This window comes from Pagrus major, chromosome 18 (genome assembly GCF_040436345.1).
Source record: "Pagrus major chromosome 18, Pma_NU_1.0".
NCBI classification, from domain to species: domain Eukaryota; kingdom Metazoa; phylum Chordata; class Actinopteri; order Spariformes; family Sparidae; genus Pagrus; species Pagrus major.
The window spans coordinates 24,165,811-24,454,168 of record NC_133232.1 but is presented as its reverse complement, the minus strand read 5'-3'; the positions used below and the strand labels follow the sequence as shown (position 1 = coordinate 24,454,168).

At 42.7% G+C, this 288,358-nt stretch overlaps 3 protein-coding genes across 5 annotated transcripts; all 3 read left to right on the top strand.

The window, feature by feature from the left end:
* The first annotated feature begins 7,651 nt into the window (after positions 1 to 7,651).
* simc1 (SUMO interacting motifs containing 1) lies at positions 7,652 to 16,065 on the top strand. 3 transcript variants are annotated; one of them, XM_073487551.1, is made up of 10 exons: positions 7,652 to 8,156; positions 9,206 to 10,552; positions 10,639 to 10,886; positions 11,034 to 11,103; positions 11,377 to 11,537; positions 11,750 to 11,842; positions 11,977 to 12,108; positions 12,549 to 12,705; positions 13,000 to 13,084; positions 15,488 to 16,065. In XM_073487551.1, exons 1-10 carry the CDS (start codon positions 7,995 to 7,997, stop codon positions 15,694 to 15,696), a joined length of 2,664 nt encoding a protein of 887 aa, XP_073343652.1. In that variant the 5' UTR covers positions 7,652 to 7,994; the 3' UTR covers positions 15,697 to 16,065. The 3 variants fall into 3 exon arrangements, with proteins under 3 accessions (XP_073343652.1, XP_073343654.1, XP_073343653.1); XM_073487553.1 differs by lacking the exon at positions 15,488 to 16,065 and adding an exon at positions 15,007 to 15,072 and having other exon boundaries at positions 7,718 to 8,156; XM_073487552.1 differs by lacking the exon at positions 7,652 to 8,156 and adding an exon at positions 8,210 to 8,290.
* A 302-nt stretch (positions 16,066 to 16,367) lies between these two features.
* cnot6a (CCR4-NOT transcription complex, subunit 6a) lies at positions 16,368 to 30,031 on the top strand. The gene is made up of 12 exons (XM_073486751.1): positions 16,368 to 16,436; positions 17,500 to 17,621; positions 18,441 to 18,627; positions 19,023 to 19,108; positions 19,206 to 19,310; positions 19,425 to 19,493; positions 20,539 to 20,696; positions 21,850 to 22,004; positions 24,039 to 24,193; positions 24,649 to 24,882; positions 26,375 to 26,577; positions 26,750 to 30,031. The coding sequence occupies exons 2-12, from the start codon at positions 17,510 to 17,512 to the stop codon at positions 26,963 to 26,965; spliced, it is 1,680 nt and encodes a 559-aa protein (XP_073342852.1). The 5' UTR covers positions 16,368 to 16,436; positions 17,500 to 17,509; the 3' UTR covers positions 26,966 to 30,031.
* A 122,610-nt stretch (positions 30,032 to 152,641) lies between these two features.
* On the top strand, positions 152,642 to 277,031 carry LOC141013384 (A disintegrin and metalloproteinase with thrombospondin motifs 2-like). Its single transcript, XM_073487091.1, has 25 exons — positions 152,642 to 152,729; positions 154,386 to 154,795; positions 207,752 to 207,932; positions 243,841 to 244,046; positions 254,978 to 255,061; positions 256,745 to 256,901; positions 258,188 to 258,293; positions 258,562 to 258,705; positions 260,048 to 260,180; positions 260,893 to 260,922; positions 262,026 to 262,139; positions 262,251 to 262,396; positions 263,413 to 263,588; positions 266,117 to 266,250; positions 266,339 to 266,462; positions 266,963 to 267,043; positions 267,158 to 267,321; positions 268,114 to 268,270; positions 268,367 to 268,502; positions 268,687 to 268,894; positions 269,266 to 269,395; positions 270,433 to 270,537; positions 274,546 to 274,652; positions 275,496 to 275,573; positions 276,177 to 277,031. Exons 1-25 carry the CDS (start codon positions 152,642 to 152,644, stop codon positions 277,029 to 277,031), a joined length of 4,254 nt encoding a protein of 1,417 aa, XP_073343192.1.
* The last annotated feature ends 11,327 nt before the right edge of the window (positions 277,032 to 288,358 follow it).

Genomic DNA, 288,358 nt, shown 5'->3' with positions numbered 1-288,358 from the left:
ACTGCCTTGTCGACTGGTGGCCACAGCTTGGGATTAAGAAAGACGGATGAGGAATACAAGGCAGCAGGTGAGTATGTGGGCCTGTAGCAAGTCAAACCTTGTTTTGTTTGAAGTAGTGGGATCATTTCACCACGCTCTATGATATGTTATCATCTAATATCACTGGCCACAAAACTGTAAAATTCATTTTTTTGTCTTCCTTTACGCTGAAAAAGTGGAGCAGTGACTCAGAACTCACTGATGATTCACGCGACATCAAATGTTTATTACCTGACTTTCATGTCTGGAGGTGGAGGGGACGGTAGTGGGGTTACATGGCTGCTAAGTCTCTCAAAATTTGTAAGTTTGAGGCGACAAAAAAAATTATATTTTTTATTGGAAGTCGTGTTTGTAGACACAAAACCTGGTGTTTTTTTTACAAGACCTCGGGACATTTCAGTGCCAAAACATCCATAACCATACGTTTTTTAAAAAAACTTACCAGATCATGATCGTTGTAAGAAGAGAACAATTGAACTAAGTCTAAAGAAATATAAAGTTGCAACATAAAGAAATGTAAAGTTTTAACTTATCTGTGGTGTTGTAGAAATGTACACACATTTATTCTGGCAAATGGGATGAAACAACACATTTTTATGATCATGTCAGTCTGTCTGTGGGTCTATTTTGTCCAGACTGAAGCATCTCAGCAACTATGACTAAATACATGCAATGACATTCCTAATCCTATTCAAAAGCTGCCATGTGACTACTTGTCCCATAGCTGCTGGCATGACTGTGACGGAGATAGACAGAAAGTTGCCAAACACCACATCTTTTGTTTGTTTTGCTCTGCTGTGTATGCACCCCAACTATTGGAAGTGAACTGTTAGTATTCAAGGTATCCCTCTGTATCCTGCCACCGGGCCAAGTGCTCATTAGAGCATTCAATGTGAATTTGCCTTTGGCCTCGTTCCCTGTTATTTTTGCGTCAGCCTGCAGAGTGCAATTGTGCCCTTTTATTATCGCACAAAACATCTCTGTTTATTTACCGTGAGTGTTTTTGTTGGCACACAACACTGGTCTCTGAGATGCTGCACATCATTTCCAGGAAAAAAAACTGGAGAAAGGGAAATAAGACATTTCAGATCATTTTATTTATACTTTCAGTCATGATTGATTCTCTAGTATTGTATTGCCATTAGTTGAAAGTGTGTTACTATATAAAACCTCCTGACGACACAGTTGTACATAATGGGCATGATTGACTTTTTAGTACTTAACATCATAAAGCACTTTATTAGACCAGCTGTGAGAGAACAAGATGAAGCGCTGTCCCCAAGAGAGGCAATTTAAAAGACATTTCCTAAGGTGTTCACAAAATGGTGGATTCCAAAATATCTTTTCAGTCTTCTGACATCGTGTTAAGTGGTTCAGATCATGGCTACAGTATAAAGCTGTTCAGTGAAGGATCCTGTTGTGACATCCATCAGCTTCTGGGGTTACAGATTTCAGAGTGAGTCATCGGGCTCTGGTCCACTATCATCCTCGTCTGTCTCTGGACCTGGCACGCTCTGCCAGTCAACTGAACCTCTTCAGGGTCCACAGCCAGAGGAAACAAAAAAACAAAACAGGTGACTGACACAGCCCTAAATTTAATGTCAATGTGAAGCATGACATGTGGCAGGCATGGTCCTAACAGCCTAGGAGCATGACATGGATGTGGACAGCCAAATATAAATATGAGGAGGTGGTTGTTGGATACTTTTCAGACAGCGTCCTTGTGTTACCCATCGCTGTCTAACTTTGTCAGGCCTGTTTCACCTGCTGTCTCTTTCATGTCATCGTGGTGACAGCTGACACCTGTTGGTCCTGTGAACCATTGTTTGCTCTCAATCTTCCTCTACCTGTCGCTCTCTATGTGTCTCTCTCTCCTGTTGTCATGGTGCATTGCCATGAGGGAGAACTCTCTGCCCTGACCATCTGGTGAGGGTTTTTTTTGGGGATACTCAGCCATTTCGCTTGCCATGATGGTGCTCTGTGGCAACGAACCTAAACATGTCCCCTTCTCCATAATCACACAAGACCACAGGAATGTTCTGCCCACCAGCAAAAGCGACTGTGACCCTGGCAAAACAAGCCCGCTAACAGGTTGCCTGACTGTTATCATCCCATGCGAATAAAAAGGATTTCGCATCTTAATTGGAACCACAAGTTGGAAAGGTTATTACTCAAGAGTGCATCCATTTACAAGACTATGTCCATTTACTTTACTCCACTACAATTCAGAGGCAAATATTGACAGATATGTTTCCTAGTTACCTCCTAGTTAGACTGGAAGCTCAAGGACCAGAGGAGTTTTACGGTTCACACCGCAAGCACAGGAGCTTTGGACCGGGACAGGCTAGGGTTAGCTGGTTAGCATGCTAACTTCAGTAGATATCTCTGCAGCACAATACATAGACATCATAATGTCAAATGTCAGTTTCTTTGCTTGCACATTGATGAATCACTAACAGTTTAATAATCTAATGTGAAAGAGGAGGACATTTCTCTGTGGAACAAGTCATTTTACTTTGGCACTTTCAGTATATTTAACTGACAGTATCACAATAACACTGGGTACATCTTCCATCACCGTTTCCTTTTTTCTTTCACCTCGTCTGTCATTTTTTAATTGTCTGTACAAGTACTATGAAACAGCCATCAGACAGTTTGACACATTATTCCTCCCCTGTAAACCTCCGTCACTCTGTGCCTAGAGTGTGCAGTTCCTGCAACATTTGGTATTTATGTAGGGCTCTTTGAGGAGTTATCCATAACACTTATCCTTTGGAGGGTCACAATGGGGGCTGGAGCCGATCACAGCTGACACTGGGCATGAAGCAGGGTACTCCCTGGAGTAGTTTCTAGTTCATCGCGCTCGCATTCACGCCTTTAGAGTCAATTTGGAGTCACGCAGCCTGCACTACCTTGTCACCATGTTTTAGGAGTTATGCAAACAGAGATTAATGACTCATTAAAAACAATTAGGACGGTTTGTTTTTTTTCAGAGACTGTAGATTCCCCCCTCAGAAGATATTTGCTTTCCAATTATTTTTTTATTTATTATTCATTCTCTCCTAAATATGATAAGACAGCAGATGTGACCTGTCACCTACTGCAGTGGAGAGTGTTGGATAAAACTCCTCTATCAGTGTCAGAGGCTGCCTAGACTGTCTGTCTGAGACAGGAAGGGATAAACACAGTTGTCTCCAACTCACTGTCGGCTCCTCAGTCCACACAGATCGCAGTGTTACTTAGCCCTCCTCTTTACTTGCTTTATCTCCTGTCTGAGGCCAAAACTACTTTAATTGACGGACCTATCTGCCCAATTTTCTTGTTGTTGAACAATGGTGTTTTTGTAGCTTACGTCCCAGGAAAATACTTTCCATAAACTGTTTATCACATTACATTCTTCTTCTTCTGTGAAATAAGGTATGCATGTTTCTCTTTGTGCAAACGAAGTTTTATGCCTTGAGGCATGAACTCAATTCATACACTGATTAGGTTCTTTAAAAATATCTGGAACTTATAAGATAAGACTCAAAAAATAAACTTTGTGGGGCTATGATTGTGTTCGCTGCAACACTCGTGATGGATAATAACTGCTCCCATCGTGCTTTGCTGCCTTTCTCAGGTGAGTGTCCACGTCCACTCCATATCCTTTTAGCATCTCTGCTGATACAACCCAAAGCAGAGGAAAATAGGAAGCATCATTTGTTTTCTTTTGTGTTATAACTGTAAGGAATGCTATTATTTTCAGAGAGAGTGGGTTTAAATTGAGGAACACATGTTGCCTGCTTGAGGATTTTCATTTTCAACTTTCAACTTTATTTGTCCCCGAAGGGCTATCAGTTTCAGCAGCAAGACATGGACAAACAAAATACAAAAAGCCTACATGGGGTGAGGGGCTGAATGTTGCAGCCTCGGGGGAAAAGAGCGGGTTGACCTTCCAATTATAGAATTGCACACAAGAATAAAGTGATACATTTTGCGACTTCAATAACAGCATCCCTAATATAAACAAATAAGTCCCTACAATAAGTACAACATGTGTATGTGGGTCCAATTCAACAACATTATGTAAACAACATAGCTGACAATGTCATCATCATCAACACATAAAACACAACACTGCCAAGGTTGGGGACATTGTGACCATTGTTGAACACTGTTCCGCAACCATCATCATCAACAGCATTATGTTGATTGGAGATATACTGTATGTGCAGTACACTCAACAAACAGACAGCAGGCTGGCATCCATAAGTGGACTTAACCATACTCAGACTGGGTCTCATGGGTCTGTCCTTCACCGGTGAGTCAGCAAGACAAAGTCAAGCCAATTAAAAGTCGATGCACAGAAAACTCATGCAACAACCTGAAAATTTCACTAACAGTTCACACTTACAGGAATAGTTTTGGGAAATGGGCTTATTTGCTTTCTTACCAAAAGCTAGATGAAAAGACTGAGATCACTATTATACATTTAAAGGTGCAATATGTAAGAATTTCTGTCAAACACATTTTTAAAATGTACTAAAATTATCAACAGAATGTGGAGAAACAATAGTTTTCACATTATGACGTCTATGTATTGTGTTGCAGAGATATCTACTGAAGTTAGCATGCTAACCAGCTAGCCCCGGCCTTTCCCGGTCCAAAGCTCCTGTACTAGCAGTGTAAACACGTGAATTCCCCGCTACACATAAATAGTTTTCCATCTGTTTCTGTTCAAGCAGCACTCGAACATCGTTCAGTTGTTGTTGAGATTGAAACAAAAGACTAAAGTGAAAGATATATAAAAAAGTAACCGTATTGTCACTGGCCTCCATAATGCGTTCTACTGTTCCTGACGTCGAAGACGATCCACCAAACAACAGAAAGGTAAACTCGACTGCAAACGGGAGTCAATCGCCTATTTTTAGTGGGTTTACAAGCATTTAAAACATACTGATTTTGGTATAAAAATGGTATAGTTAAAGGTGAAGTATTGGCCACCTCCCAAAGTCCAAACAAATAAGGGGCAGCATATCACCAGCATAAGCACTAACTGCTGCTAACTGTGGCTGCAGTTGAAAAAAGCATGTAAGCTTGTCACTGCAAGACATTATAGTTCCACACAAAACTCCCTGTAAAACCACAAATAGATGTTTTCACAGTTTGGTTTTTATCTCCCATCAAGTTCATTCAGAAAAAGTAGCTGTACATTTATTATACATGTAGACTATACCACTCGTCAAAAGTCGGCAATTACAACGTCTATTTGGTCAATTGAATTGCAGATTATAAATTTTGACTTCACAGCCGGCTTTGAAATTAGCACAGTTGTCTATTTTCAGGCCAGTGCTTTTCACAGATCTCCATCTAAAGCCAAGCTGGCCTCACGTCAAACGCCACTGGTTCCCAGTGCAAGTATACAAATGAGTACAGACGTGCCTTTGTTCACCTTTTGAAACGGGAAACCTCATGCTCTGTTGCTGATAAAGTATTTCATCCTTAATCTGTGTCCATGTATGGGCAGCGGCCTGTTTGGAGGTTCATCTGGGATTTCAAACATCTCCACGGCTCTCCCTCTCTGTCTAATTGAACTTGGCCCACCTTTTCCAGCTGAATTAAGTCTGACGTTGTGGCAATATTTGCCTTTCTCATAACTGATGAACTGAACCCGATAACATAGACCGACTGACAATTATGATTTGGCGTTAACCACTGTTGTGTGTCAGACATTATTACTCAGATAACAACTTGACACTTTTAGTAGACATTTGTAGTGAAGTCTGTTTTCAAAGAAAGGCAATAAGCGCGCTCCAGTACTGATGGCATTATGACACTCGTACAGTCTGAGTGCAGGAGGTGAGGATGATTGCCACGGCACAAAAGACACTGGTGGGCACAGACTTAAACACTTACACACACATTTCTCTCTCTCCATAACCATCCTAATAAAGTTCTTACATTGCTGAATAGGTGTCAGGAGGTTGTGCCTGTCTGGTTGCGGTGACTCATCCTGCCTGATAGTCCTTACAGGGTCTGAAGCCATCTGAGGTTAATGACACCTTTCATCAAATTACATGAAAATGTCAAAATTTATACTTCTTTGAAAAAACAGGCACAAGTTACAGAACATTTTCTCTTTTCCTGGAATAACTCCTGTCCAAACAACGGGCATTTTACAAAACAAGCAGAGATATTGTGCTTAACAAAATGACAATGATCATAAACAAGGCTGTAAGCGCACATTTTCAACAATGTGTTTATCACAATTACATTTCTTATCAACTCAACACACAAGTAAGTGTGTATGTGTCATAGCTCCCCATCAAAAGGAAGCAGGCATGCACTATAAAAACACTGAAAGCCCTCATCTATAACAGGAAAGTAATCTGTAACATAACGTGTAGCACCGGGCTTAATGTGTCATCTGTGGATGGCTTACAAATACAGAAATGCATTACATCTGTTTCCTGCAGCCTCCTCGACCCGGACGCTGTGTTTATGTCATTATAACACAAGGGTCTGTGTGGAACTGATAGTTTTTCATGTCCAATGAGTATCAGAAATTCATCCCCAGGGATCAGAGGAGGGAAAAACAGAGTAAGCACAAGAGCTTAAGTGTATTTTTGGATGACATGTCTCACTTCATGTCATCACAGCCAACAGCAGCCAGGCCCCTTTGCAAACAAAAAAAGGAAGGAAAATACAATTAGGACCAAAGAAAACTTATCTTAAGTCAAAGCTGTAAGTAGCTGTGCTTTGTTCACCATTGGAGAAATTTCTGTTAAGAAAATACATTTTTAATTGCTGAAAACCTGTGAATACAGACATACTCGACACATTTCAAAATCTTCTCACACAACACGAGTGCACTCTAGTGGTGGTGTGTGAGACTACATGATGTCTCAAGACTCACTGTAGATAGGAAGACTTGATGTTTATTTATTACAGCAAATTAGGCCTATGGCATTTATGAAATGCATCACTCAGTGGCTTCACGTGTCCAATTTTTTAAAATTGCTCTAGTAAATACAAAGCTGTTTTAGTTATATTCAAGTCAGTAACAAGTTTGTCACTGTAACTAAATAAAAAAATAAAATATAAATCTTGTTTTTAAGATAAGCTTTTTTTTTCAGGAGATCCCTTGAAGTTCTTGGTGTTTCGTCGGCATTGCTTTTCATTTGATTTTCTTCAATAATACAAATATCTTCTTTTATTAATTATATATTCTTATAATAATAATAACAATATAAACTTGTTATGAATGTTATAAAGTTCTTCACAAGGACAAAACCACACAAGGCAGATAAAATAGCAAGAAAATGAAGCTCAGTTAAATATAATTTAAAACAATATACCCTACTCAAAATTAGTCAGGGATATTGGGATATTGTAGTGTTGCAGTTGATTGTTTATTCTGTGAGACAGCAGAATTTTTATTTTGTGTTTTGTGAATATTTTTGGTCCCCCAAAGCTCGGACGGATTTAATTAGACTTTTATTGTATATCCATGCAAATGTCTACACGCACACATATCTACGGAGGCCTGGAGGTGACATGGCGGCGACTTCCTCTCTCTCGTGCGCGAGAGTTTCTACAGTTGAACCCGTGCGGACTTCCTGTCATTTCATTGGATGTTTATTTTCGGTTACGAATGTCTGTTTACTTCCCTGACAGTCCGCTAGTTCGACATTCCCGTGAAGTATGAAGAGAGCAATCAAATTCAATAGCCACCGCTAGGTGCATGTAGCTGACGAACACAACAGGGAAGTGCCACAAGACCCAAACAGTCACTGGATCGGTCATCCTGTATTTTCTATATAAACACGGAGGGGGATCGCTTTTGTTTTCTGCAGGACTGTGGCGACAATCGTAGGTCTGCTTCGGGTGATGTTTTGAGCTAGCTGGCTTATATCGGCGAACATGAGCCGCTCGGGTTTCGCTCTCGTATGAGGTTGAATGAGTGAGGCGGCCAAATGGAGGATGTTATCACCCTCAGCTCCGAGTCCGACAATGACAAAGACGACTCCGATGTGGAGATCACCGGCTCGTACAGTAACATTAGCAGCGCTGACCCGCTGCCCCTCACCGCGGTGCGAGTTGACGTGAACGCCGTGATGAACGTCAAAGTCCCCACGGTAAGTAAACACACCATACACTATCACACATGCCAGGTGCGAATGTGAACTGTTTTGTGTCGGAGGGCCTTTTAAAGTCGTGTTTCTGGTGCCGGCGATGAGACAGGCACCGGGGAGCTGGTGGTATGACAACGGTAAGGGAAATGTCTTGGTCAAAGGTCAAAGTTCACCATTCTAGTGCCTTCCATTTTAACTTTATTTTAATTTTTTTTTTATTACTACAGTTGTGTCACGTAACGCGTTTCTGGTGACGTCTTTTAAAACGAACTGAACAAACAACAAACCCGTTGACCAAACTTAACAGGTCAGAGCAAGAAGTGGTTGTTAAGAAGAACACAACAGGGATTTATTTTTTTGTTGTGAGCCTGAAATACTAAATACAGGGACCGCATCGACCCAGAGGAGCGACCCATCATCAGTCAATCAAGCTAGCTTCATCTTAGACGAGGAGACTGGCAGGTAGCAGCCACAACAAACACTGATGAAGCTACTGTTGACCCAGGTTTTACTGTGTTGTTGAAACGGGAAACAACAAAGTAAAAGAAAAAGCCACATTACTTCAAGAGTTTCTCATAATACCATTGAGAAAACAGTGCCATGCAAGTACTTTGACATTTTAAACACCCTATTATCCACCATCCGGCAATAAAAATCAGAGCTCCATATAAAGGGTATGGCAACATGTCTGACCTGGATACCCTCTTAAGGTACAGCATATATTGTCATATTTTCCTACTCTAAAATAGTGGGATTTCATTTTAAAGTGTATCAGGGCTACTAACAGATATTGGGCACAATCTTGAAAACGTCCTCTACTTTTAGCTCATTGGCCGATACAAAAAGATAACCGGGGCTCTCACTTAACTTCCATAGCAAACATAATAACGCTGAAACTGGCCTTTTATTAAATAGCTGACCATGTGTCATAATCTACAGTGGAAGGACCACAGCAAACACATGCTAGTTTGTGTGAGAGTGAGGATTTGAAAACCTATAGACCTTAAGAGCATTTAATGATCTATTTTTCTGTTATTTTTTCCCTTTTCTAGCCTTATATCGACCTTACAGATCCAAGATGGAGTCTTCCAGAGCTGAAGTTTCGTAAAAGAATACCTTCCCCCTCCTTTCCATTGGTAGACTTGACTGAGAGCGACGCAGGAAATGGGGCAAAACAGGAGACAGAGAAGTTGCCACCAGGTGACAGACAAGTAAAGAACGAAAGTATAGATGAAAATCATACTTCAAACAAAAAAGATTTTAACTTACAGAAAGGTCCTTTAAGAGACCCACCTGTTTTTGCACTACAGCCGGACTGTGGTAACCTAAAGCCAAAGGAGAGTGATATGGATTCCCAAACACAACACCCAAACCAGACTGACGAAGATCAACTACAAGAACCTAGCGTGAAATTAAGACGATTGCCTTTTCTTGAATCTCACGCCACAGAACTGAAAACAGGCTTCTCTGTTTACCTAACCAAAGATTGCATGCAAATGTCACTGCAACCCAGCCAACTAGATAGTAACAATGAATTTATTAGTAAAACCGTATTAAATGGTCCTCACGTGGAGCCTTCGCTGAATGAGTCTCCTCCTAAAGTGACTGAATCTCTTGTCAGACAGGATCGACAAGAGAACAGTAAGGAATTCACAAATGAACAGTTAAAAGCTAAAATATCTCCACATCTACAGAGACCAGCCGACTCTCCCTGCCCAGATAAAGGAAGTTCAGTTGCAACCTCAACGGAGCACACCCCTCATGAAGTGGGGAGGGGTGACTTCTGCTCATCCATGCCCATCCCCTCTCCAACATTACCTCCTTCATCTCAAGATAAAGTACAAGGTTCCTTCCAAAGAGATCTCCTCTGCTCCAACCTGGAACAACTGGAATTAGACCAAGCAGACTCTAGACAATGCCATCTCTCGGATCACCCACCCCCCCACTCTCCTACTACTAAACTGAATCCCTCCGAGCCTTCTGACCTCGACTCTCGGTCCCACAGAAGTCCTACACCTTCTAGCTTCATGAGCCAAGTCGAGCCAACACCCACCTCTGCACATAAACTAGCTGAGAATACGTCTGAGTGGCAGTTGGAGGAGGTTAAGGCTGATGAGGCCTCAAACAGCTCAGATATCCTGCACCGTAGCATTCCTAGAGAATCTCCGCTGTCAGTGTTGGAAACTAAGGACATGGATGCCGGATCTGGGACCGGGACATATGGAGGGGATCTGGAATTTGACATTCCATTGTCGTCTTTTTTTTGGGAAGAGGAGAGTGAAGAAGTGAACGAAGAAAGCAGATTTGAAACAGACTTCAGGGCAGCCAGTAGAGAGGACAGGGATTTTGTGTGCCCTGTAGCACTCCGGAGAATAATGTGTGGACAAGCTCAAGCCCTGGTGAGAGACATTTCTCATTTGATTTTGATTAAGTACTAGTTTGAATGTACGGCATTTCTTTTCATTTTTATGGTATGTTTTTGTAGATTGATGAGGAAAACGAAGGCTTTGGAACTCCAGAGGTACTATGCCGTCAGAGCCTGAGCCTGGTTTACAGTACCATCGACGAGAATTACCCAGAGGGCACTTTGCAGCTCCTGTCCGACCTACTACAACCTGGTTACTATCCCCCCAAAGATATCACCTTGCACCTGCTGCATGGCATTCTGCTCGACCCGCAGTGTCCTCATCACCTCTGTGTGCAGGCGTTTAATCTCCTGATCAGGACACAAAGGTGAGGGAACCATTGTAATAAGAGCTAATCCTAATGTATTATTTTGTGGCCGCTCTTATTTAAAATGTCCTTCATGTCCTCTATTCCATCTTGTCTCACCCGTATCCATCTTTGAATTCAGAGATTAAAGCTGCTTTCTGATTGCAGACACCACATGGCTGATAAAAGCACAGTTCCATGGGACTGGGAGTTGCTGACCTCAGTCATGGCCAATCAGGTACTAGCCCAGGCAGAAAAATGTGTGATAAAGAAGGATGGGTGATAAATCCAGATACGGTACCATTAGTGCTACTGAACAAGACCATATTGAATGGAATTTGTGTTGTAATATTGTAAAAAAAAAAAAAATTTGGTGAAAAATATTTAGAAATCTGTCTGTCGCTATCATCCTGCCCTAATATCCAGACATATTTACAGCTGAACATCTTATTTTGTGCTTTCAGTAAAGTGACAGTCAGTCAGTCTATCTGTGCCCCTCTCCCTTCCACAGGACCATACAAAGGGACAACGTTGTCAGGTCGTGCGCATGCTCATGGAGTACGTCGTGCAAACTTTGGAGGATGACTTCCAGGCCAAACGCTCTACCTCTTCTCTCCGACACTCCGTTGCTAAGAAAATATTGTCGTGTGATCAGCAGTTTCCTCGCGTCAGGTGAGTTTGATGAAACCTTATGTCTAGATCACAGACCACACAAGTTGTTTTGTGATAAAGGCCACATTATGTCATCTACAATAACAGATTTCAAATCTCTCTATGCGAGGATGAGTACATTCTAGTACATTGATAACAATTCATAGATTCTATTTCTGATATTCATTTGTTAAAGTAATACTGTTGACGCTTCTCATGTGTTTGTTTGCCAGGGATGTCATCAAGTGGCTCTTCTCTGCCATTATAAAATCAACAGAGCACGGAGAGAGTAGAGAAGCAGCCAGAGAGAGAGATGAACAAATCAGGTGAATTACACAGAAAAAAGAAATTAAACTTCTTTGGTTGTCAACGGGGAACAACAAGAATGTAACCCTACTCATGTTTATATGTATGCTGTATCATATCATCACACATTCACGTTTTTTCTTGTCCCCTGCAGAATGGTGTCCATCTTCCAGAGGATGCTGTCCTTGGCTCTGGAGGTGGACTGCTCTCCAGCTCTAACCTCTGCCAAGCTGTCCCAGGAGCTCTTCCATATGCTCATCAGCGGTTTACCTCTACGAGCACAGAGGTGAGGAGCAGATATGAGAAGGGCAACCTTAAATATTTAACTGTGCCGGCATCATTCAAAAAGCTGGGAGTGGTGAGAGTAAAATGGGCAAATGTTTGAATTAATTTATCATTATAGTTAGAAAACTGCTAGTTTTATCTAACACTGGCTTACTCTTAATAATCCTCTTCCCAGGAAGATGTCTGTTATACCTGGCACCTCTGTTGAGGTTGCAGAAAGAGAAGGAACCGTCACGTTTATCATCCTGTCAGCCAGGATTGTGTTCAACTTTTAAACAAAATAATATTGAAATAATATAGATACTATTATTTTTAAATGCATCAATCAAGTTATTCATAATAAACCACAGGCAATAAATATATGATTCTTCCAATGGCACAAGCTGCCTCTTTTCCCCAGTTTTCCAAGCTTTTATCGACCAATGTGTTTCTGACACCCAGGATGTTGTTGCTCGAGAGCCTGCAGAGCAAGCTGCTGAGATGTAAGCTGGTGGAACATCTGTTGGACTACGCCTGCCCAGTGAAAACTTCTCTGCCCATGTCGCTCAGTCTTCTGCTTCACTTTATGAAGAACTGCACTCTTGCACCAGACCACACGGTGAATATCGCTCTCGTGTCTTGTTTTTATCTTTGTCTTATCAGCCAACATTTGCCCGACACAGATATAATACTATTAACTTATCAGATTTATAATGGATTAATACATTTATCAGAAAAAGATTGTGTAATTAAAGTTTAAAGACTGTAACTACCCTCAAATATCCCATTAAGAATTTAGGGTAGTCTTCCAAAGAGATATCTTAGATTTGTTTTTTGTTTTTTTAGAAATGTAAAAGTTAAAAGTGAGCCACAACAACTATGAATGCAACTGATCCATGACTGTGTTCTTCAGGATGGTACTGAAATGTGGCAGAGGTGGGAAGAGCTGGTCCATCTCCTCTGGATGTTGCTGCTCAGCTACAACAAAGCAATGAACGGTGAGACATCATTAAATATCAGGACACTGCACAGCAATATTTGCCACTATAATCATAAAACAGCCCCCTTTAAATGATCTGACATTGAAGAGAACAGAGTAGCATGTTTCTGCAGTCAAGGAGGCTGCGGTGTTCGTGACACTGCCACCTACCAAACAGGATAACAAAGGAGTGTGTGTACTGAATATGAATCAAGTTTTTCCTTTTTTCTTTCTGGTGTCTTTCTGAATTTCTGAATTCTGAATTTCTGAACATTAACTAGCCAAAGTGTTATCGTAGTCAATATCATTATTAGCATCATAGTCGGCAGTTAATATACAATAAGATATCTGGTTGGGCTTGCCAAAATCATACTACGGTTTCATCAGACTAATAATCAAATAGTCTAACAGTTATATTTGCAGTGAGCTGTCGTAAGTAAACAGATGAGTATTGCCTTTGAAGTTATCATAGTCAGCTATGCACACTAGCTAACTTTGCTGTCAAGTTCAAGACACCAGAATTGTTTTTTACATTAAACAAATTAAACTTGATTCAGTCAGTACTAATACACTAAGTACACACATTGTCCACCTTGCACCTTTTAGCAACCAATTTGAAATGCAAGACAAAATGTTGTATTTGGGTGGAATAAACCTTTAAAACTACAAGTAACTGAACGAACGGTGCTTAGGTAGAAGTTGCATTATCCAAATATTTTTGTCATTGACTGAATTTTTTAAACATTGACAGAAACATCTTGTCATTTTGTTAGACTGACAGTCTGAGGGCGATCTACTGTTGCGGTAGTAATTGAGACACAACACTGTCAATGACCTCATGTAAACCACCTGTAGTAGACCCCCCCCTCACTATCTGAGTGCTCATGGAGCTACGTAACGGAGGCCTTTGGAGCTTGTGATCACTACGGGTCACAGGTAGGTGCAGCCGTGCTCTTGGTGCTGAAGAGGCACATGCTGCAGGATTTCCTCCAGGTGAAGTTAGTGTTTGCAGGATCGACTTCAAAGCTCTGGCTGAAGAAGCGCTGGTAATTCTCCAGTGTGGCAGCAGAGGTTAAAACGATCATAAGGAGTCCTTCTGTCTGAGACAAAGACACAGTAATGACTATCGCTTCTGCAGCAGTCGACCTTGATGCATTTGTGATTATGCTCAAGTGAGACACCCAGTTTAAGTCCATGTGGACCAGGATGAAGGTTTGAGTTTAGGCCCCGGTTACTGCAAGTGAGTGTAAATGTTTTGTTCATATTTGAATTGTAATCGTCTAATTCTGTAAAATTGCAATGCTCTTATTTGCCTCATCAGGCACGAAATCTGCGGTCTTTTACTGCCCTCCACTGTCACTCCTGAAAAAAAAACAATTATCTGCTTCGTGTGATGTTGACATGAAAAGTAGCCGCACGTCTTTTCTCTCCGTGCCATTATAAATGCACAGTCTGTAAGTTTGTTCTGTATACATTTTTATTGTGTTTTTGAAATTTAAATGCTACTAAACAGGCTGAACATGACGAATAATAATAGATTTTGAAGGAATTTGTACGATCCTGTCCGTCAAAATGACAGACAACGATAAAGTCTAACGCAACCACAGATTTTTTGAGCCACATTGCCTCGGTTATCAGGCCAACCAGTGTGGGATGTTTGTTTTGGGAGCTTGTCAGAATAAAGAAACACTTTTACTTATTTTACAGAACATTATCAGATGTCTTGTTATTCAACAAATATAGAAATATATGCTGAGTCGAGTGATCTTATTAGAGTCCAAACCGACATCTTTACTGATTAGGCCATCTTTCCAGTACCCGCTGCCAGGAAGCAGACAATGTTTGGAGCCTGTGGGAAACCTCAGACTCCAGTGAATGTGCAATATGTGGTGTGATTACCATATGGGATTGTACTGAACTGCTTTATTGGACTCATTTCAGTACGGCGGTAAAAGAAAAGAAGCTGAAGCTCTTTGTTTGAAAAGAACAAACAGGAGCTGGACTGTCCCGATCACCTTGTCAAATGTCTTTCCCTTTACTCTCTACTTATATTTGGGTGTATTTTACTGAGTAATGTTCTATACATTATACTTTATCTTACAAAATATTACAGTGGTGAAGTTGCTTATTGTAAAACATTCCTGTTCCGGGTCGCTTCTTTTACGTGTTGCTTTTTTTGACTCAAAGTCACCTGTATCGAGGTTTTTCTGTTGTCATTAAATGTTCGATATTTGTGCTGGTCTTTGGAAATTAAAACTGATTTAAATATATATGATCTCTCCTGGAGAATGCCTCAAACAAGTTAAATTAACTCTTTAACATCCCTCAATGTGGCAACATTTTTCAACAATGATTAAGACTACGTGACTCTCCTAAGCCCACTTTGGTTTACTCCTAACTTCTTACATCTGTTCATACCCAGGCTATCTTTGCAGTTCAGTCACTGAACAAGGCAGAGCGGGCACCTTGGTCTACAAGCAGGATGATATGGTATCCAAGTCTGCCGTTCTTGAAGCCGTCGAGGCCTTCCTGTCAAGATCTCGGGCTGACATCGGCCAGTCCTTACCTCTCCATGTGGAAGGGTCCCTCTATTACCTGCAGGATCACCTGCTAGAGGTCTGTCAGTGTTGAATAAAGAAAAGACTTCTTTGCCTTTTATGTTCTTGAATGATTTATAAGTTAATATTTAATATTTTTGTTTGAGGAAGAGTTGACTTTGTACAAATTTTATAATTTGAACAAAGTCAAACTGTATTTGCACCGGGCTGTTCTTAATAATATTTTATCAGTTTTTATTTGAGAATAATCTTTCTTTGAATAAAGAAAAGAGATCTTTGCCTTTTATGTTCTCGAGTGATTTATAAATCGTTACGATAAATTAATATTTAATATTTTTGTTTGAGGAAGAGTTGACTTGTACAAATTGTATAATTTGTTCCTTGATGGTTCTTAAAAAGTCACACTGTATTTGCTGTTTTTTAATAAATTATATTTTATGAGGTTTTTACTTTGAGCACAATCTTTCTTTGATCTCCACACAAGGCAACCATTATATCACTACTTTGACGGACTGCACATCTATTGATGAACTGGCATATAAATATCCATGCATCGTTTCTAAATAAACGGAACTGTGGTATGCTATCTCTCCATGTCATGACCCGTCACTCATCATCTAAGGATTGTATTTACTCTGGCTCAACAGCTGGTAGGACCGTCTACACGCTGACCAATCGGAGCGAGCGCTGTTATCGGCAGAGAAAAAAAAAATCCTTACAGTCGCCATGATACAGCAGCGGAAACGGGCGAGAAGTAGCTAGAAAACAAAAGAGAACACGCAGTCGTCCTCGCGATTTGGTATGCTCTTGCAGGTAAAAACCGGATCCTTTCTTGTGGACTTGAACTATTATCAGTCGTTTCGCCTCAATCCCGTGTAGATGTTTAACGCAGCGTGGCCGTTTTCCGACGTAGGACTTCTTATTTCAATAGGAAGTCGGTCAGCTTCGAATAATTGGGATCTGTTAGCTTGTAGCTAGCAAGCTAACTCCAGCTAAGCTAAACAGCTCGCAGTTGCTTGCAAAACCGAGCACAGTGTAGCTGCTGCGAGCCCGTTTGCTCAGTGTTTATCTCGGCGATAGGCGCTTCTCGCTGCTGGAGGCTAGCTGGAGGCTAGCTAGCGGCAGCTAACTAATGCGCTGTTTCGTGGCCTAGTGTTGATGCGCAAGTCAGTGCTTTGCTATTATGTAAACAACAATTGTACACTGTCTTTAAATGTCATTTTTACAGCTTTTGTGCCAGCCCGCTCAGGCAGGGCGTTGAAGTCGGCCAATGCCTCATGTCACTAACTTTGCGTGCTCGGTTTTACATCTTGGTAGTTAGCGAGCGAGCTAGCGTTAGCTATTTAGCGTTTGTTATGTGTAGTTTGATAGCTACCTATTTAGGTTAAGCTAGGCTAATCAGCTAGCGACAGCGAGAAGAAAAATCGTTTAATCTTAGCATTAGCTGTTTTGACTCCTTGTCGAAGTGCAATTTCATTGTGAACTTTTTGGCTAATTCAAGGTTCACACGGCAGTTTAGCGTGGAAAATGCTGCACCACGTTGGGACTTTAATGTTGATTGTTATGTAACGTTAACTCCAATCAAATCAAAGCCTTCTTAGGAACCTGTGTAGCTGCTAATTGTGTTGCTTCATATACTCTCGACTGCAATGTGTGACTTTAACTTTACCCACATCGGGCTGTTTGTGAGTGGTTGATGTTACATCCAGTGTAGGTGACAACGTGTGTGACGTTACATGTGGTAGCTTGTAAAACATTTCAGTGGTTTCATTTCTAAAGTACAAAATCAAAGTGATTCACAATTGAGGGAAATTCGGGAAAAATCTTTTACTGTTTTTTTATTGAATGACATTTTAATCCACAGTTGTCTGTGTAGTGTTATAGGAATGCCCAAGGAAAAATATGATCCGCCGGATCCCAGGCGGATGTACACAATTATGTCCAGCGAGGAGGCAGCCAACGGGAAGAAGTCATACTGGGCTGAGCTGGAAATCAGCGGTGAGTCTTGTCAGGGGGCCCCTGGTTAAGTAGGTGATGTTCACAAACATCTTTTGATGTTGTCAAAGAGCTTAATCGTGTTAAAATGCTTTCTCTGTATTACCATGTCATCTTTTTTAATTGTACGGATCTTCAGTCTGCAGATGGGACATCTGGGTCCACTACCTTAGCTCACCAAAGGGCTGCAGCTAATGATTATTTTCATTTTCAATTAATCTGCCAATTACTTTACTGATTAACCGCTTGGCCTGTAAAATTGTCATTTCAGGTGACATTTCTTACATTGTTCCACCAGCAGTCCTTAACCTAAAGATATTTATTATCCTGGAAAAGTAAAACAAAAAGCATTTATCCACATTTTAACCACAACAAGCGGGGACCGATGAATCTCAGCCACCGCAGCTCATGAATTGAATTATCATACTTGTTGCCAGTTAATTTTCTAATGATTGACTAATTATTTAATTGACTAATCATTTCAGCCCTAGTCAGAAACTGGGTTTAACAGGATTTAAATTGGGTCACTGTAAAATTGACTTACACTGGAGATGCAACATGGTGGGTGTAAGCCGACAGCCTTAACGTGACTTTGTTTGTCTCTGGTCTGTCATATATTTCTTAAATTAATCTAGCCCAAAAATTATGCTCAAGCGTCAGTTTATCATTGTGAAATCGGTCAACCCATGTTTACATGTTTGCACCAATGTGAAACAAATTATTTGCAACTGTTTCCTCTGGTGCACGGGGAGTAATGGGGGAGTAATGGTTGAATACTGAGACTTAATCCTCTGTTGTGTCCTTTTCCCACTGTCCCTGCAGGCCGAGTAAGGAGTCTCAGCACAGCCCTGTGGTCTCTCACCCACCTCACTGCCCTGCACCTCAGTGACAACTCATTGTCACGCATCCCGCCAGACATTGCCAAACTACACAACCTGGTGTACCTGGATCTCTCATCCAATAAGATCAGGAGCCTGCCGGCAGAGCTCGGCAACATGGTGTCTCTCAGGTGGGTGATTTCAGGCTGTTTACTTGCCTCCTAATGGGGGCACCATGGTAGGGAGTAGCTGTCACAGCGCTGGTCTTGAGTTTGATTTTGGCACTCACACATGCTACACACTGTTGCCACTCAGAATGGCAGTGTGAGTTTTTTATTTATTTATTTTTTTACATTTAGACAGATATCTTTTGGACATTAGAGATTTGGATTTTGTCTCGGCTTTCTTTTTTTTTTTCTTCAGGTTTATGTATTGGTATTAACAATCAACCTAATGTTGACAAGTATGTCATTGACATTGTTGATGGCAGCACTGTAGTAAATAATTCTTTAGTAAAGGTAATAAAGATGGTTGTCTCTCAGGAGGGCTGGTTTCTAATGCTCACATTTCACTGTGTCCTCCACAGGGAACTGCTTTTAAATAACAACCAGTTGCGGGTTCTGCCATTTGAATTGGGGAAACTGTTTCAGTTACAAACACTGGGGTTGAAAGGTGAGTGGCTTATCAATGTGTTTTGTAGCCATTCCAGCCTTGAAATCCCATTGTTCTCTTAGCAGTGATTCAGTCCACATTGCTTTTCTTTCACCAGGAAACCCACTTGCACAAGAAATTATGAGCCTCTACCAGGAACCTGATGGCACGCGGAGACTGCTCAACTACTTGTTAGACAATCTGGCAGGGGCTATCAAACGCAGTGAGTCCCCGCTTCTCTCTGGCAGTTTTGCCTTTAACTTTGTTGAAGTTATTGTGTGACATCTGCCTTCATGTAGAACCCACATTAAATAATCCCCTCCCCCCCTCTGCTCAGTACCAACAGAGCAGCCCCCAGCTCGGTCATGGATCTCACTCCAGGACCCAGACCGAACATGGCCCTCAGGTAAGGAAAACATACATGAAACACAACCTTGAGATATGGTTACAGCTTGTATACATATAACTTCACTGTCAGCTACATTTGTGTTTGTTCAGGGAAAAATGAAAGAACTTACAAAGGCGGAAAAAAAGTTACTTTAATGTACAATTCAAGAGTAGTAAGAAACCAAATCCTGTTTTGTTTGAGTAGAAAAAGTACTGCTGGCCTTAGCCCAGTATCAATACTTCTGGCTTTTGGCTATGTAGTACGTGCACACTTCCTGTGGTTAAACCTGAGCTCACCTAACAATTCAAACACAGTAGTCCTGTGTTTCCTATTGGTGGTAACCGTGTTGTCTTGACTGACTCAATACCGTTTACTACTTAAGATGATTGCAGTTGTGTTTGTCACAATACTGGAATTTCTAACTTTGATACAATTCCTCGAAAAATATTGATATTCAATACCAGGGGAAACGTTAATAATAATAATAATGCATTTATTTTATGTAGCGCTTTTCAAGTTACTTATATGCACTTTGACACAACGCTGAGGACATCCATTTTTAGATGTTTATTAAAATATAAATAATACAAGGCTTGTGTACTGTGTCTTGAGCAAAACGGTATCTAAGTTAATTTTCTTTTGGAGGAGGTGCAGCAGTGCGTTTGTCAACTCACTGTCAGAGAAGTGAGCGAAAACACAGGTGGTACTGGTTCATCACTACTGTAAAATTTATAATGAAACAGTTATATATAGATATATTCAAAATTGTGCAATACAACCAAATGCTGATATTTTTGAGTACACTAGATTTCACCATTCTGCTGTATGTCAAATTGTACATCTTACTTATATATATCAATTTGTATGTGTTGTCAAAATCCTGTGTTATAGAAACGGCTCCATGGAGTTTACCCTGTTTACAAAACATTTTGTAAAATGAATGTTTGCTATTTACAGACAGGAAGAAGAATACAGCACAGAACTAGAATTTACTTTGGTCGTCTAATTTTAAGCTTATTCAACATTTCTAAGATTTGCCCTTTTTTTGTGTTTCTCCCCTCAGCACTGTTCTCTGTGATGTGCTACAATGTACTGTGTGATAAGTACGCCACACGACAGCTATATGGTTACTGCCCCTCTTGGGCTCTAAACTGGGAGTACAGGAAAAAAAACATCATGCAGGAGATTATGGGCTGCAATGCAGACATCATCAGTTTGCAGGTGAGAGGTGGATGTTAAGGATGTGTTTATGTTTTCACTGATATTATTATTATTATTATTATTATTATTATTTATTATTACAATCTTTTGATGTCAGTGTAGGGCTGCATGTTTGGTTAAAAAGGGATATTGCGATTATTTTTGACAGATATTGCGGTATAATTCATGATTATTATGGATGATTAAATTTTACATCACAATTTTCATTGTCATTGAAAAACTAGTAGAATCGTGATGATGTGGCATTTCTCCTGGTCTCAAACAGCTTTTATTACATCTGGAGAACAAGCTTTGTTGGCCAGAGCATCTCTGCAGCACTGCAAAATGTCATTAAAAAACACTGTTTTGTGACACATTTTACCTTTTTTTTATTAAATAACTGCAGTTCTTACGATTTGGATATTGCACTTTGTCATATTTAGATTAAATAAAAATAATATTAAATAAAATAATAATGTGAGTTGGGTGGTGGCAGTGGGGACCACATTGAAGTCAACACAGGTGCAATAAATGCTCCCTCTTGACCACTGATGTGTGGCCATTTTCTCATTTTCCTGGAATATGTCAGAATGTTTCGCAACTTTTAATAGGAAGTAATTATGATGCTATTTGCATAATATGATTGCTTTATGATGTGCGTTGAGGTGTGCTGTGCTGTCATCTTGGTTAATCTGTGTTGTTTGGCTCTTCCATCAGTTTCAATGTGCTTTTGTACCTGGATAGTTGTTTTTCTCTACAGTGAAAGTTCATAAAAACGTGAATATCTTAAAATGTTGAAAAAAGAAAATTGATTTTAAACGGATCCATGTCACAAAGAGCAGCAGTGTTAATGTCTCCCTCTTTAAAACACTATGAAGGATCTCTTGCATACAGATGTCTTTTGTATTCATCAATGCAGAATTACTCCCACACATTTGCCTTGACGCTGGTGTTATATCTGCTCTTCTGTTTGTACAATATTTTTCAGGCGTGAATATTTTTACTGCTTCACCTTGTGCAAATAGTGTGTGTCATTTCAATGAAAAGATTTCTGACGCCTTCTCTTCCCAGTCTTGAATGACATTTTTGTTGTTTTGGAAAGGGGATGTTTGTTATACGTACATGACTGTCAACTTCTCCTGACACACTTTTTTGTTGTTGTTGTTTTTGACAGGAGGTCGAGACAGAGCAGTACTACAATTTCTTCTTGCCTGAGCTGAAGGAGCAGGGATACGACGGGTTCTTCAGTCCAAAGTCACGAGCCAGGACGATGTCGGAGGTGGATCGTAAACACGTGGACGGCTGTGCAATTTTCTACAAGACAGAAAAGTATGTAGCTACAATACAATTTTGTAACTGTGGCTTGTTGAGTAGCCTTAGTATGACTTAAAATTACTTATTTACCACGTTGCAGCTAAACATGCATTTATTATTAAATGATGTATATGGATGGATGGATGGAGAAGTTTTCCTTCTACTGGGTATCCAGTTAACAGCTTAGTTACCATAAAAGGTAACATTTTCCCTATTGGATAGCACCGTCATAATGTTGCAAGAGCAGATTAATACAGATTGATTGGTGTGCAAATATACTTGATAACAAAGCTTGCACCATCAAACAGATGTAATAATTCTGACTAATTAACTATTATTATCAATTACATTGTGAGCCTTCCACTCCAGGTCCAATTTGTAATACTGAGAAACTTAACCAGTGTTATTTTTGGATTGTGGTATGTGGATTGTCTAGTTTGTTGAGGCTTGTACTGCTGACCTGTCCAACCAGTCTGATTACCCAGCAAACGAGAAGGTCGGTGAGGTTTTTATTGCAGCCTTCAGACAGTGATGACATTGAACTCATCTTGGTAAAGCATTTGTGTCAAGCCCCCATTATCTATTTGTTTGCCCTGCTTTTACGCTTCAATACAGCTTAAGAAACGGTTCATAGTTCATTCAGAGCTGAAAACAAACCACGGGTGTGCTTTTGGATCAGATGTTAAGGGATACTTTCAAATACTGCACACATCAGACCATGACAGTTGTAGGATGTTTTAAATAGAAGTTGAAATTAGTTAAAATTACAAAAGGTGTCCGTTGTGCTGAACTGTTCAATTTTGTTTTACTTTAAAGGGTAGCACTTCTGAGTTTAGACTTTACAGTGTGTTTACAGTTCTTGGGAAGTACTACTAGATAAGGAAAAAAAAGTTTGTCTGAATCCTTCTGTGGCTCCAGGGGGAGATGTGTGAAGTCTGCATGAACTTCCTCTAAAGATGTCACTTGAGTCAGTGAGGCTGAAGGACTAAAGGTTTTATAAAACGATAAAACTCTGGAGGTGTCAGAAATAAGTGAGTCACCAGCCTGCTCCTCATCTGTACTTGAGGCGAGCAGCCCAAGGCTACATTAGCCTCTACTAGACACACACCTGAATCCTTTACTGAAATGTCGTCACCCAAATTGCATTGTAGGTAATGTAGGCGACTGGTTTTGACAGGGAAGAAGGTGTGGGGGAAAAAAGACTCTCTGGTTCTGATAATGTTTTGATTCTAACCACACAATGAGTCTGAGCATGCCGTATAAGACGAAAAATACAGAGCAGTTCACTTTTTAATCTCTTTGATAAGAGACAACAATTGAACTGTTTATTTTATGTATTGATAGATTGTTTCAAATAATAACAAAATTGAATTGATTGATGAAAATAATCCATCCCCGTCAAAACATTGTGAATCTTATGTGCTTCCTTAAAGTGAGTTGCATATTTAAGCCATGTTTCCACCCAAAGACCCTGAAACTTTTAGTACCAGAAATTACTTCTCAAGGAACTAAAAGATTTCCTTCAACTGGTTGTTGTCTGTGTTTTCACTGTGGTCTTCAGACCCATGAAGATGAAGATGACCAAATTAGCTCACCAGCGTATGAAAAAGCTTGTTGAATGGTCGCATATCATTTTTGCGTCCGACTGTACAATAACAATGCCTCCAAAACATAATTTTTTTGTGTTTATTCACATTTTTCTTCCATTTTATTCTACAGCAGAGTCATTAATGTTATAGTGATGATGAATGAGATGCCAAATTTTAGGGGCAAGTGGGACAAATTCTTGTTTCATGTATCGGCATTTAAATCATTGTGTTGCCTGAATATTAGTTTTACCAAATTAACAAAATGTCACCCCGTCTAATTAGCTATCTTGGTGCATTACTTCACTAATGTGGAAAATAAATGTTATCATCCATGAGCCATTGTGGGAAGAGTGCTCGAAGATTATTAGAAGTCATCAGACAAATTTCAGCTTGTTATCCCTCATTTATTCCCACAACTGCTGACACTGCTTCTCTCTCGTCTCACTCTGTTTATCTCCAGGTTCAGCGCGGTGCAGAAGCACACAGTGGAGTTCAACCAGCTGGCCATGGCTAACTCCGAGGGCTCAGAGGCTATGCTGAACAGGGTGATGACCAAGGACAACATCGGAGTAGCTGTTCTGCTCGAGGTCCGCAAAGAGATGATGGAGCTCTCCTGTGAGTAGACGCCGGCCCTATTTTGTGATTCATGTGTTTTTTATGCCTCCACGTTGGCGATAACCGCGGCCGGAGGAATTATGATTTCGCTCCATTCTTCTGAACACGATGTCTCAAGAACGGTTCGAGGGATTTATTTCAAATTTGGCACAAATGTCCACCTGGACTCACAGATAAACTGATTATATTTTGGTGGTTCAAGGTCACTCTGACTATTACTCAACAATTCATATGAAAATTAAGACATATTTATCAAAAATGTTCTGGCCATTATTCATCGCCGTAGCTCAGGAACTACAAGCTGAGGTACACAGCCACAAGGCAGTAATTCTAGTCTTTTAAGATCAACCAGTCCTGCTCATCCTGAACAGACGTGGTCCAGGGTGCATATATAATAACTGGTCTTATGGCAGCGCATTTAACCTGCTGCTTACTTCTTTCCCCCCTCCTCTCAGCTGGAAAGTCACTCCATGGCATGGAGAAGCAGCTGATCCTGATCGCCAACGCCCACATGCACTGGGACCCAGAGTACTCTGACGTCAAGCTGGTCCAGACCATGATGTTCCTGTCAGAGGTGAAGAACATAGTGGACAAGGCCACACGCAGCCTCAAGTTGTCCTCCGTCTCTGGTGAGACTAATGCCATTCCACTGGTGCTGTGCGCTGACCTCAACTCCTTGCCCGACTCTGGTAAGTAATATGAAGCTTTGCTGTATCTGACCACAGAGATGAGGTATAATCATTATTTCTTTGTCTTTCATGGCTGCTTTTAGAGTTTAATTAAAAAAATAGAAATGAGCATAACCCAACCTGCTGACCATTAGTTTTTAAAATATCTTTCTATCAGTATCAATAATATATTATGGTATGTATCACCCTCTTTACAATTTTTTTTTTTTATCTTAGACCTAATAGGAATGGATGATTCCCTGATCTTAAGTTTGTTCAGCTGAAAAGATCAACTGAGCGTTAAGCAGAAAATTACTCTGAAACAGTTTTGATAATTGAGTTATTGTTGCTAAAATGCCAAAAACAGACCTTCCAGTTTTGCCAAGTTGAATATGAGAGAAGTCTCTCCTGATATGAAATATATGTTTGTTTTTGGGGGCTATGATTTGCCAAAACAAGCAATTTGTGGATGTCACTGCTGCATGCGCGGGGAGGGTTGAGCTTGTGCTCGTCACAACTCTGTGCTCGCAGGACTGCCTTTATACACACGGAGCAGAAACGCTCCCTAGTCGATGCTTTTCTATACTGTTGTTTTGCACTCGCAACACTTGCACAGGCATGTTTTTGAGTGCACGATATTGAGACTAATTAAAGGCCAAGACCTGCAATTCTCACTCTACGTATATCAATCTTTTGCCTTTTCATTACATACATATTTATATATGTATATACATACAATACAACATCACATCCGGCTGAAAAAAAACCCAATCATTAAAAAGAGCACCGGTCAAAGCATTTAGGTCAGCCCTAATAAAAGATGGAGTAAGCCATTTTTGGAGAAAAGTAGTTTAAGAGGGGTTGGAGTGAGGGCATGGACCTATAACTAGTGGACACAGCCCTCGAGGCGGAGTTTTAGGCCGCAGGGCATCACGTGACGCAGTAGTTAAACAGTTCGGCCCCTACAAAAATTGGCTTCAAACCCGGACCCACTTCCTGGGGGCTTGAGTGAGGGCAGATTGTCCACTAGTAAGACTATGGCGGATGAAAAAATAAAAGTAAAACAGGCTAAGATGAGTTGCCAAATATACCTCGGTGGCCCACCCAAGTCAAGTCTATGGTATGGAAGATGAAAATGTCCTGAAGATGCTTTCAAGCTTTCCTGCTTCAATTTTTGCTGCATCGTTAAGCTTAGCCCACATGAGAAGGGGACTTAATGAATATTACACTTAATTTGTTTTGGTGTTTTTGTTCTTGCAAATATGCCAGAAGAGCACAACATTGCTTCTATACACATACATGACATGATACATGCAATATGATTGAATAACCACATTCATGTTGCAGCTTATACTGCTAATATCCTACAGTATCCAAAGGTTGTGCCTTAGGAAACACCATTTATCCCGTATAACAACAGTAGGAACAGACTTGCCTTTGTCTGTCGGGACCTTGAAGTGCCTCTCGACATTTTCTTGTTTCTGATGACTTCTCATCTCTCCACTCTGTTCAGGCGTAGTGGAGTACCTCAGTTCTGGTGGAGTGGACTGCACCCACAAGGACTTCAAGGAGCTTCGTTATAGTGACTGTCTGACCAAATTCAACTGCAACGGCAAGAACAGCACGTCCAACGGCATGATCACCCACGGCTTCAAGCTGAAGAGCGCTTACGAGAACGGCCTGATGCCTTACACCAACTACACCTTCGACTTCAAGGTGATTGTACTGACGGCACATGTTTGTATTCGTTTATGGTTAATGGTGTTGCTTGTATATGAACAGAGGCAGAAATTTAGAGCTTTAAGTCAGTTAAAAAAGAAGCAAGCTTGCACAAATTTACAATAAACACATTTCTGTGAGGGTGACTCCCGTCTTCTTCTCTCCTCAGGGTGTCATCGACTATATTTTCTACTCCAAGCCTCATCTGAACGTGCTGGGCATCTTGGGTCCCCTGGACCCCCACTGGCTCGTTGAGAACAATGTCAGCGGCTGCCCACATCCCCACATCCCCTCCGACCACTTCTCCCTCTTCGCCCAGCTGGAGCTGCTCCTCTTCAACGTGCCCCCCCAGATCAATGGGCTCCATATGCCTTCACGTAGGTAGTGAGTCCCTGCCACACCACCGGGGGGGAGCTGCAACCACAGCCCCTCACCCTTTCCAACCCTCCTCCCTCCCACTACCAGCTCTTCTCCTCCACCACAATGGAGGAGGAAGACAAAAAAACACAACCTGTAAAATATTCGTACAGTGAGGTCTGGCCGACAGGGATTTCGTATAATGTTATAGATATTCTATATTTTTCTTTTTTTCTTTCTCCGTTTTTCTTTTTTGTTCTTTTTTTAACTGCTCAATTCGGTCCTGTTCGTGTATCATTTTGTGTTTTGGACTTCCTTTCCTCCTCAAATCCACCCACCCACCCACCCACTTTGCTTCTGTCTGTCTTTCAAACTAGAGGGGATGGTAGCTCATTCAGATTTTGTCACATGGGGCACTGTTTGGTTTAAGAGCAAGGGGAAACTTAGAAGTGGCTGAGGGGATGACACCTGTCACCTGAGAGAGCTCCATAGCTGATGGTCTGCCTGTCTGTCTGTCCTGTATAAATCTGAAACCAGCAAAGACAGCAGACTTGTCAGTCTCAGACCTCCATGATTGGCTTGTGCTTGTTTTCCCCCTGTGCTCTGGGCAGCCAGCGTACCTTCTCAGTCTCCCAAGGATGTTTGTTGAGTCGTCAGGTTAGACGGCGGTTAAGCTTTTAACTGGTAGTTAAGCGTCCCTGGAGGTGGATGTAGCGCAGCTCGTATAAGGTGAGATTTCCTGCTGTCATTCTGTGGTGCTGAGGCCTTTTTGTGTGGTCATGGCCTCCCGTGGTGCTAAAAGATAGTCTACACCTCTGACCCCGGCCCTGGTACATTAGCTACCAAAACCCACAGATGCCTCAAGAAACAGACGTCCGAGAACTACATTCGCCCTATTCCACATAGGCGGTTTGTTAGTGGTATTTTGTGAAGGAAGGATATGGTGAGAAACTGAGAGCAGCTACCATCCTGTTTCCAGACTGTTTTTCACCCCAGCTTGTATAGTTGTTAGGCTAGTCTTGTGCTTAGGAGCTCACGCGGCCCACGTACCAACAATTTTTATTTTTCTTTGGGGTCAAGGGGCAAGGGATTTAGGCTGATGGGGCAAAGCGATTAGGGGCTATCACAAATCTTTTCTTTGTCTTGATCGCTTTTAGGCAGAGAGAGCGAGTAATGGCTGATACACAGGAGTAAAACCAGCATTCCTCTCACTGTCTGGAGTTGCCATCCAACTCCACACATGCAAGCTTAAACACATAGACACACACACACACACACACACACACACACACACACACACACACACACACACACACACATATAACACAGGTAATTTGCAGGCAGATCTGTAGCACTGTCTCCGAGGCCAGTAGTGACTTTCCCCAGCCATAAGTTCCATACACAAAGCAGTGGTTTTTTCACAAGTGTTTGTACAGAATAGAAATCTAGACTCAGTCTTTACATGATTGTATATGAACCACAAAAGACCTGTTTTCTGGCGTTTTTTGTACTAAGAGTAAATTATGATCAGATTTGAGAAAAAAAGATTGTATTGTAAAATATGGCTAAATTTTTATCCAGTTAATGTTAAGATGAATTGATATTACCAGCTTGTACAAAAGACGTAAGAAGAGGTTGTTCGAGGCGTTCGCTGTCACTACTTTGCACTCCTTAGAGATTAACTGTAATTAATGTATCAGTATTGTTTTATTATTATTTTTTTCTCCCCCTCTCTCTCTCTGCTGTTGTATTTGATTTGCCGGCATATTGCTGCGATTGTAAATAGACACTGAGTAAACTCTGCCTGTTGCTTCTCGCCCATTAACAAAGCCATTGATCCGCACTGCTGCCATCAGTTCAGACAAAAAAAAAAAGGACATGCAAGGATGAGCCGCAGCCCACCAGCGACTACTCCGCATCTGTTCATCTATAGATCTCACACACACTCCCACTAGTGGCGTGTGACTGATACAACCTCCATAAAATCCCACATGTACAACAAAACATCGTGCCTCACTGTAGCAGTTGTCGTCTTGCACTATATTTACACATGACGAACGCCTGAACAACCTTTTCTCCTTTTATTTTTAAATACTGTTGAGACATTTGTGAAGATTTTATGTCCTTTTATTGGGTTTTGTTAATGTTGATTTCCTTTTTTATGAGCTGTGACAATGTTATGATGATGTGTATATCCTTCCTATTCATTGAGCTCTCTAGTAATCAGGTATGCTTTCTCCACAAGCCCTTTCTCCCTCTTCTCTAAGGAACATGAGTAGGATGTCTTATCTTTATTGAATCCACACTCCCTGGTTGTTTTGCTCTCTCATTGTACCTTAGCACAGCTCCACGCCCAGACCCCCAAAACAGCCCTTAGCTCCTTCCCTGGCCATGAATTTTAAATCTCCTCAAGTCTGTCCATCACCCTTCACCCCCCTAAAACCTCAGATTTTCCCTGTCCACTATTCCACTCAAGCTGTGTCTCTGAAAACCCCTTTGCTCAACCACTTTGTATAGTTCTTACCCTTGTCACTGCAGCTATAGTGCCATCTGTGGACCCCCTACCTCTGTATTGGAAAAGGTGGAAGGCCCAGTTCGCTCTTGCTTTTGGAGGAACAAGGGAGGAGGGGCACTGAGCTCAGCTATTTCTCTCTGAAAGCCGGGCATGCGTCGCTTCGAATCGAGTTTATTACACCCCAAACAAACCAGTGAAATCTGTCAGAGGCAAGATGATTATTTAAACAGCCGACATAATGATGAGCACTTACTAGATTCAGATGCAGCTCCCCTCACTCCCTGTTCCGTCATTAGCGAATAAACATCACATTACTTTAATGTATATGTTGAAATGACATTTTAAAGCAAGAGGGAAGCAAGAAAATAGGATGTATAAGTTAAGTCCTCAGATCATGGTCTCTTGTCCCTTTTATTTCTCCCCAGATGTTTGTTTTTTAACATTTTTTTTTTTGTTTTCCAATGAAAACCAATGTGTCCAGTTTGATTTTTTTTTTTTTTTTTTCCTGAATGGCATTAGTATTGTAGTAGATTTAAAGGCTAGCTTTTTTTGTAAAGTGTGAATAAAAGATGTATCTCATGTTTCCTTTCTAAAAAGATATTGAATTGTGTTGTTGATGTGTAAGTCATGAATTCTATGATGGTGTTATGTTTGCGACATTGTTTTTACTTTTTTCCTCCATATACTCTATTTCCCATCACAAACCAAATCCTCTGTAGGAATCATGATGAGACGTTGTCTTGATGGGTTGATTAGAGGAGTTGAATGTTCTTGATGTAGCCTCGTTAGAATGAAGGATTATCCAGAGGAAAAGTACCTGCATCATTGGTATTGGTAAAAAAAAAAAACTTTCAGCACAGGGATACTCATTTTGCGTTTTCCTTTTTGTTTTGTGTTACTTATCAGCTTTATTTTGGATGTTGCATGGCACTAGCTGGAGAGTGCTAGTGCCTGTAGGTTTAGGGCAGCAGAGCTGTCTTCGTAGTGGCTGCAGCTCAGTATAGAGAACACTGTTCTGACTGGTGTAAAACGTGTTTGTCAGACTAAGCTAATGACCTGCCGCTGGTCGCTAGACTGGTCCTGTGATGATTTTGAGTACTTCTAGTCATCTCACTCTGTTCTTGTGCATCACAGTGGTTTTAAATCTGTTACACTAGCTAGCTACTATTGATAGTCACTGATTTGACTCTTAGATCTTTTCTGTTGTTGACCCTCAACTCTTCATTACTCTCTTGTTAACTATGGCTTCTGACTGAAAGTCTAGCAAAAATCACAGAGCTGAGTTATGTCACCCTGTAAGCTTCGGCGAGTGATCACATTGTTGGCTTTGTACCTTTCCACTGTTGCGTTGTGTTTCATAGTTGGCTTGTTAGGCGTAGAGTGATTTCCCAGGCTGCATCTCTTTGTAATGGTGCACACCAAAGCTGCTTGTAGTTCAGTTCTCCGTTGTAGTTCTTTCACTCTTGTTTTTTTTTTTTTTTTTTTAAAGAATCCGAGTCATAGTCTTCATGAAATGTTAGGGCTGTAAGGAAAGCAAGGTACTTTTGTCCTTTTCCTTGAATCACATGAACACGTTGCATCCATATTCGCGCTTAGAGTTTGGTTTCTCATTTTAAATGCACCCTTTTCCAAAAAAAAAATAAAATAAAAACCTTGGCAATAATACCCAGAAACATTCAGACACACTCAGAATAAGTTTTTAAATGTTTTATCTGGAAAATGTAGCTATTTCATCTGTGGTTGTTTGTTTTGTTTTTTTCCTTTTCAACTCTCCGTCTTCAACCCTCTAGACCGTTTTCTTTAATGCTTCTTTTTCTCTCTCTCTTATCATCCATCTTGTATATTTGCTCATCTCCTCCTCCCTGCCGATCTAGTGGTAGTTGTTCAATGATCAGGATTGTCTATCTGTAGTCGAGCTGAGTACATATATTGATCTGTGTCACTGTGTTTATGCACTGGACCAACTATTGTTTACCATTCATGAAATACCAGCAAAAAAAAAAAAAGAATAATAACGACAAAAACACTTGCACAATGTTGTAGAATGTCCATTAACCCAGATGAGAAATCAAGGCAGCTGTTTTCAAATCCACACATACTGTTTTAAAAAGAAACTGAATGGTAAACAATGCTTTCTGTTGTACCCCTTAGCCGTCCTCTCGATTCTCTTTGGACTAGTTTTGTTCTTTGATTTTTTTCTGTTTGACTACAGGTTCTGCTTGTTTCCTTTACACCTACCTATGTATTTTCCTACTTCTGGTTGAAAATAAATTCTATATTATCTGTTTCAAGCTGTGTCACCTCTTATTCTTTGAAATGGATATTGAAAATAAATTCTATATCTGTTCTCCTTGTATTGCCTCCTTTTGCTTCCTTGTTGTTGTTTTTTCCCTCATTTTTTAAAAAACAATTCTTTCCAGACTTTCTCTGTTTTTTAAACACAAGACACGATACAACGTGGCAGTAGATTCTTTTGTTAAGCGTTCATTTTCTCCAGCCTCAAGCAGACTACTAGCTCACACCGCCTCACATTGTTTACTCAGTAGTGTAGCTTTCCAGAGTGCAAGTACGAGCATTGTGTGGTGGTTGATTATGAAGAACCAAGTGTGTCAAACAGCTGGTGGAGGCTGTGTTATGAGGCCCGAGAGTCTGCAGGTTTTTTTTTTTCAATTCCAACAAATTTCTGCAGCAGCCCAATTAAATGTGAGTGAGATGAAAACCTGCACACTCACAACTCTGTGTCTGTGTCACACAAACTTGTGTACTGGAGAGGCCATCTTGGTTGAGGCCTCCGTGTCAAGCCAGTGCACTCACGCCCTGAAGTGTCCTTCAGCAACACACTGAAGCGTTAGCAGCACCACGGGCGCCGTTTTGTAGCCGAGGCTGACCTTTGATTTTCCTCCAGGATGGCAAATGAAAACAGAATCTCCCATTGGGGATCAATAAAGTTTAACATTAACATTTAATACCTAAAATAGCCCGGGGATGACAGCTTGTGCATTGACGTTCATGGACACACGGTGGAGCCAAAGGATCACCTCCGAAACAGCCGCTGAAAGCTGATCCTCGTCCATGTCATCTGCTGAAGGAGTTCCCAGGTCTGAACGAGGCACCGATGGCTCATAACATCAGCTGGAGGGAATTTAGAGAGAGCAGGAACAGTGTGAGACAGGAAACTTTACTTGGAGCGCAATAATTATACTCAAAGGGTTATCAAATGCCATGAGAGCGAATAGGACATTTTGTTTGTTCTGAGTGGAGACAATAAATTTATTTCTATTGTTTATAATTCTCAACTCAGGGGTGTTTGAAGCTTCACCTGATCGGTGCTGTCATGATTCATCACTTAGAAGACCAACATAAGACTAACTGACGTAGTTCACACTCGATTAAGTCGTTTAATAAAATAATAGATGTGATTAATCAAACACTGATGCCAAACATTCACAGGTTCCAGCTTCTCACATGTTATGATAACTGAGTTTTGGATTGTTGATCAGACAAAACAAGCACATTGAGCTCCGGGAAATTGTGATGGATGCGATTCTTCCCTTTTATAGACGACACAATTTGTAGATTAATCAAAAACATAATTGACAGATTAGCACTCCTGATGTATCTATATTGTGTATGCTCACCTCGCCCTAAGGGTAAATAATTACCCGCCATTGGCACACCCCACTGATAAAGCCTCTTAATCGAATTTTCAACCAGAAATGAATTTTGCATGAAGACACAACATCTGTCATTCAACAAGTCAGGGAATAACTGTGGAGGTTGTGTTTTCGCCTGTGTCCGTTCGTTTGTTTGTTGGTTTGTCACCAGAGTTACACAAAAACTACTGAACGGATTTCCACAAAGTTTGGATGGAGGATGGGTCTCAGCCCAGAATAGACCCCATTAACTGTTGGTGCGAGTACTGATAAAGGGGCAGATCCAGTACTTTTTTCTCACTTTCTTTAACATTGCGAGAAAGGTGTTTTTGTGCGGATATTTTTATTACTTTGTGATGGAATAGCGCATGGATCTTGGTGAAAAAAATCTGGCGTAATTTCAGGTGTATTCTGAGTGAGTACAACTTGATGTGGATCCAGATAAAAATCAGGATCTAGCAGTGTTTAAATATGATTGAAGTAAACATTTCTGGAGCTTCACAGCAAAGCACGATGCAGCATTCTCCTAAACAACTGAAGTAGACGGGGACTTGTTTTAAAATGTGAAAAAAAACAACAGAAGAAAAAATTTAATGACTTCATGCAGCTTGTCCGGCATAATCTAAGTCTACACCCTCAACACGCAGTTGAGCTACTGCACCCACTTCAGATGGGGTGTGCTACAGCTTAGCAGCTACAGTAAAAAATTTGACTTTAGAAAAAGGGTGTAAATAACGTCTTTTCCAAGTACAATTTTGAGGTACCTGTACTTTACTTCTAATCAGTTTTAGTCTAAGGGCTTCTGGAGACTTGGATGATGCAGGACAAGATGCATCGAGCCATTTTTTTAATTAATTTTTCAGTTTGTTTTGTTTTTGTTCTCTTTTACATTTTTAAAACAAGTCCCCATCTACTTCAGTTGTTCAGGAAAATGCTGCAAAGCTGTTTTGCTGTGAAGCTCCAGAAATGTTTTGCAGACTACGAAACTTCATCCAACTTTCCATCAGCATGAGGGTGAGGAGATAAAAAATCTTCATTTTTGGACGATTTTATCTTTTGATTTGTACTCTGCTGTTTTACAGCTTTTGGAAAAATATTTTTTAAAAAGACAGGGCAGTATTCCCTCTCTGAGTGGTCAATTCAGGAAAAGTCTTTCGACAACGACACCTTTAAGACAACGTGAGGGTTCATCTAAAATGAAAACTATCAGCACGTGCAGCCCCAGATCTGAGTCGAAATAAAAAGTTTGCCCTGACAGACAGTTCAACACTCTGTTAACTCGCCCCTTGTCATCATGCTCGGCCTGCCATGAAACAACATAGTGCCGGTCGGAATGCACAACTGGCCTTTAATCAATGTGGTATTCACTGAACTCTATTGTTTCTGTTTGTTGACTGTTCAAACTAATTACCGTTTTTCCTCAAACTGCTGGGCTGGTCCGTTTTACAGAACATAGCGGACTTCCACACTAAAAGTGCTGCAGCTGTGTCCATGAAGTGAGTACCAATTAACAGACCTGCAGGGATGCGAGCCATCATTTCGCATTCATAAAGGAGCAACACAGGATGAAGAAACCTGAGAGACTCACGCACAAGTGGGTGTAAAGGTTCAACAGATGCCCAGAGGAGATACAGGGACAAATGATGATAAAGTTATATGAAGTTATGCAGAACAAAACAATTATCAATAGATCCACATTCAGTCCAGGAACAATAAGGCCTGCTGATGCAGCAGAGGTAGCGTGTGAACTGTGATGAGCCCCAAGGCGTCCTATTATTACCCTGAAATGGACTGTGACAGTAAATATGATTCTCACCTGATTGTGCTCAGATGGAAACCTACGGCATTTTAAAACATTTTGCCATAATTCAGTTAATCTGTTTGAAATGAGAGTTAGGAAGTTGGAAGGGAATATCAAAGGCTATCCAAGAGGCAATCTTCCCTCTTAAGGACATGAACTATTTTTTTGTTTTCAGTGGAATTTTCTTGCAGGAACAGCTGTCCAAATGTGCAAATATGTGTGTGTGTGTGTGAGCGGACATTAGAGAGAACGAGGGAGTTTGTTGTTCGCGTAGAGAGAAAGACTCATCTTGACTTCACCCCAATGTTTGTGAACTATCTGGCTTGTGTTGACGTGGCAGCATGAATGCTAAGCCTGTAAAGTCCTTTGCAGATGTAGACGCTCTCTATCTCTCTTCTCTTGTTTCTGCTTGTTTTCTTCCTTCTATATATCCTCCTTTACTCCTCCTCCCCCACCAATCATCCTTTTTTTTTTATCCTTTTCCTCTGGAATTCCCACTAGTGTGTCTAAGAGTGTGTGAGTCTTTACGTCTGTGTGTGTGTGTGTGTGTGTGTGTGTGTGTGTGTGTTTGCGCATGACTACTAGGCCAGTCGCCTGTGTGATGTTGAGCCAACTCCTCCAAACACGCTCTCAGCATACTACTTTTGGTTTCATGGTTGTGGATTCAAGTTGTTAAGCTCCAGAAATGAGCACATGAAATATAGCTGTGTGTGTGTCTTAAGTGAGGCTGGACCTGCCAGGCCAGACAGCCAGCACACAGCAGGCCGGGCCAGTGCTGAAACCTAAAATTTCCTGAGAATTTTCTACAAAGATCACCTCAGGACAGTCCTGACCTTAACCGTGAACCTCAACAACGACAAAAAAACAGTGAAACCATTTGGAGAAACTGGCAAAAGCTTTTACTGTGAAGAGAATGGCACCTGAGCATATGCTGCTCTGTAAAACAACACATGCTTGTGTCAGTGCATGTGTGTGTTTTATTGCTCTTGTTAAAACTGAGGGGTGTGGTTTTGTCTTATTAGGGAGGAAGGTGAAACTTGAGTTATGCTGGATGGAGGATGTGCACTGTAAAACAAGTTAGTTTAACTTAAAAATGTCAGCGTCCCCGCTGCATTAAAAATGAGTACGTTAACTGAACTCAATTTAAAGATGTAACACTCATCTTTCCACATTACAATGTGATGTTTTCCCAAATGTTTCCAACGATGTTCAAACCCAGAGATCATTTTCACTCATGATAGCGGTGGGTTTACTTTGGTCGCTGGTTGCTTCAACTTCTGGGAGAGAGTCAGAGAGCGAGGAAGGAAGATGGCGAACGAGATGAAACATGAGTAAAACCCTTTCCATGAACATTTTTCTGCATCACGTCAGATAGATTTTCATCGGCAATGGTGCTTGTTTGACAGTGAAGACAACAACTCTCATGATCCTGTGCAACTTCATGACATCATCCAACTATGTTTTTTACTGTCATTGTTTTGATTGACCCCTAGCTACAGAAATGACATACTGTGCGTTTCAATAATTGGGCCAGGGCGGCAGCAACAGCCTCTTTCAGTGGCTACTGTTAGCACAAAGCACACAGCCCCTGAGCCAAGCTAATCCAGCTAGCACAAAGCACACACCTGCAGCAGTACATTTGTGACTGCTATTTTGTCTTGTGTTTCTATGATTGTGGCATTTAACTGAGCTGTTTCTCTATGTATGTATTAGTCTAAAAGGCTAAGAGAGCTCTTTAAACACAGCAAACTAGCCGCTAACAAATCCCCCAGCTGGTCAGCAAGTGCTACGGGGCAGTCAGACTTTTTGGAACATTATTAAGTTGTAATTGTATGTAGGTAGGGACTAAAATAGTTAATTCGACCTTTATTTAAATCTCGAAAAAAACAACCATGACTTGCTTCATACTTTGTATTTCAGACCAACAGCAAAACGATGTGATTCCTAAAAACTTTAACAAAAGTCCTGTCTGATTTTTTACAGTGTGTGTGTGTGTGTGTGTGTGTGTGTGTGTGTGTGTGTGTGTGTGTGTGTGTGTGTGTCTCAGGGCTTTTTCCTGTAAGAGCAGGGTGGCCAGGTGGCATACCGTCCAGATGTGATGCATTAACTGAAGTCACCTGTTGTCTGGGGTGCAGTGAGGTTCAACTCACCAGACCAGAGAGCTTAAACATACCCAAAATGTAGCTTGAGCTGTTATTATCTAATCTGCCTTCTTGTTGAACCATTATCTAATGTTCTGTCCAGTTCCCCCTGCCAGTTATTTTATTATGACTCATCCAACTGTTTCCTCGCTGAGTTTTATTGTTATGATTCGGGATGAGCCCCCTTTAACGAATTTGAAGATGTCATGTGCTGTGTATGTCATAGGTCATAAAAAACATCATAAAGTGTCTGCGCAAGGCAGACAGACTCCCAGCCTAAATATGTTTCCAGCAGACCTGCTTTGCTGCACAGTATTTGTGAAATTTATGTTTTCATAAATCAGCGAACATAAATAATCCTGTTCTGCTGAACGCACTAACTCAGGTGCTGTTGTGAAGAAGGTAAATGCTGCAAAAAACAAAACCAATGTGATCACAGCGATGAATTAATGCAGAAGGGTTTAGAATTAATGAGGATTTGTGAGGCCTGTTTGATGACATTTTTAATATGAGTAGGTTTATATGAGCAGGAGAAAATAATGCAACCTTGGATTACATAACACTCGTTATACAAACTAGGAGATTTTTTTTCCTGAATATTAGAACTTTAGAAGATTATATCACACGAGGTCGCCTTGTTTTCTCTCCAAACTGATGACAGCAGCGGTACAGCAGGCGTGCACACCTAATTGAGATGGAGGATGCACCTTCCGACGAGCACACCTGCCTGCGAGTGCACACATGAACAATCCCTTCACCGGCAGCAGCGCCCCTTGCCACCACCAACATATATTATCCACAAAGAGCACAGAAAAACAAGGCTGTGCGCCTGTGAAGCCATGCCAGGAATTCACAGCACGTATTTTGTGGGGGGAAACAAAAACACGCCCTGATTTTTCTCAAAACAATGCAATGTGCCGTGTTTCCTGAGTTTATTTGTGGTCGGAGTGTGAGAGGTCAAACTTGCAAGGATTTGCTCGTTCGTCATTGTTGCTTGTAGTGAAATTGCAATTATTCATGGAAAATTCTTTAATTTTTTTGTATTTATTTTTTTTGGCGAGTGCTCAAGACTTTGCACTGTTATGAGGGTGTTTTTGCAAATAAACAACGTGAGGCTGGTGAGAGTGTATGTGTGTGTGTGTGTGTGTAAAGACCCAAGGTTGTCAGAGACAGTGTGCCATGGCCTCCTCTTCTTCCTCTTCAGGATTGGACAACCTGTTATGGAGGGAGGAGGAGGAGAGGTGTGTGTCTTCTCTATGGATGTCCTGAAATTAGAAGTGAGAATTGGACTCGGCTCGATTTTTTTTGTCGCCGTCCCCGTTTCTCTCTCCGTCTTTGTCAATAAGTCTCGTTGTGTGGAGCATCTGGCGACTGAACACAGTGCGCTGGAGCAGGGTCGCAACCCCTCGTCTCTCTCCAGTGAGCTGCCTCCGTTTGACAGACTCCCTCTCTCCCTTCCTCTCTCTCCCTCTCCCTGTCTCCAGCGCTGGCAGTGCTAATTGTTCTCGTGGCTGGGGAGCACTCGTCTGTCACTCGAGGCCTGTGCACACGCATCTGTGGGTCACGGGCTCCAACAAAGACTGGAGCAGAGTATGACAGCTCCTGTTTTTTTTTTGTTGTTGTTGTTTTTGTTTGTGTGTGTGTGTTTCCAAAGCCTGATGGGTGTGAGAGGAGACGGCGGTGGCAGGATCCTCGGTTCATGGCGTGTTGCAGGAAGGAACACAAGAACAGAAAATTCAAATCAGGGTATAAGTGATAGGCAGATGTCAGCATCATCATGTCTGTGAAGGTGTGCTTTCACCTGGATGGCAGAACAGTGACCCCCACCAGCTGTCGTGAGGTGTTGCATTGCAGTTTAGTAAAGAGTAGCTCTGAATTTTGGAAGATAATGATTATTTGATGCTTGTTGAGAGGTATATGAGAAGATTGTTATCAATCTCATGTTCGTAGAGTACGTAGTAGTGGAGCCCGCAGCTAATTGGCTTAGTTTAACATAAAGACGGGAAACAGGTGGAAACAGCTAGCCTGATCTTTCCAAATGGGAACAACATCCTGCTTAAAAAACCTCTAAAGCTCACTTATTAATCTGTGATAGGGGTGATGTATTTTTGTAGGCAAACACGGAAATTAGCATTGCCCTGGTTCCCTTGACAAAAAAACAATCACCAGAATTTAAAAGCTAACATTATGCTATAAACGGACCACATGACAGGTGCATGACTTTAACGTCATCACCAATAAGCGTCTTACTACACTATACTATATACACTTTATTATGAATGGATCAATGTACAAGTTGTAAAGTTAGAGTCAGGATAACTTGAAACCAGAGTCCACCTGTAAAGACGGACTAGTGAGCAGATGAATCTCCGTGTTCAGCGTAATAAGGTGTCATGTCCCTGACAACCTCTTCACTCTTATTTAACCATTTGTTACCAAACGCCTTTTTAAAGACACACAAGCTTTAAAATTCATTAAAATTTATTGATGTATTTTGGGTCGTAGAACAAAACGTGAAAGCCTCTTAAGCTTTTTTTAACCACAGACTGAAAACCCGTTCAAAAAACTCGTTGACTTTGAGATGAGGGGATCAGAAATGCTAACTTATTTTTGGGTTTTAGGACTCATTAGTGTAATTAAGTGTGAGAACTTCTTAGCCTGCTGCAGGAACTTCCTGTCATCAGTGTGGGGTTGCCAGGCAACCAGCTGACCATGCTTGCAGAAAAGTGGTGTCACCTGTGCTGACCTTTGTAAGAGCAGCCAATGGCTGAAGGCTACTGCTGCAATTAAAGGTGAAAGTAAAATTAATGGTGTGTTAAGGTGTGTATTTGGTGGACAAAAATATCAGATTCAACTTAAACTTCAAGTCTCCCACCAAAAGGTTCAAGCAGATGTTGCTAGCCCAAAACAAAAAATTAAAAATAAATTTTAAAAATGCTCTCTAAATATGTAAGATCTCTGATTATTGATTATTTTTCATAATCTGGTGGTGGAGTTACACCTGGCACAGGAGGTCAGACAATTAAGAGAGCTTGGAGATCTTTGTACCATTTTATCTTCATACAATACAATCGGTGCTAGATTTTGCTCCGTGGTCCACCACTGAGTTTTTAGTTTTGGCTCTTAACAGGATACATTTTGGGCACCCCTGCTCTATACTGATCTTCAAATCAAATCAAATCAATTCAGTTTTATTCATATAGCCCAAAATCACAATCACATTGACTCAGTGTGACATTGAAACTAGAAGTAAATAGTGTCTGAAGTATTTACAAATTGATGTCTGCTTTATATATGTGGCCTGGTAGGTCCATGATGTGATGCTTCTGCTTCCTCTGACCCAGTTTAGAGACCATTTAACTCCGGGTTTGTCCCTGGCCAAACCAAAATGACATGCTGAGTGACATGCAAAGTGACATGCTTTTGTCTGAAGTTGGGGAGGAGATGGGTGAGAGGAAAGCGGGGATAGGAAAACGGAGGAAGAGGGAAAAGGAGGAAAAAGCTTGTGGTATTTGTGTAGTAAACAACGGTGACCTCAACAGAGCGACCGTTCGTCTGTAGCTGCTGCTGCTGCTGCTGCTGCTGCTGCCGCTGCTGCTACAGTCACTGTTGATACTGCTGCTGTCAGAGCTTGTGGGAAAGAGCTGAAGTCTAATGTGAGAGGTTGCTGGCTGCGGTTGTCCCTTTGTTTACTGTTGTTTAGTCTCTGGTATTTATAGGTACAGTGCTGCCTGTTTCAGCTAATTATACTGTGGACGCCATAAGGATGATTGCAGTAATGACTGGTTGGCTTTCCAAAGCATTCAGAGCAGTTTTTCTCTCCGTTCATTTCGCTATGGGACACGATCAGGGAATTTTCTGTGTGTCGTGTCTGCATATTTCCCCAAATATACGTGCTTGTGATCACTTTGGTGTGCCGCCTTGTGGCATCTCTCACGACGAAGGAACGCACTGTATTTCATTCTCAGCTATGAAATTGCCCGCGCGATAGGGGCCCCATGTCTGCTGCAACCTCCGCAGCCCACTTAACATGCAGAAACAGACCCCAGGAATGTTCTTTAATCAACCTTAATTATAGTTTCCCAGATTCTGCTGCTCCCAGGTCAGTTGTTAATCCATGCTTCTGGTTCAAAAGTTCAGAGTGTCGTTTGTTCAGACAGCGAGGGCCCCTGAACGCCTCCTGCCAAATACTAACCAACCTAAACACTGATACGACTTACATTCATTACGAGGTCCCTGTCTGCGCACACACATATAAATACCGCGCTGACGTTACTCACGGACAATGTTGAACTTGAACTGAGATGCCCTCTCTGTGTTTTTGTGTATGTCTGAGCGTCTCAAACTAATAAAATTCTTGGCATTCAGCTTTATGTTTTTGTGGTGAAGCCAGTTTGCAGCTGCACCAGGAGAACGCAGACACTGACAGGTGAGCGTGGTGAAATTTACAGATCTCTAAGCGTGACTGCTGTCTATCTGTGTTGTCGCCCGTCTGCCTCACGCTCGCATGTAAACAACAAAGTTTTGCAATCCAGTCGCACACACGGGGGAATATTGAGAGCTCATTCAGTTAAAGCCTGAGAGATAATTCAGCCCAGATCCAGTCGAACACAGACACATGTGGAGTGCGGATGTTATAGGAATACTTTGGAAGTGCAGCTGACACGTTTTCAAAACACTGCGTGCTGGGTTGAGAGTGTGCTGGATGGGTCAGTGAGGTTTGACAGGAGAAAAACAGTCTGGTGTGAGCTGCAGATACTCATCTCATTGTGTCTGACTGTCCACACATTCACAACCTCAAGAGGCTTCATGTTTATACATGAACACTTGGGTTTGAAACAATTTATCGGAGGCAAGCGAAGGACAGCAGAATTTGGGGGAAATCACAAAGAAGATTTAGATTCATATATTTACTCCAGCTTTAAGGCTTTGGATAAATATTATCGGTCTGAGTGTGAGTGCAGAAGAGCTTGACCATTGCTGGATTGCTGAAGTCAACATATCATATTGACATTTCTTGTAACAATATGTTGACTGATGTTCTTCTTCTAACATAAACACGCAAAACATTTTTGGACACGAACCTCTGAAACGGTGGATCCCAACTAGGGAGTCAGGACCCTCGCAAGATAACTTGGTTAGGATATAGAGATAAACAGTTTTAATATATATTTATAAAATTACATTAAACTGTGTTCATTTGCAGACTTTTCTATAATGTTTTTGCTTTTTTGTACAACTTTTTTCTAAGTTGTGACCTACTAACTTTTTACAGTAAAAACAAAAAAAAATTGTTTATGTAACTTTTAAAAAGTAAACATCACTGGTAATTAAATAAGTGTCAAGAGCTATGACCACAAATACAACAACAATATGACTGGGGAGATTCATTCCTGACCTTGGGACCATATATCCGTTATGAAACATTCATTTTGATAATAATACATTTTGTAGAAAGGTGTAGAATAAAAGTATCTCTTTTCCTTAAAAATGTTACTATGATTGTGAATTAATAAGCTACTGCCATTAATGTGAGCTAGTGTTAGCAATGTTAACGCTAGCTAGCTGGAGTTAGCAACGTTAGGTAGTGCAACAAAATGGCGACCACTCGATGGGGCAGATGATTCGAACAACAGCGGCGTTGCAACGTGAATGCAATGGAAGGATGGATGGCCACATTCAGTTGCATAATGTTCTTAATAACGCCTTTAATCAAGGTTCACTTTCAAATATTTACTGGATCCAACGCCCTTCTGCAGCAAGCAGAACCTGCTTTGTGGTTATCACTTGACAAGTCGTCGATCAGGAGTCAGCTAAAGAAAGGTCAAGGTCATCCACAAAAACAGAGACGGGGGGTCTCTGTCGGGAGAACTGTCAATTTAGAGACAACAATGACATTTGAAAGATGACAAAAACTAGTCAAATACATAAAATACTGCCTATTAAAAAGCAGCACTACTGTATGACAATTTCTGCTGGACTATAATAAACATTAATATAAGTACTGTGTGGTGCAACATTAATACGTTAGATAAATACTGAATAAATGCATCCATAATTCAGCCTGAATCTTTCTGTTGCATTTCTGTACTGCAACGTTTTGTTACTTATGGACCAACATGTACACTGACACCGATGTAACTGTGATAAGTTGAGCTGGCAGATAATATCTGCCTTGCTAATATATCAGTTGAGCTCTAGTGAGCAACTGAATGTGCATAAACTAAGAACGGCAACTAAGGGACTGTGATTTGACAGCTATGACAAGGAAGTAGGAGTAAAGAGACAAATGAGTTGGGCGTGTATAATAGAGACTTTCAGCCAGTGTGTGTGTGTGTGTGTGTGTGTGTGTAGCTGGAAGGCATTTGTCTCTGAATATCGATCGCTATTGACCAGAGCAACATCTGAGCGCGGAGGTACTGACAGCTGCCTCTGCGGCCGCTCGCTGCTTTCGCTTCTTCATTTCATTATGCAGCCTTTGTTGCTTTATCATGTACTTCTTCTTATCTCGCTCGGCTCATTATGTCCCGCAGCAATCCTCAAGGCGAGTGTGTGAATGAGTGCATGTCAGCCTGTCTGTGTGTGCGTGAGAACGCTTATGCTACTTATTGTGTTCACCATGCTAACTCACAGTCATACAGCCTGGAAGAAGAAGAAGTTCAAACTTGATTCATTCATCAACAAATTAGATCACCGTTTGACTTATTATTCTGTCCGTCATAACACAGCGCTGAGTCTTTGGCAAGGCATTAGCTTCTGCTTCAGTGTGAGTCGACAAGCCCTGAACATCAAACCTGGATCACACTGCTGCTGTTGTGACTGATGAGACATGTATGGTATGCTTACAAAAGATGCTGCCAAGTAAGTTTCTCACGTCCCACCCTGAGCACTGCCAATCACTCTGATGCTGCGTTGGTAAATTTAAGCACAGCTGAGCCCGACCCTGGAGATCCAGTATTAAAGAGATGAAGATCCAGACTTGGTTTGATCTCTGCAGTCTGTGTTTGGCCTCTCTCCACAATAGGACTGCTGTCTTAGAAAAGGTTAGCGACAGATTGTGTTCCTCATCACTCGGGGTGAAGGGAAGGGCATTAAACCAACTTCGTCAAGAAGGGATTGACGAATAATTTGCTGAGAGAGGAAGCTATTGTGAGAGACGGAAGGAGGGGAAGAGCTGAGGTGAGAAGAGATAATGATGCAGCTGGCGTGTGAGCCCCAGAGAATTCTGGGAAAAGCGCCTTTGTGTCCCGTGGCAGAGATCACGTGACGACTGTGTTCATGAGACCAGGTAAAGGGCTCCGGCTGCAGAAATGCGCCCCATATTGATGAGTGACTTCGCCGTCCATTGTCTCTGTTGTGCTTTCAGCCTATCCATCAACCTGTTTGTCATTCATGTGTTAACGTGTGTGTAACGCAGCTGTTAGTTTGCATGCGAATGTTTGGAATTCTTTGAAACCCAGCAGACACACAGATGGACACTTTGTGTCTGTATTAACTTCCTTGGGAACTGATGCCAGTCCTCTTAATTTCCCACTACAATCCCTTGTGTCAGATGTTGCTTCAGCTGGTAATGAGCAGCTTGGATTGGAAGAGTTTTGCTCTCTTTTGAATGCTTTTTAAGCTAAAACATACCTTTCAGGTGAACGTTCCACCATTGCAGATGGCAAGGAGGATAGCACACCTGCAAATTAGCCCGGCAGAGGCTGGTGGAAAGCAACAGAGTCTTCAGAAGGTCCACATTTCCTCACAGAGCTGCACAGAGGCTTGTGTAACACAGTGACAGACAGCAGAGAGGTGGTAAATGTCTGTTGTGTAAGCAGCGGGAGCCTTTGAACTACCTCCTCCTGTTACAAAACCAGTGGGGGCACCTGTACTCGCTGCCCCGCCATCTCTTTAACCCGCGCCTGGTGACACCTGAGTGTGTGTTGTCAGAAACCAGTCTATTAGTTTGACCCCGTCCTTGTTCTCGCAGAAATGGCAGCCTTTTCCTTCCTGTCGTCGCTCGGCCCTGCAGCTCCCCGCCGCCAGCGCGAAGCAGAAATGCCAGCGAACACTGAGATGGCTCACTCTGTTCCTCTGACCTCCAAAAAGTTGAAAGAGAGATGCTACCGAGCGCCGAGTCAGAGCGGAGGATGATGGATGGCTCTAAGCAGTCTAATAGTGCTGCCCTCCTCTACGGAAAGAGAACAAATATCTGCCAGGGCTGAATGATGTGTGTGGCCTCTGCTCCCATCATACGGCGCGCCAGGTTCTCTCATGTGGCTTTTCTTTGGATGTACTGTAGATGCAGAGAAAGAGAGAGCCGTGTAGACAAATAGCACGACTGAGAGGGATGGGGAGACTAAGAGGGAGAGGGAGAATGAGACGAAAAGCAAGAGAAAATGCACCAGGGACGGAGGAGGGTTAGTGTGACATTGAGAGGCAGGGAAGAGAGATCTCAGCTCTGTCAGGCTGAGTGTCTTCACACAGCGCAGATAGATGGTCCACTGCTCCTCCCCGGTCTAATGATCACCCTGCAGGCTTGACGTCTTCTTTACGTTGACATGTGACAGCAGGTAACGTCCCCGAAATGTCATATTATCATGACACCTCAGTTCAGTCACTCACTCACACCGCTGTGCTTCATGCAAATACGTGGCTCCTGCACAAACTGGACCACAGCTGAATTATAGTTTTTGTAAACGAGTCCATCTTCTCTACGCTACATTCTCCTAATCTATACCCAGGCCACAATCTTTGATCTATATTTTAGACAGTCAGAGTCCGTGTCCAGAATAGATAAAGGCATCACAAACTTGGCACGCCTGTCTCGTAAAGCCTGGCAACTTTGTTCATAAATTATTGCATGCCGGGGCGAGCCGTGGCCCTGAGGGTTTTGGAGGAGACCTTTAGCTGAGCTGAGACTGCTTTACACCTGTAATATAAATTAAGTGCGGGCAGAGAAGTGGAAGGGATGGACACCTGAACCTCTTCCATGAAGAAATAGCTGCAGCCTGACTTTCCCGTCTCATGATTTATTAGTGCTGCGTGGAGCAAGGCTGCATTTTGAATCCCGAAGTCCTCCTCCAGTGACCTTAGGGACAATTTTTAAATGAGCAAATCGTCACTTTACAAGGCAAAGTAGGACTGTGAAATCTACCCTGACTACCCCTGCTGCATATCTGAACTTCATTCTGTATGGGGTTTTTGACTACTGGAGATTATCTTGCATCGCTGTTTGAGATGGACTATTTACTGAGACGCTCAAATATTTAAATAAGGTGATGAGGTTGCCGGTGAAGGATCTTTATGGATTACATTTAAATTTTCATTTCTGCTGAATACGTCTCTATCAGCCTGTGTTGACACAAACCGAGAGCAGACTGTACGTTTTGCTGGTAATAACGATTGTGGCCCTTTGATGCTGAGCTGTTGTCGATTTTCAGTCCAGATCGATTAAATCTGAATAACAACATAAGCAGAGCACTTGGAGAACAGCAGGATTTCTCCATTATGGGACACAAACCAGAAGGGATTGTTGTGAAAGTTTCCTTCTGCTCACAAGCATGCTCATCCTGGACACGCAGACTGTTGTACTGTCTCACTGGCAAGAAGTTAACACACACACACACACACACACACACACACACACGCACACAAAAAATATGTAGCATCTGCCACTGTAACACTTCTATGTAATATTCATATCAGTAATATCGAACATCGATAACAGTCTTCTTATTGACTAAGAAGGTTGATGCCACGCTTATGTTTGTGTGTTGGAGCTGGAGCCAGGAGTCTATTAGCCTAGCTTAGTTTAGCATAAAAGCTGGAGGTAAGGGTAAACAGCTAAGCTAGCTCTTTTCAAAGCATTTTTGAACTTCAAATGCAAATCGTGTTGCCTAAAATAAAACGAACAGGGGGCCAGCATATCACCACAGTAACTGCTAATGTTAGCTCATTTAGCCATGCAGTTAGCGGTCTGTGAGCTTGGAGCAACGGCAAAGTGTTTGTGTACAGAACTGAGATATGATGTGTTCAGGTGCCAGTATTTTTTGGACTTTGGAGAGAGCCAGGCAAGTTTATTCCCCCCTGCTTCAAGGTTTTATGCTAAGCTAGGCTAACTGCTTCAGGCCTCTAGCTCCATTTTTACAATCTTATTTCCTTAAATGAAGTGTTCCTGTAGATGAGCTCACTAAGATGACAACACTGGAGCCAAGGGATCAGCAGCAGTGGGAGGATGTCAAGGTCTGTTTTTATTACATTTTAGTTTGACCTCCTCCTGGATGTTTTCAACCTTGGAAGTTTTTTTTTCCCGGCCCCCCCTTCCCCAAGTCCGAAGTCAAGTTCAGGCATGTTGAAGCGGACTAAACAGTTTTAAATGAGCAGGGAGAAGCTCTCCAGAATGACATGTCATCAAGTTACATGCAATAACATTCAGGCTGACCGTGCAGGATATTGGCTTCTTGAAATTTATGGTTAGTGTGTGAGGGTAGAAAATGGAAAAGATTTCTCTGAGTCATGCCCCCCCACCCCACTGTGGATGTTTGCTCAATGTGGGAGAAACAAACAGCAATTCTGGAAGCTTCCACGGGCCCCATTAAAAAATCATGAATCAATTTGAGCTTGTTCAAAATTTCAAACAGAGCTTTCATTAAAAATTCACTGGGACCTCTCTGTCCTTCGCTTGTAAATACATCATTGGTATTGCTGTGGCTGATGAGGGCTGCCTCAGAATGAGCCCAGTGCTTATGTGCTTGATCTTTGACTTTGGTGTCAAGGACAAAGTCATGGACTTGGTTCACATTAGGTCTTCCCCCAGGGGTGTTTCCTGTCAGCAAAACAGCAACTTTTCAAAACACATTTAACCACTGCATGCCTGCACTCAGTGGTCATTTCATTAGGTATGCAACATCTGAAGTCCGCCTTTATAAAGATAATAATGTTTGTTTTGATTGACAGAGATGCATTAATTTAACTATATATTTGTTATTGATGTTGTCGACCCATAGCCTACATCTCTCCCTTATAAGACGATCCAATGGGCATCTAGAAACAAGGGCTTCTATACGTTTCAGAGATTATTCAATATGGTGCGATTCGATGCAATATAATACAGTTCTTAACATCTGTTTCATGTAGTCATTAATTTTCCATTATAAATTATAAATTATAAATCTTTTATTAAGTTTATCTGATATACTTAATGAAAGACCAGGGAATCCCAAGTATTTTTGTTACTTCGTGGCACGGGGAAAAACTAGAAGACAAATGTCATTTTGAAAGCACACTGAGGATAGTCAGCAATGAGAATAATGATTCACTAATGTCCACATTAGTATTGTCTTCAACTCGCTGGTCGTTGCCGGTCATGATCGTGATTATGACTTTTGCAGAAGACACAGACGAACGAAGACAACCATTTCGACATGATGAATATAAACTGTCTCACACAGCCAGGCCCAGGTGCTTCATTGGCAGTTAGGGGGAGAAATATTAAATATTACATTATGATTACTTTAGACCTCGCCGAGTTGTAGCAGGAAGAAGTGCCTGATATCTGAGCCTTTGTCTCTCATTTTCTTTGTCGTGCATCCACATGCTCCTCACTGCCTGCATACGTCCCACAGATCACACAATCGGACAGACTTTTGTCCAGTTTTCCTTCTTTCTTAAAATCCAAATGTCTTTCTAAACCTTAGACTTGATGGTGCACTGTAAATTGAATCAGTGTTGTTAGACATGTTGTTTTTGTTAATCCCTCGCAAGCATGGATCCAATAGCAACTTTCATAAAAGGAATTTGAGTCTCGCTCTGAGATTTGATGACGCTGTACAGAACAGTTAACAGTTAGCAGCCAAGCTTCAGTCAGCCGATTAATAACTTTAAAATTGGGCCATCGTCAGATTCATAGCACATTTATCGAGGGCCCACACATCCACTTGGATCTCAAATTTTAAAAAACGATTTCCGATTCATATCGATGACTCTTTAAACTGCTAATATATACATACATGACAATACATGTATAATTCACTTTTACTCAAATACTATTTGTTTGGCTGACAACACTGACTAAAATTTAAACATGTGTAATAAAATGATGACACAAGTGAATCGGGCATTTTCCACAAGCGATTGGCTTTTTTTTTCCACAAATGAATAAAAATTTCCACGTAAGAAGTTTCCACATGTGAATTAGATTTTTCCACATGAGGAAACGTAGCTTGCACTGGTGTTGAGCTGGACTTCATTAGATTGGAGAGTGTTTCTAATGCTCTAATGTTCCGCCCCATTTACAAACATTGAATTCGTCTCAGTTTTGATGCCAGTCATTCACCTCAAACATCCTTTTAACATTGAACATCACTCCCTGCTCAAACGTCTAATGGGAACAGCCAGGTGTTAAAAATGAAGTGAGCTCTGTGAGATGCGAAGACTTTCTTACCTGCAAACTCTCTCATCCTCTCTCTCTCTCTTGCACACACACACACACACACATGCACACACACACACACACACACACACAGACACACAACCTCCCTGCTTTCCCCGGTTTCCATGGAAACCTGTGGCGAAGGAACAGAGAATTCAAGGACAGGTATGTTTGCAAATGAGAGTTCCTCGGATCACGTGTCCACTGAGCCACTATCATCAGCCCATCTCGCCCTCCAACACATGCTCCTGTCTTCTGACACTGCCAGGGTACCGCGTAAGCACGTGCATCTCATTACGGAGAAATCTGAAGAATATGAGATTGAACATGGAGCTATTTGTGTGTTTGCCTGCTGTGAGTTCGGTACATCTGCAGACCATGCTGTGTTTGTATGTTTGCCCGTGTGTGTTTGAGTGTGTGCTCACCACGTGTTTGGCTGTCAGCACACACACAGGAACAGATACAAACACAGACATACTCCAATATGGTCCCTGATTAGGAGAGCAGACTGTCCTGACTTCACTCTCAGCACAGAACGTGAACAACTGTCTATAAATAACAAGAGCGTCAGGAGGAATGGTTTCGACACATGACATTTCAGAGGAAAAACACACATCGGCAGCGAAAGAATCGGAAAAGGGCATATCAAGGACACAAATGTTTCTACATTTTCAATTTCTCACACTGTGCGTCTTCATCACTTTATCAGTGGGTAATGGGAACACAATATCTCACTTTAAGCGCTCTGTGACTGTGCTGTTTTCATCTCGTGGAGCGCAGGGAGGATCACATCTCCCTGTGATCACTTGTCTAATGTCCCTCACAGTCGTGTGGGTGTCAGACTTTGGTAGGTTACATTCAAAATCACATTAAAGGTTGTCAGTTACTGCATCGAGACAGAAATCAGCACTGTAAGCAAAGGGACTACCCACACTCGCTCGGGGGATTATTTTCAGCTGAATTTGAGGTGGAACAGTTCAGACGATTACAGGGAGATTTACATCTGGTGTACATTACATATCACCGATGTCTTCCACATTCCTTTTGAGTTTCTTTAAAGCTGCACTAATTAATATTTTTATATTAACAACAGCTCAAATGACTATGAGAGAATTGCTGCCTGACTCCAGGTTCCTCTCAGCTATACAAAGCTTTAAAGCGCCTTTCAGCTGATTGTTTTGGTTTTACCACTCACAACTTAACTATTTTGGTTCGCTCTTGCCAATCTCGTCAACACGCAGCGTTTAGCAAAAAAGCTCTGATAAAGCCACTGTCAAACATTACAGATGGAATCATAATCTCCATTGTGTTGTGGAGGAATAGCATATTTTTATTAGGATCTACCTCAAGTCGGACTGACTCATAGCCACCTACATACGACAGATCTTTTTCATCAAGTTCAGTGTATTGTTTCCTGAGATATGAATGAGAATGTCGACAAAGCACCTGAAGTAGATGGTGACTTGTTTCAATACGGAAAATTCAGTTTTTGTTTAATCCTGGTGACAAACCAACCAACAAACTAACAAACAAACTAACAGGGTGAACCACGCTGGTGGAGTTAATAATATGTCAATGTTCGCTGTTGCCCCGAAGTGACCAGAAAAATGATTTAATGTAGCTTTAAAATACCCAAATATAAATAATGTGTAAAATTACTGGGATATATTCATAAATGTGACAGCATACACTTCTATTTTTATCTTGTATTTTAGTTTTTTATGACACATAAAACCTATAATACTTAACCCTGTTGAGTGTGTATATTTGCTCATTACTCACTCAGTGTCCCTTCATGTATGACCAGCCTGCTTTTCTGTGTTTATATGTACAAGTCTACATGCTGCATATGTGTACCTCTTGTGTATGTCCTGTATAGTACAGGCTGCATTGAAGGACATGACTGCACTAACACACACATATGAACAGGCTGCTCTGCCCTGTATAGCGCTCCATACCATATGTCACCCCTGGAGCTCAGTCTGTTGCTGTATACAGTAAAGTGGGCATGCGCAGTATCCGTGGTCTGCACGGGCTTGCAAATTAAGCCTGTGCTCATGAACTGCTCATGACGTAGAGGCCCGACTGTAATGCAACGTTTGAAGGCCACACCTGAGACACACACACCCTCACTCCCGACAATCAAGTCGAAGTACTCCCACAGACTAGAGCCAGAGCCCGGCCCGACCCGGGTTGCAGACCTCTACCCTGTAGCATGCATATAAACACACACACATTCTTGCTACCTTTCACTATGTGTGTGTGTTCGCATTGCGTGTCTACACTATTCCCAAGTGGATCTGCATTAGCACCTCTGTCATCACTCAAAACTTGTTATCACTTCTGTGTTTTAATGCTGAACGCATAAAGCATTGTTTTCTTGTTTGCTTCTCTTCCAGCAGGAAGTCTAACCACCCCTCCATCGTCGGTGTAAGTTGTAATGTTAAAAGGCTCGATGCTGTCTGGGTGATTGGCTGATTAGTGGCAGAGCGGCGTTCTCACAACCTCCACACACATCTGCATGGCAACCGACTTGTTTGTCTCCTGCCGTCTCTTGTCCTTCCTTCGTTTGTCTTTAATTCAGGGCCATAGCAAGCGATTAAGGCTTTGTTCGAGGGAGAGTGTGTACGATTGTGTGTGTGTATTCTATATAATGGTGCTGTATGTGGCACAGAAGCATTATATTCAGATTTACATTGAAATCCACATTTTTATCACATGTCAGGAAAGAATGCATGATGTTATTTCCTTGAAGGGCAAGTTAATCTTTTTTCAACCCACAATTTATTAGAAGGCTGTTTACCATCATCTGTCATGTTGTACAGCAAAACTTGGCTTGAGTACGGTGAAAATTGCAAGTGTATTTCAGCTGCATGGGATTAATTGGATCCCCAGATGTCTACAGAGCGTTTTAGTGTCTTTCAGCACATTGTTTTGGTTTAACAGCATGAAACTGCACCATCATCAATATATTAACAACAAAATAATAAGCTCTAATAGATAATAATAAATTAGTTCACTATATATCCTGCACCAAAAGAAACACAGGCAAAGTAGCTCGTCAACAGCAGCTAGAGATATTTTTTTCTAAAGGGTTGGTGGAGACCGAAACAAAGCTAAAAGATCAAATATAGGGCTTACATTTATTTTTAAAGGAGGCCTATGATGCTTTTTTTGCTTTTTTTCCCTTTCCTTCAGTGTGTTGTATAGGTTATTGTGCATTTATGCAACTTTGGCACGTGAGAATTAATGTAGTCCAGCCGCCGTGCTGGGTCAGGCGTGTGTGAGCTGACCAATCAGAGCAGACTAGGTATTTAGGAGGGGGGTCTTAAAGAGCGTTTGAAACAGAGGGGGAATACAGTGCTGCAGCACTGGACAGTATGAGAAAACTGATGTGTTTTTTTGAGCACTAAAGCATATAAACCTATTCCAGTAGTAACCCAAAATAAAATTATAAGCCTGGAAATGAGCATTATATGTCTTCTTTCACATTTGCAACTTATACAGTTGCTTTGCTGCCCCTAAGTGGCAAAAAACCTAAAACAGAACAAAAATTGATTCAAACAGAATCAAATGGAATCAAAGATTACAGCCTTTAAAAATCATGTAAATCCTTTTTTTATAAGAGGAAAGCTTGCAGTAAATTCAGAAAGACCTAATATACCAATAAAAAAATAGGTTACAAACCATTTTTTATTGGTTTAGGGTGATTTATTTACTTATTTAGTTGCACTAGTCGCTGTTTTTGGCACCCCTGCAGAAGAGGCTGAATTAATTAAACCTCACAGAAAGCATGGTTTATGAGCCTCTTTTTAATCAGGAGAACATTTTAACATATCTGACTATGCTTTGGGCTTTCCGTCTTAAAAAAGTACGTATATGATGTTTTTAAGAACTCTAAACTGTTCTCTGGTTATGCTGTATTTAAGCCCAACAAAAAGCTGCAACAGAGTAATATGTTATGACATCAGTTAGGGTAGAACACATTATTTAAACGTTAATCCACTAGAACTGGAAAAAAAAAAAAAAAAAAAACTTATTCTGAAAAGATGTGAGAGGTGACAGAGACATGCAGTAGCAGCATGGTGCTTCATCATTTTAGGCTTTCCTGTTTATGACTGCTTCTGTCTGCCTAAGTCAACAGCCAGACAGGGAAAAAGTAGACCTGGTATGTGTTCTGTTTCCATCATACTCACACTCTCCCTGTTTGGTTTTTAATTGGCCGTTCCTCTCCCTTCTCTCTCTCTCTGCACTCCTCTGCTTATGTCTTCACCCTTTCCTTTTCTCTCTCTGTTTTTCTTATTGTTTACGCTCTTGTCTTTCACCCAACTCTTTCTGTCAGTCTGTCCGTCTACGTTTCGCTCTCCCTCCTCCTGCAGAGGCACTGTGTTTGTGTCAGGTCTTGGCATGGGTGGCATGCTTCCATATGGAAGTGCTCAGGAGATGATATAGAACATATGTGACCCCAGCTCGCTGGCTGGGGATTCTGTGGAGATCACACCGTGTCATTAGTGGCAGCGAGAACGCCAGCACTGCAGTGCAAGGGAGGAGAAAGAAGGATAAGGACAGATATAATTAGGTTAAGGAAGGGGGAAAGGGTGAAAAAGGAGGATAAGAACAAGAGATGGTGCGGAGTACACTGTGTCCTTCGTGAAGCTCAGTGTGTGTGTGTGTGTTCTGGCCCCTAGCTGGTTAGGTCTGAGAGCTGATGTAAGCTGAATTTGGCAGAAAGGCCAGGTACACTCTCACGCTTCAGTGTGCATTCAGTATTTGCTTTGAAGCTGACTCCGCTGGGACCAACTTTGACAAACTGATTTTGTCTGAAACTTTGCATAACAAGATCTGTCAGGATGCATCAACTTACCAATCCAAAGAGAAAGAGTATTTAGTTTAATACCTCCACCTAAACGACAGCTTGCAGCGAATCCAGTGTTTCACAAGGTCGTGAAGACATGCACTGATGTCATGCAGCTTCCACAGACCTCAAAAAGAAAAAAACAAAACTGGATCTCCACATTTTCCACATAATGCTCCACAGTGTATGAATCTGTTTTGATTGTTGCTGTCATGGCCCGGGCCTGTGGAATGATTTGGTCAAGCCACAGTTATTTTGGTGCAGCTTGTGAAAGTCAGCAAGGCCTAACTTTATTTCTTGCATTGCACATTGTATGAGAAATATTGCTCCTATAAAGCCATTTCATTGCATATCTGTGCGTTGGTGTGGACTGTAGAGCCACGCAGGGAGGTCTGACTGGGAGGAACGTCAGCTGGTCTTACAGTATACATAATGGAGGGTAAATATTCTTTATGCAGCTGCAATGTAGATCTGACCCAGATCACATAATTTAGGTTTATGTGATCAACGTCCAAGCCAACAGAACTATGTTTAGATCATGTGTTCGATTTGCTACACGTGACTTTTCGTCTGGCAACATCATTTCTCAACTGAAGCTGTATAATTTGTTTAATACCGAATGCACTTCACTTTTTTTTTCCTCATCCTGTTCTATATATATCTCTTGATTTAACCCAAAGAAGTGCCTCACTGAGATCAACAATCTATGTTACAGGAGCGTCCTGGCTGAGACAGCAGCAGCACATAGAACATAAAGCTGTTCTGCAGATCAGCTGGTATGTCTGGCTGCCGTGATTTGCTGTCCTTTCATCTATTGTCAAACCGGATTCAAAATCTGTCTGTAATATACTGAAACGTGCTTATCTGAAATGTCAAGCTATACTTTTACTTTATCCCTTAATAAAGGGAACTCCCCTTCGCCCTAGTGCAGCTTTACTGTCTAGCTAGCTATCTCACATCACAGTGTTACCATCCAGAATGATCAAGCTGTATTAGTATATACTGGTAAACGGGTCTTGCTGTGCACGCCATTATAAAGCTTCTTTACAATCCCCAGTGTCTTAGTCGTTCTCTGCTATCTAAAAGAACTGATCAATTTCTGGCATTTAAGTTAGAGATTTGGTTAGAGGCAGGCCTGCAAAGTGAATGGGATGGATCAGAGTTGAAATTTGACTAAGTGTCAGGGGCAAACTTTTTCAACTGTTCCTCCAGCAAGTGTTTAGGAGCACGTTTCAGGCCATTTGGAGTTGGCTGGCACCCATTTGTACGGACATTTTTTTCATGTCATAGTTGGAGTTTGGGTTACAGGCAGGCCTGCAAAGTGAATGGGATGGATCAGAGTTGAAATATGACTAAGTGTCATGGGCAAACTTTTTCAACTGTTCCTCCAGCAAGTGTTTAGGAGCACGTTTCAGGCCATTTGGAGTTGGCTGGCACCCATTTGTACGGACATTTTTTTCATGTCATAGTTGGAGTTTGGGTTACAGGCAGGCCTGCAAAGTGAATGGGATGGATCAGAGTTGAAATTTGACTAAGTGTCATGGGCAAATTTTTTCAACTGTTCCTCCAGCAAGTGTTTAGGAGCAAGTTTCAGGCCATTTGGAGTTGGCTGGCACCCATTTGTACGGACATTTTTTTTAACTCATAGTTGGAGTTTGGGTTACAGGCAGGCCTGCAAAGTGAATGGGATGGATCAGAGTTGAAATTTGACTAAGTGTCAGGGGCAAACTTTTTCAACTGTTCCTCCAGCAAGTGTTTAGGAGCACGTTTCAGGCCATTTGGAGTTGGCTGGCACCCATTTGTACGGACATTTTTTTCATGTCATAGTTGGAGTTTGGGTTACAGGCAGGCCTGCAAAGTGAATGGGATGGATCAGAGTTGAAATATGACTAAGTGTCAGGGGCAAACTTTTTCAACTGTTCCTCCAGCAAGTGTTTAGGAGCACGTTTCAGGCCATTTGGAGTTGGCTGGCACCCATTTGTACGGACATTTTTTTCATGTCATAGTTGGAGTTTGGGTTACAGGCAGGCCTGCAAAGTGAATGGGATGGATCAGAGTTGAAATTTGACTAAGTGTCAGGGGCAAACTTTTTCAACTGTTCCTCCAGCAAGTGTTTAGGAGCACGTTTCAGGCCATTTGGAGTTGGCTGGCACCAATTTGTACGGACATTTTTTTCATGTCATAGTTGGAGTTTGGGTTACAGGCAGGCCTGCAAAGTGAATGGGATGGATCAGAGTTGAAATATGACTAAGTGTCAGGGGCAAACTTTTTCAACTGTTCCTCCAGCAAGTGTTTAGGAGCACGTTTCAGGCCATTTGGAGTTGGCTGGCACCCATTTGTACGGACATTTTTTTCATGTCATAGTTGGAGTTTGGGTTACAGGCAGGCCTGCAAAGTGAATGGGATGGATCAGAGTTGAAATTTGACTAAGTGTCAGGGGCAAACTTTTTCAACTGTTCCTCCAGCAAGTGTTTAGGAGCACGTTTCAGGCCATTTGGAGTTGGCTGGCACCAATTTGTACGGACATTTTTTTCATGTCATAGTTGGAGTTTGGGTTACAGGCAGGCCTGCAAAGTGAATGGGATGGATCAGAGTTGAAATATGACTAAGTGTCAGGGGCAAACTTTTTCAACTGTTCCTCCAGCAAGTGTTTAGGAGCACGTTTCAGGCCATTTGGAGTTGGCTGGCACCCATTTGTACGGACATTTTTTTCATGTCATAGTTGGAGTTTGGGTTACAGGCAGGCCTGCAAAGTGAATGGGATGGATCAGAGTTGAAATATGACTAAGTGACAGGGGCAAACTTTTTCAACTGTTCCTCCAGCAAGTGTTTAGGAGCACGTTTCAGGCCATTTGGAGTTGGCTGGCACCCATTTGTACGGACATTTTTTTCATGTCATAGTTGGAGTTTGGGTTACAGGCAGGCCTGCAAAGTGAATGGGATGGATCAGAGTTGAAATATGACTAAGTGTCAGGGGCAAACTTTTTCAACTGTTCCTCCAGCAAGTGTTTAGGAGCACGTTTCAGGCCATTTGGAGTTGGCTGGCACCCATTTGTACGGACATTTTTTTCATGTCATAGTTGGAGTTTGGGTTACAGGCAGGCCTGCAAAGTGAATGGGATGGATCAGAGTTGAAATTTGACTAAGTGTCAGGGGCAAATTTTTTCAACTGTTCCTTCAGCAAGTGTTTAGGAGCACGTTTCAGGCCATTTGGAGTTGGCTGGCACCCATTTGTACGGACATTTTTTTCATGTCATAGTTGGAGTTTGGGTTACAGGCAGGCCTGCAAAGTGAATGGGATGGATCAGAGTTGAAATATGACTAAGTGTCAGGGGCAAACTTTTTCAACTGTTCCTCCAGCAAGTGTTTAGGAGCACGTTTCAGGCCATTTGGAGTTGGCTGGCACCCATTTGTACGGACATTTTTTTCATGTCATAGTTGGAGTTTGGGTTACAGGCAGGCCTGCAAAGTGAATGGGATGGATCAGAGTTGAAATTTGACTAAGTGTCATGGGCAAACTTTTTCAACTGTTCCTCCAGCAAGTGTTTAGGAGCACGTTTCAGGCCATTTGGAGTTGGCTGGCACCCATTTGTACGGACATTTTTTTCATGTCATAGTTGGAGTTTGGGTTACAGGCAGGCCTGCAAAGTGAATGGGATGGATCAGAGTTGAAATATGACTAAGTGTCAGGGGCAAACTTTTTCAACTGTTCCTCCAGCAAGTGTTTAGGAGCACGTTTCAGGCCATTTGGAGTTGGCTGGCACCCATTTGTACGGACATTTTTTTCATGTCATAGTTGGAGTTTGGGTTACAGGCAGGCCTGCAAAGTGAATGGGATGGATCAGAGTTGAAATTTGACTAAGTGTCAGGGGCAAATTTTTTCAACTGTTCCTCCAGCAAGTGTTTAGGAGCACGTTTCAGGCCATTTGGAGTTGGCTGGCACCCATTTGTACGGACATTTTTTTCATGTCATAGTTGGAGTTTGGGTTACAGGCAGGCCTGCAAAGTGAATGGGATGGATCAGAGTTGAAATATGACTAAGTGTCAGGGGCAAACTTTTTCAACTGTTCCTCCAGCAAGTGTTTAGGAGCACGTTTCAGGCCATTTGGAGTTGGCTGGCACCCATTTGTACGGACATTTTTTTCATGTCATAGTTGGAGTTTGGGTTACAGGCAGGCCTGCAAAGTGAATGGGATGGATCAGAGTTGAAATATGACTAAGTGTCAGGGGCAAACTTTTTCAACTGTTCCTCCAGCAAGTGTTTAGGAGCACGTTTCAGGCCATTTGGAGTTGGCTGGCACCCATTTGTACGGACATTTTTTTCATGTCATAGTTGGAGTTTGGGTTACAGGCAGGCCTGCAAAGTGAATGGGATGGATCAGAGTTGAAATATGACTAAGTGTCAGGGGCAAACTTTTTCAACTGTTCCTCCAGCAAGTGTTTAGGAGCACGTTTCAGGCCATTTGGAGTTGGCTGGCACCCATTTGTACGGACATTTTTTTCATGTCATAGTTGGAGTTTGGGTTACAGGCAGGCCTGCAAAGTGAATGGGATGGATCAGAGTTGAAATATGACTAAGTGTCAGGGGCAAACTTTTTCAACTGTTCCTCCAGCAAGTGTTTAGGAGCACGTTTCAGGCCATTTGGAGTTGGCTGGCACCCATTTGTACGGACATTTTTTTCATGTCATAGTTGGAGTTTGGGTTACAGGCAGGCCTGCAAAGTGAATGGGATGGATCAGAGTTGAAATATGACTAAGTGTCATGGGCAAACTTTTTCAACTGTTCCTCCAGCAAGTGTTTAGGAGCACGTTTCAGGCCATTTGGAGTTGGCTGGCACCCATTTGTACGGACATTTTTTTCATGTCATAGTTGGAGTTTGGGTTACAGGCAGGCCTGCAAAGTGAATGGGATGGATCAGAGTTGAAATTTGACTAAGTGTCAGGGGCAAACTTTTTCAACTGTTCCTCCAGCAAGTGTTTAGGAGCACGTTTCAGGCCATTTGGAGTTGGCTGGCACCCATTTGTACGGACATTTTTTTCATGTCATAGTTGGAGTTTGGGTTACAGGCAGGCCTGCAAAGTGAATGGGATGGATCAGAGTTGAAATTTGACTAAGTGTCATGGGCAAATTTTTTCAACTGTTCCTCCAGCAAGTGTTTAGGAGCAAGTTTCAGGCCATTTGGAGTTGGCTGGCACCCATTTGTACGGACATTTTTTTTAACTCATAGTTGGAGTTTGAGTTACAGGCAGGCCTGCAAAGTGAATGGGATGGATCAGAGTTGAAATTTGACTAAGTGTCAGGGGCAAACTTTTTCAACTGTTCCTCCAGCAAGTGTTTAGGAGCACGTTTCAGGCCATTTGGAGTTGGCTGGCACCCATTTGTACGGACATTTTTTTCATGTCATAGTTGGAGTTTGGGTTACAGGCAGGCCTGCAAAGTGAATGGGATGGATCAGAGTTGAAATATGACTAAGTGTCATGGGCAAACTTTTTCAACTGTTCCTCCAGCAAGTGTTTAGGAGCACGTTTCAGGCCATTTGGAGTTGGCTGGCACCCATTTGTACGGACATTTTTTTCATGTCATAGTTGGAGTTTGGGTTACAGGCAGGCCTGCAAAGTGAATGGGATGGATCAGAGTTGAAATTTGACTAAGTGTCAGGGGCAAACTTTTTCAACTGTTCCTCCAGCAAGTGTTTAGGAGCACGTTTCAGGCCATTTGGAGTTGGCTGGCACCAATTTGTACGGACATTTTTTTCATGTCATAGTTGGAGTTTGGGTTACAGGCAGGCCTGCAAAGTGAATGGGATGGATCAGAGTTGAAATATGACTAAGTGTCAGGGGCAAATTTTTTCAACTGTTCCTCCAGCAAGTGTTTAGGAGCACGTTTCAGGCCATTTGGAGTTGGCTGGCACCCATTTGTACGGACATTTTTTTCATGTCATAGTTGGAGTTTGGGTTACAGGCAGGCCTGCAAAGTGAATGGGATGGATCAGAGTTGAAATATGACTAAGTGTCATGGGCAAACTTTTTCAACTGTTCCTCCAGCAAGTGTTTAGGAGCACGTTTCAGGCCATTTGGAGTTGGCTGGCACCCATTTGTACGGACATTTTTTTCATGTCATAGTTGGAGTTTGGGTTACAGGCAGGCCTGCAAAGTGAATGGGATGGATCAGAGTTGAAATATGACTAAGTGTCAGGGGCAAACTTTTTCAACTGTTCCTCCAGCAAGTGTTTAGGAGCACGTTTCAGGCCATTTGGAGTTGGCTGGCACCCATTTGTACGGACATTTTTTTCATGTCATAGTTGGAGTTTGGGTTACAGGCAGGCCTGCAAAGTGAATGGGATGGATCAGAGTTGAAATATGACTAAGTGTCAGGGGCAAACTTTTTCAACTGTTCCTCCAGCAAGTGTTTAGGAGCACGTTTCAGGCCATTTGGAGTTGGCTGGCACCCATTTGTACGGACATTTTTTTCATGTCATAGTTGGAGTTTGGGTTACAGGCAGGCCTGCAAAGTGAATGGGATGGATCAGAGTTGAAATATGACTAAGTGTCAGGGGCAAACTTTTTCAACTGTTCCTCCAGCAAGTGTTTAGGAGCACGTTTCAGGCCATTTGGAGTTGGCTGGCACCCATTTGTACGGACATTTTTTTCATGTCATAGTTGGAGTTTGGGTTACAGGCAGGCCTGCAAAGTGAATGGGATGGATCAGAGTTGAAATATGACTAAGTGTCATGGGCAAATTTTTTCAACTGTTCCTCCAGCAAGTGTTTAGGAGCACGTTTCAGGCCATTTGGAGTTGGCTGGCACCCATTTGTACGGACATTTTTTTCATGTCATAGTTGGAGTTTGGGTTACAGGCAGGCCTGCAAAGTGAATGGGATGGATCAGAGTTGAAATTTGACTAAGTGTCAGGGGCAAATTTTTTCAACTGTTCCTCCAGCAAGTGTTTAGGAGCACGTTTCAGGCCATTTGGAGTTGGCTGGCACCCATTTGTACGGACATTTTTTTTAACTCATAGTTGGAGTTTGGGTTACAGGCAGGCCTGCAAAGTGAATGGGATGGATCAGAGTTGAAATTTGACTAAGTGTCACGGGCAAACTTTTTCAACTGTTCCTCCAGCAAGTGTTTAGGAGCACGTTTCAGGCCATTTGGAGTTGGCTGGCACCCATTTGTACGGACATTTTTTTCATGTCATAGTTGGAGTTTGGGTTACAGGCAGGCCTGCAAAGTGAATGGGATGGATCAGAGTTGAAATTTGACTAAGTGTCATGGGCAAATTTTTTCAACTGTTCCTCCAGCAAGTGTTTAGGAGCAAGTTTCAGGCCATTTGGAGTTGGCTGGCACCCATTTGTACGGACATTTTTTTTAACTCATAGTTGGAGTTTGGGTTACAGGCAGGCCTGCAAAGTGAATGGGATGGATCAGAGTTGAAATATGACTAAGTGTCATGGGCAAACTTTTTCAACTGTTCCTCCAGCAAGTGTTTAGGAGCACGTTTCAGGCCATTTGGAGTTGGCTGGCACCCATTTGTACGGACATTTTTTTCATGTCATAGTTGGAGTTTGGGTTACAGGCAGGCCTGCAAAGTGAATGGGATGGATCAGAGTTGAAATATGACTAAGTGTCATGGGCAAACTTTTTCAACTGTTCCTCCAGCAAGTGTTTAGGAGCACGTTTCAGGCCATTTGGAGTTGGCTGGCACCCATTTGTACGGACATTTTTTTCATGTCATAGTTGGAGTTTGGGTTACAGGCAGGCCTGCAAAGTGAATGGGATGGATCAGAGTTGAAATTTGACTAAGTGTCAGGGGCAAACTTTTTCAACTGTTCCTCCAGCAAGTGTTTAGGAGCACGTTTCAGGCCATTTGGAGTTGGCTGGCACCAATTTGTACGGACATTTTTTTCATGTCATAGTTGGAGTTTGGGTTACAGGCAGGCCTGCAAAGTGAATGGGATGGATCAGAGTTGAAATATGACTAAGTGTCAGGGGCAAACTTTTTCAACTGTTCCTCCAGCAAGTGTTTAGGAGCACGTTTCAGGCCATTTGGAGTTGGCTGGCACCCATTTGTACGGACATTTTTTTCATGTCATAGTTGGAGTTTGGGTTACAGGCAGGCCTGCAAAGTGAATGGGATGGATCAGAGTTGAAATATGACTAAGTGTCATGGGCAAACTTTTTCAACTGTTCCTCCAGCAAGTGTTTAGGAGCACGTTTCAGGCCATTTGGAGTTGGCTGGCACCCATTTGTACGGACATTTTTTTCATGTCATAGTTGGAGTTTGGGTTACAGGCAGGCCTGCAAAGTGAATGGGATGGATCAGAGTTGAAATTTGACTAAGTGTCAGGGGCAAACTTTTTCAACTGTTCCTCCAGCAAGTGTTTAGGAGCACGTTTCAGGCCATTTGGAGTTGGCTGGCACCAATTTGTACGGACATTTTTTTCATGTCATAGTTGGAGTTTGGGTTACAGGCAGGCCTGCAAAGTGAATGGGATGGATCAGAGTTGAAATATGACTAAGTGTCAGGGGCAAACTTTTTCAACTGTTCCTCCAGCAAGTGTTTAGGAGCACGTTTCAGGCCATTTGGAGTTGGCTGGCACCCATTTGTACGGACATTTTTTTCATGTCATAGTTGGAGTTTGGGTTACAGGCAGGCCTGCAAAGTGAATGGGATGGATCAGAGTTGAAATATGACTAAGTGTCAGGGGCAAACTTTTTCAACTGTTCCTCCAGCAAGTGTTTAGGAGCACGTTTCAGGCCATTTGGAGTTGGCTGGCACCCATTTGTACGGACATTTTTTTTAACTCATAGTTGGAGTTTGGGTTACAGGCAGGCCTGCAAAGTGAATGGGATGGATCAGAGTTGAAATATGACTAAGTGTCAGGGGCAAATTTTTTCAACTGTTCCTCCAGCAAGTGTTTAGGAGCACGTTTCAGGCCATTTGGAGTTGGCTGGCACCCATTTGTACGGACATTTTTTTCATGTCATAGTTGGAGTTTGGGTTACAGGCAGGCCTGCAAAGTGAATGGGATGGATCAGAGTTGAAATATGACTAAGTGTCATGGGCAAACTTTTTCAACTGTTCCTCCAGCAAGTGTTTAGGAGCACGTTTCAGGCCATTTGGAGTTGGCTGGCACCCATTTGTACGGACATTTTTTTCATGTCATAGTTGGAGTTTGGGTTACAGGCAGGCCTGCAAAGTGAATGGGATGGATCAGAGTTGAAATTTGACTAAGTGTCAGGGGCAAACTTTTTCAACTGTTCCTCCAGCAAGTGTTTAGGAGCACGTTTCAGGCCATTTGGAGTTGGCTGGCACCAATTTGTACGGACATTTTTTTCATGTCATAGTTGGAGTTTGGGTTACAGGCAGGCCTGCAAAGTGAATGGGATGGATCAGAGTTGAAATTTGACTAAGTGTCAGGGGCAAATTTTTTCAACTGTTCCTCCAGCAAGTGTTTAGGAGCACGTTTCAGGCCATTTGGAGTTGGCTGGCACCCATTTGTACGGACATTTTTTTTAACTCATAGTTGGAGTTTGGGTTACAGGCAGGCCTGCAAAGTGAATGGGATGGATCAGAGTTGAAATATGACTAAGTGTCAGGGGCAAACTTTTTCAACTGTTCCTCCAGCAAGTGTTTAGGAGCACGTTTCAGGCCATTTGGAGTTGGCTGGCACCCATTTGTACGGACATTTTTTTCATGTCATAGTTGGAGTTTGGGTTACAGGCAGGCCTGCAAAGTGAATGGGATGGATCAGAGTTGAAATATGACTAAGTGTCAGGGGCAAACTTTTTCAACTGTTCCTCCAGCAAGTGTTTAGGAGCACGTTTCAGGCCATTTGGAGTTGGCTGGCACCCATTTGTACGGACATTTTTTTTAACTCATAGTTGGAGTTTGGGTTACAGGCAGGCCTGCAAAGTGAATGGGATGGATCAGAGTTGAAATATGACTAAGTGTCAGGGGCAAATTTTTTCAACTGTTCCTCCAGCAAATGTTTAGGAGCACGTTTCAGGCCATTTGGAGTTGGCTGGCACCCATTTGTACGGACATTTTTTTCATGTCATAGTTGGAGTTTGGGTTACAGGCAGGCCTGCAAAGTGAATGGGATGGATCAGAGTTGAAATATGACTAAGTGTCATGGGCAAATTTTTTCAACTGTTCCTCCAGCAAGTGTTTAGGAGCACGTTTCAGGCCATTTGGAGTTGGCTGGCACCCATTTGTACGGACATTTTTTTCATGTCATAGTTGGAGTTTGGGTTACAGGCAGGCCTGCAAAGTGAATGGGATGGATCAGAGTTGAAATTTGACTAAGTGTCAGGGGCAAATTTTTTCAACTGTTCCTCCAGCAAGTGTTTAGGAGCACGTTTCAGGCCATTTGGAGTTGGCTGGCACCCATTTGTACGGACATTTTTTTTAACTCATAGTTGGAGTTTGGGTTACAGGCAGGCCTGCAAAGTGAATGGGATGGATCAGAGTTGAAATTTGACTAAGTGTCACGGGCAAACTTTTTCAACTGTTCCTCCAGCAAGTGTTTAGGAGCACGTTTCAGGCCATTTGGAGTTGGCTGGCACCCATTTGTACGGACATTTTTTTCATGTCATAGTTGGAGTTTGGGTTACAGGCAGGCCTGCAAAGTGAATGGGATGGATCAGAGTTGAAATTTGACTAAGTGTCATGGGCAAATTTTTTCAACTGTTCCTCCAGCAAGTGTTTAGGAGCAAGTTTCAGGCCATTTGGAGTTGGCTGGCACCCATTTGTACGGACATTTTTTTTAACTCATAGTTGGAGTTTGGGTTACAGGCAGGCCTGCAAAGTGAATGGGATGGATCAGAGTTGAAATTTGACTAAGTGTCAGGGGCAAACTTTTTCAACTGTTCCTCCAGCAAGTGTTTAGGAGCACGTTTCAGGCCATTTGGAGTTGGCTGGCACCCATTTGTACGGACATTTTTTTCATGTCATAGTTGGAGTTTGGGTTACAGGCAGGCCTGCAAAGTGAATGGGATGGATCAGAGTTGAAATATGACTAAGTGTCATGGGCAAACTTTTTCAACTGTTCCTCCAGCAAGTGTTTAGGAGCACGTTTCAGGCCATTTGGAGTTGGCTGGCACCCATTTGTACGGACATTTTTTTCATGTCATAGTTGGAGTTTGGGTTACAGGCAGGCCTGCAAAGTGAATGGGATGGATCAGAGTTGAAATATGACTAAGTGTCATGGGCAAACTTTTTCAACTGTTCCTCCAGCAAGTGTTTAGGAGCACGTTTCAGGCCATTTGGAGTTGGCTGGCACCCATTTGTACGGACATTTTTTTCATGTCATAGTTGGAGTTTGGGTTACAGGCAGGCCTGCAAAGTGAATGGGATGGATCAGAGTTGAAATTTGACTAAGTGTCAGGGGCAAACTTTTTCAACTGTTCCTCCAGCAAGTGTTTAGGAGCACGTTTCAGGCCATTTGGAGTTGGCTGGCACCAATTTGTACGGACATTTTTTTCATGTCATAGTTGGAGTTTGGGTTACAGGCAGGCCTGCAAAGTGAATGGGATGGATCAGAGTTGAAATATGACTAAGTGTCAGGGGCAAACTTTTTCAACTGTTCCTCCAGCAAGTGTTTAGGAGCACGTTTCAGGCCATTTGGAGTTGGCTGGCACCCATTTGTACGGACATTTTTTTCATGTCATAGTTGGGAGTTTGGGTTACAGGCAGGCCTGCAAAGTGAATGGGATGGATCAGAGTTGAAATATGACTAAGTGTCATGGGCAAACTTTTTCAACTGTTCCTCCAGCAAGTGTTTAGGAGCACGTTTCAGGCCATTTGGAGTTGGCTGGCACCCAATTTGTACGGACATTTTTTTCATGTCATAGTTGGAGTTTGGGTTACAGGCAGGCCTGCAAAGTGAATGGGATGGATCAGAGTTGAAATTTGACTAAGTGTCAGGGGCAAACTTTTTCAACTGTTCCTCCAGCAAGTGTTTAGGAGCACGTTTCAGGCCATTTGGAGTTGGCTGGCACCAATTTGTACGGACATTTTTTTCATGTCATAGTTGGAGTTTGGGTTACAGGCAGGCCTGCAAAGTGAATGGGATGGATCAGAGTTGAAATATGACTAAGTGTCAGGGGCAAACTTTTTCAACTGTTCCTCCAGCAAGTGTTTAGGAGCACGTTTCAGGCCATTTGGAGTTGGCTGGCACCCATTTGTACGGACATTTTTTTCATGTCATAGTTGGAGTTTGGGTTACAGGCAGGCCTGCAAAGTGAATGGGATGGATCAGAGTTGAAATATGACTAAGTGTCAGGGGCAAACTTTTTCAACTGTTCCTCCAGCAAGTGTTTAGGAGCACGTTTCAGGCCATTTGGAGTTGGCTGGCACCCATTTGTACGGACATTTTTTTTTAACTCATAGTTGGAGTTTGGGTTACAGGCAGGCCTGCAAAGTGAATGGGATGGATCAGAGTTGAAATATGACTAAGTGTCAGGGGCAAATTTTTTCAACTGTTCCTCCAGCAAGTGTTTAGGAGCACGTTTCAGGCCATTTGGAGTTGGCTGGCACCCATTTGTACGGACATTTTTTTCATGTCATAGTTGGAGTTTGGGTTACAGGCAGGCCTGCAAAGTGAATGGGATGGATCAGAGTTGAAATATGACTAAGTGTCATGGGCAAACTTTTTCAACTGTTCCTCCAGCAAGTGTTTAGGAGCACGTTTCAGGCCATTTGGAGTTGGCTGGCACCCATTTGTACGGACATTTTTTTCATGTCATAGTTGGAGTTTGGGTTACAGGCAGGCCTGCAAAGTGAATGGGATGGATCAGAGTTGAAATTTGACTAAGTGTCAGGGGCAAACTTTTTCAACTGTTCCTCCAGCAAGTGTTTAGGAGCACGTTTCAGGCCATTTGGAGTTGGCTGGCACCCATTTGTACGGACATTTTTTTCATGTCATAGTTGGAGTTTGGGTTACAGGCAGGCCTGCAAAGTGAATGGGATGGATCAGAGTTGAAATTTGACTAAGTGTCAGGGGCAAACTTTTTCAACTGTTCCTCCAGCAAGTGTTTAGGAGCACGTTTCAGGCCATTTGGAGTTGGCTGGCACCAATTTGTACGGACATTTTTTTCATGTCATAGTTGGAGTTTGGGTTACAGGCAGGGCCTGCAAAGTGAATGGGATGGATCAGAGTTGAAATATGACTAAGTGTCAGGGGCAAACTTTTTCAACTGTTCCTCCAGCAAGTGTTTAGGAGCACGTTTCAGGCCATTTGGAGTTGGCTGGCACCCATTTGTACGGACATTTTTTTCATGTCATAGTTGGAGTTTGGGTTACAGGCAGGCCTGCAAAGTGAATGGGATGGATCAGAGTTGAAATATGACTAAGTGTCAGGGGCAAACTTTTTCAACTGTTCCTCCAGCAAGTGTTTAGGAGCACGTTTCAGGCCATTTGGAGTTGGCTGGCACCCATTTGTACGGACATTTTTTTTTAACTCATAGTTGGAGTTTGGGTTACAGGCAGGCCTGCAAAGTGAATGGGATGGATCAGAGTTGAAATATGACTAAGTGTCAGGGGCAAATTTTTTCAACTGTTCCTCCAGCAAGTGTTTAGGAGCACGTTTCAGGCCATTTGGAGTTGGCTGGCACCCATTTGTACGGACATTTTTTTTCATGTCATAGTTGGAGTTTGGGTTACAGGCAGGCCTGCAAAGTGAATGGGATGGATCAGAGTTGAAATATGACTAAGTGTCATGGGCAAACTTTTTCAACTGTTCCTCCAGCAAGTGTTTAGGAGCACGTTTCAGGCCATTTGGAGTTGGCTGGCACCCATTTGTACGGACATTTTTTTCATGTCATAGTTGGAGTTTGGGTTACAGGCAGGCCTGCAAAGTGAATGGGATGGATCAGAGTTGAAATTTGACTAAGTGTCAGGGGCAAACTTTTTCAACTGTTCCTCCAGCAAGTGTTTAGGAGCACGTTTCAGGCCATTTGGAGTTGGCTGGCACCAATTTGTACGGACATTTTTTTCATGTCATAGTTGGAGTTTGGGTTACAGGCAGGCCTGCAAAGTGAATGGATGGATCAGAGTTGAAATTTGACTAAGTGTCAGGGGCAAACTTTTTTCAACTGTTCCTCCAGCAAGTGTTTAGGAGCACGTTTCAGGCCATTTGGAGTTGGCTGGCACCCATTTGTACGGACATTTTTTTTCATGTCATAGTTGGAGTTTGGGTTACAGGCAGGCCTGCAAAGTGAATGGGGATGGATCAGAGTTGAAATATGACTAAGTGTCAGGGGCAAACTTTTTCAACTGTTCCTCCAGCAAGTGTTTAGGAGCACGTTTCAGGCCATTTGGAGTTGGCTGGCACCCATTTGTACGGACATTTTTTTCATGTCATAGTTGGAGTTTGGGTTACAGGCAGGCCTGCAAAGTGAATGGGATGGATCAGAGTTGAAATTTGACTAAGTGTCAGGGGCAAACTTTTTCAACTGTTCCTCCAGCAAGTGTTTAGGAGCACGTTTCAGGCCCATTTGGAGTTGGCTGGCACCCATTTGTACGGACATTTTTTTCATGTCATAGTTGGAGTTTGGGTTACAGGCAGGCCTGCAAAGTGAATGGGATGGATCAGAGTTGAAATATGACTAAGTGTCAGGGGCAAACTTTTTCAACTGTTCCTCCAGCAAGTGTTTAGGAGCACGTTTCAGGCCATTTGGAGTTGGCTGGCACCCATTTGTACGGACATTTTTTTCATGTCATAGTTGGAGTTTGGGTTACAGGCAGGCCTGCAAAGTGAATGGGATGGATCAGAGTTGAAATTTGACTAAGTGTCAGGGGCAAACTTTTTCAACTGTTCCTCCAGCAAGTGTTTAGGAGCACGTTTCAGGCCATTTGGAGTTGGCTGGCACCAATTTGTACGGACATTTTTTTGTTGGAGTTTGGGTTACAGGCAGGCCTGCAAAGTGAATGGGATGGATCAGAGTTGAAATATGACTAAGTGTCAGGGGCAAACTTTTTCAACTGTTCCTCCAGCAAGTGTTTAGGAGCACGTTTCAGGCCATTTGGAGTTGGCTGGCACCCATTTGTACGGACATTTTTTTCATGTCATAGTTGGAGTTTGGGTTACAGGCAGGCCTGCAAAGTGAATGGGATGGATCAGAGTTGAAATTTGACTAAGTGTCAGGGGCAAACTTTTTCAACTGTTCCTCCAGCAAGTGTTTAGGAGCACGTTTCAGGCCATTTGGAGTTGGCTGGCACCCATTTGTACGGACATTTTTTTTAACTCATAGTTGGAGTTTGGGTTACAGGCAGGCCTGCAAAGTGAATGGGATGGATCAGAGTTGAAATATGACTAAGTGTCAGGGGCAAACTTTTTCAACTGTTCCTCCAGCAAGTGTTTAGGAGCACGTTTCAGGCCATTTGGAGTTGGCTGGCACCCATTTGTACGGACATTTTTTTTAACTCATAGTTGGAGTTTGGGTTACAGGCAGGCCTGCAAAGTGAATGGGATGGATCAGAGTTGAAATATGACTAAGTGTCAGGGGCAAATTTTTTCAACTGTTCCTCCAGCAAATGTTTAGGAGCACGTTTCAGGCCATTTGGAGTTGGCTGGCACCCATTTGTACGGACATTTTTTTCATGTCATAGTTGGAGTTTGGGTTACAGGCAGGCCTGCAAAGTGAATGGGATGGATCAGAGTTGAAATATGACTAAGTGTCAGGGGCAAACTTTTTCAACTGTTCCTCCAGCAAGTGTTTAGGAGCACGTTTCAGGCCATTTGGAGTTGGCTGGCACCCATTTGTACGGACATTTTTTTCATGTCATAGTTGGAGTTTGGGTTACAGGCAGGCCTGCAAAGTGAATGGGATGGATCAGAGTTGAAATTTGACTAAGTGTCAGGGGCAAACTTTTTCAACTGTTCCTCCAGCAAGTGTTTAGGAGCACGTTTCAGGCCATTTGGAGTTGGCTGGCACCCATTTGTACGGACATTTTTTTCATGTCATAGTTGGAGTTTGGGTTACAGGCAGGCCTGCAAAGTGAATGGGATGGATCAGAGTTGAAATATGACTAAGTGTCAGGGGCAAACTTTTTCAACTGTTCCTCCAGCAAGTGTTTAGGAGCACGTTTCAGGCCATTTGGAGTTGGCTGGCACCAATTTGTACGGACATTTTTTTCATGTCATAGTTGGAGTTTGGGTTACAGGCAGGCCTGCAAAGTGAATGGGATGGATCAGAGTTGAAATTTGACTAAGTGTCAGGGGCAAATTTTTTCAACTGTTCCTCCAGCAAGTGTTTAGGAGCACGTTTCAGGCCATTTGGAGTTGGCTGGCACCCATTTGTACGGACATTTTTTTTAACTCATAGTTGGAGTTTGGGTTACAGGCAGGCCTGCAAAGTGAATGGGATGGATCAGAGTTGAAATATGACTAAGTGTCATGGGCAAACTTTTTCAACTGTTCCTCCAGCAAGTGTTTAGGAGCACGTTTCAGGCCATTTGGAGTTGGCTGGCACCCATTTGTACGGACATTTTTTTCATGTCATAGTTGGAGTTTGGGTTACAGGCAGGCCTGCAAAGTGAATGGGATGGATCAGAGTTGAAATATGACTAAGTGTCAGGGGCAAACTTTTTCAACTGTTCCTCCAGCAAGTGTTTAGGAGCACGTTTCAGGCCATTTGGAGTTGGCTGGCACCCATTTGTACGGACATTTTTTTCATGTCATAGTTGGAGTTTGGGTTACAGGCAGGCCTGCAAAGTGAATGGGATGGATCAGAGTTGAAATTTGACTAAGTGTCAGGGGCAAATTTTTTCAACTGTTCCTCCAGCAAGTGTTTAGGAGCACGTTTCAGGCCATTTGGAGTTGGCTGGCACCCATTTGTACGGACATTTTTTTTAACTCATAGTTGGAGTTTGGGTTACAGGCAGGCCTGCAAAGTGAATGGGATGGATCAGAGTTGAAATTTGACTAAGTGTCATGGGCAAATTTTTTCAACTGTTCCTCCAGCAAGTGTTTAGGAGCAAGTTTCAGGCCATTTGGAGTTGGCTGGCACCCATTTGTACGGACATTTTTTTTAACTCATAGTTGGAGTTTGGGTTACAGGCAGGCCTGCAAAGTGAATGGGATGGATCAGAGTTGAAATTTGACTAAGTGTCAGGGGCAAACTTTTTCAACTGTTCCTCCAGCAAGTGTTTAGGAGCACGTTTCAGGCCATTTGGAGTTGGCTGGCACCCATTTGTACGGACATTTTTTTCATGTCATAGTTGGAGTTTGGGTTACAGGCAGGCCTGCAAAGTGAATGGGATGGATCAGAGTTGAAATATGACTAAGTGTCATGGGCAAACTTTTTCAACTGTTCCTCCAGCAAGTGTTTAGGAGCACGTTTCAGGCCATTTGGAGTTGGCTGGCACCCATTTGTACGGACATTTTTTTCATGTCATAGTTGGAGTTTGGGTTACAGGCAGGCCTGCAAAGTGAATGGGATGGATCAGAGTTGAAATATGACTAAGTGTCATGGGCAAACTTTTTCAACTGTTCCTCCAGCAAGTGTTTAGGAGCACGTTTCAGGCCATTTGGAGTTGGCTGGCACCCATTTGTACGGACATTTTTTTCATGTCATAGTTGGAGTTTGGGTTACAGGCAGGCCTGCAAAGTGAATGGGATGGATCAGAGTTGAAATATGACTAAGTGTCAGGGGCAAACTTTTTCAACTGTTCCTCCAGCAAGTGTTTAGGAGCACGTTTCAGGCCATTTGGAGTTGGCTGGCACCCATTTGTACGGACATTTTTTTCATGTCATAGTTGGAGTTTGGGTTACAGGCAGGCCTGCAAAGTGAATGGGATGGATCAGAGTTGAAATATGACTAAGTGTCAGGGGCAAACTTTTTCAACTGTTCCTCCAGCAAGTGTTTAGGAGCACGTTTCAGGCCATTTGGAGTTGGCTGGCACCCATTTGTACGGACATTTTTTTCATGTCATAGTTGGAGTTTGGGTTACAGGCAGGCCTGCAAAGTGAATGGGATGGATCAGAGTTGAAATATGACTAAGTGTCAGGGGCAAACTTTTTCAACTGTTCCTCCAGCAAGTGTTTAGGAGCACGTTTCAGGCCATTTGGAGTTGGCTGGCACCCATTTGTACGGACATTTTTTTCATGTCATAGTTGGAGTTTGGGTTACAGGCAGGCCTGCAAAGTGAATGGGATGGATCAGAGTTGAAATTTGACTAAGTGTCAGGGGCAAATTTTTTCAACTGTTCCTCCAGCAAGTGTTTAGGAGCACGTTTCAGGCCATTTGGAGTTGGCTGGCACCCATTTGTACGGACATTTTTTTTAACTCATAGTTGGAGTTTGGGTTACAGGCAGGCCTGCAAAGTGAATGGGATGGATCAGAGTTGAAATTTGACTAAGTGTCATGGGCAAATTTTTTCAACTGTTCCTCCAGCAAGTGTTTAGGAGCAAGTTTCAGGCCATTTGGAGTTGGCTGGCACCCATTTGTACGGACATTTTTTTTAACTCATAGTTGGAGTTTGGGTTACAGGCAGGCCTGCAAAGTGAATGGGATGGATCAGAGTTGAAATTTGACTAAGTGTCAGGGGCAAACTTTTTCAACTGTTCCTCCAGCAAGTGTTTAGGAGCACGTTTCAGGCCATTTGGAGTTGGCTGGCACCCATTTGTACGGACATTTTTTTCATGTCATAGTTGGAGTTTGGGTTACAGGCAGGCCTGCAAAGTGAATGGGATGGATCAGAGTTGAAATATGACTAAGTGTCATGGGCAAACTTTTTCAACTGTTCCTCCAGCAAGTGTTTAGGAGCACGTTTCAGGCCATTTGGAGTTGGCTGGCACCCATTTGTACGGACATTTTTTTCATGTCATAGTTGGAGTTTGGGTTACAGGCAGGCCTGCAAAGTGAATGGGATGGATCAGAGTTGAAATATGACTAAGTGTCATGGGCAAACTTTTTCAACTGTTCCTCCAGCAAGTGTTTAGGAGCACGTTTCAGGCCATTTGGAGTTGGCTGGCACCCATTTGTACGGACATTTTTTTCATGTCATAGTTGGAGTTTGGGTTACAGGCAGGCCTGCAAAGTGAATGGGATGGATCAGAGTTGAAATTTGACTAAGTGTCAGGGGCAAACTTTTTCAACTGTTCCTCCAGCAAGTGTTTAGGAGCACGTTTCAGGCCATTTGGAGTTGGCTGGCACCAATTTGTACGGACATTTTTTTCATGTCATAGTTGGAGTTTGGGTTACAGGCAGGCCTGCAAAGTGAATGGGATGGATCAGAGTTGAAATATGACTAAGTGTCAGGGGCAAACTTTTTCAACTGTTCCTCCAGCAAGTGTTTAGGAGCACGTTTCAGGCCATTTGGAGTTGGCTGGCACCCATTTGTACGGACATTTTTTTCATGTCATAGTTGGAGTTTGGGTTACAGGCAGGCCTGCAAAGTGAATGGGATGGATCAGAGTTGAAATATGACTAAGTGTCATGGGCAAACTTTTTCAACTGTTCCTCCAGCAAGTGTTTAGGAGCACGTTTCAGGCCATTTGGAGTTGGCTGGCACCCATTTGTACGGACATTTTTTTCATGTCATAGTTGGAGTTTGGGTTACAGGCAGGCCTGCAAAGTGAATGGGATGGATCAGAGTTGAAATTTGACTAAGTGTCAGGGGCAAACTTTTTCAACTGTTCCTCCAGCAAGTGTTTAGGAGCACGTTTCAGGCCATTTGGAGTTGGCTGGCACCAATTTGTACGGACATTTTTTTCATGTCATAGTTGGAGTTTGGGTTACAGGCAGGCCTGCAAAGTGAATGGGATGGATCAGAGTTGAAATATGACTAAGTGTCAGGGGCAAACTTTTTCAACTGTTCCTCCAGCAAGTGTTTAGGAGCACGTTTCAGGCCATTTGGAGTTGGCTGGCACCCATTTGTACGGACATTTTTTTCATGTCATAGTTGGAGTTTGGGTTACAGGCAGGCCTGCAAAGTGAATGGGATGGATCAGAGTTGAAATATGACTAAGTGTCAGGGGCAAACTTTTTCAACTGTTCCTCCAGCAAGTGTTTAGGAGCACGTTTCAGGCCATTTGGAGTTGGCTGGCACCCATTTGTACGGACATTTTTTTTAACTCATAGTTGGAGTTTGGGTTACAGGCAGGCCTGCAAAGTGAATGGGATGGATCAGAGTTGAAATATGACTAAGTGTCAGGGGCAAACTTTTTCAACTGTTCCTCCAGCAAGTGTTTAGGAGCACGTTTCAGGCCATTTGGAGTTGGCTGGCACCCATTTGTACGGACATTTTTTTTAACTCATAGTTGGAGTTTGGGTTACAGGCAGGCCTGCAAAGTGAATGGGATGGATCAGAGTTGAAATATGACTAAGTGTCAGGGGCAAATTTTTTCAACTGTTCCTCCAGCAAGTGTTTAGGAGCACGTTTCAGGCCATTTGGAGTTGGCTGGCACCCATTTGTACGGACATTTTTTTCATGTCATAGTTGGAGTTTGGGTTACAGGCAGGCCTGCAAAGTGAATGGGATGGATCAGAGTTGAAATATGACTAAGTGTCATGGGCAAACTTTTTCAACTGTTCCTCCAGCAAGTGTTTAGGAGCACGTTTCAGGCCATTTGGAGTTGGCTGGCACCCATTTGTACGGACATTTTTTTCATGTCATAGTTGGAGTTTGGGTTACAGGCAGGCCTGCAAAGTGAATGGGATGGATCAGAGTTGAAATTTGACTAAGTGTCAGGGGCAAACTTTTTCAACTGTTCCTCCAGCAAGTGTTTAGGAGCACGTTTCAGGCCATTTGGAGTTGGCTGGCACCAATTTGTACGGACATTTTTTTCATGTCATAGTTGGAGTTTGGGTTACAGGCAGGCCTGCAAAGTGAATGGGATGGATCAGAGTTGAAATTTGACTAAGTGTCAGGGGCAAATTTTTTCAACTGTTCCTCCAGCAAGTGTTTAGGAGCACGTTTCAGGCCATTTGGAGTTGGCTGGCACCCATTTGTACGGACATTTTTTTTAACTCATAGTTGGAGTTTGGGTTACAGGCAGGCCTGCAAAGTGAATGGGATGGATCAGAGTTGAAATATGACTAAGTGTCAGGGGCAAACTTTTTCAACTGTTCCTCCAGCAAGTGTTTAGGAGCACGTTTCAGGCCATTTGGAGTTGGCTGGCACCCATTTGTACGGACATTTTTTTCATGTCATAGTTGGAGTTTGGGTTACAGGCAGGCCTGCAAAGTGAATGGGATGGATCAGAGTTGAAATATGACTAAGTGTCAGGGGCAAACTTTTTCAACTGTTCCTCCAGCAAGTGTTTAGGAGCACGTTTCAGGCCATTTGGAGTTGGCTGGCACCCATTTGTACGGACATTTTTTTTAACTCATAGTTGGAGTTTGGGTTACAGGCAGGCCTGCAAAGTGAATGGGATGGATCAGAGTTGAAATATGACTAAGTGTCAGGGGCAAATTTTTTCAACTGTTCCTCCAGCAAATGTTTAGGAGCACGTTTCAGGCCATTTGGAGTTGGCTGGCACCCATTTGTACGGACATTTTTTTCATGTCATAGTTGGAGTTTGGGTTACAGGCAGGCCTGCAAAGTGAATGGGATGGATCAGAGTTGAAATATGACTAAGTGTCATGGGCAAACTTTTTCAACTGTTCCTCCAGCAAGTGTTTAGGAGCACGTTTCAGGCCATTTGGAGTTGGCTGGCACCCATTTGTACGGACATTTTTTTCATGTCATAGTTGGAGTTTGGGTTACAGGCAGGCCTGCAAAGTGAATGGGATGGATCAGAGTTGAAATTTGACTAAGTGTCAGGGGCAAACTTTTTCAACTGTTCCTCCAGCAAGTGTTTAGGAGCACGTTTCAGGCCATTTGGAGTTGGCTGGCACCAATTTGTACGGACATTTTTTTCATGTCATAGTTGGAGTTTGGGTTACAGGCAGGCCTGCAAAGTGAATGGGATGGATCAGAGTTGAAATATGACTAAGTGTCAGGGGCAAACTTTTTCAACTGTTCCTCCAGCAAGTGTTTAGGAGCACGTTTCAGGCCATTTGGAGTTGGCTGGCACCAATTTGTACGGACATTTTTTTCATGTCATAGTTGGAGTTTGGGTTACAGGCAGGCCTGCAAAGTGAATGGGATGGATCAGAGTTGAAATTTGACTAAGTGTCAGGGGCAAATTTTTTCAACTGTTCCTCCAGCAAGTGTTTAGGAGCACGTTTCAGGCCATTTGGAGTTGGCTGGCACCCATTTGTACGGACATTTTTTTTAACTCATAGTTGGAGTTTGGGTTACAGGCAGGCCTGCAAAGTGAATGGGATGGATCAGAGTTGAAATATGACTAAGTGTCATGGGCAAACTTTTTCAACTGTTCCTCCAGCAAGTGTTTAGGAGCACGTTTCAGGCCATTTGGAGTTGGCTGGCACCCATTTGTACGGACATTTTTTTCATGTCATAGTTGGAGTTTGGGTTACAGGCAGGCCTGCAAAGTGAATGGGATGGATCAGAGTTGAAATATGACTAAGTGTCAGGGGCAAACTTTTTCAACTGTTCCTCCAGCAAGTGTTTAGGAGCACGTTTCAGGCCATTTGGAGTTGGCTGGCACCCATTTGTACGGACATTTTTTTCATGTCATAGTTGGAGTTTGGGTTACAGGCAGGCCTGCAAAGTGAATGGGATGGATCAGAGTTGAAATATGACTAAGTGTCAGGGGCAAACTTTTTCAACTGTTCCTCCAGCAAGTGTTTAGGAGCACGTTTCAGGCCATTTGGAGTTGGCTGGCACCCATTTGTACGGACATTTTTTTCATGTCATAGTTGGAGTTTGGGTTACAGGCAGGCCTGCAAAGTGAATGGGATGGATCAGAGTTGAAATATGACTAAGTGTCAGGGGCAAACTTTTTCAACTGTTCCTCCAGCAAGTGTTTAGGAGCACGTTTCAGGCCATTTGGAGTTGGCTGGCACCCATTTGTACGGACATTTTTTTCATGTCATAGTTGGAGTTTGGGTTACAGGCAGGCCTGCAAAGTGAATGGGATGGATCAGAGTTGAAATTTGACTAAGTGTCAGGGGCAAATTTTTTCAACTGTTCCTCCAGCAAGTGTTTAGGAGCACGTTTCAGGCCATTTGGAGTTGGCTGGCACCCATTTGTACGGACATTTTTTTTAACTCATAGTTGGAGTTTGGGTTACAGGCAGGCCTGCAAAGTGAATGGGATGGATCAGAGTTGAAATTTGACTAAGTGTCATGGGCAAATTTTTTCAACTGTTCCTCCAGCAAGTGTTTAGGAGCAAGTTTCAGGCCATTTGGAGTTGGCTGGCACCCATTTGTACGGACATTTTTTTTAACTCATAGTTGGAGTTTGGGTTACAGGCAGGCCTGCAAAGTGAATGGGATGGATCAGAGTTGAAATTTGACTAAGTGTCAGGGGCAAACTTTTTCAACTGTTCCTCCAGCAAGTGTTTAGGAGCACGTTTCAGGCCATTTGGAGTTGGCTGGCACCCATTTGTACGGACATTTTTTTCATGTCATAGTTGGAGTTTGGGTTACAGGCAGGCCTGCAAAGTGAATGGGATGGATCAGAGTTGAAATATGACTAAGTGTCAGGGGCAAACTTTTTCAACTGTTCCTCCAGCAAGTGTTTAGGAGCACGTTTCAGGCCATTTGGAGTTGGCTGGCACCCATTTGTACGGACATTTTTTTTAACTCATAGTTGGAGTTTGGGTTACAGGCAGGCCTGCAAAGTGAATGGGATGGATCAGAGTTGAAATATGACTAAGTGTCAGGGGCAAATTTTTTCAACTGTTCCTCCAGCAAATGTTTAGGAGCACGTTTCAGGCCATTTGGAGTTGGCTGGCACCCATTTGTACGGACATTTTTTTCATGTCATAGTTGGAGTTTGGGTTACAGGCAGGCCTGCAAAGTGAATGGGATGGATCAGAGTTGAAATATGACTAAGTGTCATGGGCAAACTTTTTCAACTGTTCCTCCAGCAAGTGTTTAGGAGCACGTTTCAGGCCATTTGGAGTTGGCTGGCACCCATTTGTACGGACATTTTTTTCATGTCATAGTTGGAGTTTGGGTTACAGGCAGGCCTGCAAAGTGAATGGGATGGATCAGAGTTGAAATTTGACTAAGTGTCAGGGGCAAACTTTTTCAACTGTTCCTCCAGCAAGTGTTTAGGAGCACGTTTCAGGCCATTTGGAGTTGGCTGGCACCAATTTGTACGGACATTTTTTTCATGTCATAGTTGGAGTTTGGGTTACAGGCAGGCCTGCAAAGTGAATGGGATGGATCAGAGTTGAAATATGACTAAGTGTCAGGGGCAAACTTTTTCAACTGTTCCTCCAGCAAGTGTTTAGGAGCACGTTTCAGGCCATTTGGAGTTGGCTGGCACCAATTTGTACGGACATTTTTTTCATGTCATAGTTGGAGTTTGGGTTACAGGCAGGCCTGCAAAGTGAATGGGATGGATCAGAGTTGAAATTTGACTAAGTGTCAGGGGCAAATTTTTTCAACTGTTCCTCCAGCAAGTGTTTAGGAGCACGTTTCAGGCCATTTGGAGTTGGCTGGCACCCATTTGTACGGACATTTTTTTTAACTCATAGTTGGAGTTTGGGTTACAGGCAGGCCTGCAAAGTGAATGGGATGGATCAGAGTTGAAATATGACTAAGTGTCATGGGCAAACTTTTTCAACTGTTCCTCCAGCAAGTGTTTAGGAGCACGTTTCAGGCCATTTGGAGTTGGCTGGCACCCATTTGTACGGACATTTTTTTCATGTCATAGTTGGAGTTTGGGTTACAGGCAGGCCTGCAAAGTGAATGGGATGGATCAGAGTTGAAATATGACTAAGTGTCAGGGGCAAACTTTTTCAACTGTTCCTCCAGCAAGTGTTTAGGAGCACGTTTCAGGCCATTTGGAGTTGGCTGGCACCCATTTGTACGGACATTTTTTTCATGTCATAGTTGGAGTTTGGGTTACAGGCAGGCCTGCAAAGTGAATGGGATGGATCAGAGTTGAAATATGACTAAGTGTCAGGGGCAAACTTTTTCAACTGTTCCTCCAGCAAGTGTTTAGGAGCACGTTTCAGGCCATTTGGAGTTGGCTGGCACCCATTTGTACGGACATTTTTTTCATGTCATAGTTGGAGTTTGGGTTACAGGCAGGCCTGCAAAGTGAATGGGATGGATCAGAGTTGAAATATGACTAAGTGTCAGGGGCAAACTTTTTCAACTGTTCCTCCAGCAAGTGTTTAGGAGCACGTTTCAGGCCATTTGGAGTTGGCTGGCACCCATTTGTACGGACATTTTTTTCATGTCATAGTTGGAGTTTGGGTTACAGGCAGGCCTGCAAAGTGAATGGGATGGATCAGAGTTGAAATTTGACTAAGTGTCAGGGGCAAATTTTTTCAACTGTTCCTCCAGCAAGTGTTTAGGAGCACGTTTCAGGCCATTTGGAGTTGGCTGGCACCCATTTGTACGGACATTTTTTTTAACTCATAGTTGGAGTTTGGGTTACAGGCAGGCCTGCAAAGTGAATGGGATGGATCAGAGTTGAAATTTGACTAAGTGTCATGGGCAAATTTTTTCAACTGTTCCTCCAGCAAGTGTTTAGGAGCAAGTTTCAGGCCATTTGGAGTTGGCTGGCACCCATTTGTACGGACATTTTTTTTAACTCATAGTTGGAGTTTGGGTTACAGGCAGGCCTGCAAAGTGAATGGGATGGATCAGAGTTGAAATATGACTAAGTGTCAGGGGCAAACTTTTTCAACTGTTCCTTCAGCAAGTGTTTAGGAGCACGTTTCAGGCCATTTGGAGTTGGCTGGCACCCATTTGTACGGACATTTTTTTTAACTCATAGTTGGAGTTTGGGTTACAGGCAGGCCTGCAAAGTGAATGGGATGGATCAGAGTTGAAATATGACTAAGTGTCAGGGGCAAATTTTTTCAACTGTTCCTCCAGCAAATGTTTAGGAGCACGTTTCAGGCCATTTGGAGTTGGCTGGCACCCATTTGTACGGACATTTTTTTCATGTCATAGTTGGAGTTTGGGTTACAGGCAGGCCTGCAAAGTGAATGGGATGGATCAGAGTTGAAATATGACTAAGTGTCAGGGGCAAACTTTTTCAACTGTTCCTTCAGCAAGTGTTTAGGAGCACGTTTCAGGCCATTTGGAGTTGGCTGGCACCCATTTGTACGGACATTTTTTTTAACTCATAGTTGGAGTTTGGGTTACAGGCAGGCCTGCAAAGTGAATGGGATGGATCAGAGTTGAAATATGACTAAGTGTCAGGGGCAAATTTTTTCAACTGTTCCTCCAGCAAATGTTTAGGAGCACGTTTCAGGCCATTTGGAGTTGGCTGGCACCCATTTGTACGGACATTTTTTTCATGTCATAGTTGGAGTTTGGGTTACAGGCAGGCCTGCAAAGTGAATGGGATGGATCAGAGTTGAAATATGACTAAGTGTCATGGGCAAACTTTTTCAACTGTTCCTCCAGCAAGTGTTTAGGAGCACGTTTCAGGCCATTTGGAGTTGGCTGGCACCCATTTGTACGGACATTTTTTTCATGTCATAGTTGGAGTTTGGGTTACAGGCAGGCCTGCAAAGTGAATGGGATGGATCAGAGTTGAAATTTGACTAAGTGTCAGGGGCAAACTTTTTCAACTGTTCCTCCAGCAAGTGTTTAGGAGCACGTTTCAGGCCATTTGGAGTTGGCTGGCACCAATTTGTACGGACATTTTTTTCATGTCATAGTTGGAGTTTGGGTTACAGGCAGGCCTGCAAAGTGAATGGGATGGATCAGAGTTGAAATATGACTAAGTGTCAGGGGCAAACTTTTTCAACTGTTCCTCCAGCAAGTGTTTAGGAGCACGTTTCAGGCCATTTGGAGTTGGCTGGCACCAATTTGTACGGACATTTTTTTCATGTCATAGTTGGAGTTTGGGTTACAGGCAGGCCTGCAAAGTGAATGGGATGGATCAGAGTTGAAATTTGACTAAGTGTCAGGGGCAAATTTTTTCAACTGTTCCTCCAGCAAGTGTTTAGGAGCACGTTTCAGGCCATTTGGAGTTGGCTGGCACCCATTTGTACGGACATTTTTTTTAACTCATAGTTGGAGTTTGGGTTACAGGCAGGCCTGCAAAGTGAATGGGATGGATCAGAGTTGAAATATGACTAAGTGTCATGGGCAAACTTTTTCAACTGTTCCTCCAGCAAGTGTTTAGGAGCACGTTTCAGGCCATTTGGAGTTGGCTGGCACCCATTTGTACGGACATTTTTTTCATGTCATAGTTGGAGTTTGGGTTACAGGCAGGCCTGCAAAGTGAATGGGATGGATCAGAGTTGAAATATGACTAAGTGTCAGGGGCAAACTTTTTCAACTGTTCCTCCAGCAAGTGTTTAGGAGCACGTTTCAGGCCATTTGGAGTTGGCTGGCACCCATTTGTACGGACATTTTTTTCATGTCATAGTTGGAGTTTGGGTTACAGGCAGGCCTGCAAAGTGAATGGGATGGATCAGAGTTGAAATATGACTAAGTGTCAGGGGCAAACTTTTTCAACTGTTCCTCCAGCAAGTGTTTAGGAGCACGTTTCAGGCCATTTGGAGTTGGCTGGCACCCATTTGTACGGACATTTTTTTCATGTCATAGTTGGAGTTTGGGTTACAGGCAGGCCTGCAAAGTGAATGGGATGGATCAGAGTTGAAATATGACTAAGTGTCAGGGGCAAACTTTTTCAACTGTTCCTCCAGCAAGTGTTTAGGAGCACGTTTCAGGCCATTTGGAGTTGGCTGGCACCCATTTGTACGGACATTTTTTTCATGTCATAGTTGGAGTTTGGGTTACAGGCAGGCCTGCAAAGTGAATGGGATGGATCAGAGTTGAAATTTGACTAAGTGTCAGGGGCAAATTTTTTCAACTGTTCCTCCAGCAAGTGTTTAGGAGCACGTTTCAGGCCATTTGGAGTTGGCTGGCACCCATTTGTACGGACATTTTTTTTAACTCATAGTTGGAGTTTGGGTTACAGGCAGGCCTGCAAAGTGAATGGGATGGATCAGAGTTGAAATTTGACTAAGTGTCATGGGCAAATTTTTTCAACTGTTCCTCCAGCAAGTGTTTAGGAGCAAGTTTCAGGCCATTTGGAGTTGGCTGGCACCCATTTGTACGGACATTTTTTTTAACTCATAGTTGGAGTTTGGGTTACAGGCAGGCCTGCAAAGTGAATGGGATGGATCAGAGTTGAAATTTGACTAAGTGTCAGGGGCAAACTTTTTCAACTGTTCCTCCAGCAAGTGTTTAGGAGCACGTTTCAGGCCATTTGGAGTTGGCTGGCACCCATTTGTACGGACATTTTTTTCATGTCATAGTTGGAGTTTGGGTTACAGGCAGGCCTGCAAAGTGAATGGGATGGATCAGAGTTGAAATATGACTAAGTGTCAGGGGCAAACTTTTTCAACTGTTCCTCCAGCAAGTGTTTAGGAGCACGTTTCAGGCCATTTGGAGTTGGCTGGCAGCCATTTGTACGGACATTTTTTTCATGTCATAGTTGGAGTTTGGGTTACAGGCAGGCCTGCAAAGTGAATGGGATGGATCAGAGTTGAAATATGACTAAGTGTCATGGGCAAACTTTTTCAACTGTTCCTCCAGCAAGTGTTTAGGAGCACGTTTCAGGCCATTTGGAGTTGGCTGGCACCCATTTGTACGGACATTTTTTTCATGTCATAGTTGGAGTTTGGGTTACAGGCAGGCCTGCAAAGTGAATGGGATGGATCAGAGTTGAAATTTGACTAAGTGTCAGGGGCAAACTTTTTCAACTGTTCCTCCAGCAAGTGTTTAGGAGCACGTTTCAGGCCATTTGGAGTTGGCTGGCACCAATTTGTACGGACATTTTTTTCATGTCATAGTTGGAGTTTGGGTTACAGGCAGGCCTGCAAAGTGAATGGGATGGATCAGAGTTGAAATATGACTAAGTGTCAGGGGCAAACTTATTCAACTGTTCCTCCAGCAAGTGTTTAGGAGCACGTTTCAGGCCATTTGGAGTTGGCTGGCACCAATTTGTACGGACATTTTTTTCATGTCATAGTTGGAGTTTGGGTTACAGGCAGGCCTGCAAAGTGAATGGGATGGATCAGAGTTGAAATATGACTAAGTGTCAGGGGCAAACTTTTTCAACTGTTCCTCCAGCAAGTGTTTAGGAGCACGTTTCAGGCCATTTGGAGTTGGCTGGCACCCATTTGTACGGACATTTTTTTCATGTCATAGTTGGAGTTTGGGTTACAGGCAGGCCTGCAAAGTGAATGGGATGGATCAGAGTTGAAATTTGACTAAGTGTCAGGGGCAAACTTTTTCAACTGTTCCTCCAGCAAGTGTTTAGGAGCACGTTTCAGGCCATTTGGAGTTGGCTGGCACCAATTTGTACGGACATTTTTTTCATGTCATAGTTGGAGTTTGGGTTACAGGCAGGCCTGCAAAGTGAATGGGATGGATCAGAGTTGAAATATGACTAAGTGTCAGGGGCAAACTTTTTCAACTGTTCCTCCAGCAAGTGTTTAGGAGCACGTTTCAGGCCATTTGGAGTTGGCTGGCACCAATTTGTACGGACATTTTTTTCATGTCATAGTTGGAGTTTGGGTTACAGGCAGGCCTGCAAAGTGAATGGGATGGATCAGAGTTGAAATTTGACTAAGTGTCAGGGGCAAATTTTTTCAACTGTTCCTCCAGCAAGTGTTTAGGAGCACGTTTCAGGCCATTTGGAGTTGGCTGGCACCCATTTGTACGGACATTTTTTTTAACTCATAGTTGGAGTTTGGGTTACAGGCAGGCCTGCAAAGTGAATGGGATGGATCAGAGTTGAAATATGACTAAGTGTCAGGGGCAAACTTTTTCAACTGTTCCTCCAGCAAGTGTTTAGGAGCACGTTTCAGGCCATTTGGAGTTGGCTGGCACCCATTTGTACGGACATTTTTTTCATGTCATAGTTGGAGTTTGGGTTACAGGCAGGCCTGCAAAGTGAATGGGATGGATCAGAGTTGAAATATGACTAAGTGTCAGGGGCAAACTTTTTCAACTGTTCCTCCAGCAAGTGTTTAGGAGCACGTTTCAGGCCATTTGGAGTTGGCTGGCACCCATTTGTACGGACATTTTTTTCATGTCATAGTTGGAGTTTGGGTTACAGGCAGGCCTGCAAAGTGAATGGGATGGATCAGAGTTGAAATATGACTAAGTGTCAGGGGCAAACTTTTTCAACTGTTCCTCCAGCAAGTGTTTAGGAGCACGTTTCAGGCCATTTGGAGTTGGCTGGCACCCATTTGTACGGACATTTTTTTCATGTCATAGTTGGAGTTTGGGTTACAGGCAGGCCTGCAAAGTGAATGGGATGGATCAGAGTTGAAATTTGACTAAGTGTCAGGGGCAAACTTTTTCAACTGTTCCTCCAGCAAGTGTTTAGGAGCACGTTTCAGGCCATTTGGAGTTGGCTGGCACCAATTTGTACGGACATTTTTTTCATGTCATAGTTGGAGTTTGGGTTACAGGCAGGCCTGCAAAGTGAATGGGATGGATCAGAGTTGAAATATGACTAAGTGTCAGGGGCAAACTTTTTCAACTGTTCCTCCAGCAAGTGTTTAGGAGCACGTTTCAGGCCATTTGGAGTTGGCTGGCACCAATTTGTACGGACATTTTTTTCATGTCATAGTTGGAGTTTGGGTTACAGGCAGGCCTGCAAAGTGAATGGGATGGATCAGAGTTGAAATTTGACTAAGTGTCAGGGGCAAATTTTTTCAACTGTTCCTCCAGCAAGTGTTTAGGAGCACGTTTCAGGCCATTTGGAGTTGGCTGGCACCCATTTGTACGGACATTTTTTTTAACTCATAGTTGGAGTTTGGGTTACAGGCAGGCCTGCAAAGTGAATGGGATGGATCAGAGTTGAAATATGACTAAGTGTCAGGGGCAAACTTTTTCAACTGTTCCTCCAGCAAGTGTTTAGGAGCACGTTTCAGGCCATTTGGAGTTGGCTGGCACCCATTTGTACGGACATTTTTTTCATGTCATAGTTGGAGTTTGGGTTACAGGCAGGCCTGCAAAGTGAATGGGATGGATCAGAGTTGAAATTTGACTAAGTGTCAGGGGCAAACTTTTTCAACTGTTCCTCCAGCAAGTGTTTAGGAGCACGTTTCAGGCCATTTGGAGTTGGCTGGCACCAATTTGTACGGACATTTTTTTCATGTCATAGTTGGAGTTTGGGTTACAGGCAGGCCTGCAAAGTGAATGGGATGGATCAGAGTTGAAATATGACTAAGTGTCAGGGGCAAACTTTTTCAACTGTTCCTCCAGCAAGTGTTTAGGAGCACGTTTCAGGCCATTTGGAGTTGGCTGGCACCCATTTGTACGGACATTTTTTTCATGTCATAGTTGGAGTTTGGGTTACAGGCAGGCCTGCAAAGTGAATGGGATGGATCAGAGTTGAAATATGACTAAGTGTCAGGGGCAAACTTTTTCAACTGTTCCTCCAGCAAGTGTTTAGGAGCACGTTTCAGGCCATTTGGAGTTGGCTGGCACCCATTTGTACGGACATTTTTTTCATGTCATAGTTGGAGTTTGGGTTACAGGCAGGCCTGCAAAGTGAATGGGATGGATCAGAGTTGAAATATGACTAAGTGTCAGGGGCAAACTTTTTCAACTGTTCCTCCAGCAAGTGTTTAGGAGCACGTTTCAGGCCATTTGGAGTTGGCTGGCACCAATTTGTACGGACATTTTTTTCATGTCATAGTTGGAGTTTGGGTTACAGGCAGGCCTGCAAAGTGAATGGGATGGATCAGAGTTGAAATTTGACTAAGTGTCAGGGGCAAATTTTTTCAACTGTTCCTCCAGCAAGTGTTTAGGAGCACGTTTCAGGCCATTTGGAGTTGGCTGGCACCCATTTGTACGGACATTTTTTTTAACTCATAGTTGGAGTTTGGGTTACAGGCAGGCCTGCAAAGTGAATGGGATGGATCAGAGTTGAAATATGACTAAGTGTCAGGGGCAAACTTTTTCAACTGTTCCTCCAGCAAGTGTTTAGGAGCACGTTTCAGGCCATTTGGAGTTGGCTGGCACCCATTTGTACGGACATTTTTTTCATGTCATAGTTGGAGTTTGGGTTACAGGCAGGCCTGCAAAGTGAATGGGATGGATCAGAGTTGAAATATGACTAAGTGTCAGGGGCAAATTTTTTCAACTGTTCCTCCAGCAAGTGTTTAGGAGCACGTTTCAGGCCATTTGGAGTTGGCTGGCACCCATTTGTACGGACATTTTTTTCATGTCATAGTTGGAGTTTGGGTTACAGGCAGGCCTGCAAAGTGAATGGGATGGATCAGAGTTGAAATATGACTAAGTGTCAGGGGCAAACTTTTTCAACTGTTCCTCCAGCAAGTGTTTAGGAGCACGTTTCAGGCCATTTGGAGTTGGCTGGCACCAATTTGTACGGACATTTTTTTCATGTCATAGTTGGAGTTTGGGTTACAGGCAGGCCTGCAAAGTGAATGGGATGGATCAGAGTTGAAATTTGACTAAGTGTCAGGGGCAAATTTTTTCAACTGTTCCTCCAGCAAGTGTTTAGGAGCACGTTTCAGGCCATTTGGAGTTGGCTGGCACCCATTTGTACGGACATTTTTTTTAACTCATAGTTGGAGTTTGGGTTACAGGCAGGCCTGCAAAGTGAATGGGATGGATCAGAGTTGAAATATGACTAAGTGTCAGGGGCAAACTTTTTCAACTGTTCCTCCAGCAAGTGTTTAGGAGCACGTTTCAGGCCATTTGGAGTTGGCTGGCACCCATTTGTACGGACATTTTTTTCATGTCATAGTTGGAGTTTGGGTTACAGGCAGGCCTGCAAAGTGAATGGGATGGATCAGAGTTGAAATTTGACTAAGTGTCAGGGGCAAACTTTTTCAACTGTTCCTCCAGCAAGTGTTTAGGAGCACGTTTCAGGCCATTTGGAGTTGGCTGGCACCAATTTGTACGGACATTTTTTTCATGTCATAGTTGGAGTTTGGGTTACAGGCAGGCCTGCAAAGTGAATGGGATGGATCAGAGTTGAAATATGACTAAGTGTCAGGGGCAAACTTTTTCAACTGTTCCTCCAGCAAGTGTTTAGGAGCACGTTTCAGGCCATTTGGAGTTGGCTGGCACCCATTTGTACGGACATTTTTTTCATGTCATAGTTGGAGTTTGGGTTACAGGCAGGCCTGCAAAGTGAATGGGATGGATCAGAGTTGAAATATGACTAAGTGTCAGGGGCAAACTTTTTCAACTGTTCCTCCAGCAAGTGTTTAGGAGCACGTTTCAGGCCATTTGGAGTTGGCTGGCACCCATTTGTACGGACATTTTTTTCATGTCATAGTTGGAGTTTGGGTTACAGGCAGGCCTGCAAAGTGAATGGGATGGATCAGAGTTGAAATATGACTAAGTGTCAGGGGCAAACTTTTTCAACTGTTCCTCCAGCAAGTGTTTAGGAGCACGTTTCAGGCCATTTGGAGTTGGCTGGCACCAATTTGTACGGACATTTTTTTCATGTCATAGTTGGAGTTTGGGTTACAGGCAGGCCTGCAAAGTGAATGGGATGGATCAGAGTTGAAATTTGACTAAGTGTCAGGGGCAAATTTTTTCAACTGTTCCTCCAGCAAGTGTTTAGGAGCACGTTTCAGGCCATTTGGAGTTGGCTGGCACCCATTTGTACGGACATTTTTTTTAACTCATAGTTGGAGTTTGGGTTACAGGCAGGCCTGCAAAGTGAATGGGATGGATCAGAGTTGAAATATGACTAAGTGTCAGGGGCAAACTTTTTCAACTGTTCCTCCAGCAAGTGTTTAGGAGCACGTTTCAGGCCATTTGGAGTTGGCTGGCACCCATTTGTACGGACATTTTTTTCATGTCATAGTTGGAGTTTGGGTTACAGGCAGGCCTGCAAAGTGAATGGGATGGATCAGAGTTGAAATATGACTAAGTGTCAGGGGCAAATTTTTTCAACTGTTCCTCCAGCAAGTGTTTAGGAGCACGTTTCAGGCCATTTGGAGTTGGCTGGCACCCATTTGTACGGACATTTTTTTCATGTCATAGTTGGAGTTTGGGTTACAGGCAGGCCTGCAAAGTGAATGGGATGGATCAGAGTTGAAATATGACTAAGTGTCATGGGCAAACTTTTTCAACTGTTCCTCCAGCAAGTGTTTAGGAGCACGTTTCAGGCCATTTGGAGTTGGCTGGCACCCATTTGTACGGACATTTTTTTCATGTCATAGTTGGAGTTTGGGTTACAGGCAGGCCTGCAAAGTGAATGGGATGGATCAGAGTTGAAATATGACTAAGTGTCAGGGGCAAACTTTTTCAACTGTTCCTCCAGCAAGTGTTTAGGAGCACGTTTCAGGCCATTTGGAGTTGGCTGGCACCCATTTGTACGGACATTTTTTTTAACTCATAGTTGGAGTTTGGGTTACAGGCAGGCCTGCAAAGTGAATGGGATGGATCAGAGTTGAAATATGACTAAGTGTCAGGGGCAAACTTTTTCAACTGTTCCTCCAGCAAGTGTTTAGGAGCACGTTTCAGGCCATTTGGAGTTGGCTGGCACCCATTTGTACGGACATTTTTTTCATGTCATAGTTGGAGTTTGGGTTACAGGCAGGCCTGCAAAGTGAATGGGATGGATCAGAGTTGAAATATGACTAAGTGTCATGGGCAAACTTTTTCAACTGTTCCTCCAGCAAGTGTTTAGGAGCACGTTTCAGGCCATTTGGAGTTGGCTGGCACCCATTTGTACGGACATTTTTTTCATGTCATAGTTGGAGTTTGGGTTACAGGCAGGCCTGCAAAGTGAATGGGATGGATCAGAGTTGAAATATGACTAAGTGTCAGGGGCAAACTTTTTCAACTGTTCCTCCAGCAAGTGTTTAGGAGCACGTTTCAGGCCATTTGGAGTTGGCTGGCACCCATTTGTACGGACATTTTTTTCATGTCATAGTTGGAGTTTGGGTTACAGGCAGGCCTGCAAAGTGAATGGGATGGATCAGAGTTGAAATATGACTAAGTGTCAGGGGCAAACTTTTTCAACTGTTCCTCCAGCAAGTGTTTAGGAGCACGTTTCAGGCCATTTGGAGTTGGCTGGCACCCATTTGTACGGACATTTTTTTCATGTCATAGTTGGAGTTTGGGTTACAGGCAGGCCTGCAAAGTGAATGGGATGGATCAGAGTTGAAATATGACTAAGTGTCATGGGCAAACTTTTTCAACTGTTCCTCCAGCAAGTGTTTAGGAGCACGTTTCAGGCCATTTGGAGTTGGCTGGCACCCATTTGTACGGACATTTTTTTCATGTCATAGTTGGAGTTTGGGTTACAGGCAGGCCTGCAAAGTGAATGGGATGGATCAGAGTTGAAATATGACTAAGTGTCAGGGGCAAATTTTTTCAACTGTTCCTCCAGCAAGTGTTTAGGAGCACGTTTCAGGCCATTTGGAGTTGGCTGGCACCCATTTGTACGGACATTTTTTTCATGTCATAGTTGGAGTTTGGGTTACAGGCAGGCCTGCAAAGTGAATGGGATGGATCAGAGTTGAAATATGACTAAGTGTCATGGGCAAACTTTTTCAACTGTTCCTCCAGCAAGTGTTTAGGAGCACGTTTCAGGCCATTTGGAGTTGGCTGGCACCCATTTGTACGGACATTTTTTTCATGTCATAGTTGGAGTTTGGGTTACAGGCAGGCCTGCAAAGTGAATGGGATGGATCAGAGTTGAAATATGACTAAGTGTCAGGGGCAAACTTTTTCAACTGTTCCTCCAGCAAGTGTTTAGGAGCACGTTTCAGGCCATTTGGAGTTGGCTGGCACCCATTTGTACGGACATTTTTTTTAACTCATAGTTGGAGTTTGGGTTACAGGCAGGCCTGCAAAGTGAATGGGATGGATCAGAGTTGAAATATGACTAAGTGTCAGGGGCAAACTTTTTCAACTGTTCCTCCAGCAAGTGTTTAGGAGCACGTTTCAGGCCATTTGGAGTTGGCTGGCACCCATTTGTACGGACATTTTTTTCATGTCATAGTTGGAGTTTGGGTTACAGGCAGGCCTGCAAAGTGAATGGGATGGATCAGAGTTGAAATATGACTAAGTGTCATGGGCAAACTTTTTCAACTGTTCCTCCAGCAAGTGTTTAGGAGCACGTTTCAGGCCATTTGGAGTTGGCTGGCACCCATTTGTACGGACATTTTTTTCATGTCATAGTTGGAGTTTGGGTTACAGGCAGGCCTGCAAAGTGAATGGGATGGATCAGAGTTGAAATATGACTAAGTGTCATGGGCAAACTTTTTCAACTGTTCCTCCAGCAAGTGTTTAGGAGCACGTTTCAGGCCATTTGGAGTTGGCTGGCACCCATTTGTACGGACATTTTTTTCATGTCATAGTTGGAGTTTGGGTTACAGGCAGGCCTGCAAAGTGAATGGGATGGATCAGAGTTGAAATATGACTAAGTGTCATGGGCAAACTTTTTCAACTGTTCCTCCAGCAAGTGTTTAGGAGCACGTTTCAGGCCATTTGGAGTTGGCTGGCACCCATTTGTACGGACATTTTTTTCATGTCATAGTTGGAGTTTGGGTTACAGGCAGGCCTGCAAAGTGAATGGGATGGATCAGAGTTGAAATATGACTAAGTGTCAGGGGCAAACTTTTTCAACTGTTCCTCCAGCAAGTGTTTAGGAGCACGTTTCAGGCCATTTGGAGTTGGCTGGCACCCATTTGTACGGACATTTTTTTCATGTCATAGTTGGAGTTTGGGTTACAGGCAGGCCTGCAAAGTGAATGGGATGGATCAGAGTTGAAATATGACTAAGTGTCATGGGCAAACTTTTTCAACTGTTCCTCCAGCAAGTGTTTAGGAGCACGTTTCAGGCCATTTGGAGTTGGCTGGCACCCATTTGTACGGACATTTTTTTCATGTCATAGTTGGAGTTTGGGTTACAGGCAGGCCTGCAAAGTGAATGGGATGGATCAGAGTTGAAATATGACTAAGTGTCATGGGCAAACTTTTTCAACTGTTCCTCCAGCAAGTGTTTAGGAGCACGTTTCAGGCCATTTGGAGTTGGCTGGCACCCATTTGTACGGACATTTTTTTCATGTCATAGTTGGAGTTTGGGTTACAGGCAGGCCTGCAAAGTGAATGGGATGGATCAGAGTTGAAATATGACTAAGTGTCAGGGGCAAACTTTTTCAACTGTTCCTCCAGCAAGTGTTTAGGAGCACGTTTCAGGCCATTTGGAGTTGGCTGGCACCCATTTGTACGGACATTTTTTTCATGTCATAGTTGGAGTTTGGGTTACAGGCAGGCCTGCAAAGTGAATGGGATGGATCAGAGTTGAAATTTGACTAAGTGTCAGGGGCAAACTTTTTCAACTGTTCCTCCAGCAAGTGTTTAGGAGCACGTTTCAGGCCATTTGGAGTTGGCTGGCACCCATTTGTACGGACATTTTTTTCATGTCATAGTTGGAGTTTGGGTTACAGGCAGGCCTGCAAAGTGAATGGGATGGACCAGAGTTGAAATATGACTAAGTGTCATGGGCAAACTTTTTCAACTGTTCCTCCAGCAAGTGTTTAGGAGCACGTTTCAGGCCATTTGGAGTTGGCTGGCACCAATTTGTACGGACATTTTTTTCATGTCATAGTTGGAGTTTGGGTTACAGGCAGGCCTGCAAAGTGAATGGGATGGATCAGAGTTGAAATTTGACTAAGTGTCAGGGGCAAACTTTTTCAACTGTTCCTCCAGCAAGTGTTTAGGAGCACGTTTCAGGCCATTTGGAGTTGGCTGGCACCCATTTGTACGGACATTTTTTTTAACTCATAGTTGGAGTTTGGGTTACAGGCAGGCCTGCAAAGTGAATGGGATGGATCAGAGTTGAAATATGACTAAGTGTCAGGGGCAAACTTTTTCAACTGTTCCTCCAGCAAGTGTTTAGGAGCACGTTTCAGGCCATTTGGAGTTGGCTGGCACCCATTTGTACGGACATTTTTTTCATGTCATAGTTGGAGTTTGGGTTACAGGCAGGCCTGCAAAGTGAATGGGATGGATCAGAGTTGAAATATGACTAAGTGTCAGGGGCAAACTTTTTCAACTGTTCCTCCAGCAAGTGTTTAGGAGCACGTTTCAGGCCATTTGGAGTTGGCTGGCACCCATTTGTACGGACATTTTTTTTAACTCATAGTTGGAGTTTGGGTTACAGGCAGGCCTGCAAAGTGAATGGGATGGATCAGAGTTGAAATTTGACTAAGTGTCAGGGGCAAACTTTTTCAACTGTTCCTCCAGCAAGTGTTTAGGAGCACGTTTCAGGCCATTTGGAGTTGGCTGGCACCAATTTGTACGGACATTTTTTTCATGTCATAGTTGGAGTTTGGGTTACAGGCAGGCCTGCAAAGTGAATGGGATGGATCAGAGTTGAAATATGACTAAGTGTCAGGGGCAAACTTTTTCAACTGTTCCTCCAGCAAGTGTTTAGGAGCACGTTTCAGGCCATTTGGAGTTGGCTGGCACCAATTTGTACGGACATTTTTTTCATGTCATAGTTGGAGTTTGGGTTACAGGCAGGCCTGCAAAGTGAATGGGATGGATCAGAGTTGAAATTTGACTAAGTGTCAGGGGCAAATTTTTTCAACTGTTCCTCCAGCAAGTGTTTAGGAGCACGTTTCAGGCCATTTGGAGTTGGCTGGCACCCATTTGTACGGACATTTTTTTTAACTCATAGTTGGAGTTTGGGTTACAGGCAGGCCTGCAAAGTGAATGGGATGGATCAGAGTTGAAATATGACTAAGTGTCATGGGCAAACTTTTTCAACTGTTCCTCCAGCAAGTGTTTAGGAGCACGTTTCAGGCCATTTGGAGTTGGCTGGCACCCATTTGTACGGACATTTTTTTCATGTCATAGTTGGAGTTTGGGTTACAGGCAGGCCTGCAAAGTGAATGGGATGGATCAGAGTTGAAATATGACTAAGTGTCAGGGGCAAACTTTTTCAACTGTTCCTCCAGCAAGTGTTTAGGAGCACGTTTCAGGCCATTTGGAGTTGGCTGGCACCCATTTGTACGGACATTTTTTTCATGTCATAGTTGGAGTTTGGGTTACAGGCAGGCCTGCAAAGTGAATGGGATGGATCAGAGTTGAAATATGACTAAGTGTCAGGGGCAAACTTTTTCAACTGTTCCTCCAGCAAGTGTTTAGGAGCACGTTTCAGGCCATTTGGAGTTGGCTGGCACCCATTTGTACGGACATTTTTTTCATGTCATAGTTGGAGTTTGGGTTACAGGCAGGCCTGCAAAGTGAATGGGATGGATCAGAGTTGAAATATGACTAAGTGTCAGGGGCAAACTTTTTCAACTGTTCCTCCAGCAAGTGTTTAGGAGCACGTTTCAGGCCATTTGGAGTTGGCTGGCACCCATTTGTACGGACATTTTTTTCATGTCATAGTTGGAGTTTGGGTTACAGGCAGGCCTGCAAAGTGAATGGGATGGATCAGAGTTGAAATATGACTAAGTGTCATGGGCAAACTTTTTCAACTGTTCCTCCAGCAAGTGTTTAGGAGCACGTTTCAGGCCATTTGGAGTTGGCTGGCACCCATTTGTACGGACATTTTTTTCATGTCATAGTTGGAGTTTGGGTTACAGGCAGGCCTGCAAAGTGAATGGGATGGACCAGAGTTGAAATATGACTAAGTGTCATGGGCAAACTTTTTCAACTGTTCCTCCAGCAAGTGTTTAGGAGCACGTTTCAGGCCATTTGGAGTTGGCTGGCACCAATTTGTACGGACATTTTTTTCATGTCATAGTTGGAGTTTGGGTTACAGGCAGGCCTGCAAAGTGAATGGGATGGATCAGAGTTGAAATTTGACTAAGTGTCAGGGGCAAACTTTTTCAACTGTTCCTCCAGCAAGTGTTTAGGAGCACGTTTCAGGCCATTTGGAGTTGGCTGGCACCCATTTGTACGGACATTTTTTTTAACTCATAGTTGGAGTTTGGGTTACAGGCAGGCCTGCAAAGTGAATGGGATGGATCAGAGTTGAAATATGACTAAGTGTCAGGGGCAAACTTTTTCAACTGTTCCTCCAGCAAGTGTTTAGGAGCACGTTTCAGGCCATTTGGAGTTGGCTGGCACCCATTTGTACGGACATTTTTTTCATGTCATAGTTGGAGTTTGGGTTACAGGCAGGCCTGCAAAGTGAATGGGATGGATCAGAGTTGAAATATGACTAAGTGTCAGGGGCAAACTTTTTCAACTGTTCCTCCAGCAAGTGTTTAGGAGCACGTTTCAGGCCATTTGGAGTTGGCTGGCACCCATTTGTACGGACATTTTTTTTAACTCATAGTTGGAGTTTGGGTTACAGGCAGGCCTGCAAAGTGAATGGGATGGATCAGAGTTGAAATTTGACTAAGTGTCAGGGGCAAACTTTTTCAACTGTTCCTCCAGCAAGTGTTTAGGAGCACGTTTCAGGCCATTTGGAGTTGGCTGGCACCAATTTGTACGGACATTTTTTTCATGTCATAGTTGGAGTTTGGGTTACAGGCAGGCCTGCAAAGTGAATGGGATGGATCAGAGTTGAAATATGACTAAGTGTCAGGGGCAAACTTTTTCAACTGTTCCTCCAGCAAGTGTTTAGGAGCACGTTTCAGGCCATTTGGAGTTGGCTGGCACCAATTTGTACGGACATTTTTTTCATGTCATAGTTGGAGTTTGGGTTACAGGCAGGCCTGCAAAGTGAATGGGATGGATCAGAGTTGAAATTTGACTAAGTGTCAGGGGCAAATTTTTTCAACTGTTCCTCCAGCAAGTGTTTAGGAGCACATTTCAGGCCATTTGGAGTTGGCTGGCACCCATTTGTACGGACATTTTTTTTAACTCATAGTTGGAGTTTGGGTTACAGGCAGGCCTGCAAAGTGAATGGGATGGATCAGAGTTGAAATTTGACTAAGTGTCAGGGGCAAACTTTTTCAACTGTTCCTCCAGCAAGTGTTTAGGAGCACGTTTCAGGCCATTTGGAGTTGGCTGGCACCCATTTGTACGGACATTTTTTTCATGTCATAGTTGGAGTTTGGGTTACAGGCAGGCCTGCAAAGTGAATGGGATGGATCAGAGTTGAAATATGACTAAGTGTCATGGGCAAACTTTTTCAACTGTTCCTCCAGCAAGTGTTTAGGAGCACGTTTCAGGCCATTTGGAGTTGGCTGGCACCCATTTGTACGGACATTTTTTTCATGTCATAGTTGGAGTTTGGGTTACAGGCAGGCCTGCAAAGTGAATGGGATGGATCAGAGTTGAAATTTGACTAAGTGTCAGGGGCAAATTTTTTCAACTGTTCCTCCAGCAAGTGTTTAGGAGCACGTTTCAGGCCATTTGGAGTTGGCTGGCACCCATTTGTACGGACATTTTTTTTAACTCATAGTTGGAGTTTGGGTTACAGGCAGGCCTGCAAAGTGAATGGGATGGATCAGAGTTGAAATTTGACTAAGTGTCAGGGGCAAACTTTTTCAACTGTTCCTCCAGCAAGTGTTTAGGAGCACGTTTCAGGCCATTTGGAGTTGGCTGGCACCAATTTGTACGGACATTTTTTTCATGTCATAGTTGGAGTTTGGGTTACAGGCAGGCCTGCAAAGTGAATGGGATGGATCAGAGTTGAAATATGACTAAGTGTCAGGGGCAAATTTTTTCAACTGTTCCTCCAGCAAGTGTTTAGGAGCACGTTTCAGGCCATTTGGAGTTGGCTGGCACCCATTTGTACGGACATTTTTTTCATGTCATAGTTGGAGTTTGGGTTACAGGCAGGCCTGCAAAGTGAATGGGATGGATCAGAGTTGAAATATGACTAAGTGTCATGGGCAAACTTTTTCAACTGTTCCTCCAGCAAGTGTTTAGGAGCACGTTTCAGGCCATTTGGAGTTGGCTGGCACCCATTTGTACGGACATTTTTTTCATGTCATAGTTGGAGTTTGGGTTACAGGCAGGCCTGCAAAGTGAATGGGATGGATCAGAGTTGAAATATGACTAAGTGTCATGGGCAAACTTTTTCAACTGTTCCTCCAGCAAGTGTTTAGGAGCACGTTTCAGGCCATTTGGAGTTGGCTGGCACCCATTTGTACGGACATTTTTTTCATGTCATAGTTGGAGTTTGGGTTACAGGCAGGCCTGCAAAGTGAATGGGATGGATCAGAGTTGAAATTTGACTAAGTGTCAGGGGCAAATTTTTTCAACTGTTCCTCCAGCAAGTGTTTAGGAGCACGTTTCAGGCCATTTGGAGTTGGCTGGCACCCATTTGTACGGACATTTTTTTTAACTCATAGTTGGAGTTTGGGTTACAGGCAGGCCTGCAAAGTGAATGGGATGGATCAGAGTTGAAATTTGACTAAGTGTCATGGGCAAATTTTTTCAACTGTTCCTCCAGCAAGTGTTTAGGAGCAAGTTTCAGGCCATTTGGAGTTGGCTGGCACCCATTTGTACGGACATTTTTTTTAACTCATAGTTGGAGTTTGGGTTACAGGCAGGCCTGCAAAGTGAATGGGATGGATCAGAGTTGAAATTTGACTAAGTGTCAGGGGCAAACTTTTTCAACTGTTCCTCCAGCAAGTGTTTAGGAGCACGTTTCAGGCCATTTGGAGTTGGCTGGCACCCATTTGTACGGACATTTTTTTCATGTCATAGTTGGAGTTTGGGTTACAGGCAGGCCTGCAAAGTGAATGGGATGGATCAGAGTTGAAATATGACTAAGTGTCATGGGCAAACTTTTTCAACTGTTCCTCCAGCAAGTGTTTAGGAGCACGTTTCAGGCCATTTGGAGTTGGCTGGCACCCATTTGTACGGACATTTTTTTCATGTCATAGTTGGAGTTTGGGTTACAGGCAGGCCTGCAAAGTGAATGGGATGGATCAGAGTTGAAATATGACTAAGTGTCATGGGCAAACTTTTTCAACTGTTCCTCCAGCAAGTGTTTAGGAGCACGTTTCAGGCCATTTGGAGTTGGCTGGCACCCATTTGTACGGACATTTTTTTCATGTCATAGTTGGAGTTTGGGTTACAGGCAGGCCTGCAAAGTGAATGGGATGGATCAGAGTTGAAATTTGACTAAGTGTCAGGGGCAAACTTTTTCAACTGTTCCTCCAGCAAGTGTTTAGGAGCACGTTTCAGGCCATTTGGAGTTGGCTGGCACCAATTTGTACGGACATTTTTTTCATGTCATAGTTGGAGTTTGGGTTACAGGCAGGCCTGCAAAGTGAATGGGATGGATCAGAGTTGAAATATGACTAAGTGTCAGGGGCAAACTTTTTCAACTGTTCCTCCAGCAAGTGTTTAGGAGCACGTTTCAGGCCATTTGGAGTTGGCTGGCACCCATTTGTACGGACATTTTTTTCATGTCATAGTTGGAGTTTGGGTTACAGGCAGGCCTGCAAAGTGAATGGGATGGATCAGAGTTGAAATTTGACTAAGTGTCAGGGGCAAATTTTTTCAACTGTTCCTCCAGCAAGTGTTTAGGAGCACGTTTCAGGCCATTTGGAGTTGGCTGGCACCCATTTGTACGGACATTTTTTTTAACTCATAGTTGGAGTTTGGGTTACAGGCAGGCCTGCAAAGTGAATGGGATGGATCAGAGTTGAAATATGACTAAGTGTCAGGGGCAAACTTTTTCAACTGTTCCTCCAGCAAGTGTTTAGGAGCACGTTTCAGGCCATTTGGAGTTGGCTGGCACCCATTTGTACGGACATTTTTTTCATGTCATAGTTGGAGTTTGGGTTACAGGCAGGCCTGCAAAGTGAATGGGATGGATCAGAGTTGAAATATGACTAAGTGTCAGGGGCAAATTTTTTCAACTGTTCCTCCAGCAAGTGTTTAGGAGCACGTTTCAGGCCATTTGGAGTTGGCTGGCACCCATTTGTACGGCCATTTTTTTCATGTCATAGTTGGAGTTTGGGTTACAGGCAGGCCTGCAAAGTGAATGGGATGGATCAGAGTTGAAATATGACTAAGTGTCATGGGCAAACTTTTTCAACTGTTCCTCCAGCAAGTGTTTAGGAGCACGTTTCAGGCCATTTGGAGTTGGCTGGCACCCATTTGTACGGACATTTTTTTCATGTCATATTTGGAGTTTGGGTTACAGGCAGGCCTGCAAAGTGAATGGGATGGATCAGAGTTGAAATATGACTAAGTGTCAGGGGCAAACTTTTTCAACTGTTCCTCCAGCAAGTGTTTAGGAGCACGTTTCAGGCCATTTGGAGTTGGCTGGCACCCATTTGTACGGACATTTTTTTCATGTCATAGTTGGAGTTTGGGTTACAGGCAGGCCTGCAAAGTGAATGGGATGGATCAGAGTTGAAATATGACTAAGTGTCATGGGCAAACTTTTTCAACTGTTCCTCCAGCAAGTGTTTAGGAGCACGTTTCAGGCCATTTGGAGTTGGCTGGCACCCATTTGTACGGACATTTTTTTCATGTCATAGTTGGAGTTTGGGTTACAGGCAGGCCTGCAAAGTGAATGGGATGGATCAGAGTTGAAATATGACTAAGTGTCATGGGCAAACTTTTTCAACTGTTCCTCCAGCAAGTGTTTAGGAGCACGTTTCAGGCCATTTGGAGTTGGCTGGCACCCATTTGTACGGACATTTTTTTCATGTCATAGTTGGAGTTTGGGTTACAGGCAGGCCTGCAAAGTGAATGGGATGGATCAGAGTTGAAATATGACTAAGTGTCAGGGGCAAACTTTTTCAACTGTTCCTCCAGCAAGTGTTTAGGAGCACGTTTCAGGCCATTTGGAGTTGGCTGGCACCCATTTGTACGGACATTTTTTTCATGTCATAGTTGGAGTTTGGGTTACAGGCAGGCCTGCAAAGTGAATGGGATGGATCAGAGTTGAAATATGACTAAGTGTCATGGGCAAACTTTTTCAACTGTTCCTCCAGCAAGTGTTTAGGAGCACGTTTCAGGCCATTTGGAGTTGGCTGGCACCCATTTGTACGGACATTTTTTTCATGTCATAGTTGGAGTTTGGGTTACAGGCAGGCCTGCAAAGTGAATGGGATGGATCAGAGTTGAAATATGACTAAGTGTCATGGGCAAACTTTTTCAACTGTTCCTCCAGCAAGTGTTTAGGAGCACGTTTCAGGCCATTTGGAGTTGGCTGGCACCCATTTGTACGGACATTTTTTTCATGTCATAGTTGGAGTTTGGGTTACAGGCAGGCCTGCAAAGTGAATGGGATGGATCAGAGTTGAAATTTGACTAAGTGTCAGGGGCAAACTTTTTCAACTGTTCCTCCAGCAAGTGTTTAGGAGCACGTTTCAGGCCATTTGGAGTTGGCTGGCACCCATTTGTACGGACATTTTTTTCATGTCATAGTTGGAGTTTGGGTTACAGGCAGGCCTGCAAAGTGAATGGGATGGACCAGAGTTGAAATATGACTAAGTGTCATGGGCAAACTTTTTCAACTGTTCCTCCAGCAAGTGTTTAGGAGCACGTTTCAGGCCATTTGGAGTTGGCTGGCACCAATTTGTACGGACATTTTTTTCATGTCATAGTTGGAGTTTGGGTTACAGGCAGGCCTGCAAAGTGAATGGGATGGATCAGAGTTGAAATTTGACTAAGTGTCAGGGGCAAACTTTTTCAACTGTTCCTCCAGCAAGTGTTTAGGAGCACGTTTCAGGCCATTTGGAGTTGGCTGGCACCCATTTGTACGGACATTTTTTTTAACTCATAGTTGGAGTTTGGGTTACAGGCAGGCCTGCAAAGTGAATGGGATGGATCAGAGTTGAAATATGACTAAGTGTCAGGGGCAAACTTTTTCAACTGTTCCTCCAGCAAGTGTTTAGGAGCACGTTTCAGGCCATTTGGAGTTGGCTGGCACCCATTTGTACGGACATTTTTTTCATGTCATAGTTGGAGTTTGGGTTACAGGCAGGCCTGCAAAGTGAATGGGATGGATCAGAGTTGAAATTTGACTAAGTGTCAGGGGCAAATTTTTTCAACTGTTCCTCCAGCAAGTGTTTAGGAGCACGTTTCAGGCCATTTGGAGTTGGCTGGCACCCATTTGTACGGACATTTTTTTTAACTCATAGTTGGGGTTAGAGGCAGGCCTGCAAAGTGAATGGGATGGATCAGAGTTGAAATATGACTAAGTGTCAGGGGCAAACTTTTTCAACTGTTCCTCCAGCAAGTGTTTAGGAGCACGTTTCAGGCCATTTGGAGTTGGCTGGCACCCATTTGTACGGACATTTTTTTCATGTCATAGTTGGAGTTTGGGTTACAGGCAGGCCTGCAAAGTGAATGGGATGGATCAGAGTTGAAATATGACTAAGTGTCAGGGGCAAACTTTTTCAACTGTTCCTCCAGCAAGTGTTTAGGAGCACGTTTCAGGCCATTTGGAGTTGGCTGGCACCCATTTGTACGGACATTTTTTTCATGTCATAGTTGGAGTTTGGGTTACAGGCAGGCCTGCAAAGTGAATGGGATGGATCAGAGTTGAAATATGACTAAGTGTCATGGGCAAACTTTTTCAACTGTTCCTCCAGCAAGTGTTTAGGAGCACGTTTCAGGCCATTTGGAGTTGGCTGGCACCCATTTGTACGGACATTTTTTTCATGTCATAGTTGGAGTTTGGGTTACAGGCAGGCCTGCAAAGTGAATGGGATGGATCAGAGTTGAAATATGACTAAGTGTCATGGGCAAACTTTTTCAACTGTTCCTCCAGCAAGTGTTTAGGAGCACGTTTCAGGCCATTTGGAGTTGGCTGGCACCCATTTGTACGGACATTTTTTTCATGTCATAGTTGGAGTTTGGGTTACAGGCAGGCCTGCAAAGTGAATGGGATGGATCAGAGTTGAAATTTGACTAAGTGTCAGGGGCAAATTTTTTCAACTGTTCCTCCAGCAAGTGTTTAGGAGCACGTTTCAGGCCATTTGGAGTTGGCTGGCACCCATTTGTACGGACATTTTTTTCATGTCATAGTTGGAGTTTGGGTTACAGGCAGGCCTGCAAAGTGAATGGGATGGATCAGAGTTGAAATATGACTAAGTGTCAGGGGCAAACTTTTTCAACTGTTCCTCCAGCAAGTGTTTAGGAGCACGTTTCAGGCCATTTGGAGTTGGCTGGCACCCATTTGTACGGACATTTTTTTTAACTCATAGTTGGGGTTAGAGGCAGGCCTGCAAAGTGAATGGGATGGATCAGAGTTGAAATCTGACTAAGTGTCATGGGCAAACTTTTTCAACTGTTCCTCCAGCAAGTGTTTAGGAGCACGTTTCAGGCCATTTGGAGTTGGCTGGCACCCATTTGTACGGACATTTTTTTCATGTCATAGTTGGAGTTTGGGTTACAGGCAGGCCTGCAAAGTGAATGGGATGGATCAGAGTTGAAATTTGACTAAGTGTCAGGGGCAAACTTTTTCAACTGTTCCTCCAGCAAGTGTTTAGGAGCACGTTTCAGGCCATTTGGAGTTGGCTGGCACCCATTTGTACGGACATTTTTTTTAACTCATAGTTGGAGTTTGGGTTACAGGCAGGCCTGCAAAGTGAATGGGATGGATCAGAGTTGAAATATGACTAAGTGTCATGGGCAAACTTTTTCAACTGTTCCTCCAGCAAGTGTTTAGGAGCACGTTTCAGGCCATTTGGAGTTGGCTGGCACCCATTTGTACGGACATTTTTTTCATGTCATAGTTGGAGTTTGGGTTACAGGCAGGCCTGCAAAGTGAATGGGATGGATCAGAGTTGAAATTTGACTAAGTGTCAGGGGCAAATTTTTTCAACTGTTCCTCCAGCAAGTGTTTAGGAGCACGTTTCAGGCCATTTGGAGTTGGCTGGCACCCATTTGTACGGACATTTTTTTCATGTCATAGTTGGAGTTTGGGTTACAGGCAGGCCTGCAAAGTGAATGGGATGGATCAGAGTTGAAATATGACTAAGTGTCATGGGCAAACTTTTTCAACTGTTCCTCCAGCAAGTGTTTAGGAGCACGTTTCAGGCCATTTGGAGTTGGCTGGCACCCATTTGTACGGACATTTTTTTCATGTCATAGTTGGAGTTTGGGTTACAGGCAGGCCTGCAAAGTGAATGGGATGGATCAGAGTTGAAATTTGACTAAGTGTCAGGGGCAAACTTTTTCAACTGTTCCTCCAGCAAGTGTTTAGGAGCACGTTTCAGGCCATTTGGAGTTGGCTGGCACCCATTTGTACGGACATTTTTTTCATGTCATAGTTGGAGTTTGGGTTACAGGCAGGCCTGCAAAGTGAATGGGATGGATCAGAGTTGAAATTTGACTAAGTGTCAGGGGCAAACTTTTTCAACTGTTCCTCCAGCAAGTGTTTAGGAGCACGTTTCAGGCCATTTGGAGTTGGCTGGCACCCATTTGTACGGACATTTTTTTCATGTCATAGTTGGAGTTTGGGTTACAGGCAGGCCTGCAAAGTGAATGGGATGGATCAGAGTTGAAATTTGACTAAGTGTCAGGGGCAAATTTTTTCAACTGTTCCTCCAGCAAGTGTTTAGGAGCACGTTTCAGGCCATTTGGAGTTGGCTGGCACCCATTTGTACGGACATTTTTTTTAACTCATAGTTGGGGTTAGAGGCAGGCCTGCAAAGTGAATGGGATGGATCAGAGTTGAAATCTGACTAAGTGTCATGGGCAAACTTTTTCAACTGTTCCTCCAGCAAGTGTTTAGGAGCACGTTTCAGGCCATTTGGAGTTGGCTGGCACCCATTTGTATGGACATTTTTTTTATGTCATAGTTGGAGTTTGGGTTACAGGCAGGTCTGCAAAGTGAATGGGATGGATCAGAGTTGAAATATGACTAAGTGTCATGGGCAAACTTTTTCAACTGTTCCTCCAGCAAGTGTTTAGGAGCACGTTTCAGGCCATTTGGAGTTGGCTGGCACCCATTTGTACGGACATTTTTTTCATGTCATAGTTGGAGTTTGGGTTACAGGCAGGCCTGCAAAGTGAATGGGATGGATCAGAGTTGAAATATGACTAAGTGTCATGGGCAAACTTTTTCAACTGTTCCTCCAGCAAGTGTTTAGGAGCACGTTTCAGGCCATTTGGAGTTGGCTGGCACCCATTTGTACGGACATTTTTTTCATGTCATAGTTGGAGTTTGGGTTACAGGCAGGCCTGCAAAGTGAATGGGATGGATCAGAGTTGAAATTTGACTAAGTGTCAGGGGCAAACTTTTTCAACTGTTCCTCCAGCAAGTGTTTAGGAGCACGTTTCAGGCCATTTGGAGTTGGCTGGCACCCATTTGTACGGACATTTTTTTCATGTCATAGTTGGAGTTTGGGTTACAGGCAGGCCTGCAAAGTGAATGGGATGGACCAGAGTTGAAATATGACTAAGTGTCATGGGCAAACTTTTTCAACTGTTCCTCCAGCAAGTGTTTAGGAGCACGTTTCAGGCCATTTGGAGTTGGCTGGCACCAATTTGTACGGACATTTTTTTCATGTCATAGTTGGAGTTTGGGTTACAGGCAGGCCTGCAAAGTGAATGGGATGGATCAGAGTTGAAATTTGACTAAGTGTCAGGGGCAAACTTTTTCAACTGTTCCTCCAGCAAGTGTTTAGGAGCACGTTTCAGGCCATTTGGAGTTGGCTGGCACCCATTTGTACGGACATTTTTTTTAACTCATAGTTGGAGTTTGGGTTACAGGCAGGCCTGCAAAGTGAATGGGATGGATCAGAGTTGAAATATGACTAAGTGTCAGGGGCAAACTTTTTCAACTGTTCCTCCAGCAAGTGTTTAGGAGCACGTTTCAGGCCATTTGGAGTTGGCTGGCACCCATTTGTACGGACATTTTTTTCATGTCATAGTTGGAGTTTGGGTTACAGGCAGGCCTGCAAAGTGAATGGGATGGATCAGAGTTGAAATTTGACTAAGTGTCAGGGGCAAATTTTTTCAACTGTTCCTCCAGCAAGTGTTTAGGAGCACGTTTCAGGCCATTTGGAGTTGGCTGGCACCCATTTGTACGGACATTTTTTTTAACTCATAGTTGGGGTTAGAGGCAGGCCTGCAAAGTGAATGGGATGGATCAGAGTTGAAATATGACTAAGTGTCAGGGGCAAACTTTTTCAACTGTTCCTCCAGCAAGTGTTTAGGAGCACGTTTCAGGCCATTTGGAGTTGGCTGGCACCCATTTGTACGGACATTTTTTTCATGTCATAGTTGGAGTTTGGGTTACAGGCAGGCCTGCAAAGTGAATGGGATGGATCAGAGTTGAAATATGACTAAGTGTCAGGGGCAAACTTTTTCAACTGTTCCTCCAGCAAGTGTTTAGGAGCACGTTTCAGGCCATTTGGAGTTGGCTGGCACCCATTTGTACGGACATTTTTTTCATGTCATAGTTGGAGTTTGGGTTACAGGCAGGCCTGCAAAGTGAATGGGATGGATCAGAGTTGAAATATGACTAAGTGTCATGGGCAAACTTTTTCAACTGTTCCTCCAGCAAGTGTTTAGGAGCACGTTTCAGGCCATTTGGAGTTGGCTGGCACCCATTTGTACGGACATTTTTTTCATGTCATAGTTGGAGTTTGGGTTACAGGCAGGCCTGCAAAGTGAATGGGATGGATCAGAGTTGAAATATGACTAAGTGTCATGGGCAAACTTTTTCAACTGTTCCTCCAGCAAGTGTTTAGGAGCACGTTTCAGGCCATTTGGAGTTGGCTGGCACCCATTTGTACGGACATTTTTTTCATGTCATAGTTGGAGTTTGGGTTACAGGCAGGCCTGCAAAGTGAATGGGATGGATCAGAGTTGAAATTTGACTAAGTGTCAGGGGCAAATTTTTTCAACTGTTCCTCCAGCAAGTGTTTAGGAGCACGTTTCAGGCCATTTGGAGTTGGCTGGCACCCATTTGTACGGACATTTTTTTCATGTCATAGTTGGAGTTTGGGTTACAGGCAGGCCTGCAAAGTGAATGGGATGGATCAGAGTTGAAATATGACTAAGTGTCAGGGGCAAACTTTTTCAACTGTTCCTCCAGCAAGTGTTTAGGAGCACGTTTCAGGCCATTTGGAGTTGGCTGGCACCCATTTGTACGGACATTTTTTTTAACTCATAGTTGGGGTTAGAGGCAGGCCTGCAAAGTGAATGGGATGGATCAGAGTTGAAATCTGACTAAGTGTCATGGGCAAACTTTTTCAACTGTTCCTCCAGCAAGTGTTTAGGAGCACGTTTCAGGCCATTTGGAGTTGGCTGGCACCCATTTGTACGGACATTTTTTTCATGTCATAGTTGGAGTTTGGGTTACAGGCAGGCCTGCAAAGTGAATGGGATGGATCAGAGTTGAAATTTGACTAAGTGTCAGGGGCAAACTTTTTCAACTGTTCCTCCAGCAAGTGTTTAGGAGCACGTTTCAGGCCATTTGGAGTTGGCTGGCACCCATTTGTACGGACATTTTTTTTAACTCATAGTTGGAGTTTGGGTTACAGGCAGGCCTGCAAAGTGAATGGGATGGATCAGAGTTGAAATATGACTAAGTGTCATGGGCAAACTTTTTCAACTGTTCCTCCAGCAAGTGTTTAGGAGCACGTTTCAGGCCATTTGGAGTTGGCTGGCACCCATTTGTACGGACATTTTTTTCATGTCATAGTTGGAGTTTGGGTTACAGGCAGGCCTGCAAAGTGAATGGGATGGATCAGAGTTGAAATTTGACTAAGTGTCAGGGGCAAATTTTTTCAACTGTTCCTCCAGCAAGTGTTTAGGAGCACGTTTCAGGCCATTTGGAGTTGGCTGGCACCCATTTGTACGGACATTTTTTTCATGTCATAGTTGGAGTTTGGGTTACAGGCAGGCCTGCAAAGTGAATGGGATGGATCAGAGTTGAAATATGACTAAGTGTCATGGGCAAACTTTTTCAACTGTTCCTCCAGCAAGTGTTTAGGAGCACGTTTCAGGCCATTTGGAGTTGGCTGGCACCCATTTGTACGGACATTTTTTTCATGTCATAGTTGGAGTTTGGGTTACAGGCAGGCCTGCAAAGTGAATGGGATGGATCAGAGTTGAAATTTGACTAAGTGTCAGGGGCAAACTTTTTCAACTGTTCCTCCAGCAAGTGTTTAGGAGCACGTTTCAGGCCATTTGGAGTTGGCTGGCACCCATTTGTACGGACATTTTTTTCATGTCATAGTTGGAGTTTGGGTTACAGGCAGGCCTGCAAAGTGAATGGGATGGATCAGAGTTGAAATTTGACTAAGTGTCAGGGGCAAACTTTTTCAACTGTTCCTCCAGCAAGTGTTTAGGAGCACGTTTCAGGCCATTTGGAGTTGGCTGGCACCCATTTGTACGGACATTTTTTTCATGTCATAGTTGGAGTTTGGGTTACAGGCAGGCCTGCAAAGTGAATGGGATGGATCAGAGTTGAAATTTGACTAAGTGTCAGGGGCAAATTTTTTCAACTGTTCCTCCAGCAAGTGTTTAGGAGCACGTTTCAGGCCATTTGGAGTTGGCTGGCACCCATTTGTACGGACATTTTTTTTAACTCATAGTTGGGGTTAGAGGCAGGCCTGCAAAGTGAATGGGATGGATCAGAGTTGAAATCTGACTAAGTGTCATGGGCAAACTTTTTCAACTGTTCCTCCAGCAAGTGTTTAGGAGCACGTTTCAGGCCATTTGGAGTTGGCTGGCACCCATTTGTATGGACATTTTTTTTATGTCATAGTTGGAGTTTGGGTTACAGGCAGGTCTGCAAAGTGAATGGGATGGATCAGAGTTGAAATATGACCAGCGACGGACTGGTAATCTGTGCGTTCTGGAAAAATCCAGAACGGCCGTCCAGTCCACGGCCGATTTTTTTTTTTTTTTTTTCTTTTCGGTCGACCGGCCTTGTCAGTGTAACAGTGTAACACCTCCCTACCAGCAGATGGCGCTGTAGCGTACATTTGTCAATCAAACATAGGCCTGCACTCTGTCAAAAAGGCATCAAAGAAAACACTAATGTTTTCCCACACTTAGGTTTTCCACTCTAGCCTACCGCTCGGGAAATGGTGGGCAGAAAACGCAAGGAAAAGGGTGGATGGCAAAAATTAAAAGAAAAGAAGACAAAGCTATTAGAAAATGAAGCCTCAAAGTGTAGGAAGTTAACAGCTTTTCGACCGCGGTGGGGGTGGGTCTAGTGCTGCCAGCACCAGCAGAAGCCCTACTGAGATAGACAGCGAGCATGACGCGGATCATGATGTGGAGGCGTGTAGGCATGGCTATTTGCCGGAGGAGGAGGAGGGAGAAGAGGAGGTACTGGTAGGTGACGTGCAGACTATTCAAGTGACTACTCTGATAATCAGCTACTTATTTGATTTGCGTTGTGATGATGATATATAATGGCTTGTTGCCCTCAAAAGAAACACGCAGTGAATTTGACAAACATGCTACATTAAAAATAAGGAAACACGGTAAATGACAAATTAATTTCTGCCCTAAATTAATGCATTGGCCTGGAACCTAATAAAACGGCAGCAATGATAACTTGTAATGGAAGACAGGGGAATCAAACTTCTGTAGAGTTTAAAACTAATTTGTATCACGAAAAAAATACAAACAATAACACACATTGGCCACGGTTACATGAGACATTTAATTCTGAATTAATAATTTGATTTAAGTAGCCTAGTTAGGAATTTAAGGGCAAGAATTTACATTGACCTTTCATTTAATTCCTGTCTGTGAAGTGTTTACATTATGTTTTGAAAGCAGAATTAAGTTTTATTCAGAATTAAAGTGAGTTAACTCAGAACTAAATATCTCATGTAAACCCAGCCATTTACACATTTTATTTTATAAGCTATGGCTATAGGTTTTGGTGTTGCCTAGGCAATTTAATTTCTGTGTTAGCCTACCTAATTCTAACCTTTCTTGATAAAATGAAAGTGGAGATATTCAATTTTCTGATATAACAGATGGGATGTTACAGAATAACAATTTAATGAAATTAAATTTCACAAAGATTTAGGCCACCGGTCCGTTCATTTTGACTCCATCTCAGACGTGTGGGTTTTCAATTATTTCAAAACCATATACTAGAACCCCCTTGGCGCACCACGGTCGGTGGGTGGGCCTATTTGGGGGGAAAGTCCAGGGCCTTTTTTTGGTCCCAGTCCGTCCCTGAATATGACTAAGTGTCAGGGGCAAACTTTTTCAACTGTTCCTCCAGCAAGTGTTTAGGAGCACGTTTCAGGCCATTTGGAGTTGGCTGGCACCCATTTGTACGGACATTTTTTTCATGTCATAGTTGGAGTTTGGGTTACAGGCAGGCCTGCAAAGTGAATGGGATGGATCAGAGTTGAAATTTGACTAAGTGTCAGGGGCAAACTTTTTCAACTGTTCCTCCAGCAAGTGTTTAGGAGCACGTTTCAGGCCATTTGGAGTTGGCTGGCACCAATTTGTACGGACATTTTTTTCATGTCATAGTTGGAGTTTGGGTTACAGGCAGGCCTGCAAAGTGAATGGGATGGATCAGAGTTGAAATTTGACTAAGTGTCAGGGGCAAACTTTTTCAACTGTTCCTCCAGCAAGTGTTTAGGAGCACGTTTCAGGCCATTTGGAGTTGGCTGGCACCCATTTGTACGGACATTTTTTTTAACTCATAGTTGGAGTTTGGGTTACAGGCAGGCCTGCAAAGTGAATGGGATGGATCAGAGTTGAAATATGACTAAGTGTCATGGGCAAACTTTTTCAACTGTTCCTCCAGCAAGTGTTTAGGAGCACGTTTCAGGCCATTTGGAGTTGGCTGGCACCCATTTGTACGGACATTTTTTTCATGTCATAGTTGGAGTTTGGGTTACAGGCAGGCCTGCAAAGTGAATGGGATGGATCAGAGTTGAAATTTGACTAAGTGTCAGGGGCAAATTTTTTCAACTGTTCCTCCAGCAAGTGTTTAGGAGCACGTTTCAGGCCATTTGGAGTTGGCTGGCACCCATTTGTACGGACATTTTTTTCATGTCATAGTTGGAGTTTGGGTTACAGGCAGGCCTGCAAAGTGAATGGGATGGATCAGAGTTGAAATATGACTAAGTGTCAGGGGCAAACTTTTTCAACTGTTCCTCCAGCAAGTGTTTAGGAGCACGTTTCAGGCCATTTGGAGTTGGCTGGCACCCATTTGTACGGACATTTTTTTCATGTCATAGTTGGAGTTTGGGTTACAGGCAGGCCTGCAAAGTGAATGGGATGGATCAGAGTTGAAATTTGACTAAGTGTCAGGGGCAAACTTTTTCAACTGTTCCTCCAGCAAGTGTTTAGGAGCACGTTTCAGGCCATTTGGAGTTGGCTGGCACCCATTTGTACGGACATTTTTTTCATGTCATAGTTGGAGTTTGGGTTACAGGCAGGCCTGCAAAGTGAATGGGATGGATCAGAGTTGAAATATGACTAAGTGTCAGGGGCAAACTTTTTCAACTGTTCCTCCAGCAAGTGTTTAGGAGCACGTTTCAGGCCATTTGGAGTTGGCTGGCACCCATTTGTACGGACATTTTTTTTAACTCATAGTTGGGGTTAGAGGCAGGCCTGCAAAGTGAATGGGATGGATCAGAGTTGAAATCTGACTAAGTGTCATGGGCAAACTTTTTCAACTGTTCCTCCAGCAAGTGTTTAGGAGCACGTTTCAGGCCATTTGGAGTTGGCTGGCACCCATTTGTATGGACATTTTTTTTATGTCATAGTTGGAGTTTGGGTTACAGGCAGGCCTGCAAAGTGAATGGGATGGATCAGAGTTGAAATATGACTAAGTGTCAGGGGCAAACTTTTTCAACTGTTCCTCCAGCAAGTGTTTAGGAGCACGTTTCAGGCCATTTGGAGTTGGCTGGCACCCATTTGTACGGACATTTTTTTCATGTCATAGTTGGAGTTTGGGTTACAGGCAGGCCTGCAAAGTGAATGGGATGGACCAGAGTTGAAATATGACTAAGTGTCATGGGCAAACTTTTTCAACTGTTCCTCCAGCAAGTGTTTAGGAGCACGTTTCAGGCCATTTGGAGTTGGCTGGCACCAATTTGTACGGACATTTTTTTCATGTCATAGTTGGAGTTTGGGTTACAGGCAGGCCTGCAAAGTGAATGGGATGGATCAGAGTTGAAATTTGACTAAGTGTCAGGGGCAAACTTTTTCAACTGTTCCTCCAGCAAGTGTTTAGGAGCACGTTTCAGGCCATTTGGAGTTGGCTGGCACCCATTTGTACGGACATTTTTTTTAACTCATAGTTGGAGTTTGGGTTACAGGCAGGCCTGCAAAGTGAATGGGATGGATCAGAGTTGAAATATGACTAAGTGTCATGGGCAAACTTTTTCAACTGTTCCTCCAGCAAGTGTTTAGGAGCACGTTTCAGGCCATTTGGAGTTGGCTGGCACCCATTTGTACGGACATTTTTTTCATGTCATAGTTGGAGTTTGGGTTACAGGCAGGCCTGCAAAGTGAATGGGATGGATCAGAGTTGAAATTTGACTAAGTGTCAGGGGCAAATTTTTTCAACTGTTCCTCCAGCAAGTGTTTAGGAGCACGTTTCAGGCCATTTGGAGTTGGCTGGCACCCATTTGTACGGACATTTTTTTTAACTCATAGTTGGGGTTAGAGGCAGGCCTGCAAAGTGAATGGGATGGATCAGAGTTGAAATCTGACTAAGTGTCATGGGCAAACTTTTTCAACTGTTCCTCCAGCAAGTGTTTAGGAGCACGTTTCAGGCCATTTGGAGTTGGCTGGCACCAATTTGTATGGACATTTTTTTTATGTCATAGTTGGAGTTTGGGTTACAGGCAGGTCTGCAAAGTGAATGGGATGGATCAGAGTTGAAATATGACTAAGTGTCAGGGGCAAACTTTTTCAACTGTTCCTCCAGCAAGTGTTTAGGAGCACGTTTCAGGCCATTTGGAGTTGGCTGGCACCCATTTGTACGGACATTTTTTTCATGTCATAGTTGGAGTTTGGGTTACAGGCAGGCCTGCAAAGTGAATGGGATGGATCAGAGTTGAAATTTGACTAAGTGTCAGGGGCAAACTTTTTCAACTGTTCCTCCAGCAAGTGTTTAGGAGCACGTTTCAGGCCATTTGGAGTTGGCTGGCACCCATTTGTACGGACATTTTTTTCATGTCATAGTTGGAGTTTGGGTTACAGGCAGGCCTGCAAAGTGAATGGGATGGACCAGAGTTGAAATATGACTAAGTGTCATGGGCAAACTTTTTCAACTGTTCCTCCAGCAAGTGTTTAGGAGCACGTTTCAGGCCATTTGGAGTTGGCTGGCACCAATTTGTACGGACATTTTTTTCATGTCATAGTTGGAGTTTGGGTTACAGGCAGGCCTGCAAAGTGAATGGGATGGATCAGAGTTGAAATTTGACTAAGTGTCAGGGGCAAACTTTTTCAACTGTTCCTCCAGCAAGTGTTTAGGAGCACGTTTCAGGCCATTTGGAGTTGGCTGGCACCCATTTGTACGGACATTTTTTTTAACTCATAGTTGGAGTTTGGGTTACAGGCAGGCCTGCAAAGTGAATGGGATGGATCAGAGTTGAAATATGACTAAGTGTCATGGGCAAACTTTTTCAACTGTTCCTCCAGCAAGTGTTTAGGAGCACGTTTCAGGCCATTTGGAGTTGGCTGGCACCCATTTGTACGGACATTTTTTTCATGTCATAGTTGGAGTTTGGGTTACAGGCAGGCCTGCAAAGTGAATGGGATGGATCAGAGTTGAAATTTGACTAAGTGTCAGGGGCAAATTTTTTCAACTGTTCCTCCAGCAAGTGTTTAGGAGCACGTTTCAGGCCATTTGGAGTTGGCTGGCACCCATTTGTACGGACATTTTTTTCATGTCATAGTTGGAGTTTGGGTTACAGGCAGGCCTGCAAAGTGAATGCGATGGATCAGAGTTGAAATATGACTAAGTGTCATGGGCAAACTTTTTCAACTGTTCCTCCAGCAAGTGTTTAGGAGCACGTTTCAGGCCATTTGGAGTTGGCTGGCACCCATTTGTACGGACATTTTTTTTAACTCATAGTTGGGGTTAGAGGCAGGCCTGCAAAGTGAATGGGATGGATCAGAGTTGAAATTTGACTAAGTGTCAGGGGCAAACTTTTTCAACTGTTCCTCCAGCAAGTGTTTAGGAGCACGTTTCAGGCCATTTGGAGTTGGCTGGCACCCATTTGTACGGACATTTTTTTCATGTCATAGTTGGAGTTTGGGTTACAGGCAGGCCTGCAAAGTGAATGGGATGGATCAGAGTTGAAATTTGACTAAGTGTCAGGGGCAAACTTTTTCAACTGTTCCTCCAGCAAGTGTTTAGGAGCACGTTTCAGGCCATTTGGAGTTGGCTAGGGTTAGAGCTCATACATTTTTCAATACCCCTGGAGGCAAGACAAGCAACCTGTCAGGAGGAAAAGGTGAGCGAAAAAGTAACAAAAACATGACGTAGTCTTGTTGAGAGATATCTGTGACAGCCGCATTAACGTAGAAAAATTAACTTGACAAGAAACTGAAAGCTTTTAATTTCTGACTTGCAGTGATCAGGTAGTGTACAGTGGATCTATCTATGGAGTATTTGCTCAGCTGCAGAGTTTCAGTGAGACTGAGCAGCACCAACTTGCAGAGTCTGTTGTGAACACACCAAATTAGATTTTGTTTTCACAATATTTCTGGTCGCACTGATCTGCTTTGATATCAAGAGGTAGGTGACCTGAACCTTTCTCTCAACTGACAGTAGCAAAATAGAAATACCAAACGTTTTCTCCTCACAAATTTTCCAGGCTCAAACTGACTCGAGTGTTTGTGACTTCATCTTTGTCAGCACCTTTTCCATAATTCCACTCTCATGTCCCCCCTTGTTCAGCTAACTGAGCCCCAAGTACTAATTCAGACCCTTGTCTCCTTCTGATATGGTTAAAGTTCATGTTAATAATATCACTTCAACTCACTGGATGAAGGCACAAGTCAAGAGGCGTCCTTTGGTTTTAACATTTATGCATTCTGAGTAAAACCAGCATAACTATCTGAACTTCGTCAGCTTGTCAAATACCACAATTTGAGTTGAAACGGTGATCTCTGATATCACTCTGCTACTCAGCTTCAAGTCTTAGCACAAAATAAATTGCAGGATACTGACATGAAAGCAACAAAAAACATTGGAGCTACATAGGTGCACTTCCTTACTGGAGGGAAACTTTTAGCATTGGCTTACATGAAGAGTCACGTGACAGTTGCTACTAAATATGAAACATGATACACGTCACATAAAAAACAGAAGAATTGGTTACTGTCATTGATCACATTAAAGGAGAATCTTAGATGCATTATGATTCTCTCTTAAAAGATTGTGTCAGTCAATCAACAGTGGGTTGTAGTTTCTGCCAACCAGAGAACAATCAAAAAAATGATATTAAGGCTTCACCCAAACATGATCACAACTTTTAATGCTCACATGTCCATGTGTGGACAGATTAGCGTCACAACCGTGTAAGATGCAGTCACGAGACTTCACAGGTGTGTAGTTGAGATCAAAATAAAGGCTGAGTTCAAATATGGACTTCGTCAAACCTATAAGTACTGAGTAGTAATGTAATAATTTAAGCTGTAGCCCATTGATGGTCTCTTTTCTTGTTGGTTCTTTGATATGATCAGAAATAAGTTTGGCAAATTTCACCTTTCAGTGGACAGCCCTCCTATTGCCACCACTGAAATTCATATCCCAAACAAATAGGTGGCAGCATATCACCAGAGTGCTAACTGCTCAGTTCGCAATGCAGCTAGTGATCCACACTGTGAGCTCGGAGTGGTATTATAAAAAAGGACGGGCCAGGGCGGGATGGTTAGCATGCTAATTCAAGTAGATATCTCTGCAACATAATACATAGATGTCTTTTATATAAAATCAAAACACTTATTTCTTCATATTCTTTATAATTCCTAATTTTTTGTTTAATTTTTGAATGTTTTAAACTAAAATTCTTACATAGTGCCCCTTTAATAAAAGATAATGGAAGTAAATTAATCTATTTATTCTAATTTAATATGTTTTAAAAGTAGCCAGTAGTCACACAGTGAGAAAAAAGAAATTCTGTATAAAAATCTAAAATATTTCACGCATCAATAATGATTGTATAATCTCCCTCTGAATCAGAATCAGATCATGAGGTTCTTAGAGTTTCCCAGCCCTCGTGTCAGTGCACATCGAGTAGTTGCTTCATGAGAAATAGCAGCTAAAAGCATAAGGTTTCCTTTAGGAGCCTGAACTTGAATCAATAGGCACTAGAAACAAGATTATAGCTTATTTTCATCAGTCACTTGTTACAGGGAGATGTTAAAAGAGAAATATGATTTTTATGTTGTGCGACACCATCTTTATTAATAGTACAGGAACAGAAAAGTGTGGATAGAAGTGGGGAAGAAGAGAGAAAACGAACTGGGTAGACAATAGCCTGTGGGGTAAGACAGAGAGATGAATAATTTAGAGGATATTAGGAACATTTTGAAGTAAAAATTGGAGTTAATTAGTTGACAGAGTGCGTGTAAAATAGTAAAACACTGAATTGAGACTATATGAAAGAATGAGGGTCAGAAAGAGCAAGGCGAGACAGTGAAGCAGAAGTAGTATCCAGCAGAGAGGAAGATGGCGGCGGAGAGAGACAGACAGAGCTTGTTTGCTCAGGCATTGATTCAGGGCCCCTCGAGGCTGCGTCTTCCATTTACCAATTTGTGTCTTTCCTTCTCTCATCCTCACCTCCGCCCATCTTTCCTCTCTCTGGCGGATCATTCGTAGGGAACAAACAGCGCCGCTCGGGAACACCGGACCCTCGGTTGCTGGGCAACCACACACTGACTTGATGGAGTGGAGGCAACTTCAGAGGCCTCTGTGAGAACAGTATCAAGGTTGTTATTAGACGCGAGTCCCCGATAACCCCCACATGCACACAAAGTGTAGCACAAGTGTACACACATGGAGACTAACACAACACATGTGGAAACATGTTAGAAATATGTTTAAAAGATGTATAATCTTCGCTACTGTTGCCATAAAGCAACTGCAAACAGATGCATGCACACCCCTCATCATATGTATTAGTGGCAGAAAAAGCAACAGAGGAGCAGAACTTGTCGTCTGACTGCTATTACAGTTCATACGTCCTGTATTTTTCTCCTCTGCTGTGGACGTGAAACTTCTCTTTCGCCACCCTCTCTGTTTCTTTTATGAGGTACAGTGGGAGGACTTCCTCTCTCCTCCCTGCTAAAGATGAGTGTGGCTTTTATAATAACAGAGACGGTTATTAATTAAAGGGGCAAACGGACTCACTGCTCCCCCCCTTTAATTCACCACCACGCCACATGAGGTTGAAATGTGGACGGGGGAAATGTAGGTGCATATGTGTATGTTCGTGTCAGGCGGAGACCAAATCCTTCCACTTTTTGCTTGAAGTTTTTGCATTTAGCATGGGTGTATATCTGAGCGCGTGTGTGCGTGATGTTTATGATTAGGACTGGGTGGCACCGGTTGTAACTTAGTAGGTTCGTGCCGAGGGTCCTTGCACCTTTAAATCTTTATTTCTATGCTAGATAAGACCAACTATGAAAACAGAAAGTAGCTTTAGCCTTATGAGCTGTAGCACAAATACATTCAACTAACCTGCCAATCCTTTTCAGATATTGGTGTTACAGAGTTTTATGTATATATGAGTACAAGTAGAAATACGTAGGTTTTAGAGTTAGTCTTAAGTTAGGGATAATGTCTGACAAGGTGCCCTTTGTTAGGAATTAATGGACGACGTGAAGACCAAAACCTTCTCCTCTGTGGAGCTCATAACCTTTTGGGTCATCTATGAGCCAGAAAGCTAACCATGCTAGCATGATTCAAAGACAATAACATTGCATACCTTTGACAAACAGTGAATATTTGATGGTATGTCGAACAACAAGACTAGCTAGCTAGCCAGCCATGTAATGTCACCAAATCAGTATCAGTATTTTCACGAGTTGAATGGATACCAGTAAGTTCAGAGGAACAGTGTGGGCTACTTCTTGTCGTTTGTGTTTTGCATCATCCAGTGGAGTCCAGAGGACGATGCACTGAAGGACTACACTCAGTGTTGTAAATAAGATATTCAGATTTTGTTTCCTATTTATTTATTAAGGCATTGATTTAGACTGGTGAACAGACAAACTTCACTGTAATTACTTAGTGGTTCAATAGATTATCAGGAATGAATTGACACCTTTCAGTCAGTCAGATAATGAGTATTCACCCAGACCATTGTATGAGCTGAGCTGGCTGAAATGAAATGGCCTTTATTCTAATATTAATAATTTGTAGTTTGAAGTTGATGTTGTGTTATTTTTGTTAATTATAATTTAAAATCATTCCAGGTAACATATCATGAAGTGTCATGTCAGAAGAAGTGCTGAAGATGGAGCCCAGGCTATTTCCCATGAAAGCATCAGTGCCGCATGAAGCCAGAAAAGTAGGACTTTTGGGTACAGAACTGGCCGGATCTTCAGCATTGTGGGGCCCAGAGAGCACAACACAAAATAATTCTTACGTAGAGACACGTTTAGCCCACGGCTTATTTCCAAATGTTATCAGACCGAATGGATTAAATTATGACAGTGAAATGAACCATTTCTGCTATCTGCTATTTTACATCCGCTTCTGTAACCTTATGGGAAAAAGTATTTTCAGTTCTCCTGTCCATCAGGTAATTACAGGGTTCGGCCACTATGTAAAATTGGGTTCAAAGTCCAGTGCTCATCTTGGGCTCTCCTCTGGGTTGGTTTGGCTATGTCACACTTATACCTGTCAGTCCTGTAAATATATAGCTAGTAACAACTAATCTCCATATAGGAACTATTTTGTGTGATGCAGCTTGTGTTGATTTAGTGTTGGGTAAATCTCTGCGTAGTAAACCCTTCAAACACGTTATAGGGTGGTGCAGCAGCAAGCATGTTGCCTCACAGCAAGAAGGTCCTAGGTTTGATTGCCTGCTGGGGGTGCTCCTGTTTCCTCCACCACCAAAACATGTATGATAACTTAATTCTCCTGTCACTGATCTTGACCAGGACACATAGAGATGACACAGAGTTGGTTAATGCAGAGACACTGTGCATTGTATGTGGCAAATAGAGATTCTCCGTCTAACAATGCTACCCAGATATGAGTAGGCTATATCCTTACCTGGCCCTGACTCCAGCACACACGCACGCACGCACGCACGCACGCACGCACGCACGCACACAGAACATTGGATGCCTGTCAGAATAGTTGGGGTTCCCTTAAAAGATTTTGCAGGAGACAGACACAGAAAGGGCCAAAGAAAGAGAGACAGGCATCAGTTAACACTTGGTCACACTGAGTCCCTCTGTGCCACTGGGAATGCCCTTCATACTCTCTTTTTCTCTTCAGAAAAATACTCAGACTTTGACTTTTATTACAGTTTCTATAGAAGCTAAAGTAGGCCTTTATGGGTACGTTAATGCGTTTATTAGCCAGAAGACATGCTCCAGGTATAGGGAGCAGTATGAGGAATCCTGGCAGTAAAATTGCCAGGCGAGGATCTTTCATGTTTGGGGATGATTTAAGGAATGTGGGGCAATATGTCACTCATCTGAAAGACAGGGGGTGTGGCGAGATGTGATGTCGGCTATGAGCTTTGAAGAGAGAGAGAGAGAGAGAGAGAGAGAGAGAGCTCTGATACATTATGAACACAGTCTGCTCTACAGTTAAACAGTTAAACGAATAGGACAACAAGTTCAATTTATTTCAGCGACAGAAAAACAACAGTAAATTCCGAAACTAGAACAATATCAGTTACTTCAAAGACAGCCGTTCTCATATTCAATCCAAATGAGCCCCCGAGGAAAACCAGGCTTAGAGAGAAGAGATTCTGCACCAGAACAATTTAAATGCCCCCAAAATACGAAAGATGTGTAAATAAGGAATTTCACCAAATATGCCCCTTCTCTTCAAAAAGTTGAGCTTATTCAAACTTTTCTCGGCACGACACATGGAAGACCTGGCAGATTAATATATAACTGCTCATTTTAAAAGTTGCTTGAATAAATAGCAGAATATCTCAGTATTGTGTACCACTGCTTTTTTCGGCGTTTTTTTTTATTTTCTTAAATGGCCAAATGTATGTGGACACACACACTGTCAATATATATGTGACTGTTGAACATCATTTTCAGAGCCATGGACATTTATATGCTGTTACCACACCTTTCACACTTCTGGGAAGACGTCCCGCAAGATTCAGCCACAAGAGCGTTAGTTGGCGCAGATGTTAGATGATAAGGTCTGACTTGCACTTGGCGTTCTAGTCAAGATCTTCCACTGTAATGGTGTGTTCAGACCAAACAAGAAGCAAATTTTCAGCTTTGGATAATTTATTTTTATTTGCTCTACTCACGCGAGTGTTTATTTGGCCCAAACAGCAAGAACCCTGTACTGCATAATAGTGGTGAGCTGGTGGAGAACAGCATGGATGGAGGGTGTGTGTCTGTGTTTGAAATGTTTTTCCCCTTCTCCTTTCCATAATATAAAGATGGCCTAGATATCCCTTCCAGCTCCAGTTAGCTGCAGTCAACACTGTACATAAACACAACGGGGTCACATCCATGGATCGCTGCTGCAGTCAGGTTGGTAGGCAGGAGTGAGGATAAATTCACAAAAGTAATCTCTGTGCTCTCCACCCATCGGTAACGGCTCCAGATCAGAGCAGAGTCCAGTGTGAAATCCACCGGAAAGTCCACGACACACGGAAAATTTTCACTGAAAGTTCAATATTTTGAAACTCGTGCAAATTTGCATTGATTTTTCTATGTAATCTAAGCGTGTAAAAAAATGCTTCATGTGTGCTGTAGCAATAAAATCTTAACCTTTTCTTTTGAACTAAGGTGCCTAGAAACCATGAAAAACAAAAGTACACAAAAGGACACCCACATACATATAGCTCACTTTTTTCAATCAAAATACCATACCAATAAATATTCTGAATACTGAATTCATTCAGTGAATTTATACTAAACTTCAAACAAGACACAGAGAGAGAGAGAGCTGAAGTCAGATTGAGGGCACGCACATCTGCACCCCAGCTGCCATGGCTGGGACACATATAGAGAAAGTGGAAAGAAAGGATGGTATGAAAGGTTCACCCTCACTGTATTCCTTGAAGGCTGCTTTCATTATAAACCCAGAGAAAAAATGCGCGCTCCATTGTGGCTCTGTGTCTTTGTATGCATGCGTGAGTATGTGAGTTTATTGTACACAAATGCATCACTGTGTGTGACCCTCTGCCTGCTCACACGCAGGCAGCTTGGCTTATACAAGTCCATCCTGATTCATGTGAATGAGGTATTACCTTTTCCATTATGAGTGGTGTTGTTCCAGTGACCTGGTCCACCCAGGTATTTCTCTGCTCCCCTCTAATACCTCACATCATCCTCTTAGCGGGCCATAGGTCGATTAACCATAATGAAATGTTCCAAAGAGAGAGAGAGAGTGTGTGTGTGTGTGTTATGGTAAGGCGTAGTGTGAGGGGCTGGGTTGTTGATCTACAGTTCATGATTGTGTGTGTTTGTGTCAGTTTTGGCTATTGGCTACATAATCAGTAGGTGCTGATCGTTCTTACCATTAGGGGGTGACAAATTCTATACACCATCCTTAAAAACATAATTTTTCAGTTTGAGAATTTCAGTGAAACTTTGTGTGGACTTGAATTGAATAGGATTTGGGTTCAGTTTGCCTCAAAGACATAAAAAAATGGCTTTGTACAATAATAATAATAAGCCTTATTTATTGGACACAACAAGGTGTGCATGTAAATATAAAATATTTAAAGACATTGTGGGTTAAAATAATTATTCTAACAAAAGTTTACATAAACAGCACATTAAAGCTGTTGAAACTGCACAAAATAAGCATAAAATAATGGAAATGGCATTTAAGAAGTCTTCGCCAACCTGATTTCTGCACTAAAGCACTAATGGCAAAGTCATCCTCAGTTCTCAGTCCTGATAATGCAACAAACCCCATGGCTCTATCTGATAATTTGATCAATGTAAGTTTTTAAAAATAAAAATAAAATCTTTCATTTCGACGAGTAAGTAAAGGGATGCAGCGACTGGAGTTTCTTATTCACTTTCTTCGTACAAGATTAGAGTCCAGCTGCTGCTTTAGGAACTAGTTGGAAATGTGCCAGGGACTCTTTTTTTTGCCAAATCTGTGCTGTTTTACAGACATGTGTGAGCTCACCGCAGTCCCTCAACTCGCCCATGGACTCACCTACTTTGCTGAGCTTTGATGTTTAGCCTGCAAACTTATACGGGTTATGGGAAGTGGGGTTGGTTAAAGGTCATATTGATAACATTTTTATGCAGACAGATAATTTAAAGAGCTTGTAGAAAGGTTTGTAGATCTTGTAGATCTCTTTTCCTGAATAAAACATTATTATGATTGTGAATTGATATTTTTACTGTGTTTGTCCGATCCAAAATGTTTGTTTTGTTTATCTCTGTGTAAGAATTCTGGTTGTTGGGCCTGACAAGGTTTGTTTGGTAGTTGCCAGTTTGTGGAAAAAAACAGAAAAATGGCTCCAGTTCTACAGTTTGTGCCCAGCATACTGTCCAGCCCTCACGTTTGCTACCTAGCATTATTGTGACGTGAATGCAATGGACGGGGGAGATGGTCTGCCACATTTAGTGGCCGAGTAATATCAATAATAAAATCAATAACAATTTTTGTGCTGTTTTCTTACTTTTGGAACAGAATGCAAAAAATGTGTCTGCAAAAGATGGTCCAAAGCACCCTGGTGTGAAGGACCTGTAGACTCTGATCTCAACAGTAACCAGTTTAAGTTCAACCAGTGCTCATGTGGTTCAAAACAGAGAGATCAGTGGTATTAAATGCAGCACAGAGGTCAAGGTGAACTGCAACTGATGAATGACCAACATCAGCAGCTGCAAGCAAGTCATTCATCACACTAAGTAGCACAGTTGCAGTGCTGTGATGAGCCCTGATACCCAACTGAAACTTCTCTAAGAGACCACTCTTGTTCCTGAATCAATCAACCTGTTATTTACATTCCATCGTGAAGATTAAATGTGTGTTTACTATCAGTTGCAAAAGAGTGTGGGAAGTAGCACAGATAAATTAACCACATATTTTAAGATGAAATATAGATGACAGTGTCCAAGCCTCATGGGGCTTTGAACCTGCTGACCCTGAATTATCTGTTTTATGTCATCCGCTCCCTCTGTGTCTCCATCCATCCCTCATCCCTCTCCCTCGCTCTCATTTTCCTCCACCTCTTCTTTGCTCTAAGCTCAGGGACACATCCACTCAGGGACATTGACAGTGTACTGAAACCTACTGACTGAACAACGGTTCAGGTGAGGTAGAGGTATGATTATTAGATTGAAAGAGGCTGAATGAGGACGAGAGACAGAATAAAGATGAATGTTGGAACAAGAACAACACACAGAGACACCAAGTTCCTCCCCGAGAGTATTTCCTGAGCGGGACATGTCGGACTTGTATCCGAGGGAGGCCTCCCAGAGAGCAGTGTCTTCAGATTGCTCCTGACACCCTCTATTACAGGGTTATGTGGTTGTCAACAGTGGTTTGAAAAAGGGGTCAATGTGTGAATGGAGGTGCTATGAGAGGGTGCTAAAAAACTGAGACAATTTCACACAAAACATGAAGGCGAGAGACTTTCCATTTACCACAAACTCATCTCTCACTTTCTCGCACCCAAACCTCAGACGAAGCAACAAGCTCTCCAGCTGTTGCTGAAAATGTTCCAGCGAGTGACAAAATGTTCTAAATCCTCACTGTTATTTGATCGTGACAGACATAAAACTAATCACACTATGATGTGTTGTTTATTGCATTTTTGGCTCCACATAGATCAGGCGGACTCTGCCGCTAGCGTGCCTGCGGCAGATCAGCCGTTTGTTTTACCATGACGACCCTGTTCATTTGCTGCAGAGCCTGAAGGGAGCAGAGAGGAGCGAGGTCAAGAGGTATTGGAAATCTGATACCCCTCCAAAAACAGTGAAATGACATTCCAATAACCCTGAGACCCTCGCTCGGACCTGCCTCAGATAATGGCCTGGGGCCAAGGCGTGTGTGGTGTGTGTGTGTGTGTGTTCGCATTTTATTAATACCAAGAGTGTGCATGTACATGCATGTGTATGCTTGAGTATGTCTTGTGAATATGAAGCAGGTGCGGGCCAGTGATCACTATTCAGCACAGGGAAGCTGAGCAACAAGTGTTTGCTTTATGAAACACATTCAAATGCACAGAGTCAGAATACTTTGTCGGTTCCACTGTGAAAACAGGAATAGACGAGCAGGACATTTTCTTTGTTTGTGGGTTCAACATAAAAGACACAATCACATGGAGGAAGAGGTAGAAACGGCAAGTTGTAAAACAGCTAAAAGATCAAGAGTCAGACAGTGTTTTTGTGGACAAAGGCAATAATGAGCAGCGCAGCATAACTTTTCTGTACCGCTGTTACTCCGACAACTCTTAACGCAGCTGCTCGTGATGTTTGACATCACTACGACATGCAGTATGTGCTGTTTATATTGTGCTGGCTGGACATTTTCAGGAATGTACTTTGCCTCAAAAGCTTGCAAAAACAATGTCATCAATGTCATTATAATGCTTGTTAGAGTAGCGCTTGAATGCTCAACAACCGCGCCGAAGTAAAGTGTGCCTATGTGTGTGTGTGAGAGAGACAGAGAGCATATGAAATGACATCTGTGATGTTTTTATGTATGCAGCACACATCTATGACCCCAGCTCACTGTCTGTTTTTCCACCATACACATGTGTGTCAGTGTGTGTGTGTGTTCAGCCCGTCCAGCTGGCTGAGGACTCTGGAGATTCCTGGAAGTTATAGGTTGAGTAGGCGTCCATTTTATGCTTGAAGGTGGATTTGATTAATATGCGTGCGTGTGTGTCTGTGTGTGTTTTTAGCCCGGGGGTGGATTCCCCGTCATCTCAGAAGCAGCATCCAGTGTGTTACAGAAGAAGAAGAAAATAAAAAAAATAGCTGTTTATATATTTACTCCCACAAACATTGTGTTTAGACACCACCAACAGTAAGAACAAACACAAGCAGGCAGAATAAGCATAATATGTAAAACATATTCTTCCTCATGATTTCCTCCCTGCTGACCTAAAATTGCGTAATCATGGCATTCCTCTGTTGGAGATGTAAGCATCATTTTTCCCAGACTAGGTCAGGTTTCTGGTTTTCTGTCTCGCCTGCGGATCGCTCCAATTTTCCAGTGCGGTAAAGCCAGTAACACTTCCCCCCCTAATGTTTTGTGTGCTTCTTGGATGAAAAACATTTTATGGCTCTTTTAAGTGTCAGCGCAACGTTTCTAAATGCCTTTCAGATCTGATATAAATAATTAGTAACATCTCAGAGGAAAGTACCCCACAATATTGGCTGAATGGAAGACAATGTTCCTCTGGAGTGGATGACCCACCACAGTTGGCCGAAAGCAGACTCAATATTTTTTACTGTCTGGAGTGTTTCCCTCCGTCTGACAACAACCAGTGTCCTTTCAGCTTCAGTTAGTGTACAAAGTCCACATGTTATGTCATGGGGCCCTCCTGGAACACATGCTAGAGGAGGATTTGACATTTGAAGTGAATTTAGTGAGGTTTTCATGAAAGCGATGGTGGCTTTTCTGTATCCATTGTGCAGCCGATGCATCAGACAGGAGCCAAGCCCAACTGTGTAAATCCACTTCATCGCGGATCATTTACTCTCTAAATCATTAGGGGTGTCTGGAGAGGAGACAGGGTTCCCCAGACGAGGACAGCAAGCCGACGGAACACAAACTTCAGGCAGGGTAAGTGGCTTCTGCTGTATGTTTACACTCCTCAATCGATGAGTGTTGCATAACTTTTGGTCGGGCACTTACCTAACCGCTTGTCCCGTTTTCCCCTCTCCCCTCTGAGGTGCTGCCTCTTCATCTGCGAAGGAAAGCCAACCAATCACACGGCCCAGAGAGCTCTGACCACGCCGCACTGTTCCCTCATTCACGCATGAGCTCCCTCCTAATTGGCAGCTGAGACAACATGTGGTTCACACTGGTATCTAATTAACTGCTGCAATTGAATAATTGATTCGGAGCAGAGGAAAGAGGGGCTCGGCAGTAAAGTTGAAATGTTTAGGTTGGCTGTGGCTCAGGAGGTCGAGCGGGCTGTCCACTGATCGGAGGGTCTGTGGTTCTGAATACTGAATGGGTGAATGTGGCATTTGTTGTAAAGCACTTCGAGTATGTACTTTATATAAGTATGAGATCTTTCTTTATGTAAACCTTTGATACACATTTATTTATTCAGTGGATTTTAACAGGATTCAGTCTGCAAAGGGCGATATAATCTTCATCCATACAGGGTCCTGCAACACTTTGACATTCATTTAAAAGGTGAAAATCACCGTGACCAGACATAATTTGCTATTATTAACACGGACCATCGGTTAAGTCACATTGCAGTTATGTTCATTATTACAGCCCGTTGTCGATCCCAACACGTCAAACGCAGCAGCTTGGTGAGCGGCCCTACGCTTCTAATGACGTGTCTACAGGGGCATCGTTTGACGTGAAGGCACGCAACGCTTCACAGCTTCGCATGCTTGACCAAAACAGCCTACACCGTCCAACAACCACACAAACACTGAGGCTGCACATGATTGGACGAACGCCACTTGTTGGCCCGCTGCTCCGGGATTTCAAACCAAACCAGCGTCGCGGCTCATTTGGAAACTTTCTCTTATATTACAAAAAAGCAAAGCAGATGCAGGATCTGTCTTCATTTTAACTCGACAGTGTTTAGTTTTGTTTAGTTTAGTTTCAGGAGTCGCCAGATGCCCCTGATTTGACTAAAGCAGCCGCAATTCAGATTTATACAATAGAGGAGCGGGCAACGCAACGCATAGCACGGCTTTCTACACAGACAGTGAATGGGAAGGGTCCAAGTCTGGAGGTCATTGGGGTGGTTGGATTGGTTATACACAGTACTTTGTCCCTGGAGACCAAGAGTCACGAGTGAATTGTTTTTGAGTTATGTTACATAAACCTACATAAATTACATAACGTACGTAACCAAGAACCTAACCAAACCGTGACTGTTTCACAACATTAATAACTGTCAAAAAGTCACAATATGTCATAAAATGTGAAATTTCAGCAAGCTTTATTTTGAAAGTCTAACCGGACGATGCATATGTAGTATTCTTAACTCGACCACAGATTCACATGCACGTGACGAATTGGGAGTAAGAAGGTGCTGATTTTTGTTGTGTTTTACTCTTCATACACCACATACATCATACATTACTTATCCTTAAGTATATACGTTATGTAAATAAAACATCGCCGTACTACTAACTCTGACGCAATTTATAAATGAGAATTGATTGTCATGCAGAGCCACGCCTAGCAACAACGCAAAACACAACAGTGAAAAACCTACAATATACCACTGGCTGTCTTCTGTATCTCTTCCTGTTGGACTTATAAAGTCACTCAGCGATATTCTTATTGACGATACGTTGCGATGTTGTGCACTGTACTCTATCGTACAGAGGGAGTCTATGTCTACTCATAATGCATTTCACTGGGCCCAGCTGGTCATCTCCAGGGACATTTTGAGGCGTTTTCACCTTTAAGGAGATGCCAGACACAGTGAGCTCGGTAAATACGGGAGGTGTGCAGCCGAATACATTAGCGGACAGCCAACACAGACAGGCAGGGATTACATTTGCTCTCTGTGTGTGTGTGTGTGTGTGTGTAAAAGTGAGAAAGTCCACAATAGAGAGAGGAGGAAAGACTATGTGCATAACATGTACTGTATGTGTTTGTGTACACGGTGCATTTGTGTAGATAATTCATGGTTGTATGTGTGTATTTGTATAATGATCAATACAGAACATGTTCTTTGTGTAGTCCTGAGTGTTAGTGGAAATCAGCTCTGTGGTGAAATGTAAGCTGGAGGTTTGAATTGGGTTTATTGATGTCAGACTCAGGAGCCGTCTCTCTAAATCCCCTCCCAATGTGCATACGTGAGTGTGTGTGTGTGTGTGTGTGTGTGTGTGTGTGCACAAGTGTATGTGTAATTGTCACCTATCCCCTGCCTGCAGAAAGGGCTTTAAGGATTTTAATTGAACGCCGCCTGTAGATGCAAAGTGTTTTTCTCCAGAGAGAGTCACAACCCCTTTAATGTTCCCTGTATTCTATTTAAAGGTACTGGATTTCAAAACACAAGACTAGAAACCTCCACGACTCCCAGTTTGATGGTAGGTGTCTTGATACACAGACTAGAGGAAACTAAATACATGTTATTAATGGTACTGGATGCTTTTAAAGGCTTCTTTACTTCAGTAATGTTTGAAGACACAGCGCTAAAACTGGGCTTTGTCTTTCATATGTGCTTGATGTGATTGTAATTTGACATTTTATCCAACTTGATTTAATCCTGCGTTATCAAATCATCCTCCAGACTGAAAGACTGCGTTAGCTGTAAGAGACCACAGAGCTGGCAGCTAACATCAGATTAGCCTGGATTAGCTCACCTGAGCATGGAGAACGAGGCACAGGTCTATCATTTCTGTTACAAGGTAATTAAGTATTGGTAGAATAACACACAACATGTTGAGTATTAAAGGGACAGTTCACCCAGTAATCAATAACACATAAAACTCATGATACAACACTCTGATATAGAATAAAAAATAAAAACAGACATTTAGTTTCAGTTGTTTATTTGTGCCACACATTGTCCCTGGATTATTTTATGCCATGCACTCTTTTTGAAAATGACGATAATTACCAAATAGACAAGAGACTAATTGATCATGGTGGCGCACAGCAAGAAGGACCAGGTTCAAATCACCTCTACACAAAAAGACATTGGACAGAAAGGCCCTGCCAGGCCCAGGTCTGGTTTCCCCCCATAAAAACACATACATTGGTCCTGGTTTAGGATTTAGTTGGACCCCGGGCGCTGTATGTTGGCTGCCCATTGGTCCCTCAGGATGGGTTAAATGCAGAGAGCCAGTTCCATTGTACAATGTTTGATTGTATGTGATTATTTATGTTCTTTTTCTTGTTTTCAGGTTACTTTTGCAGTAATAAATGTGTTTTTATATGTATTTTAAACTTCCCAAACCTGGAAAAAAACACCAGCCATACAGTTTGTGGAAGACATTTTTTGAAATTATGTAATTTATTGGGGACAAATTCATCTGGATGAAATGAAAAAGTCTTTTCTCTTGACAGGCACTGCATTGCTGTGATATTTTCTGATGGTGGGATGTGGTTTTGTTTTAAAGATGACTTTTATCAGAATTTTTAATGTTGTGTTTGGACCCAAACAGACCATGAAAACAACCTTGACGCCAATCGTAGGTGAGAAAAATCAACTTCAGCCACGCCGACATCTTTATCCCTGTATGTCGGAGTGTATGCGACCATTATTGAACATATGTGTTGGTGAGCAGCATGTGTTCTGGACTCCATTCTGTGTATGTTGGCGCCGGTTGGTCCATGATGAACGAGCATCAGGATTGATCCAGTTGTTTTTACAGCTGGAGACGACTGCATTGAGGAATGAGGAGTGTTTACCAAAAGACCCAACCCTAGTTTGTCGTCATTATACAAAGAGATACTGCTGATTCCTTGGACAGTAAGTTGGTGTCAATCTACACGGGAACATGCGTGTATGTATGCACACACAGTGATACACACCCACACTGGTAACCAAACTATTACGACCACCTCTGGGTGCAGCAGATTTTGTTAAAAGATTCATGTGTTTTCCAATTCCCTTCTTTTTCTTTTTCTTTGTGTGTGTGTGTGTGTGTGTGTGTGTGCTCTGCAGTGAGCAGGAGAAAGGGCCCGAGGTCATTTGGCAGTAGTGTCAGGTGTGTCTGGCAGACTGCCTGCTCCTCACTGGGACAAACCCTGTCTCTAATTCAGGCCCAGTCTGTTATTGGCATATGGATATGAGCCAATAACAATAATGTAATACTTACCGCCTCACACAGTGGATATTACAGCAACTGACACAACATTATCAGTTCTAATCTCAGTAGCTTTTATTACCCATTTTTGATTTTTCGTGATATTTGGGAATGAGAGCACTGTGGTAGGTTGGCGGAGGGAGGCGCTGAGGTGTGATTGTGATCTCCGTCGCCGTGCTGTGCGCCTGGAAAAATCTGTTTTAATGTAAGTGTGTAACGATGCGTTTTCTTTGCTCAGCAAATTCCTGAGCAAAATGAGCTCACATAAACATTTTGTTTACGTCTGTTTTCAACTTCTGAACCAAATACAGTGGCTGTGTGATGCACTCTACAAGCAGAGCTAACTCCCTGACTGGGCGAAGACTGACCTTGTTTGAGAGAAATACTGGATTTAAATCAAATTTGGAATAATGCAAGTGTCATGTTAAGACTAATTTGCAAAAAAGTCATGCCTCCCTTGAGTTCTTATCAGTGTTGTATTATTATAAAGAACACAACACACTTGACCAGTTTTAAGTTAGACTAAATATTTCATACTGTACTGGACTATGGCTGCTTAAATTTGAGCATTTTTCATGGTTTCAGTTCGGCTTTAAGAACAATTACAGTCAGTGTTTGCTGTTTTGCTGTAGCTGCTCCCTTTGCAAAACACCAATTCACCCAAACAAATGTTCTTTTGAACGACACAATCGCAAACAACGCTAGTGTTCATCAAGTAAGCTGATGATGTCACAGTTTTAGACTATAAAATAGAACATTATCACATTTCAGGGATTTATCTTACAAACAGTTGTAGGCCTGTAACATCACCAGCCTAATAAATGCGCCTGAGCAATCAGCTGGCACACTTGCTACTCATTAGCTTAACAGCTTCACCTGCTGCTGGTTTTAATGAAAAGCTACAAGCTTGAAACAACAAGTAGGCCTACGCCTTAGTGGAATAACGTTATATGTTGTAAATATCAGTGAATCCACTGGTGTCTGTCTGGTTTCTCAGATTTTTAAATACCAAAAACTTATAGTTCTAATAATGTATGGTTATTTGACAATTTTGCGCCGCTTTGGTCCATTTCCTATCCTGTCTCACAAAAACGAAGGCTAATGTGGGTGATACGTCGTCATCTTGGCAGTGCCTGACTCCGCCTAACTCCCGGCTAATCAAAAAATGGGCAAAGAGGCGGAGCGTGGGTGGAGATAAAGCGAGCCTAGTTAGTTAAGTAAGCCCACCTAGCTTGAAGCTACCAAGCTAGCGAAGGCTAACAAGTTCAGTATTTGTAGGAATGCCAAATATTGGTTTAAATAGGCTACTTGTTCAAATGACACATTATGACTCACAAACAATAATTTTCGCTAAAACGCAAAAAATGTAAGCCTCTAGTACGATAGTTTAACATCTCCCATCCGGCAAACGCAGACTGAAATAGCCTTAATTAGCTATTTTCATTGTCCTACATGTTGCATTTGGTCGACAAGTAAAAAACAGATATCTATGAGGTTGCTGTGAGAACCATGCACCTCTTTGTAAAATTACAGTCTGAATAATATGACAGTTACAATGGATTCCAGCAGTTAGAGATTTAAGTTGAAGTGTTTATGTTCATACGCACATCTTCAAATATCTTGTAGAATAACTTACTTCTCTGTATGCTCAGTATTTTTTCATATTTGTGCCAAAATATAACGTAAGCTTGAATAGCTTCACTCAGCTCCTGTTCGTCACCAGCGCAGCTAGCTGTTAGCAAAATGTTGTTGTTAGCGGTTAGCACACAAGCCATATTTTGGTGAATGTGTTCTTCCGAGTAGCCTACTGTATGTTAAAATAAATTGATTACGCTCTATTCAGCTACATATAACTGTGACAATACACATCATAAAACAGGATAGTAACTTGTGTGTGTTTTAATACAGTGCTCCTGTTGCTAATCATATCAGTCCAATACTTGGAAATGAAGTTGTTGAAGTTAAATGTTGCTGTAAGTCTGTAAGGAACTTCTTCCATTCACTTATATTGAATTACCTTTGTGTAATATGCAATAGAGTCTAGTTTCAGTCACAGCGACAATTAAAATGCTGGAGAGGAAATAAAGGTCGCGACAAGTGAAATGAAGTGTTGAACAGCTGGCTTAGTTGTTTTAAAAAGGTGCAATTAAATTGAACATAGGTTTTCTCTTTGATGCAATAAAGACCTGTCCATGTATCAAATTCAAGGTAAGAATGGTTCGGGCTGAAACTCAAATGATCATGAAAAAAGGCTCAAAGTGTGCGACACCCTACACGTCGTTCAGATTCAAGGGTACACTGATGTAATCGTGTAAACATAGTATATGAATGGGAAGAGGACTAGTAGCTGAAAGCGTGACCTTGGTCAAACATTTTTTCTTTTCTTGGAAAAGCATTTAGACAAAAAGCGCTAGAGGCAAAGAGAGACAGCAGCTGTGTGCAGTATGTGCTCGTGCTGTGTGTTAAAGCAGATGTTTAAGTATACAGTAAGCCATGTGTGTTGTGTAAGTTGACGTTTTTTGGTCGCTTCCAGCTGCCAAGTCCTTATGTTATGCTGTTCCACAAGACAGCAGTGATCTTTATCGACAGTGTGTATGTGTGAGGTTTAGTCTGCGAACTTATATGAACTCTGGATCTGCCTCAGCTTTTATGCATATGGAAACTAAATGGCAGAAATGCTGCAGGAATGACCAAATCATCTGTTTATATTTCCACGGTTCCTCCCACTGTTTCCTTCTCATTCTCCCCATTTCACCTCCACCACACATGATCTCTAGAAGTCTGCGGTTGCTCAAGGATACAGATCGCACCTGTCAATTGCCGGGCTTCTGAAGAATGTCTGCGAGCATACTTTTATTTTGGGAGTCCACTAGAAAATGTTTACATACTTTAATGTTGAAAAAACACATTAGTTTCCTTCTGCTTTCATCATACTGTCTGTTACTGCAGCACCTCTATTCACCCCCTGTCTAAACCCTTCATTTTAGCGCCTGTCTCTTTAAAGGTCATATTGATAACATTTTTATGTAGACGAATAAATTTTTTTAAACAATACATCTACAGAGATTTTAAGAGGATGCAGAATTAAAGAATCTCTTTTTCTTAAAAACATGATTATTACTGTGAATTAATAATTCTAAAAATGTTGTCGGGTCCAAATTGATTGTTTTGTTTATCTCTCTGTGAGAAATCTGACAGTTGGTGTTTGGGAGAACTATAGCATAATGCTGTTGCTTTCAAGAGCTATCAGTTTGTGGAAAAAAGCGTAAAAATGGCTCTACAGCGTGTGCCCAGCTAACATTGCTAACATTAACGTTAGCTAGCTAGCGTTAGCAACATTAACGTTAGCTAGCTTTGCATTACTAATGTTAATGTCAGCCGGCTAGCATTAGCAACATTAACGTTAGCTAGCTTGCATTACTAACTTTAACATTACCTAGGTAGCGTTAGCAATGTTAATATTTGCCCGCTAGCGTTAGCATATTAGCTTGTGCAACAAACTGGCAACCACTGGAGGGGGCAGATGATTCGAACAACAGCGGCGTTGTGACATGAGTGCAATGGAAGGAGACAGAGACATTTAAGACATTTAACGCTGTGGTTAGCGGTGTGTTTTGCTGAGGGCGTGACTTTATAGCTGTGACATCACAACCATGCAGAATATGCTGAATACGTGTGCATTTCTCAGTGGTTGAGCATTTTCATACTTTCACATTGTTTATATAGCACTTAAAGAGAACATGAGAATGAAAATCTTACTTTCTATAACATGAGTCCTTTAAGTTACTAAACTCTGACTGAACTCATAGATCCTTTACACCCGCCATGCCCCTCTTTCCAGCTTCATCTTCACTCCACTCTGCCCAAACTTGTCATAAGGCAAACATTGGCCCCCATGACTATTTTAATCCAACACTTGAGTTGAAGTCATTGTGCCAGGACATGCAGGTTCTTTACTTTACCCATAGGCTTCGCTGGGATTTACCTTGAGCTGTCACGGACCTGTAACAGGGATTTTGGCTCACTTCTTCTCCACCTTCACCCACACCTCAGGATGTTATAATCTCTTTATAATGACAAGTTGATGACATCCAAGATCCACACCTTACAGAGACTGTACTTCTAGACATATGATGAACTGAAGGTGGCCACATCATCTTGCCTTTACAAGGTTGCGTTGTGGACAAAAGGACCCAGACGGCCTCAAATGGCTTCGTGTTTCTTCTTGAAAGCTGCTTTGTTGTGATTCGGCCCTGGTTGTACACATGCACATGGCCAGTATTGACCGCTCGTGATTATTGATTTTTCACCGATGGTTATTTTGAGGTGACGGTTACTGATTTCAGAGTTAAAATCGGGAGTGGCTTCAAAACCATCAGACGTGTGATGAACTGACTGGTGCGGATGACTGTATATAAACACCAACACAGTGGACATAAGACCACAGAGGAGCAGATTAACACTGACAAAGAGCAAACCACAGAGGATGTGTGACTCTGCAGCTGACGTCTCCTTCAGCACCTCTTCTTCTCTATTATCTGGAATCTCTGTCAATAAAATCTAAAACAAAAACAGTGGCTGCGTTTCATTATCCAAAACTGCATATCAACAAGGCGGCTTCTGCGAAATTACTACAGAGAATTTTTAATCATCAAGACTTTGATTTATGACATCCTGGAATGAACTTTGGCCGAACAGCAAGAGAGCGTAGAAGTTAGATTTTCTTGGAACGACTCGCCGACGTGCACTTGAAGGGTTCATCAGCATGTCCTGTTGCCGTGGTGCATAAACAAACGCATACACACTGACGGGTGCATGCAAACACATCCTGTGCAAAATAGACGACGACACACGCTTGAATCGCAGCCTTGGCAACTGTTTTTCTTTCTTTTTTTAATTAGAGCAAAAGATCAGAGAAATACCAAGTGTCAATACCGCCGAAAATGAGAATATGGCAACGGCGACCTTTTAGAGCTCCCTGATCTTTTATAATGTCAGGGATGGAGCGTCTTGTTCTTTTCTGCCACAAGTTTCTGCCCCCTTACCACGCCTCCACATGGAAACATAGAGAACTGCAGACTAACAAGGACCAAAGCTATTTTTTACCTGCTATATTTAGTTTCCCGTCACTGGTGGAAATAACCAGTTGGCATCAGACGGGCGGCTGATCTCGACAGGTCCTGAACCCTCTCGTTAGACTTTTTAGTGGCTGTGTGGATACAACAGCAGGACGACCAAATTATAAATAAATATTTCATGTTTGCTATGAAGTGCAGCTGTAAACACCACAGATTTGATGTCCTTGTAAAATTGCCACGATGCATGTTAATTTCCAAACATGAGCCAGAATAAAGCTTTGAAAATGTGGGCTGTGTGGAAAAAGACTTATCCCCTTGTTTTTCGCTCCTCTAATTGGATCCAGTTAGAGAACAACAGCGATGCTATGAGGCACTGTTGCCACACTCGGCCCCGGCGGCCACGTGTTCCTCTCCCACATTCCCAAAGCAGCAGGCTGAGGATGAGATAAATCACCCAGCCTAGAGGCCCACTGGCTGGGATCATCTCTGTCTGTGCAGCCCTTCCCTCTTCTCCCATCCTGTGGATGAAGGTGTTAGCGGTTAGCGCGAGTATTAGCCTCGGGGTGTGGGACAAGGGAGGATTTCCGTGTGGCCGTGGTCAAGTGGAAGGCAGCCTTATCTCCTAATCCTGTTAAATAAATGGGCTGCATTTATGTTGTCAGTAGGCTAGAATAAAAAGGACAGGCTAAGAAGATATATAATAGCCTGTAAGATAAATGTGCTCTCTGCCCTTCTCTGTGGATGGTGGTGGAGGTGGTGAAATGATAGCAGGGGAACTCTCCGACCCTCCACCAGTGTGTTTGTTCTTCTTGTGAGCCACTTATGACTTAAAGCAACACATTTACACCATAAAAAAAAGGACTTTATCTCCGTAGGCTCGGGAGATACTGTAGACTTTTTCACTGTAGACATGATAAGTGCAGCAGCTGGAGAAAAAAGCCAGTGGAAGAGATAAAGATAACAACAGCAAGAAGGGCAAATTTATCAAAGGGCTGCATCAGAAAGATTGAGAGTGAAAGGAAAACACTGCAGTAAAGGGAAGCATTGATATGTGTGTGGTGTGTGTGAGCACTGTAACTGTTAGGTGCGTGCACGCGCTGCTCTATGTGTAAAGCTCGTACAGTATATATATGCATGCGTGTGTGTGTGTGTGAGTCCATGCCGTGCCAGGGGAGTGGGTTGGCCTGGCTGTTGGCCTACGTTTGTTTAGCTGCGAATTCTTCCTCCTGATCCAGTGACTCACAGCCTGTGGCTTAGGCGGAGTTTGTGTGCCCAGAAAACGCTAATCTGGAGCACACAGACCCGAGACCACAGCATCACTATTACTTCATCACTTTGAATGGACGCTGAGTTACCGGGAACACGAACAGGAGTGGGTAAGAGTGTAAACTTCGTCTGAGGAGGGTGGAAACTGCTTTGAGCATCGAGTTTGTTTGTGCATGCAAAATAGCTGAGTCGTGCAGAAGCCAATCATATCATACATCACGTCCAAACACATCATTTCGCTGCTCTTTATAACGCACTTTTTTTTTGCGATTTCCCTCCAGGACTCAAACCTCCTCCTGTCTTTGTTTGGACTGAGGAGTCTGAGTTATGTCTGCTTTTGTGATGATGGCTGTAATATTATAGAAAGATATACGTCAAATCAACTGCATTGATGCTGCTAGAGCAAAAGCAGAACATTCTTCCATCAAGTACAGCTGCACGTAATCATTTGCCACAGAATAAGAAAACTGTTCAATCACCACGCAGTTAATATGTAACTGCATGCTGATGGTTTTCACTTGTATCATCGTTTGACTAACGTATGTTAGTCTGGAGCTGCAGTGTGCAGACTTTTCTCAAGCATTTCAGTAAATCTGGTGAACACCACCTTCACCGAATCCTTCACTACGATCTGATGCGTTACAGAGCTGATAGGTAAGGGGAACCTGGGTCTGGCTTTGTAGTTTGACTGTTGTTTCTCCGTTACAGCTGACAGGCGAACTTTCTGGTTCAGGACTTGCTTCTCATTGAGCGAGCGACACTATGCAGTGAGGAATCACTAGCCGAGTGACTACACTTGAGTTTCCCCTCTGTGTTAAGTGGTTGGCTTGTTGGCGTCTCATGTGATCATCTGATTGGTCGTGTTTCTTGCCCGACTGGACTTATTGAAATGCCGCCAGTGTTATCATTACAGAGAGGCAAAGTCACACCCCTGCCAGTGTGGCCTCATGGGACCTTTCTTCAGTCAATGTGGAGAGACAGATACATTTTTGACACCGTATGAATTATGCCATGAATTACACATGATGTTTGTCAATTTAAAAGATAATTTTGCAAGTCAAGTAAGTCGCAGTTTGTCATACAGATAGTAAAATACCAGTTTTGTGTCAAACTGCTCAGTGAGCTGCATCATCTCGCTGTGAGAGCTGAAAGTATCTTTTGCCTGTAGTCCAGCCTCCTGACCAACCAACCAGGGACGCAGTTCTGAGCTCAGCTATGTCAACCACAGAAATTATACCACTTTTTGACAAGTGCAACCCGCCTCTCTTGCACTTTATCTAAAATCAAAGTGTTTCGAGCTCCCACATAGCAGTCGGGCTTAGTGCTGAAGTCACAGTTCTTTCCGGTAATTTCCTAAAGCTAACAGTAACAGCGGTGAGACAAAGCCGGTCTGAGGAGCAGTCAGAACGGTGCGCTTGCTGTTGAGGCTGTGCAGCCAAAACTGTGAGTTGTAGTGCTCATGTGACTCATAATGTCTGCCCGCTGAATAAATAAAATGTATTAGGAATGTATCATTATTTGGGAATTGCGCAACAGTTATGGGTGGAGCTAATGAGAGAGAGGGAGTGTAAAGGGAAGCAAGAAAATTTTCATTTATAAATAGTGTGTGAGAAACAGACTCTGGAAGGCCAAAGGGATACGAGGAGGGTGTGAGTAGCAGTACTGGCAGTACACTCCATTATTATTGTGTGTGTGTGTGTGCGTGTGTGTGTGTGTGTGTGTGTTTGGGACCCAGATGGACTGCACTGAGGTTACTTGGAAAGAATAAAAGAGTCGTGTTACTTGGGAAATGGATTTGGGAAATGAAAAAAAACCTGTTGAATTCGCTACATTTTTTGAGAAAAAAACCCCCCTTCTGCACAACATGTTGACGCATTGTTAGCTGTCAAACTTAATTTGTGCTGAAGTTTGGTTTGGATTGAAGAAAAGCAGGAGAAAAAGTTAAAGAAACAAAGAAAAAGAGACAGAGGAGAAACGTGAAAACTTAAGTTTGTTTTACATTTCTTGCGTAGAGGAAAAGTTAAGAAGTAAAACCTCAACCCAGATCCATTTGCACACATTGCATGGATGCTTCGACCACACACATGCACACACACACACACACACACGCAAGGGTTGTTCGGTGTTATACAAGTGGCCAGCTGGGTAGAAATCAATCAGGTAAACTAGGTCAGGGGAGGAGAGGAGAGGGAGATGCGGGAGGTCTCAGAGGAGCAGGCCTTTGTTCCACATAGGAGGTGGATACAGAGAGATGCATCAACAAAATGCCTCTGGCCTTTCCCTAAGGTGCAGAGAAACACATCAGGTACCCGGTACGCGTCTGCGTATGATGCATGAACACATGTAGACACATCATTTTCTCCCATGTGTTTGGCGGTGCCCGTAGTGCAACACATGTGCGTCCACAGGTTACACAACATCTGATCTCTGCTCTGAGGCGATGCCTTCAGACGCTGAGCCCAGTATTACCGAGGCATTACCGTCCTGACCACTCCTTTTCCATGGAAACAATACGAATCCACTGCGCTGAGCCCCTTCCAGATAGACGGATGACCATGTTATGTCCTCAGTAACCCAATAACAGCACCACGCAACGCTCAGCAGCGTTGGATAAAATCTATTCAGAACCAATTTCTGTGTATCATTCCTAATAACTGGTGTTATTGCATCCGTTTGCCGGCATACATGGAGGCATAATGAAGCGCAGAATCAAATCAATGAAATCCGCCCACTTTCATGTAACAGAGAAGACGCATTATAAGTTTACATGGTTATTCATGCTGTTCTTTCAATTATGCACTGCCGTGTTCACAGGATTTATCAATATTTATTTTTAGTCGTTGAATTTTAAATCATAAGTTATATAATAATTTGATTATACATCGACACAAATGATTTTGCATCCTCAGTCTTTGTGTGTGTGTGTGTGTGAGGGTGAGACAATCTGTTTCTCCGCATGAGCTGCAGGGTAGTTCCATAAAGTTTAATTATATGTTGCATTCCCAGTGGAAAAGCTGAGATTAAACTAAATTAAATTGTGTTGGGGTGCATAAAATGTTTCTGCGCTGCGGAGGATATACACACGCTCGCACATAAGCGCACACACTCCAAGGAAGCGTGCCCTACTACAAAACCAGCAGCAACCATGAACCACTTTACATGAAGTGAAAGTGGTTCTGGTAGCAAGTCTGATAGCCATTTTATAAGTCTGTATCGTGGCTGCCATGGCTGAAAACAGCTTCCTGTTACAGCTGATTGATGAGAGTAATCCAACAGAAAAGTCTGAACCAGAACTTTGCTGCTTTCAATGAAAGTCACACAACTTCTTTCATAAGCCCATACTGCAGAATCACTCATCAACAGGAGACTGAACATAAAATCTTTTGTCCAGAATCTACGATGTTTGTTACCTGGCAGACCCAGAAGCAGAAACACAAAGGCTGGAGTTGAGTTTGACAGGTTTATTCTCACAAAAAGGGATTTTGATGAGGGCAGGCAGGTGATCAGCTTGAGCCAGGAGTCAGAGTTGGGTCAGTCACTTGGGTGCAGGAATCACAGGTGAAGACAGTTGGCCTGATTGCTGAGCATAGAGACGGCTGAAGGTTTCTGCACGTGAGCCAAGCAAAAAGACAATGTCACAAAACATGAATAATCCACAAGGAATCCAAACAAAACAAAAAAAGATACTATACTTGATTAAAGCTTGAGAGTCACCGGATGAGACAGAACAATGTGGCACTGAAGAGAGGTGAAGACCTGGGTTATGTCGAGGCAGCTGACGAGTTGATGGTGCATCTCTCTGTGCTGCAGCGGTGACACCACACCCACAAGCACACACACACACTAGGGAGGATTAGGTGTGGGAACAGGAGGGGAAAACTCAACAGGGAGGGAAAACAGGCAAAACAGTCACTTAAGAACTTTTTAGTGTCATGGTTTTGGCTTTTGGTTAGTTATTTCCTGTTTTATTTTCTAATTTGTGTCTTGTTGTCACTTTCTTCTTCCTGCTCACCTGTGTTCCCAGTGTTCTGGTTCCCTCCTGTGTTCCTGTGCTCCTCCCCCAGCCTGATCTTCCCTCTACACCTGTGTCACGTCAGCCTTGTTTGCACTGCCCTGCTCTCAGTGTCTCTCCGCCTCATCCCCTTGTTAGTTTAGTTTGTTTTTAAGTCTGTGTCTTTCCCTCTCCCTTTGTTGGTTCGGCCTCACCTCAGTACTGTGTTCATCCTGCGTCTCTTGTGTTCCTGTGTCTTTTCCCCGGTCCTCGTGTGTTCCCTGTGTTCTGGATTTGTTTCCCCATCACTTTCTGGTTTGCATCCAGTTTTTGTATTTTTCTTTAGTTTTTTTTTGGACTTCACAAAAGGCCTCTTGTTGCTCTGACTTTGACTTTTGGATTTTGGACGTTGGATTATGTATTTTGGACTTTGGTTTTCAGCTGTATTTAATATATCTCACTTCTTGTTATTCCACCTACCTGCCTCTGTTTGTGTGTGTATGTGACATTTAGCCCCGTTCTCCTCCCTCCATCCAGTCTCATCAACTCCAAATTTGAACATGATGGATGTTTGGTAAACGCCGGGATCATAATGTTTGGTCGCCCTTGTGAAACGCTCCTTTGTTTGCTGGGTTTGGTCCCTTTTTGGTTTACTTTCATTAGATCTGGTATTCAAAATATGGCTCAGTGTGCAATGCGAGTGTCCCACTATTTTGAAATGGTATCAGAACACGCCATGAGCTTAATTAGGATTAGGGCGGTGATTATGTTTTATTATCATGGCAATAATAGTATGACACATTTTACATTTAGCTATGTTAATCCCAGGATAAGTATTTATAATACAGAGACAAATATGGTTTGGAACATTGAGTGTTTTTCACCACTTTCTGCTTTCTGTCCTCATCATGACTCCTTATTTTTCCCTCTTTGAAGGTCTTTCCATGTTTTTGCACACTTAAAATAGCATCAAAGTAAATCTTTTCACGTTATGTTTGTCAGAATGAGTGCATGTGTGTGTTAGAGTATAATGACAGAGATCAGAATCGGTCTTGATTTATTCCATGTGGGGAGTGACTGGTCATAGTGGAAGATATTAGCCTACTGACAAACTATAAATATCCGCTGGCAGAAGACTGTGGTCATTCTCCTTTTATGAGTCAACTGCATGACGTGGCTCCCAAAGACCCAAAACACAGATGTTGTTTGGCTCTTTTGGTTTTAGTTACATGTTACTGCAGGCCTTTTTTCTTGCAATTAGCGTAGGGTTGTGTGGCGGCGTTGGAGGTCACAACTTCGAGAGTTTGGTCCACGAAAAACGCTTCAATATGATTACACAGTGATGCACGAGTTGTTACCCTTGTTTTTACTGTCTTCTGTAAATATGTTTGTCAGTATGCATTGTGATAATTATAATGATAATGAACCTTATGTAAAAAAACTAATAAAAACATGATCTTTATATACATGAATACAGATTACTTTCTTGTATTATTGGGGAGTAAGAATACCTTCAGGTGTAACCGGCACTATAAGGGCTGTAGCCGTGCGTAATGGCTGTGCCACGTGACACAATAGAAGTCAGGATTTGAACTTTTATCTAATAGTTATAAACAAAAATGTACAACAATTTGACAATGTTTTGTACCACAGCTGATGGCAAACTTGAACACCAACACACTATAGGTCAAAGCAGCTACATCAACTACAGTCAACAACAGCAAGGAGATAAAGAGGGAGAGAAATTCCCCAGACTCCCTTATTAAATCACTCAATTTTGTGATTTGTTGCGTCTGGAGAAATTTTACAAACTTTGTGAAACGCTGTCTATGACAAATTCTTAATTAATCAGGCCTTCTTGTAAATTCAGCATATGTTGCACGTTAAATTGTGTAAAAAATATTGTGACTGTCCCAATGAACATGTTTATTTGCATGTAGAACGGTGAAGTGAGATCCGATCACAAGTGGTCACACTAATGCCTGGTGTGAACTGACAAGCTGTCCCCTTGTGATCGGATCACCAGGGAGAAACAGCCTCATAGTTTATAAAAATGCAGCACAGTGAAGATACAGACGTTTCATAGAGGAGACAAGCGTATATACTGTAATACAGATCTGTTTATCACTATTAACAGAGACTCCAGTCTGCAGTATAGTTCGTACACTTGATTGAGCGCCCCTTGGCCCTGCGTCTATGACTTCTCCTTTACAAACATCAACATTTGATGACGGTTCTTTGAAGCAATCAGCGTAAACACAGCCTAATCACAACACTTGTGCTGCACGAGTGATCACGGAGGACGTTAGAGGAGACAAATACCTGGGGCGTATCCATTCTGGGACGACTTTTGAAAAAGTTCTGCTTTTGGGATAAGAACGATGCAGGCTTAGTTTGAACAGAAGGCCAAAACAGAGAGAAGCTAGATTTTGAAATTTAGTCAGCTCAGTGTGGACGTACTCTTTGTTTGCACTGATAATTCAGTAATGATTGCCGGCTTTAAAGAGGAAGCCTCAACAGGCTGTTTCCTTCCCTTTTCTCCTGTTCTTGTATCTTTCTCTCATCACTCCTCTCTTGCTATCTCTGTCTTCTCTGTCTTGGCCATGCCCTCGCCTCTCCTCTGTCCGGTCCACCATTCATCATTCTCTGTCCTCACAGATGCCCTTATTTGTCATCTGTCCGCCTTCTGACACTCACGCCTTTACCCTTTGGCCTGACACCGCTGACCCTGCTAAAACTGCTACTCAGGCCACAGACCACAGGAAAAACCCACCAGTCCCGCTGGTTTTACACACAACCCAGGCTGTCATGCATGAGTGCATATTCAAATATATTGCTTGTAAGCCATTTATAATACAGTTTTGCACACAAAATGTCCAATGGCAGACTGAAACGTTTGTAAAATACAATTTAAGACATAAATTAGACGATGGATTAGCATGTTAATGAATCTTTTCTTTCATTTTCTCCTGAAGCACCACATAGAATAATTTAAATCACACATTTAAGTAGATTCAAACAGACAGTGCACGTGGCATCACAATCATATAACTTCCACTGCGCCTCATTAGGTGATTTCTTCACACAGTCCGACTTCTATATAATGATTAACACCGGCTGACATCAGTATGTTGATATCAACACTGCATTCGATTAATAGGCAAAGAATTAATAGAGTCCACTACACCAGGGATAACATTCACACCCGACTCATGCAAATACATTAGTGCGGCATCAGTGAAAGCCCTCTCTATCTCTGTGTGGCTCTAACACCAATGTCACAGCAATCCCTTCAGAATTGAATGGTTCACGTGTGACTGCGCCAGCCTCGACCCTGAACCCAGACCAGGCAGGAGAGGAGAAGAAAGGTTTCCATTCAATTACTTGGCCCTCTTTCCCTCTCACACTCTGCAGAACTGATAATGTACCTACAGTACACGCCAATGTGTGTTTGTGCATGTAGGTGTGTGCACGTACGTGGCAGTGCTATCATGCTTCTCATTCGTCTGAAAGCTGGACATGCCTGTGAGGGATTATCCCACCCCGTGAGCAGCATTCTGACCAAAAAGTCCCTTTGTCCAAATGTTAAACACATGTTCATATCTACCTGCTCTTATACAGCAGAACAGGAAATAAAACGTTGCCAGCATCAACATGGTAACAGAGAAATGTACAAAGACTTTAGTTTCTTGCAGTTTTTTTTATTTTTATTTAATACCTTAGTTGATTTTAATCCTTGCTTCCTGCACTATTACTTTTATTTGTTCTCTATCAGTCCTTTGAAGGACGCAAACTACTGGATAAAGAGGGCAATTATACAATTTTCGGAGCATTTCAACTATTTTCAAGCTTTTTTCTGAGTCAGAAAGAGAGATTTTTTGCTCGATATGTGACCTGTTTTACTGATCTGGGGCTGTTTGCAGCACCGTCACATTAAACAAATTACCCTTGCAAATTGCTGTTAAATTCACTTGTCATGTTTACTTTCCACTTCCTGTCTTTTTTCTTTTTCCTTTTTCTTCTCACTCTTGGTTGGTTTGGCTGCGTCTCCTGTGTTTCTAATCTGTCCCCCGTCTTGTGTTGTTCCCAGTGTTCCTCGTGTCTTTTTGGTTTTTACCTGCTTGTTTAGTTTTTTGCAATCTTTGGATTCCTGTTTTGTTGCCTGCCCTTTTTGTTTTTTGTAGACTTCAACTTTAATTGATTCAAGCTCGCCTTTTGTTTTTCAAACTGTCTGCCTTTTTTCATAACCATAACAATTTATCTTAAAGGGCACACGTGTGTTGCAGATGCACTGTTTGGTTTGATTATTGAAAAAGTGTCAACATTAACTTGAGGAGAAAAGAGGATATAATCTACAAAATAAAACAAGACATGACTAAACCAAAAATCCAAATCATTCTACAAATTTATCTGCAATCTCATTTGTGTAATGTGATGCTGCCGCCATCTGCAATCTGCATGTCAGCAGAGCTCACAAAGAGCCTCAGATCGGTTAACCTATTTGAAAGCAACACAATATAAGACGTGTGGAAAGTAAAACATGACATATGATCTTATGATTCAAATCACACCTTGTGTGTTGAAATGATGTAGCAGATCTGTCATCAAGAAAGTTAAACTGCTCACAACATTTTGACATACCAAAATAATGACACTTTATGGTACTACACTATGTACATGTGGTTTTTCCAATATTGCTACGAAACTACTTGCTACCTATGCAAGATCACCACTATTTGCACGTTGACATGGAATTGGCTTCTTGTATTGTATAAAAGCAGTGGAATATAACTCATTATAACCAACAAAAAACCCCACCGTAAGGCTTCCACATGGCCATCGTTTACCACAGAATAAGTAAATGAGACAGCATAAGCTAAAATGATAGCTTTCCTTCATTGTGCAACATTCTTTATGACTGTCAAATTTAGCAGGGTCAACTCAGTGCAGTTTGTGTTTTGACTACACACAGTTGTCTGGAACAGAGCTCACAAATCCCGCAAGCTTCCTGGTCTGCATCCAGTTCCAAAGAAGCCGTTTATATTCCTGAATTATTTGGGGAAATACTCCCAGATTTCGGTGTGAGAGCTGCCTTGGAGTTGTAGCTGAGGGGAAGACATTATCTCTGAGCCACCTTTGTGCACTCTCTGATCTGATCCTGCCACAGGAGCTTTAAGAAGTACCCAGCATCACTTCTTTCTTTCTTTCTTTCTTTCTTTCTTTCTTCCTTTCTTTCTTTCTTTCTTTCTTTCTAACCCTCACGCACATACTTTCCCACCGATAATTACAGTACGACAATAGTACTCATTCCTGGGCAGGACCTTGAGCTTCCTGTGGTCAGGTTAAATTCAGTGGCCTCTGTGCCACGGAGGTCAGGGAACAGAATATGTCTCTGCTGGCATGGCCTCCTGTCTGTGGGATGGGGCTCTGTTGGAATTACAGGCCAGACTGCCCTTGATCATCCAGGCCCGTTGGACTTGAGAAAGCCTGGGAAAATCCACTTGTTCATTGCCCTGGTCAGTGGCGCAGGCCGGGTCCAAACAAGGATTAAAATCATCCAGAAAAATACCAAATTGAATCCTAATCTTCTTAGTAGAGTGGAAGATTAAGAAATATTAATTTAATGCCAGACAAGAGCAGAGAAAACAAGATAGCTTATTTATTTCCCCAGCAGCTGTTTGGAAATTTGCTTTTGCTTTTTTTTTTTCTAAATAATTCTGCAATGATACCAAGAAAAAACACACTTGATTACTCTTTTTTCAGTAGAGCTGCGTTTGATATTGGTAATGCAGAAACAAGCACGTCTCCATGCTCCAGATCCACGGTGATCACTTATCAGAAAGGGCACCCAGGCCAGTCAGATCAGTTAAGGGCAGAAAGGGAAATAGGCCACAGGCACCCACTGAGAGCTTAGATAACATATGGTGCATGAACAGTCGATAGCAAAGGCGGCGCGAGTGTAGGGATGTGTGTGTTTGACCGACAAAATAAATACACATCTGAAGGTGGTCCTGCAGCGGACGACGGTGTATTGGCATTGCCAGGGAATAAGTAAAGGTACTATTGACCCGAGGGTCGAGCTCCACCCAATGAAAAGTGAAAAGTATTGATGAAATTAGTCAGTTAACCTTACTGTGAAAGCATAAAATTGTGGGGGAAAAAACAACAGAAATCAGTGTATGAAACAGATTTCTCTATATTTCTCGGCTCTGTCTCTCCGCCTTTACTGCAGCAGAATTATACAAATTGTTCTCCAGATGAATTGCTGATATTTTTGCATGGAGTCGGCTTCATTGGACTAAATGCCAGCATATCTTCCCACTTGGTTACACTCTATGGAATCCATTGTTTGTGTCACAGTCTCAAAAATCAATACCACAGTCTTTGTTTCTCCTCCTGTTGTTTTTAACTGTGGTTCTTGATTATCGATATGCTTGTTGAAGATGCACACACACGTGGCCTAAGAGCATGATACAAGCATGAGACAATGTGACATTTCCATGTATTTAAAGCCAATGCATGAGCTCTTCCTCATCTTAAAGGTGTAATTTTTAGAATATGGAATATTCAAAGGTGGCTCCAAAAACATAGGGGGCTCCTACGTATCCTTGGCTGTAGCTAGCTACTGTTAGCTAATCAGATCATGGCTTAGTTAGCCCAGGAACCAGTGGCCATATAGTTTATCTGGACCGGGACTTTGGATCACAGGGGAAGTCAGGGCGACGGGACCTAGCTCAACCAGATTTGGTAGCTTGACGTGAGAGTGAACACGACTGGACACCGACCTGGGACAGAACACAGCCTCCAAGATCGACCAAGTTCAGTTTGTAAACAGGGGATACAGTACAGAGGCGATTTACAGCGGCCCTGACCAAGACTATGACTTCATTGATGACAAGGCATGGCAGATGGGGACGGGAGAGGCATGCAGTGGGAGAGAAGCGAGAGAGAGTTGGACATCAGCAGCTGGTGAATACGGAGTGTACAGCCGGAATATTTTTACATATTACTCAGTGAATTGAGGGTTTGTTTCGACCAAATCAGAAGTGACTGTCGAGAGACAAACCAAAACTGTGCTGGTGAGTTTGATTTTGTTAATGTTGAGTTTGAATGAAGTGTGTTTAAGATGAGTTAATGACGCAATTGAGTTTGTCTTAGTTCGATAAAAGAGAGAAACTTGAATTAAGAAGGTGTACGGGTGTATTTTTCTGTTTAGTTAGGACAATAGAGGTAAGAGTATTTTATTTCTTGACATTTCTGAGTTTTTTTGGTTAATTTATTACACTAACAGCTGGCATATGTTTGCCAGCTGTAACTATGGAGGATTATGCAGAGCTGGATCTAGCTGGTTAATATGCTAACCAACATTACTCTGTTGATAATGTTGGTTAATTTTTTTAATGTTTTAAACTTAAATTTTGGCCATATCTTACAAAAATTCCTCCTTTAACCAAGTGTTTTTGTGAAAACCGAATATAGAGTTCAACATGCCCGTGGTTTGCAGAAAAGTACATTATTCTGGCAGTTAGGTTGCCACTGTGTAAATAAATGTATTCACATAACTCCACATGGAGGGAAAAACATAGGTAACTGTGTGTGTGTATGAGGAACACACAAAAGTCCCTGCACATTGCCCTCCATGTGGACTTATTTGAATTGACTTTCAGCAGCCACCTGTGTCAGGGTTCATGGCTCTGGCCTGATGTGCTGTCATGGGGCTTTGATGCCTCGTCATGTACCCTTTCTGAGACACTGGGAACACCTGTCCTTGCGCTTCCAAGGCATGCTAATACATGCGTACACATGGTGGCCTGCTGCCTGACCTTGCTAGGACAGCAGGAGTCATTGGAGAGACGGGCCATGGCGGCCCTGCAGGACACAATATGGCATATGCTCACTCTGTATAGCCCTTAACACATGCAGCATAATCAAGCTGCGAGTGAGGAAAGGTGCACAACGCTCAGGCAGACAACACCGACAGCACTCGAAGCACTTAGTCAAACCAAAAAAAACCCACAAATTTGAGCAAACAAGAATCATCTTATCTTATGATTTCACAACACCTTTTATTAAGAACATCCCTTAGAAACAAGATGACATTCCTTTGCTGTTGGCAACTGGAGGTAATTATAATAAATGAATAATACAGTAAGTGCATGTGTGGGTTTTATTTTTGTTCTGTGTTGTTGTTATTGCATAGTACACAGTTTTCTAAGAATTTGCTTGAATGCCACCGCACAGCGTCGACTGTAATTCACACAAGTGGAGGATAATCACTCGAGCTAACAGGATAACTTGTAATTAGAATCCACATTAAGCACACGCACAGAGAACTCACCAGATTTCATCAACTTGTCTCGTCTGACCATATTGCCGCATTTCTCCACTCACAATCTGTTTGCACGTGCACAGGCAACGGACATCTGAACACCCACCTCCCGCACAAACACACAAACACACAAACACGTGCCTGCACACAAAAACACACAACCCCCCCCCCCGCCCTGCCAAACCTAGCTAAAATAACCTCCACAAACACAAGAGTTTGTGTGTCTGGGAAGAGGGATATTATTGTCTGTCCCTCCCCTGCTCCTTCCAAGTGCACTTTTCAAGGTGCAGGGCTTGGTATCTCCATGGCAACAGCAAAGCGACCAGGAGCGCTGGGAGGGAGGAGGTGGTGGGCGGTGGGGGGACGGAGACGGAGGGGATGGAGGAGAGGGGCGATGGGAGTGGTAATGGGGATGATGGTGATGTGTGGAAGCGGGGGGGGGTCCTCTGGTCACAGAAAGGCATGCTGGGTACATTGACTTGGGAACACTGACATTTTCATGAGTCATGACGATGAAGGCAACCAGGGTGTGGCTTTCTGCTGGAGGTGTTCTCGTGTGTGTGTGTGTGTGTGTGTGTGTTCCCAAATAGCCCTGTGGAGATCTATGCTCTGGAAGCCCAGGTGTGATCTCGATGCTTGGTGAAAGATGACCTCTCGCTGTACAACACACACACACACACACACACACGCTTTCTCTCTCAGTGGAGGGTCAGTGTCTGTGTTTGTATAGCAGAGACCTCCAGGTATTATTGGACCCTGTTTACATGTGCTTGTGTCCATGCTGGCCCAGATATGTCCACCCCTGTACATTTTTCTCTGCTCTCTCTCCCCCCCTCTCTCTCTTTTGACCTTTACTCTCCACTGGTTACTTTTGACTGTCTCTCCATCTTTGTCTGACATTTAGTTCTCCTTTCTTTTAAACTTGATGTTCTATTTGGATCCTTTCTTGGATCCTGCTCCTCCGCCCTGCTGTTTTCCATATCTGCATCCTATCTCAGGCCTCTGCAGGTGTGTGTAGCATGTCCACAGCCATATTCCACAAAAACAAAATAATCATCCACAAGTTTAAAGGAGACGTATTATTATGCTCATTTCAGGTTTATAGTTTTATTTTGGGTTACTAGAACAGGTTTACATGCTTTAGTGCTCAAAAACCACATCAGTTTTCCCATAATGTCCAGTGCTGCAGCCCTGTATTCCCCCCTGTCTGAAACACTCTGTTTTAGCTCCTGTCTCTTTAAGGCCCTCCTCCCAAATACCCAGTCTGCTCTGACTGGTCAGCTCACACATGCCTGACCCAGCACTGCTAACAACAACAGAGCAGCTGTGCTAAATCAATTCTTACACCCCAAACTAGTCGCTAAGCATAAATTATACAAAGGTGTGACATGGTGACGTAGTGTGATGTCACAAAGTCACAGAATTGAAGGCAGGACTATCAATTTCAGATCAATTTCAGTTCATATTTTAATCAATTTAAGCACATCCTTGAGTAAATCTCCTTCAAGACCTAAAACATAAAATACCGAAGGAAAGGGAAACAAAACAAAAAAACTTAATATGTCTCCTCTAACTTCTATGTTTAAGGACAATGTCTACAGGATATTTGTTTACTTACAAAACATGTTTTTCTAGTTCTACTTGCAGTTTGGAAAAACTTGTCTTAGCCACATAGGCATATGTGGAGGACAGTAAACCCAGTCAATGATTTATGTTCAGTGTCAGTGCAGGAAGTAGTGTGACATTCATGTATTGCAGTGAAAAGTAAAGGTGTGGAGGTCAGGGCAGAGGATGAGTTTGCCTTTGGTTTCATGTCACACACTAGTCATGAGCACTTCAATTTTGTTATGACCTCGATCTTTTTCTAGCCATAATGAAGTTGTTATATTCGTCTAACCACAGCCTTTTCTTAGTTTTCATGTACAGGTTTTTGCAAGAATAATCTTGTAAAAAAACACTGGTTATGACAACACATCCTCATACGTTATTTAAGTGACTGAATAGGTTGATCGTCTGCGTCTCCCAAACCTCGTGTTGTGTCAAGCGATGCAGCGTAACAGCGAAACACGTACCGGACCTTTGTCATGTGATTACTGTTTTGTTAGGTTTATGGGAGAAAACTACTTGGTTAGGGTGAGGAAAACATTGTGGTTGGGCTTTAAATCATAACACTACTTAACACTGAAAACTTCTGTTACAAACGTAACTACATTACTTACGTTTCCTACGTTAAGTAACTTTCCTTTTGCATCTTTTGTTCACTTCAATACATTGACACGGTGTCCTTGTTTAACCCGACCGTCCCTCCCTACGGGCTTTTCTCTCTATATACTACTTCTCCTCACTTCCTCCTTTACAGCCGTAGATGAGAACAGGCTCGGCCACGGACATTTTGCAGATACATAACATCACAAACTAATGTATTTTGGTGGTGCTAATTAGTTGTAAAAGTTACAGCAAAAAGATTAAACTGATCCAAGTTGAAATAACTGAAAGAAACTAGGCGATTGGCTTCAGAATGGCTTCACTCCTACTACGTTGCTGGCATGCAAGTCCTGAATAGTGCATAGTAAGATACTGGATGATTCAGGAGACGGAGGTGGAAATTTATTCAGTCTGCTCTCCAGAGCTTCCTGTAAAAGTTCAATGATGATGTGGCAATTGAGGAATCCCTGGAGTTTCACTTTATCCTGTTGTTCATGAAACCGCACCTAATTAGGGGCCACAGCCATTACAGAAGAAAAGAAATCAGAGTCAGTGTTGACACCACAAGGTGAACCAAGAGAGTGTGGATGGACCTACCTACACAGCACAGCATAGCTCCGGTCGATCCGAACTCCATTCGGGGAACAAGCATTTTAAAAGTTGTTTGCCTGTCGTCTGGCCGACAGACCTGACGAAGAATGAATTCAGGCTTTTTAAAAGGCGGCATTATGATGTTATTTCGGCATCCTTTTGATCCATTTACTGCAGTCAGATCACAGAGAAATCTCTTTTTTTAGGCTATTTTTATTGCGTCCTGTGAGTAGACACAATTAAAAAGTAATAACCCTGCAATCAAACTCACGCGAGTAACACAACGCAAGTATTTTCAGCGTGTTTGGTCTGAATGTGGCATTAGTCTGAATTTACTGGAAAAAAAAATGTAGCACTAAATGAAACCAGAAAAAAAAGTTTTGTCACTTCACATAAAACATTTTAATAGAAGATTCTAATTTGATAAATAACATTAGAGCCCCACAAGATCAACTTTGTGATTAGCATTTTGGTAAATGTCAGGAGTTAGGCTGCAGAATAAGTTTATTTCAGGTCAACATCAACAATCTCCATTATCTCATACACACCACACCACAGGGAGGTTCATACGATATATACCGTATAGCACACAAAACATTAAATACATTTATTCGAGCATTTCTCACTGACATTCAGATGCCAAGATGGTGGGTGTACTATATGCCAATTCAATCAAGAAAACCATGTAAATTACACAAAAATAACGAGCTTAATTAGTGATACATCAATCACACATAAAGGTGATGAGCAGAAAAGAAAAATATTTCATATTTATTCCAACAAAGCTTCAGAACTGAGCCCTTTAACCAGGAAAGAATGATACAATTAGAGATACAACAGAAAACCAAGAAAATTAATGACAGCTAATAGCAAGGCCACCAAGACAATTAACATATGTTTAGTTACATATTCACAGTTTGGAGTTCATATTAATATTACTGCAGACTGCCTTCGGGTTGCAAGCAAGATACACTGTGCTAACTAAAGCACGCAGAAAAACCCCATTCGAAAGTTATTTTCCTCTTTTCTCTTCTCTCTTGACTCGACCTGCAATGCTTCATCAGCTTTGAGTAATGTTGTAATTGATTTCTGCTGAAGGATTTGATGAGAAGTTGGGAATGAGACTCAAAAATGTTTTTTTTCTGATAAGGATGAGCTTTCAGTTATTAGTCAGTGAACAAAAAAAATAATCCTTAACAATTTTAATAGTTAGTGAAGTAATTTATGAAGGTAAATGTGGTTCAGACTTTGCTTTATTTATTGTACCATTAGAGCAGCATAACTGTGTGACCCACACTTGTATGTTTCCTTTTTTAAAATCTATTTTTTATGTGCTCAAACTTGTGAATTGTTTTGTTTTGTTTGTTTTTTGAGCATCTGACTGCAAACGTATTAATGATCCAGTGGGTTGGACAGGTACTTTCCTACATTCAAGCTGTATTTGTTTTTGTTTTTTTGTGATGCATATGGAAAATAAAAAAAGACCTTGATCAAAAAAAATATGGTTAAAATGATTTAACTTTAAATCACTTTAACCATATTTTTTAACCCCCGCTGCCCCCTAAATCTAAATTCCCCTCATTATTATGCAGTTTGTCATTATTCTGTATATTGTGTTTAGTTTATAACACTCTGCTGTATTTTTTGCAGCGAGCAAGGGGACACTATTTTGCCTCTTTGGAGCTTAAAAAAATCTGCACATAAAAGTGAAAATCAACAGAAACTAAAGACTATAAATAAAATCTGAGCTTTGTTGAAGTGGACACACTGCTAATCGTTTATCCTGATGTTGATATCACTTCAATAATTTGTTTTCCTCATTAAGTCTCTGTTATCTTCTTGCTCTTAGAAAAGAACGAGAAAAAGAAAAAGTAAAGAAAAAAATGAAACCATCTCCAAAAACGAGAATTGCTTTTCTTAATATTGGTTGTATGCTGCTCATCGGTGTTTACAACGACATGAGATGAGTGGTCAAGAGGGGTAAATGACGTGCTAAATGAGAGAAACACAGGTGAGGGCTGCTAAGACTTCCTTCTTTTTTCTCTCCTGTGTGTAAATTGGACCCTTGGGCCTTGCAAAACGGAGTGCGCTTCCTCCAGCCGGCCGCACGGGGCGCTGCTGCTCATCCAAGCCAGGACACTTGACGGGATATTCAAAGTTTATGCAAGGCTTGCAGCACATGAGGGACCGGCGGAGGGGAGAGTTGAACGGGAGTTTTGATACCAGCAAAAAAAAATAAATACAAAAATCACTTCTGGAGGTGTGATGATGATGAAGCAGCCTCGCTCGTTAATTCCTCTGCATCTCTTGGTGGATGCTCGAGCTGTCAGTCAGTCAGTCAGTCAGTCAGTCAGTCTGCAGCTCGGCCAGCGCTCTCTCAAATATCCTCTCATCTCACACAGCGGAGACACACAGGGAGTGTGTGGGCGCCCGGTGCCCGGTGTGTGCGTCCGTGTTTGTTAGTGTGTGCTGTGTGCGTGCGTGTGTGTTTGACTGTGTGTGTGTGTGGAGTCGGGGAGTTGTCAGAGCACTAAGTCAAAGAGTGGGGGAGCGCGCACAATTGGAGAGAGAGAGAGGGGGGGGAGAGAAGAGTTGGGAGAAAGAGAGAGACGTAGAGAAGGAAAGAGAGGAGGAGAGTTGAGTGAGAGTGTGTGAGTGGGTGAGAGAGAGAGAGAGAGAGAGAGAGAGAGAGAGAGAGAGAGAGATCGGCGGAGAGGAGGAGGAGAGAGAGAGAGAGAGAGGGGAGGAGAGCTCCGTCTCTCCCGGTGCACTTGGCAGTCTAGTTGCGGGCTGCTGTGCTGTTGCTGTCGTGGCGTGGCTGGTCGCGCCAGGCGGGGAACTTCACCACACTGGAGCCCGGAGTCCCACTCTCTCACCTGCGCAGTTCGGAGCTGCCATGGGTCTCTCGCCTGGATTTACTGTCCTAATTATTCTGCCGGCCTTTCTGCTGCACACCAGCGGCCTTTACATCGCCAGTAGCGTTGGTACGTACAGCAGCACAGTTAAACGTGGTCAGTGTTTATGTTGTTTCTACGTGTCTTGCTGGAGGGGGGGCTGCACGGGGCGCTTCACTGGAAAGAAGGCGCCCCTCAACCTCCCCGCTTTTTCCTCTTTGCTTGTGTTTTTTTTATTTTATTTTTTTTATTTTGTGGCACGCTTTTTGCAAACAACACTGTGGGACGTGTTTGCAACTTCTGTGCGTCCTGCCGTGGTGTTTGCAGGGGTCTCTCCGGAGGTCCCCGAGCGGCGCAAGCAGTGTTGTGATTTGCTCCCTCGCACCTCCGGGGGGGGGGGGGGGGGGAGTGTTATCAAGGGGCATCAGACGCACCGGTTCACTGTCGGATTTCGCAGGGAAGTAGCCTAACATTATCTGATTCGGCCGCTGTCGCATCTATCGATCTGTCACAAGACGCTGGAGTCGGATGTCAGCCTATTGATCACACTATTATCAAATCATTCCTCTAACACGGGCGCTCAAGGAATATTAACAGCGCGCGCGCGTATGTGTGCATTAGGTTTTTATCAGCGTGCAAACTTTAATAAAAAAAATGTTTAAAAAAATTTGACAGGTGATTAACCAAGTAATAAGTGCACCTGAGGTATAAGGTGGCAGCATACCTGCCTCTGGTTCTGTGATGGCACCTTACAGTGGCCTCGGCTGAGTGTGTGTATGTGTGTGTGTGTGTGTGTGTGTGTGTGGGCGCAGGGAGCATCTCTCAGGTCGCCTCCAAAACGCACCTGTGTTGCCACCTTCACACGTGAACAGGAGAAATGTTCCCACAATGTCACGCGCGCGCGCACACACGCATGCACACGCATGCACACACACATACGAAGGCGTCAATTAAAAACGTGCATATTTTTACGCAAAGTGCACCAATTAGCGCGCAGTTTAGATTGAATTACGTGATTAATTGCGATGATTGGATGAATGATCGCAAGGTGCTTTAAAAAATGTGCATCATGTTCGTCAAAAGCGCTTTTTAAGATGCCAATTTCAATAGTCGGATCGTTTTTTTTTGTGTGTTTTTTTTTTTTTTTTTTCTCAGTCGAGGTTACAGAGATAATTTTTCTCGGATCGAGCAGCCTGACGGTGAGAAAACAGCGTGAGAAAGCCGCAATTAGCACCTTGATCTTGTACTGGCATTCCTGTTGACGGTGGAAGGGCACAGAAGGTGTCAGGAGCGCAGCGCGCACTGCTGAGGCTGCCGTTTCCAAAACGCGCACTGCCGAGCACAGGGGTCGCCTCTGGGTTCATGGGTGGGGCTGTGTGTGTGTGTGTGTGTGTGTGTGTGTGTGTGTGTGTGTGTGAGAAAGGTTACTGCTTTTATATCTTTAATTTATGATTGTGTTTCTTGTAAAGCGGAATAAGGAATAAACACTTTGATAGCATGCTTGACATTTTTCTAATTCCTTATTTTTCCTATCATCTTTTTTTCCATCCTCTTCCCATCACTCCCCATTTTCTCCACTGTTTATCCCCCCATGCTTCTCCCATGACGTCTCCTCCTCTTCAACCTCTAATGCCTCCCCCCCACATGTTTTTCCACATTCTCACATCTTACTCACCAAATAACGTCCTTACTCACCTCTTTCATCTGCTTCTGCCTCATCCTCTCCTGACCTGTCCTGTTCCTCAGACTCCCTGCAGCATGTCCTGGGGGAGTATGGACTGGTGAGGCCGATCAGTGTGGACGCAGAGGGCCGCTTCCTGTCACACGCCGTCTCGGCTGGCCGCATGGCAGGAGGGCAGCCCCGTAGGCGCCGGAGGAGGGAGGTAGGAGTAGGCAATGATGAGTGGGAAGAACTGAGGGGTGAGCCCGTGGCCCATCGGGAGAGGCTCTACTACAACGTCACCATCTTCGGCCGGGAGTTCCACCTGCGCCTGCGCCACAACGCCAGGCTGGTGGCCCCCGGAGCCAAGATGGAGTGGCGTGATGACAGCGACAGCACCCGGCACTCTGAGCCACTGCACAGCGAGTGCTTGTATGTAGGTGACATAACAGACACGCCAGGAGCCACTGTGGCCATCAGCAACTGTGACGGCCTGGTGAGTGGACGACCTGTGTTACCTGTGCTCTTGGTTCACTGAGCTCGCTGTGTACGCAATGATATGAAGGGACACGAGATGATGCATGTCAGGGTTTTCTAGGGGAACTGTTTTAAAAGACAGACAGAAAAGGAAGCAAATAGTAAAAGTGAGAGATTTCTGCCCTCTTGACCCTGTCGCTGTCCCTGCTGAGGGTTTCTGGTTGACCCTGAGGTTGTCATGGGGTCAAACTTATGATTTACACCCCTGCTCTCCCTGATGTCCTCTAAACTGGCCTGCCATGAGAAATACCTGAGTCATGTTTTCATCCCTCTGTCCTCTGCTCCTTTTAGTTTACTCATGTAAAAGGGGGGAGGGATAATTAAAGGAATACACTGATGTTTCACAGATAACCTCAGTATGTGTCACTGCATCTCAGAAAACATTCTCACTACACATTGATACAGGAGCACTGGACAGATAGCTGACACTATGACAGCATTTGGATTGAAACTGCCACCATGAAATATTTTGGTTGCACAACAGTTGCTCAAAGAGGCTGAATTGTAGATGCTTTTAATAGAGCTGACGATGAATCGAGGGAAAAAAGCAAAGGAGATGGCAAACAGTTGGTGAATGGCTGTCGGCGAGCGAGAGAAGTGAGATATAGACAGTGTGAAGAATGTGCACAGGAACTGCTGAGATGAGAGGATGCAGAAAGATGGAGGCCAGAGCCCGGGGAAGAGGTGGAAGGGATAAGTGCAAGAGATGGAGAGAGGGGGGAAGTAAACAGGAGTAAAAATGGGCGAAGGATGTGTACAGGGAGTGATGAAATCGGTGGGAGGAGTTCCCCTCATTAGGAAAAGTGTTCATTAGTCAGGCAGATCAGCCTACCACTGGAGCTGAGTAGCAGCGACTGGATCCATTTAGGGTTGAGGACACAGGGGACTGAGCGAGCAGCTGAGAGAGCAGGCAGGGAGCCAGGGCAGCACAGGCCTGACATGCCCACTTAGCCTGACACCAGCCAGCAACAACTCACTTCTGCCTGCTCCGGCCTGTCACTCCAGGGCCTATTGGCACATTCTCTGAAAGGTTACTGTGGAGTTGGTTACAGTCAACAGATCACCAGATCACCAATTCGCACCGGCCACTGGTCACCGGTCGCTTACTTCACTTTTTCAACTTCTGCCCACTATAATCATTCCTCCTGTCCTAATGTGAATCCTATTTAAAGGAGACATATTAAGCTCATTTTCAGGTTCATATTTTGGGTTACTACAAGAAAAGGTTTACATGCTTTAGTGCTCAAAAAACACATCAGTGTTCTCATTCTGTCCAGTGCTGCAGCTCTGTATTCCCCCTCTGTCTGAAACACTCATGTCCCCCCCAGTTTATATACCCAGTCAGCTCTCATTGGTCAGCTCACACACGCCTGACCCTAGCAACGATAACAACAACGCCGAGGAAAATTAAGCAATGTGCAGCAAGTGTGACATGTATATATAACACACTGAAGTAATGGAAAAAAACAAAAAAGCATAATAGAAGACAAATTCCAGTCTTCCTGATCTGCAGTCTTAAAGATATCCATTTTTTGGCCACTAGTAGCGCTACAGAGCAATCTTTTTTACAAGCGGGTGCAAATTTTTGTTTGTATTATGTGCACGTGATACGCATTCCTGCTGCCAGTTTTATGTTATTCCACTGATCAACAGTGGGTGGTGGTCACGTAGCAATGCGCCAGCAAAGGCGAGGAACAATATGATGCTAGCTAGCAAATCTGCAGGACAATAATCAGCTTTGCAAATGTTTTATGATGGATGAAATGCATTCAGGCCTCGTGAAAAACACTGAATGTGAACATTTGCTTACAATAAAACTGCACAAGGCATTTGCAGTGAGGCAGAGTAAGTGGGCATCCTCCAATGTTATGGTCTTTTCGGTACAAATGTATCCCTTAGGTATATTGTCTCTCCACTGCAGGGATTTTCCTACTCAAAGCTTCACCTATCTGTTTAACTCAAGCTGCTGAAGTCTCATACTGGCTCACATTTTTTTGCACAGAATAAGGACTTTTGATTTTGTACATTGCATTTGAAAGGGATGTCTTCAGGGTCAGTATGGACAGAAGGAATGATCACAGCAACCAAATACTGTCACGACTTACTTCACCAGTCTACTGCTCAAAATATGCTCATGTTGGAGTGAAACTATTTGTTACAAAGAAAAATATTAATGATATCAGAGCTGTAATAGTCACGCCAAATTATGAAAGCTGTCCACTTATATTTAATTTGTTTCTCCCCGCCCCTGAACAACTCATGTCATTACTAATCAGTTCTTACAACCTCCTCAAGCATGCCAAGAAACACAGCCAAGCTCTGTCAGGCCCTGCGTGTATCTGCCTTTTTAAACCCAGCGTAGCCACGTAGCCCAGCTCTGCCCTGCTGTGCCCACTTCCTCAGCGACCCAGACACCTGGTTAGAGCTTTTTCTGCCCTTTGTTGCCATTCACAGCCAAGAACCTCTTGTTGGCTGTGGTCCAGGGTGTGTGATGGGAAGGGAGGAAGGGAGCCAAGACAGGGGCAGATAGGGTTCAAACCAAAATCCTCAAAAAGAAAATAATAATAAAGAGGCAGGGGTGGGAAGAGGGCAAAGGGTATAGATTTTGAGAAGTAGCAAAAGACCAGAAAAAATAAGAGAGGATGTGAGAGAACAGGAAAAAAGGAAATCTCTGAATGGACGAATGACCTTTGGAGGGAATTGGATTTCTGTGAACAGAAGCTGTGATCAGCTGGTTAGTTCTATGGATGGTTGACAGGAGGCAGCACACTGTACAGTATGAGAACTGGGCAGTGTGCTGGGTGTGTTTGTGTGTGTGCGCGCATGTGGTTTTAGTCCTCGATCGCGCAGCGCAAAATGAAATTAAACTGCAGCAGAGACTGTGTTTCTGTGTGTGTGTGTGTGTGCAGAGAGCAGAATGGGGGACTGTGTGAATCAAACAAAAGCTTAGGAGGTTTCCACTTCATGTATGAGTGTTGGTGTGTACACTGTTTCTACGTGTATGTGTGTATGAATTAGGGTTGAATGCATCCTGATTGCTTTGAAATTGTCCCTTAATAGAGTGACAAGACAAAGAGAAGAATGAAAAGGGTAAAAGAATAAAAATTAACACTGACCGAATACCATTTTGATGTTTTGATTTCTGGTTTACTGGTTTTGTGCATGTTTACTGGGATTCCTGAGTAGAAGAGAGCCATCACACTACAACATGTCAAAATATCTGCTGCAAAACTGATTGACTTTAAACATAGAAAAGACAAATTATCAATCCGAAAATCAAATGTTCTGCCTTTTTTTAATTTAGTTTTTTAGTTTTTTTCTGATTAGATTAGATTATCACTCAAAATGGCGTATTTTTTAGGGCTGATTTTAAGTAAATAACACACGTGGCATCATGAAAGAAAATCTGTTGCAAACAGCCATTTCAGAAAGGTTTTTACTCAGTGGTTGAGGTGAAGAAGAACTGTTCTTGGTCTGTTAATGCAAAGGGATGGAGGTTTACTTCGTCTGTAATTACTTATATTTCAGATTTTTACAAATTCTGTTTTTTTTTCTGCCATTTTAGCATTCATGCCTCGTTTCCACACACAGGTTTGTTCGGTGTCCGTATCACGTATGTACGCTCCTACAATGCAAAGACGTACATTTTTTATGGATGGATAGAAATGCTATTGATGCAAAAAAACATAAGCTCCTTTTTGCGTTTTTTTATATGGCATGGAGCATTATCCAGGGCCAATAATGTACTGGGCGACAAATTAGCCAGGTGTTTAGCCAGTTTTGTGAGTTTTGCAAAATGACGTGTAACCCACAATTGTTATGTATGCACGCTTTGTGTTACACAGCCAGCATGCTCCCGGTGTTACCTAGTTAATTCTTTCCAAAATCCGCTGCAAAGTTTCACATTTTTCAACGTACTCGAGACATAATCCGGAGTGGAAAAAAAAAATCGGAAGGAGTTTTGCAAACATATTAAAGATCATGGAGGTTCCCTTAGGAATTAAACAGACTTCGGGTTAACTTGCATACTCTGTGGAGACGAGGCGTAAAGGTCATAGGAAGAAACACCAGGATTAAAAGTTATTTGCTTCGGGGTGTATGACATCGGTGCCGTTGAAATTTGGAGAAGGTAATTATGTTTCAATAAAGTGGTCTTCTCAGACACACAGTCGTGATGCTAACAGTGCCCCGAAATGCATTCTGATCACAGTAAACACCAGGATCTTTATTCATGTCTTAAAGTTCTTGCATATGTGATTTTATGTGTGTGTTTGTGTGTGTGTGTGTGTGTGTGTGTGTGTGTGTGTATGTGTGTCCAAACCTCTGGGCCCCACTAGTGGTCTTTCCTTCAGCCTCACCTCCAGTGTTTGTTCAGAGATGTGGAGGCTGTGAGCTGTGTTGGCCTGATTTTGTGCACATGTGGGTGTGAGGTCAGGTGCATTCATGTGTGTGTGTCTTTTTGGGATCTTATGTGGAATGTTGAGCGTCAGCAGAGCTTCGACTTTTCCTGTTTCGAGAAGGAAACAGCGAGACGTAGTGATGGGAGATCAAGGGTTGCAAAATTATTGTTACTTCTTTTTTTCCATGATAAATAATTCTGTCATTGTGACAGACTGAATTAGTTAATAAGTGGGAGACTGTCACGCTGTACACAGTGTGCTTATACTGTCTGAGCGCTGTCGAACTCTCAGCAGAGACGCATTCATTTTCACTTTATTCATTTTCGTCATGTAAATCAGTGCCACTTGTCTATTTAAGCTTTATTTGGCTTTGATGAAAGTCACCACTTCTGCTGCTTATGAGCTCTGTTTACCAGAGCATAGAGATGTTCTGCACACACACTTACTGTATAAGCTCCTCCACACCCAGTCATGATTTAACAAGGTAAAGCGGTCTTATCCTTTAAGTAACCGAAAGCCCAGAAAGAGGCAGAGATTCTGTTAAAGAGTGTTAAGTATTATATGTGACCAATTTTAAACTTGAAATGCTCAGCATGCGCCAATGTGACCCAGCCAAAGTTAAAAAAGAGAAACGGGGAAACAAAGGGAAGAATTTTGAGCAGGCCATCTTCAGAGTAAAATAAGTCACAAAAAGTCTTACATTTTCTAATCTTCTGCCAGGATGTACTTAAGGATTAACTTGCTAACTTGCAATGAAGAAGAAGAAACTCACAGGTGGAAAATGGTGGACAGTGTGGAGTTACAGGGTAGGGGTGTAAATCACAATACGATACTATTTTGAGTCTTTGGACAACAAGACGATATTTAGTCTGCCACAAGTCTCCCGACAGAACACAGCGGTTGAATTTTGGTCTGCATGCACATTTTCTTCAGCCTGACATTGTTAAAACAGAGCAGCTCATTTTGCCGTACTGAGAGCAACAAGTAAGCGGACTGCTGAGTGAGATGCTCCTCCTCTTTGTTTTCTCTTTGTTTTTGGGAGTCCTAAAGCTGATGGTATGGATTGACGTTTGCACTTTGCATTGACACCATTGCGCAGTGAATAACTAAGACACAGACATCACGATGTATCGTAGAGGATTGCCTTGCACTGTATCAAGTATCGCAGAATCACTATATCGTGACACCACTATCACCGTGGGCAACGTATCGTGAAATAATCTTTGTTTCCCTTATTGAAGCGCTGCACGTCCAGATATCCATCTCCAGTGTGTCATCAGACGGGCTGCAGCGCCTGCAATAATCAGTGACTTCTGACAAATGGTAGGGCAGCTTCAGGTCACCGTGGGAACAGAGGGTCACCCAGGTGTATTGTTACCGACATGTGTGCAGGCATGTCAGAAGTGTGAGAATTTGTACCAGAGGTTGTGTTGCCTGTCATCTTGCTCCTAAAACTCACGTGGGTGCACACCTGGTCATGATATGACAAGACACGTGTTCCCTCAGCTCTGATGTTTATTGTACACCTTCGCACATACAGGCGATAAACACACTTTGCTAAAGTGGGAATCATGCGCCCCAACACACGTGAACACACCTACAGTACGGTCAGACGCTCAGACAGACGGCAGGGACACACAGCAGCGAAGAAAGCAAAGTTCCCCTGAACCATCTTTACCTCGCTGCATGACTTAAAAAAAAACAACCTGTGCACACATTTCTCTTATTGTCTCCACCCCTAGCCTCTATCGCTCTTTTCTCTTGCTCTCTCTCTCTCTCTCTCTCTCTCTGTCTCGTGTTTCTTGGCCAGCAGCGGTAGCAGCAAGCAGGAGAGCTCTCCTAATGATGGTATTAAAAGAGTCAGGAAAATGACAGAGAAAGGGAGAGAAAAGAATGTGGCAGACAGCTTTTTGCTCCCCAACACCCACAGATTCAGAGCTCTGGCAAAAAAAAAAGAAAAGAAAGAGACAGCAAGAGACAGTGTTCCCTTAGTGAGCAGTCTTTGTCTGTTTTTAGCAGCAGCTCTGCTCCCAAGCGTTGATCAGACAAGTGGTGTTGAGGGTTAAGGGTATTGCCCGCTGTCTATGCAGGAAAAAAGTTTAAAGCCAGGAAGCTACATCCAGATCTTTTCTCTGCTATTTGTACAATACGGGCATCATCAGTTGTTGGCAGATAATTAGCCCTGATCCATTGCAGGTGTTGCCCTTTGTATATTCTCATGTGCTGTATTTATGTATGGCTGTGTGCTTCAGTCTGTTCATGTGTGTTATTAGTGCACAGCAGGAATGCTGGAAGGCAGCGGTGTTATTTTGGTGCTTTCATTGAAAAGACTCAAACATCAACAGCAAAGAAAATGCCAAAGCATTGACAGGTTCTTTATTTATTTCCTTTCCGGGGGCGGGTGCTGGGAGGTGGTACTTTTTTTTTTTTTTTTTCACAAATACTATAAAAATCACCCTCAGGGTTACAGCACTGATTTAATGTAATGATGTTCGGCAAATTAGAAAGTAGGAATGCACAATAACCATTATGTCACCAGTGTCGGCCAATAAAGGCTCTAAAACGGCACTGGTTAACAATTAATCAAATAGAATCAGTAGAGCGCATACCTCCGCCAAGGCCCAACAGTTCCCTTTTGTACTCACTCATACTAGCCATCTAAATAAGCCTGATTTTTTTCGTCAAGATCCATGTGTTATCCCCGAGAAATGAACAAAAATGGCAAAAAAACACCCTATCTCGCAATGTTAAAGAAAATGAGAAAAGATTCCTGGATCTGTCCCTTTATTCGGATCTGCAGTAAAAGTTAATTGGGTCTGTTCTGGGCCGAGACCCATCCACCATCCAATTTTTGTGGAAATCTGTTTAGTAGTTTTTGTGTAGTCCTGCTGACAAACCGACCAACCAACCAACAAAGTGAAAAACTAACCCAGATGGTGGAGGTAACTAATCAATTAGTGTCAACTTAAATGAATCACTAACTATTTTGATCATCTATTAATCATTTTGAGCATTTTATTAAGAAAGAAAAGTCAAAATTGTCCTATTCCAGCTTCTTTAATGTGAATATTATATTGTTTCTTGACAGTAAACTGAATATCTTTGGGTTGTTGTTGGTTTTTTTTCACCAAAAAACTAAACGATTAATCTAAAACATAATGTACAGATTTATCGATAATGAAAATAATTATGAGTTGCAGCCCTATTTAAACAAAACATGCACATCAGCCTGAAATGAACGTTTCTGCGGATATGACAGGCCGATAAGAGGATGCATTAATTATGTGCAAACGACAGAGAACATTTTCTAAGTAGTGTTCTCATTTTGCCCGGTGAAGGTGCAAAGTGTCACGACTCTCCAGATATACGGTTTGATTTGACTCGAAGATCAAGATTCAATTGAATTTTCAATTTAAACATTTTCCTTTTTTCAGCCCTGATGGCTACGGATATGCCATTGTTAGACGATCAAATCTTGATTTGTAAAGATCAACAGATGATTGATTGTATGCCGGACGCATGCAGGGAGGCAAGGGTGGAAACGAAAAAAAATATTGGGAGAATTGCCGATCCAGCTTTTGATTTCGAGAACTGAAATTAAATGCTCATTTTGATTGATTTTTCGATTTAGAATTGGAATTGTGACTTTTGAAGGCTCTGTATGTCTGCATCTGCCAGAGGACCGTATAAGATGTTTATTACACTACAGGAGATAATTGATAATCTCTGCAGTTAGGTGGAAAGAAATATGTACAAATATTTGTAATCTGTAATATTCTAGAGCTGCAACGATTAATGGCCAGCTATTTTGATAACTGATTAATTGGTTTTAGAAATGTATTAAGAAAAACTCTCTGATTTCAGCTTTTTTAACGTGAATATTTTCCCTATAGAAACCCAGTACCATGCATACCTATTTAAAAGGTTATAAAGTTACTTGACATTACAAAAAAAACACTAAACAAAAACACAGCATGCGTGCGCACATTATACCCCCAAATCTGGGCCAGCACTGGGCTTAATCATGTGAGTGTGTTGAAGGAGGGGCAGGCCAATCACAATAATAGCCCCAGAAACTACACTAAATGCCAGCGACACGGACACTTGCGCCAGCCATGCCCCTGGAATACGCTCAGTCATTACCTCCGCATTAGGAGTCAATAGAGAAGGCAGCCCTGGGCTGAGCCAACTCATCCATCCATCCAGCCAGCCCGGCAGTTAAGCTTGGTCAGGCGTGGCAGCTCACTGGGCCCTACAGTGTGTTATTCCACCCAGGGTCACACGATAAGCAGCTCTCAACTGTAATCAGCTCAAATTGAAATGATGACATCAATTACAGAACAGCGCACAGCTGTTATTGACCCTAGCCCTCCCTGGCTGCGTGGAGTAGGCCGCGTGTAGGGGTGACGGTTTGAGGAAGCGCCTGCAGGAAGCGCCTGGCTGGAGGGAGGGCCGGGTGCAGAGAGGCCAGACTGCTGAGGCATGGTATGAATGGAGAGACAGACAGCGAGGGAGAGAAAGAAACGTGTTCTCGGTATCTGATTGCAGGTTCCACCCTGCAGTGTAGCTCCACTCAAACACACAATTACTCAATCTAGAGCTATTATCAGACAGAGAGAGAAAAAGAGGGAGAGAAGCAGACAGAGAGCAGACCCATTTTGAGGAACACTATACAGAGCAAAAGGAGTGCTTTTACCAGAGCTGTGATTACTGCCGCTCACTCAATGCACTTAACCAGCCCCCTTGACTCTCTTTCCTCTCGCTTCTCTGTCATTCACAGAGTGCTTGCTCAGAGCACATGGTTTGTTTGAGTGGTTGAAATAACAGGATTCATCTGAGAAAATAGAGCAGAGGAACCCCGATGATTACAGGGAAACACCTATGTGATGTCACGATTACAGCAGCTTATTTTGATACTCGAATCAGCTCCAGCAGTCTGGAACGATCAAGCCGTTTGGGTGGACTACTACACTGTACACATGATGTAATGCTTGAATGTGGGTTTTCTGGATTCTGTGATGTCATTGTGATGTTCCAGAGGGCGTATAGAGGCGATTAATTAGTTACCTTCTCAGCTGGTCACATTACTGATGCCTTTAAACAGCTGAGCCGGTCACAACCTCACGAGATGAAAATGACTCTGCCTTCTTCCCAGTGTGCAGGTGAGTACAAGCATGAAAATTGCATTGTCTGAGAAGTGCTGGGTGGGGAGGCATGAACATAGGAAATACAGTGTAGTTTGTGTCATGGTCGCAATTTTTTAAAAACAAATGTGCCTGTTTTTACCTTTGTTGATTGGTTGGTTTGTCAGCAGAATTACACAAAAACTACCGAACACATTTCCACGAATAGACCACATTAACTTTCGGTCCGGATAAAGGGGCGGATCCAGGAATCTTTTTTTTCCCCACCTTTTTTAACAGTGCGAGATAGGGCGCTCTTTTCAACGTTTTCCCTCAAATTCTCAGGAAATCTTGATGAAAAAAATCAGGTGTATTTAGGTGGCTCGTATTTATGAGTACAATTTCATGTGGATCTAAATAAAAATCTGGATCTAGCGCATTTAATATGATTTATTTCATATTGGATTAGATTTGATTGAATTTAAGGGGACTGTTGGGCCTTGGCGGAAATATGGACTGTACAGTCCACCGATATTATCGACGAATACTGGCCTATCACAGATATATCAGTATCAGCCTATGTGTTGTCCAATATGTGCCTATATATATATATATATATGTGTGTGTGTGTGTGTATATATATATGTGTATATATATATATATATATATATATATATATATATATATATATATATATATATATATATGTGTATATATATATATATATATATATATATATATATATATATATACATATATATGTATATATGTATATATATTTCGATAATATTGCGATTAATCGTGCAGCTCTCATCAAATTCCCACATGTTGCGACTCTTCTCCCATGATTGCCCGACCGTCAAATGAACAGACAAAAGGTGTTTCATGGTCGGAACGAAGATTCAAGTCCATCATGTCTTGCACATTTCAAAGAATCACGACTCACAATGAGGAGAGCAACTAGGATGTTTCAATCATCTAAATTAATTCTCTGAAGTCCAGATGGGTCCAGAGGGTAGTGGTGCACAAAATGGGTAACAAAATTACTTTTTATAAAATAAAATGAATGGGGACAAAATAAAATATAAATAAAAAAAGACCAGGCCTTGTTGGATATTTATTTTCTGGCCTGCCTGCCTGCCAGCCAGCACCAGTGCGCCTGTCAGTCAGTCAATCAGTCAGCCAGCCAGTCCCACAGGCTGCAGGACCGCGCAGGAAACTGATCGATGCTCGCCACATCAGCAGTTCTCCAGCTAACAGGCCCCAGCAGCCTCTGTGGGGGATCTTGCAAACAGGACGAGACATCCTCCCCATGTTCCAGCGTCTTAACAACCCCTTCTGCCTGCCTGCCCGGCCGACCCGGCCCGTGTCTCCTGTGGCCACGCTGTTTTACCTCCCAGCAGTCACACAGGTGGCTTTGTACTCTGAAAGTTTTCCCCAAGTAATCCTCACAAACAAAACACAACATGAGAGAGAGAGAAAGAGAGAAAAAGGAGGGAGCGTTGGGAGGGTAGGTGGAGGGAAACGGCAGTAACACAAAGGAGGAGGGAGGAAGAGCGCGGTGGAATCTTAATGTGCCCAAACCTGAAGAACAGCAGCAGCATCATAACCGGCACCACCTGCTCGGTGCTCTGTTTGGGTTCTTCTTGATTAGCATGAAGAATTTAGCTTTCTTTTTTTTTTTTTTATTGTCTCTTCCTCTCAGCTAAGGTCATCTGCCTGCTTCCAGAAGCTAGCATGGATATTTTATGTTTGCCAGTTGCTTTCGCTGCATGAGTGCAGACTCGAACCCCCTAAAAAAGATGCGTGCGTTTTGTCCTAGCCTGATCTAATTAGTTGCATTTGTTTGCTCTGGGTTGAATCGTTCAGCTGTCTCGTTTGTATTTTCTGTTTGCGTGTTCCTTAATGGAACAGGGCCTGTCTGTCTGTCTGCATTCAGTGTCTACGGTTGAAAATCATTTGTCTTGGCGCTTGTTGCAGCAGGCAGCTAAGCGGCAAGAATCGCACCTCATAACAGAAACTCACACCCTCCTCATCTTACTAAGGCTGCCTGTTTTTGTTTTCTGCAATAGAGAAATAATCACTCTTTCTCTCCCTGTGTATTATGTCTGGGGGTTTTTTGCCAGTGCATGAGGACCTCGGGAATTGTTAGTGTACCAGCATATGTAATATATTATATAATAATATATTGTATTCTAATAACTGACTCTGTGGGGGCTGGAGTGAAGCAGCAGAAACAAAGAAACACATCTAGCACTTTGATCACTGTGACTGATCGTCTGCCAGTGTGTACAAGAAAAGCTTTGGATACTGCCTTACAATTATATAATCTGTTTGCCAAAGATGTAATGGAGACTTTGAGATGACCTTGTCCATGTATACCTCTGTGTGAGATTGGGTTACTGTATAGCTGGTCTTCCAAGGTGCCTAATCAACACTCGCAGCAGCAACGGCAGCAGGGTGATACAGTTAGCAAGTAGGGCTGGTGATTATCACAAACATTTCTTAATACCAGTCAATATCACAGTTTAAATGAAGTCACTATTCTGTTTGAAGTGTGAAGGTGAGAGATATTAGACTTGGAAGGAAAAGTTCACCCGAAAATGAATATTCACCCTCATGCCGATTGAAAGTCAGGTGAAGTTTCCTAGTCCACAAAACATTTTTAACACGTGACTGCTATAAACAGCTTAGTTTCTGCGCTGGGGTTTGGTTATCGAGTAATGTAACTCACGGTTTATCTTTGCAAGTGTCTAATTCAAACCCTCACATTGCCTCTGCTCTGTTGAAGTGTCCTTGAGCAAAAGTCCTTACTAGCTCCAGGCTGCTGCTTGTAGCCAGCCGTGACCTCCGGCCTCCCTAGAAAAGAGGAAAGAAAATCCTTGCAGGGATCAATAAGGAAGCATGTTAGTAGTAAGCTGTATGCCGTCCATGTTTGTGGCTTTGTGTAAGGGCTGCGTAGGCCTCCTGTGTTAGGAGTGTCATTTGTGTGGCGCATTGAGTGCTAAGCTATTATAAGCTATGAGCTATTATATATATAGGTATGAATGAGCGAAAGACAAATAATATAATAGCTCTGCTGTCAGACTAAGTCTATTATTGGTCATGTTTATGGCCTGAAGAGGGAATTGTTCATCCTGAAAACTGCTCTCCACACACACACACACACACAGCTCCTCTTACAGTGCGATGATTGACAGCATCACTCTGAACACAAAGGGGAATGATTTTTTTTCTCACAAGCTAATCCTTCGCCTCTCTCTTTCACACACACTGACACTCAGACGCAGACACACTGGGGAGAAGGGACTTATTGTCAGGTTGTGCTCTATCTCCACAGTTCATTTCTAATCCTCTTTCTCCCTTTTCTGTACCATCTCCCCACTTCCACCCACTCCTACTGTAGCTCTGTGTCCCAAGGCTGGGTATCCACCACCCAGGTCCTCATTGTGGGAGACTGGCAACATGGTGAGAGTGGAGGGAGACTGCTAGTTGTGAGGCAGGCTAGATGAGGAATGAGATACAGTTGAAATGAGACACACTGGAGAGGAGAGAATAATGGAGGAGTGGAATAGAAGGGGATGTTCTTTTTTCCTTCGCTTTATGCTCTACTTCTCCTCTCCTCTCCTCTCCTCTCCTCTCCTCTCCTCTCCTCTCCTCTCCTCTCCTCTCCTCTCCTCTCCTCTCCTCTCCTCTCCTCTCCTCTCCTCTCCTCTCCTCTCCTCTCCTCTCCTCTCCTCTCCTCTCCTCTCCTCTCCTCTCCCAGCAGCAGCAGGGTGTATGCTCGCAGGGCGGGTGTGGCTGCAGCTGACTCTGATGCGATGTGACAAGACCCTCCTCTCTGTCCTTTTTGCTGGTGTGTGACAGCATGAAGCCGCCATCTACCTACATCTCTTTTTCCCATCCCATCTCTTCATTTCTCTCACCGGTTGGGGAAAAAAAAAAAAAACAATTTCTGTGCCCTTCCTCTCTCAGACTGTCTCTCTGTCTGTTTGCATGGTGTGTGCAGGCCCATATGGAGGTGTGCGTGTACCTTTCCCTGTGTCGTCTTTAGCTGTTTTTTTCAATTCAACTGAGCATGAAACACAAAAGTATTTGCGGCTGACACAAAACATGACAGCGCAATGAATAAGGGATAACAGCTGTTAAATTATGAATCTCTTCAAGAAATTTGAATTCAATAAACAATCCAAATAAACATTATAATGATTGACCATGCAGGGAAACCTACTCCTTGCAATTAACACTTTTTAGGGCCAAGGTATTGAGGATTTCAATTAATCTGCTAATGTAATGCTTTGCTGTGTTTTCCTCATGTTTTGGCTGTGTTTGAGAGCAGAATGACCTCCCAGTTAGCATTTCTGTAGCTGTGTTGGCCTGTTTCCACAGCCACTATGTGCAGACTGAGGCTCTATCTCGAGGAATTTCTCGGTTTAGGGTCGGTCACAATGGCCCCGCAGTCTTAAACGAGCATATAGCCTTTTTACCGCCAAGTACATTGGTATTTCTACTCAATACCACTGGTGTTTTTTATGTTGTTGTGTTGTGTTTGGGCTTTCCTGAGGCAGGGAAGTGAGCCCCAGGGCCAGTTGTCAGATGTAATGGGACCATTCACAATGTTCATAAAATTATACTGAAGGTCCTAGATGTGGGGTAGGTGCCAGGGATTACTGTTTTTTACGGCCCTTTTCTGGAGGTTGAATAATAGATTTTAGGCCTAAGACAGCCCAACATTCATTGTTAGACACTGCTGTTTAACTCCAAAGGCAGCCAAGAATGAAATATGAGCATGGGACGTTTCTTCAAACCATGGATACGTTGAATGTGTGTGTTTCATGTGTGACAGTTCAACATTTTGACATAACAGGTAAAGTAACGAGGCGAGACAGGCCCGGTGCACCAATCGTCATTCTGGTATAAAGAACAAAAGCGCTTTGGCTTGTTTGCATTTCTTAAAATCAACTTTATGTCATTTTTGCACTTAAAAATAACAGCTTCTAAATCATTGTGATGGTACAGTGTCTTGTAATAGGGTGAATGGTGTCTCTGTCACAGCTATCACTTGTTTCTGCACTATGTGGCTTCAGTGAGAGGGTAGGATCACAGCGTTACATACATGTTTACTTCAACATACAAGTTTTCAACACATAACAATCAGATATTGTTGTGGCCGCAACTTTGTGTAAGAGGATGCTGCATCAGAGCCAAAGCAAGTTTAGATTTGTTTATTTTAACTGCAATCTGACTATCACTGATACCGATAATCGGAAAAATGCTGAAAATCAGCCCTGATAATCAGCCAAACCTGTCCCTAATTTTCAGTAAGACCTTAAATCAGAAAGTGGGTATTTTTTAGCAAGACATTGGTATATTTCGCAGACATTTCTCTGGCAAAGTATTCTAACCAAAACTATGATCTTTTCCTCACCCTCACCGAGTGTTTACTGGAAAACTAGAGATTCAAAACATCTGCGGTTTGCATAAAGATACAATGCCAGTCAGTATGTATTGCCTAAATTACTTGTGGAGCAAATGTAAAATTCAATGTCCTTGTAAAACCTAATGAGCTCACCCAGTCCGCCCCCTGATATATAGAGGATCAAAGGGCTGGTGTAAATCCTAAAATAGAGGTGATGGGTTGACCTAAGTCATCAGTGATCAATATTATTGAGTGAGGATCTGCCAATGAGGACATTTACAAAGATTGTGTCCCAGATTATTTGTTACAGTCACCGTCCTCCTCCTACAGTTACAATCCTCTATTTCTGGGTTTGGAAATCAAAAGTAAGTGTTTCATAGTGTCAGAGTATGACTCAACACAATCAGCTCTAAAATTGTCATTGCCTCCAAATGTTTCGCGAGATTCTGTATTACTCACACCGTCTTCGTTGTAGTAGTGTTACGGTAGGTTTGTCACTTCCACGGGTTTCCCGCCAAATTGGTCTAGTTGGAAGGCAAAGTAGTCCAATAATTCCTGCAGATGAAGGTGAACAAATAATTATAGCTGGTTATATGAGTCAAGGGATTTGTTTTGTTGGAGGACAAACTAACAAAAAAAGATTTGTTTTCATGTTCTTGGAAGTTTGGAGCCTGTCCAGTGGCTCGTCGTGATTCTTTTTTCTTTCTTGATGTGATACAGTCGTTGGTTGCTCTGCATGTATCTCTGCAGCTGTGGCGTTAACGACTTTTACAAGTATTACATCAACCCCTTAGTACATGTGTTTGTCGATTATACGGGAGGTGTAGAGCCTGACAGAGGCCGAGAAAGGTGCTCGGATTAAGCTGATGTTCTGGACTGGAGCGCTCTGCGTCTCCTTTGTCCACCGCCCATCCATCTTTATCTCTCTTTTGCCCTCTCCACGTCTCTCTCCCTCCCTTCCACTACAGTGCATAGAGGTCATAGCCCCAGCTGAGCCACAAGCTGTTGTTGCCTTACACTGACTACTCTATCTGCTAATGTGACCAGCGAGTCCAGTTTATCATGTTACTGTCCAGCTCTGCACGGCGAAGAAGATCTCCCAGACAGACTTAAGTTCTTTAGTAGAGATGCCAAAAAGATAGCGTGGGATGAATCTCCTCATTAAGAACGCTAACGATGATCACGACCAAGCCCGGACCGGCATTGAACATTTTTGTGACATGCTCAGTTGTTTTACGTTGATGAAATATTCAACGTTGATTGATCAGTCTTGTGATTTGGGCATTCCACCTCCTCAGATGAAATGGTAATGAGTGTTGAAGTAGATTTTGTATGAAAAAGTATGTGAGGCACATACTGGGCCTCAGATACTCACATTTTCACTAATTTTAGCTTTTGAGCCAGTGTTAGTTTGTGCCAAGTCGACCTGATTTGAAGGAAGCGTCGGTGAAGAATCACAAAGCACTAATAGAGATGCCTCGCTGGTGACTTCAGAACAACCCTACCTTTTTTTTGAGTGTGTGCCACTGAATGTAAAAGTCATGATGAACTTGCAATACATGTTATACAACTGGTGATAAGCAGCAGTGAAATGGACAAGTATTTATATGAAAATGTCAGGGATTTTCATTCTGAATGAATAAACTCACTCCTCCTCATCCTTTTTTCCAACGCCTTTGGACTTTCCGCAGGAATATGACAGCCAGGATCTTTGTTTGCTGAGTGTGTTTGTTTACTCTCATTCCTTCTCAAATGCTGCTGGACATCTCTGCTGTCTCTTTGAGGCAGCTGTTTCTGAAACTCATCTCTCAGTGTCTACAGGAGGAGGGGGCGGGTGAGGCGGGGGTTGGGGGCAGGGGGGTAATTTGGTTAGGGGAGGTAACTATGAGATATGGCGGAGAGGAAGGCAGGCTTTTTGACACAGCCACTCGCTGGGGCTGTGCTGTGATGTATAATGGCAATACGAGTGAGCTCGCAGAGAGCAGAATGGCCTGCACGGAGCCCACACACACACGCATACGCAGCAAATTGCACACAAATTGAACCTATGGGCTTTCCTTCGACCATATGAGCTACCAAGCGCAAGCCCGCGTGTGTTCTCAGGATTAAGGTATCTGTTTGATCTCAGCGAACGTAATACAAGAAAAAGAATGATGCGGAGGACGCTTCTACCAAATTGTATAGAATCCTCTCCCACTAAGAGCTCAAGTCATTTTTGCTCTCTTCTAGAATATGATAGTTTAAGTGGCTTTTGCTCGAGCCCTGGCCGGCAGCGCGCAGCTCGAAGCAGAAGCGAACAGGGGGCTGATTTCCTCCCAGACAATGTGATTGTATAAAACTGTGGCTGTTGACTCCGTTTGCGGGCCCCAGTAATTGGGGGCAATAGAAGAGCCTGGTGTTTCCCCTCTAGATGAAATCTCTGGTTTAGCTCGGGCGGGGTGTGAATTACAGCGTCTACTGTATGATGCACATGTGTGTATGTATGTGTGTCTGCGGTAGAACGTTTCTGAGGGTGTTTACGGGTGCACAAGCACATATTTATTTGTTTGAAAGTGGTGGGATTCCCCGGTGAATTTTATTGTTCTGGAGGTGACTTTCCTCTCAGGAGATTCTGTAAAAATGTCTTTTTCTGCATGTGTGACTGCACGAGTGAATAACACCGTCAATGGGAGGACAGACTTTGCAGATCTGGGATTAGAGATTTCTGTTTTCAACCTGATATGTTGTATTATCAAAAGCCTGTGGATCAGATGTTGGAGCGGGGACACTGTGGATGTGTCAGTGTTTTAATTGGCACCCACAAATGTATGCAGTACAACATAGACTCATGTATGCATTCACACACTCACATAGCCTCAGGCTACATCCTTAACCCTTCCTCTGTGTCCCTTGTGCGTGCTTGCGTATGCGCGGTCTGTTTCAATGGCAGGATGTAATCTTACGCTCTGTTTAATGAGGAGACATTTAAGTCAGTGTTACTCGGCACATATAGCATGTTGACAAAATACAACAAGGTTTTTACTTGGATTCTGATTTAGATGGACGCGCCAAGGGATGGGACAATACAAGATTTCATTGCATATAGTGAAATATATAGTCGATAGCATATAGTCTTACTGTCATTTCAAGATTTTAAGCATATTGTGATTAGGGCTGTCACATTATTAGATTTTCAATACACAATTATTGTGCCCAAACAAATTCATGATAACAATATTGTCTTGATATCTATAGAAATTTGAGGGAAAAAAGGAATCAAATCTATCTTTGACTTTGTTTACTCTGCGTTTTTGGCAATTAAATTACCCTTAAAGAGTGTATAAAATAACAATCACTATTAACTACTCAATTACTAGACAGGAACATCATCGCTGGGTTATTAAAATTATATAATCACATGTTTAAATGTGAATACAGTATCAAAATATTGCGACACCCCAATTCTGATGATTATCGGGATGATATTGTAAATCACATTTTTTGTGTGCATTTTCAAAGGATTTACTAATAAAAGCAATGCTTAACTGCAACTAACTATTACTTTCATTGTTTTATCCTTTAATTGATGAGTTGTTTGGTCTATAAAATGTCAGAAAATGGTAAAATCATCTGTGTTTCTCAAAGCTCAAAATGACATCCTCGAGTGTCTTAAGACAATAAAATATTCACATTTAAGAAGCTTGAATCAGAGAAAATTGAGGGTTTTTTTCTTTTAAAAATGACGGAAAACCAATTGATCGATTATCAAAATAGTTAACAATTAATTTAATAGTCGATAGCTAATCAGTTATCAATTTATTGTTGCATCTCTATATTGAGTAATTAATTCAACAGAATAAATGCAGTAATGAGGAAAAACTTTGTAAATCTAATTCTGCCCGATTTCTGTTAAGACAGTTTTTTTTACTTAGACTCGTGCGTCTGTCATCGTCATCCAGGACAGCACGTTGAAATGGTGATAATGGCACTACAGCACATATGGATCTGTTAGTTGACATGGTGGCACTGTGCTTATACACAGTGCCATAAATGGCGCCTGGTGAAACACAGTTTCAACCTGTCGTCGTTCCAGAAGTCGTGTAAAATCAGCACCAGAATCACACAACCAGGGTTTATTCAGCTGTATTCTGGTCTTTGGTTGTCTTGTCGTTGTTGTGTCGTCCCAGCTGCCGACAGCAGATGCCAGTCAGTCGATACAAGCATGACTTCAATGCTCTGCCTGACATAATTTGATGCTATACTTCATTAATTCATCAATACAAATTTAATGTAATCGGTTTATGATGTTGGCGTATTTGAAGTGAAAAATTGAAACACTGCACGATTAATGTTCAGCTCTGTCAGCTTTTCCAAAAAAACAATTTCGGAAAATGTCTGATGGCAAACAACACAGAGCAGCTTTGTAAACCCTTTAGTGTCCTAAGAGTGAACAGTTTTCTTAATGAGTGTGTGCAAAAGTTTCTGGAGCTCGAGAGGTCGCAGAAACAATCCACATGGAGAACAAAAGCAAAAATGTTTGTTCCCTCTGTCCTTGACCATGGACTGTACATACTCCAAGTACAGACTCAGAAATTAGCTGATTTCACCATCTTTCTCCACAAACCCTGTTCTTTGAACACGGACCTCCAGGGATCGCTGCACACTTCTGTAACAATAGGACCTTTGTGGTTAGAGTTACTCCTAGAATATTTGACCTTCTTCAGTAAGTCACACTGCTTTCTTGACATTCTCTGTGCGTGTTTGGAGAACAGGGTGTGTTTTGCACCTTTGTGCTATTTCGTCTCATTGGTTTGATGTCTGAGTATCATATTTTAGCAATGTGTTAAAGAAAACGTAATATATATAACAATAAATTGGACCTTGATATATATATTTATATATATACATATATATATATACATATATAAACATCATTAGTTGCAGTTTATAAGCAGGTTGAAGTAGCTTCAGGGCAGATTTCACCTCTAATTCCTCATGGTGTATATAGGATGTGGTGAAGTGGGGGAAGGGTTGACACATCACCTCGAAGTTGTGTTCACGACGCCTCCATGAAACCGTAGAATACTTGGAAACAGGAATACACTGAAGTCTCCGCTAGTCTTGTTTCCTCACACCACACCCACCAACACACACACTCACACAGCTTGAAGACACTTAGACAGCTCCATACGAATGCAATTCTCACTTGCAGAAATGCATATCATGTTGTGATGTGCGAAAAAAAGTGTCATCGTCATTATGGGCTATATGTGTGTGTGTATGTGGTACATATGTGCTTGCATGGTGTAAACACACAATAAACACTGTGTGTGTCTGTGTGTATGTATGATTGGTGGTTCACACAGGTGCAAAGATAAAAAACTCAAACATGTTTTTTTTTCTCTATCAATCTATCTTGCCTTTTTTTTCTGTCCCTCAGCTTGATGGATCCAAATATTCCAAGTGTTTTTGATACCCGAAGAGGAAAGCAATCTCCCTCTCTCTCCCTCTCTCTCTCAGTCTCTCTCTCTGTCTCTCACACACACACGCACATATACACACACCTCTCCAGGCAGAGAGACTGAAGCTTGGAGCATGCCTGGGAATATTCTTTCTCAATTTGTGTGTCAGCGCTGTGGATACACGGGCGCTGGCGGAGGCCCTCCTTTGTCATGGAAACACCAATTTTTAATCTCGGGTCCTTAAACCAATGAATTCAAGCCTCTCTCGGCGGCTAACCAACTCGCTGACTAGTGCATGCGCCCCAGTGTAATTGATGCATCTGAAATGTGTGTTAGATCAGGCACACAGATTGGAACTAGAGGTGTGCGAAGACGCAGAATGAGACGAGCTGAGGTGCAAAGGATCAAACAACACCTGGATTGTTTGTAACATGAGGCTGGATTTGAATTGCTGATAAATGTTAAAGGAAAGTGTGAACTGAGACTTGGAATGGAATAATGCTTTCTTCACAGCATATGAAAAGAAGACTGTGATAGGCTGTGGAAGGATTTAAACGAGTGTTGACACATGAGAAATGTGTTGTAAATTTCAAGTTTTTCATGAGTAATTTTTTTGCTGTCTGTAAAAGATGTTGCAGTGTTTTGAACACATCAGATTGTGTCCTTAATTGTGGCATTTTGACCTGAAGACGTTGCCGTCGACCCACCACACTTTGGCCACACCCATTATCTACATTTTCACAGGCGGTATCCGTGGCTACCGCTGGTAACCTTGGTGATACCGGTGGAGATATGCTGCAGTCGGTGGGCGTTGCCAGGGCGTGATATGAAAGCTGGAACAGTGTGTGTGTGTGTGCACGTGTGTGTGTACGTGTGTTTAAGTATGTGTGTGTGTGTGTGTCTGAGATCCAGCCTCTGCCAGAGCCTTCATTTTGACGTATCCTTTGATGACGGCATTGGCATTCGAGCAGCCACACACACACACACACACACACACATACACAGGAGAGGGGAAGGGGGGGAGAGATCGAGGGAGAGCTGTGAAATATGAAACAGGAGCATCTAAGTTCAGGTACACTCTTGCATAAACATCTATCAATTAATTGTGGAAGCTGGCGGCTAATAAGAGAAGTGTTTAAATACTTCTGCTGCTTAAACTGTAGTGAATCCATATGTGTCCCTGTGGGCCTGTGAGGCCGGAGAGCCGGGACTTCGCTCTCTGTCTGTGATTTATGGCCCATTAATTGTGCTTCATCATCAGTATTGCATAGTGTTTCTCCACAGCAGCACTGGTACATTTCCTCAGCAAGTCCACTACTTCTATATTTGTTTGGCAATCAGAATTTGATAATAAGCTAATCAATAGCGAAATTAGCATTTGGACCTACACAGTGCCAACATAATGTAACTGCAGATGCAACTTTGAATGAATTAAATCAGTTTCTTAAAGGGACGCTATGTAGTTTGGAGAATAAATTAAAACTCAGAGTTTTAATATTTGCTATTATATTTATATTAATGGGGTAAAAATACAAACAAATGATATATATATATCATTTTCACAACTGAATAAACAAGCTGTTCTCAGAGGAAAATAAGGTTGCCAGAACACTGTTTGAAGCTAGAAAGGTGGCAGAGTCCGCCAAATATAAACAAAGTAAAACAGTATGACATTGTGTTGTCCTTTAAGGTCAGTTTGTTTATGTAGTTTATTTGGTCATATAAACAAAGAGAGTTTGTTTATTTTGTTTGTTTAAGCATAAACAAATCAGTCAATAAAGATCTTTCTCTTCTGATTTAAACGTCTTCCCCAAAAGTGCCCCTTTAAGTTTTTTGAGCTAATTTAGTAAAATTTCACAACAGCGTTTGTTTTCCCATCACACTTCATTCGTCTTCCACTGTGTGAGTTCAATGATGACAAGACAACAAAGTAAAAACAATGAAATATATGAACACCGTCGAGAACGAAGTGAACTGACATTTTCTTTTCATTTCCCTACTTTGTGCTAATCCCACACACTCCTGCACCTTTTAATGTGCATAATCCCTCCCCGTGTTATCCCAGGCTAATGTACAAGGAACAGCACAGCAGAGTGGAGGAGATGCACTCACGGGCTGAAGCTAGAAGCTTTCCCAGAGAGGGTTGAGGCGGAGGCCAGCGATGTTCACTCGTCTGTCGAACACGCACACTGTCTGTCTTCCACAGGAGAGAGACTCCCTTGGCCTGAGCTGCCTTCATCAACACATTAGCAATATGCTGTGGCCAGCGTTTTCGACTTACTACAACAACACACAGACGCTGTCCAGAGACGGAGGGAAAAGTGGGGAGGAGGTGTGAAGAACATAGTCACTGACTACAGACAATATGTAGATGACTTTATTGCCATTCTGTCTGTGTTCTCCCTTGTTTCCGCGTGCTCAACCTTGCGTTCACTCGTTTTTCTTTCTTCGCTACCTTCGCTGATACCCCTTTCTTCTCCTCTCGTTTTCCTGCCCCCAAAAAGAAAGAGGTTTTTCATAATCAAATATTTGACCTAATGAAGGGATTTAATTACTGGTTGCCCAGAACTGGAGGTGTCAGATTACTATTCCCCCTTTTCATTTTCCCTGCAATTTATCACTATCCTGACAGCAAGGGTGTGTACGCGTCTGCAACTCTGCGTATGTGTGTGTGTGTGAAAATATTCTTTGAAGCAGCATGTAGAAGGAGTGAGTGTGGACCTGTGTACAGATTTGTAGTTAGTTGGCCACTCGGGACTGTGATAGCAGAATGGCATCTAAATATGCTAATGCTCATAGTTTTTCAGCACAAGTACACAAATACTTTTTCTGTGAAGTGTCCAAAAAAAATATGATGATCATAGCTGTGCACTGTTTGCTATTCAGTTGAGAAGACCAAAAAAAACCTGACTTCTCCATGTTAATACACAGGGAAGTTGCTGTGCATACAAATGAGAGATGGGAAAAAAAGTGTGTGTCTGTGAAAGAGACATTCATGTTGTGTTCGTTGGACATTAGTGGGTGTGGGGCACACAGTGGTGGCCCTCCCAAGTGTAAAATGAACAGCAGTTGATGGGTTATGTGAGTGTCCAGACCGTTTAGATTTAACTATGAATTAATAACCAGACAGGATCACAGCGCTGGAAGAAGGGCAGGCAGCTGAGGGGGCGAGACAAAGGAGAACAACAACAGAGAGACGACTGAGGGGTGGAAATTACTCCTAAAGACGTTCTCACAGCACGTTGGTGGATGCCAGAAAATATTACACAGGCAGGACATCTTTACTGTGAACCCCCGACATATATATATCTGGAGAGATGAAGCAAAGTTGGGAAAGAATCACACAAATCACGCCGATGTCCTCTCGATGGCTAGTTGATTTAAATGTACCAACAACTTTGTGATTTTGACAAGGGCGAAAGTAATTAAAAGGACTTGGCGGGTATTACTTAACATGAGGCGTTTGTCATCCAGGACAGCTGCTACCAACCATCTTTAACGGTTGTTTACTATTGAAAATGACTAATTCTTGATATTTACTCAGTTACACTACAGACAAACATAATTGAGTCATGAAGTCTGAGATACTGTCAGACGTACAAAAACAACAAATGTTTTTGCCAGAAGAGTTAAGGCTGTAACATAGTTGTCTAGGTTTCTTGTTTGGTGAGCATGAAGGGGATGTGTTCAGGGACGGATGCTTTTATACTTAAACGGATTATAAGTCTGTCTAAGTGGGCAGGATTGAATCTCCACAACCTGTGTTTAAGTTTGCAAGGTGTGTTATATGCATAGACCTGCTGAGGTGATTGTATGTTGTTACGAGGTGGTGTTGACATTCTGACCAATTCCGATTTTCTTTTTTTTAACTTTTTTTTTCGAGAACTATAATTGACAACATACACAGTATTTTTGTAACCTTTCTTAATTGGAAAAATGTATTTGTATAATTATAATAAAACAATAAAACACATAAATAACCATTAGATTTTCTCCAAAACTGCACCAGTGTACAGGACCTTCTCTCACTCTCACTCAGTCTCAGAATAAAGTGCTCTGTTACTGGCATCTACATAGTGTATATACTGGTATATTAGGGACTCTTATTGTGAAAGGTTAAAAAACCTTGGCTACAAAGTCTCACTTTTCAGAAAGAAAACAGGTGCAATTGACCTTGTTGTGAACTTGGGTACGTCTCTGTGGCTACGTTCTCTGCTCTGTCTGTGAGGAGAGTAGAAGTTAGAAAACGCGGAGGAAAATGAAATGAAAACGAAAAACACAGCAAAGATTCTCAAACTGAGCTAAAAGTGCACATAAATTAAATAAGATAGGACATTTTCTTTCAGTTCGAGCTGGTGGTCCCGTTGCAGGGGCAGGCAGCATGTTTTTAAATTGTTTGGCACAGCCTCGGATATATCTGACTTGAAAACCGCTGAAAACCGTCCTGTGAATCTCTAGTTTTTTTTGCTTGTGGATACTTTTCTGTTCGCTCATATCATATACATATATCATATGTGCACGGTTTTTGACACTAATTAAATGCTATACAATTTCTTGTGTCTTGAGGGAACCATGATTCCAGCTGTAATGCTCTAAAATGCAGCATATCAACACTGTGCATCCTTGTGTTTGATTAGATTTGCTGTAGCAATCCTCCCTCATTGCCTTCCCTACTCCTCTGTGTCTGTGTACACACTGTATTTATCTTCAATCAACACTATCTTTGTAACTTTTTAAAAGAAATCATCATCAGTGTACTGTACGTTCTGTATGTGTGAATAGTGTGAATTCAGCCTCGGGGACAGCTCCTCTCAGGATAGTGCTTCTTTTGGATGAGACACTTCCAGCACAGCTTTTCCAGGATTTAATAAGAAAATGTTTGTGTTGAGTCTTGCTTCTGATCAGATCTCTTACAGGTGCAGCTGGGGTCGGGAAACTTACAGAGTATAATGAATACCACATGCTAAAATTTCTAGTTTCAATATGACACGGAGAGGATCGTGATGGTGGGAGTAGGTTCGGTCCTCAGCCTTTGGGAATGCTGCAGATAAGGAAGATAATACGCAGATGCAAAGTGAAAGGAAGGCCTGTAGATCCAGTTATGCTCCATTTGTTCTTAACACGCAACCCTTTTTCCACTGTTGCCCCCATCCCGGCGCCCATCTCCAATATCCAGATCAAGCCCCCGAGGCCTGATCCTGTTCTGTCATTCCCGTCTCTGCCTCCCAGCCCAGTGAGGGTCAAAAGAGTGTGAGGGAATTTGAGGGAATGTGGCAGTTTTCCTTGTCCCATTCCCTTTCCCAGGCCTGTCCAGGAATTATTCGGTTAAATTGAGCTAATGAGTCATGTTGGATGTTGGATAGATGCTGACGTGGAGCCACTGTTAGTGTGTGTGTGTGTGTGTGTGCGTGTGCGCGCGTCTAAACTGCAAAACCACACGTGTGCCTGACCTACTGACCCGGGTGTTACCATAGCAACCAAAAGTAGTTAAACACAGACTGAACTGATGTGTTGCGTTCATTTCCTGGAACTTATAGTGTGTGATACTAGCTTTGAAAGGTTGCCGTCCTTTATCCGCGCTTTCATCTGCAGCCCTGCGTAACCCATTCAAAATCAACTGTGTAAGTGTGAAATTGAAAACAGCTTTGTTTCTGTGTTTCTGTTCTCAGTGTCTAAATAGTTGTGTCTTTTCAAAGAGGCCGGCTCCATTTGAAAGCGGTCTTCTGTAACCTTACAGCTCGCAGGAATATCAATAGCGTTACCACTGTGCTTTCCTTGACACATCTTGAAGCATCTCCTCCACACACATCGCACACGATTCTAGCTGATAGATGTGATGCTTTTCAAAAGGCCGGCTGCTCTGACAGATATCTTTGCTGTGCACGCTGTGCCCTTCTCTCTAGTGTCTTGCCTGCTGTGCGGAGCTGTTATGGCTGCTATTCACTGGGTGGCCTTCTACAAGGTTCCTGGCATAAAGACAATTTGACCTCCAGTGTGCTTGTGCACCTGTGTGAGTGTACGTATGTGTGTGCGCTTGTTCGCTGAAAGACGTGGCAAAGGGTTAAGCATAAATGCAGTAAAGCAATGTTTGTGTTTGCCCCTACCAACTGTATCCTCACGTTTCAATGCCACCAAGTTATACCGTGTTTTTCCTGTTCGCTGAGCACAAACCCGATGCCCTGACCATGAAAAAACATGTTTTGTGAAATTGAAAGCTGATTTCGTATGATTCATAAAATGGCTTTTACATCAGGAGTCATTTACATGCAGGTTGTATGGCTCACAATGTGTCTGCTTTCCCGCACTCTGATTGGCTGCTTGACCACATGCTGTCACAGCCGATGAGAGCAGAGGCAGAGTATAGTCAAGGTTGTGCTGTTGAGTGGATTTGCTGACCTTGGAGAAGCTTGCATGTAAATGTCCCGCTAAAGATGAGCTAGTCATCACAGAGCAAGTGTGGTAGGTTGTTATCAGTCCGAGTATCTGTAGGAGTTACATGGTTGATTGATTCCACATCTCATGATTTAGGTGCCAAGGCAGGAAGAGTTGTACAGTATCAACACTGATGTCTGGTGATTGACAGGAGTGCCCCTGACCGAAGCTTCTCTCATAGACCAGCAGTCACACCCTGTGGCTCCAAGCTCCCAGCCCGGGCAGCAGCAGCTCATAGGAACATTAGCTATACAGCTTACTGTGCTAACTAGCTTATCCCAGCTAGTTAGCAGCAGTTAGCGTGTAAGTGACCCAAACTGCTATTTTCTAAATCAATCTGCTTGCTGACATATTTTGTGCGAAGGATCCAGCTGAAGCCTTGCAGATGGTACAAACCACACCTCCACCAAAACACGCCCACTTGTACACAACACTATGGTGGCTGAGAATGATAATAGGCCGTAGCAGATCAAAAATAAATTGAACATTTTATTAAAAGTAGCAATTTTTTGCAACTATGAGACAAAGAAACAACAACACTAAACTACTACTGTGGTCTAATAAAAAAAAGAAAAGAATTTCCCTCGAGGGGTTGATAAAGATAAGGAATTACTCAATGTATACAGTCAAGGGCTTTTATTGTGAAAGGCACAAAAACAGAAGTAGTCTGTCCGTTTGCGCTGCAGAATAAAAGTTTGCTGTCCTCGTTCAGACTCTGGAGCCTCTGTATTGTCTTCATAAGTATAGGCACAATTCATAACCCCAGGGTACATTATTTATGAACGTGAAAATTCATTTTTTTTGGCCTCCTCTGTGACCAAATCAGCCTACGAACACATGAATCATACATGAAAGTTCAACTTCATTCATCATCCTTCACGCTTGTGCTGCAGCTGACTATCAGGGGACAGCCCCAGCAATGTGGATAATATCCTTTATCCCGATATTGGAAACTTTATATTGTGATATCGAAATATATTGTACTATTGTTTTTTAAATTTAAATTGTGAAACTGGTTATGGATAAAATAACTAAGATAATAAAAAAATCCTATACAAATGTTATCGTAAACAGTTCTGCTCACAGCACTTTCGGTATTATCCACACTGGCCTAATGCACCCAGAGATACAGCGTCGGTCATTGTGCTGTAGTTGAGTCCTTGAATGCAACACCTTGTGTTCAAACGCTGTTTGAGTGGGCGAGGATACTAGATTTACACAATAGTCTTTTGCTGTTTAGTTTATTCTTTTACACATTTTGCACACGTTGCGACAAAATATGTGTAAACTGAAACATGTAAATCACTTAATCTTAGTCCTTTGTTGTTGTGTACTGTTATTATTTCTTAATATATTAATTAGTCTATTGACTTGTAATGACTAGAGACAGGATGGCTTCCACCTAAACTCAGCTGGTCCCTAAATGTTGATAGCACTCATGGTCATTAATCTAGTGTATAAAGTCCTTTAAAGTAGTTTCATCCCGACAGACAAGTCGACAATCCGCACACACACACACACACACACTGAAAAGTACGGTTTGCCTGTCTCTAAATGTCATTTCACAGCTCGAATGTTTAAAAAAGACGAGTGATAGATTTGGTTTAAAGCTTGTAGACCTCAGAGGATAGTATTTAACCTCCTCACTGTAAACACAGAGTCTGTTGACTGTGTCAGAGGGCTTAATAGTCCCATTTTCAAATTCTCCCTGAGGAACTGGAGATCTGATTTTATCACTTGCTCAGCTCTGGATTGTATTTTTCTGATGTTGAAACTTGGCCCAATGTTGATATTTCTCTCTATGTGGTATGTTCTCAGGGATATATTGTGACTCTGGACAGGCAGAGGTTAGCTCTCTCAAGGTGCCTGCAGTCATTTATAATTGTTGATTGTTTGAGAATTGATTAATCAAAACTGGTTGAGTCATTTATCAAGAAAAGATGCTGAAAATCTGGTTTCAACTTCCCTAATATAATGTTCTTCTGCTCTGTTTTTAATTAAAGTTTTTTTTTTTTTTTTATTAACGTTGGACTAACCGGACAAAACAAGCAGAGAGACTTTAACCATAACCATCAGCTCGCATCTTGTGTGGATAAATACCTGATGGTTCATCCATTACAGAAGTTTTAACAACCACCTTTCAAGCCTACATGAGGTGAACATTTGATACTTAAAAGGCGTACTTTCCTTTCACAAAGCGCAATGCAAAAACCTCTTCATGTTGCCTTTTTCGTGCCAACAAAGACAAGAGGAATGAAGGCTCTTAAATGCCTGCCAAACATACGCGTAAAGACGCACACAGAAGACTCCATTGGCAGGTAGCACTCAGTCTCAGTATCCTGTTGCCTCTGCTGCAGCGCCAACGGTGTCAAATGGTTGCATTTGAAGTGCAACAAGCCGCTTCTGTCCTCATACATGTCACAGATGGGGAACCTGAGCTTGGCATCGGGAGAGAGAAGGGGCATCCCAGAGAGATCGGTCACAGGATATATGGACATGTAAAAAAAAAGGGAAAGTACATGGCACAAACACAAACGGACACAATTTTGATAATGGCTCTTAAGCAAAAAATGTTTAAAAAAAAAAAAAAAATGGACTTGCTCCAACCTCTGAAATGTGAATATCCGCTGGTTTTGGCTTCGGATTGTTATCCAAGCAAAACAAGTTATTTTAATATGTCAGCTTGCGTTCTGGGAAATTGAGCTTCAGACCAAAAACTTATTGATAAATTGACCAAATAATCATCTGACTAACTGGTAATGGGAAGTAATTGTTGGCTGCAGACCTAGTTGGCTGAGTATCTTTATATATACAAGAATCTACAGGATTTGAATTGTTGATTGTATCTGTTCCTCATTTAAAGGATACATATTCTGCTCATTTTCAGGTTCATAATTTTATTTTGGGTTACTACTAGAATAGGTTTATATGCTTTAGTGCTCAAAAAAACCCTCTGTCTGACACGCTGTTTTAGCTCCTGTCTCTTTAAGGCCCCCTCCTGTATACAGTCTGCTCTGATTGGTCAGCTCACACATGCCTGAGCCAGCAACGCTAACAACAACAGAGCAGCTGTGCTAAATCAATTCTCACGCGTCAAACTAGCAGCAAGGCATAAATTAAGCAGCTGTGTGACATGGTGACGTAGTGTGATGTCACAAATGCACTGAATTAAAGGCGGGACTACTGACGAGGTGTTTCAGGAGCAGTGTTTTCTGTGGGAGAGACGAGCTTCTGTTGGTCAGGACTTTTAACTTTCAAGATCATCGACATGCACAAGAACCTGAAAACAGTGAAGGAGAGGAAAAAAATGAAAGAGCATAATAGATCTCCTTTAATCCCGAGAGTCATTTAAATATGAACGAGCCTTTCTTTTTGTAAATACGACCAAGAATTTGCTCCAAGACGTACGTAGACGCGCTCATAGAAAACCATCGTATTCACAGACAGAAAGTACAGACAGGTTGCGTCTAGATACACACATAATAGGCACACTTAGGGAAACACACACACAGCACATACACACAGTCAGACAGAGGAAAGATCAGAGATCAGATGTACACAGACGGTTCAGTGCAGACGGTGCCGCTCACATCTCTATTGGCGTCTGGGCCAGAAGAGGAGACATCAGGTAATTAAAAAGAAAAGTGAGAGAAAGAACAAGAGAGGGGGAGAGTGGGAGGGAAGGAGAGGAAGAGGCCAGTAGGGAGAAAGATAATGGACAACCTCATGCAGCTTCGCCTGAAAACATAACTTGTCATTAGCGGTGCCATCAGCAGCCGCCATGTTAAAGCCCGTGGGCTCTGCCACAAAGCCCGTCAAGTAGGTAAGACACAGAAAGTTGTCCTGGAGGGACAGCTGCCTCTTTTTGTCATCGCTGCCAAACTTTACATTTTGCGTCTGAACTATTAGATTCCCATGCATCTCCATGTGTACAGTACAGTTGCTGTGCGTGGGCGTGCATGTGCGTGTGCGCGCATGTCCAGTGGTTAAATATTAAGCTGGACCTGTCAGGCTTGCTCAGGAGGAACTTTGCTTCCAGGCACGTTCACCTCAGGCTCCCAGCAAGCAAGAGAGGAAAAATGAGAGGTAAAGGTGAAGAAGTTCAATCATCTGCGGCTGGAGGTGAAGACAAAAAGAAACACCACTACAGAGAGAGAGAGAGAGAGAATTTCACAGGAAGGAGGAACACAAGTGACAGATTTCTGACTCTCTTCCCACATCCTTCGCTCCCGTCATCTGTCCAGTCTGAGAGAGAGAGAGAGAGGGGAGGGGAGAGAGACACTGAGCTGTCATTATGAAAATACAGTATGTTTTCATTTTCTGTTTGTTTTCTGTTGTCATGGCAGCGGTAAGTGAAGTTAGCTTGTGTCAGGTGCCTGTTGGTTTGACCCCCGTCTTTGAAGCTGACGAGCGCTCGGAAAACACACTGAGGAGTTTGGATGGTTCACTTTCACACACCCACACAGAGAAACCGAGCACACACACACACACACACGCACACACACACACACACACACACACGTGGCAAACCAGATCCCAAATACTAAGTATGGCAGGGGCGGCCTCGCATGAAAGTCTTGAAACTGAAGTTGATTGGGGCCTGTCAGTCATGAGAGCATCCTCTGTCTTATATGAGGAGGATCGACTTCATCTTAAAGCGAGATATGACATGAAGAAAATAGCAAAGAACAAGTTGTGATGTGGCAGTCAGGCCTCTGGTCCAAAAGCACATGAAAAGAATTAGCACAAAACTTTAAATAAAGCTCTCGGGTGCACAGAGACGGGCTAGAGAAAATCAAACATGTCTAGATTAGACACTACAAAAGCAAACAGGGACAAGTAAAGTTTGTCTCTGCACTTCCTCATCTCTAAACCTTCGCCTGTAAACAAACTGAAGCAGAGGTCCAACATGCCGGGGCAAAAATGAATAAGTAAAACAAAAAGTCACACATGCACATTATTCATGCGGTGCTGTCCATTTGACTGTGCTGTTACCTCAGTGCAGCGAAGAGGTAGAAGAGTGGCCCAGCTCTCTCTCCCTCTCTGCTTCAGCTGATTTGAAGTGAACGAGTCTCTCGTTCTGTACGCCGTCTAAATATTTCAGCAGTTCAGGCGCCTGCGCTAAGCCTAGCCTCAGCGCTAACATGTCATTGACCATTAGTGCTAACCTGCTGCTCCTGCTTCACAGCCTTATCCTCTCCCTCTTTTGTTTCTCACAACTTTACTTTCCTCAGTTTGTGTGTTGTGCATGTTAAAAGGCTTCCTGTAAATAAGGTGTTAAGCATGGAGGAAATCTGCCGTTGTGTGATGTTTATTATGAAGAATAATAGATGGTGAGATCTTCAGAGGCAACACTTGGGGTGCTTTCACACCTAACCTGTTTGGCTGGGTTCAAACCATCTGTTTGGTTTGATTCATTTGGGTTGGTATGAATACTGTCAGTTGAATTCTGGTGCTATTGTGACCACACATTAACTAACTTAATACAAGTTATAAGACTACTAAAAGGTAAAGTTGTAGGGTGGATGCCAGCTGTAGGAAGGGAGAGAGTGAAGGGCTGACAGCCACCAGCTTACACACTCTGGCAACCAGAACAGGTGAGCTGAATCTAGCGGACGACCCTACTCCACCCTGCAGGCTCATGGAGGGAGGGGACGGCTCAGGGGTTCGACTCAGGCAGCTATTTGTGACCACAGGAGAAGTTAGCACAAGCACATGTTTTGTCCATGACCCAAGAATTAATTTGCTTATTATGACACAAAATATCAAATAATGAAGTGATGACATTCAATATCCAAAAGGTCAAAGGTCACCTGCAGTGTGACATCATAACGTTCTGCAAAAACACTTTTCTTGCCGTTATTCAACACCATGATTCAGGAACAGAAGGGGGGATTGTGACCGTATGTTACATTGGGTCTGATATTCAATTGGTGACTTTTAATCTTTGGTGAATCTGTGATGATTGGAAAGATCTTCTGTGCTGCAGGGTTAGCATTCATAGCTTTTTCATGTCCTATCAGAATCAGAAGCTTTATTAGCCAAGCATGTTCGCACATAAAAATAGTTTGCCTCGTGATTGTCGTGGCACCATGTGACAAAGCTGTCAGTCCTCCGTACTCCTCTGTAAAAATAGACTCAAAGACAGCGTGTTTCTCCCTGGAAATTGCTCACTGGATCAATACATGTCAATATAACGATATTCGCCCAAAAGTCTTCACAACATATATGAATCTGGGCAGACATGGATGTAAACTGAAACTCGACTGGTTGTCAGAGGCAAGTGCAAGTCAGTATTTCTATTTTTTAGATGAAAAATTTCTTCTAGATTTCTTAAACCCAAAGAAATCAAGTTCATTTTGACAGTGGCTGAAAAGTTGGCAACATAGGCACACATATTTTAATCACTTCATACAATTTTCTGTCTTTTATATGACACACGCACACGCACACACACACGCACACACACACATAACACAGAAGTTGGATCAATGGAGAGAACAACAGGTCCGGCCTGTCAACTGAGGCACAGTCTGAGTCCAATCGATCCAGAGGCAGATCTTATTGGTGTACACTCTATTTGGGCTTGAACACACACACACACACACATGCACGCGCACACAGACAGACAGACGCACTGTACACACACAAACACTCCACAGACATACAGAGCCGTGAGTCATAAGCTCTAGATAGGAATCTTTTATTGTGGCTTTAGTCCTAGTTGCTAATCTGATGCTGTTGTGGGGATGTCTGTGTATGAGTCATGTGTGTGTGTGCATGCCTATGTGTGTAAGTGTAGGAGCAAGTGTCTGCGGAAAATATGGAGGGAGTTGATGGATAAAACAGGCTCCTTTAAGAGTCTCAGTTCTGAGCTTAACCTGCCAGCGATTGACACTGAAATAAAAAGATTTGGCGAACATGGAGAAGATGGAGAGGTGGTGGAGGACGGAGAGAGAGAGAGAGAGATGTGAAGCTGTCAGTGCTGCCCTCCCTCCCTTCTTTTTTTTTTTTAATCTTCGCTGGATGTGAATGACCGTCAGACTCTTTCACGTCAAGACGAAGTCCGAATGACTTGAAGACGATTTTGGTTTGTGACACGTTTTCTCGGCGGTTTCGTCCATGTCCGGCAGTGTGTTTTAACGTGCTGCTGCAAACAACTGTCATTAAGAGCCACAGCAGCAGAGATGTACTTCGAAGAGCGGTTGAAATTCACATGATTGCAGTCAAACTGTGCTAATGAGGAAACCGGTGTGATGTTTAATGTACTTCTATCCATCAAGAAATTACAGCGCTGAAGAACAGGCTTAAATACAGTGCACGGTTGAGCACGTGGAGGCGTTTTTTTTTATACCTGTGATCAAATATTCGAAAGTCAAGGATCACTTACTTGCTTTACTTGGAGCTTTTGTTTGTGTTCCATGACCTCCTGGTGACACCAAGCTCCAAATATACTATCTACTAGTTTTGAATATTTTATCACAACATTTTAAAAGTGGATTTTAATAGAAATATAGAAAAAAAATAAATTTTAATGGAATTAAATTCACAGCATGAAACTTCTTTTGAAGCATGGGATTTTTAAACATCCACCAATGCAGATGAACATCTACCTCAGGTTGTAATGTTCACGAATGAGGCGATGTTTTAAAGTTTTGCTCACATTCTGTTTATCGGTCCGGTGCGGCGCAGTGCATTCTGGTTATTGTAGGTTTCCTACCTTTTGAGCTAAAGGGAATACCACCATCCTTTATCTCTGCTTTCTCTGGTCATGTAGCACTAATTGCAAAAGTAGATCTTATTCACATGGTGGCCATTTTCCCACTTCTGAATTAATTTAAACCTCTCCTAATATCAAACAATAACGTTAGTTGTTGTCTAATGGAAGCTAATCGGTTATCAAACCTGTGGTTTTACCTTGAAATATGGTTCGATGTCCCTCTGGATTAAACTATCTGTTGTCTTTACGTTTGCTAATCACATGATTTGTCATGTATTTATGAGACTATAAGCTCAGAGCACAGCAGGACGACATTTGAGCTTCCCACCCTGAGTGTGATGTCAGAGGAAAATGGCTGCTGTGTGAATTATGGTCTATATTTGCATCTTTCTCCTACAAATACAGCACAGTTCTATTCAAGGGTCATAAAGGGAAATACTTCTTTAACTTTTTCTCCACATCATCGTTAAGATTTTGCCACTAGTGTTATTTTCAACACATTTTTACCCTTTTTAATCCACCCTGAACTATACATTTCTCCCACTGTGTGTGATTGGTTCTGTTTGATGATGTCTCTTCTACATTGAGGTCCAAGTCTGTCTGGTGTCTCTTAGCTAATTAAAACTAAATTATTGATACCCTAGTGAATTATTCAGAGGGGATAATTAGATATAGAAACAATGGTAAACACAGGTACAGCTGCATAACAGGAGAAGAGAGAGAGAGGGAGAAGGGGGGACGGTATATGGCCTTTATTCCTCTGGCTCTTTGCCAGCCCTCTCCCTCTCTGTGCCTCCCCCCTCCTGTTTCATTCCCTTTCCTCCATGTTTATATCATTCACATCACTCCTAGCCTGATGTCTCTGTCCTTGACTCTGCAGTGTTCATTTCTCTCTCAGTTTCAGCTCTTCATCTGTCCCTTCCTTCCTCCCTTCCTTCCTTCTTTCCTGTCATTCCGTCCTTGCCTCCTCTTTCTCACCGCTACCTGCTCTCTACTCCTCTCCTCTGTGCCGCACCCATTAGACTTTCCTTCTCCCTGTTGCTATGACATTAGCTAGCTGTAGCAGTGTCAGGCCGGTCTTGAGGGGTGAGACTAAAGAGCTAAGTCTAGCTCTTTTTCATTTAATTACTCCTCCCTCTCTTTCTCCTCGCCTTGTTCCCCCTGTATATCACACCCTGCCTCAGTCTCCCTCCCCTTCTTTTCTCCCTCATCCTTCGGCTTCTTTGTCTGTTCCTCTTTTTTCCACCTGTCTCTACCTGTCTTCATGCGTGCATCCTCTCCCTCGTGTTTCTTTCTGTTTCCCTGTCAAAAGGAGGAGGAGGAGGAGGAGGAGACTGGAGGGACATAACATCACACCCACATCTTTTCTATGAAACTGATCATGTGGGATCCTTCAGAGCTCCACCCATTGTCTGCTCGCTTTTGTCTCTCTTTTTTTTGGTGTAAATCCATAAATGCAAAATCCAGCTGTGCACACAACCACACACACACACACACACACACACACACACACACGCATGCACACTGTGGTTCTGGGAAGTATGTGAAGGTGTGTGTGTGTGTGTGTTTCTGTTTGTTGGCCTAGGCTTGACCTTGATTAGCACGGTGACGGTGAGGCTCCTCATTAGTGCTGGACTGGAGGAAACAGTTGGGTAATGAGGGAGCAGTATTGTCCTAAGGCACACAAACACACACTCATACACACACAGATGCCAATGCACCACTTTGTATTAGTGCTTGCATGCACCTGCTGACACCTGCGCTTATGCAAGATCTCATACATAAGCCTCATGCGCACACACAAACACACACATGCTCACACACACTCCTTCTGAGTACATCTCAGTCTCATGGCCCCCCACTCAGTTGTCTCGCCTCACCTTCTGTTTAGTGTTTTTTCTCTCCCACACACATTCTGCCTCTACCCCCCGTCTCTGTCTTCCTCTCTCTGTTCTGCCCACCAGACAGACCTCGCAGACCTCGCTGCCCACTGAGCTCCTATGGGCCTCGAACATCACAGTGTCGCCCTCTGGTGGTGGCGGAGGGAGGGAGATGCCTTGAAATCTCCGTGCGTCATGTAAAATTATATCGCGGGCTACACTGAAGCATCAAAATAAGGATGTGACTTGTATTTGAATTTTGTCAATTTGTATCGATTCTGAATTCTTCGTAGTTCTTCGCCGTGGAAAGCCTATCGTTGTATAATAAATAATTCTCTCAAGAGCAATCACACCTGAACGGCCTCAAGGTGTCACTCTAATTCATCTGGCTTTACTCGTGTTTGTGTTCGAGTTGTGTTTACTGTGTTAAACAAAAGAGTCCATATGAATGCCCTCCTATAGTTCAGTGGATAGGTGAGTTAGTATATTGTAATTTCAGTTGTATCGTAATTTTAAAACTGCGGAAAATGTAGTTTTTCCCAGAGGTCTTAACTTTTTTCCTCTATCAATATGCCTTTGCATTTCCTGCAAAACGTCAGGCCCATCAATTTGGATTTCTCCACATGTTGAAGTGGTACACTTCAAACCTGGGGGTCGGGACACACCTTGTGATGTAAATTGCCTTAAAATAGTGTGTTTGTAAGAGTCAAAGTGTGTGTGCTCACGAGTTCTGATTGGACATTCAGGCACATTCAGGAGGTTGTAAGTTAAAAGTCGCAGGGCCAAGGGAGGGGACGTAAACACCAACCTGGATTTTCTGGGAGGTCGCAACTCGAAAAGATCGAGGACCAGTGGTTTTGTGGGTTTCTTTTCCTTTTTTTCTTTTTTTTAGCCTTCCAACAACAAATACACAAGAGCAAAAGTGTAAGGGGTGGATTCAATTGGTATGTCCGGCTAGCTAGCGTAATACCTCTAGTGGTAATCAATCCTCGCTTCAAAGGTCAAGGAGCATCATTAACCACCTTCAGTAGTTTGTTACAGGTTGTGTTCACAACCGGCACATTGTGTTGTATTTTTCTAATGTGTAGAAGCTCAGTACTGAATGCTTTTAGAGTTTAGTGCAACGTTGACAGTTTGTTTGTGCAGGCTAGAAATGAGAGGCCTGTTTTTACCTGCCTCTGTCTAAAATCAGAGATCTTTTTTTTTTCAAAAAAATACTGAGAATTCCGAGTTGTAAATCTGCCACAGTTGTCAATGCAAATGTGCCATGTGAGAAGCTTGACAGCGGTGGTTTAGGGTTGTGGGGGAAGTGGTCAATCCCTCCAGTTTGGGCCAGATGTGGGCACATAAATCTTTGCGTGTGTGATGTATTTCGAGGCAGTTTGGGCTTCAGTGTGGTGTTCACTGTATAATCACCCCTTCTGCTTGTTTTATGATTTTTCCACAACTGATCTGGTCTTCCCTTCACACACGCATATTGTAGGCCGGTTGCAGTACACATCCAGTCACCCAGGATCATACAGGTGAATTATACTGCACTTACAGATGCACAGTTTCGTCCATAAAAGGGGGTTCACCCTGAACTCTGTTTCCCCTGGTATGCACAGATTCTTGTCTGTGTCTATGAGCTCTCGCACATGTCGGTATTTCAACAATAAGAATGAAAGCGAGATTAATAGAGGAACAGAGAATAAGTTGGGTGGAGAACAAAGAGGCTCTGTGGTCCTTGTGGCCTCAGTTCACCGACGCTCCAATTGTTTGCCTCTAAAGGCTCCAATATGCTTCATGCACCAGCCGTCCGCAACCACTCAAGTATACATACTTGGCGCGCTCTCGTCTTTCATGGAGAGAGCTGCCACAGTTTTGCAAAAGAAGCGCTGACATGCTGAACCTCCTCTTTGCCCTTATGTAACTGGAAGTAAAGTAAGTCTGATGTATGAGGTTCACAGTTGAAACAGTCTTTCAGTGCAGTCATTCGAGGCGATTTCAGGTCGCACTGTCAATGTAAGAAAGGCCCATTTGAATGTTTACATAATTTGTTAAAATTTTGGGTGTGCTGGCTGTAGTACTGTCTCTGCAATCGTTTACACTAAAACTAATGATCATTATTGGAACTTTCTGTCTGCTTTAATGTAATTCCAGCCTGTTGACGTCCATGTGTCATGTAAGATGAATATAGTTTTCCACTATGCTCGAGTGATACATCTGTGGAAACAGCTTGAGGAAATAGAAAGTTCAAAGTACCATAGGAATGTTGCAGTTATTTCTCCTTAAGATGGGCATGTAAATTAAATGTTGTATAAACATTTACATTCCTGCTACAGGAATACTGTTAGCTGGGTAATGGAAAGAGAAACTCTGATTAAATACTGAGGGAATGTTACATTGATTCCTCCATTATTGCGATTTTTCCAGCATTATTAAAACTTTAGCTGCACACTTGTCCTACTTGTGTTGCTCTCTCCATGTGCTGTTGCATTTTTAAGGACCCCCAATTACCAATGTTTTAATTTTCATGTCTGGGTTGCACACTAACCAAAGCGACGGTTGGCCTTAACATCGCTTCCTCACCTCATCAGCACTCTACCACCGACTCACACACATGGATCTCCACATGCACACACACTGTGGGTCACACTGGATGTCATACTTTGAATTTTTGGAATTCTAGTCAGAGGCCTCGGTTGTCTTTTTTAGTCGGAGACATGGAGTCGTTTTTGTGAAAAGATAGAAGAGCTGAGCCTCCATCACACATCTGTGATTGTGGGATTTGGAATTTCAAAGTTTGCAGCTCTGAGAACATTTCAATGAGTGATCGTATTTCCGTACGTGCAGATGACATCAAGGCGCACATGACAGGGAATGTTTGTAGTAACAGATGTGCAAATTGGTGTGGACCAAGATGACTCTCCCTTTTCCCCGTCTCTTCCCCCCTCCTCTGTCTCTCTATCTATCCAACAAGTCCGATTAATTCTCACATTTTTCCCGCTTTGATCGCCCCCCTCAGAAGCAGCACAACCAGAGCTGTCGACGAAGCGAGAGAGGGAGCTCTCATAATTCAAAGGTAGATAAGGGCCTCTCTCCCTTACACGCTGCCTTCCCGTGCTCACTTCCACGGCGTTTTGACAGATTCCAGTGGAAAAAAGGGGAGGAATGTGAAAATGAGAGAAGGCAGGAAGCAAGAGGAAGGTTAGAGTAAAAGATGGAAGGAGATGAAAGAGGTAAAGGTGAAAAACTGCAATGCCGCACTGATGAGTGCGATGTGGCTATCAGTACATGATATAAATAGAATTAAATGAATAAATATCTACAATACAAATTGAAATTACTCCAAAAAGTATCACAATTGAAAGGGGAGAGTGAGGAAGAGTCTCTGATGCTTTTGGGGAGCGAGTACCAGAGGGTGGGAGCGGTAATGGAGAAGGCCCTGTTCCCTACCAGGTGCAGTGGTTAGTCCCGATAGGTGGGGACAAGAGGTTGGCGTCACCAGACCTGAGGGTGCTGTTGGGAGCATGTTGGTAAAGGAGCTCAGTCAGGTAGGGAGCCAGGTTGTGGAGGGCTTTATATGTGATGAGTTTGAAGTGGATACGTTGGGGGATGGGGAGCCAGTGGAGCTTATGAAGGACGGGGGTGTTGTGGTTTCAGGTACAGGAGTGGCTGGACAAGCATGCAGCAGTGTTTTGGATATATTTGAGATTCTTGAGGAATTTGAAGGATGTACCGCGGAGGACACTATTGCAGTAGTCTGGTCTCGAAGTAATAAATGCATGGATGAGAGTCTCTGCTGCCAGGTGGGCAGAGGAATGGACGGAGACAGCCGATGTTTTTGAGGTGGAAAAAGTCTGTTTGGGTGATGTGCTTGACATGTTGATCAAAGGAGAGGCTTTGGTTGAAGATAGGGCCGAGGCTGTGGAAGTGAGGGGAGGTGAGCACAGTAGAGCCGTCAGTGGTGAGGGAGAAGTTACTGGTAGATTTGGTGAGAGCTTACCTGAGCTCAACTTAAGCCTAAATAGGATCTAGTTCAGAGACTTTATAGCACTTAACATTTACTTATGCACTATCTCAGCAGAGAATTCTGGTTTGTAATGTTTTTCGGCCTGAAGCCAGGAGGATCTTTAGAAACATGACTCTTTTATTTCACGGGCTCTCTGGATGCAGGACCTAAACATTATTCAGAAAAAATGTCTTTGATGATATCATTACAGTATGGCTTCTCATTTGTCATAACTTAAAGTAACCATGTAGGGGATTCTTTATGTTTTTAGCTGGATTTCTTTCTTTGAAATAAAATATATTGATAGCTGGTATGTCACTCGGAGGCTCTGACTGTCGGGACCCCTGATCACTTTGGATCCTGGTTCTTCGCCAAGTCAGTTAGATGATTTATCGATGTGGAGGAGGGTAAGAATTTTGAGACAGTCTCTTCTGAATGTCGTTCTTTTGAAGAAGATGGATTAGGTCTCGTGTTTTTTCCAACAGGTGCACTGGAACTGGCTATAATTTGTGAGATATTATTGAATATCTCTTCTACCAAGAGGGCTGAGAATGACATCAAGTATAGAGCTCTAGAGGATGGAAAAGAAATAAAGAAGAGGCGAGGGGAGAAAGTGGGGGCTTTAACACAACAGGTCTTGTAGCTATATGGGCACATAGCAACTCCAGAGCCTATAGACAGACACATGCTGGTACTGTACCACAATAGTACGGCAGGAAGCCATCAGTCACACACTCTTACCATCACACATTTCATTTATCATCACATGCTAACGAAGGATTGGTTGTTATGAAATCAACAGGCAAGTCAGCCTAATCCTGTGATCTCTCCTGGCTGGCCTCAAGAGACTCTGTGCATGTGTGTGTGTGTGTGTGTGTGTCTGTGTGTGTGCCTGTTTCTTTGCCCGCATGTGGGGTCAAAAGGGTGGAGAGCAAGGGGGTAACTCCCAGTAATAGCAAGTGTCTGATTGGCTCTTGTTGCTGGCCCAGCACAATTTGATTGGCTGTCAGGTCCAGCAGTCAGAGCAGCGAGCAGGTAGGGGAGGGTCTTCGCTCTGCTCTGTTGCTAGGTTACAGGTATACCCAATAGATGTGGAGATATAGAGATAGAGTAGAGATAAGGATGGGGATGGGTGTGGATCTGAGCATGGATCTGTGTGTGAAAGTGTGTAGATGTGTCGGCGTATGTGTGTGTGTGTGTGTGTGTGTGTGTTATCGTCAGCGTCAGGGTGGGGTCGACAGGACTGAGGGTCAGGGGGGTGGAAGGAAGAGGGAGACAGAAAGGGAGCGACAACAAGTGAGAGATACCGAGGGATTTCTTGAAAGTGTTAAGAAAAGATGCAGGTTTGTGGCGTTTTAGTACAGAGTCTTGTTCATACAGACAGACATCATTTATCCACATTCCAACAATCCAAACTGACAGCCTATCCAAACAATTGAAATAGTCTGAAGATGGAGAGATCTAAAAAATGTTTTCTGTTTCTGTTCTGTTCAATTTTACTGTTTCTAAAAACAAATGATTGCATAGATTCTTCAGTTTGGAACGAGAACCAGAGAACCAGTCCTTAAAGTGCCACGTTTTCCCCGCCGACTTCCACAAAATTCACAGGTGAAGAAATGGAATTATGACCGGCCGGCAGACCCGTGGTCGCTTTGTAATTCATTAAAGTGCCGTTGTATTAATCACAGACTGCTCCAGACAACACTGCTTTGAGAACAGCTGTTCCGCTGCACTTAGATTGCAATCATAGAGCGGTCAGTCGCCACTAATCGGGGTCATTTATCAATCCGGAAGACCACACACACAAATGTGAACGCAAGGAAACGCACGCACACACACACACACGCACACACACACACACACACACACACACACACTGATCGATGGCTGGGCTAGGCCGGTAAGAGGGATTGATGGGCGCTTGGCTGGAACTCTTTATATATGTGTGTGTGTGTGTGTGTCAGTGTTTTGGCATGAGCACAGTGAGGCCAGGGAGCACACAAAACCTAAACATTTGTAAAGATTAACCACTAGTTGATTAAAATCTGTCAGTCTTATCACTAACAAACTACTTTGGCTGCACAACAAATAATATACCTTATACCTAAAGCTATACCTGTACCTAGTTTTACATGTTTCCACAATTTCCACCGTGCAAATCTGTTCAGATTCATTACAGTTAGATGAAAAATTCTTCAATCTCATCTCATGCAGACCACTCAAAGTCTGTCTCTACATACTTTATCAATTCACCCTTCAATCAAATCTCCCTGGCAGCTGAGCAAACTCCACCTACTTGAGACAGAAAAATGGACTTAGTGTTTTTTTTTGTCTGTTTCAAGGTCAAGATTGAATTTTCATGCTTAATGTTCGAATATGGACATTTATAATTTAAGCACCGTTATCATTCCTAGCTGACTCAACTCTAGTGTGCAGTACAAAACATACCTGCAGCTAAACAGTAAAAGCTTGTTAGTGACTAGAGTTCCACCTGCAGGCCCTCTCAAACACAATGAGACAACATCACAACTCTTGTCCGAAACACATTACTTGCAATGGTTTGCTCCTCGTCACAACCGCTTTCCACTGCGCTGGTGTGTTTTAACAGGAAGCTTGTACAGTAGGTCGACAATATGTGAAGCCTATATGAAAAACATAGTTTAGGTTTGTTACAAGTGGGTCCCCCTCAAAAGCTTTTATTAAAGCGTTGCACTAACATTGCTGGCGAACACAAAATGACTTAGTCCTGCAAGAAATATTGAAAACTTGACTATTTTTCTCTGTCGTCCACAACTTTCCCGAACATCTAACCAGACATGCACTGATCCCACCGACGAGTACAGCTCAAAAGATGTTGTGTCTGAAAAGGCCTAAAAGCATTTAGCGAGGAGGCAACTCTGGATGGATCTTGCAAGAGAATAAAAGCTGAAACATCCCTCTCTGGGCTGCATTTTCTTTTATACTTGCACATAAGTTAAATAATACTAAGCTTCTCTTTCCTCTCTGTTTTGAACCCACCGCCTGACCACCAATTTGTCAAGCAACCAATCAGGTTGCTCGTCAAGAAGTCAAACCTCAGTATTCTTTAAATGGTGTCTGTTCATGTCCTCTGCCTGTTGGGATTATATGTGTCCTGCAGAAAACCACTTATACCTCTAAACTCATAGAGTGACTGCAGGTCTAATTTTGTCATGTTCCTGAATTTGATCCAGCACTTTTATTATGGAGATCTGCTTATTCCCCAATTTACACAAGGTAAAATTAGGATTTTCAAGGCTTAAACAAACATTTCCTCAGAGATCGTCTTTGTTGCACAGCCCCAGGGTCTGTTTGGAGTTCTGAGCTTTCCTTAATGGCACTTTGGCATTGTTGGGGATGCTGTAAATGTAACACAACACCAGCCACTCTGAACCTTCCTCTGGGGTTGGAGTAAGTTTGATACAACAATATATCAGCTTTATGCTATACAGCCTCTGGCCGTCTGCAGCGAACTGCCACCCTCTGTAGAAAGTACAGGCCCTCTGCCAATACCTGAGCCTCCCTGTGAAAAGACAACAGTAGAGACCGAGCGTGGATGCTTCTGATGACTGGATCTTGTAAACATTCCCTACACTTGTCTTGACTCCTCCATGTTGCTCAGGCCAAGAACATTTGGCTGTCTGGGAAAGCTGTCAGACTGCTGAGAGAAAAAGAACGAAAGGGTGAGACATAGAGAGGAGAGAGATGAACAACGGGGGAGGAGGAGGAGGAGGACCTTTGCTTTATTTCAGTGCTGAGCTGATTATGGTGTAAATGACGCTCTCTAATTCGTAAATTCTCTCCTATATATTCCCTTTATGTGTCGGCCTCTTTATCCAAAATTCCTTTCAGCCTTTTCCTCAAATACGTCTCGTTCCCCAGAATTTCTTCACTCTTTTTTCTAGTCTTGTTAATTCTCATTTGTCACTTTCGTCTCATTTTTGCCTTCCACTTCCTTTCCACATCACCTCTTCCTGGCAGGTTATCACACATTTCGTCTGCTTTAACTCCTCTGCTCATTCTGTCTCTGTTTCCTCTCCCTTTTCCCTTCTTCATACTGCTGATTCATAATCTCTGTTTGGACAGAAAACAGAGGGATGGAGCTTCTGTCCTGATGAATAACAACAGGAATTGGGAGAGACACAGAGAGAGAAAGCGAGAGTGGGATACTGAGGCAGCCTCCTTTGCAAACTGTCTGTCTGGCTGGCACTTGGTCTCTCGGTCTATCTGCCAGACTGTCAGCGACTGTGTGTTTCTGTCTGTGTCAACGCTCTCGCCCTGAACCAAAATTTCCACACATCATGCGGTCAGGCTGAACCAGGTTTGGCTTACTACTGCTATTCTTAGGCCTCAGTGCCATCCAGAGTCTGTTTAAATAACAGGGCCTGTGTTCTGTTGTCTTTGTCTGTCTCCTTTTTCCAACACCTGGCCCCATCTTCACTCTCACACATTTAGAGTGCCTCTACCACTTAGCATTATGAGAAACGGAAAGAGGTGGAGCAAGGGAGGATGGGGCACTAATGGAAGTGTGAGGAAAAATTGAGGGAGAAACAAAAAGAGCAACGGAAAAGAAAAGCAGAGAGCAACGGAGATGCAGATTATGTGGCAGCAAGGAGGGAAAAGAGATGAAGGAGATGGGGGCGGAAATGGAGAACTGGGCGACCAAAGTGCAAAAGTGGGGGGTCTGACTTAAAAAGCAGGGAGATGTTCCTGGAGATAACAGACCAAAGCTTCAGAGTGGCGTTGTGGGGAACTCGCAGAAGGCCTTTCCTGTTTATTCACATCCCCTCCTCTTCCTCTCACTGCTGCATTTTTTCATCCCTCGCATTTCTTCTAGGGGTCGCACACAGTTAATGTGTACAAGCCGGACTGGAGAGTTAAAACCCTAAACGACTCAGCCTCTGTGTGTGTGCCCGCGAGAGAGAGTGTAGGGAGTTTGTAGTTTTGCTGACATACTGTGATCAAAAATGTAGGTCAAAGATGAACAATTTGCAAATGAGTTGGAGAAAGCAGGCAAAGAGAAATAGGGGGTGAGTGGGACTCGGCCACCGTGCATTTATGTGAGGTCGTGTAGGTGTGTGCTTACAGATTTTCTTTTTTTTCCCTGAGTGACCATTTTTAGAGACCACTCTACGTAATGAGCTGAGCGGTATGGCAAGGACGGAGCTGCATCACTAAGTCCTGCACGGCTTAAATCACACTGGCATCTGGCTTACACATACACAACCTGACAGTGTGTTGCATGTGTGTGTGTGCGTTTGAGCAACTGACAGATGACACAGGTATGAGTAGGTCTTAGGATTTGTTGTCAGTTATTAAATTAATCGCCAACTACTCTGATAATCAATTATAGTTTGGAGTAATTTTTTAAAGGGTACCTCCACCTATTTAATGCTTAAAAGTGTTTGTACAGGTCAGAGTACTACTGCATACGTGTTAAAAGTAGTACGAAGCCTTTTTGTGGTTCCAGAGGAAGCTGAATGTAATCTGATATCCAGTTAATGAATCTCCAGTGATGTCACTCAGTGGCTAAGTTGCATTGTGGGTGATGTAGGCACAAAGTGTTGAAAAGGAGGAAGAATGTGTGGAACGAGATAAGCGATATCTCTGGTTACTGTCAATAATGAGTCCAACAATTTGTAGGTTTTAAAACCTCATACCTATATTACCCACAAAGCAACTGCCACTGAGTGACATCACTCACTTATCAGATTACATGCAGCTTCCTCTGGAGCCACAAACGGCTTCACACTATTTCTTTTCACATATGCAGTATTGCTTCCCAAGACCTGTAAAAACATTTTGATGTGTAAAATTGGTGGAGTTACCCTTTAAGAAAAAAAAAGAAATATTCAAAAGTTTCCTTTCTTTGGATTGTGGACAAAATAAGACATCTGAAGACATCATCGTGGGCTTTTGGAAACAATAATCAACATTTTTCACAATTTTAGAGACCAAACAACGATCAATTAATCAAGAAAATAATCGACGGATTAAAGCTGCTGTAAGCATCGTCATCGTTTATCAAACTTCCGTTTTGCAGTTAGCAATCCCCTCCCTTTTCTCTACGTCACCGCATGAGCGGCGTGCGGTAATCGGCAGATATAGACAGGACCGCCTCCTTATGGAGTTCTCTGTCCTGATTGGATAAAGTGGGCAGGGGTACCAGAACATTGTATTTCTCTTTTACTGCATGAGCAGGAGGAGGAGAGACATGGGTTACCGGCCAAACACTCTATAACAGTGATTACTGTTGGAATATAGAGCTATTTAATACTTATCTTAATAAAAACACATCACAGCAGCTTTAATTACTTTATGAAAACAATTATAACTCGCAGCTCTAGAAGGTTTAAGTGTGACTAAGCCTCCCTCCTCTCATGTGTTTACATATGATGCATTTTGTCTGCTGCGTTTTCACCCTCATCCTCTTCGTATATCTATGATTAACATAATTGGGCAATGGCCTCGCACTTCAGGACATGAAGCAAATAATTTCACTTAATGAATCTGTCTTAATACTTGACCTTAATTGCAGTTCTCTCCCTCGTCCTGCCTCTTTCCCTCTCCTGCGAGAGTAAAGCTGCAGAGAGGAACGGCTGGCTAAGGGTCATAAATGACTCAAATATTTAGCTTCTCTGAATGTTTTGAATAGCTCCGTTTTTATGCCGCCTTCATAAATTTCAGATAAATCGACATGTTTTTATTTTTTGCCAGAGCCGTATCCATAATCCAAACACAAAACTTGGCTTTCTTCTTAGATCTTGGCGGGGGAACATAAAGGTACAATTTGCTGCTGATGCGATTAAATAAAACGCTGTTAATATTTGCGGTGACGTGTCCTCTTAATCTCTCCCTCTGAAGTGTGTCTAATTTTCAAATCAGGCTTACTATTGTACGATTCTCTCATGACTCAAAGGGTGAATGAATTGGTGGGTTACACAGTAAGAGTGAGTCACTATCAAAGCTATATTTGTGCATGAGTGTGTTTGTATTTGTGCTTGTGTGTGACTGTGTCTGCCCTGCCTGCCTGACTGCCTGCCTGTGGATGCATGTGTGCAACTGTGTGTGAAGTTAGCCAGCAGTAGCAGAGTTATGAATCAGATCAAACACACACATAGTGACACCAGAGCAAACACACACACACACACACACACACACACACACACACACACACACACACATACACATAAACACACACACACACACTACTGGTGGTGGACCGAGCTGAAGGGCCCCCGGCCGGGTGCGACTTTGATCCTCACCACAACATCCGCTCTTCCACTCCAACACTGCTTTTCTGCTACTCGTCTGTCTCACGTGCCCCTCAAGACACTTACACCGGACTCAAGTTACTCCTCTCAGATCCTCAAATAGAGCTCAGTGTGCCTTCAAACACAGAGGATCCTCCTGTTGTAACTGGACACTCAGTGTGTAGCATCCAGATTTGGAGCCCGCAGATGGGCTGCACGGTCTCCGAGGGAGGGTTGTGGTTAGTGTCACCATCTCAATGGCCATGAGAGTAATAATAACTCAGTTATATATGCTGAGTTGTGAGCATGAAGGGGTGTTTTGTTTGATGATGAGCCAGAGGTGAATATGTGGTGCCGGGTTGCCTTCTTTAATCTTGGTGTTATATTACTGAGATGTAATTTGCATCGTTATTCCACACGAAGGAGATTTACTCAAAGAAGTGTTTATATTGATTAAAATATGAACTGAAATAGATAAGACATCTCTCCAGCTTTGTGTTTGTTTGTTAAAGGAGACCTTCTATGCTTTTTCGTTTATAAAGGTTTTTGTTCATGCAAAAGATCTTGAAACATAAAAAAGATCAAAGTCTGCATCAACAGAAGCTCCTCTCTCCCACAGAAAACACTGCTCCTGAAATGCCTCGCCAGTAGTCCCGCCTTTAATTCTGTGACATCATGTCACACATTTGCATCATTTATGCCTAGCAGCCAGTTTGGCACGCAAGAATTTATTTATCGAGCTGCTCTGTTGTTGTTAGCAGTGCTGGCTCAGGCGTGTTTGAGCTGACCAATCAGAGCAGACTGGGTATTCACAAGCGTTTATTACAAGAACGATGACTGTATGTATTGCTTCTAAAAAGCAATCAACCAGGTGTTTTATTACAATAAACACAGTATTGTCTTGACTTTGTCCAGTTGATCAGATGTTGTGACGGTAAAAAAACACAAAACCAGAAACATGGAAAAATATAATAGAAATCCATATGAACTACATGCTAAGCTGTGACCTCCTCAGCAAGATATGCAGTGATACATCCTGTGTGATGTGAAAATCCCTCACAACCAATGGAGATGATGATAAGATGTAGAGAACAACTGTGTCAGATTTAAGTATCTCGTGAGGAGAGTGGAGCTAATACGCTAAATTTTAACATGTCAAACCTGATAAAACATCTTCAGGGCTCATCACCCGAAGGAGCACGATTAATTTACTGTAATAAGAGAAGAGAAACTAGCAAGGCAGCTCATGCCTCAGCAATCCCTGAATAAGCAAGTTGTAGAGTGATGATGCTAAAGATACATAATTAATTACACAGAGATATATAATTACTGTACTGAGGAAGAAAATTATAGCATCAGATGAGCAAAAACTTGGCAGAAAACACAAGATTGTATCATCTCCTGTTTCCCTTGAGCTTAGTCACACCCGACCTGTTGAACTAACGGGATCACATCTCAGTAGCTGCACACTGCTAATAGATGCGATCTAAATATTGTTTAAATATAATAACTCTCTTTTTTTTTTTAAAGACGGTGTCAAATAATGTTGTAACTTATAGGAGAATGTGTGACCTAACTGCATTGATCGCTTGTGAAGAACCGATCATAGATACAATTGTAGTGTGAATTAGGGCTGCACAATTAATATCTTTAATTCCGTGACTTTATGACATCATGCTAGGTCACCATGTCAAACATTTACACAATTTATGCCTAGCTACTAGTTCGGCACGTAAGAATTGATTAAGCACAGTTGCTCTGTAACGGTGCTGGGTCAGGCATGTGTGAGCTGACCAATCAGAGCAGACTGGGTATTCAGGAGGGGGAGCCTTAAAGAGACAGGAGCTAAAACAGAGCGTTTCAGACAGAGGGGGGAATACAAAGCTGCAGGACTGGACAGTATGAGACAACCGATGTGTTTCTTGAGAAATAAAGCATGTAAACCTGTTCTAATAGTAACCCAGAACAGAATTATGAACCTGAAACTGAGCATAATATGTCTCCTTTAAGGTCTCTCAGAAGTAACCTGAATTTTTTGCCCTATTGAAAGTAATCCAGTTAACTTTTGTCTGAACAGTGTGAAGAAGAACTGCTAAATGCCAAAGCAGCAGGTTTTGCATGTTGTAGATTTTCCAGCATATAAACAAATAGATATTCGCTCACACAATGAAAAGAAAAGAAGAAAGATGACAGGGGTGTAGAGGTTTAACGTTTGATATTCAGTCTTTCTGCAAGGTTTATTCTCAATAACATTTCATCAGTTTTTCACCATACAATATTGGTTTGGCGAGGAGGATAAAGCCTGATTGTTGTTGTCCAGATGTTGATGCCTGGAGCCATAAAAATCTTTGCGTGGCTTGACAGCAGATCGAAAAATGATGAGCTGAAGTTAGGGACCATCTTAAAAGAGCATGCAAAATGTCCAACAGAACTTTTACGTGGCTTCTACAGTAGTTAGGCTCACTTCAGACTGTTTTGTTGTTGAAATACATTCAGTTTTTATCACTTGATTAATTGAGGTACAGTGCTATTTTGTAATTTCCAACCCAGTAAATTAACAGATACAGATAGAAACTTTGCATTATCGACAGCTTATCTCTCAGTGGCCCTTAACCCTGTCTTTAAGAAACCCAACCAATGTTGGAACATGAGGACTGGCGGTGTACTGCCGATGAATCTGAATTTCTGTCTGTTGTTCTGGACACAGTGTTTAGACAAGCCTCCCTGTAATCCCCTCGACTAGAACTTGGCTGCTCCTGCTTTGGAGGAGATGAAGACAATGCTTCTCACTATGGAAATGTGCTCAGACTCTTTGATGCTTTATTCACTTCAGCTTTTTCAAAGGACATGTCCAGTTCTCCGGCTCCCTCACACCTTCCCCTCTCTCTAACCCCTCCGCCCCCACCATGCCGGCTCTGATCGATCCGACGATGTCTCCCAGTCCCACATGTCATCTTTTTTCTTTGACACAGCTCTCCTCTCACTACTGCTTGGTATTCTGGAGTGGGAATGCATGCACCATCGCAGATCCATCAGCTCCGATCGGAATGCCGCACCACGGCTTGGGGAAATGGAGGGATGAGAGTAGAGAGAGAGAGAGGAGAGAGAGAAAGGGGGAGGAAGGGAGAGAGAGGGCAGGTCAGTGGCTTGTCGACATCCTTCCGGGACCAAAGCCTCAAACTGACAGCGAGAAAACGAGAGACAGAGAGAGAGAGAGAGAGGAATGGGGGAGGACAAGAGTAAAGGCAAGAAAAAGAACTCCTTTTCATTTTTGAGGGGCCACTATGGTTAATATCCATTTCTTTTCAAATCAGCCTCTCTGAGGAATTTAAAGAGCATTCGGGTTCGTATACCCCGTTTCCCTTCGAGCTCAAAGGATTCCATGAGGACTGTGTGTACTTGTATCCACAAAAGAATATATTTTTAGAGTCTAGGTTCATAAATGAAAACTCTTGTATTTGTTGTATTCAGGCTTCATGTAGGAACTGTACATTAGATTAATGGAGACATCATGAATACAGAGGAGGCCAGTGAAATGTACTTCTCTCATTAACTCACTGAACTCACATAGAACTGGATTGGGTCCCTGGGTGCTGTACGGTGGTTGCCTACTGCTCCTCAGGGATAAGTTAAATGCAGAGAACAAGTTTCATAATGTTGTACTTATGATGAATGCATGCGGGCAATAAATATCTTCTTAAAGGGTAACTCCACCAATTTTATGCATTAGAGTGTGTTTACAGGTCTACAGGTCTTGGCAACCACCAAGACCTGTGTGAAAAAGTGAAAAAGTAGTATGAAGCCTTTTGTGGCTCCAGAGGAAGCCGTATGTAATCTGTTAAATTACCTCCAGTGATGTCACTCACTGGCTAGTTGCATTGTGCTGCAAGTTATCCTTTAATGGAGGAACTGATTTCTTTCAATTGGGCTACACCCACCAACCTTACCGAAGAGTGCATCTACTCGGGAGTCTCGTGCTGGTAATAGCACGGCTGTAACGTCAGCTAGCTTAGCGGTGACGTGCACTTCTGTCTCTGATATGGTTGACGGGTGTAGCTCAGTAGAAAGAGTGCTATCTAGCTATATTATATTTGAGAGACGGCAGACATCTCTATGGCCTATATCTCCAAAACTCAGCAACTCAGACCAAAACAAAATCTAGATGAATAAATAAACTAGCAACAGCATGACTGTACTTCTCATTATGTTCACTACTTGCAGGCCTTCGTCTGTCACCGTAAACTTCACATCAGTTCAGGTTGTAGTTTAAATGTGATATACAGTACACTGCCCCAGATGTAATAGGCTAATAGAGTCAGCCATTTGTAGCCGGTCATTGTGCCCCAGGGTGGGATTTCTGACTCAAGTGTATTCCAGCGAAACTCTGCGCGGTCCAGTCCACACGCAGCTTCGCACATTTCTCTGTTATGCACACTGTACTTTTATATCATCAGCTCACTTTCCTCCCTTCAGCTCGCTCATCATCTTTCCCCTGTCAGAGCGAAGGGAGAAGCAGACAAGCGCTGATCATATCGATGTTGTCTCTCTTCTTCATTTATCGCTCTCTTTCTTTTCAAAGCCTCTCCATCCTCTCTCTGTGTGTTCTCCCCCATGGCTTCCCTCTACAGCAGTGCGTTGCCTTGGTAATTACCAGTTGTCTTAAACAGACAGATGGAATAAGAGAGAGTGACGGGCAATTTTCCCAGTGCCTGTTTTTTCCCCGCGTACGTGCACGCAAGTCCCTTTTTATTGCGTGTGTGTTCTGTATGCACGCGTCTTTACTTCTGTCTCCTTCCTCACCCCCCCGCCTCACTCTCTGTGAGTTTGCGTTTGTGCACGGCTGATGTGTGTTTGCGAGTGTGTGTGTGTGTGTGTGTGTGTGTAGCAGACGTGGGGAATTACCTGACAGAATGTGTTAGTCCAGGATGGGAGTGGGACAGTCTCATCTCCTGCTGTTGTGTTAGCCATTTTAGATGCCAGGTGTCACTCCGGACCTCTGCGGGGGCCCCCAGGAGGAATCACTACTGTCCCCTCCTCTTCTATTCTCTCCCCGCATGCCCCTAACACAGCGCTGGAGTAAAGAAAAGAAACTCTTTAAACTGTCAGGGCAAGAGAGGACATGAAGGGTGGATGGAGAAGGGTGGTGAAAGAAGGCAGGAGCAGAAAGCTTGGTGTTATGTGTGACTGTCGATGTCACCTACACGCATTCATGTCTAATTAACTTTTCTCTTTCAGGCCGGCATGATCAGGATGGAGCAGGAGGAGTTTTTTATCGAGCCGGTGGAGAGCGGCGATGGAGTGATAGAAGAGGAGGAGGAGGGAGGAGGAGGAAGAGGGAGGACACACATCGTCTATCGCTCCTCAACCGTAAAGAAAGCGCCCATCAGCAGCGCGGCGGCAGACTACCACTCCAGAGGTCAGTCTGCGGCTCCCACTGTGCCATCCTCCACTTTTATGCACCCTTCACTGGATGCTTCACATGCACACTTCAGCACTGTGCTCTATTTAACTCCAGCTCCTCCAGTAGCCACATGTGGAAATTATTTAACGCCCCCTGACTGCAGGCTGAGTAATCATTCTCGCTTAATTTTAAACAATTTTTCTTAACTTTTTTCTTCTCTGCGGCCCCTGAAACAAACTAGTGTCTCAAACCATTCTTCCCCCATACACACCTGGTTATATAATCTATAATCTATTGTATGCAAAGACAGTGAGTCACACCCTGCTGTCAAAAAGATTACACCTACACACACTCAAACGCATCCGCCTGTCACCGCGCTAAGGAGTGACATATGGTGAAACTCGTGTTTGACTGGTAAGGTAGCACCCTCCGTGTCTTTTATAGAATTATACGCTGCCTTGGCTGCCTTAACAATTAACAGCTGGCACTCAAGGCTTCGCTTTCTCGTCGTGTCTGCCTCCATTTTCCACTCTGCAGATGAAATAAATGAAGTGAAACAACAAAAGGCCTGTTATTTTGGAGGGAGCATAATACTTACAGTTTGGCATAGCATATCAGCTCAAGGATTAGAGGGAGGGAAGACAAATACGTATTCAAACAGGCTTTAATACTGAAGGTCTGAGCATTATCACACGGGCACAAATGTATTTTCATCATAAGAGTTCATCTATTCATCTGTTTTATATTGTGTAACTCCCAAATCTTTTTTTTTTTTTTTTTTTTTTTACAATTAAATGAGAAAAACAAAATCTGGCCTTTTTTCATGCAGTGAAATGAGGCTGTTGAACTTGCTTCAAGGAGTGGTCCTTGAATCTATTTAATCAGCTGAATTCATCGTACTGTGTTTTTTCTCTTTATCTCTTAGCTGAACACAAAATAAGTGGAAGTTTTAATCAAATTGGAATTTGGAAAATGCATCTATTTATCCTTTTAAATAACCCAAAGGAACAAAAAGCATCAAAAATGTCTTTAATTGTACAATTCTTAGTCTAATGTGTCGCCTTCAAAGCTCCCAAAGGTCCAGTACATGTATGTAGGATTTAGGAGGGTCAATTGGCAGAAATGGCCCAGAACAGACAAATCAAACACTAGCTCTAGAGAGGCCGTCTCGTGTTTTTTTTTGTTTCTTTTTGCATTCTCAATCTTTTAATATTTTATTTATCCTAAGACTGGGTGGAGCAGTTAATGTGCATTAACATGTGTAGGATAACATTTACATTTAGTGATACTTAATTAATATTAAAGACATATTATGCACATTTTCAGGTTATAGTTTCATTTTGGATTAGTGCTTGAATAGGTTCACATGCTTTAATGCTCAAAAAACACATCTATTGTCAGCAGTGTTTTCCCCCTCTGTCTGAAACGCTCCGTTTTAGCTCCTGTCTGCTCTGATTGGTCAGCTCACACACGTCTGAGCCAGCAGCACTCTGTGTCTTCAGTCGGCTCTGTCGTGTTTTCAGCTTCCAGTTAGCTTGTCTACGGTGAATATAGGCATCAGTTACGCAAATGAATGTGATATGGTGACGTAGTGATGTCAAGAAGTCACAGAACTAAAGGCGGGACTGCTGACGAGGTGTTTCAGGCACTTCAGGAGCAGTGTTTTCTGTGGGAGAGAGGAGCTCCCGTTGGTGCACACTGAAGGACAGGAGAAAACGTAAAAGCATAACAAGTCTCCTATTAGAGCTTAATTAAAATTATTGAAAAGATTTGTTTTGGAAAGAATCTGCTTATTATTTAATACACATAAATTTCATACAGTGGCAGAGGCAGTTTGGGGAAGGTTATTTTTCCTAATTACATAGAAACTTCATCACTGGTATTGATTTTTTCCCCCCTTCAGGTGCGTTAAGATTTTGAAAACGTGCACCAAATCAGGATACAAAACAAAAGGGGGAAAAAAATCATAGAAAACAGAATTTTCAGTATCGACAGCCGCACTGTCAGAGGGTTGAGAACTTGGCTTGCTGGACAAAAACATTACTACAATGCACGCCTCGGGCTTATGTCAGTGGAAGTGGCTGCCCGATCACCGTGATTGATCCGATGCCTGCAAATCAATCAGTGGTGACCTGAACCAGTGCAAGAGTCTGCACCTCAGCTAATCACCAAAGCAAAAATACTCTCACAGAAACAAGTCGGCCATGTTGTACAGGAGCGAGCCGAAGCGCTTTATAACGAGTGTATCGCAATAGATGTGATCTGTGCGTCTTCCTATTCTGAGCAGTTGACTCGAGAATGTCTAATAATATACAGAGAGAGAGAGAGTTTCCATAGGAACACCCAGTGAGGACAGACTGCATTGGAGTAACACAGATCTGCTCCCTCTGTTACTGATACCTGGCAGTACATCCACATACGTTCACACACACACATGTGAGCACGGGAATGCACACCCTGAGAAAACCTATACAGAAGTCACACACACAAACACACACACACACACATATATATATATACATACAGGATGTAACCACAAGCGGCTTACACAACTCCCTTGATCATACATTTACACTTCTGAACACACATACGTGGACACAGACACACACACACACAGAGAGAACACGTCTCACTGCTCCTTGTTGCCTTTGAATCTTTCTTTCTAATGAAGAGTGGGGTGCAGATCAATAGCGTAGGATAGAACAGGCCACAGTGTGTGTGTGTGTGTGTGTGTCTGTGTGCGTGCATGTATGGCGTGGGCATGAGTTCTGTGGTCGTCTGGCTTTGAGTGCCGGGATTTTCAAGGCTAAGCAGACAGACAGACAGACAGACAGACAGACAGACAGATGAGCAGGCATGTGCTGCTCCCAGTAGCATTTGATGTGGATCTCTCTCTCTCTGTCTTTCTGTGTTTCTCTTGTCTTTTTCCTTTTTATCTCTGTCTTAGCTATTCTAGACCACAACATTATGTAAACATAGGTTTACCTTCCAGTTGTTACATCACATCACTGTAATATCACAGCCACACAGGGAGCACATTATAGATCTGCTTTTCCAAACCAAATCCTTTCCCTCTCTCCTCTTTGATTTCCATCATATTCTCTTCCTCACACGATCACTCCGCCTTGTAGATCAATCAGGGACATTAGCGAATTAATTAATAATCAATCAATCATTTCTGGAGATCGCCTTCGCCAAGCCTGCTTAATTCACAGCCAGTTATTGAATGTTGGACTCATTTCCTGGCTAAAGACGGAGGGAACGGAAGTTATATTTAGCAAGGTAATAGAGGAGCTCAAGAAGAAGAGAAAGAGAGATGAAGAAGGAGCGAGATTGATCGGTTTCTTACACCATAGGCTGAGGAGGTGTGAATCAATGTCCTAAGTGGGGAGAGCAGGTTTTATTATTAATGTGGCACATTTGTCAATTAATCGCCGCAGTGTTAGAAAACGAAGGATTGCCATTCATTTTTGTGCTGGGCGGACAGAGGTCCATCCTTCAATCTGTCTTTTCCTCCAGCCCCTCACAATTTCATTTTATCTCCTCCTTTCATCTGTGGTTGTGATCAATGTTTTTCTGTTCTTCTTATTTTATTTCCTCTCCACCCTATTTTTCTTCTGGGTTTGCCCCAAACAAACTCTCATCTTGCTTTCTGGAGTCCATACACATGTTTTTCTTTCTTTTTTTCTTTTTTTTTTTACTTCTGGACACTCAGGGTGGCGTTTAGTATTTGTCCAGTGGGATTGGGCTGTCTGTGTTGGTGTGTTGCTATAACTGCGTGTTATACAAGCATGTGTATTTGTGCCAGTGCAGTGTTGTGTCCAGGGTACTGAGGCATGCCCAAACAAAAGCACTACCACAGGGCTTTTTCCCATAATCCCCCTCACCTAGTCCGCTACCTGGACTAAACTCCCACACAAATATCATGCATAAATGTCACCATTTTTTTTATTTATTTCTTTTCTTACTTTTTTACTACATTCAAAGTAATACATTTGAGGAACTTGACAAATATTGTACTTGTTACTGCACCATCTTCTCAATTAATCGATTCTTTGTTTGGTCTATAAAATGGTGGAAAATGTCCACTGGAAAATACTAACATCTAAGATGCTGAATTCATAGATTTTTGACTCTTGTCCCCTTTAACAAATGAGTCAAGCCAATCAATACATTTTCAGAATAGCCGGTGATTAATTTAACAGTTGACACCTAATCGATTAATATATTTATTGTTGTGACTCGTTACTTTTCAGATTGTCATACCCTTCCTTTCCAGTCAACACCTACGTCCAAATGTGATTATTTTTAATGTGATTTTTTTCCCGATAAACTGGAGGATTAAGTGGGGATTACTTCTTAAGATAAATAAACAATAATATGATAATATATTTAAAACGATAAAATATAATTAACGCGTTTAGATCAGCTGGAAAATGCATCGTCACAAAGCTGAAAACAAAGGAGTTGCCTTTTTACAGATTTGTGGTTCTCACAGGAAAGGTACGCTACAAACAAACGACGATCTTATAGAATATGATGCGTTGCTGTTCATTAAACTACCCAACATTTTAGCTAAAGTAGTTAGCTCAACCTTAAACATCTATAGCAGTAAAACGCACCATACACATGAATGTATGAGTAATTACAATCTAATGATATCTTATATGATAATAACAGTCACAGGGAACATTGTGGGTAATGTGGGCACCAGGTTTCGTTCTGCTGCATCAACTTTGATCATTTGATTTAAAACTGTCCATAATGAGTCCAACAGTGTTGAAGGAGAATGCGAGACCAGTGGACTGCTTTGGAAATCCTGGCACCTACATTACCCACAATGCAACTTAGCCACTGAGTGAAATCTGTCGAGGGCATTTATCAGATTACCTGCAGCTTCCTCTGGAGCCACAAAAGGCTTTATACTATATTACTTCTTCACACAAGCAGTAGTATTTCCCAAGACCTGTAAACACACTTTAATGTGTAAAGTTGGTGGAGTCACCACAGTGTTGTATTAGAGCTTTTACTTATCAAAAGGATTTGAATATTTCTTCTAGCACTGTTTGTATGCTATGTTTTGGTGGCATGCTAACAGTCATTCAGCTGTGTTCTGGGCTCGTGTTCACAGTAGGTTAAAGGACCGTGTTACAAAAATGGAGCCCTTTGCAGCTGACTTGTTTTCCTTGACATTTCAGAGATCTGTATTGTTCTCAAGGCAGAAAGGCTCCCTGCAGCCTCTGGGGGGGAAGCCATAGCAATTAGCTGGTGGTCTGACAATGGGCGGAGGACTGAGGCAGCTACACAGGACCCCATGCGTCTGCACAAAGCCAGCACTCGTTTTTGCCCCTCAGGCGCTGCTCTTCTGTGCTGTTCTTGTATGTTTTGTGCTTAACTGTATTGTGCTTTGCTGGTTCTGTTGATGTGAGCGGGGGTTAGGTCACTGACGTCGGTGTGTGCCACGTGGCACCGCACCGATACGATGACGCCTCAGCTTTGGCTTTGAGAGGAAGCTGGAGGGGGTCAGACAGAGGCCAGTGGTGCTAGTCACTGTAGCTTAATGTCTGCCTCTCGCATCCTGAAAATGAAGGGGGCTCCCTCGAGAACTCACCCTTTCTCTCTCTCTCTCTCTCTCACTTTACTCCCTCCTCCTTGCGCTGTCTCTGTCTCTGCTGGTGTGACACAAGGATAGTCATATGGTACAAGGGTTTTTAAGTGGAGACTCGTGACTAAGCACTTCTGCTCTGATCTTAGCACAGACACACACACACACACACAAAACATAAATGGCCTGAACTCATGCTCAGTATATAACAGAGGGTCCCAGCAGACACTTTGCAGTACAGCGTGCCTCTTGTTGGACTCCCAAAGAGCCACCTGAAAACCTCAGAAAGGTGACATTCTTCTGAGTTCATTAAGAGGCTTATTTGAGAGGCCGTTGTAAGAACATCCTTTAATCCATTTGCTTTGGATCTGCACGTGGACAACTTTGATGGGAAATTACGGTTTCATACAACCCTGGTCTTATTTTTGTAGTTTTGGTTGTCGTTCCAACAGCAAAAAGAAATCTGATTGGAAAAAGAACTCACAGTCAGACGGTCAGATGGGTTTTTAAACACACGCTCGAGGTAAACCAAACTTTTTGGGAAGTGAAAACAAAGTTGAACACTAAAATTATGTTTCTTGTAAACATCCATCATAGTTGAAAGACCAACATCATGGTTCAACTTTGACCTGCTGTTGTTGCCGTAGTTGTGCGACAGTTTTCCTCTGCATCGAGGCAGGATTACTGACTTTCAGGTGTGCTCACTTTTTCTTTTTCTCCAAAATAAAGTGATTAGTAAGTGAAAGTAACAATAGCTGGTTGATCTAACGATTTTAAATCTTGATCCATCTTGAAGGTGTCTAAAATCATAGAGATCACAGTATTTAATGTCCTCTTACTGTTTCCAAACTTCACATAACCTCACTGACAAGCAGATGAGCACTACATGAACAAACCAATAGAGTAATGTGGCCAACTATATATGTATACTGATTGGATGAATAACTTCACACAGCTCTTCTTGTGGTGACATTTTATAAACAATGCAACATGGACGAGGAGATCGAGCCACAAAATAACCTTTGATGCAATGTTGTGTTTTATTTTTAATTGTATTTATTTGACCTGTATTTAACCTGACAAGTCACTAAAGGTGCAAAATGCAGGAATTTCTGTTGAAAACATGAAAAAAAAGAACTAAAATTATCAACAGACAGAAATAACAGTTTTTACATTATGATGGCTACTGGAGTTAGCATGCTAACCAGCTAGCCCCGGCCCATCCCTGCCCAATGCTCCTGTGCTTACGGTGTAAACACCAACACTCCTCTACTGCTCTGTTCTCCCAGTCTGAACCACCAGATGTTGCTATCAACCACTCCATTGTTATCAATAGGACATTTCCTTAATAATAGCAGAAACATTGCATTTTTACAATCAGGTTCCTCAATACAACGCTCATCTCTTTTCTAATTGCCACATTTACGCCTCTTGCCATTTCCTGGCCCAGCCCCCTGAAGCACCATGTTCCCATTCCAACACTGTCTTCCCATTTGCCCCAAAGCAGAATTGTGTGTCTAAGCCCTAGTCTAAATTAAATCAGGAGCTGCCTGTCCTTGTTTAAGCTTCAAAACCCAGTAGTTTAAGAGGGGAATTCCTTCACCATATATAGCCTATGTAAACAATGTCCTTTGCCACGGCTTGTCTGAGGCTGAGCATTTTTAGCATGAAAAACCCAATGTTTAGCGGCAAATTCCAGGATTCGGAAACATAAACTCCAGTGAACCATTATATGGACGATAAATACAGGCTGTGAAGCTCAAGATAGCTGTTCAGAATGCAAGTATAGCCTATGCAGGAAAAGAAGGTGTCAGGTGGAGATTTTTCAATTAAATCTTAAGTAGGATCCAGTGTGAGGAATTCAATTTCAGCTTCTTTTATCAAAGAAATTAATGCAAAACTGTTTTGGCATATCACCCACTTGTTTTGTGTCCATCTAATAAAACTGGCTTTAACATGATCCTGGTCTCAGATCAGCTGGTTGTTCAGTTCTGGCCAGCTTATCGCAGCAGCTGCTGCTTATTTCAGGTCCACAGAGCAGCGGCACCACACTGTTTTACAGCCCGAATTATGTACAGAACATGTGCTTTATGAATGTAATAATGTGCAATGCTATATAATAATATGGGCGTTATATTAGGCAGTAGGGATCTACTTTGCTTCAGCAGTGTGTGTTAGCGCATACCTGCATAAACGTGCGCACAAGCAGCCAAGCATGCACACACAAAAGAACAAACACACACACACACACACACACACACACACACACAGATACAGTATATATGTCTGAATGAGTGCTGGCCCAGGTGTGCCTCTGGGAGGAAATTACAGTGTTAGGAGGGGAAGTATTCCAGCAGCCAGCTGCTTCCTCTCTCCCTCTCTGCGGCCACTGGCTCTATCCCTGGAGAGCACGACTTTTCACCACACTCAGCATATGTGTGTGTCTGTGTGTGTGTGTGTGTGTGTGTGTGTGTGTGCCCACAGTCAAGCATTCCTGCATGTGTGTGTGCTTCCCTGCGCATTTGCAGGGTTTTTTTCTTGCCTATTTTACTCGTGACTGACTGGCAGCTTTTGCGCGTCGACCGGTGTGCGAGTGTATATTTGTCCATGTGCCTGCGCTGCGTCCCTCTGTGTGTGTTCTCCCTCTGGCTCGTCTGACTCCTCACCTGCTAGTAAGCTCCCAGCAGGCCCTCCATTGAGCCATCACTCAGTGTGCCACAGCGCTGCCTTTAAACAGAGGAGGTCTCCAGGGATAATAGCAGGGCGCGGCCGACCTCTGCTCCAGTCTGCAGCCACCGCTGCTGCACTGACCCACACACACAGTCTGTGTATGTGTCTGCGTATGTGTGTGTGGGTTTCTGTCGGTACGCGAGACAAAGAGAGAGTGAGTGAGGAGAGGATGAGGTGGAGAAGAAGGGAAGCCTTGGAGGGATAAAGGGCTATAGTGTTATTACAGCCTTAGTGATTGAGAGAGCGTCACTATAATCATGGTGATCATAGTGTTTTGACAAGATTAGCACCTTTCTGAGCCTTGATGGTGCTTCAGATGTTGTGTTCATATTTTCAGTTCCAGACTCTTGATGATGATGTTAAAATCCTGCTACATAGCTAAGTGTGTTTCCTTGTATTTTTTTTTTTTTTTATATTTATGAGAAACAATGATTAACTTGAGTTCAGGGCAAAGGCTGTTATTGTGATAAGCAAAGGGAGAGGGAAACATGAGGAGAAGATACAGCAAGTTAAATCTAAATTCACAGTGTTTTTGTATGAACATTGTTGATACAAACAATCCCAAAATTCAAAATGTTGTTTGTTTGTTTGTTTGTGTTTACTTATTATTTTCCAGTCTTACTGTAACCATGCTAGTTTTTCCATAACCCATGTTTTGTGTTGCCTGACCTTAGCCATTCTTTTGACATAACAATCTTTCCTGAACTGTAAAGGAGCTAAGATATCACCAGAGTAACCGCTAACTGCTCTTAACCGTAGCTGCCATTAGCTAGTTAGCTCACCTGGCTGTGCAGCTAGCACTCCTATTAGCTGACTCTGCCCGAGCGGGAGCATGGAGCACCGGGGGAGTGTTGGTGTTGTTTGCTAGACCTTTAACAATTTGAGATGAAAAATGTTAAAACTTCCAATTTTTGACAATAAAAGTCAGAAAAAAAAAGGAAAAATGGAGTTGGATGTAAAAATGAATACTGTAATTGAGTTTTTTGTCATTTATATGTCAAGTCCCACACTGCGAGTTTAAGTAGAGGGTTAGTATATACACAGGATCTGTGTGATGATGTTACTGCGGCTATGAGTGTGCGATGATAATATACATACATATATATATATATCATTTAATGCATAGTTATTTTAAGTATGCCACCTTAATTACAGGGCTCGCACACAGCAGCAGGTACAACTGTGTGACTACAATTACGTGCAACAGACCTCCCTGGAGGTGGCCAGTGTTCTGTGTTAGCATCAGTTATGTAACCAGCCAACCTAAGGGACAGAAGCTCATGGAAGAGGAGATGGCGTGTGACTTCCTTCCTCCCACTACTGTCACAATGCCGCAAACACACTCTGTACACATGCACACACACACACACACACACGCATGCTGTGTTAAATCTGGCACTCCTCAGAGAAGTGTGGGAGCCACTGCCGTCGCTGAATAAGCTTCCTCGATGTGCACGCTTGAGCAGAAATATTTGACATTGTTTTCTAATGTTCAAGCGTCTACACAGCCATGGTGACACAGATGTTTACTGTTTGTTTGGCTCCTCTCAGGACTATGTGGGTGATCTCCTGTTAGTTGAGTGGCATCTGTTGAGGCAGGGCAGCTTGCACCTTTATCATCTTTTTAAGTACACAGGGTTTAGTGACTCCCAGCGCAGCCCCACCCAACATCACCCTGAAATGAAGTCAAATCAGGCAGAATAACACCTGTGTGGGCACGCAGTGCCATTAAACTGCCATCTAATGGTCCCCTGTATGAGCAACCACTCACTAAAACACCATGTAGGTTAATATAATAATGTGTGTGTAATACTCCGGCAGCTGATTCAGAGGTTAATGGAGCCTCTCGTGTGAACGAGGCTTTCATCCCAATACATTCTCTGCTATTACAGCAGTTTCCTCAACCTGTGTGTCTGTTTGTTGTGTGTGTGCACAGCACTCATCTACTTCAGTGAGGAGTAAACATGTTCCTCAAGAGCAAAATCATTAGAGTCATGGTGAAGTGTGGTTTTACCCTCTTAGGAGTATGTGTCAGTGATTAAAGCGCTGTTTGCTGATAGGAGTCTGTTTTCTGGAAAATTCTTAGTCAGAAACATGAAACAATAAAATGTGGCACGTTCCAAAAATGTACTGAACAATCTTAACTAAAGCTTCACTTACTAGATTTGTCCAGAGCTTTCAACCTTATAGCGTGGCTTTCATCAGCTGCTCAGTTGTCATGGAGATGGAGCTATTGAGATGCAAGTTCATAACTGATATGATTTCCTCCGCAGCACTTTTTTAGTTTATTAGTTAAGTTAACCATGACAGGTTATTCTATGTTAACAAAACAATCCTGACTCAAGTTGAAAGGGTCTTACTAGCCTTTCAACTATATCATAACCACAAACAAGAAGCCCTAAAAGTGCTAGAGATACAATTTTAAGTGTTTCTGATACCTCATGTCAACAAATTCGTGCCCATGACAACTAAGGAAACTGCCTCTGCTGATGAAGACCATGTGAAATGGTTGAAAGCACCAGAAAAAAAAGTTAGTAAATGAATTTCCAAACTTGGAAAACTACTATTTTCAAATAAAATAGAATCAAGACGATCTTTATGTATTTATGTTTATCTCTCACCAGATCACACGATGAAAACATGTTTCTTCAGAGCAGCAATAGCCAATCAGAGTCAAAGATTTACTCTACATCTGCCGTACTGTTACATAGTCAGCAAAAGCAAATATGTTTTTAATTTCCAAGTTTTATTTGTGTAAAATCTGATATATCTCCACTCACAATTACTATGTGAATTAACATTGATCTGTTATATCAGTATTTGCAAAAAGGATTCATGTCGTAAGAAGAATGGTATGTTTGTAAAACATCTGCTTTCAGCGGTTCAGTAAACTCAGACAGATACTTTATCATTCTCCCTTTCACTTTTGAGCAAACGGCATCATACTGTGTGGTTCTTGTTGACCTCGTAGACAGTTTACGCTCTCTTGTCCCTCGCTGGAATGCATCTTTATTTCTTTGATATTCACAAACAAAGACAGAATATGTTGCTGTTTGTGCACACGATGGCTGTAATGCACAGAGTCCGTGTACTGAGAATGAAATTCTCCAAGTGGACTATGCGCCTCATGGCAGCTGTCTGATTAGCGGAGTGATGTGTGGTGGTGGGAGTTTGTTAGGCTGCAGTTCATTTGCCGCTGCGCACCCAAGGGAAGTTTAATTGAATAAAAACTCAGCTCTGTGCTGCTTCATTCAACAATAGCTATAATACTAGCCATGAGCATTGAGGACAGACAAACTAATTCATGGCTCAGTAGGTTAAAAATCTGGTGGGACAGGTGACAGATTTATGTTTATATTATTTTAAATGTGATGTTTAAAGAGAGAGGGGGCAGGGAAAGAGAAAATTCAAATCATCTCCTATATCGTCAGTTCTCTGCTCCCACTAAGCAGGCTCATCTGTCTTGTGGCATTAGTTTGATGTGTTCAGATTTAGCACAAATAAAAGTGGAGAATGGCTGAAGAGAAGAGAGGATGGAGAGACGGAGAAGAAAACAAGGCCCGCTTAGAACTGAAAATACACATATTGTCATTCTGTTTACTGCACCCGCTGAACCGGAGTGACTGTCAAATTGAGATGGGTCATGTTGTGGCTGTCCGTACCCTGTTGATCCCTAACCTTTAATGGCGTGCGCTTGTGTGGAGCAATTACAGTAACACAGTGGTGGTAGGAGGCACAGGCTGGGTTATTAGTCTTCATTTTTCAGAGCTGCAATAATCAAATGATATTTTTTAATTGTGTTTTCCTCATCTCGCAGGCTGCGTTCACACCCTGTATATTGTGGCTGCGGCGACATGATTTAGTCACTCTCGGGTGTTTGAAAGGCCAATACGTGGCCGTTCAACCATAATCGGACACAATAATTAATTGCAATTTAATAGAATGGATTGCAATTTCATTTACAATCGAGATCATTTATTATTCCAAATGACTGTTAATATTACTGATTGTAATTTAATGTGTTTTTATGATCGTAACCTGACAGTTACATTGAATAACTCTGTCCAAGAAACTCAATGAGAGTTACAAACTTGTAGATTTGCTAGTTGGGGATTATTTTGTGTGCACGTTTATGTGTGTATATACACCAGATGCAGAGTTGTCAGGATGGGTGATGAACGTGTGCAACCTTTCTAATAATCAAAGAAAACTGCAGAGAATGAAACCGAATAGATGGGTTTATGTTTATATATTGATTCCAGTCACTATCTCAGTTCATATGTTTTTATACCAGTGATTTGCTAAATATGCTTTGGATGGAAACACATTTGTTGCTTTGGATTGCGCTAAATTTCTCCTCCTGATCCAAGAACAGTGACATTCTTGAGCAACACATTCTCGCTCCCAACTCAACAAATACGGCAACTTGGTCAGTGGCCTTAAATGGGCTCTGCGAGACTTCTGTGTTGTGCTGGAAGCCGGTCGTTAGTTTAGGTCAGCGGACTCCATTTCTAGCATCATTAGTTCCTGTTGCTCTCTGTCAGCAGACCGGATAGAGGCACTGAGACGAGGCACTCGAGAACGTGCGTAAAGTCACAATCTTTGGACTGTATTGGAAAGTCCTACCCAAGTCCTTCACAAATTTTGACATAGTGCACTGTATATTTGCATTAAGTTGAATTCTGGGTATTTTATGCAAATCAGGGGCATCCAGCATGACACAATGCCTCAGCAAACTCCTGAAAAACTATAAAAACTAAACATTGTCAAGTTAAAATGAAGCCAGATTGCCAAAAATGTCTTCAGAAACACATTTGCTGTGATGTAAGCTTGCCAAACAAGCTGCCATGTTGGTCCTTGAGTGGTGTTCATCCAACCAGGTGCAGCCAGTATGTTTTTGCATGGTTGCCTGTGGTTGTAGCATGTTTTGGTCAAGTGTGCAAAGCTGGGAAGCGTGAAACGACGCCCCTGTGGACACACACCTTGATGCTCTACCTAGCCCTCTAGCATCAGTTTTGAACGTGAAGGGCTCTCGATCAAGTTAGCAATAATATGTAATTTGCATTGTCCAGTTAGACTTCAAGAGAGGTACATACAGCTTCAAACTTAGAAGTTTAAGGTCACTGACCAGGCTGCTGTATCTGATGCTTTGAGAGTGAGAACGGGCTGTCTTGAGCATACAGAGTGCAGCAATTTGATAGCGAAGACTGTGGTTTAGGTCCTATGTCTAAAACACTTATCACTTTTCATGAGGGAAAGTGTAATTCATTGAAAAACGATCAACAATTTTTTTACCTATACCGTAATCTCGCCCTGAGATCAAACAAGAGCTTTGAATTTCTTAAACGAAACCATTAAAAAAACATGAATCAGAAAAAGGACACAGAGGCCAACTGCTCAATCAGCATCACATGCAGGAGAAAGGAGCAAGGAGAAAAGACGTATTAAAACCTTTTTGTAACTGCGCACATTAGTTATGCTTTAGATGCAGGTAGTGGCTGCGCAGATACATTCAGAATGAACATTTTTCTGTTGGCATTGAACTCCAGATATGTTCTGTAGAAATGTTTCCTTCTTAGGTTGATAAAAAAGTCTGATCTGTCTGGCTTTACGTTACACAAAGCGTTCATGATAATGCAAGATAATCTCCATAATAACCACACGAAAAGCTACACAAATCATTTCACAGTAGGTTTGAAGCGTAGCCTAAGCTTTACTCTGCTGGGGCAGTGAGACAGGAGGGGTCATGAGTTTTAGAGTATTCAGTTTGTTCCACTGTGGTGTGATCTCTATCCGAGGAGCGCGTAATAGCTATAATTGAGCCACTAGTTTACACAGCCAGTTGAAACTGAGTGTGGAGGCCCTTTGCTTTTATGTAATGTGTCCTCTGCAGCTGTGGTCACAATCACGCTGAGACAATTACCGAGCACGCTGGCATGTCTTTGCTGCCGTGCTCTTTGCTTGTGTGCGTTGTCACAGAGCAGCTTCAGCGCAAACTCTCCCTCTCCCGCCATATGTGTCGTCCTGTAGCGATGAGAGGGAGATAGGTCGTCCTCCAGAGCAGATGCGCTGACGCCAGAGAAAAAGTTAGTTCACTTCCCTGGCATATCACCCACGTTCCCTCTGTGATCCTTCTCTTTCTCCAGATTTCCTGCCATCGCTCAGAACTCTGGGAGATTTCTGAAAAGATTCCCAATCACGCTGACAAACCCCAGTGTTCTGGCTTGTGATCATCTATGTGTCTGTGTGTGTCTTCTACTCTTACTCAGCTAATAACTCCTCCTTTTGCTCCCTTTTGCTGTCTTATTTTCTATTCCTCATATTTTTCTTGCTGTCCTCCCCCACTTCATTGAACCTCTTTCTCCTTTCCTCGGCTTCCTCACTTCATAAAGAGCAACTCCACACCGGGCTGAAAAACAGTGCTTCAGTGGCCACATCAGTATAAAAGTTTCAAGTTGTTTAGATACCTGACCAGCATCCTTGCTGGGTGTGGTTGGGTGTGTGCTTTGTTGTACTGTTACCACAAACAGTGATGGCACGTTTTGCGACACACCCTGGTTGTACACTTCGACATCACTGCAGCAAGGAGAGAAGTTAAACCACTGGAGGCAAATACATGATTTTCAATTTCGCTGTGAAGCTCAAGAAATGCTTTGTGGTCTATGAAACTTAACCAAATTTTCCATTAGCATAGGGGTGAGTGGATTTTTCTTTTTTGGGTGAACTGTGTCCTTAGCTGTATGTTATATTGTGAATCTTGTCAGATATTTGCTCAAATAAAGGTGCAAGGCGATCATGAGCAGCAGATCTTAATCTACGCATCTCCACTTCCTGTGTAGACAGGAAGTTCATTGACAAAGCACTGTCAAAAGCCTCTTGTTGCTGAAACACCTTCAGTCAATATAAAGAGGTCATTACAGACCATAAATACATTAAATGGCTAATGCTGAAAAAGTGCCAACCATAAGTCGTGTGAAAATGGGGTTTAACTTAATGAGACTCTTAATGGTAATAACTCTCAATTACACTTTAATCTTCTCCCTCCCTCCCCATATTTCCCGACCCTGAACCCTCTCTGGCCTCCCTGCTGTAATGACTTTGAGCCAGGTTTGAGATCACAGCGTGTCTGACTATGCAAAGAATGACTCACATACAGCAAAGTACGGGCCAAGTTCAGTCCTGGCTCAAGTTATTCCACGTTTCCTCCCACCACGTCTCTCTGCATTTAAATTCTTTTATGGCATCAATTTCACTACAGCGTAGTAGATGTTGTTGACTTTTCTCATAACTCCTCTTGTAGGTCATATTTCATCACTTAGTTTAGGAATGTTAAGCATGATGAATATACATACCTGGGATGTTTGCATTTTGAGTCTGTCCTATAGCGTATCTGCGTCTTACACATGCGTTTTGTTGTCCCTGAAGATGAACCAGTAACAACTCGGCACAGATTTCAAAGCTTTCTCCTATTAGGGAGATAAACAAGATAAAAACAGGATAGTGAGGAGTGGAGGGCAGATTAGAGAAGTAAAAAGAAAGATGAGGAGATGAGAGGCAAAGTGCCAAAACTCCCCGTCACTCCTCAGAGGCAGAAGTTCATGGCAGGACTGTAATTTAGCTGTTGATATGATGTTAAAGCTATTAAAACAGAGAAAACAGGGAGAAAAAAGCAACACTGTAAACAATTAAAGTCTTCTTAAAATAACTGCTGGGAACACTGTTAAATGTTTCACCAACAAAGCTGTCATCGAGGCCTTTCAGAAGAAAAAAAAAAAATAGAATCTGCCACGAGGAGCTGTTTTCAGATTTCAGCGAACAAAACAGGAATACTGCTCTGCTAAAGCAGCCACACTGTCACAACCTCTCTATGTGGGTTATTTTTACTCTGAAAGCAGATAAACACGGCAATTACTAATGTTTAGCTGAGCTGCTAAAACACCAAGCCTGCTAAATCCTGCTAATTAAGTCCAGAGAGGTAAGAAAAGAAGGAATATTTCTGTTGAGAAATGAGGAGACGTTATTTTTTTTCAGTCGAGAACTTCTAATCTGCTTTAATCACAGCTTTGATGGGTTTGTGCCTTTAATGCCTCTGCTCTATTGACACGCCCACACAATCTAAAAATGAGGAGAGCCCTCAGTACATCACGTCGTGTGTTTTTGTGTATTTGTGATGTACTTTGAAACTGTTATTTCATGATACGAGCAGGCATATTTATTTTCCGTACTCAAATTTACCCGGAGCACACATGAAAAACACACACAGAGGCAGACACGGCGGTGGTGTCTTCCTGTGGCAAGCGTGTTGCGCTGTCTGTCTGGGTAGTCAGGGCTGAGATTGCCAATAAATAGTGGCCGGTGGCCTTCAGCATCACCAGCGGGAAGAGATTTGTGTCCTCGTGCCTGATTGGTCCATGCCTGAGGAAGAGAACAAAACCATCTCGTTAATCAGGGAACGCTGTGGGGACACTGTGTGTGTGTTTCTATGCCACTCACACTCTGTGCTGGTGGCGCGTTGTCAAAATGCTGTGTGAGAGACAGAGAAAGTGAGTGTTGTCTGTGTGCAATATTATGTCAGGCGATTGAGACGGTGGCAGTGCAGAGCTGAGCTGATGGATGACAGATGACTGGGTGTTAAAGGCCGCAGGAGCAGCCATGACTCACGCACACGTGTGTGTGTGTGTGTGTGTGTGTGCACAAACTCCTAACTGCAGAAGCTGTCACATTATAGTCCTACCTGTGCTTACATTCCTCCTCGCACCAATTTTCACCTTCAGGGCTGTCAGATAAAGTCTAGTGTGATATCTAGTGTGAGTTTGAGTATAATATACCATTTTTACACTAAATTAACACTTTGCCCTTCTGCTTTTTTTCTTCTGTGGTGTGTTGGTCAAATGCGCTAACATCAGGGAAATAGCCGGAGACAATGTTACTTCTACTTTTTAATATCTTTTTCTTCAGTCAAAATTGGCATTTTGTGCGATTTGGCGCCCCCCATAGAGTGTCGTCAGTACAAATCCCAGGTCTGTAACAGTTTGTTAGATGCAATGTACGTGCTGACTACAAACAAAACTTGTAAAAATGTTATGAGTTGAAAACTCTTGAGGTAAACATGTATGTAACGCTGTGATCCTACCCTCTCACTGAAGTTACATAGTGCAGAAAGTGATCGGGGGCCGAGTGGCTGAGACAGAGACTCCATTCACCCTGTTACAAGACACCGTACCATCAACATGATTTTGAAGCTGTTATTTTAAGTTGAAAAAGATCCATTTATTGCTTTAAAGAGGTAAAAACAGACCTTAAATGACGTAGTGAATTCAGAGTTTTGTCCAAATACAGACCTTATCAGGAATAAAATAACTGTAAACATATTTTCAGGCTTTCTACTCCACTTTTTCAAACTGTTTAAGTACTTTGTGCTCTCCGAGGGTTGAAACTCATAACAACTGTGTTTGCTTTCTTGGTCCTGTGTGCCTGACTGTGTCAAACTGCCAGGTTAAGGGGCTCACACCCAGGCTGTAAATGTATACCCTCTGGTGCTGCAAAGCAAATGTCGGCTCTGCTTTTAATCAAAAGCAAGAAAAAACAGCAAAATCAGAACTCGGCTAAAGCGCTGCGCTAACATATGGGGCACTGTATTGATTTGAAATTCGGAACGAGATGACGAATAAACACTGGATCATGGGATTTACATTTCAGTAAGCTGATTTGTGTCTCTTAACTCTAATCTCATATTAGCTCACAGGAGGATACGGTTCCACAGAAAGATGCTTATGAAAGTTAAGGTATCTATGGGACTTTAGTACTGTGGGAAGAAATATCCCATCCTCTTCCAGTAAATCAGAGCTGACTGTGATTCCTTAAAATAGCACCCAAGGGTGGACATTCCCACAGTGACATCATTACATCAGAATGGATCAAAACGTATTTTCCCAAAGTCTTTCTGACCAAGAGCTTAAGTGAGGAAGCTGGTTCCTCAGACTCTAACTCTCAGCCAAAACCACTGCCATGACCGCAGGCAACTGTGATTATTTCTGACTGCGCAATGAAAGTAAAAAAAAAAAAAAGTCAGTTTTGTACAATAATGTAAAAGAGTTCTCCGCTGATTTAGCTTTGCACTCTCACAACACTGTCAGCAGACAACAAATTCAGGTGTGTTATGCTGGTTATGCATGACCTCAAGTCGATAGCCTCGAGCAGAGACGAGGAGCGGGCTTCAGAGGTCTGATCAGCTCATTTGTTCTTGTGAACTTGTAGTCTTCAGCCTTGACCTGTGTGCTGACTCAAGTGACTATGCTTGAAGCATTTATCAAACAGCTCCCTCTAAAGCCACAAAAGATTTTACAGCATATAAGTGTTTTTTCACATGTGCAGCAATGTGTCCCAAGAGCTATAAACAGATCGGTGTGTCAAATCAGTGCAGTTCCACTTTAAATATCATATTGTAATATTGTTTTTTGTTTGTTTTTTTCACTTTAAAGAGCAAATGTCACCTCGTACTGTAGCAACCCTCGGAAGTTAATGAAGCAGCTTGCGAATGTTTGCAATAAAAAGTTGCCGATCATATTTAACCTGCTTCAGTGTAAACCACAAAATTAGACTGTGAGTGCACGTCGGAGTCTCTGACAGACAAAGTGCCTGATCATTGTTGATTCAGAACTAGACTGAAAGATTCATAACTTTACTGCTACATCATAAATGAGTCCATTGTTGCTTTTATAACACTAGATGAAAGACAACACCACCAAACCGACACAACCAATACAACAATAGCTGATCACAAAAACCTTATGATGCATTTCATGATAGCAAAACCTCTAAATTAGCTACCAAATGAGCTGAATTACATCAATTTCTCCTCTTTCTCCCGTCTTTTTATATCACCCTACTCTGAAACTAATTTCACTCCTTTTTCCTCTCCTTCCTCCGGCTCCATCACCCCCTCTGTCCTGGAGGTAGCCCCAGGGCTGCCAGGTGTGTGTGTGTGTGTGTGTGTGTGTGTGTGTGTGTGTGTGTGTGTGTGTGTGTGTGTGTGTGTGTGTGTGTGTTTCTGAGTGAGCGACGTGCTCATCTGCAATTTTTACAGCAACAGCGCAGTGACTCCACATCTACCTTGAAAGTTTGTTGGCTTCGTTGTCTCATCCACATATTGGATGGTTCTCTTCAGTCCATGAATCAAGTTTGTGTTTGTCCTATGAGATCAAGTGTCAAGTTTGTCCTATGAGATTTCTAATACTGATGTATTGAAAATTAATAACTGTAATAGTTTACAAACAGTTCATTGGGAGCCCCTAAATGCATCGAGATAAAATGTCAACAATGTGATTGTTGACGTTGGGAATTTTGTGACCTTAAAGCTGAGTTACAGCCTAGAAATCATTAAGAAATAGCGCTCCACAGATTGACAACAGAGGAGATGACTAACGTAGCGCTGCAATGATTAGTCGAAAACCCGATTCAATTGAAAGAAAAGTTAATCGCCAATTATTTCGATTTTTAATCAATCGTTTCAGTCATTTTTCAAGCAAAAATGTCAAACATTTGCGGGTTACAGCTTCTTAAATGTGAAGATCTGCTGCTTTTCTTTGACTTGTATGATAGTAGATGAAGAGTCTTTGTGTTTTGGACCGTTGGTTGGACAAAAGAAACTATTTGAAGGTGTCAATTTAAGCTTTAGGACATAATGACGAGCATTTTTAAAAATTTTTTTACATTTAATCAACTAAATGATTAACTAATTAATCGTCAAAATAATAGGCAGATTGATCAATTATGAAAATAATCGTCGTTGTCAATCGGACTATTGAGTTTGATATAGGATTAAGCTAGGTTGAATTAAAGGTGACTGTTGGGCCTTGGCGGAGGTATGCGCTCTACTGAGTGCCATTCTAGTGGCATATTTATAAGTGTATTCACTTACCATACCTTAACCATCCTCTGACACACACACACACACACATATCCAAAGCAATATTCTGACTGTTCACTATGAAAATAATTTCCTCCATCTATATTCCCCGTCTGACATACCGAGCAGTCAGCCACGGGGTCAGAGTCAGCGCAGGGAAAGGTGATGGGCTGTATTTAAACGAATGAAATATTAATAGTCAGCCAATTAAAATTGGGGCAGCCGGACTGTCCCAGGAATCCAGAGCAGACGTTAGCACGGCACTAATAAGATGATTTCCATTAGCCATGGCCAGACAATGCAGGTAACGACAGACAGGGCCAGAGAGACTCGGGGCAGGTGATCGGCGGGTTGGGGAAGTCTGACTCGTGCCTCGGCTTAAGGCTGATGAAGCAAATGTTGCATGGAGATGTATGTTTTTATGTGTGAGTGAGTGATTAAAGACTGTTGACGACCACTTCTTTTTAATTCCAACCCTGTAACTGCAGTACAATGGAAAGGAAACCTTTTCTCTTTCTCATTCTCTTTAGCTCTTTCTTTACCCTCTCTCCATCCTTGTCTCTATTCAGTTCAGTGTAATTCATCAGGGAAATGGGGAATTTTGTAAGCTGTTGTTTGTCGGCCGCACAAGCACACAGGGCACACACACCAACATACAAACTCAGAACAGATATAAACTCATACACAGCAGAAAGTGCAGATGGGACGCTGTCGGGTTATATATGAAGGCAGAATAATCACAGCATCTTAGGCAAATAACTACAAGTAAAATTCCAGCTGAATTTTTAAATGAATGACCTTTTTTTATTATTGCTTTCCATTTACCACGTGCACTACTGTAATTTGCTGACTCATCATTACTAGAGGACACACAGCTCATCGTATCGCACTCGTCTTTCTACCCGCAGCCTCCCGTTCTCTCCTCTTTCATAGCTACAGTATTGCTATTCTTAGCAGGGGGACGCAAAGTTCTCCATTACAACCCAATGGATACTGATGTCTACTCGTGCTTTCTGTTGGCCCCGCTGTGTGTGTGTGTGTGTGTGTGTGTGTGTGTGTGTGTGTGTGTGTGTGTTGCGTCTAGTGCTAAGCTAGCTTAAGCCAGCTGCATCTCACACGCCTCATGCATGGCTTAACTGAGCGAATGCCCGTCTGTGTGGGTGTTTCTGTATATTTGTAAGTCCATGCATTTGCATGTGGGTGTGTGTTTGTGTGTGTGTGTCTCTGTGTGTGTGTGTGTGTTGCTTATCCATGTTTAATTCTTTTTCATGTGTGTGTCTGCTCATATTATCCATACACCCTCCATTCCCACCTCTCTTCTTCTTTCTCTCACACGCACAGAAACACACACACACTGACAACAACTGACAATGGATTTATCACCGTATATTAACCTTTAACATGCTCGCTGTTATGTAATTCAATATTATTTAATTTACCTCAGTAATGCAGTGTCAGTAATCCTTTTGGAGTGATTCACAGTCTAATATGCCAGTGACAGGCAGAACAAATACTTGGCTCACACATTGTGAGTAGGCACACTTCCATATGTGTACGGACACATCAACACACACACACACGTGCACACACACACACACACACAGTGGTATTCACAGAGTAATCAGTGCTGCAGCTATTATTAATGAGAGAGAACCAGGTCATTAATATTTAAGCAGTGTCACTGGGGCCACTGCCATGAGAGTGTGTGTGTGGTCTGTTTGTGTGTGTGTGTCCACATATAGAAGAGGGGCAGAGGGACTATAAGGCAATTTCCTCGGGCAGCGTAGTGAGACCTACTCCATTACAATAGGATAGACAGAGATGGAGACATATTACTCCCTTAAACAGAAGGAGAGAGGGGGAGGAAGACAGAAAAGGAGGAATCTGATTTTGCTCCTTGTCCTCCAGTTCCTGGTTTGTTTGCTTTCCTTTCCTTTCCTTTCCTTTCCTTTCCTTTTGTTTCCTTTGCATACCTTTCAGTTTTCTCTCCTCTCTTCTCCGTCAGTAGTTTTTGTTCTGTGGAGGATGAAGAGGCTCAAATGGGAAACAGCAGATATCTCATTACATCACACTGGATAGGATGGGCCTGGGAGCTTCCTGTGTGTGTTTGTGTGCATGTCTGTGTGTGTGCGTGTGTGTGCATGCATGTGTGTCTGTCCACCCTGCCAGCTTGAACCCTTCTAAATGAACACTGTTGGGGATTGAGACTCTTTGGTCTGTGTCTAGTCCTCCATGCGCTGGGCATGCTCTAGTGACAGTACACACACACGCACATGCACACACACACACACACACACACATATGGACACACACACAAACACTTGTTCGCACACCCACAGACCAACATGATGGGGTCTAAGGGCGAGGGTGTGAACGGTTGAAGAAAAGGACTTACCATAAAAACTGTAAATAATGACATTAGCTCTTGTCCCCTCTCTCTCTCTCTCTCTCTCTCTCTGTCTCTCTCTCTCTCCCTGTGTCTGTCTCTCATCCCCACAGCCTCTCTCTGTGTCTGGGATTAGTGGGTATTACTTGCTCTGCAGAGCGAGGAGAATGAGACAGGTCTTACTGCCAGTTCCTAGATTGGGAGAGCAGGAAAAAATATTCCTTTATAATAACCTCTCTTTATTAAATCTAGCCGGAGGACATACAGCAGCCTGTTTCTCCCCCCTGAGCCTGTCGCCTGCATTGCTGCCAACAGTTGTCCTGTGATAATGCCAAGTTTCTCTCATTGAGTCATTGTTAACACATTGATTGAAAGGTAATTAGTTAATGGTGAATCCTATAATATGGAGGGGATTATTGCTGTGAATGGGATTAGTGTAAGTATGAGCTTCATCCCATTACAAAGCAGATCATAGTTTACCTCTGTCCACACAACATAGTTACAGAATCAACTTAAAACTCTTATCTCTAACAATCCTCCATGGATCGGCATGAAAATTGTGTATACTTGAGGAGTGTGTTGGAAGGAGCCACAGGTTCCAGTAGGCATACCCCACTGGGAATTATAAGTGCCAGAAGTAAAGTTAGCAAAGTACGTTTCTGCAAAACGTTTCTTTATGTTGCAACTCTACATTTGTTCACAACGCTGTGCTTATACTCCTCTTATGCTTCGGCACAAAGCCACTCGGTTCGTGAAAATATTATTATTTAGCTTAAAATACCTTTTTGGTCGCCACAATCACAGATGGAGATGTTAATGTCTTGCTCATCCTCTGTGAGGGAGGTGTGGAGGCCACGGTCTCCAAAGCTTTGCACGGAGGGTTTTCGCTAAGCCATGCCCATGTTTCAGTGATACAATCAAATGTGAAGGTTTTGATTTAAACCACTCTCATAACTAAATCCTGGCCACATATTCTGTGCAGCTCTGAAAGGTCCCATTACAGAAGCTACAAAAGCTCTGAACGCTGTTGTAAATTGGTTGTAAGTGTGTCAACTTTGTGTCTGAAATATTTCAGTTTCCTGGTAAATTGCTCAAAAGCACTTTGATGTTGCTCAGCAGCCGCTGCTTTGGTGGCATCAGTTAGAGGCGCAAATACAAATGTATTATAGTGACCTCACTTCCCTTTGTGTTACTTTTTATGTAACTTAACACTCCTGAAGTTTTTACGACGCAGATTTTCTTTGACTATTTATCTAGATCCACATTTTTCTTCAACGTAGATGCTAATCTTTTGTAGCAGTGATTCGACACAGACACTGTCATGCCCATCCAAGCCTTGAAAGCGCTTCAGCTGCCACTCACCTCATGTTGTCTTTGCCCGTGGTTCCTTTGGATACAGGATTTCAGACAGTGACTTGACGTATTTGTGATTTGACTGACATCAAAGTTGTTTTCTTCTCTACCTTGTCATACGTCTGTCCATCTCGTACTTTGCATGTCCTTTTAGCTTTCTGAATAAAGTGTATTAACCAATATCTGGTAGCGTCAGAGCACTTGTTTCTTTACTGTACCTAAACGAATAGATTCATAAAAATGTTTCACAGCAGACATTGTGACTTGTCATAGAAGGAAAAAGCACAGGTGGTGCAATGTCTTGGCATTGCTTTATGGGGCCCTGCCTAGTCTCTGCAGGGAGAGAACAGGACATCCAGAAACCCTAAATGAAAAAACCTCAGAACCCAGACCCAGAAACGAAAATGCATCTATAGCAGTATTCAAAAGAGATAAACATGCATTTCTGTGTAACATTTATCAGTCAAAGTGCTCCAAGAGGCATGCGCAAATAGATGAGCATTTTAACCTCCTGTAGCCACATGTTCAGTCAGTTTTGGTTAATGGTAAATAGATGCAGGAAGAGGAGAAATGACTCACTGGCAAGTTAAAAAACTTTGTCGTGATCCCATCAAAGAGCCCCGGTGGTTGTTCCCTTATTGGCCATCTGCCTGTGTGTACAGTGATTTGATTACCTGGGAGCTTCATTAGGATGGAGAGACAGGGAGGCCGCGCTGGTAGCTCCCCTGTCCTCCCCACTCAAGTATAAAGTTACCTTTGCACGGAAGAGGCTGCATTGATTAGCCATATGCTTGGAAGGTGGGGGGGGTTGTAGCCTCACCCTGTGCCATCACGGTCGCCTCTGGGGTACTGAACGGAAGTTGGCTGTGCAGAGATACGTTGAGTATGGAATAGGGCTTGGTTTCCCCCAGTGCATCTTTGCATTAAGATCCTATCTCTCTCTGTTACCAAAGCAGTGATAATGTGGACATTAATATGGAAAGCTGTGTCGAGGGTTTTCCAGGAAAGAAGTGATGCAGGAAACTATTGTATACGTCAATCAAACAAGAACGCAGACAGATCGAACTTGCATAAATCACTGGCATAAACTAATATTCATCAGTTTTCATTCATTCATACATTTTTTGCTGCTGCCTGTCAGCGTCCCGATGGTGACTGACATCGGCACGACCCTCAGGATCGACAGAAAAATCAATCACACGGGTCACAAAATGCATTCCCTTTTCCTTTGAAACATTCCATTATAAACAGGAATTCTTCTTGTCGGGATTAGGGTCCTCCAGGTCACTCAGTAGGATGACGCGCAGTGGTACAGTAGACTAGATGTTTTACAGTGGTAGAAAAAGGTCGTGGTGAAGGGGGATTTGTGATAAAAGTGGGAGTCTCCCAGGAATAAAGGGAGGGTTGGCAAATATGGGCCAAAGTGTGTATTCGTTTGTGTGATTCCTCTAGCGTGTCTTGGAGCTTCTTCGCAGCTTGACTTTAAACCTGTTGTTGTCAGGTTTTTTCTCCGCTGTTGTCACTTTTTTTGCACAGCTTTTGCTTCAGAGGCCGTGTGTTTGCTGACAGACGTGCGCGCTGCTCCGTCCAGTGAAGCTTAGTTGGAGGTGTGATCTCCACATAAACAAACCTCAGCTCTGTCAACATTAGCCTCTGTTTAAGGAGCGCTCGCTGATTATGGTTTTGATTACATTTTATCAGCTCCTCTGTCAGCGCTGCTCCCTGTACGGAGCCCGGCTTTGTGGGAATGATGAATGGCTCTTTTAATTGTTTCTAATTGATAACTGCTCTGAAAGACTTTGTTATGAAACACCGCCAATTTAGTAACACCGATACACTGTAGTGCCTTAATAATTCTCTCCCGTCTGGCTCGAGCGCTGTGCAATTGAAAAGAACTCCGTCTGTGCGTTTGTGGGCCGACTCGACAGTAATAACTCGTGGTGTAAGAGCATGCCAGTTTTTAAATACCGAAACACTTTTATTTTTATTCACCGCCCCATGTCCAACTCTTTGGTGCATTCAAATACTCCATTCCTTAATTGTGTAAAGCGCTACAATATCTCTGCTGATTTACTACCCTGTTTATGTAGCTGGGTTAGAGATGGTGTATGTTGCAGCCCGGCTTATGTGTTTATCATTATCATTTATGATGAGGTGATATTGGATGATAAATCCTCTTCCTGCCACCTTATGGCAGGCTTGCTGGGGCTCAGCTCTACGGATGAAGAGAACATTTGCATACATATTGTCTCACACCTTTAGATAGACTTTCTCCTTCCCTCACCCACTCTTACTCCATATCTGCCCTTTCAAAAGCACTCTGAAAGGAACATTTAATGAATAAAAGAGGAGAGGAAGGAAGTGGGAGAGGAGAGGAACGTAAAGAGGGAAGGATACTCACAGGTGGTCGTTGCTTATAGGCTGAGACACCTGTAGCCTTTTTGGACACTCGGTATTTATGTCGGCCATCCACACAGGTGAGCTGTTGTAGTAGCTTTTGTTATTTGGCTGTTCCTACCTGCTTTGCCTGTGGGGCAAGTATTTACTGCTCCACCTGCGGTTGTCAAAACATCCAGGTGTTAACGCGACACAGAAAGACTCAGAGAGGTAGATAAATAAACTCAAAGTGAAGGAGTGGCTATAGACGGTTGAAACATCAGGTTGGCACCAAGACGTTGCCATTTGCACTTTGCCCAAGAACATTTTAGCATGACATGACTCCTGTTTATTGTGTGTTAATAGTCTGTTTGATTGTCACCACATTTTTACAAACCAGCTGACTTCAGGCGCTGCCAAATGGTGCTAATTAAAAAAATAAAGATGCTGCCCCCAAATGTAGAATTCAACCTTCTCGTTATTATTTTACCTTTTGCGCCTCTGTTTGTCTTGTTTCTCTCCCCCTATCCTCCCACATCGCCTACTCCACACCCTCCATCCCTACAGTGCTCAGGTTGACAGATGTTTGGCTGGCTGGCCTGTCATAATAACTGTGGTGCTGGGTGTCCCAGGTGGCTGGTGCTGGCTGTTCTTTGAGTACTTCACAGCCAGGGCAGGACAGGACAGGGCAAGACAGGACAGGACAGGACAGGACAGGACATTTCCTGAGGCTGTGGGTGAAGGAAGGAGAAATGAGGATACGAGCAAGGAGGACAGGAGAAACGAGGAGCGGAAACAAGAGTTTTATTATCTGTTTTTGTTCTGGAGTTTTTTTTTGTCTTCTTACATAAGATCTCAATACAGCAAAAGAATTTTAAGCATGCAGTTCATCTCACAGCCAATCAGTAACACATTTGAGCGAGTAGCTGCAGAACAAAGTGGAACATCTTAGCTTTAAAGAGAGTGAATATTAGACTTACTCCAGAAATCCACTGGTTGAGTGTGTGATGCGGAACGGCTCCGCTGCGTTGTTGCTCCGTGCTCCCTCATCCATCAGCGCCCACCGGCTCCGTTTCGAGTGCAGCGCGGCACAGCACTGCAGGTGAGCTGGAGTGTGGAGACCGCAGAGTTCCAACAGTAATTACAGAATCACGCGCGATCGCAATTATACATGTATGTGTTATAAACACGACAACAAACAGACACATGGTTAGTGTTCTCAACCGAAGGATTAGAAGAGTGGACTTCAACACAGACTGTCCTCCCAGTCTGCATCTGTAACTTTATACAGACGGAATAGCAGTGCAATATTGCCGGCTCGAAAAGGCAGTGTGAAAGGAGCTATTATGTCAGCGTTGTACTTACCCTTTGTTGCGCTGCCCCCAAGTGGCCAAATAAATCATTTATCGCCTTGGCAAAAATCAAAAAAGGGTTAAAAAAAAAAAAGGCATCTCCCTACTCAAACTATTTGAAATTGCCTAAAACCTTTTACTCATAACAGCTGTCCTCGAATACATGTCGTAGCACTCACGGTGAAAATTGTGCAAAAAAGCACAGGGTGTAAAGAGTTTACCAAGACATTAAGTAAAAAAAAGTTGCCCTAACATAACCTTAAAAGTTCCTTCTTTGTTTTAGTCGCAGAATCAAATGTTGTCTATGGGAGCGTTTTGCATGTGCTTTCAACATAAACATTCGCTCTTTCTGTTGATGGAAACATAATCCAGGCAGCATGACGTTTACTGCAGAACATATTTGCTGACGAGAATGAGTTGTATGAACATAACTTTTAGGAGACAGGCTTGATATATACTGTGAGATTAGAGGAGGTGGTTACAGAAGGAGCGAGGTGACAGGCAGAGAGGGGCTGCAGGGTTGGGGACGGAGGTGCCAAGGGGGCCACAAACCCTTCAAGCCAGCGGGAGGCTGTCTCTGCTGAGATTTATAGGTACTCTGGGAGTCGGACCTAGCACTTTGCTGTCAGCCTCTCTCTCTTTATCTCCCTCTTGATGCAGCCACCGTTACGCAGCAAGATTGATCTGTAGCCGTACAAGTTTTCTTAAAGTAGACAGGCAGTGGAGCTTGATAAGAGATGTAGATGAAGAATGTGCCTCGTCTTCGTACGCTGTAGTCTGCATACTGCTGCTGTTATGTGTTTGTTTTCGCTGTCCTGTGATGGCTGGAGATGTTTTCATATTTTTTGATTTCATAAGAGACCTTTATAAATGTCTGGCTCTCGGAGGCAGATGTAGACGCACACAAAGAAAGGAGAGGACAGACAGGCAGGCACTCAGACAGGTCAGTTTCAGACTGGATGAGACCTGCAGTAAGCCCTATATCAGCCTGGCTTTGCTGTCTTATTGGACACTAAGGCGCTCCAGTTTACATCGAGCTCTGGAGATCCAACCACAGAGCGGAGAGAGAGAGAGAGAGAGAGAGAGAGAGAGAGAGAGAGAGAGAGAGAGAGAGTTTGGGGACATGATTGATCTTTGCCAACAATATTGCCTCGGTGGATGGCAATGATTGAATTACTGTGTTTTGAGACGTGTTTGTGATGTTTACACGGGCTGTTCTTCTGCGCTGTAATTATCGATGCGACGAGAGGCACTCGCTGAGAAATACCGCCACTCAATTTAGGCTCATTTGTGACAACATGTGCAATCATGAGTGTGAATTCTGTCAAACCACAGCAGAGCTTATTTCATTTGGTGGCCTCGCGTTATGAATGTGTAGGTATTTCTGCATACATTGGAGACTTTATGAAGCGACGGCTCGACTCGACTAATGAAACCGTGGCTCAGCAGGGGAATCGGTGTGCGCCACAACGCCTCCCCAGCAGTCGACAGCCCTGTGTGTTTCAGACAGACAGACAGTTATGTAAGAGGGGACAGCGAAAGGTTGTCTTGTCTACCGAACCATCAGAAATCCACACCGAGCACCGGCGGAGGATAGGTGGCCCTCTCGCCTGCTGATTATAAAGGCTGCTTCATGCAATATTAAAAATGGTCCCGTACTCCTCTTCTGGGAGCCCAGATGGATATAATGCATCAGTCTAAGTATTATGGATCTTTGGACATGAAACTCACAGCTGAGGCTGGACCACTCAAAACATCTCATCAGCATTATAGAAATCACAGTTAAAAATAAACAGCCCTAACCTAAAGCAGTTATTAATAAATGGGCAAAGTTCAGTGCTTGATGTATGAATAATTATTACGGTCTTCAGGGAGCTGTCCATGTAAAATTAGATTGCTGATTGCCAATCTAAATAATTAACGGCAGTATGATTATGGGAAGCGTAGTTCACTATGTGCGCCACACTCTGTAGCCTTTACAGCTGTCATATGGCAGCTTAGAAATAATGAGCAGTCAGCGCGGGGACATTGTGTGGGACAGCGTGGCGTGTTGCTACCTGCCCGGCGTTAACAGTCCGCTGTCCGAGCCACTCATCACCATGACAGCCCATAAAGCTGTCACCGGGGAGACAAAATGTCCATGCCCTGAGCTATGCGACCAGGACGTGTCTGTAAGTAAATTAGTTCACGTGTGTGTGTGGTTAACTGTGCCTCCCTGTGGATGGAAAGCCTTGAACTCAGGTGAGCACTAATGAGTTCACCGTCCACACACCATCTCCCCCTCCTGCTGCCACTCCTGAGTGAAGACTGTGTGAGAAAAATAACCCAAATACTCAACTAAAGATTTTAATCACTCCTCAGGGAAGACTGTGTAGGCAGACACCCTCAAAGTCAAGAGTATTCAATTCTCATGCATTAATATAATACTTATATTACTATTTCATAATAGGTATTGGTTTTTTTTATGCTAGTAGGAAACAAACCAATTTCCATAAAAAGACATTTACATTTTCACATGTGATATTCTTCTATGTGACTGACTTGTTTATGCCAGCGATAGCTGCGGTCGGAGGCATTATGTGTACAGGTTGTCTGTCTGTCTGTCACTCCCATTCTTGTCTCAAGAACGCTTCAAGGGAATTTCTTCAAATTCGGCACAAACATCCACTTGGACTGACGGATGAACTGATTAGATTTTCATGGTTAAAGGTCAAGGTGACTTTGACCTCACGAAGCACATTTTCGGCCATAACTCAACAGTTCGTGCAATAATTATGACAAAAGGAATTACGACATCTGATATCCAAAAGGTCAGAGATTAAATGCACTGTGACATCATAATTTCAGATAAAATGTTCTGGCCATTATTCAACGCCACAGCTCGGTAACAGCAACTTGACTGGTGCGCTGAGGCATTCTAGTTTCATGTATAGATTGCACTTTTGTTTCAACAGGTAGCAACGAAATAGCAAACAACCATCATCGTTGTTGCTTTGTTGCTTTAAAGTCATGTGAGACTTAATCATTACCGTACTAGTTTGCACAACATGTCTTCTGACCTTGCCCTTGGACAGTCTCTCCCATCATTCAGAGTATCGTACGCGGGTGTACGCACCAAAAGTGACAGAGATAGTGTGTAAATAATAGCAGAAGAGAGTTCCAGCCTGTGACGTCTTGGCCAAACTACACGACTTTCAAAGTTGTCAGATAACCGTGCTGTTCGCAATTCACAACTTTCTGGAGGAATATGTGCGAGAGAATGGATTCGGATCCGTGGAAAGCGAGGATTATTTTTGCACTGAAAACGTGAAACTGCCTGCTCGTATTCTGGTTCAGCAAGGATGACACGGTTACAAATACAGAACAGCCTGAGTGTGTGTATTCTGATAGAGACTATGAGCTATTATTGTGGCCCCGTCTGTGACTCAGATATTTAGCCTGCTAGATATCCAGCGGACGTCTGTGACTTGCCAGCGAGCTGTCCCCGAGCTCCTGGATCGCGTCTTTGAACGGTTCGCACATGCTGATCGTCATTCACTGGAGCACATCAAACGTCAGCTAAGGCAAGATCAGAGCTAAAATCTGTAACGTGAACTTGCCGTTAGTTGAGCCTGTGCCTTGTTCATTGTCTGTGTCTACTAGTCTTTTATTCGTGTCACCTACTACTATGAAAGAGCATGTCTCACCAGCCAACCAACCCTGTTAGACAAATGTGTTAACGTGCATGTGTGTCATTGTAAATCCTGTATTTACTGACTCGACACCGGGCTCTGTGTTACAAATAAGTGGCGTTTTTCTCGCTGTGTCAGAGCTCCGTGGCACATTCATACCGTAAGATGCAAACTCAAACCGAGTCCACACCTATGTGCACACCCACCTTGATGGCCAGAGTGACCACCCTAAGGTCAAAACCAGTCATTATGCAGTCGAGCTCCTGAATGCTGAGCAGAGCGATGTGCCACACCTGACTGCCAAACAGTCACCTTAAACCAAAGTCCGCTGCTCGGTAGTAAGATGTGGCTTGACCTGAATTATCATCCCCATTCTCTCTCTCCCTCTCTCTTTTTTCTCTCTCTTGTTTTGGCTCATAGTGTCTCCTTACTCTCTCGAACCCCACCCCTCTCCCCCCGCCTTGTATTCAGCGGGCAACCAGACATTCTTGACATTTTGCAAAGGTTGAAAGACAAAGAACCTTTGTCTCCTAATAAGGCCGCGCTCTATACCCCACCTGAATGAGAAAACTGAGAGAGAGGACGGTGTGTGTGGAGTATATAGGGATACAGACGGTTGTGTGGAAATGTAAATGAGGATGGAGTACTGGGTAGGGAAAGGAAAGAAAAGTTTCAGGTAGGAGGGGAGTGTTTGGTGTGTGTGTGTGTGAGTAAGAAGAAAGAAGGGAAAAACGCTGGTACGATCAATCCCCTACCTGTAGGTCGAGAGTGATAACGGTTAGGTTTTGGGAGGCTAATGTAAGCTGTGAGAAACACGGCGGCTTGCCCCCGACGCTTCGCCCGCAGTCACACAGCCAGACTCAGACTAGATGCATCTACAAGAGAGCAGATATTCTCCATCACTGCAATGGCTTGAAGCGGAACTCACAACACCCAAGGTCCTTCTGGTCCCTTCTCATCTCTCTCTCTCATCCATCACACCCCTCAGCTCTACCTCTCACCTCCCTCACCGCCTCCCTCAATCTCTCTTGCACCTGATTCCTTCCCCGAAAAAGAAAAAGCTCGCACAGAAACAGCTGAAGCGAGAGGAGGGATAGTGTTCCAGGAGAGTGTATGCAAGGACAGAGGTGCGGTGAGAGGTTTGAGGGCTCGCCACCTCGTCGAGCTCCTCCCAACGTCTTTCGGTTGAGTCTTTTCTTGTCTCCTGCTCTGCCGGTGTCACTTTGACTCATGTCTACCTTCATCCCTCCACTTACCATACAGCTGTGGCCCCGTGTTATGCAATGTCCCCGCATTGTCTCGTTTTGCAGTTTTCAAGGCACTGCAATTTTGCGAAGGCGCCGAGTTAAAAGTTAGAACACAATAGGATTTGTTTTTTTTTGTCTTCTGTGTTTTGTCTCAACATTACGTAAGCTCAAGGTAAAAATATCTGGACCTGTCTTTAAAAGCAGATGGTGCGGTTATGACATCAGGCTCGTTAAAGGCGGCTGTAACTAGGAAGAGCCAAGGGTTGTTGTGAAGTACACCGCTTTAAATCCAGCTTCCTCTTACTAACAAGGAGAAGAATTGCTCAGTGTGTGTGTGTGTGTGAGACGAGAACAAAAGTGTGCTGCAAAAATCTTTAAATTCTCCTCTCATAGTCTCGTTTTTCTCTACATCCCCCCTCTCCCCTGCTTCTCTCTCTGTCTGTGCGAGTACTCTGTCACTCACGGGAATGTGGGCAGATATGGGATCATATTCAGACTTCCAGATTCATTCTGCTATAGCGACTCAGGAGCCAATATTAGCCACGCGGTTGTTGTTTTACCCATGAGCCCGTTGCCTTGGAAACGTTGCATAAGAGGGAGTGGGAAAGCGGGATGCCCCTCGCTGATTGGGAGACAAGGTGGCAGATCTCTCCTTCTCTCCCCTTGTCTTTCCTGTATCTTCCTCTTGCATCTTGTTCTCGACACGTCTTCTAACCGTATGTGTCAAAACGCCGGCGCTTCGGCTGCCCCCCTCGTGCCACGTGTTGAATTAACTCGCCACCCGGCACCTTTATATAAAGCTCGACAGTCGAAAAAAACTGCTTTACAGTCAGTCAGCCTCAACTAAATTAAAGCCGCTGCTGGAACAGTGATTTGTAGCCCGAGTGGAAGTGTTTGTCCACACGCAAGGCTCCGGCACATACACTCACACACGTGCCTGCTCTCTGAGCTGTGTTCTGTGTCATCCTTGGCTGTGGGAGGCCTTGGCTAGAGTCGGGGAGGATGGCGCCTTGTTGAATCCACTGAGACCACATGTTCAAGACGGCATGACTTGGCCCTCCGCGGCTTCCGTACGAGCGAGGCAACGCTGCGTCTACATACCAGGAGGATGAGAGAGAGATGGGGGGAGTGATGAGGGAGGACGGCGAGTGAGGGAAAGATGGCCTTGGCTCTGGAGACGAGACAATTTGTCTTCTGTATCCTCACTGACTCCAACTGTTTGCCAAGAAAAAAATGAAACAGGATCAGACTAGACATTTCAACTAACACTCAGGACTGCAGTTTATTTAAACGTGTCCAAAAACGTTGTCCGACACCTGTGTGGTCAAAACCAGAGAGGTGATAAGTGATCTGAATAATTGTTTGTTGCACACTTAACAATGGAACCCTAAACTGAGTTTCTTGTGTAATTTGCATTTTTTTTCAGCATGTAGCGAGCCAAGAAAAGAGCAGGGTGGGCAGCCCCTGTGTGAGGGAGCTGTCTTAATCCATGTGTTTAGCAAGCACCATCTGCTGCTTTTATTCAGATGGGAGTAAAAATATTTGGTTGATTAGGAGAGGATCTGTGTAGGATAGCCGCACCGCTACCGCCGGCTAGAAGGGACACACATGTTCGATTCCCATCAACTGGAGCATTGGAAAGCAAGCAGGACACAGACACGCAGACACAGACATGCAAGTGCTCAAATATGAACACATGTGTGTGTGTGAATGTGTGGCACGCGCTGAACACACAACAAGAGTGTTCACAACACGACAAAGAGAGACTCAGACGTGTAGATGCACACTAGAATGCAAACATTTGCAGACAGATTAACAACAAATGTCTGCTCAGTAAAGTAATGGCAACCAAACAGGACAATATGCAACAATCTGACCTACGTCTGGAAAATATAGATAAACGTTAAAGTTCCTTTGTGATTCGTTTTTTTTTTTTTATAAAAAGAGGTACAATGTGCCACAATGAGACAGATCTACAGTGATTGTATAATTTAGAGTCTTAGTTTGAGTTAAGCCCAGCTGGTAAAATATGAGTTGTAGCAACAGATAATTATGATTTATACCGCTGAATAATGCCGACTGACCTGGTGCTTGTCCAAGCTTGTGGCTGGTTGCAGTTTATACATGCCTACGGGGTTGGGTAGTAACAGATTACATGTAATCAGTGTTGTAAAAAGTACCCAAAGAGTATCGTGCTAAAATATTGGTAGAAGTGAAAGTCCCTGATATGTATAGAACTTTAAAGTATCTGATATTAACTGTACTTCAGTATCAAAAGTACAAGTAAAAGTATATCATATATACATATATTTACATGTGTGTATGTACTGTTTACTTATTATCAGATCTGATATTTTACATTTTTCTGATTATCAGAATTTTTTATTTTCTTTTAGCAACATTCATTTAAAAATGTGCTTCTTTTGCTGTGGAGCAGCAATCTGTAAAGTAACTAGTAACTCAAGTTATCAAATAAATGTAGTGGAATAAAAAGTACAATATTTGCCTCCAAAATGTCGTGGAGTGGGAGTACAAAGTAGCAGGAAATGGAAATAGTAAAGTACAAGTACATCAAAATTGTACTTAAGTGCAGTATTTGAGTTAATTTTGTTAAAAGCCATTGCTGCAAAATATGAAACTATTATCAACCCAGATTACATTTGAAAAACACGTGTAACCAGATTATAGCCACGTTGTCAGGGATTACTCGATTGCATTGTAGATGATGTCTTTAAAATATGACAATTTTTAAAATTAAAAAAATATGAACATCTTTTATCTTTTATCTTAACCAATAACTACAAAAAAGGATATTGTTTTCGTCAGGGTAAGTTGTTTTGACCAATTGTAAATGCTGAATATGCAAAATGCATTTTAATTTAATTGAAAATGTGTGTGAGAATGTTTGTGAGACTTTTGAAGACAAAAAAACAAATAATTGTCAAACTCAAATTTTTGTGGCAGCCTCCATTGAATTACATTTTTATTTTTGTAATCCAGTTGAATATGTTAGTAATTACAAAAATTCTACTTGTTCAATGTACTGACTACATTTCAAAGTAATCAAAGTTAACACCCTTTTCTTGTAGGTAGTTACATATAATTAGTTGGATGTTGTTTAATGAGATTTGTAGCATTTTAATTGATTATACATTCAAAGTAATAACAGAAGGTGGTCTTTTTCCTTTTGCTTAATCCCTGAAACCTGTACGACCCAATTTTTCTACCTTACACACCTCTTCCCTCATTTCATATGTTCATGGCAAAACTAATCTGTGTGTTTTTCTGTCCTCAGGTGCTGATCTCGGTGGTCTGATGGACCTGGAGTCTCTGTACCGCGGTGTGGAGCAGAGCATCAACCACACGCGAGCGGGCCGAATGCGCAGGCAAAGCACGGACAGGGCCTACAACATCGAGGTGCTGCTGGGCGTCGACGACTCGGTAGTCCAGTTTCACGGGAAGGAGCATGTCCAGAAGTACCTGCTCACGCTGATGAACATTGTAAGTGTCCGCGGCTCGTGCAGTAAGATGCACGCACTGAGGCACCTGTGACGCATACTGCTGACTTTTACAGTTATTTTAGATGTCAGGCATCACATCACACATCCAGTTTACAGTGGATGTTCACACATCACCCCATATGCACAGAAAAGGGGAGTAAGTCACCGTGAGGTCAAAGGAAGACGGTAAAACACACACACACACACACACACACACACACACACACACACACACACACACACACACACACACTCCAGCTGAATGAGGATTCAATTCCCTACCTACATGTTCTCATCCAGCAATCAGCCGCCGGTAATCCTTTCTTCTCTATCTGAATATGATGAGATTTCATTTATTTGAGTGTGTGTGTGTGTGTGTGTGTGTGTGTATGTGTGTGTGTGTGTGTGTGTGTTAGGTGATCCCTGCGCTCTGAAGGGGCTCCTACATATCATTTCATCAAGCTTTGTGTCATGTCATCATTCAATGTGTGTGTGTGTGTGTGTGTGTGTGTGTGTGTGTGTGTGTGTGTGTGTGTGTGTGTGTGTGTGTGTGTGTGTGTGTGTGAGAGAGAGAGAGAGAGAGAGAGAGAGAGAGAGAGAGAGAGAGAGAGAGAGAGAGAGAGAGAGAGAGATGCAGAAACAGCAGGCAGTATGCTCCGGGCCACAACAACACTTAGCCAAGCACTCAAACTCCCAGTTGTTTTATGCGTATGTGTGTGCACATGCGCTTGATGTGTTGGTGCGACACTAAACACACTGCAGACTTTAATCTTTGCAAATTAAACCTGTGGCGAGAGTGCTTCTTGCACGCATTTCTTACGGGCGCGCGCGGCTCACTCGTGTGTGTGCGCGCGTGTCTGTTTGTGTGTGTGCGCTCCTGTTTGCTTTCGCTTGTGTTGAGCCCCACTGCGCAGGGAACCAATCTCCGACTGTTAAGCAGGTGCAAGCACACAGCAACAAATCCTACCACACCTCTTTGTCTCAGCTCAGCGCTTGAGAAAGAACAAGAGCCGCTGTGCTCTCTGCCTCCCCTTTTAGATATTTGTTAGACAATATAGGAGAAGGGGATCCAGAGCCCTGTCGCAGCCTCCCTCTAATCTGTGGGGAAGCGATGGAGAGACAGAGGGAGACGGAGTATTTTAAACAGCGCATTCGGAATAAATTACTGACAGCCAGATAAACAGAAATAAATAAATAAGGGCTGCCTCCCACGCGTGGCATCTGGGCGACTTTCTTCTTGAAAGTTTGCTTTGCTCACTTCAGGATGGGTGTGCTCTCTCTCTCTCTGTTTTATTTCTTTCTCTCTCTCTCCCAGTCTTTTCAGCTGCACTGAGTTGCTCCACACTGAGCTCTTTTGCATTGCTACTCGTCCCTGACTTGAGGAGTTTATGGCAACAAATCCTCAGCGATGTTTAAAAAAAAAAAAACTTTCCAAGTATAATGTGAGTGATATGAGAAGACATACAAGGTAAGGAGATAAGGAGAGAGATCTGAGAACATATATCTGTCACAAGTGCCCTTTAAAGACATTTATACGTACGCATGGGCAAGTTTTTGAGTTATTAGAACTTTCTTTATATTACCCTTTCCTTGAAAGAGGACATTAGAACATTAAAGTATCACCCAAAAAAGAAAATTCAGTCATTATCTACTCAGTCAGTTGAAGTTTCGTAGTCCACAAAACTTTTCTGGAGCTTCACAGCAAAACAGCGTTGCAGCATTCTCCTAAACAACTGAAGTAGATGGGGACTTATTTTAAAACAAAAAAAAAAGACCAAAAAGAAAACATAAAATGGCTCTATAAAGCTTGTCTGGCGTAATCCAAGTCTCCGGAAGCTCAAGCACCCACTTCAGACATGGTGCACGCTAATGCTTTTAGTGTAGCAGCAGTGTAGCTGTTTTTAACGTTTAAAACAAGTCCCCACCTACTTCAGTTGTTGCAGCGGTGTTTCGCTGTGAAGCTCCGGAAATGTTTTTTGGGCTACGAAACCTCAACTGACTTTCCATCGACACTGAGTAGATAATAACTGGATTTCCATTTTTCGTTAAGGAGGAAATAAGTGCGCTGTTTTGCCACTGTGCTGTCATGACGTCTCCTCTCCTCTCCCACCCGAGTCTCCTCCGTACTTCCAGGCTGGATTGAGTGACAGAAAGGCTTCGGTGTGCTTGTGTGAAGTGAGCCTCTGTCTTTTGTTGCAGCAGCTGTTACACTGTTCTACAACCACCTTCAAAGGATAAATAAAGCGCTTGCATTTCAGTACAAAAGGTTATGCTGTGAAACTACAATGTATGCGTTGTTTTGCAGTTTAACTCATCTGCTGTGCTATTCTAATGACTGAATCCTCCTCCTCCATATCTTGTCTTTATTGTTGTCCTTCTGTCTGAAGGTGAGGTGAAGTGAGCTCAGGGTCAAGGTGGACGATTTGGTCTTGCGTGTGTGTGTGTGTATGTGTGTGTGTGTTGGAGGATAGGGGGCGGCACTGCTGTCTGCAGGACATCAAAGCGCTCTCACAGAAAACCACTAAATCCTGTCTGCACAGTTCAACCGGAGTGTCAAAGTATGTGCATGTGTGTGTATGCGTTAATGTGTATGTTCTGTTAAATGTGTGTATCGGTAATTCTGCTTCCCACTCCTTTCCCATGTGTTTACCTCCCCGGCCCACGTTGCATTTCTGTTCAATTGCTTCAAAGCTTATTTATTCAATAAACATTTCAAAATATAACAATGGGGGAGAATGTGCATGCAAATGTATGCACAGACGAACAAATAAACCAGAGACCTTTGTCGACAATGGAGAGAAACATGACAGGTAAATGTAAAAGCCCGTTCAACTTTTCTGCAAACTGGTACAAAAGTGGGAAAAGATGGAGAATAAACGGACCAAACTTTTTCTAATTCATCCTCCTTTCTCTCGCTCTCTCTCTAAATCAACAAGAAAATCATAAAATGAGGATTTCTTTAATGACTGAAGACATATTAAAGAAATCTGGGGACACGGATGGATTAAGGACAACTGGAGGCTTCACCTTCACCTTTTTGGTAGAAGAAAAAGTTGTGCTCGGTGCCCACATAACCTGTGATCTCACTCAAACACTATGCAGTAAGAGTCTGTTTAGAGCAAGACTGTTTATTTTAACAAAGAATGAAACTTTGACGAAGGGTACCATTGTTTGTCTCCTGTTTCCGAACAACAGTCAATGTTTGCTTCTTTGAACCGTCGCCACTATTTTTCCATAAAGCCTTTTAGTTTAGTCTGAGCTTAAGAGAACCTGATCTGTGGTGGTGGCAGATCACAAAACACCCACAAATATGGGTCAGGCTGCTAATGTTAGCCTACAAGCGCCACCAGTGGCCACGTAAGGAAGCAATGCTCATTTTTATTTGATGGCTTGATTGATAGCGTGAAGTTGTGGAGGAATTGTGAGCATCCGTGCTTTTCTGTCACCATCAGGTAACTGGCAGATGTCACTGTGATGATACCAGGGTTGCCACAGTATTCAATATATCACAGCTGAAGACGGCATGGACTGGCCTGGAAATGTACGGTCACCATCAGCTGTTGTCGTCATTGACGACAGCTGATGTCATATGAGAGTCTTGAAGTGTTGCAGGGGGAGATTTCAACCACTACCACTTGTTACTCTGTTTTTAGGGGAAAGGGGGCACTTGACAAGAAGGGATTGGGCTAAAATTCGAAATGGGATTGAGCCTTTGTTTGATAAAAAACAGACAAAATCCATAAATGAATAAACCAACACAAGTTTGATTGAAAAAATAATAAATCAAAACGGAGATATCTGTTGCTGCAAATGAACTTTTAAAGTATTTCACTAATGTCGTGTCTTCTGAGACGGGTGTGTGTCTTGGTTTGAGGGACGAAAAGAAATTGAAACAACAGCAGGAAATTAATAAGCAAAATACAGTTTAAGTTGGGAACAGAGAGAAAAAAGGAGTTAGCTCTCTGCATTGTGTCCGGCCTGGACCCCAGGTGACAAAGTGGTCTGATACGAGCTTTTTAAAACAGTGTTGTGTTAAATCCTGTAAAATTATGCCGTGTGCCAAATGCTAAGTGGAGGCCATTGTGCAGTAATCTTCCTGTGGCGAACATCATGGTGATAGATTTAGTGGCCAACAGTGATCTGTCTGTCTACCTGTCTGTCTCACCTATTAATGGAGACCTTTAGAGAGGTGCCGCAAAGTGTTAATCACACTCTCCATGGATGTGGATAGTCGGTGCTGATGAGGGAGGTGTGTGTGTGTGTGTGTGCATGTTTAATTTTAATGATGCATATTGGTACACTGAAGTGTATTTTGTCTGCACCTTTATCCCTTCATTATGTGATAAGCATCATTTTGGCGAGAGCTGTCTGGAAGTGGCGCAGATCGCTCAGCCTTGTCTTTACCAAAGCTCCTGCAGGCAGTGAAAAGTCATATTAATAAGTGGTAGGAAGAGCTGGGAAAGCAGAGGTAGTCCAGGTAATAATAGACACCTTGTTAGCTGGAAGTGTCACAGATATGTAAGGAGCACTGTCAGACTGAGAGCTCAAATTCTGGGTCTCAGTTTTCAAATATTCCCATGTGTGTTGACAAGAAGATGTAGAGAAGCTGTCCAAAGTCTTATCTAATTTATGTCGCACTCGAGCCAGATTTTATTTGATGACTCAGTTCTGTCTCATCAGCAGCTGTGAGTGTTTTTATTGCATATTTTCAAATTGTTTCCCGACAAATTTTAATTGCCTATTAAGTGGAGCCCACTCTCCACGATGAGTTGATTAAAACACGTGAGCTCAGTGTATGAAAATATTCATATTATGACACAGTTAGCTCGAATGTATTTTAAGCCTTTATGAGTGTTTTACTACTATGCACTCCTCAGTCTTAGTAGGGGCAGAGAAATGGACAAATCCAGACAGAAACAGGCACATTCCTACCCTGAAATGCCATTTGAACATATATATATACACACACACACATATATATGTAGAGAGAGAGAGAGAGATACAGATATCATTGTAATGAACTGAACTGTCCCTGCCTTATTCTCCATTTCCTTTGCTTTTGCAGCAGTTAACATCCCTGTGCCTCCTTTTTCATGCTTCAGATTCCAAATTAATCTCTTACACAACATCTGAGTGACAGGATGTAAATGCACTAAGTTATTATTTGTTCTCTGATCCCCTAAGGGTTCATTAACATGAGTTTTGTTTGTAAGCACGATTAAAACAAGTCTATATTTCCAATTATGATGCGCACAAACAAATTGATTTGAAGTCAAACATTTTGATTATACATATAATTTATGCATTTACTGATTACGGTGCCTGTGATATTGCTTCTCGCTTCTCCTTTGTCGATGTTCTCCCACCTTCTCTCTTCATTTCGTCCTCCCTCTTGCAGAGTTAAGTGACAGGCCCTGGCTGCATTATTTATCTGATCGTAATGATTTTGTGCCTCGCTGACCTCTAGGCCTGCATTAGTTACTGCAGACAGACAAATCTAGGTGACCTGTAGCCTGGGTAGTAAGTAATGACACCTGGCATCGCACTTCAGAACGTCAGAGCCCAGCCAGCATCATTAATGAGAGACATGCCAGTATAGTTGTTAACAAGGAACTCTGTGTGTGTCTGTTGTGAGTGTGTGTGTGTGTGTTTACGTGTGCATTTCAGTGAGTATGTGGGTGTGTTTGGAATATGAATTGTTGTGCCATATCTGTCCTCCAGTGTACATCATCTGTGTGTGAAGTGTCCAGCTGTCTGCGAGTGTTAATGCGCATGAAGACACATGAAGCTAAAGTTGGGACCGGAGAGGACATCATGCTGTCTCTGTGCATGTGTGTGTGTCTCATTAGAGTGGCACTTGTGGTGTCGGGGTCACCTGGAAGTCAACCGGCCCTAATTGGCCTAACAGTTGTCAAGGAAACGGACTGGGCCAGGCCAAGTGTGAACTGACCCACCCAAGTGTCCATGTCATCTCGGACAAACAAACATAGCTACACGCACACACAGTCGTGTTTACGTCACATCAGAGGACATTACTTTTACTTACATTCATTTCCTGTAGACTTGCACTTGCCATAACCATCACTTGCATGAACCCAGTCCAGCCTTTCATATATCATAAAATCTTCTGAGGCCCATGCAAACTTTTAATCACAACTCATATGCGATATAAAATACATGTTGCGATGAAGTCTATTCCTCAGTCAAATAATGTTTCCTGCACCAGGTTCAGGTCGAGGTTGGTAGGTGGCACACATATCAATGAGAAACACCACAACACCGGATAAAAACAGGTCAGATAGATGAAGAATAGCACATAACTACCTTGTTTTATCAGTTCTGGTTACTTTTTCAATATGAATATTTAATCATGAATTTTTTATGGCAATTTCAAACTTGAACCTGCAGTACCTTGGCCCCGGCCCAAACTTTGGGAGTCTCCAGAGCACTGTGTCAGCAGTGGATAAAGGTCTAGCTGCACCAGTTCTCATTAGGAAATATCTCATTGTGTCTTTAAACCAATCACAATCGTCTTGGGTGGGGCTAAATCCAGGATGCAGTGAGGGTGTCCCAGCAGTATAATGTTTGTTTTTGTGCATGGGAAGGCGACACCTGGAGTTAAAAAGGCTAAATCTGTGCAAAATTAAAGGTAACAGTCGCCAGCTTGTTTAGGTTCATACTCTTAGTGACCAGGTTAGTGTTAGGGTAACTTGCCATTTTCAGCGTGTAGGTTGCTGGCTAGGAGGTTGTTGTTTGTTGTTTGTTTGTTTGTTTTCCATTGCGAAAACAAACATGCCTAAATGCCTGAAATAGGCACCCAATGACAGACTATTCTTCTGGGCCTACATGTGGGTTGCGACCCAGTCTCTGGGAGTGACTGTTTCAAACAAAAAAATCTGCATAGACATGACACATTGCACCTTTAATGCAATAGTCACAAGTTGGAAATATGTGTGGGTGAGTCACACTACCCCCGCCTAGAGTAGCCTAACCAGAACACTAATCTTGAACTAAAACTGACCTTACCATTACCTTGGGTGCTACCTAAGGTGCTAGCAAACATGAACATTGCTAACACTAGCTAAGATTAAAGTCGCTAGGGCTAGCTAGCTAATGTTAACATTTCTAACACCACCTAGCTAGCGTTAGGGCAGTACAGTATGCTGGGCAAATGCTGTAGAGGCCATTTTTACATTTTTTTCCCCACAAACTGGCAACCACCAAGAGTCTTGATCGCTGATGAAACATAAATACCATCTGATACCAATGCCGTTATACTACTAAACCTTGTTAGAAGACGGAACAAATTCTATCACAGATAAAAAAAAGATTAATTTCATTTCGGACCAAACAAAATGTATTAAATAATTAATTCACAATCATAATTATGTTTTTAAGGAAAAGAGATACTTTTATTCTGCACCTTTCTACGAACTTTGTAGATGTATTATTTTTATAAACAACAAAAACTGATAACAGAAAAATGTTAACGATATTACCTTTAAGCCTTTACCCTTAATGATTTACGCTATACATGTGTTTTGTCCCGAAAGTAAGGTGAGTTCCCACGATGTGACTTTGGAAACAGATTTACTGTATGTCCCCACAACATGTGTAATACATGTAGACACACACACACACACACACACACACACAAGCAGAGTCTCTGTGTGTCACCTCCTCATGTCTACTTCAGCCTGCCAAGATAATGAAGGAGTGAGACAAATGTAACCAAATAAGAGACAGAGACAGAAATACCAGTAGGTAGCCAGACAGACGAGCAAGTTGAAAACTGCAGAGACAAACAAACACACACAGTCTGACACACACACACACACACACACACAGGCTCAGACAGGGTTAAACTGAGAAGACAACACAACTCCGTGTTTCTTTGGTGGTTGCTTAGCAGCTCTGAATCTTTTTAAACGGAGCATCCAAAACTGAAGGTTGCTGAGCGTGTCCCTCACTCTGAAGCTCGTCCCTGCCACTCCTCCATCCTTCGCTTCAGGAACAAAGTATGTTACTAGAGAACAGCATTTTGAGTGTTAGTCGCCCCTGAACCTTGTACGATTATATTCAGTTGTGGAAGGTAAATTATTACATTTATATGCACGATTTAAATCACTTGTCCTTTACTTTTTCATTGACTCTTCTGAGGGAATTATACAGTTTTAATGCCACTATATTTATCTCATAGTTTACTTCTTACTTTATTCTGATTTCACATTCAAAACATGCAACCAATTTCTAAAATATGTAACAGTAAATGGTAAAATGTTACTAAAATAATAACAAAATATTTTTCTGCATAATGAGTAGTTTACTTTTGATATTTTATGTACATTTTGCCCTTTACTTAAGTAATATTTTTGTCTTTTTGTCTAAAATGTGTCAGTGCACCATTATAAACTTCTCTTATCATGTTCCATAAAACCAAAAAGTTTAGATCTCAGCTGACAATATTGACCGACCAATATATCGGTCAGGCTCTAATATCTATGGCAATAGAAGAGATGAATTTTCATTTTTCATCTGTGGGTGTTTTCCTGTGTTTTGCAGGTTCCACATTTTTTGTGTGTCTTGCAGTGTGAGTCTTGCCCTGCCTTGGTTTTGCCTTGGCCTCGGTACACTCTGGTTTTGGTCATGACTTGCTCTCAGTCTAGTTGGTCTTGACTACAATACTGGTGGTTGCATTGCCTTATAATGCATTATGATTCAAGTAGTACTACTTCTTCTTCTTGACACTCTGTTCCATTCACAGTTGAAGATCAAAAAGTTCCAGTATCCTTCGCAGGCTAATTACAGTCTCCATTATTTCAAGTGTTCCAGCCTGGAAAAATACAAAAAAAAGTTAAGCTAAGAATGTATATTTGCTCATTTACTGGACAGATAACACGAGGGCCAATGCTGAAAATCCAACACGACTCTGCTGTTGTGCCTTTTCGTTGATGTAATCCAAAACGTTTATTCCAAATGGTTTGTGGTTAACCAATTAGGATCCTGACTTGAACGATCGCCACAGTGGATTTTTCCTAATAGGATGCTGGAATTTCCGACTTTACACCACGTATGGAACAGAGCATTAAGTTACTCTGAGTGTCTGCTCTCTTAGCCGCAGCCGCTGCTGCATTCGTTTTCTAAGAATGCATCGTTTCCATTCCCGGTCGAGCTCTTCCTCTTCTCCCTCTCTGCTCCTTCCCCTCTGCCTCTCTGTCTCTTTTCGTAGCATTCCTCAACGCTACCTTTCCCTTGCTGGGTGTGTCTGCAATCCTTTCTTCATCTCTGTACCTGTGTGTGTGTGTGTGTGTGTGTGTGTGTGTACATTATGTGTGTGTCTTTCTCCACAGCGTGTCCATCAGCCATCTCATTACGGCTGTCTGTTTTTACATCCCTTTGCCTCATTAGGCACCGCACACAGCCACTGAGGACAGCAGGCCTCAACTCCTGCGCCAATTTACCCTTCTCTCTCTCTCTCTCTCTCTCTCTCTCTCTCGAGCGCTCTCTATCCCTGTGTGTGTGTGTGTGTGTGTGTGTGTGTTTAAACCAGCATAATGCTCTCTGCATCTCCCTTGTCACACATTACCTTGTTTCCTTGCATTAGGCTTTTTCCTTCCTTTCTCTTTCTGTCTTTCTTCCTTTCTTCCTTCATCCTCTCTCCATCTGTGCTCATGGGAAATTGAGTTCCTTGCACTCTCCTCAACTCCCTTCTCTCTCTCCTGCTCTCTTGGAGTCTTCTCTTCTAGTCTCTCACATCACTGTGATGCTGGTGGCGTGTTCTGTTCACCACTTTCTAATAATATATATTGTTTTATATTATTATATATTATGTATATTATCTAAAGAATGGGTATGAGAAGGCTTGACAAGCTTGTTAGCTCAGTCGGCCAGGGGAGTGTTGGTGTTTACACTGATAGCAGAAGAGCTTTGGACCGCCGGGAGAAAGAGGTTTAGAGGACGAGGGCTAGCTGGTTAGCATGCTAACTTCAGTGGATATGTCTGTCTGTTAAATATGAAGCTAGAGCCATCAGCTGGTTAGCTTGGTTTAGCATAGTGACTCCCGGTAATTACTGCACACACCCAGTCTTACAACTATAGACTGGTCACACCAAGAAAACCAACAGCAAAACCATTGTTTTTCTGCTGCAAGGCTGGCGTGCGCTCCTGTTTTGGATGCTGTGTCACTTTGTCACTACAAGGCGCATATTTGCACTGCTTTTTCCATTAATCACACTCAGTAGGTGATTTGAGGGGGAATGAGGGTGGATGCTATCCCTCTTTTTCGCAAAATGACCAATATGCACCCCCCTTGTTAACCTGCCAACCCCCCTCTCCACCCTCAGTAGCAGAAAGAGTGTAGGGCAGAGGGCTTGTTTAGTTGAACATGTCGAGTCCACATAACCTTGTGATCCTTTATCTGACTGAGGTTTGTGGACAGTTAAAATCTATGTCAGTCAACACCAAGACAGAGTCAGTTCTATTTGTAGGCGAATGAATCGAACAGGGTCCATCCCCCTGTTCAAAAATTAACACATCTCCTACTGGTTTTATTTGATCACCTGGTCGCCCCACTCCACAGGCTGTATTGCACAACACACCTTTCCATGGCGTTTATGAAGTGGAAGCGCCTGTAGTGGCAAGTCTCGGTGTGATCGGGGCCTCAGACAAACAAGGTATAACATGTTAGTTAGTTAGTGAGCCATAGAGGTGGGTTTGGTACCATTGGACAGAGCCAGGTGAGCTCTTTCCTCATGTTTTTAGTCTTGATCTTCATCTAATCTATTACTGCCTCATAACTGATCTATAAATCATTATTACAAGCTTTATCAACCATTAATAAGGCTTTTAACTCGCAAACTCTTTCGATATTTGTGTTGCATTTCTTCTACTGAGGCTTCACATTCCCTCTTGTGTCTCTCTGTGTGATTCCAGGTGAATGAGATCTACCATGACCAGTCTTTGGGAGCAAAGATTAATGTGGTGCTGGTACGGATTATCATGCTTGGCTACAGCAAGGTAAGACCCGACAAGACACGAGTTCTCCTGAAAAGTCGACTGAGACGATCGCTTTAAGTACCTACAGTATGAACAGCCAAGTCGCACGCACACACACACACACACACACACACACACACACACACACACACACACGCACACACACACACACTCATAAACAAACACACAGAGACATACATGCACACACACACATCAGCACACACTGATGCCCGGAGCCTGTTATTCCAGTGGACTGAGCAAAAGAGGAACTAAAAGCATGCGGCATCCCAGGGGAGTGTTTCCAAGTCGCACGCCTTCACAGTTCAGCACCAAAGCACACAGAAACTCTGCCCGTTATGCAATCAGCCTTCCTCCCAGTAGGCTGCAGCACAGAATCATGGGAAGTCCAGGCAAAGATAAACAATCAATGATAGCCCTCCCTCATTCACAAACAGAGGGACCGGACGATGGTGATGTGGGGGGGTAGCATCCTTTTCTATAGCCTGTAACTCTATCTGCCTGTCTGTGCTGAAGGGAAGAGGAGAGAAAGGATGGAAGAGAGGGAAAGGAGAGATAAAGAGAGAGAAGAGAGGGCAGGGATTACCCAGCAAATGATTTTATTGCTGGATAGGTGCTCTGTGATACACTCATGCTGCTGTAGCCTTATCTCTTCCTCTCCTCCCTACATGTCTACTCTCCCAATGGAGGCCTTGAAACACACACTCCCACACACACACACACGCACGCACACACACACACACACACACACACGCACACTCCTACATTGGTCATTCTGGACCAGCCCCTATGCAGCTTCGGCCAAAGCTCCGGCTGTCCATCATCCCCAATTACCGTGGCAACAGAGCTGCACCCAGACAGCCTGCAGATTGGCTATGTGACCCTGGATGCAGGCGCACCCACACACCCACACTTCACACACACACTCCAACACAACATGCACACACCATTACAAATACATCTTTAAAGATCATAAAACACACTGTAACACACACACACACACACACACACACACACACACAGAAGAACCTGATGAACACGATAAAGCTCACACACACCGATGTGCACGGCGCGCTCTGTCTGAGGGGTGTTTGTGCAGAGGCAGGCCATATGTCTTCTCTGCAGCACACTCACACAACACACACTCTGATTCAGCTGTGCATTGTGCACGTGTGAACACGGAGAGGAAATGTAGAGAGCGAGGCGAAAGAGGAAGAGAAGGGAGGAAGAGAGAGATGGGATGACTGGTGCAGGAGGGAAGAGGAAGGGGAGGGGAGATCTTAATGAGGAAGAGAATGAGAGGTGAAGGTGAGTGATAGGAATCGCTGGCATCAAGGTGTCTGTGTGACTGTCGGTATAATGAATTTAATCATGAGTAAATATTCTGTAATTGGACTTGTTTTTGACTATTAGTACATAGCTCAGTTTCATGTTCATTATTGAAACCATCAAGATTATCCTAAGCATTAGTGGATCCCTTGGACTGTGTGCACTTGTGTGCGTGCGTGTGTGTTGTACACCTCAGCAATTTGCAGGATGTGCTGACAACATATAACATTGTGACACTGCCCCCTACAGGGTTTTATAGAGTGTTGTTGTACCAGGACATCTTTAGTTTCCTGTCCTTTTAGATCATCTTTACACCCTCTTCTCTCTTTCTGTGTGTGTTTACGTCTCTCTCTCCAGTCCATGAGTCTGATTGAACTGGGGAACCCATCTCAGAGTCTGGAGAATGTGTGTCGCTGGGCCTTCCTGCAGCAGAAGCAGGACACGGGGGACGCCGAGTATCATGACCACGCCATCTTCCTCACGCGGCAGGAGTTTGGCCCCACGGGAATGCAGGGTAACCAAAGACATCAACATATATCGAATGTACCTTTCTGTTTAACATATTGTGAATGCATCCAAACTCATGAGTGGAGACAGAAAACTCTCCCTCTCTTCCTTCCTCTGCCTCGTACAGCTGCATAGTGCACTGTGGGTTTGGTGGTTGGTGGTTTTCTGTGCAGCAGAGTGCAGTCTAACAGGCGGGCCCAGGGGAGAGGCCTCTAAAGGCAGTGGCCTAGCTATCCAGAAGCCCTTCAGCTGCCCTTGGGCTCAGCCTTCAGCAGCAGAAAATCAATAGGCAGAGCAGGGCCAGCCACAGTCCCACAATTAAAGGCAGTACGGGACAGACAAGCACACAGGGAGTTGGAGATTGGCATATGTAGGGGTGGAGGGCGACAGTTTAGGGTTAGGATTAGACACGTGTAAAAAAGTACTGTGTGCGTCAATGTTTAAGTATATATTGTGCATATCTTCTGACAGATAATTCGTAGATTGAATTAATGCACATACTTAAAGCAGACTTGTTTTTCAGTATTTCGAGACTGACTTCAAAATTTGCTCAAATACTTTTCAATTTATTCAACTTACATCATGTAGGAATTGGCCACCTGTCGAATTCATACTTCAAACAAATAGCATATCACCAAAGTAACCGCTAACTGCTGTGAACTGTAGCTGCCATTAGCTAGTTAGCTCAGCTAACTGTGCAACTAGCACCCCTATTAGCTGACTCTGCCCAGACGGGGAGCTTGGAGCATCGAGGGAGTGTTGGTGTTGTTTACTATCGGACTATAACCTCTTGAGGTACGAAGTGGCTCGGGGCTAGCTGGTTAGCATGCTAACTTCAATAGGTATATCTGCAATGCGTCGAAACTGTTATTTCTTGACATTGTGGTGATCATTTTTGAATGTTTAAAACTAAAAATTCTTCCATATTTCACCTTTAAGAAAATGTATACAAATCAAAAAATGTGGCCATATTAAATGACAATATGGACTGTGATACATTTTATTTGGTGGTCAAGGATGTATATGTTTGGGTTGGTATGGATATGGATTTTGTAGCAGAAAAATTCTAAAAAATGGCTGACTATTTAATGTATCTTATTTATTTTGAGAAGGGACAGGTTAATACATGATTTTTCTCCTTTCCAATCATACAGTTTGTGGATATGTGTGTGTTTTATGTTGGAAGTAATAACCTAAAGAAAGAGAGGTTTCTGCATGCGCTAAACTTCTCAAAACGACAGCTCAATAAGTCTACAAATCCTGACAGCTGTGCTTCTCTTCCTGTTTGCTCAGGTTACGCCCCAGTAACAGGCATGTGCCATCCCGTAAGGAGCTGCACCTTGAACCATGAGGACGGTTTCTCCTCTGCCTTTGTGGTGGCACATGAGACCGGACACGTGTAAGTGCATTTGCCATAATGATGTCTTCGAGCCTGCTCTCATGCTACAGCAAAAGACAACAAAGCAGCTTATTAGACTTTATTGATTTATTACGGTTTTGATCCGTTGGTCACCTCAGCCAGTATCTCATGAAAGAATTGCTGCTATACCTCCCTCCCTTTGTTCTGCTTCTCCTCCCACATGTTCCCAATCTGTCGCCACTGGTTCATCTCTTTTCTCTTTACTTCCCCTCACTCTCTTTCTCTCTCTCTCCCTCTCTCTCTGCAGGCTGGGGATGGAGCACGATGGTCAGGGGAACCGCTGCGGCGATGAGGTGCACATGGGCAGCATCATGGCGCCACTGGTGCAAGCTGCCTTCCACCGCTTTCACTGGTCCAGATGTAGCATGGCAGAGCTGGGACGCTACCTTAAGTGAGACACACACAGACTCCGACTCGGATATGACTAGTTGTTAGTTACTAGTTATTAAGGGGACTTTCCATTAAATGTCTTGTAATGACTTTTTAGGTTTGGGGTCATTTTATTCAGATAGAATAAGTTCTGCACAAGCTCAGAATGTTCTTCTCTGGTGTTTGAAGTGTCGCTGACATCAGCTTTATTGCCGCCTACTGGTTGTATGCTTGTTTGAGCGTTCGGAATAATTTTTGCTTTCTCGTGTGTACAGAGGTATTTTGTAAAAAGAAAGGAAAAAGCAGCAAAAATGCAAAGGGAGAAGAATACAGAAATTAAAAAAATTAAAACGTAAATCAATAAATTTAAAAGTGGATAAATTAATGAATAAAATGGGGAAGTAAATAAATTGTTTAATTAATTAATTAAAAGGTAAATAAATACAGAGGCAAATTAAAGCAGAAATATCAGATTTTTTAAATAAATCAATGCCTTATTAATCCGTGTATCATTCGTTCATTCGTTTTTCAAAATAAAACCAAAAATAAGAAAACGAAAAAACAATTCCTTTTCTCAGTATTCGTTTCCTAAACTAAAATGAAAAAACGGATAACGACTCGTTTTTTTCAGTTTTCGATTTTATGCTCAAATGAATAATGGAAAAAACGGATAACGAGCGTTTCCCGTTTCATGTTGCAAGCATTTGGTACCTACACCGGAAATTACCGTCACCCGGAAGTGGCCTGGAGCAAAGCTAACGTTAGCAGAGCCAGTCAATTCTCTGACGTTACCAGAGCGTGGTAGAAATCTCGACATCATTTTACCATCCTCAAAAAGCTGTCCAATTATATCTGCATGATCCTCAAGTCCTGCCATTATTTTTGTTTTGCGCGCCCTCGCAGTACAGAGACAGAGACGGTCACTTCCGCTTCCGGCTCATTGAACTTTTTTCAGATCAAAATGGGATAAAACATGAAACGGGAAACGCTCGTTATCCGTTTTTTCCATTATTCATTTGAGCATAAAATCGAAAACTGAAAAAAACGAGTCGTTATCCGTTTTTTCATTTTAGTTTAGGAAACGAATACTGAGAAAAGGAATTGTTTTTTCGTTTTCTTATTTTTGGTTTTATTTTGAAAAACGAATGAACGAATGATACACGGATTCTTATTCTATTTCAAATGATCATTTTTTTTAGCTATTAATTAATTAATTAATTAATTTTTGATTTTGGCAGTTTCAGAACACTGAAAATAAACGTTCGTTGCAGCCCTAATTGTAATTCTGTAATTCTGCCCAATCACATGAATAAATGGAAGTAAATAAATGAAGGAAGTAAAAGTTTTTCTGACTCCTCTCGCAGCTCCTACGACTGTCTCCGTGACGACCCCTTCGAACACAACTGGCCATCGCTGCCTCAGCTTCCCGGTTTGCACTACTCCATGAATGAACAGTGTCGCTTTGACTTCGGCGTTGGCTACACAATGTGCACCGCGGTAAGAGATCCACATAGTCTGATGGTCACTTTACTAACGTAGCTAGAGTTTACTAACACTAACTAACTAACTGCACTAACACAGTAAAGGCAACTTCTACAGCAGTTGCCACCAGTCAGGCTAAGCATCACTTCATCTTCTGAGACGATGCAGTTTGAATTCAGTCTGTAGATTTAATTCAGAATTTGCTGACTTTGACTGTGGAACATTTGTATGGGGCCTCCTGACCTCTGAAGGTTTTCCTAGTGAACTGAACGCAGCACTGACATCTGTATCTGATCTACATTGTAATGAAAGAGTCACACATACACACCTATTCACATTCTTCTGATGTCCTCTGTTTTCCTCTCCCGGCCACTGGTGGGATTGGCATCTTGCTTAAAAGCAGGTAATTGTTTTTATAGCTTTTTCCTTTTTTCTGTTATTAATGTTAATTATGGTATTTATAATAACACAACACTTAGCTTGATACCACAGTGCCTGTACATGAACGTGTCACAAACAGTATTTTTGTAAAAACACAAAGCATCACACAGTAGACAAGCTTCACCCAGCTTCAGCATCTTGCCAGTCACCTGCTCCCTGTCACTCTCACCCACTTTATAACTGTGAAGTTGGGAAGCTGTTGCTTGATTGACAAAGGGCTTGTTGAGGGGCTTTGCACACATTGCTAGATTACCCTCTATTCTCTTGTCAAACCCATTCCCCTCAGCTACAAAAGGCGGGCCAGTCAGGAACACAGGTAAGGTAACCCCACCTCCCGGAAGACATGTGGCCCGTCATTTGTTTTTCTCAGATTTTCTTTTTCTATTTGTCCTCTGAAGTTGTAATCGTTTGTAATGTTGCTCCTTACTTTTCTTTTTTACTGTTTCTCTGTTCTACCCATCGTCATATTTTGGACGTTAGTCTGCAGGATTCTAAAATGCTCATTTCAAGAGAAAGTGGCTGTAAAAATCCCTAAAAACTCTGTAATTCTACTGGTCCGGTGGTTATGATGCAGTTCAACAGCTGAACCATACCATATCCTGACTCCTGTCCTGCAAATCTGTGTTAAATCACGGCAGCGCTGGCAGGAAGAGCCTCATTATTTTGGCACACTCACGACTATAAACGAGTGGAAAACGTTGGAAAGATGTCTTTCCCATCCAAGGAGAAATGGCTGAGCCAGAACAGAGGCTGTTTTTCCATGTTTCACTTCAGCTTTTAGGATCCTCCAGTCTGATGTCATTGGTGATTACCTACCACAGTCTAGCCACTGATTGTGACTCGCCCTCTGACCTGCAAAGGTCCCCTGGGGTAATGGTGGGTAGGGAAGTCTGTGGAAAGGAGGGAGGAGGGCACGGCCCCTCAGACACTGGACTGCAGGTCGGTCTGGTGGTATCCTCATCAATGGTTCATATTAGAGAATTTGGTCCTTGACCTGTGTCTAGGGGCATTTTAGAGGTCGATGAGACCTCACCTTTTGGCCTTTTTAACCTTTCGCCCTCTGACCTCTGACCTCCCTTGTGCTCCAATTAAACCACGGGCTGTCTCATTCTGAGAGTCTTGTCTCTCTCTCTCATCCTTTGGTTTAGTTTGCATGAATGGCTGTGTGTTTCTCAGTGGAGCGTAGTGTACAGTGCAGTGACACAGTCCAGGGTTGGTGTTGTTATCGTGGGGTATAATACTTTTGTGGTTATTGTTGTATTCTCATCTCTATTTTTCATTTCCTATCTTCAGTGTTTAGTCTCACTCCAGCTGTCTTTTGATGGTTGACTTGTATTATTGAAGGTCAGTCTGTTACCCGGTGTGTGTACTGTGTGGTAGGGCTTTTAATTGTAAGGAGTCTTTCTCTGTGCCCTGCAGTATCGCACTTTCGACCCATGTAAGCAGCTGTGGTGTAGCCACCCGGACAATCCCTTCTTCTGCAAGACCAAGAAAGGACCGCCCATTGATGGCACCATGTGTGGGAATGGGAAGGTATTGAAACACTATCGTTCTCTAACTTACATTCAGTTGAAAAAAATAATAATTTGACTGTATCCAAATTAGCAACCTCTGGCTTTAATATTTATTATTGATCTGTTGCAGCATTGCTTTAAAGGTCACTGCATCTGGTTGACCCCTGACATCATAAAGCAAGATGGAAACTGGGGTTCGTGGAGTGAGTTTGGCCAGTGCTCTCGCACCTGTGGAGGAGGAGTACAGTTTCGCACACGCGACTGTGACAATCCGAGGTATGAAACTTTGTGTAGATGTGTAATAAAACAAGTGAAATTGCAAGTTGTCAGTATGATAATTATGTCAAATAGAACTGAGACTCTCAAGTTTTTTTCAGCAAGAATGCCTTGATATGGGTAATTTTATTTAAAGGCAGAGTATGTAGGATTTGTCACGTCCTGTTTGTAAACACACCAATGATAGATGCACTACGCAATTCCAGAGAAATATAGTCATGGTTTGGGTTTTATGGTTTGTTGATTTCCTTTTTAGTTATATCCTCTTTTGTCTTGTTGTCACTTTCTACTTCCTGCTCACCTGTGTTCCCAGTGTTCTGTGCTCCTCCGTAGGCTGATTTCTCCCCCCCCCCCACCTGTATTGCATCAGCCTTGTTAGCACTGCCCTGTTTCCAGTGTCTCTCAACCTGCTCCTCATCCCCTCATTAGTTTAGCTTGTTTTTAAACCTATGTTGTTCCCTCACTTTGTTGGTTCATCTGTTCTCGTCCTCACGTCAGTACTGTCTCCTGTGCTCCTGTATCTGTTCCCTGGTCCTCGTGTGTTGCCTGTGTTGCTTTTTTGTTCCCCGTGGTTTTCTAGTTTGTCCTCAGTTTTTGTATGTCTTTTGTATTTTCGTTTTCACGCCTTTTGTTGCCAAAATGTGGTGGGGAAATCAGACTGGGGAGGAGCACAGGAACACAGGAGGGAAACAGAACACTGGGAGCACAGGTGAGCAGGGAGTAGAAAGTGACAACAAGACACAAGAGGGTATAACTGCAAGATAGAGCAGGAAATCAACAAACCAAAAAGCAAACCATGACTTATAGTCGATTGTAAAATACAGATGCTTTGAGTTGGCGAGGGATTTCCAATACATTGTATATTAGGAAAATCCTGCACAGTATACCTTAAAGCCTTTGTACAAGTGTTAAATGTATCATATCTAGTTTTTCAAATAAAAGCCAACAAATTTTCAAAGTGAAACCAAATAAACATTTGAATGACGCATATGTCCTCTGCCCTGCAACCCTCTCAGACCAGCCAACGGAGGCCGCGACTGCTTGGGGGCGTCGTATCAGTTCCGGATGTGCAACACCAACGAGTGCGAGGACATCTACAGTGACCCGCGAGAGGAGCAATGCCACGCTTTGGACCCTCGCTTTGAAATCTACAGCAACAAGCACCACTGGCTGCCTTATGAACACGCGGACCGTGAGTGTACACCCGCAGATGGAGAAGGGATGACGTAGTTTGCTGGAAAGATGGGCCCAGAAAGAGGCTGTCAACACAAGGGAGCCTGAGAATGAGAAAATGAAGTGATGATACACTGTGGAAGTTGTAAATACAAATGAAAGCCAGAAAGAGGACGCAAACACATAATTCCTGAATGCGGTCGGGTTTTATATATAGGTTGTGTTCTGTTATGGTCATTATCATCTGGCTGTCCTGCTGAGTGCAGCTTTGAGCTACGACTACGCCCTCTCATAAAAACATGCCATCTCTTTGAAGTCTCCTTAAAAAACAATCTTCTTCGATCTTGCTGTCTTCTCCCTCTCCACCCAATCACTGAGGTCATTTATACCTCACCAAACCCCTCCAGCTCCATCTTATCTTCATCCACGTTACAGTTGGCACATACGAACAAGCCATACTAAAGTTCTTCACTTAATATTCAAAACCTCTTTACATTATTGAGAAGTTTTTAAAATACGTGTCAGCCCCACCCTGTCTCTAAGTGGAGGTGTCACAGCCATCCTGATAGGTATTAAATTATCTTCCAACTAAAGGGCAGCCCTCGAAAAAAAAGTGCTGAGCTGTCTTCATATCTAATCGGAGGTCACGCTACGCACGCTCCGCTTAGAGGGGCCTTGCTAAATTGTTTTTCTCCGTTCTTATCCTTTCTAAATGCCATATTTTTCAGCAAGGCTTTCTCAGGCTCAAATTACTTTACTGTGAGTGTGCGTTCGTGCGCGAGAGCAGATGTATGTCCATGCGTTTGTGCGAGAGAGATAAAAGTGAACAGGGAGGTGAAATTGAATTCCATTCATGGTCTGTCATCTCCTTGAGTTCCAGATAGTGTGAGAAGAGAAAATGAGTGTTTCTGCTCCAAGTGTGAAATTGTAGTATTTGTTTAGAGCCATTTGACACACTGTTGCTTTTTGTCTCTGTTTGGGTCTTTTCCCACGTCAACAGATTTACTGTAAATTACTCTTGAGCCAGGAAACTTGAAACGTATGGCTGCCCTGTGCGTGGCTGTTTATGCAGCTGTTTGGAGGGATACATCCAACCCTTTGTTCTATTGTATTTTATCAGAAGCTCCAGATTGTCTCTTGTTTTCAGTCGTTTTACACAGATTGTGATCAGATGTCTCCTTATATTATTCCCCATTGAAAGTTGAGCCAAAGTCAAACTCTGTAGTGTCGTGCGTCACACCCAATCATGCAATAACAAGTGTTGAGTGTCAGTTTGTAGCTTCATCCAGCCGGCTTCCATTGAAAATGACTTGTAAAACCTCAAAATCAATTTTTTTTAACATGAAGCCACAGCCAAAGAACATCAGTGTATCTTGCTGTGTAGAAAACATAAATACAGGTTAGACAATAACTGCTGCTACTGCTGCTTCTTCACTTGCCTTTAAGTCAAGTAAACATACAGTGAACCATTCAATGTTAAGTCACACAGTATAAAAATCAAAATACTGCAGAATTTCCATTTAGACTTCTTAAACTGAAATATAATTTATGATAAGTTTATATAGTTTATTATATTTTTCTTTCAGCCTGCTACATAGTCACATCCATGCACTTCGCGTGTGCATATGTCTTCCTTCATTAGTTATGAGCTGAAGTGGCAAGACAGTAGAGCTGAAATGAAAGGTTCAATAACACCACAAATGTGGCTCCAAACGGGAACTATCGGGAAGAGAAGTGTGAGGCAGGAGGAGAATATTTCAAGCAGCACTGTTGAAAGTGAAGCTGATGACAGGGAAGCTTGTGGCTACTTGAGCAGCACCGCTGAATAGGCCTATGCTACTGTATTTTTAATGTCAGCCATAGTGGTGGTACCTGGAGAGCCTAATATTTTCTGAGGTGGTCCATGGTGTAAAAAGTTTGAGAAACACAGACATAGAGGATTTGTAATAGTGTGATAATGTGTACTACTTGCACTGAATGGCTAATATAAACATGCTCTGTTACTGAAGTAAATATAAATCTATAAATGTGTTATAAATCTACCTACACTGTGACTCACAAGTATAATTGCACGGGCCCCCTCGAATATCATAGCATATTTCACACACACGTTCATATCACAGAGAAGGGAATTTCATATGTTGTTTCTGTGTGTTCTCAGTTCAACCTGAGAAAAGTGTGTTTTCTCCAAATATTATAATTCTGCAGCAGCACGTCTGCCACCTGCTTATTAGTGTCAAAGCTCCAAGTCCATCTGAAATAAACGTGATGAAGTAGGAGTGTTCATTCTCACTGGGATGAACTGCCAGGTTTTGTCTCTGGAGGCTCATGTACTTGTAGTATGACTCACACACGGAGACACAATGAGAGAGAGCGTCACGCTGACTCATGGAGGGCTCATTCAGAAAATAAACGATAATCACATGTTGGTTGTAAAGATGAAATCACCAAAATGGAGCGCATATGTGTGCCATTCTGACACAACTGTTTGAAGAATTGGGTCATTTATTATGTGTGTGTGTGTGTGTGTGTGTGTTCGTCTCCTAGCTAAGGAACGCTGCAAGCTGCACTGCCAGTCTAAAGACACACGAGATGTGGTCAACATGCAGAGAATGGTGCTGGATGGCACACGGTGCTCATACAAGGACCCTCACAGCGTGTGTGTGCGGGGTGAATGCGAGGTGAGTGACGTTATCCGTGTGTGAGAGCAAGACAGCTGCAACTGTTTAAGATCTACGTGTGTTAAACTTTCCATGTCCTCATGAACAGAAAGTGGGCTGTGACGGCGTGGTCGGCTCCTCAAAGCAGGAGGACAAGTGTGGGGTGTGTGGAGGAGACAACTCCAGCTGCAAAACCTTCAAAGGCACCATCACACGTATGGCCAAGAAGCAAGGTATAATGACACGCAGTCACAATAAGCCTCATCTACATCAAAGATAGACTTGACTTGGTTACATCAGTGCAGGAGCTGTTTATCATGTTGGTATGATAGTTGGCCAGTGTCCTTTCCTAATAGTCTGCACACATTCCTCCCCTGCTATTTTATGTTCAGCTAAACATCGCCCTCTAGAGGAAAATGTGTAACAATATCCAAACCACAGTGAGATCTCATTTGACATGTTTCCATGTGAGTTGAGCATTGCCAAGAAGCTGCGTCAAACCTCACTCGAGCTTATATTTATTATCTAACTCTTGACGACATGATGGCACAAAAAAAATTCCCAGAATCAGATGTTCACTCTGGATGGAAATCGTCACGGCTGCAAGGGTTTTAACTAGTGAGCGGGGATACGTGGTTGAAATGAGTAAGAGCTCTTTGCTGGATTAGCCGAGGCTCCGAGTGAGCTTTTAATGATGTTGGAGTCCTGAACCAGATGTGTGCTTCATTTTCAGGTTTACTCAAAGTTCTTGAAGTCCCCAGAGGAGCGAGACACCTACTGATCCAAGAGCAGGAAGCAACCTCGCACATTATAGGTATTTGGCATGTTTATTTTTTTTTGCTTTTTTTAATTCCAGTGTCTATATACTGTCTTGTATACGTGTGTTTAGAGCGAGTGTAATAAATGCATTTTTCTCACCCATCTACAGCTGTAAAGAATGTGGCATCGGGGCTCTTATTCTTAAACGGGGAAAATGAATACCCAGAATCCCGCTCGGTCATAGAGAAAGGCGTGGAGTGGGAATATGAGAATGACAACGACAAGGAGACACTTCAGACCACTGGTCCTCTCAGACATGGAATCCTGATCATGGTACATGAATTAAATAAATGAAGAGCAAGCAGTTTCTGCATACCAGATTGTCTTAGGCCGCTGATATTTGACTACTTTGACTTCACCTCTTCTTAAGTCATAAACATAGAAGAAGATCAGAAGTATAAAATAGATCTCCAGCATTTTTTTAACTTGCTTCTCCTTATAGTACCATTTTGCATCCTGGCAATACAATACAATACAATAGGTGCTGTTTTTGCCCGTGGTCCACCATTAAGTTTCAGTTTTGGGCACCCCTGCCTTAGTTTAATGTTCGTCCAGAATTCAATGCAAGAGAGCGACGTCTATATTGTCCAGGCGAGGCCAGAACATCAACGATCAGTATAGCCTGTAAACTCTCAATTACGCTCTCTCTCTGCATCGATGCAGAACGGTGAACTTTTGAGGCACATGTTCCAATAAGATGCATCAGGATATTGTTCTCTAGTCGCAGGCCAGATGCTCCTGGGCTCCATAATGGAGGAGAAAAAAGGGCAAAAGAAGGTAGCATTTTGAGGCGAATCTTCTTGTTAATATTTCTAAACTTTGAGAGAACAGCTTGCTCATGCATGGCATTTTTTTTTTTACACCTGTTGGAGCACTCTTGAACATTGCAGTTATTAACGTGGCCAATGCAACACATGTATCCAATTCCTGAATTGCAACAGTGAAAAAAAAAACTACATGTCTGAAAACACCCTAAATTACACTCAAACAATTGCTTTTTGTCTGAAATGATGTCAGCTTTCCCAAGTCGTCTCGCTTATTTTATGAGTATCTTTCTGTTTGTAGATGAAACTACATGGAGACGAGGATGTGGAGTTGTCTTATAAGTACATGATGAACATGGACAGTGACTTGGCCATTCAGAACAACATGCTGGTAGAAGACAGTGCCTATGAATGGGCTCCAAAGAGATGGTCCTACTGCTCCAAGCCCTGTGGTGGAGGTACAGCAGAACGAGGATAATGCGTCTCCCATATTGCATGCCTGTCTCTCTGTTTGTTTCTACATTTGTTAAATTCTCCGTCCCCTCTCTTTGTAGGGAAGCAGTACCTGCGATACGGCTGCAGAAGAAAAGTTGACAGTAAGATGGTCCACAAGAGCTTCTGTAACAAATCCAACATGAAACCAAGAGGAGACACGAGAGACTGCAACCAGAAACCCTGCCCTCCACCAATGTATGCATTATATTTATGGCACCGACTGTAAAAAACAAAACTTATCAAATCTAACAAAACCTACGGCTTTTTCTACACACAGTTGGCTCTTTCTTTTCCTCCTCTTTCATTGTTTACTTCAGCAGTTTGACATTTTGAATGCCCTCAGAACTCTTGTTTCTCTCTCTCCCGTGGTGTTCTCCAGCTGGGTGACAGGGGAGTGGCAGAACTGCAGCAAGCCATGTGGAAAGACGGGGATGCAAATCCGCTCGGTCAGCTGTGTCCAGCCGTCAGACGATAACACCACACGCGCCATCCACAATAAACACTGCAACGACGACCGGCCCGAGACACGCAGACCCTGCAACCGGCACCCCTGTCCTACCCAGTGGAAAGTTGGGCCATGGTCACAGGTACGCAGGCTGAACGGGACTCAAAAACGCAAAAAGTCAAAAGGAACATGATGTTTGACCGATTTTTGCAGGAAAATACTTGAACTGATATTTTTGTACTGAAGCCCAACAGCTGGTATTTTTGTGAGACATTCAATGTTTTAAACATCACAGGACTTTCTCAGAACTGTATTCTTGGCAGGTTTCATAAGCTGTAAAACAGGTCATGTGATCTTCACTGTTACTACCTACAGTAAACCAGGGACAGTGATCACAAAAACAGTCATGGTGTTCATGTACTGGCCTTTGTATTGTTTTAAATGTGTGTGTATTAACCAAGTTATTTGTTATATAACGATATATGTGTTTGTGCTCATGTGCTGTATCCCCAGTGCTCAGTGACATGTGGAAATGGGACCCAGCAGAGACAGGCTCTGTGCCACACCAGAGACAACACCATCGGCCTGTGTCTGGACAGTAAGCCCGACACCATCAGAGTCTGTCGCATGGATCCATGTCCCAGTGAGTGTTAAGGAACTTCCATATTGTTTTAACATTTACTTGTAATAAGCAGAATAGACACTTTTCATGGCCAACATTTTGACTTGTCAAAGCAGGCAAAGCACAAAATGAAGTTCTGATTCTATTAAGGTGAGCTAGTTTCAGGGCTCTGGCATTGCTCACTCACTGGCATGGCTTACTGGGACACTTAATAGAATGGAGCCATTGTTAACATTATTGGACCCACCTGTGCTTTTGAGGCTGTTCACATTTGGTTTAGGTATCTGTTCTGGATGATCCAATCACAAGTGGACAGCTTTAAGCCCGTCAGTTCACACCTGGCATTAAATGCATTTCAACATGCATCTCGGGTGACCTCTGTGATCGGATCTCACTTCTCCGCTCTTTATGCAAATGTACACCTACATCGCTGGAACAAACCGATACATTTTTTTTCACAAAGAAAGAAGTATGTTCATGTATAACATTTGCCGATTAAAAAACAAGCCAAAATAGTTTAGAATTTGTCAGAGACAAATACAGTTTTTCCAAACGCAACAAGTCTCAAAATCTAGCGTTTTTTTAAGGGAGTCTGGGGACTTTCTCCTCCGGCGCCAAAGAAGTATCGTTTATTAGTTACTGTTTACTGTATTTTTAAAAGTTGACATGCTTAACGTCAATACTGTATGTTATATTCTTCAATACATTTAGTCTAAATGGTAAAATCAGTTGAAACAGCGAGTTCAAACAGTTGTTGGGAGGTATGACGGACTTCAGACACAGAAGCAGACACTTCTTACAAGGAAAGAAACATCTTAATGTATTAATGCCAAATTTAAAAGGGAGGACACCAATGATTTAGAATTTACCGTAGCCGCCCAACCTTCGTTTGTTATGTTTCTCCTCCTGCTTTGACAAGTCAAAACGTCTGCCATGAAAAGGGTTTAAGTAGAGCCAAACAGGCCTTGATATCAGATAGAAAATAAAGGAGGAAACGGTGTTCACAAGTGTTCCCTTCCTACCTTAACTACTCCATCACTCTCCTCTTTTCTCTGCAGAGGGCTCATCAGACCTCAACAAGAACGGCAACATCCTGATCCAGTGGCTGTCTCGCCCCAACCCCAACTTCCCGAAGATCTCCTCACGTAAAACCTCCCTCTATAGTTCCCAGCCTGGTCTCCACGGCGGCAGCCGCAGCTGCATGTCTGTCCTCTGCTGGGCCCTGCCCATTTCTGTCCTCCTGTCTCTTCAGGGCCGGCCCCGGCTGGCCCCCTGACCCGCCTCTCCCCCACGCCCCGTGCCTGTGCCCACGCCCGTGAGCGAGCGGCAAAGCTTTCGCTTCTCTTTTGGGGGGGGATGTTGCCTCTCTCTCTCTGTGTCTGAGACGGCTCTGACTGGGGGGGAGGTCTCTGGCTCCTGTGTGTGCTAGTTGGTTCTCTCTTGCTCTGTCTCTCTCTCTATCTCTCTCTCTCTCCTTTGTGGAGCATTGTGTTGTAACCGCTGGCCAGTCGAAAACTCAAAAGATCAACAAAAAATGTGATGTGAAAAGGATTTCGAAGTGGCAAGGCGAACAGGTTTTCATTGGCGTCTCCTGAGACGTGCCGAAGAGCCGTTCACGTGTGAGGGGCCCCCTCTGCATTTGGTGGCCATGTTTTGCGCGAGCTAGCTGCGTGTTGTCATGGGTTACCACTCCTGAGATGCAGCTGCGCTTTTTTCTTTTTGTAGCGCACTGTCATTGTGAGGAGAAACAGGTGTGAAAATAAACAGAAAGGGTATATAAATATCTATATAGAAAAAAAGTTATAAAAAAATATGAAAGCTTTATTGTGAATGTGATCTTGTCACAATGAGGACATCTTTGCTAAAGTGCTCATCTGACATCCTGGTTCCATTCGGGGATGAGAAAGGCGTCTCATTCTACGTTCCATTCTCAGATTGACAGGAACTCAGCACAGGGACAGGAAGTGACTTCAGTAAACCTTTTGACTTTTGGGGGAGGGAAGTGTGAGGTGATGAATCTTTAAGTAAAGGCTAATTTAAAAAAAACAAAAAAAAACAGGGTAGTCTGACCGCTTGAGGTTGCTTCCCATTTCACCTCATCATCAGCCATCCTCTCTTTGACTGTTATACTAAAGTTCAATAAATGCAGCTTATTTGTGCTTGCAGACTTTAAACAAATACATCTATAAATATATTTGTATTTATATATACCTATAAATCTAAATCTATATGAGTAACAATAATATTAATAATGTTTTACCATGAATAAGCTGTAGCTTATTTGCCTAAAACCTTTGGACTGCTATTGATCGCTTAGATCCTTGACTGTTATGTGTATTTTTTTATTGATTTTACATAAATACAGATGAATATTTAATAAAGGTAAAGTGTTCAGGGGGAAGGGGTTAGACCTATATTATGCAGGACTTGGTCAGTTAGTTGCCTCTCCATTCTCTCAGATGGATCAGTGGTTTACTGTCGCTTCTTGTTTTCTTTACGGATAGGATCACGTTTTGTCATGCACATTTGCATCCATCACCTGTATGCTTGTGTGTACATGTGTGTGAGTGTGTATGTGCATGTGTGTGTGTGCTTGTGTGTCTGTATGGATACATGTGTGTCTTGTGTGTAAGCTTAGATGAGTGAGTAAATGGATGCGTGATTGAATGAGATATACTTGTCTTGTCTGTGAAAGAGAGTTTGTGTGATTGTGTGTGGGTGTGTGTATGTGTGTGTGTGTGTGTGTGTTTGCATGTGTTTGTGTGTAAAAGAGCTTCATCATTCGGGCTTTTACACATCGCGATCAGATACAGAAATACCTCATAAACTTTGATTTGAGAGCGTCCGATGATCTCATTTTCTTTTGATGAACATTAACCACATGAACAATGCCTTATCTTGGATTGAATGTAATGGCATTTATCTGTGAAAGAGATGGCTTTACTCATTCAAAGTTTCACTCGGAATAGAGGCAGCTTCAAACCAACTTAACAAACTCACACCCGCCGACCATCAAACCTACCAAGGTGATGTTGGACCAATGTCCGACTACTGGGAAGGGTTTACAAAGGGCCTAGGGTATCGACACATATGGCATCTAGAAAAAAAAAACACTTCAGACTTGTCATTGTATTGTGATCACATATTTCTGTTGTGACTATGTAGCGAGCTATCCAAGGTTTCCTTCTGCTGGAGTTGGACTGTATGAGACCAAGCCAGACCTAGCAGTGCGACTGTATATAACATTGGTGTTGACTGTATTTAATAATGTTCATGACTGTTATCTTCTTCTATAATATTCTATACTATGGGTAACTGTTTTGTGGCTTCACTGGCCTGCTGCGTGGGGCTGGCTAACGTTTGGCTAACGTTGAAGAAACATTCAGATGGACTATGTGCACTGCGTCTATATGCACTTTGATTTATCAGGGAAATTTTATTAATGTTTTGTAAATGTTTCATATGACACTTAATGTGCCATTCCAGTTTTTACATCATCATGGAAATTATGTATTTTATTTAAACAGCCCATATAATTTATGTACTTCATGTTTTTTTTTTTCAATCGATTAACAGATTGACTGGTTGATTTCCAAGTAATGAAGTGTTTTACCAAAGTGACTGTGAACTTGTAACTTTCGATACAGTTGAATTATTTTTCTTAAGAAAAGAATATATCTATATATTGAGCAGGGGGGGCGTACATCTCATTGTTTCAGTTACTGTCATTCTCAACAGCAAAGTTGTATCAATAAAAATGTTTTAAAAAGTGTCATCTTTTTCTCACCAGGAATGTTGACTGATTAGATTCTTTGTCAGAGAAAGTGTCAAAATGTCAAACATTGCCAGGAGAACACGGTTATTTTTACTGGCATGGTACAAAAAGGGTACAAGTCGAGTGGTAGAGGATTCAAATTTAAAGCAACATTATGCAAGAATTTATATTCTTTGTGTATTGGCGCCCCTATAGCTTTTGATTGCAATTAATGTATTATGGACAGTTGTTCATGTCCATTTATTCTAATTACATTGCTTATAATCAAAGGCATCACTTCGCATCACTTTGCTAAACAGCCAAACATCAAGCAAGTACAGCAGCACAAGACAGCAAGCCAGCTCATACTACTCTTCATCAAACAGCAAGAAGCTCACATTGGTGTCTGTCTTGCAGCCAACATTGGCTCTTGTCCAGCCTCTTGCTCGTTCACGCCCTCTTTATCTCTTCTTAGCGTTTTTTAGCTTTAGCAGTTCAGTTGCCCACTCGCCCGGCCTTGTTTCCGGTGCCCTTTCCAGTGGCACTCTCTGCTTGCATTCCCTGCTTATGATTTTAAAATGACCTCTTCCCAGTGGTCCAAAGCTCCTGTGCTATTGTGAAAACACCAACAATCCCTTAGTGCTAATTGGGCTTACTAGCTAATAGCAACTTAAGATATCAGTAGTTAGCGATTACTTTAGCAACAAATAAATCTGTCCATCAGGAAACAAATCACAGAGAATGGAGGCCAAATAGCAGGACGACTTCAGATTCAAATTTTTTCAATATAATATAATCCAGTTTCATCAAGATAGTTGGTGCATTCTGCACTACCTACAGAAGATTGAACCCTCTTTCCTTAGGTACGTAGTGCATGAACAGGCATTCAGGGCAGATAGTTTGAATGACAGAGGCACCATTCTAACTATTACAAGTCATTGTACCATCAAAATGACATTTAAGCTGTTATTTTAAGGTTAAATAGTTACATAATGTTGCTTTAACAAAGGTAACACAAAGCTGCATGAGCAAGAGCAAGTCAAAATTAGATGAAAAATTGAGACCTGAAACACTGTTTTGTATTTACAACGCAAGACTGGCGACCCTTCTTTTTCCATTTCAGTTGCTCTGGACTAATCTCATGACTGCTCTTGATGTTTGGGTTTTTCTCCTCTTCCTTCCTGCATCCTCTGCTAGTGGTCTGGCTTTTTCTACTGTACGCTGCACGGTGTGGAACTAACACACACACACTCACACACACAGACGTGTGTATGTTTCAACACAAAGACTAATGCTAATGTGACATTTGCATTCTTTCACATACAAAGACATGTATCCCAGTAATCAGACACAGATCACTTCATAGTCTCTACCCCTGGCTCCACCCAGTCTCAGCTCTCTGTTCTCTCCTTCACAGGCCAGCGATGTCATGGAGACCGCTCCACGCTCTGTCGTATGGAGATATTGAAGCGCTACTGCTCTCTACCGGACTACCAGCGCATGTGCTGCAAGTCCTGCAGCAATGTCAACATCACAGAGCTTCAACCCATCTCCACCTCCAGACCCACCCTCATCACATCCATCTGGCCCAGTGTATCAGCATCTCCACCCACCAGCACCCTCAGCTCTGACTTCACCACCAATCAACCCACTAAAGCTGTTGTCACCACCATTCCAGCTTCTACCATTGACCCCTTGACCACCACTCATCCTCCTACCTTCACCACTGCTGATCCTCCTCATTCCACCCCTTCCCCACTAAGTACTACACAAATTATCCCCACTCAAGCATCTACCAGTGCCCCAGTCCTCTCCACTACCTTTTCCATGCAAACCACCCCAGTTATTACAACCTCTCCCAGTGTCACTGCTCATCCCCTGCCACTGCCTGCCCCAGACACAGATGATAGCACAATTCCACAGTTACAGAGCACTACAAATAGTCCAACAACATCTGGTATGATAACTACCATGGACCTTCATGCAACGACCAGTCCAACTACAACAGAAAGCATTACAAAAGCAGACATGCCACTGAAACCCAAACCCAAAAAGACTATTCCACCAAAGAAGAAGCCCAAAAAGGTGCTTCAGCCAAAGACAAAAGTTACAAAGACAAATCCCCCAAATAACCCAAAACCAGGGCCCAAAAATGCCACCTCTCAGGCCAAGGTTAATCAAAATAGGTTCAAAGTGGTAAAGACTTATCCAAAAAAGAAAACACTTCAAACAACATCTTCATATTATACCACAACTGCCATTCCTCATACAAGTCCTAAACAACCGAGTGAGATCGATCCAAAAAAGAACACTGCACCAAAAAATTCAACAACAAAAGATTTTCCACCTAAGATCAATCCCAATAAGAAAACAAACGCTACTCCAAAAAAGACTACTCCAGCAAAGACTATTCCCAAAAAGACTACTCCCAAAAAGACTACTCTAGCAAAGACTACTCCCAAAAAGACTACTCCAGCAAAGACTATTCCCAAAAAGACTACTCCAGCAAACACAACTCCCAAAAAGACTACTCTGCCAAAGACTACTCCCAAAAAGACTACTCCAGTAAACACAACTCCCAAAAAGACTACTCTGCCAAAGACTACTCCCAAAAAGACTACTCCAGTAAACACAACTCCCAAAAAGACTACTCTGCCAAAGACTACTCCCAAAAAGACTACTCCAGTAAACACAACTCCCAAAAAGACTCCTCTGCCAAAGACTACTCCCAAAAAGACTACTCCGGTAAACACAAATCCCAAAAGAACTACCCCATCAAACATTACTCCCAAAAAGACTCCCTCTGTAAAGACCACTGTTAAAAAGACTCCTCTAGTAAAGACTTCTCCTGAGAAAAAACCCAAACCCAAACTCACACCCAAAAAGGAGGCCCCACCAAAGGCCAATCCCAAAAAGAACATTCAGCCAAAGACGAAAGTTACAAAGACAAATCCCCCAAATAACCCAAAACCAGGGCCCAAAAATGCCACCTCTCAGGCCAAGGTTAATCAAAATAGGTTCAAAGTGATAAAGACTTATCCAAAAAAGAAAACACTTCAAACAACATCTTCATATTATACCACAGCTGCGACTCCTCATACAAGTCCTAAACAACTGAGTGAGTACTTTTTTTCCACTATTTCATCCAGCACTAGTGTATATGCGACAGCTGCAGACACGCCTTTCCCTGAGTCCAGAGTCAACATCACATACATCAGTAACAACACAACAACAACTGATGAAACTCCACTGTGGTATCATGATGCTTTGCCCACAACACCCGACACTTTTGACGATGTCGTAACACCTACCGGAACCATTTATGTTGAGGATGTCAACATTCCTAGTGGAACTACACCAAACAGTGATGTCACAATGACCAACAGTGGCGATGTCACAGTAACCAGCGGGACCATTCTCAGCGGTGATGACATCACAGTGTCCTACAGCAATGTAGGAGTGATCAGTGACACCATGGTGCTAGACGACGGCCTCAGCATTGTGATCCCAACCATTAACAGTGAGGATATGACAGACTTTGCGTCCACGCCCTGGCTGGACCTGTCTGAGTACATCCCCGTCAGCATCCCTGTTCCTACTACAGCCTCAGACCCTGCCACCACCTCACCTCCCGCCACCATCACTCCAACAAGTGCAACCATTGCAACCATTACCACCTCACCTGTAAGACCTCAGCGAAGGCCAGAGGAGAACAGTGATAACAACTCCATCGACGTCATATATAACAGGATCATCGGCGTGGACAGCGACATCTCCCAGAACAATTTGATCCCAAAGCGCCGGGTCAACCTCCGAGAGAGAACCAGGAACAAACGCATTCAGGAGCTTCTGGAGGAGAAGCGGAACTTTCTCCTCAGGATGAAGAGAGGCCACTCAGCATGATGGACCAAGCCTTCTCATTTCTCTTATAGAGATGAACGTTTTCTTTACAGACATTTGTAAGCCCTATTTAAACCCTCTGAACTGCCATGATATCAGGCCTTTCCACAAAAAACACCTAAAATCTTTCTGTCATATCACTATCATGACAATCAGGACTGTTGCAGAGAGAGAATATTATGGCCAAATGTTTGAACAGTTGCTTTGAATAAAGCCCTTCAGAGTACAGACTGGTGCTGATTTGAAGCAAATCGCCTCGCCTGTGTAAACAATAATGAGAAACAGAAGGGATGAAAAGTGTGTATCCAGTTTGACCAGCACTTTACAAAGCCAAGCTTTTAGGCCACAAACCACCCACAGTCTTGTTTGGGGATTCGGTGATGATGGAGATAAGGTGTAATTTAGTTTGTAAAATGGTATTATCTCCACTGGCACTTATGGAGCAAGAAAATCTACCACCCAGAATCCAAATCTACATTTCCATATTGTATTACAGCCCAGGACTGCACTTCATTTCCCCACAAAAAGATAATAATATTTCTCAGCTAATCGGTGCTACTGTATGACAAGATGAAAATATCTTCTTGTTAAGAGGCCAGCATTCTGAATAGCATACACACATTGCCAATCGGAGCATGTGGGGCCTGAAAGCAATATGGTAATGATATACAATCATAATGTTTACTTTTGGTTTAATTGAATTGTAAAAGTTTACACTGCTTGGATTTTGTTGCCTTTTTACCAAAGCAAACGTGTGTCTGACTGCATGGAGTCGCTCATCTCTCAGGAAGTTAAGGTACAGTATTGAAGACTGGTGAAGGGCATTGCCAAACACTTGGTGCTTCCTGAATTGTGGTGATATATTTTGATATCTCATTAAGCTAAGTGGAAAAACAAAAAACCCAAGAGAAAAAAGGTATTTTATTGCTTTTTTGTTTTTCTTTTTTAACGGTCAGTCAAGTATGGTGCTTTTTTTTGTCAGTGTCCCTCATGCATTTATTTATGTACAAAAAAATACAAAAATAAAATAAACAAGCCTGATTGTATTAACTGTATCCAAAGAGAAGCTTTGAGGGCCAGTTTTTTTTATTTTCTTAAAGTTTTATTATTGGTACATCTCTAACTTGCAGCAGCTGCAAAAGTACCTATGGATCTTTTTGTACGATATCTGTACATATGAAAAAGAACTTAATGTTTAATATTTATTAAAGTTTAAGTGCCTGTGGTATTTTGCAAACTGTTTGTTGTGTGATTTGTGTTCCAGAATCATGCGGCCCTTCTTTATCTTTTTACTGCTGCCGGCAGTGGTTATGTCACTCAGTCAATCCTTATAAGCAGAAATGTGGGTCACAGCTAGTGTAAGCCTGACTGCTGCATCAGTTTTAGGTTAACACTGTGATATAAGACTTTACGGCACGACTCAGTCAGAGTCAGTCCATCATCTAATTATCAATAGCATGTTCACAAGCTTTTCTTCAGCCTATATTTAGCTCCCATTTGAACAGTTATGCAATATCCGACAAATAGGGGGAGACATAGCACTTGAATTCATCATCACTGTATTTATGTTTGTACTCATGTCAGCATCAAACCACCCTTCTTAATGCTTTTCTTTATCTTGACAGGTTGAGTAGATCAGGTTTAGCGCATGAATGTCTTAGGACTGGTTATTTCCAAAATTAACATCATAAATTGCTAAAACTGAGTCTAATATAATAAAGATATTCTCAGTCTCTTCATTCCCAGTGGACCAGCTCCAGCTCGAGTCAGCATGACTTTACAAAATATGTGACTGAAGCAGAGTCATTCTCTCCCATGGGATTCAAAATCCCATTGAGGTCTGGATACTGTTACAGAGAAAAGCATTTAGATATTGATTTTGACTTGTTTCACTGTAGTTTTTCTTAACTTTGCGCATTGAATGATTCAATTAATCTGTGTTATATTGGGGTGGGAGATCGTCGAAAAAGCATTTATGAAGAAAGAAAGAAGGAAAGAAGTGCATGGCTAGATATCCTCGGTGTAACAGGGAAAACATTTTTTTTGTGGACTGACCCTTTAGCATGAAATAAGCCCCAGAACAGCCGATTGTTATGAGCAGAAATTAGTTGTAACACATTTAATGTGATTACCAGCATTGCAGTCATCAGGTTGTACTCACAGATTGATTCCGTGAAAAATGTTGCGTCTCTCCACACAAACTCGACCTATTGCCAGTAAAAACAACTACACCATATTTTTATCTGTAACACACTGATGAGAAAGGGCTTTTTTCAGTCCCTAGATATGCAATACTTGAGATTGACCCTTAAGTGTTTACATCTTTCATTAGCCATCAGTTGTTTTTTTGGTTTCTTTTTTCCCTTTTGGTGGTTTTCCAAAGCTGGCCACAACTGGCCGACTTGTGAACTGTCCACACCACCCTTACAGCCATTTAACTTTCCACTGTGTCTGTCAATACCTCTAAACAGCGTGACTGCCATCAGAATATTAGATTACTTATAACTTCTTGTTGGGAATGCTGTGCAGCATATTAGAACTGCATGAGATACAGTGTGATGCTAACTGTCAGTTACCAGTTTCCCCCCCTGAGAGACAAACAAAACGTGGAGGCAGATAGGAGAGTTGTTCGGAAGTGTGATATCATTCTGAACAATCATAATTAAAACACTTGATTTCCCACTGATATAGTATCACGTCAGTCTCATCGATGTGTTTCCTTTTTTTTTTCTGGTCTTGTGAGATAAATGCACTTATGAAATCATGTTGGTCTTGTTTACTTCTCCTTGAGTGATGTAACTGCTGTCCTCTTAATGAGAAAAAGTTTATGAGTTTCTCCTGACTCATTTTGGATGAATTACCCTTTTAACTTCACATTCATACTCACACAAGTGGCCGATAAAAAAAGGATAATAACACGTGATAGGTCTAATGGATCCAATGGATGTGCTGATCCAATTCTGTTGCTTTTCTAGGCAATTATTTGCAGTTTTATTGCAATGGATTGCATAATGTTAAAATTCAATTAACTGTGACTGCATTATATTATAACATCTCCATCCACTTGATTAATTTTTTTTCCTAAAAGATATTTCCAAACAACTCTCCTCTCTGCCTTTCTGAGGAAGACCATATGAGCATTTCTCAGAATCCCTCTGGCAGATGGAAGCTGAGTGATAAAAAATCAATAACCAGGCTCAACAATCAGGAGCTTTCCATTTATCCATCCTTCAACTCCAAGTGTCCACCTCTCTCTATACCTACACACTAAAGCTTTTATCAGCCATAAAACATAAGCATCCTCCTGTATCAATCTAATTATTTTTGAGCCCATAGGTGGATGACAACATCAACCCTCCTTCGGCCCTTTTGTATACTTATGTTCCTTCTCTGAAATGATCCATTTTTATGCATTTTCACTCTAAATGTATAGTATTGTGGAAATACCACACCAAACACTGGGATAAGCTGCTTGAAATCTTACTACATTCAGTTTTAAGTTAGGATAAAAGAACACATTTTCTAAAAATGAAAAAAACATGACTGTCCAGCTAACTTAGAATGGTATTAGTTGACAACATGAAAGGAATCCTTTATTATATCATGGAGTAACCTGATTTACCCATGATTCATTAAACCATTTCCATAAATCATAATCAGAGTTCCTCTGAATCCTGACTGCCAAACAACACCATGGCCCTCCATTACATAAACTGGACAGTCAGGGGTTGTTGTTTTTTTTGTTTGTTTTTTTCATTTTTACCCTGCTGCTGGCCCTTTGCTTGAAGAACATCTGATTGTATTAAATGTTTATCACAGAGCAGATACAGAGCAGCAGGCCTTTTTCACAGAAGACATTTTGACATGTCACAGGTATGAATAATACAGTTCATGAGGGTTACATGAGTGGTGCTTCTTCAGTTTCAGGGTCATGGCCACTGTCACACTGTCATGGCTAATTGTCATTGTTTGTGTGTAAAGTCAGTGCAGAAAACCATATCTGTTGAGTTTTTCTTTTTCTTTTTTCTTCTGACATTATGTAGAAATTGGCAGTTTGGGCGATTTGACACCCCCACAGTTCCAGAGTGGAACACAACTATCGTAAATACAAATCTCAGGTCTGTAACAATTTGTCAGACGTAATATAGGTGCTAACTACAAACAAAACTGCATTTTAAGGTAAAAATAATTATATAATGATGCTTTAATGTTTGCAAAAACAGGATAGAATGAAGGGGAGTTTTTTTTTACGTTTTTTAAATTTACAACCACAGCTAAGCGACTATCTAGGCTAATGCCTCAAGTCAAGTGTATTGTCACGTTACGTTAGAAAGGTTACGTTAGAAAGCTTCTTCTTGTGGTTTGGTTAATGTAAACCATTTCATGAAAGCACATCAGCCAGCTACAACCAACAAATGAACAAAATCAAGTGCGTACGAGGTCTGTTTATTTCATTTATTTAAATATTTATTTATTTTTGGAAAGTTTCCCTGCCATATATCCGCAATCTCTCAAATCTAGTTGTTGCAGTAAATCATTGATAGTAGCCACAAGCAAAATTCTCATCAATTTGAATGCTGTTGTCCAAGAATATGACTTCATAGTGGCTAATTTTTCTTTTTACAGTGCACAAACCACATACACACACATCAGTGTTGGCTCTGGGCTCGTGTTCAGCCGAAAGCCACAGCCCAATCTTAATATGCCTGCTGATAAGAGAGCTATTGCCGTGAAAACACAGACAGAGCTTCCTACATAAATTTACATCCTGCAGTTCCTCTGTAGTACTGCAGCCTGGTGGTCTCATGTTGTGCCTGGTGTTTGTCATTAGCAGAATGCAGATTGATGAATGCAGTCAGTGTGGTGCCCAAGAGTCTGTTAAGAGTACAACTGAACGACAGCACGTGACATTGTGTGCATGTGTGTGGGGGGGTGTCTTTGTGTGTCTTTGAGGCAAATTTAGTTCCTTGTGACTGCTCCATTAGCGATCCGTAAAAAGCCAGGCATCTTTTTATAGGTTGGATGCAAAGAAGATGTGACTCATCTGACTCATCCGAGTTCATGCTGCCCCCAACAACCACAACCACACACACACACACACACATGCAAACACTCCAGAAGACTGAAAGCTGTTTTTCCCCAGACACAGGGGCAGCTTGTTGACTGAAGGGTCTGATGTGGAACGTTCATGTCCTACAATCCTACATAAAGATATTCACCTTGTAAAACACTGATAATGAATGTGTCAACTCATAAAATTATTGAAATACATTTTTAGTTGTCCTTTTACTTTTGGAAAACATTATTGTTACCAAGGAAATCTATATACTGTATTTGAAGCACAATGTGTTTTAACAAGTGTTAACATACTACAAAATTGCCTCAAGAGATATGTAAGCAATACATGTTCTCTCCACTAGACTAATATTTATCTGAAAAAGTTTCACACTTAATTTTTTTAGCACAAATTCAAATTTTTTTTCTGCACGTGTTCTTCAGAGATCATATTTTTAAATTAACCTCTGTGAAATGAATCATTTCAAATATTATGCTTTTGTTCACAGTCCCATGATTGAATTACCACAGTGGTCAGAAGCCTCAATTCACTCAAATGTCACATGCCCTCAAAACAACGTGCGCATTGAGTGTCAGAGAAACAACCTTTTGAAAAGGAAAAGGAAGTCAGTTTAGTTTCAAATCAAAATCTGAGTGGGAGAACATTTAAAAAATGCTTTGGCTCCATCAAAGCACCTGCTGGCCCATTTTTACTGTCAGATATTTGGTCTTAAGCAAAGCTCTTTATGTCATGTTGACTGTCTCTTTATGTCTGTCCTAAATTCTCAGAACTAAGTTCGTCTTCAAATTGTCCAGTTTAATACAAGCTGAAATGCTCATGTGGGTCCAAAATATGTTTTTTTTAAAATCTATTGCTTCTAAATGCACCCTTACACAGAAATTCAGTCAGCGTGGTCTTTGCTCGAGGTCACACATACCAGAAATTTCTGGGACTCAATTTGGGGACATTTTTTAAAGAAGCAATATGTATGAATTGGCCGCCTTAAGAATTCACATTAAAAACAAACAAGGGTCAGCATATCGGCAGAGTAACCGGAACTGATGCAAATTGTAGCTGCCATTAGCTGGGTAGCTCAGTTAGCCGAGCAGCTAGCAGCCTGGACTGGGAGCTCTGAGTTTACAGCTGGCACAGGGGCTTTGGACTGGCATGGTCTTGGCTAACTGGTTAGCATGCTCAGGTCAGTAAATAAATAATAAAGTAATAAAGTAACCCTCAAGTATCAATTTAAATGAACTGCAGTCTGTAGGGCCCACCCCAATGTCTTAGTAATGAAACACATTTACATAATAAAGAACAGTTGTCTTATAAAGGCATAAGATTTTAAAGGTATAGTTAATGGCAGAGAGGGAGATTGCTGAAGTTTCCTGAGGTCAGTGGTCTTGTGATCTCAGCTATGCAGCTATGTGTTGTGCACACACACAAACAGCAGCAGCAGCATGTGCAAAGCTCTCACATGTGCATCACATTTGATGCACATTACATGCTTCACACTAGTGAGGTCAGATATGTTTATAGTAGCTCAAGCTGTGATATGTAGATTTGTCATCACAAAGCATAATTTATTTTGGTAGATTTCCTAAAATTACTGCCTGTTCACTTACAGTCAGCCATTTTTAGAAATAGCACGTCTTGAAAAAATGAAGCAAAAATAAACCATCTCTTTTCCATCCTTTGTGTTTTGTTTCTTCTTTCTCTCTTTCTCCTTCTGTTCCCTCTTTCTCTGCCTCTGTTTTTCTCTCTCCATCAATACAGTTGGCCAGTGACAGTGCTGGGGCTGAGGAAATGGATGGTGAGTCTATTTTTAGAACCAGGGAAGGAGGGCAAACCAAAAGTAAGCTAGGGAGAGAGCGAGAGAGAGGGGGAGGGAGGGAGAGAGGGAGGGAGGAGGGATGTGAGGAGAAGATAAATCTGCATTCTACCGCTGCTTCTGGTCAGAGACAGTTGGAGCGCGCTCAAGGAGAAGCAGCATCACTGGCTGGAGACACAGCATCACAGTTTAATAACACATTTTGCTGCGAACAGGCTGCAGAGTGATCTTTGAGACTGCAAGAGCAGAGAAAAGAAGGAAAGACCAACTGGACTCGACAAAGACGAAGGTAAGTGTGAATGCAAATTGTGCAGAATAAAAGCTTGCATAAGAATTGAAAATGCATGAGGTGAAAATACACAGGGTGCCTATTCTGTGTTAGAGCACAGAGCTGCTGCCGTGGAACCATTTTTAGCCACTGTATACCAAAGGTGTGGTCTAAATTTAGCAATGGTTACACCTTGGAAGAAACTGGGAGAGGCTGGCATTTTGGTTTGCCTTGCACTATTTTTGGCACGGAGGTTGAGACGAAAATACATTGCGGGCTACACTCAGGGTTATAACAATATGGGGTTATATAAGCAAACATAAGCTGACACATTCTGTGGCTCTACATGACTGAGGTGGCATTTGAAATAGTCGTCTATTTATGTTGACTCTTGCTACTCCTTGCTGGGATTGTTTGTATTTTGGGCTGTTTGCACTGCCACTCCAAAGTAAGCAGGGGATGGTGTCTGAAACGGGGGAGAGGAGAGTCAGGAGGAGGAGAGTGTGTGAATTAAATTGGATTCATACAGTCAGGGGGCAAAAATAGACTGTTGTGTTTTGAAACGCTTCAGTTGTTTATCATGTGATCAATGTCCAGATTAACAGCAAAATTATGTCATGGGAAAAACACATGGTCAGATTAGGTATTTGCATACAGGGCTGCAAACAAACAGCTTCCAAATATGTTTTTTTCTTTTTATTATGCCTGGTCAAATGACATCATCCTTTCAATTCTAGTACCATCAGCCACTGTTACTACTACATCTAGCGACTGCAAGAAAAACCTTTACTGTAAAACTGAAGCAAAAACAAATAGAAAAAGGCCTTCCTGGGGCTTTTAGTCTACCCTGTCTGTATGTTCCCAGACATTTTGGCTCTTAACACCACCTCTTTTCTTCTTGTCCTCCTCTCAGCCATGCGGCCGCGGTCCAGACTGCTGTCCAAGAGAAGACTCCTGCTGCCCACAATCAGAGAGGGCACAGAGGAGACGGTGAGGGATTTAAATGAGGCCAACACACTCCACTTTGCCGGCCACGACCAGGCTGTCTCCTCCGAGGACTACCTCCTCTCCATCTGCCACCTCGCCCACCCAACCTTCCCCACCAGGGATGTGTCCTCCTACAACAGCCACACACGGCAGCTGGATGCTGTGCACCAGAGGCTGCGGCTGTCACGGCTCAGTGGGACTCCGTCAAGCACCTTGGAGCTCGACCCCACAGAGGAGGAGCATGCCATCGATATGCAGCTGGGACAGGGGAAAGAACTGGATGGTGAGCTCACATTTGGCAACTCTGACCCCCTGGAGTATCTGTACGGACACCAGGACAACCTCCCAGGAGGTGTGAGGAGGGCATTTGGTGAGGGAAGGTTTACAAGGCAGCACGGGAGCATATGGGAGGGCCAGGCTCGTGCCAGAGCTCACAGCATCCCCCACGCTTCAAGTCCTGACCTCTCACGCCAACGCAAGAGCAGCTGCCCTGAGTTACACTCCAGCACTAGCACCTCTATTCCAAACATCTCCCCAAAACGCAGCAGGAGAGGGAAGCCGGCAGACAGAGGAGCAGAGGGGGAGAGACAGAAGCCAGTCGTCAAGCAATCCCTCATCTCCCAGTGGATCTCTGACTGCAGGTCAGCCTGGAGGGAGGCACGTACGCGAGCCTGCATGCTGCCCACCATCGCTGAGATATAGATGAACTGACATTGTGACAGAAGACATCCCTCAATAAAGTAATCTTTTTCCGTCAGTGCATGAGACACTGACGTTAGGAGCTATGTAGATGTGTATTATGCAGATATATATAATATATGATTAAATACACATTTAAAAACACACAGAGGCAAGTAAATACTGCCACGATTGTCTGTCTGTAATGTTATATAAATGTAATTATTTACTATCTATGCTTGATGTATGCTGGTGATCATACAAAAATCATAAAAACTAGACAAATCTGCAAAATCTTTTTTTACCTTCCAGTGTTTTGTGAACTGATTATGAGTCAATTAAACATTCTTTTGATACTTCAACCAAACAGCCTGATTTTTCTTCGCGCCATCATCGTTGTTTTCTAGCATGTGTAAATCCTTGGAAAATGAACTCCACTCTTCCGCCTCTGCTGGTGCTGGAGTTTCTATGGTAACTGTCGTGGGATCCTGCTCTGGTAAACACGAGAGTGGAGAAACACAGGCTGAGCGGAGATGACACCGCTGAACCTAAACATGCAGGACTGCAGGTCATCTGTTGTGCTGGTGGTCAAAATAACAAAAAAAAATGTATATAATAATGATCTGACTATTGAAGATTGATTCATATGATTACATTTCAATATTACAAAGAGCAGAAGATTCAGAAATTAGACGTAGACAGAACAAATACAGGTTACAGTAATGAGAATTGTTTTCATCCGAGCAGGTTTAGCCAGTAAACACACATCAACAAAACAAAGCAACCTTCAGATGTAGTTTTGAATTGTAAACACTAGAGGGAAGCATTCGGTCACTCACCACTCTAGAAAATGCTTTACATAAGCAACTACGCACATTTCATAACACATTTTATTGAAGTGTTGATGTATCCAAATTACCATTTTAAAAAAAACCCTGTAGGTATCGATCCATACATACATTTGATATAGTGTCTTGTCCCCCCAACACCCCAAAAAGATCAGATAAAATAGAACTTTATCAAATTTTTTCACCGGCGATTGCTCAGAAATTATAGTGGAATAAAAACAATAGTGTAACAAAGGCCTTTTTTTAACATAGAAACTCCAGCAACAGAAAGTGTTTAAGGAGTGAATAACACCAAAATAAAGAAGATAAATGTAGTAAAGAAGGTGTAATATTGAGATTACATATTGAGAAAGTAATATTACATATGATATTGAAAATGTAAGACATGTCCTTCCTGTTGAAGGGAACTGAAACAATACTGTGGAATACAGTACAGTGAGAGTGAATCAAGATTTGTTTGTGGTTATTAAAGGGAAATTCTGGTGAATTCATACTTATCAAATGTATTGGAATCAGTCCAGTAGATCAGCTGCACTGGCTGCAGTCTAACCCTGTGGGGCACTTCCCACTGTCAGAGATACGTCCACTAATAGTGCTTGTTTTTGACACGCTCAGTTTGAAGTTATTTTAGGCATCTGGCGACACTGTGGAAATTCCTACGGAGATAGACTGCTGATTGAAAACTGTTGACAACGCTTTCTGAGGATTAGCCAGAGTTACAGGGAAATGATGCTGAGGTTGTTCCTGTTTCAAATGTAGATTTTCTGTCCTATGAGCACTATTGACAAAATGTCAACCATCTCCATTAGAGTGGGGTAAAGGGAGAAATATTTGAGGCAGATATATAAAAATAACAAAAAACAAACTGTAAGTCCAAAAACAAACCTCAAACTAGTGCATAATTGTATACCAGCACAGTAAAAAAGTTAAATTATTTTACAGGTAATGAACGTAAACATAAACAATACATTTACAACAAGGTGAATGATGAAGTCCATGCTGAACTCTGCTGTGGACAGTTGTGGACTGCAGGTAGGAGATCATTTTGAATCACCTGGTTTTGCACTTCCGGGTGCAAATTTGTCCAACAATGAGAGTTTTCTGGGGGATTATTACCAACACTTTGGGTTCTCACCTTTGATTTTACCATTAAATAAAGTTAATGTGGCTGAGTTGTTTGCTTGTTTCCCAACTGTCTGATTTTCTGAACATGTGTTTTTCTTTGATTTGTGTGACTTTATTGTGGCGATGTCACCATTTTCCTTGATCAAACCATTGTTTTCTCTGGTCAGCTTTTTTTTCTGGTACATTGTCATTACAAACAGTTGTGTTGGTAACTGCAACAAAGCTGTAGTGAACCCTGATAAGTGGAGATAAACGAGAGGAAACGTCGGAACAAAGGGGGGAAACGTACACCACATTGCTGGTTCCAGTAAGAGAAAACCGCCGAAAGCATTTTGGGGGCTGGAAACTTTCGAAGATTCTCGTGCCATCGAATCGTCTTTCTTTTCACACTTACCTCATCACACCTCAGTCAAAGCTGAGACCTATTTTTACAAATATGACAGGCAAGACAGGCGCCGCCACGACAGTATTGAGACATTTTCACATATTTAGTTTAATTACATAAGATTATCTGAGAATAATCTGTCTTTATGCAAACTA

Coding starts and splice junctions, on each gene's coding strand:
- simc1 (XM_073487551.1), top strand. CDS start 7,995: ATGGAGGATGTTATCACCCTCAGCTCCGAGTCCGACAATGACAAAGAC. Junction 11,538..11,749: donor CAGCAGTTTCCTCGCGTCAG/GTGAGTTTGATG, acceptor TTTGTTTGCCAG/GGATGTCATCAAGTGGCTCT. Junction 12,109..12,548: donor TTACCTCTACGAGCACAGAG/GTGAGGAGCAGA, acceptor TCTGACACCCAG/GATGTTGTTGCTCGAGAGCC.
- cnot6a (XM_073486751.1), top strand. CDS start 17,510: ATGCCCAAGGAAAAATATGATCCGCCGGATCCCAGGCGGATGTACACA. Junction 18,628..19,022: donor GGCAACATGGTGTCTCTCAG/GTGGGTGATTTC, acceptor TGTCCTCCACAG/GGAACTGCTTTTAAATAACA. Junction 26,578..26,749: donor ACTACACCTTCGACTTCAAG/GTGATTGTACTG, acceptor TTCTCTCCTCAG/GGTGTCATCGACTATATTTT.
- LOC141013384 (XM_073487091.1), top strand. CDS start 152,642: ATGGGTCTCTCGCCTGGATTTACTGTCCTAATTATTCTGCCGGCCTTT. Junction 266,251..266,338: donor GTGTGCGGGGTGAATGCGAG/GTGAGTGACGTT, acceptor CCTCATGAACAG/AAAGTGGGCTGTGACGGCGT. Junction 270,538..274,545: donor ACGTAAAACCTCCCTCTATA/GTTCCCAGCCTG, acceptor TCTCCTTCACAG/GCCAGCGATGTCATGGAGAC.